Genomic DNA, 288,358 nt, shown 5'->3' on the forward strand with positions numbered 1-288,358 from the left:
CTGAAAACTCAGCCCGAGTCCAAGTGTCCGGAGCTGCTGGCCAACTACTGCGACATGTTGCTGAGGAAGACGCCGCTAAGCAAGAAGCTCACCTCTGAAGAGATCGAGGCCAAGCTCAAGGAAGTGGTAAGTTTCAGGGAGCATTCATGCCTTGCAGCTATTAATCATGTCTTTATTACTACTGGCAGCAGATTGATCACTAGACGGGTGTTTTAAATTCTTTATTTTTGGCTTCGGGGCACAATTGGCAGCTGCTCAGTTTATTAAAACTTGTGATATGTCATTTACAATGACTTGTAGATTTGCAGGTTGTGTCATTGTCTTTCGAGGTCTGCTGCAAGTGTAAGGAATAAAAAAAAGACTGGACAAACTGGACTGGCTTTGGGTGGTTGTGGTAATTAATAAATACACTGAGATAATCACTGAGCTTCTCTAGTAAACTCTGTCAAAAACAATGTACGGGTGTTAGATTTCTTCAGTCGAATATCCTCGAGTTATTAAAGTGTCAGATACTTGTATTCTGCTCCTGTAGGTTGGAAACAGAATGTGTTTGCTGATTTAATCGATGTTAACGCTCCTTGCTGAAGTCAACTTGGGAATTAATTAATATGATGTTTGGCTTGTTGACACAACCACCCATAAGCCTCCTATGAACAAAAATAGCAAACTGTCTGCTCTGAGTGAGCGCTGCCACAAAATAGAAAAATGCAGAGATGAGGCTGCCCAACATAAAAGGCCGAGACACATCAGTCGGGCTGTCGGTGAGCGTCTGTGGGCCTGGTTTTGTGCGGCGTGTCCTGCACCGTTGGCACCAGTCAGACCTCTGTGAGCGGCTTTTCAACCGATTTGGCATGTTGTATCCTTACCTTCCTAGAAGCTAATAGTAGCTCTTCCTGTTTCCCCTTTAGAACGACCGATACAGACTACTGCCACCTGCTGCTATTAAAGAGTCACGTGCCGTCTGTATTTATAATCTTCTGCTTTGCTCTTTGCAGCTTTTAGTGCTGAAGTACGTCCAGAACAAAGACGTCTTCATGCGCTACCACAAAGCCCACCTGACCCGTCGGCTCATCCTGGACATCTCGGCCGACAGCGAGATAGAGGAGAACATGGTGGAGTGGCTCAGGGTACGTACCGGGTGGAGGGCTGTTTCATGCTGTACTTACCAAACATCTTCATCGGCGTCATGCTCCTTTTGTTTACGTACATTGATTTATCGTCATATCCTTTCACTTCAATAATATGACCACACAAACGATAATAATAACTGTGGTATCATTTCGTACAGGAAGTGGGAATGCCAGCCGACTACGTCAACAAGCTGGCCAGGATGTTTCAGGACATCAAGGTGTCCGAGGACCTCAACCAGTCTTTCAAAGAAATGCACAAACACAACAAGCTCGCGTTACCAGGTAGAGCCTTCATCACGCTCGAACAGCAGCAAATAAAACGTTAAGATAACTGAGATGATGGAATAGTTTCACTTTTGGGGGCAGCCAGTTAGCTTCACTAGCTTCACTTTGTCTTTTGTGCAAATTAAAAAAACTACTCATGATTTTTATTGAGCTTTAAATGAGCTGATTGTTAGAAAGAAATCTTACAGATATGTTAATTGTCATACAATTAATTGGCAGCAAACAATGTGAAATATTCCATCTTTTCAAATATAAGGTTATAAGGCACTTTTTGTTCATGAATGTCTATGAGTTATAGATTGTTCAGTGTCAGTTTTAGCCATAAAAAACATTTAAAAGTGACAAATGTTGACCAACATGCTGACTTAAATGACATAGTGGAAATTTACAACTTTACTTTGGACAGATTAGCACATTTTACCATTTTAAAGACTAGCTAATTGTCTCCTGGTACAGATTTAAGAACAATATTTAATTCTTGGACGTCTTTAATTTAGCTCAGTCTCAAATACAATATGTCTCCATCAATAATACTCCAAGCCTGTGATTTTCTCTTGTTCTATTAGGACATTTGCTAATTGTAATTTGTTAGTGTGCTCCCTTGCAGCTGACTCCGTCAACATAAAGATCCTGAATGCTGGAGCGTGGTCAAGGAGCAGCGAGAAGGTCTTCGTCTCTCTTCCCACGGAGCTGGAGGACTTGATACCTGAGGTAGAGGACTTCTACAAGAAGAACCACAGCGGCAGGAAGCTTCACTGGCATCACCTCATGTCTAACGGCATTGTGAGTTTGACCGAGAGGGACACACACACACGCACACAAAATGCTCCACATAACTTCCTTTCTTCATCTTCGTCTGCAGCTTTCTGCAGGTCACACGACAAACATTTGTGGTTGTGAACTTTTATCCCCCGGCTCATTTACAACGATCAGCTACAACATTCAAACCACCAGCGTTCATCTCTGTAAAGGCCACGCACTGTTTTTAGACGAGGCGGCCAGTTAACCACAGTCACACAGGTTCCTGTTGGTGAAGGCAACAACTTCACACAGTTTTCTGGGTGTTAGTACAGGAAACTGAAGTGTGTTAGAGCATGCAGGAGTGGATTTATTCTTTCAAAGTTGCACCTTTCACAATACATTGACATTTATAACATTGCTGATCTCGCTAATGTGTAATGTTGGAAACCTGGATCCTGGCATTTATGTTAAATACCTGCTAAATTCAGCTGTTTGTTAAATTTACTTTAGAAGTTGACAACACGTGATGTTTACAGCTCTGTTCTGCTGCCCCCAAATGGTCAAAATAAATACTTCATGCACATTTCTTAATGGTTATTTTAGAGTGACCATGTAGAATCACCAATGAACCTAACCAGCATGTCTTTGGACGGTGGGAGGAAGCTGGAGAACCTGGAGAGAACCCACACAGACACAGGGAGAACATGCAAACTCCACACAGAAAGAAACCAGATAGATTAGAACCCAGAACCTTCAGTGCTAACCACCACAGTACATTTAATTGTTGCGTATTGACTAATTGTTTCAGCACTAGTGAGAATATAATCTGAACACTTCAGATTTGTAGTTCAGATTTGTTTGTTTCCTGAACATGGGCTGAGCAGCAGCCAGTCTTGTTTGTTGTTTGAGGAAACTGAACGAAGCGTTTCCTTCATTTCTCCAGATCACCTTTAAGAATGAGGTGGGCCAGTACGACCTGGAGGTGACCACCTTCCAGCTGGCCGTGCTGTTCGCCTGGAACCAGAGGCCGAGGGAGCGGATCAGCTTCGAGAACCTCAAATTAGCCACCGAGCTGCCCGACGCCGAGCTGCGACGCACACTCTGGGTAAAGACCAGTGATGGCTGTAGAGAAAACGGGCCGGGAAACGTTGAATATGAGCTCTGATTATTAGTTTTACATCTCATATAACTTGTTTGTTGTTGTTTTTTTCTCCCCCCCCCCCCTTCTTCCCAGTCTCTGGTGGCGTTTCCCAAACTCAAGCGGCAGGTTTTGTCGTACGACCCGGTGGTGTCTTCACCCAAAGACTTTGCAGAAGGAACACTATTCTACGTCAACCAGGAGTTTTCTCTCATGTAAGGAGCCGTAAAGTCACTTGTCTCTCCAGATTACAGGCTTATTTGAATTAAGTTTAAAGGAACGTGTTGGTCTGAATGCAGGGCTTAACCAGTTAAATACGTTTGATGTTTGATGCAGTTGTTAGCCTAATTAACAGACTATTACTGGTAAAAGTTGCTCCTTTCTTTCTCCAACGATGATAGAAATATAATATTTGTATTCAAAATAATGTTTCAACTGGGGGAGGTTGTGCATATGCTCTGTTTTGGGGATTTTGGACTCATCCAAGTGATTGCATCTGTTAAATAAACTCATCCCTCAAAAACGGTACGCAGAATTGAAGCCAAATCTTGCCATCTCGTTTGGAAACCTGCTACAACAGATGCAGCTGGTCTTGTCTGAGTTGTATTCACCACTCATCCAAGTGACTTCTGCAGCTCTAAAATAATTGGTGTGGGAGTTTAGGTTTTAATTTGCGCACCAAAAGACCCCAGCGAGTTTCGGCTGGGCACCACACACCGATGCTCCAGACAAAAACTCAACACTCATTTAGAAATGAAATACCCACTTGGGTGAGTGGTGAAATGTCTCAAGGAAGACTCAGACAAGTCACGCTGACTGTGTCTTAGCTTATCTTCTCTCGTCTTATCCGAGAATCTTCACAGACCCTGTGAAGTTAGGTATCGTCAGTGCCTCGATGCGTCTATCCTGACTAGTTTACAGCATAGATCATGTCAATACCAGCCTGGAAATAGGACTACTGTGAATTAAACATCTCTATTTTTTTATGTTCGACTTTGCAGAAAGAACTCAAAGGTTCAGAAAAGGGGCAAGATTAATCTGATCGGTCGGCTGCAGCTCACCACGGAGCGAATGAGAGAGGAGGAGAACGAGGGCATCGTCCAGCTCAGGATACTAAGAACACAGGTATGAGCTGGCTACTGCTGTGAAGAAGTGTTTGTATGAACATGCAGGCTTCAAAATGATCCATCTGCCTCGCGGTGCAACTTCTGACCCATTGTTTTTCTTTTTTTATGTCTTTCCCACATCCAGGAGGCCATAATCCAAATAATGAAGATGAGGAAGCGCATCAACAACGCCCAGCTGCAGACGGAGCTGGTGGAGATCCTAAAGAACATGTTTTTACCACAGAAGAAGATGATCAAGGAGCAGATCGAGTGGCTGATAGATCACAAGTACATAAAGCGGGATGAGACGGATATAAACACCTTCATCTACATGGCGTAGCGCGGCGCGTTAGCAGGATGGCGTGTGTTGACTTTCATTGGATCAGGCCTGATGGACACTAGAATACTTCAGGCTCCCCGTCCTCTATTTAAATAAAAATCAAATCTCGTGCAGGGAGACATGAATTTAAGACTGAGACCTGTTTAAGAAAAAAAAAAAAAGTAAAGTGGAACTTCCTGCCTTAAAGTTGTACAAAGGAAAAAAAAAAGATAAATGCAAAAGTGAGAGTCTGCACCAAGTGGTCATAACTGTTTTTAGTTGAAGGGAGTTTCCTTTGCTGTCCAGGCGAGGCTGTCAGTTGTTAATGGTCCGTTTTCCGATGCCGTGGTGTGTCACCTGGGCTGCTGCTACAACACTCCCGCTCAACGCTTGCGCGAGTCAAGAGGCATGCCGACGGGAAAAAGCGGAGGAACTCGAAATATCTGAAGTCCAGTTTTAATCCAGACCACCTGAACCTTGAACAAAACCCCTCTCCCCTCAAAGGCGACGCTGCTATAACCAGGCCAGTTGGTTTATCGCGGCGGTGTGGGAGCCGTCCTGACTCTCTGCAGTCACAGTTAAAGTGAACAAACACTTAATCCGGACATTCATTGTGTATAGCCTGATAAGCACTTCACAGTTTTTGCAGGACTGAACCAGGCGGCAATGTAGAGTCGACTCCAGACCCCGTCCAGCCTCTGTCCCTGGGTTAAAATAAATAAATAAATAAATAAAGAGAACGTGGGGCGTAATTAGCGTATTGCAATTAATCCACAATCAGAGCCGCTCTACCAAGCGTACCCAGTGACAGAGGTGGCGTCGGACCCGGAGCTCAGATCATGTCTGGGAGAGGAAGCTGAGGTCAGTATTATACTACAGTTCACGAGAGTGTACCATGAGATGTGAATAATGAAATGATTAAATAAACAGCACCTTATTATAAAACGGCATGCTGGCTGGTCATTTATCAGAGCTCAGGCAAATCATTTGTACTATATATTTTTAAAACGGGACCTCCAATAACTTTGAACACATTTTAATTTTCTTTTCCTAAGATCTTTGAGCTTTAATTCTTGCCATTTGGACAAAGCGTTAAAACTAAACACTTCACATCACCATAAAACACACCATCCCCACTGAGAAGCATGGTGGTGGCAGCATCATGCTGAGGGGAACGCTTCTCAGCAGCAGGACTGGCACGGCTCCTAAAGGTGGAGGGTAAAATGGACCCAGCTAAATATAGGGAAATCCTGGAGGGCAATCTGATACAGTCTGCAAGATAATTTTGTTTTTGAAATCAATCTTTTTGCTACTATAAATTCAGAATATACAGAAATGTATTATTTTAGAAATACACTGGATTAGTTATTTATTTATTGAGCATAATTTAAAGTACTACATGGCCGGGTACAAGTGTTACTATCCATATTAACTGAAAATAATCCAAGAACTTTTTTTTTTTTTTTTTAAATGAATAGGTTAAATGCTAATTATGTTTTCATTTCTTGTCAGAAACTCAAAATAAACCTGCCTGTGTATATTTGTGTGTCATATGTTCTCGGTTTGTTTTTATACAGACAAGTGGAAGGCTGTAATTAAGCGGATAGTTTTGCTTAATTACAGCATATTGCATCCTCTTGTTATTTGTGACAAAGGGGATTACAGCAGGCCCATTAGTAAGGCGCATGCGCAGTGTGTCCCCTCCGTGCGCAGCCTCCTTTCCCTGTTGAGGCGATGAATGCTGTCAAGCACAGGCAGAGGTATTGTGATACTTCCTGTTGGTCCCTTCAAAATAAAACGGACCGAGAAGCGCTTCAAAAGCTTAATATAAACCCTGTTGAGATAGTTTATATTTAATTACATTCTGCAATACATATGTATAGATGCGGTCTGAATTATTTTAACACCCAATAGCATATTCACATCAACCAAAACGCGAAAAAAATATTTAAATAAATTATTATTTTTTTTAATTGGGTCTTTTTCAGCACCAAATAAGGATACATGCTTTAAAATATCGTTATTACGGTCCAAATAAATTATTTTACATTTTTGATATTACCACCAGCTATTGTTGCAACTGATTATTTTTGGCCACTTGAGGGCAGCCGGAAGCGCGAAATAAGCTAATGTGGTGAACTCGTTAGCCAACAATTAAATGTTAATTTATTCATCCAAAATACATTCACCAAAACTGAAATAAAAACGCTGGTTTGTGTTTTCAGTCACATGAAATATAAGTCTAACATTTACTCGTTTTTTTGTTTTGTTTTTTTAAAAAAAAGTACTTTTCTTAACTCACGAGGGAAATAACTGACTACTTAGCTAACATTAGCCGCTAACTGATGCTAGCGCGCTGCTAGCAGTGTCTAAGCTAAGTTAGGTGCTATTTTAGCCGTTTGTGTTGGGGTAGTTTAGGTTTTTGCGCTGTAAACATGAAATTGAAATAAGAAATTGTACACAACTATCTATATTTAACATTTAAAAAACAACGAGGCGAAATAAGCTAACACAGACGGTATGAGAACCAAACGTCTACGTAACACAGGGCTAACGGTCACTGGGTAGACATTTGTTATTTGTTTAAATGCGCTATGCTAACACAAAATGAGGAGACATTTAATACCAATATATTCACAAAGTTGGATATTCATGTTTTGTTCTACATCCGTTCTTTTGCATGCAAGTGCAATCAAAATAAATTCCATTTTAATTGGTTTGTTTGTTTGTTTTCTTTTACTTATGTTCACCTTTTTTTTTTACCAATAGGTCTTTTAATAGTGTAAGGATTTATATTGCACCTGTGACATAATAATTTGTTGTTATTTACGACCATCAAGACTTGTTTTCAATAAAGGAAATTGTTAGCGGTTATGCTTTTATTTTGAAATCAGGAGAGCCGAACTTCCTGTTTTGCCGCCGCAGCGTGCCGCTGCTCGGGAGAGGAGAGGAGAGGAGAGAGGAGCTCCGCCAGCGGACCAGGGAGAGCGTGGTGAGGAATCCCAGCAGCCCCCGGAGAGTGAGAGCCGGACCGGCTGGACCCCCCTCCCCCCGCCCCCGGAGGAGGACCCGAGAGAGACCCACGTTGCCACGGCAGAGGCCTCGGTTCAGGTAACCAGTTCATGCAGCTTCCCATGGACCAGGCAGGTGCTCTTTTAGTAGGAGGCTGCTGGAGATGGAGAGGCGGCGGCGGTCGGAGAGTCGCACGAAACGGGTTGTTTAAATCTCAGGAGAGATCCGAGATCCTATTACTTACTTACCGTGGCTGTCTGATGTATTTGGCCTCTGTGTGCTGGGGTTGCTGAGCCGAAAACGGGAGGTGGGGGGGAATGCATATCAAACCACCGTACTGCACCGGTGTGAAATGAGCTGCGCGTTTTTATTATTTATTTCTTTTGCGCAAAAATAGCGGCATATGCGATGCATCCTGGACATTAGTGCCGCTCTTCCTGCTTTAATGTCTTCTCTGTGCATGCTGCCGGGCTTGTCATCATATTCAGTGCAAAACATGAATAGTATAATAGGGCTGGGCAAGGTGGGGCTGCCACTGTGGCTCGCTAAATATTTCAAATTTCATGTTTAAAATGCAAAGATAACGCTGCACTTCCTATAAAACCCCAAAGAGGAACAATATCTGAAAAGCAGAGCGTGCAGGAGCAGCAAGCTGCAGCCAAATAGTAATATCAGTCACCAGTAATAATGGCTGGTTGTGGAGAATTAAATGCTTTGTAAGTTTTGCTGTCAGCTGATGTCAAACCGGGACTTCCTGTGTGATGCCAGTGGACTGGAGCCTGTTTTCCTCTGCATGGGCAGCAATAAATTAATCATTTTAAAAAGTGTATTGTTCTGCAGAGCACTGAGAGGCGACTGAATGCATGTTGTGCCCGGGTTCAGACTACTTGCCGGGTTTTAATGGCCCAAAAGTGGAGACTCAGCACTTTTGAAAGCGGTTTTTCCACAGGGGCTTAAAATTACTACACATTCTTCTAGTAGTTAAAATAAATGCTGCGTTATTATCTTACTAAACAGACATGAACAGTTTGCGTGGGATAAAACTCTTAAACCTAATATGTGAAATATATCCATTACTGTTGGGATTAAACTCCAACACACGAAGCAGCCTGATGTCTTATTTTATTCATGCAGCAGATGAAATCGTTTCTAATTCGGTAATTAAAACGTGGTCGACGCGTTCCCATTAGTTAAATGTTTAATGCATGTATGGGGGCATCGTCCGGTAGCAGCGAGTGGACTCTCGCTGCAAGTATCATATGTCATGACCAAGCCTACAGTAGCTGGGAGATACTGCAGAGAGGAGATCACGATGCTGGGAGGATGGGGAGCTGGGATAGCCCTCCTCCCTGATGCAGGAGAAAGGATGGTCTGGCGCACCCCTCCCTCCCTCACTCCCTCCCTCTCTCCCTCTATTTTCATTCTCCCACTCCATCTCTCCCTCTCTTCCTCTGTGGTATACTGGTGCATTACTGCTCCCTGTTCACTTCTCTGAGTGTAATCAGTCTGTCAGCAGTAGCAGACTCAATCAGTCACCAGCAACACCCCCTCGAACACACTCTTCCCTGATCCCTGACCAGAATATTACCACAGTCGGCTGCTTCCTGCTGCGTGCATCAGCTTTGTGAACAGTTGTAATCACGACTTCTAGCCGGGGAAAAATATGTTTTCCTCGACAAACAAATCACAGCGATATTCTTTTTTGTTTTGGTGATTCAGAGTGGATGGATATTGTTTTATTTTGTTCTGCATAACTGATTATTGCGCATAACATTCCTGCACTTGTCCGCAGCATTAACATCACACTTTAAATGAGTTATATCGCAGCCAACTTACATTGTTCAGCTGCTGTGCTTGGAGATACATCTTTTTAGATTTGCTGAGGCTTTAATGCGGCCATGGGGGCGAGTTTTAATGTGCAGTGCAAAGCCGAGTCTCCGGACAATTCAGCCATAACCACTTTAAGATAAAAGTCCCTTCTCTGTCCGTACGGTGTAAGTTCACTGTCCGTTTGTTTTAATTTTTGTACACGTTCACTCCTGCATGCACACACACCATACATCACTCACTCCAGAGAGTAGCCTAGAGTCACTAGCAACAACGTGGACATTATACCCAGAAGAAAACCGTTAAAGTAACAGGCTCTCGCTGTGATGCCAGCCAGAGAAAATTTCATGAGTGTAGCCTGGCACATTATTATCCAGTGATACCACCTCTGAGATACGAGTGCATGGATGTTATTCTGGACAATTTATTGGTCCGAAAGCCCAATAAATGTTTGCCCTGGGGTAGTCGCTGGCGTCCCGTTCAGTGTTGTGTCTAAGGAGCTGTCCGTGGTGCTGGCCAGTTAGCTCTGTAGCAGGGGGCCCACGCTCCTTTGGCCTGCAAGCTACTATTTACCTACCTACATTATAAAAGGATCTATCTATCTATCTTTAATGTCATTAATGATTGTTATTGAATTAAAGGGAAGGAAACTCTCAGCAATCTGTGGCGACACTTTTCCCTCTTTGAATAATTTTGTTGTGAAGTTTAGCTTCCAGGATCTCATGCTAGCTGACGTGTAATTCATACAACTGGATTGATTTTTAAATACAATATGAGAGCTGATGAATGTGTTCTTCTTCTCTGTTTTAACTCCAGCCACACCCACTCTGGTGTCATTGTTGTTTTGGGTGTTTTTCTTGCCCGTGTGACTCCCCTGTGCAGAAAAATTGACCACTAAAAAGAATGAAAAGACCACTAAATAAAAATACTCTGCAAATTGTCAAAACGGGTTGCGGGGAATGGAGTTTTAGGACCCAAACGCAGGACTCGGAGCAGGAGTAGGCGAAAAAAGGGTTTTTAATTAACAAAATACAAAGCTAACAAACAAATGGCGCTGCCGAGGTGGCAGGAAAACAAAAATCAAAAACACTATGAAAACTAAAATAAGACATGAAACTATGGCATGGCAAACATGACAAACACGGAAAACATGAACAAACTTTGGCATGATACCTGGGAAACAAGCAGTATGACATGACAGGGACAAAGGGGAAGGCAGGGCTATATACACACACACACACACACAAGGAATAGAGGGGTGACGAGACACAGGTGAGGCAAATCAAGAAGGTGAAACCAATGAGCTAATCAAAAGAAAACATGGGGACATGGAGTAACAAAACAGGAAGTTCAGAACGGGAAGCAGAAAATCTAAACACTAAACCATGACTATGAAAAAGCAAAATACAATAAACAGAAACCCAAGAAACTTAAACCGTGACTATGAGAAGACGTGACAAAAGACATGACGAAAGAAAACATGACAAGACTTAGATAAACAACAATTGCTTGTTTTAGTGCTTGTTTTAGATAAACAAGCAATTTCCCTTGTGGATCAATAAAGTTTATCTAAGTCTAAGTCTATCTAAGTCTATCTAAGTCTAAGTCTAAGACAAAACCATGACACAAATTCCACAACAATAACAACACAGTGTTTCTTATTAATTTTCTAGACTACAGTGTCTTGTTGTAGTGTTCAGCTTGACTTTTATTGCATCTAAGTTGGACACGTTTACATCATCACTGCTATCACATATCAGTAAGTTCATATTTTCATCTGATCGTTGACCGATGTGAGTCCAATTTGTCACGTTTCTAGGTCTAGTAAAACCAAAATATTCCAATGTTTTGCACTGTTAGTGAATTATTGTTGTGAGTTTTCTGTTTTTTTATGAATTAATTAATCACTTCACTTTAGGTTGAGGTTTTGAGGATGTTCAGTGGCATCATTTAACCATTTCACACATTTGTTTGAGTATAACAAACACGTATTTTGAAGCCACATCAACCTCCACGCCCACAAATGTTTGTTATTGGAAAGTTGGTCTGGAGTCACTCCGTTGGGAACTGATTATACTCCAGCAAAGATCTGAAGATGAGCAAATAACTCATTTGTGGTGGAGAGGAGAGTAGCAGTGGCGTAGTCGAACATGGAGTTGAATTTGTAATGTCTCTGATTCGTCAAAAGATTATTCATTTGTGTGCAGAGATATTGTTTTTTTCTCCAAATCGGGTGAAACACGCCACATAATGAAATCCAAACGCCGTGTTACCAGACTAATTTTCTGATTCTTATCAATACAGTGTAATACTTGAGCCAGTACCAGATAAAACCAGTTGAGTGAGATTAATGTTGACATGTGCTGACCAGCAGCTACTCCTACTCAGTACGACAGGCACGGCAGAATGAAGCAAAGGCGTCCTGCAGTCAGGACTCATGCTCATATCCAGCCATTTGTGTGTTGTTCAATTACAGGAAAGATCGCGGACACGTCTGAGACCGTGATTGGTTTTTTTGGTGGCACTGCTGCGGCTCTTTCTAATGCCGTTGAGTAAACAAGCTAGGGGACACGAGTGGTCAAGCTTTGTTCACAGTCAGAAATGAAGAGAAAAGCAATCGTTATGAATTATTTGTCATCGCAGATAAACACTTTGGCGTCGCAGAGTAGCTGGTGATTAATACACACTCGTAGAGACGCTGCATCAGATGCTGTATTATTATGCTTACCATGTTCCCATCTGTTGGAAAAAGGCTCTTTGTTTCTTGCTGCTTGTTTCTAAGAGTATTGATCACTGATTGAGCGACTTTTTACTCCAGCTTTCTCTCTTCTCTCTCTCTCTCTCTCTTCAGTGCTGGAGACGTAATTCTTTGAATCACGACTGCATTGTTTAGGGTGGACTTAATCATTTATTGGTTTTCATCTGTCCTCCTCCGCACACTTCTCCTCTCGGCAACAGATTATTTCTAATGTTTCTTCTTCATCCAGTTACTTTAGAATCTGGTCATCATGTTGCACTGTCGCTCTTTTAATTCAGCTCATATCCAACATCCTTCCTTGTCTCCATCAGTTTGCTGCAGTCCCATTCGACCGCAGTGTAGTCAGTTTTGCGTTAAAATACCGTGAAATATTCTCCCATCTGTATTGTTTGTTTTGTTTCCTCCACTTGTAGGAGAGCTGAACTCTTAAGTCATCATAAATCACATCTTCCCAAACACCTGTCTGCAGTCCAGCAGCATTTCTTTCCACACTGAAGCTGCCCCCCTCAAGGTAGTGGTAGGGGAAACGCTTGAGGGTTCTGTGTGCACACATATCAACAACACATATATGTTAAATTCCACTGTGTTACATTAAAATGCATTTTTTGCGACCAGAAAGTTGTCTCTTAAGTTTTTGCAGCCGTGTCTACGAGGCTAACCCACCAGCCCGTTCCCTACAAAGTTTAATTCACAGTTTAAATAATTAATCCGTTCATAATCCGTTGTTTGAATTAGGTGATATTGCCAAGAATTCATCTGATGTGGAAAGAAACCTTCTGCAAAAAAATAAAACAGAAACATTAAGTGGCAGGTTTTCTCTAAATGAATAAATTATTAAAACAGAATTGAGAAAAAACTAACGAATTGCCAGTCAGTCAGTCAAGTAGATCAAGTAGATATACTTGAAATAAATAAATAAATAAATAAAAACGTGATGGAGACGGAAACTTCTAAACCAGATGAAGATTATTCTTTCATCAGCTTCAGAAAGTCATTCTCTCAGGACCTGGTGGAGCCTCAAATAGAGCTAGAAATACTAATCATTTACATTTCTGATCCTGGCTTTTTGTCGACGCAGCGTGTTGAATATGCAGCAGATCTTTCTTTTTGGCTGTTTAGCTTAGCATACCTGAAACCAGCTGATCGGCATGATTCAGGAGAAGCCAGCTCTGTATGAATGTTTCTAGCTCTTCCTAGCGTCCTAGCCTCACAGCTAATAGTAGCTCTTCAGTCCCGGCCTTTGTTGCCTTTTGAGCTGAATGCAGCACACATTGGTATTGTTGCAGCTTTAATTCAGATCAGTGATTGTTGTTGTTGTTGTTTTGCTTGCCACGTTGGTGAAGGCTTAGAGCCCGGTGGCGTCTCGGGATTTGTTCTCTGCAGGTAATGCTGCTGGCTGTCCACCGAGGCCAGATGACAGCATGGTTTTCCCCACTGCAGTCACGAGCCAAGACACCAGGCCATCTGTCAGATTCGGCTTCCAACTGTGACCTCCTCATTCCCCTCAGGAGTTTACTTTATCACTCTCTCAAGAGTCAACTAGCTTGTTAATTCCTCTGAACTGAATTTACTGGCTTTTTTTCTTTAATTAAGGTCAAAGACGAAGCAGACTAAAGGCTTTAGTCAGTGGTAGCAGGGTAGAAACACTGAGGCGACTGAATGCCTTGAGAGGTAGGTGCATAATTACTGGATTCTGTTTATTAAAGCTGCTATTGGTTTTCAGATCCAGAGCCTGTTTGTATTCAACATGTCACAGGTCTGCTGAAACAATTGGATTCCTCTGAATGCCAGAATAAGTTTAAGCCCTCAGGTTAATGATGTTTGAAAGCTACAGTAGTCAGATTTCATGTTGCTCCCGACGTCCTTTTTCATGTGGCATCTCTTCACTTTCTGTTCATTTTCCTCCAGATATTAAATATCACTGAGCTCTGCTGGAACGTGACCAGGTCCGCTCAGCCTAATTAAAAAACACTTTATTTAATGACGCTGCTTGGTAGTCGTCTGGCATTAGGAGACTTGGAACTGGATTTGGTTTTGTGACTTAACCAAGTCGTGACGTACGCTCGGGAGTGGAATGTAAACATCCTACTTTCAACTCATTAATACTTTACGCTTTCTGCATTACATCAATTGGTTCTGCAACTAACTGCTAATTAATTATATCCAAGAAGACCTTAATCTGTGAAGAGAGGAACTGAAATGTGCATGCAGCTAATGATTAATATTGATTGAGCTACAGATAACTGTTGACCAATCCACTTATTGTCGTAGTACTTTAGTCATATTCCTATTGATTATTTTCATATTAAGCTTCAAAGACAAAGAAAACCAGCAAATATTCCCTTCTGGCTTTCTGGAGTAAGATAAATATTTAGTATTTATTTCTTAAAATGAACCTTAAATCTATCTTTTTTTTTTTCAAATCACAAATAGATTTAACCCTAAATCTTACACATTGTTTGTCCAAAACGAGAAACAAATAATAATATCTAGTTAAAAAGCTCAAAATAAAATATGTATATCTGAAAATATGTACAATAATATATACCCTCTTTTTTGGACAAGTCCAGGGATGTCATCTACTGAGTTTGGTGCCATTACTGGCTCGGCTAATCGATAAATTATTATATGAAAGGTTTGTGCCAACCAAATATTTTGCTTAAAACAAACCCTGAAAGATTAATCAAGTCTAAAAATAGCTCGAACTTCTGATTTCAACTAAACCACAGGCGTATTTCTGTCCAAAACAGCGTCAAAAAGGATGAAAAGTATGTGTCTAGGACGTCTGTAGTAGCTGCTGCTGCTAGCATAACACAACCGAATATCCTGTTAACGGCTATAATTGTGGTGCAGCGTTTAGACCAGGAAGATATTTCTGGGTTTTGCTGCATCAGTTTGAGTTTGTCCTAAACTTTCCATTGTCATGGTCCCATTTTTAGAAGTACTGAATCAGTAAAGTGTTATCTATTGAATGATTCCACACTGTGCAGATGTCCTTTACACTTGGTTACAGTGTGAGGTACAGTGCTGATAAAGCTGCAGTGCATTCTGTTTGTATCTACCCCTGCATCAACGTACGTTTTTTTCCTCATCCACGTAACATATTCAGATGCAGACTGCACATTACTACCAGGTGTAAATGGGATGCGTGTGCCCTGATCCGTATGCGTGCTGTTCCTGGTCTTGCCGTGGCTGACACAAACAAGATCACAGGAACATTTCATCTGAGAGTTTTAACAGGAGTTTTGAAAAGCTGCGCAGCACCGAGCCCTCCCACATCATCTGAACATCTCTCCCCCGCGTGCCTTTTTTCCTGCAAAGTGCAGTCCTACAAAGACTCGAGTGCCTCAAGCAGGTGGATTACACTCTGGTGGTGTCTTTTTAGCATTTCAGGACGTGTGAGCTTTAAAACAGCGAGCCCTCACGCTCTACCTAAACATCCTGAATGGTTTGAGGCTGCTGCTGCCTACCACAACTACTAAACTACTTGGTTACAGTGAGAGAAGATTGTGTGTAAAAGCACTGATGTTTTAGAGGAACAAAAGATCTTAACTGCTGACTTTTGTGGCAAAGTCAGACACTTTGGATGTGTCTCCTCCTCCTTCAGAAGTTGTTGTTGGTACTAAAAGATGCTAATTTCATTCACCATTGTTAGAAGAAAGAAATAGTCATTGACGTTGCAACCACGGGCGGCGCAGTGGCGTGGTGTTTAGCACTGATTCCTCACAGCAAGAAGGTTCTGGGTTCTCATCAATGGTCCGACTGGTTCCTTTCTGTGTGGAGTTTGCATGTTCTCCCTGTGTCTGCGTGGGTTCTCTCCAGGTTCTCCAGCTTCCTCCCACCGTCCGAAGACATACTGGTTAGGTTCATTGGTGATTCTTAATTGGCTGTAGGTGTGAGTGTGAATGGTTGTCTGTCTCTCTGTGTTAGCCCTGTGATAGACTGGAGACCGGTCCATGGTGTACCCTGCCTCTCACCTGATGACAGCTGGGATAGGCTCCAGCCCCCCCCTCAACCCTTCACAGGACAGGCGGTTACAGAAGATGAATGAATGAATGAATGTCGCAACCACACAAAGCCCCAAGTTGTCTTAAGCACGTGACCAAAATGCAGGCGTTGTGTTTGTTTCTTGAGATTTATTTTGTGAAGGTGATAAATTACTAAGACCGTTTGCGTGTCAGTCACACAAAACATGCTGTCAGCATTAACCTTGTGAGCAGCAGGCCTTTATTGATCTGCATTATTAGTGTCGTCTTATTTTGACCTCTACAGTGTCTTATAGATTGACAAGGGTCAGTATTGACAGAATCTTTCTGGACACGACGAAGGTTAGGCCTTTTGTGAGCTCCTTATCGTTAGCCTCATAGCATAAAGTCATATTTTAACTAGGGGTAGGACTGAATCTAATTAATTAGAGGCTTTTTAATTAATTAATCTTGATTAATCACATTTTAATTGCATAACAATATTTGCCCCAAAAAGCAACAGTTTTTAATTTAAATGGATTTTAGTGGACGACGAATGGATGAATATTGTAAACTCAAGCTCTTTTAATGTCTAGAAAAATGTTCCGTGTTGTTTGGAATGTAATTAATTAATCGTAATTAACGCGTTTTCCTAATTTTAACATTTTCGGAAAACAAGAAAAAACACAATTTTTAGCGTGCACATTGGTATTTTTTATTGATATTGTAACAGTGGCCATAAAATGACTTCGGCAATTATGCTATGAGGCTAACGTTATGTGGTTTCCTGTGTTTCCAACAAGTGCTCAACCCAGTTACTCAACCAAACTGTGTTAGAGCAAAAAAATATTTCTGTGTTGTATGGACCAATAACAGCTCCGATCAACACGTTTGTTTGTTTGTTGTGTCAAATGTCACCTAGTTTTACCTCTTTGGGTGAAAGTGAGGCAACGTGAGAAAAGAAAAACTTATAATCTGCTGATTAATCAATAATAAAATCACATTCCTGTCATCTCATAATATAACCTGTAGTGTCATATCACTTAAATCAAACCAATAAAAGTATAAAATGTGTATTTAGTTAACAGGATCTGTGTGCGACCATGTTTGAAGTATTGTTGAGACGTTCTTTCACTACCTGTAATAAATCTATTGATTGTGAAATGACAGCGGCAGGAGAGGAAATATGAAAATTGTTGAACATAATACTTTCAGGCATGGATGATTGTGAGCATCTAAAAAACATATCAGATGTCTGCATATTGAAGTTTTCTTGTTGCTCAGGTAGTGTGAAATTAAAGTGCTTGTTGATTATGGCACTCACTGCCTAGCCGGCCATTTACTTTTTCTAATGACACATCTAGTGATAATTATCATTTTAAATGCAGGGTCTTAAAGGTCTTTTATGTCACAGTCAGAGGATATAAAGCAATGGTGATTTTAAAAAGTAGTTTTCTACTAGATAGATAACTGCTATAAATTAATTTCCAGGTGTAAATGAGGCGTTTTGTTCTTCGTTGTCTAAATTCATGTCCTGAAACCATGAGCTCTCACTAATTCTTCTTGTTCATGATGTAATACCTGATCAGTGCACTTCAGTGATAACAATAAACAAATTAATATCATGTTTCCAACTGCTTGAGGCTTTATGTTAAACTGAATGCTGATGACTCAAATTTCATGTAAAATGCATTTAACATTTTTAGGATTTAATTATTCACTGATGACCTAGTATCAGATTATCATGACAGACATACGTTGTTATGAGATTAGCTGGTGAAGTAAGTGATGCATGTTAATGGATAAAATCACAGATATTTGTCTAAGGAGTTGATGGAGACCATTGATTGTAAATAAAAAGATGGCCGAACGGTTTTGAAGCTCAGTGTGATGTCTCTGTCCGTCGCCTTCTTGGCAGTGCCTGAGTCTGACAAACTCCCAGCTGATTCAAAAATGGGCAAAGAGGTAAATGGAGCTGAGGCCATCACCTAGCCACCTGTTAGAGCACCCACCTGTCACTCAGTTATATAAAAATCACACCTGTACAGTTGTCATGGATGGAGAAATTAGCAATAGAGACCAAAACCTTTTATTGCACCAGGCGGTAAACATGTTTGTTTCTAAAATAAAGCTGGACATTTTAACACGGAGGTCAACGGGAATTGACTCGCTTTAAGAACCAGCCTCTAGTGGCCATTTTAGGAACTGCAGCCAGAGTTTGCCACATGGTGGAGACCAAAATAAGAGATAAAAAATTGCTACACATATAAATAAACAGCAATTTCATGTCAAAGTTAACTTTATCTTAGCTTAATTGGAAGAAAAAAATACAGATTATTGCTACAATTGAATTATATTGTTCTGTTGGGAGTATGGATAACAAAATTACTGTAATTGTCACAGTTCATTCTCATTATTAATCCGTCATCACAGTATATTTCACATTTGTCTGAGAAGCACTCTGTGACATAAATAAAATGTAATGTTTAAAAGTAGAATATTTTGTCATGCATCCAATCCACTATCGATCATCCCCTCAATGGCTCCATCTTGGTTTGACTCCGCCCCGACTCAACGGCCTCGCCGTACGCCCTGAGCTGATCAATGTCGACATGGCTCCTTCAATGCATAGCGGTGATAATTAGGCCCTGGAGGATATCAGCGAATTGACAGATTAATCATTTTGACCCAGTGAATCCAGGCTGTGCTCAAGGCGACAGCGCTCATTGACTTTCTGTTTCCACTGAGAGCTGTCGCTGTTAAGGTATTACAGTCTGTTGGCTTCTGCTGTCAGTCTGCTGGTTGGTTGTATGTGGGGAGAGAAGATGTGCGGGAAGAAACGCTGGAAAATGTGTAAAGAAAGTTAATGTCCTTTGGTTTGATTGGTGTCCCTCCATGTCGTCTTGGTTGTGTCCTCCAGGGCTGCAGCATGTTTACTTCTGTGAAGGCCTTCGAGGGGCAGCAGTACTCCACCCTGAAGAGGCAGTGCTTGCAGAGTGGCCTGCTCTTTGAGGACCCCCGCTTCCCCGCCATTGACGACTCACTCTTTTGCCAGGGCAACAGGATCGGACGTGTCGTCTGGAAGAGGCCTCGGGTAGGTTGGTTTAAAGCTCGGAGTAAAACTGACAGAAATATTTAAGTTTGGAACCAGTTGCTAGCCAAGAGACGTTACATACACCAAATATACCCTGATGTAATTGTGCTGACAATACACTGCCTGGGTGTTATCTTGTTTTTGAATAACAATAACCAATGAACTGCGGAAAACTTCCATAAAATGCTCCAAGGAAATGAAAAAGAATATGTGTGCTACTTCCTGCTTCATGGGATCATCAGGTAGCAATCCAAGAGCAAAGACGTGTAAACGCATTTGAGCTTCATCCAAGAAATTTTGAATTATGTTTCTTCAAACCACTTTGTGCGTATCATTTACTCCTCACTCCGAAATCTACCGGCAACTGAGGCCAACTGTAACTTTTTCTGAAGTTGCCTGTGCCTTGAACACATTGCAGAGACTACAGGCAACGGCCAACTAGCACATAGTTTTGTGTTAAAGGAAATAACTCTTCCTACCAGCAGGTGGCAGTAGTCTGTGTTCATCATTCAAAAGGGCAAACACAAAGAGCTGCTATTAGCTGGGAGACTAAGGAAACTAAGAAACAAACCTTCGTACTGAGCTGAATCTGTCTGATCACTTTATTTATTGTAGATGATCTTGTTGTTGTGGAAATATTTGAATATTCAGATTAGATGACTTTTCGTACGTTGTTGCTCTAAGCTGATCCGCCGTTCAGAGAAGATCTCTGACAGATTCTGCATGCTGAAGTGTCTGAAAAGCTGCCGACAGGTGTTTAGACTGCTTCCAATAGTTGCGGACACCCCACAAAAACTAGAGGAGAAAGATGCTCACCAGTGGCCGACAGTTGTGGTGCTTGGTGTGTCACGGCATTAAAAGGTCTGAGGAAGCGATTTCTTCTATAATCCGCTGAAATTAGTTGGTGTACAGTCATGCAGGAGGAGCAGCAAGCCGGTTCCTGATCAGTTCAGCCGGTGAATGATCTGTTTGGTGAGGGGAAAGCTTTCTTGTCTGGTTATTGGAAGCTACAAACAGATTCAGGAGGACTAACACCGTCCTCTGTAGTGGCGCGGTTTGACCTCAATGTACATGTATCCCAGAGTCACCAAGACTCACTTTACACTTATCTTAAGTTTCATGAATTGACTGTGTGGACATTCAAATGGACTTCTCCTTGTGTTTGTATTGGCTTGTGGTTATCGGTTAGCTACAGACACTCTGAAAACCAAAGCAGAATGTAATGTGTGTGTAAAGGGTTTGTAAATGAAACTGTACTAGGTCTGATCAGATTTTATCGTGATCACAGACACTTAACCACAAAATCTCAGTGAGACATAAATGATCTCTGCAGATATATGTCTTGAAATGGCCAAAGACCCTGAGCGGCATCTGCACCTGTAAAGCATTCACATCAGGGTGCTCTCATTGCCAGAGGTCCCTGCAGGATAGGAGTGTGATGACCTACAGTATGACTAATCATTTATAATTTACTCCAACATCAGTAGTCGTTACTCATTGCTCCGCTGAGTTGCTCCTCGTCTTAGCCGTACTGTATTCACGTTTTGGTGGCGGATGATATCCGAGGCAAGGCCTCAGGACTCAGCGAGCCGAGTCCCCCTGCCACTGTTATCCCCCCCCCCCCACACACACACACAGCAGGCTGTGGTTCAGGATGGTGTAACCTCCTTCTGCCTGTGTGCCACTGCAGTGACAGCCAGCGTGGATCGCCATGGAAACTGGGTCACACAGATTATATGTTTTGGTCTGTGCTGATGTCAGTCATGCGGACTGAAAACTGGAAGAAGTCAGGAGGAGAAAAAGGAGGAGGAGGAGCATCCTTTTCGTTTCGACCGGGTCACGGTTTTATTTCAGGAGGTTAGGAACCCTAAACTGGATTATTTATTTATAGATTATTTAAACACTGAAAGATTTTTCAGCGTGTCTGAGTTTGTTGTTAAATGTCCCTGTTTACATTCGGTCATAGCTTATGTACAGTACAGTAGTCTTTCACGAAAATCTAAGGTGGTTCTTGGATCCTGTTCCATTCTCACGTGCAGAAACATGCTGTGTGTGTTCATATACACACTGATCAGCCACAACATTAAAACCAGTGCAGTAAATAACACTGATTATCTGGGGAACCTGGATCCTGGCATTTACGTGGATGCTACTTTGATACGCGCCACTTGGTAACGACCTGCATCCTGGTGCCGTTTGTTTTCCAGACACGGTGACGCACATGTACCTGTCATCCACTTGATGTAAAACAAAACATGAGTGGAGCTTTCATCAGTGGACAGGGGTCATCATGGACACCCTGACTGGTCTGTAGCTACACAGCCACGTGGAAAACAAACACTGACACACTGTGTGTTCTGAAACCTTCCTATCAGAACCAGCTTTAACTTTTACAGCAGTTAGAGCTACAGTAGTTTGCCTGTTTGATCGGACCAGCCGTGTGTGAATGAGCCCTGGCCGTCTATGACCACTGCAGACCAGGAACACTCTACAAGAGCTGCAGTTTTAGAGACGCTCTAACTCGGTCACCAGTTAAGTTTCTCATGACTTTACACAAATCTGTCATCTATACTCAGTATCGATCACTAACAAGATCTCTGTTTTATAAAAATAGATGTGTGGAGGTTCAGCCTCCAGCAGGGAAACACGATCCCCGCTTCATTTCCTGCCAAGACTCACCGTAACTGCACGTTACTCCTCTGCTCTATTTCCTCGCATTTTCTGTCTAATCAGATACTGCAAAGACAAGAATGCCATAAAGGACCTCTACTGTGATATCTCCATTGGCTCAGGTGTTAGTCCGCCCATCCGGACATCCATGTTATGTCTCCAGCTAGTCCTGCCAGTAGTCACTGCATCGCCAAGCCCCTGACACAACATAGATCTCAGATATGCTTAACAGAATATCACTGTGAGTCTCTATGATGTGGGCAGGCCTTATTACAAAAGCTGAACTCTAACTCACTAATAAAACCCCGCGAACACATGCTGAATTACTTCTTCATTCTTCCCAGTGGTTACAGATAGCTTCATTTGAATGCAGTGTTTCGTTCAGGGGAGAGTGCATGAAGTTAAAACCCAAGCTACTTAGGGGCAGAGTGGCTTTGAGAGACTGAAATGTTCAGAAGAATCAAAATTTAATGAAGTTCCTGACAAAAGCTCATTTAAAGGACTGTATCAGCCTCACATGCGCAGTCAATCTGCAGTGCACTTCTGCAAGTTCAAACATTTAGCTGCTTCTGTCTACATACACAGAATGACATGGTCACACAGCAAGATCAGACAGTGTTTGAGTGTAACTTCAGCTTATTTCCTTTTTTAAACTAGCACGCTCAATAATCCCACATGTAGGACAGAGTTTCAGTTGATCTGTTTTGAGCACAATTTCCTTTTTACAGCACTGAGCAGGGGTTGCACGACACATCACTAATAAAAACACAGTAGAAAGTAATCCTTTGCATCAATAAAATCTATATTCTTGACCCGAGAACACATGCTGGGAACAGACAGCTCATGTGCTACATACTGTACGCTGCAGATCACCGACTGGCTTCATCTTCAAGGGCACTTCCACGCAGCAGACACGTGATTTTAGTTCCTCTTCTTCTTAGATTTTTGGCAGTTTTGACGCTAGCTAACTTCCACTAAAACGAAAGAGGCAGAAGCCGTTTTGATGCTGCATGGACGTGGTTTCGGTTTATGGCTGACCTAAAATGAATAACTACAAAAGATCTGGCTTTCCTGAAGCCTGATACCGGTCCGATTTGATGTCAGTTGTAGCACGTGATGAGAATAAGAAAAGAATAAGAAGTTTAATTGTCAGTGTCCGGTGAGAAACAACAAATTACAGTTTGGCAGCTCTTTGGTTCGGGAGCAATAAAAATAGAAACTCTAGCAGCTATACACAATAAAATACAATATATACAATAAAAGCACACAGTAGCATGGAAATTAATGGTACAATGAGGAAAAAATAGCAGCATTTTTAAGCAGTAAACAATTAAACGATAATGCAAATGGTATCTGTGTTCGTGCAAATATGCCTATTGAGGTAGATGGACTGGGGAGTAAATATGGAGGTTATTGCACAGCAGATTCATCTGATGGTGCTAATAAATGCAGCCATGGAGGAAGAATGTTAGTAGGACATAAATAAAGTTTTACCTTTGGACTGGTACTGCTGAATTCCCACGTTTTGTTCTTTGCACCTGTGGCTGGTTGTGTACTGGCATGTGTGTCTGATGGCTTCCCTCACAAGCTGATGAATGGTGCTGACGAGGGCTATGAAGCTGGTTGAAAGGTTCTCAGTTGCAGGGTAAATGTTTAGGTCGTGCTCAGCCACAATATTCACATTACTTCAGTGTCTGGAGGGCCGGGAGCTGATCGATACTCTATTACTCTTCAACCTGAGCCGTTCCCTGGATGGCAGGCCACCACAGGGAGCCCTCGCCACGGCTCAGACTCCACTAATCAATGCCGTTGTGGACGGGGAGAAGGAACGTGATTAGATATTTTAACTTCCGTAGAACAACGTCCGTAACATTGCCTCAGAGTTGTGCCTACATGCACCTACAGACCTGTTTCAGACATGCGTCTCTGCACTGGTGTGTGTAAGGTGAGAGGAGGCTGCTGGGAGAGACTGCAGGCCTCCAGGGAGCACTGCAGTGGACTCTGCTTCTGATTAAAAGTTTGCTTTTGCAGCATTCAGCTTTGCAGAGTCAGCAAATGACTGACCTTGTCCTGTGTCCTGTGTGCGTGAGCCATTGTGTGTGTGTGTATATATGCTGTGATCTGCCTTTATGTCCGTACACATGACTGAGGGCTGATCGTGCCTCTAATGTTTATGAATAAAGCTCCACGGCAGGCTTCATCCCATCGCTATCCCGAACGCGCAGACAAGAACATGTCTTCAGTTCACTTCAGCTGCAGCATTTGCAGGAGGAGCTGGCAGTGGGTCTTTAACCTCCCAGAATCTGAAGTTGTAAAAAAGTTCAGTAGAACTTAAAGGGGAACTACTGTTTTTTACAACCTGGACCTTATTTCTGGCATAAAATATGATCGTTTACTCACCCATATAACTTTGGTGTTATTTGGAGTCGTTCGGACGATATTTAGATCCGCCTATATCCACATAGTGGGAGTGAATGGGGCACCCAAACGCAGCCTCTAAATAACGCATTATCTGCTATGAAACTCGTTCATTTCACCAATATTTTGTTATGATACGCTAGTGCTATTCCCCGTTGAGCCCGGAGTTACCTGTTATCTATTCACCGACGTGCAGCGGTTTGTTGTTCTTTGGCCAGCTGTTCCTCTCTCTGCCTCCACATCCTCCTTTCAACGAGCTCCTCATCCGTATACTCTGGCTCAAAACGGTAAGGACGTCCGTCATAAACAAAGTCGTCGTCCACAACCTCAGAATCGGAAAAATATTCAGCCATGTTGCAAAAAAAATAGCAGAAGCAAATTACAGGTAAACAAGCCGAATGTCGCGGGTGCGCGCGGCGCTCCGAGATGACATCATCCAGGTCAGAGGTTAGTAGGTCAATCTACAGACCCCGGATGATGACAACAGGTAACTCTGGACTCAATGAGGAATAGCACTAGTGTATCATAACAAAATGTTGGTGAAATGAACGAGTTTTGCGGCAGATAATGCGTTATTTAGAGGCTGCGTTTCGGTGCCCCATTCACTCCCACTATATGGATATACGTGGATCTAAATATCCGACGAACGACTCCAAATGACACCAAAGTTATATGGGTGAGTAAACAATCATATTTTATGCCAGAAATAAGGTCCAGGTTGTAAAAAAACGGTAGTTCCCCTTTAAGTCATAATGTTTTGATTATGAATGTGTGGCTGTTAACGCACTTTAATTTAATGTGGTTTCCTGAAACTTGCTAATACAAATGTATAACATACCTAACGTTACAGATTCTTAATAAAAGGCCAGTTTCCACTCTGTGTGTTCACTCATTCTTAATATAGAAAGCCTCTGTGTATGTTACATGCTCACTTGCACCGTGCTCCCTCCCTCTTTTACTTTTCCAGCCCTAGTTGAGTGCTGCAAAGTGTGTAAAGATAAAGAGCTGTTAAGTGGTGCTGCGCTTTCAGCTGTTTCTGTTGAGTAACGGCCGAGGTGCCCATCGACCCACCGGTGCCATAAAACAGAGAGCAGAAAACAGACTGCAAGATGTAGTAAAAAAAAATGTAGTTCTTAATTTTATACTAGGCTGGTGTTAACCTTAATATTAAAAACAGTCAGAGAGAAGGTGAGTACGAAGCAGTTGGTTGGGTTTTATTGTAAGATCAGTACGCCATGATGTAAGTAAGAGGCATTTTCCTGTTATTTAAGAAAAGGATAAAACACCTTTTGGACGTATTGTTTTTGCCTCTGGGCCTGTGCTTCCCCATGGCAACCGTTGACATCTGAGAGCTGGTGTTGCTAGGAGATGAGCTGTCAAATTCTCTTAGACTTTACAACAATACGTCCCTCCTTCAAAAACAGAGTGCTGGTTACGTATGGAGTCACGGGAGTGCCACGAAAAAAAGAAACGATCTGTAATACAATAAGGGAATAAATACAGAGTTGTAAATGGGGAATAAACAAACACTTTTCTATTGCATTTTCAATTTTCTATTGTCTTTTCCATTCTTGCTGCAGAAGAAGAAGATTTTTCTTTTTTTTTTTTGGTAATTGCAATTTTGACCCAAAACACCCAAGCACGCCTCCTTTCATTTGTGACTTATTTACGCTGTAGTGAGGTCGTTGTGTGCAGAGAAAATGCAGGTTACTGAGTAAGTAGCTTCCGTCAAACACAATACGTGGCAATCATCCCAAACCACGTACATTAATGTGTGGGTTTTGCATATATGTGGGTCAGTCCAGCGTACACGCTAGAGGAGAAAGCAAGAGCGGCTTATTGAACATGTTGTTAGCAGTAATAAGGAGTCGGCTTGTAATGTTGTGGTGGAAAATGGACCTCGATGCCGCAGCTGCAGGAAATGTGATTTCACAAATGCACGCAGCTCTCCCACTCTTTGGTGGAAGATGATGGGTGCGTAAGATGGTTTCTTTCTGGGTTCAAATCCAGGCCAACTGGTTCCTTTCTTTCTGTGTGGAGTTTGCATGTTCTCCCTGTGTCTGCGTGGGTTCTCTCCAGGTTCTCCAGCTTCCTCTCACCGTCCAAAGACATGCTGGTTAGGTTCATTGGTGATTCTAAATTGGCCGTAGGTGTGAGTGTCTCTCTGTGTTAGCCCTGTGATAGACTGGAGACCTGTATAGGCCTGGTGTACCCCGCCTCTCGCCCAATGACAGCTGGGATAGGCTCCAGCCCCCCGCGACCCTTCACAGGACAAGCAGTTACAGAAGATGAAAGAATGAATGAATGAATAAATGTCTTGCACTGTAGTCTTGTAAGTCTTTTTAATACAAATAATATTTTCCCACAGGAGCTGTGTGAAGACCCTCACCTGTTTGTAGATGGCATCAGTGCACATGACTTGCATCAGGGGCAGCTGGGTAACTGCTGGTTCGTGGCTGCGTGCTCCAGTCTGGCCTCCAGAGAGTCTTTGTGGCAAAAAGTAAGTATGTTCCTTTCTTACTCTTCTGCTTTCTTTGCCTTCTTTACATTTTTGCTCACACAGTGTTTGAGACATCTTAATTTAGCATCCAATCCTATGTTAATATTCCTAAAATTAGGTTTAATACTCAATCTACAGAGAAAAATTAGATTAAAAATATGTAATCCGAGCAAGATAAATGTAAGAGATCAAGAGTTATTTATGGTCATGATAAATGTAACTCGATTCCTTGCTAAAGGATCGACAGGCTGAACAGAACAGTTCAGTCAATAGCAATAGTTAGGACTTTAAGTTCTGTCATTGCTCTGTATACTGTGTTTTATCTATGGGCGTATATAACTGCTGTAAAACAATAAATCAATGAATAACATTTGAAAAGGATCAAATACTTTGACAAATCTGTCGTGCACGTGTTTGTCTTCACCTAAAACTTTTAGAACTGTGATAATAGTAGATGATTTAGGAGCAAAACACTTAAAGAGAGTCAAATGCTGTAACACAAAAACTATAACAAGAATTATTATCCTGGAAGACAAAAACTATCATATTTTGCCCAGATTTAAGACATTTCTTCTTAGTTAGATTTCAGTTTTTTTGTGCAGTGGACAAAGCAAGGCCAGCTTGTCTCAGCTTTTAACACAGAAGCATGTCATTGCTGTCAACCAAAGACTACAGTTCACGGCATGTTTTTCTAAACTGTAATAACTCTAATCTTGGTCAATAACGTCTCAATTTTTCTGCAAACTAAATCTTTGGGCAAGATTCATCCAAGAAAACTAACTGAGAGATAACTGAAAATGTTTTCTACTGTAAAGTGCGTATAATACATTAATTTATTTATTTATTTTTTAAAAGGGATGCAGCACAGTTCTAATCATTCCATATTTCGTGTTTAAGCGTCTATTAGGAACCATTACACTAATACGAGGTAAACACCAGAGTACTCATTATAGCACCACAGCATCTCCCTTGTCTCTGCAGACTCCATCCGTCAGTGGAGGGCTGATTGGTGGAGTATAATATGGAGTCTCTGAGGACATGTTGGAAGCACTAAGCACTAGATAGATGTCCTCTGAATGTCTTTTTATTAGTTGGTTGTGTTTTTTTTTTTTTTTTTTCCACTGCTAAGCAGTAGTAAAGTGTCTACAGTGCTAATGCTAGCAGAGAGAGGCCAGTATGTCTTCCATTCTCATGTCTGTGTAATGATAAAGCTCCCGCCAGCAGAAGATTGTCTCATCATAGCACTGGAAACTGGGAGAAAGAGGAGAAGCAGCACGCTGTCAGGCCTGGCGCTTTTCTTTATTAAATAAACTCCTAGATGTTGTGCAGCAGTCCAGTTTAGGGATGCTACAGTGCTCCGTTGGGACCTTTCCTCACCTCTGCTAACAAGAGAAATGTGTATTAGAGAATATTAAATCAGTCCTGAAGAAGTTCATTCATCAGTTTTCTGGTTCAGAGATTTGGTGTCTTGCAGTGAAAATGCTAATTTGAATAACTGTAAAAAACGTCAGTCCCAAACCAACATCATGTCAGAATAAAAAAACAAAACATTTACTGGAACTGTGCTGAGCTCTTCAGATGGATTATCCTGAAATGTCTTTTGGCGTCCATCTTGACAGAGGAAAACAAAGCGATCACAGAGGTTTTAATGGGATTTGAAACAAGACGCCTCGGTCTGTTGTAGTGAGACGATGGATTGTGACTGCTGAGCGTGTACATATGGACACGGTTTCACAGTCTTTAGATTCGTTCATTGCACACAAAAAGTCACGTAGAATCACTGCCAGATCCGTCTTTAATGGACATATTCGCTGCTTAATTCTTTGCATATATACTACTACTACTATGCCCAACCATTTAAAAACAAAAACAGCTAAACTATCTCCACTTTAAAGGTCTCCTTTGTTTACAATACGATGTTTAGTCCAGACGTCTCTGTGCTGGTGATTGTTTCTTTATTTTTTCAAGCAGTTTTGTTTCGTTCGTGCCCTTTTCTGACTCTTCTTGCCCCAAAACTATAAAATCTGCGTCAGCCAACATTAACGAAAGCTTGAACAGGGTGGAAATGTATGAGGGTGTCACTTAACTGCATGGAAACCTATTCACAGAAAAAAAAAAAAAAAACAAGCTCAGAATCGTCAGAAGAGCGTAATCGGAAAGGGTGATGAGATGGATGACGATATCAGATTTGATTTATTGATGCATCATGTTTTCATTGCGTCAGTAAAGTGGGAATTGATTTTCATACATGTCAGGTAGTTCATGAACTCTCCCCCGAGATTAATAGAGTCTGATCGCTTTTCCTGCGTGAATGCTTCAAATGCAGCACAGAGGTTGGGACGGGGGGTAATTTCAAAATCACGTAATAACCCTAGATTACACTTATCCTGATGCGAATAGTGCTTAAAACTTCAATTTTGTTGCTCCATTACCTAAGCAATGCAGTTTGTTTTACTACATAATTTGGAGAAAAAAAAGCAACAGTCGAGTCAGGTAATTAGACCAGCTTAGACGTAACACAGATCTAAATTCATCTGGCTGAGGATGTTGGAATAATTATCCTAAAAATATGTACCTTTTTACAACTTGTGTACTTGTTTGACCAGTTATCCCTTTTTTTTTTTTTTATCATCCAACTTTTGGAAAGCAGAGTATCTGAGACGTACAAAGATGATCCTCTGTTCAGTTTGACATTAGCCGATACCCTCACTTCCTGTGGAAGCAAAACAAGTAATGGTCCGGGTCCCACAAGGGAAGACGCTTTTCCCCAGAGAAAAGGAGTGCTCCTACTTCAAAACAGAATCTTTTGCACCAGTTAATTACCTGGAAAACACTACCAGACTTCAAAGCGCCTTTCATTTAATTCTGTGTTTCTGTCATTTTTGATTTAGCTCTTCTTGTTTTCACTCAGCCTTGACATGACCAGTGGGTTCATTTCTACCAAACCTGATTTTTTTTATCATAGGGTAAAAGGCTACAGCAAGATATAGGACCATGAACATTTATATTCATGCATTCAACACTGTCCACGAGACTGGTTTAATTGAGACTCCTCCTTTTTTCTTCAGGAGAAAGCAGAGGTTCAGCCTCTAACTTCAAGATGGGAGCAGTCAGACTTGTTCCTTATCAGCTCGAACTGAGTTGTTTTCCTTTCCGTCGTTGTCTGACTCTTGTTATCACATTCACAGTTACAGTTAGAGTTTTCTCCCCTGCATGCAGGAGGAGGAAAAGGAGGAGGAGGAGGATGAGGAGGCTTAGGGATGAAATCCACATGCCCCCCCTCCCCTTGTTTGTCAGGGTCACCATGCAAGGCAGAGACAGATAAGGCACCGGGAACCTGTTCAGTCACACGCTAGGGAATACTCACACCCATACACGCAAATGCACTCTTGTCTCTAAGCGTCATCTCATGAGGAACTCATCCTCAACCTGTTTGTAAACCTGAGGGAAGGGGGAGGGAAGGGGGGGATATCGTTTCTGATGAACACATAAACTCCCAGAGCAATCCACGTTCAGACATTAGTTAAGAAAATGCACATACATACATCTTTTTGATCATTGCGTTTATTAGGATTTGGCTGCACTGATGCCCAACATCATAACATACACAGATCAACAGGTTTAATTGCAGGTGTTCTTCAGTACTTATTCACATTTGCTGACAATTGAGAGCAACAATTCATACACAAACATGCAGCATTGACGTGAAAGTAACTAAAACCACAAAGTTTGTAGCGTAAATCCATCTGTCAGAGTTCTGATTTCCAAGTCTCAGCTGTCCACCTTGAAGGTGATGGAGCACTCAACATTCTCCGGGTTGCAGCCTTCCGCAAAAGCAAACAGGAAGTACATCACCTTCCTTACCTTGGCCAGCTCTGCGATCCTCTCACCAAACTCGTGCGCGTCAGCCTCATAGCACTGGACAGGTACGTCCGAGGCATTGGTCGGCGCTTTCCAGAAAACCCCGACGGGCTCCAGCAGCTGGCGAGTCATCAGGTGGGTGAGGTCAGGCGTCCAGAGCTGCGAGGTGGCGGTGATGGTTAGGCGCCCCGCCTGGGCCAGCCTCACCGTCCAGCGCGAGAACTGGAGCGACTGTTTGGAGAAGTCCAGTCGGTAGACGGCCTCGTTGCCCTGCAGCAGGCGCTCGCCGTCTTGCCTCTTCTGGCCTCGCTGCTGCAAAGACTGAACCCGCAGGCGCATCACCTCCGTCAGCTCATTGTCCAGACGGAAGGACAGCTCCAGCTCTGTAGACATGGCACACCTCAGCAGGCTGAGCGGTCGATGCCAACTGCAGGGGTGGATTAGATCGGCAGCTACGTCGAAACTAAGCGTCTTCACTTTCTCTCGGTTCAGTGACTCTTACTCCCTGTTGCGTTCTGCGGGCTTACTGCGCTGTATGTTTGTGTGCATGTCTGTGTAGCATAGATAGGAGAGGGCGGATCTTACATGGATGCGCAGAAGAGCAGGGAAAAAACAAGATCTAATGACATTTGCACAGGGCACAGTGCAGGGTTTGTCCTTAGGGGACTGCTCTTAGAACTGTTGTCACACATTTGTTTTTGTCTGTTTGGTTACAGATCTTTCACCGTTACCTTGACTGTTCCACATCCTTGACCTTTAGTACATGAAATCTCAAGATCCTAGAAGCTTGCGTGAGTGGCAACGCAAATGTGAAACCTGAAAAAAAAGAAGGGACTGAGGGGAAAGCCTCTTGTATTCCTCTTAGAGTCCATATTGAGAGACAGCGGGGGAAGCCAAGGTCCCTTCTGTTTGTGTTTCTGGTCAGTCGTCAGGTCACTTACCTACCCGAGTTCACTTGCTGCATAGCGACACTGGGTGCAGGTGAAAGCTGAGATGGATGGAGCCTCCCTCGCTATCTACAGCGCTGACACACAGACAGCAACAGCGAGGTGGAGTGCAAGCGAGATTGCCTCCCGAAGGATTACAAAATGACTCTGAGGTTTCTGTGGTGCAGTGCTTTGTCGACGTTGCTGTTGTTTGGTGTTTTTTTTTTTCTTCTCCTTTTAAAGGAGCTGTTGCTTCTTCACGGAGCCAGTCCTCTGGAGAGGCCAGATTCTCTCCGTCAGCCGAGTGTCACCTCCTGCAGAGAGCTTTGACAGGAACTGCTGTTCATTTCTTGCACCTTGACACCTCCAAGGACGCCCACTGGAACGGCGTCAGTTAGGTCACACGTGGTGTCAGTCACTGCGTCATTAGCAATTTTTTATTGCATGTCACGTTTGTGCACCCACTGTGTCTGTAGTTTAGGAAATTTACCTGCTTTGACAGCACCAGTTTTCATAAAATTGCTCAGAGGAATTAGTATTGTTGTGTTTTGTAGTACTGTTCTTTCATAGCGCAGATACCCACAAGCTGATTGCACACAACTAGCATGGAAGTTGAAAAAACTTCCCCACCCATACATGCTTTGTGGCAGGAAGTTGGTCTGGAGTTGCTCCGTTGGGAACTAATTGTGAAATTGTGGCGTCTGGGGCCTTTCTATGTGGAGTTTGCATGTTCTCCCTGTGTCTGCGTGGGTTCTCTCCAGGTTCTCCAGCTTCCTCCCTCCGTCCAAAGACATGCTCGTTAGGTTCATTGCTGATTCTAAATTGGCCGTAGTTGTTAGGGTTAGGAGACTGGAGACCTGTCCAGGGTGTACCCCGCCTCTCGCCCGATGACAGCTGGGATAGGCTCCAGCACCCCTGCTACCCTTCACAGGACAAACGGTTACAGAAGATGAAGAATGAATGAATAAAAACACTGAGCTGGTGGACAGGGCAGGTGTGGTCAAGGTTTACTGGCCCAGCCGGCGAGGTGGAGCATCTCTTGGAGGAATTTTCCACTGTGGTGTCAGGGACAGACCTGAAGCGAAGGCTGTGATTTATTATGAAGAACTGTGGAGATTGTTTTTATAACCTTTAAATGTCAGGACCCTCTATTGTCATATAGCCTCGATTTGCGCCGTTCAGTCACGCTAGCACGACTGTTATTGACAGATATCGATGACAACAGAGATTTTACGTCCCATGAGGGAACTGTAGGACTTTAATACTGTTGATACGTGTATTTAAATGAGATGTTTGGAAGTGGTCTTCAAGAGTTAGGGTTTTAAAGATAATAATAACTACACAAATACAAAATGGAGGCTGGGTTGTAGAGGTTTCACTGGACTACAGTAAACGCAGGCGGCTGAAACACACCCACACACTGCAGTCAAACCGTTATTACCCCTCACCCTTGTCCTATTACAGCTAGATTTATGACTGAGAGAGCCAAGGTTATAAATTTGTCCCCTAATCCTGAATGCATCAGCAGACATGAGGGGATGCAGCCTTACTCCGGCTTCCCACTCCACCTTGACATTATTTACGCTCCACGGACCAACGATTGTTTGTTTGGCTTACCCAGCCCTCTGCTCCTCTTCTTCCACCCTCCTCCTCCTCATCATCCAGGTCATCCCAGACTGGAAGGAGCAGGAGTGGGATACAGAAAAACCAGAGTCCTATGCTGGGATTTTCCACTTCCGCTTCTGGCGCTTCGGTGAGTGGGTGGACGTGGTGATCGATGACCGGCTACCGACGGTGGACAATCAGCTGGTGTACTGCCACTCCAACGACAGCAACGAGTTCTGGAGCGCCCTGGTGGAGAAGGCCTACGCCAAGTTAGTATCAATCAGATCTAGTTTGCTAACCCCTAAAAACTATGATTTGGATCTAATTACTTTAAACTTCTGTACATAAATGATCCTAGATGATAAATTCAGATGTCTCATGCTTACACAAAGTCAACATGCAATGCAGAGAGCTCTATTTCAGCAATTAGACAAACATACTATGCATAGACATTAGGGCAGCCACTAAAAATTACTTTGATTGCCTGTTTTCCTTCTTTTATTTATAGACATTTTCATTTTACATGAAACTGGACAATTGTGCAAATAAAAATGTGCAAAAAACAGAACAAAAATACATACACAAACTCAATAGAACTTGTTCCAGAGAGTGCATGTAATTGACAATATTAATAAGAGGCTGGTAATGGGACAGTTGTTCTGAAGCCATTTTACTCGCAGCAAAAGAAAATCTTTAAGAGATAAGCATCCTCTGTACTTGACCCTTCAGGTTTGGCCAAGATATAGAGATATAAATGTTCTGCTCATGATAAAACCCAAGAGTTTTGAAATTATTGTGTGTCAGTTTCTTTTTTATTTTGATTTCCTGGTTAATATTCACTTAATTTGAATATAACCCAGAACAAAGCAGTAAATCCTCACCATTCAACGAGCTGTAACCAGGAACTGTCTTCCAGGTTCAACCAATAGCGATCAAAACACTTGCAGCTCTAATAAACATAACCCGACCCCCCCTCCTCTTCTTCCTGCAGGGTTTATGGCTGCTACGAGGCGCTGGATGGGGGGAACACGGCTGATGCACTGGTGGACTTCACCGGCGGTGTTTCAGAGCCCGTGGACCTGTTGGAGGGTCAGATGGCTACAGACGAGGTGGCTCGGAACCAGCTGTTTGAGAGAGTACTGAAAGTCCACAACAGAGACGGCCTCATCAGCTGCTCCATCAGGGTAAGACGGGATTAGCGTGGCAAATTCAGAGACCTGAAATCCTCGCCCAGGGACATTTGTTTGAGTTTTCTTCATCTGTCTTTGGTGAGGGTGCTCTGATCAGCATTTTTGCAGCCGGTTGTGGGAAACGTTATTGGCCAACACCAATCACTGATCACAGGCCAGTAGAAGATCAGAGAAGAGTCTTCTCCTGTGACCTGCAGAAGTTAAAAAGTTGCACGCTATCTACACTTCTGATTGTTGGACCAAGGCAGAAAAGCAGCTTTTGATATAAAGTGTAATAACAAGCTAAATGCAGCTTTTAGTGTCTGCTGTTATTTCAGTGCAGCCTTTGCCCACATGGACTCCCATATATTCAGTTTTTATTTTTTTTGTAGGTGTTGAATCAAACATCAACATTGCATAATTTACTTCTGCACAGCAGAAATGTTTAGTTGTGTGATTTTGGTTCTTCTTCTTCTTCTTCTTCTTGGATTTCTGGCAACATTGACGCTAGCTACCTGCTATTAAAACAGAAGAAGAAGAGGTTTTGATAATACTGGGACGTGGTTTTGGTTTATGACACTCTAAAAGATTGGGCCTGGCTGATCTGATAATTTTATAAATGCCCTGATACCGATCTCCCAATACTGATCCGGACTTTTTAAGGAGCTAGGGTATTTTTACGAGAAAAGAAACCACATTTGGAATAAAACTACACCGGTAAAGGCCGAGCTCAGTGACAATCAGGATCAGCCAGTGATCATGCTCCATTAGTAAATCCCTCTTACTGTCCTACTTAAGTTTAAAACGCCATCATCAACTACTTTAGCCAGTGTGAAGTAATCAAATGGAAGATTACGTTTCCATAACACGTACAATTAAAACACCACCAGTGTCACCGTCTTGAGAACTAGCAAATTAGGCATACATCTGGTTTTAAAAGAGCAGTAGGGCCGTTATTCTTTCACGCACCATAAGAAGCAGAGGAGCTTGAACTCATGTCTGCAAAAAAAAAAAAAAAAAACAGGCGCCATTAACTGCTATTAGCATTACACATGGCTCTTGTCATGACGCCACATGATTAAGGGCCACTGGTGTAAATCCAGCTCCTTCTTACATGTGTATGTAATTTATTGCTACGGTTGCTATTATACACATAAGTGCACAATGAAAACCTCCTCTCTATTACCCCTCTCCAGTCTGATTGTTAGTGGTATTATCAGTTACCAAAGAAAGTAAACATTTAACAGTGTTTCATTGGCTAGAATCTCCTGTTTCTTACTGAAACTTACTGTTTCTACATCATTAAACTGGTTTAATCTCAAATCAGATTTAAATGCTGGTGTTACCAAGGCCTTAAGAGACAGGTTGGAGTGTTGTTTGGCATGTAGCTGGTGAAAAATACTTTAATTCCTTAAAGAATAATTCCAGAAATTCTTAGTTTTCATTCATCTTCTGTAACCGCTTGTCTTGTGAAGGGTCACGAGGGGGCTGGGGCCTATCCCAAGGGCAGGGTACACCCTGGACAGGTCTCCAGTCTATCTCAGGGCTAACACAGAGAGACAGACAACCATTCACACTCACACCTACAGCCAATTTAGAATCACCAATGAACCTAACCAGCATGTCTTTGGACGGTGGGAGGAAGCTGGAGAACCTGGAGAGAACCCACGCAGACACAGGGAGAACATGCAAACTCAAGTTAACTGCAACACCCAAACCTCCTTTTGATGCTTCCCAGGCGACCACGGTAGAGGACATGGAGGCGCGGCTGGACTGCGGTTTGGTCAAAGGCCACGCCTACGCTGTGACTGACGTGCGGAAAGTGCGTCTCGGTCACGGCCTCCTGGCCTTCTTCAAGTCGGAGAAGCTGCACATGATCCGCATGAGGAACCCCTGGGGAGAGAAGGAGTGGAGCGGCCCTTGGAGCGACAGGTAAAGACAACAACGACGCCATCTACTGACCTTAACTTCCAAAAGTGAAGCTGAAGCAAGTAGAGCTCCCCCTGGTGGCTGACTGCAGTATAGGCCATAAGCTCCGCCTCCTCCATGTTAGTGGGCGGGACTAGGGCCAAACTAAAACACTAAAATACACGTCAAATAATTTTTTTCAAGGATGGTTTCTGTCATTTTAGGTAGTTAATATAATGTTGATGTATGTTCAAATGCCCAGAAGAAGAGAAGCTTCATTTGATTTAGTTATTTGATGCTATAGAGACAGGATCAAGATGATTGACAGCTGCCGTTGACAACCTCTCTGCGAAGCAATCTTGTAGGACCGTGAAAGCAGGGGGAAAATAAATAAATAAATAATTGTAGTGTGTGATTCAGCACTTATTTGTAACTCCACTGTCAGACTGTACCGCTTAGACTCATGCTGTAAAATCCCAACATGGCTCTGCCCGTATTCCTAGAATACTAGCGTCAGTTTGACCGATGGGAGGAAGTGCAGACACGTGACCCATTTTCTTCCAAACAATCTACGCTTCCAATAGTAGTATCTTGAAAGCTCATTAAGTCATCTTCCGCCGTCATTTCCCTGTATCACAAAAATGATCAGATGCGAGACATTTCCCGAGGGGGGACACAAACAATACATTTATCTTGTAATACGTGACCTTGCTGTGTTCTGTTCCTATTTAGCCAATCTCGCTAATTTAATTTTTAAAATGTCACGAGCGCTCTGGTCTCCTCCGGCCCTCAATATCTGACACACTTGTTCCTAAGTGACTGCGTGTGATGAATGAGCTAACAACAAATGGCTGAATAAAGGCCAATCCGTATATATATATAAATAAATACATATAATGGCCAAGACGTAGACAAGAAAGCAGCACAATGGGAAACGTCGTGTAGACGATGAAAAATGAAAACGTGATCAAGCTAATGGGCCTCAGAGCGAACGGGGACAAGTAAATTCAGCCCTGTTGGAGCGTTTCTTGTTTGGAGAGAGCGTTATTAGAGCAGCTCAGATGTCCTCTAGAGAAGCGTTTCATCTCCTTTCCAGTTTCTTTTTATCTCCTCCAGTTATGCTCCACCACAGTTGCTCTCTCTTTGAATCTTAGCTAGCAGAAACAAACATGGAGGTGGTTCATAATAATGAAGTGTGAATTATTGATAAGGCCGAAGGAGAGACAGATGTTATTAAAGAGACGTGAGTCACCCCTCTTCTTTGGCAATCATTCACTCACTGTCACTGAATAATTTATTCATGGTTTGATAAAAACCTGTTACTGTAAATGGAGGCTGACAGACCGTTGAGATGCAAACGTTTGTCAGTGAATCATAAACAGAGAGACGAACACAAAGCTAATGCATCCAGTAAACGCCTGTGTCTCCCCTGAGCGATGAATACGGAGTAGGACCTCGATGTTTAGGTATCATTCACAGCAACAAATACTACAAACACTTCGTTTTGCAGCGGATGCTTTAATACTAGAGGGAGGGATGAACATGTATTATGTGTCTGAACTTACGGTTCCATTTTACTATTATATTTATTAAGTGTCCCATTATTAATATTTATAAATATACTACTAATTAAAATATAATTATCCTATTCACCATTTATTATTCTGGGTTAATAATCAATGGAAACAAATCTTTGCGTCCATACATCTTCATCTTCATTTTCATACATTCTCTGTGGCATTGTTTTGATAATCTTCTCCAATGTCACCAGATTTATTTCCATCCATTCATTTCTCACCAAGATCTTGTATTGATGATGGGAGAGTCGGACCACTGCACAAAGCCTTCTCCAGCACATCCCAAAGATTCTCAATGGGGTTAAGGTCTGGACTCTGTGGTGGCCAATCCATGTGTGAAAATGATGTCTCATGCTCCCTGAACCACTCTTTCACAATCTGAGCCCCATGAATCCTGACATTGTCATCTTGGAATATGATCCATTGATGGAATAACCTGGTCATTCAGTATATCCAGGTAGTCAGCTGACCTCATTCTTTGGACACATAATGTTGCTGAACCTAGACCTGAGCAACTGCAGCAACCCCAGATCATAGCACTGCCCCCACAGGCTTGTACAGTAGGCACTAGGCATGATGGGTGCATCACTTCATCTGCCTCTCTTCTTACCCTGATGCCCCCATCACTCTGGAACAGGGTAAATCTGGACTCATCAGACCACATGACCTTCTTCCATTGCTCCAGAGTCCAATCTTTATGCTCCCTAGCAAATTGAAGCCTTTTTTTCCAGTTAGCCTCACTGATTAGTGGTTTTCTTAAGGCTACACAGCTGTTCAGTCCCAATCCCTTGAGTTCCCTTCACATTGTACGTGTGGAAATGCTCTTACGTTCACTATTAAACATAGCCCTGAGTTCTACTGTTGTTTCTCTTTGATCTGATTTCACCAAACGTTTAAGTGATCACCGATTTCCGACCACATTTCTTCCTGGAAGGCGATGGTTCTCCACTATCCTTCCAGTTTTTAATAATGCGTTGGACAGTTCTTAACCCAGTTTTAGTAGCTTCTACAATCTCCTTAGATGTTTTCTCTGCTTGATGCATGCCAATGATTTGACCCTTCTCAAACAGACTAACATCTTTTCCACGACCACAGGATGTGTCTTTAGACATGGTTGTTGAAGAAATGAGAAGCTTCTCATTGCATCAGTTGGGGTTAAATAACTTGTTTCCAGCTGAAAGATAATCACCCATGCAGTAATTATCCAACAGGAGGCTTGATTAGCTAAATCCAGGTGGAGACTTTTTTTGGCCATTGTGTACTTATCACCTGTGCCCACTTCATTAATAATATCTAATACCTTAAGATAGTTGTTGAAGTAGGGTTGGTGAGTATGGTACGAATTAATTCAGTAAAACATGTACGTTATGACATTTATCAAGATAACTGATGAACATGGGAGAAGTGTTGAGTTCATATACAGCAGCAAACAGATCAGAAAATGGTGAGACCTCTTTAATAAAATCATATTCAGTCCCGCCTCTAATATAAGGCTGTTTGTTCTTGTGTGTTTGTTCACCGCAGTTCTGAGGAGTGGAACAAGGTGAGCAAGAGCGAGAGGGAAAAGTTGGGCGTCACCGTGCAGGACGACGGCGAGTTCTGGTGAGAACCACAAACGGAACGGACAAATAAACATGTTGTCGTTTTTAATGGACCTAATGTTGAAGGAACATTTTGGGCTCATTGTGTGGATATTTTGCTTCTATTTGCCTTCTTGCAGAGATTTTTATGAGAAAATATAAACTGCTCTTATCTCAAGGCTACAGCTAGCAGCTTGTTAGCTTAGCATGGCATAAATACTGAAAGCAAGGGGAAACAGCTAGCTTGGTCCTCTAAGGTATGGACAAACCAAACTGACATAACAAAACTACCAGGAAAGAAAGTCGAAAAGCCAGCTATGGAGGTCCGACTGCTACCGTGGCCTTTAATACAAGGCTACACCCAAGTTAGCTTAGCATAAATACTGGAAGCAGGGGGAAACAGCTAGCCCGGCCCACAAACAAAGATAAAAATGTCAGACTGTTTGTTTAAAGAGGCTTTTCCCCACAATGAGTACAGTTTTTGGGGAAAGCTGATGTTCAAATGATTATGGTGATTGTGTAAATCATGTCATATCCCAGTCAATCTTTAACATGTAACCATTTCCTCTATTCCTGATCTCACTTCTTCTATTTTTATAGCTGTTGCTGCTTTTCCCTCTAGTTGGTATCCACTCTCTCCGCTCTCTTCTCTCTTCTTTTCCTGCCCTCCTGCAGGATGACGTTCGACGACTTCTGCCAGTACTTCACTGACCTGATCCTGTGCCGCCTTATCAACACCTCCTACCTGAGCATCCACAAGACCTGGGAGGAGGAGGTGATGAGAGGCTCCTGGGTCCACCGCCAGGATCCCTTACGCAACAGATCCGGAGGCTGCATCAATCACAAAGCCACCTTCCTGCAGAACCCTCAGGTCTGCTCATGATTTGTTTGTGTACTGAGATGTGCGTTACCAGAGCGGGGGTGTGACATTTTGTCCTCTTTGTTTTTATTCTTCTCAGTATGTGTTTGATGTGAAGAAGGTGGAGGACGAGGTGCTGATCTGCTTGCAGCAAAAAGAGAAGAGAGCCACACCCAAAGAGGGCAAATCAGAAAACCTCGCTATAGGCTTCGACATTCACCGGGTAGAAACACGGACATGCACAAGCACAGAGAAATCTTTACAGAGCGAGCAAATAAATTGGATGTTTCCTTTCTCTCGTCCTGCAGGTGGAGCTAAATCGGAAGTACCGTATGCACTCAGCCCAGCAGAAAGTAGCGGGCTCCATTTACATCAACTCGCGCTGCGTCTTCCTCAGGAAGGAGCTGAAGGAGGGCCGCTATGTCATCATTCCCACAACCTTTGACCCGGGGCAGCAGGGTGACTTCCTGCTCCGTGTCTTCACTGATGTGCCTTCAGATTGCAAGTAAATGTGTGATAATCTCACGGCTGAACTGATTCATGTGCTAGAATATCAATCATCTCACAGCCAACAGGTTACAGACGTAAATAATTTGTCATCATCTTCCCGGGTAGTGTTTTGTAACTAAAAAATACATTAAACCCAGTGGTTAGAGATGTAGCTTGAATTTCACCAGGTCAACATTTCCTCCTGAGTATTCGATGTGTGAGTGCTGAGCTTTGCAGCATTTCTCTGGGTTGTGTCCTGTAAACCGGCAAAGTTTCACAACATTTACTGCTAAGAGATGCTGCCCTCTGAGGTAATAAAACTGAAAGGATTTATGGCAAATGGATCACATAATGTATGAACCCTGTTACGCATAAACACCTACTTTATAGCTTGTGTTTAATGAACGTCGGCCAGATGACTGCTTGAGTTTTCTATGGTCCTGTTCAGATCAGATCAGATCAGATCACAAGTGGCCCGTTTTAAGGTTAAGCGTTCACATCTGGCATTTAAGAGTCTCCAAATGTGTCTCGAGCCAACGCTTGAGATCTAACCTCTAACCACTAACCGACATCATCTGGATACCAGCAGAGGTCTACGTGCAAACAGCTGCTGTATCTAAACAATAGATCTCTACCTACCGCTGTTTCAGAACCACAAATCACGCTGTCTGTTGTGTGTTTGCCACAGTAACTCCACCATTGCAAGAAGTTGTCAAATGAGTAGGCAGTCCTTCAGTGTGGCCACGCTATGCCCTGATCAGACCTGATCCCATTGCAAGTGGCCGTCTTTAAGATAACCTTTACATTTTGGCATTTTCTGCTCTCTTCCATCGACATAAACACCTCATTCTCCAGGATCAGGAATCTACATGCACCTCACTGTTTGGTTCATGTGTCTCCTCCTCAGAGAGCTGACTCTGGACGAGCCTCCTCAGACTTGTTGGACGGGGATGTGTGGCTACCCTCAGCTGGTCACTCAGGTCCATGTACTGAATGCTGAGGGTCTGCAGGGGCAGGACTCCAACGGAGGTAGGCGTTCTCCGGTCGGCGGTCACCGACCGTAACCTCACTTGATATTGAGTGATGTACATTGCATTGATGACCAAAGTGATTTATGTGCTGTGAAGAACTGTAAACTCCTATAAATCTCTGCAGAGCTGCACTACCTCAATCCCAAAAAGAACAGACTCCTGAACAAAGCACAAGGTACCACAGCGCCACCTGCTGAAGTACTTACTGTAGATACTTAGATGCAGTAAACAGTGGTTGGCCTTTAACTATTTTACTGTGTGTAGAGTTTTAACTCATCCTTAAAGCCACCGTGTTTAAAAGTTTGGTGTTTTTTTATTTAAAAATAAGAGAATACTTCTGTGCAGTGCATATTTAATCTGTGTCCTCATCAGGTCCTTGCCGACTGCTTCTGTTATCACAAATAAACGCACATATTTCAAATATTTGAAAGAAATGTTCAAATATTTCACTTTAAATTATACTTAAAACACGAATGCAACAAGTCTCCATACTACGGTGTCAGAGAAAACACATGCAAATTGACAAAGCACAAGCAAGTTAAGAAGATTAAGCAAACACTCACAACACCAGCAAATACAGAGGGGACACGACGACATAAATACTTCCAGGGGAACCTCAAACAGCGGTGAAAAGGCTCAGAATAAATATCCATTCATTCATTCATCTTCTGTAGCCACTTGTTCCTGTGAAGGGTCGTGATGATAGCAGATGTCAACCGCACCAAAAATCATAAAACTTTGAATAACAAACACATCCCAGTCATCACTTTTCAGAGTGCCCAGGAAATATTTCTGTTGCCGTTTACACTTGTTGCAGCTCGTTTCTGTACTTGCAGGTGCTGTGAGTATTTGCATGTGTTGTTGCATGAAGACACGTTCTTACTTTGCTAGTGGTTTGTCTTTTTGTCTCTACGGACACCGTACCACACCAAGTTAAAGTCCTCCATTCAAAAAGTGCACTTATAAAATTGTTATTTTAAATAAGTAAAAGTATTCGCTCTGCAGTAAAACATCCTCTGTGACTGATGTCTGTGACTGTGACTATTATTAGTCATTATAGTACATGATTCCTCTGTTAATTATGATTCGTTGATATATAAGCTGCAGTTGACTGTCGAGGCAAAGATAGATTTATCTGTTTTCAATCCATTTAAGTGGTTTAAAACTTTTTTTTGTACATTTTCTACCTTTTGGAGTCTTGAATATTTATCTAAATAAAACCATGTGAACATTTTAGATGACAATGTTCCTTTGGTTGAACAACTGAAGTCCCAAGCCAAAAAGGTGTTAGTTTATCAAATGTTTTTAAGTAAATTCATTTTCAGAATTCATTTAACTAGTGACAGCCTAAAAAAAAAACAGATTCATATATGATATATGTTTTTGTAATGAATTATTTTTTTCCTTCACAGCTGTAGATCCGTACGTGATCATCACCTGTGAAGGAGAAAGGGTTCGTTCACCAGTTCAAAAGGACACACGGTGCCCAAACTTTGACATCAAAGGCCTGTTTTACCGCAAGAAACCCAAAGAAGGCATCCACATCGAGGTGAGCTGTTTCTCTGCAGCCGCGCCGCCGAGGCTCAGCGGCACGTTCAGGGTGGCGGCTGCGTGAATCGTCAGCAGTGTGACGTAGGGGTTGAACGACTTCGGATTATTTAAAGTCGACTAAAAACACAGTAGAAAGTAATGAAATCTGTGTTTTTGACTCGAATGCATATTGTAAAAAGAAGCTACGGAGGCTTCTCTGCAAGGTAATTGAAGCTTGAACACGGTCTACTGTCGACCGCAGCAAAAACATAAACACTGTCGGTCTGACACTTCTAATATACGGCTCTCGCTTGGCAAAAAGAAATAAAAAATAAAAAAATAACATGCTGTACAACCACAGCAACAATGTCAACTAAGAGACCACAACAGAACTGAACCTGAACACATGAGCTTATCAAAACTGTGCGCTGCAGACATGTATAGCCTATACAAATCAGCAGCACCATTAATAGCGTTTAATAGTACATGACAGCGTGTTGTAAGATAATATATTGTAGCCGGGTTAAATAAAAAATAAGTGGTATATATATTTCCAAATCCTTTTCCATGTATAGCAGCTAAAGGTCTAGAAACTTTATCAAATTTCATTTCATGTGCAGCCTCCTTCTGTTACCACAGGATGTTTGGTGAAGTTGTTAACTGACTGCTGTCCAGAGGATTTGGACCGTTCCTCTGCTAGCGTTAGCCTTTTCAGATGCATTGCAGTAGTACTTTAGTTGTATTTCTAGACTGACATGTCACGGTAGTATGGGCTTCATCTTTAGTTAACCGCTGCTAGTTTGCTGCAATGACCCACTGTGCTCCTCATCTGTCTTCTAGGAGGCGTCCGTGTCACGTGATCGGTGACTAGTCGACTTCCTGCCTAAAGCGTCATGGCGCAGCTGTAAAGTCAACTAGTTGATTAGTTGGTACAACCCCTAGAGTGGAGAATTACAGTTTTCTGAATCTTATATAATCTTGTTATTGTGTCAAAACTTTATGCAGAAGGTTAAAATGCTGTTTGGAAAAGAAACCGTGACATATTTTATCCAGAGAATATGTAACCTCTCACTTCTCCACATTTTCTCAGGTTCTTCTGTTTTTCATTTTACATATTTCATCGGAGACAGTTAATGCATCAGGGCACTCTTAAAGCACTTCTGAACGGCACGTCTAGAAACCTAAACATCTAGTAAACATTCTACATTTTTAATGACCTCTTTCTTCCCTCAGAATCACTTAAGTACCAAGCTAACCGTGATGGAAATGAGGCGGCAGAGCAGCTCGCTTCTGTTGAATGCAGGGACGTTAGTTGAGCTACTTTTGAACCGAACGCTGGTACATGAATATATTTCCTACATATGCGGAGAGACATTTAAGTATTCATGTGAAAGCGAAGATTAAAAAAAAAAAAGCCATACATACAGTCGATGCTTGACTGTAGAGGTTGCTCTCGCCCAGAGCTGTTTCTGTCTGCAGGCTTTTGAGAGTGAGGCTGCTATGGAGAAATCTGTAAAACATCCATAACCAATCAGTTACAGGCTCAATATCAGGCCCTATGTGCACGCCAGGGTAGTTATTAGTTGTAATACGACGCTGCATTTATTCAATCAGAGCTGTGAAATGGTTTTATTTATTTGCAATACGGCCGTCTGTACCTTCCTGTTATTAAATTGTCAGTGGGGTGAGGGAGCCTCTAACGTTGTCAGCAACAACTTCAATTAATCCTATAATTCTTCATCTCTTTTTGTCGTCGGAGCCAAAATGGAAGGACTCAGAGCAGCAATAGATTAATTCATTGCTGCTTTTAGTTCTTTTTCCGTTGGCTAAACGAGAGTCGCTGTGAGTCCAGACCCTGATTTAACCTCCATTAAAAGCATGTCGCTGTTGCACCGTAGTTTATTTAGGAAGAGCTCCAGAGGCTGATAATGGGGGTCGGTTTTATAGTCTCTGGAGAGAAGTTCAGGCAGATGAAAAAAAAAAAAAAAGGGGGGGGCCTGCAAATGGATTGCTTTTAATTAAAGATCAAATGTCAGCTGGGGAAAAGAGGTCGTTCCTGTCTTGAAAGGTCAACAGTCGGTGCAGTCTACAGACACACACTGTAAAGGCTTTCCTAGATGTATTTACAAAGCAAGGCAACAAAAATAAACCTGCTGACAAATTCTTAGGGGCCGTTCGGACTTGAATGTGTTCCCGCAAGTAACCAGCTGAACATATTTTTGTTACGAACCCAGCTATAAGGATGGGATGTTGGAAGAAAGTGTAATGAAGGCTGGACTGAAATGAGGAGTGCTTAAAGTTTCATACAACCTCCCCCAAAAATTATCTAATTAATTAATTCTTTGTGAAGCACCTTTTGAAGGTTTACTGTTTTTTTGCTGATTGCTTTCCTTCTCTTCTTCTCAGTCTCAGCCTCTCCTATCAAGTTTAAATTCCTCTTTCTCCCCGCTGTTTCTCATTTGTGCTTACTGCCTTTTGTCCTTTCTCTCTCCTCCTCTTTTCCTGCTTTCGGATCTGCGCCTTTCCTCCCACGAGCGGCGAACAGATCTACAACAAAAACATGATCGTGGACACCTTCCTGGGTCAGGTGATCTTGTTCAGCGACCCCAACGAGCGGCAGGAGCAGCACACGCTTCACCTGCGCGACAAGGGAAGCCGGCAGGACAGCGACCTCCCGGGCACGCTCACTGTGCGCCTCATCACCTCCACCATGCTCACCAACATCTGACGCCGTCCGCCCTTTGAGCGGTTGCAACGATCGACGCGCAGGGTGGCGTTTCGAACCTGTGCCCGCAGCCCATCCTCACCGTCCTCTGCGCTCTCTACGTGTCTCGTATACTTTTCCTGTTTACTTTAAATTCAGCTCTGCTATTTCCTTTTTCTTTCCTTTTCTATATTTCTGGATGGAAAGCGTCCACAGACAATATCTAGCGTTTGCATAGACGATCTTTGAACACATCGTTTGTCCTTTACTTTCTTCTTATAATTGGCTTCGTTGCAGTCTTTGTTGCCAGAATCTTCATCAACTGCTGAGCTACAGTTTAAGAAAAAGACAGTTTTAACCCTAAAGTTTGATCAAATCAGTTGTTCTGACCTTAAACCACAAACACAAACTCATACACATGCACATAGAACACATATGCAGACATTTCTGCACTCTCCATGCATGTGCCAATGTTTCCAAGGGCTATGCATTGCCTTAAGGCTGAGTCCGTCTCTCCACCTTGATGAGACGGTGGGTTCATGTCAAACACTAGTGTTTCTGCATCAGCCGTCCTCAGTATTAGCACCGCCTCCACTTCTGTTTCTTAAAGTCTGCTTTGCAGCCTGCTTCATAGTTTCTGTCTCCGTGCTGGCGCCACGTGTACTCTTTTATATCAGTGGATAATACTCCCGCCCAGACACCTCAAGTCTTCGGCAGTTCGCCGGTGCTTTGGAGAGCATGCAGCACTGTCTGTCACTTTTTACTGTGGACGTTACAAACGAAAGCCAACAGCAGCTATTCTCTCCCTCTACTGAGAGCTTTCCTGTGTTCGTTCTGTGAGTGCGCTCGTGTGTGAAGTCTTACCTCCTGTCTTCCATCGCCAGTAGAAACTCCCTGAGACGCTTGCCGCCGGTTGCTATGGACGATCTCTAAACTGCATGGCTTAAAGAAAACTAAAACTCTGCCTGTGCTGCACATCTCTCCAGTCGTAGCTTAGCAGCCGGTGCTTCTGATAGTGCTACCCCTTCTTCCTTTTTTTATCCCTCCCATGCATACACCTTCCCAGCCCAGCGGAGTGCAACGATTCACCCTGACATAAATCAAGTGCTTTATGGGACCAAAGACGAGCCAGGCCCTCCGCTCTCTTAGTCCCTTTCAGACCGGCCTGACCTGGCCCGGCCCAAGCCTAGCTACAAACCACCCCCTGTGCCACATCATCTCTTAACGGCAACACCACTGCCTGACGCTTCCTCTGACTTGAGTCTGTTGGCCCGGGCCAAAGACTCGCGCCACGTGATCAGATAAATGACAGCAGCTGTGGGACTGCAGTTGGCACAGAACAGGCGAGTGTGTGTTTGTGTGAGTGTGTGAGATTGCGCGTGCGTGTGTGTGTGTGTGTGCGTGTCCTGCTAATTTCAGCATTGCTCCAAGTGGGAGTGTGTAAGAGTGCTTGGGTGTATCTGCTAATCCACACTGTATCTGGAAGAAAAAAAAAGATCTCCGAAGATGAGAAGGTGTGATCTGAACAGAAAAAGGCCCTTTTAGGGGAAAACACACCTTGCACTTTATTTCGTTTTGAGGAGTAAAAAAAAAAAAGAAAGACCCTCAAGGACGAGAGAAAAAGGGAATGCTAACAGAGGAGACGTCCTGCCAAACAACCTGTGCCATCGCCTTGGTCCTGGCCTACACAGCAGGAAAACAACATGAACGAACTTTTGATTTCGGACGGTTTTGCAAATCAAACCAACGTTGGTACAGTGTAATCTATTTCTGATGAACCATGACATTTCTTTGCGTAAATCGTGTGGCCATCTGTTCTTTGTTTTATTTATTTTTTTCCGACAGAAAATTCTAATTTTTGTTCATTCTAAAGTGCAATCTTAGGTTTTACAAATTTTCTAGCTATATCTTCTTTTTCCTTGTGTTTCATACGGAGATTTTAAAACGTGAGCCACTATTATTATCAAGACGTTTCCTTTGAATGTAACAGTTAGAGGACGAATCTCTCAGACAAACTATCGAGTCCGTTTTCCCGATTTTTTTTTTTTTTCAGCGCCTTTTTCTTTCCATTACTTGAACTGTCGCACACAGCGTTTAATTGGTCGCACATCTTTGTGTACAGCATCTTTATAAATGTGTCTTGCATGGGGTTATTTTTCAATATGTTCATGGCCTTGTATTGTACTGTTAAATTGTTACTATATATACCTATTCTTTCTATCTCAAAAGTCTCGGAAATGCTAGTTTTGAGCAGTCAGCATGTCTACACTAATGCACCTCATATCAGTCTGATCATATCAATGGGTTTGAAACAGTTACGTCTTGTATTACAGTGATGCATTCATAAGGCCTCTAGCATCGGTGAACTTTTAGCGGCAGTTGTTGACTACTATTTAGGTGCTATTTATCTTCTCTGTGCTCTTTTGTTGTTTTCCGTCTCACAGGAAGTGATTTTGGTGACGTTAAGGCTGGATCTGACACGTGTTAGCTCGCGAAACAGCCAGTGTTAGGAAGTGTAGTGCCAAGCTGAGACGTGACGAGCTGCTGGTTTATTTACAGACCGTGCGGGAAAAGAAAGAAGCCTGTTTCTGACCCTCATTGAAGTGCACTGAAATTAGGAATCTCTTTCTTGTAACTCCCTCCGTGTCAATACTGTGAATATGTTCAAAATCAAATAGCTAAGTGAGTGATGAGTGAAGATTATTGGTGCCAAACGTGTTGGTTGCTACATGGATAGTAGTGACGGTTTCAGTGGTTTGGAGTTGCGGCGCTTTTGATTTTTAAAAAATAAATATCTGGTAATCTTTAGCTAATTCTGTTCTGAAGGTTTAACAAATCCTCAAAGACTCTTCCAACCGTCACATACTCAGTTTTCTGGCCTGTTTCCCAAACCAAAAATGGTTTGAAATGGCTTGAAATGACGCTTCCCTATAGACCAATCAGCCATAACATTAAAACCACTGACAGGTGAAGTGAACAACATCAATCATCTCATTACAATTCAATGTTCTGCAGGGAAACCTTTGGTCCTGGCATTCATGTAGATGATACGACTCAATAAACATGAAAAATATGTAACTAACTGAGTGTCTACAGGATGTGCTGCAAAAAAAACAGATCTACCCAAAGGCTCCAACTACCAGTGTCCTGGTGCCAGACACCACAATGTTTTGTCTCCAATAAGTCAGAACTATTTCAGAGGACAGTATTAAGCAGGTGGTTTTAGACGTTGTGGCTACCCGTTGTAAATTGAAGGATTATGAACAGAAGAACTACATTAAAATTACTTTTTATTTTAAATTATCCAAGAAAACTGTTGGAAGAAGTTGTTTCTAGCTATCACTTCATAATGCAGTAGAAGGAAAAGGATTAGAAGAGTCTTTGAGGATTCACAGATTGCCACGTATTTCTTCATTGCTCAGCTTTGTGACTTGAATATAATGTAAAAGTAGTTTATATGAAAGGAAGAAATTGGGTCAGAGTGACACTGGCATCAACTAGAAGCAGACTGACACCATCCCGCATCCTAATAACCCCAGAAACCAATAAGTCATCAGGGACCCAATTTGTCCATATTGTCTTCAGCTTGTTTACTGTAGGTTGTAGTCCAACAATCCTCCATTAACAAGCCACAGTTCTCAAGGATTAAACTAATGTCTTGGCTTCCTAAGCAGTTGGCTAGCTGTGCAGTAGCTAGCGAGCTGGTAGCTAACATCAAAAATGTCCAGACAACACATAGATTGCAAACTAAACTGGGGGTTAATAAATACTGCAATACAATTTATTATAGTAATAATGATAACCTCTGATTGGGCCTAATAAAACACAAATAATAACATGATATAATCCATATTATCATATGACAAAGAGAAGAAGTTAGGTTGACAATGGCTCTGTGGTACATTCATGAATAACAGTATGATATTTATGGAGTTATAGTACCTGTATAACAGTTCATTATTAGCCATGCAAGTGTTTGTGATATAACTGTAGTTTTATCTACATAATGTAGTTAACAAAAAGATGACATAGCCCCAAATAAGAAGTACGCATATATGAATTTAAAAGTGTTGATGATAAGTGACTTAACGTGTAGAGTAGCTGATATTATTGCTATGGGTTAGTAGCTGATAAAATAGTGTTTGACAAATGTTTCTTATATATGAATTTGAGCTCTATGTAATTTTCATATTTTGTTGAATTGTACGGCGTTATTGAATACGTCATCCTCCAATATCGTGAGATTATATCGTCCTCTAAGTCAGTGGCCATATTTCCAACAACGTAGGTTTTACGACTCGTCCTATAATGGTCCTCATTTATAGTCGATGTGGTTGTAGCTTAGCCCTGTATATTGGCAAAATCTTTTATTTATTTCATACACTTAAACAGAAAGGCAGTTCCTTTTCACCATGCTAACAGGGATGCTAATGTCAGATTTGGTCGTCAGCTAGTCAGCCACCAACTTAGATCCACGTTGAAATAATCTAAACATACATTTGATTGGTTGAGATTTTAAACGGACGTTCATGTCCCCCAGCTGCTTTAATAGTGCTACTAACAGGTTAATACCATATAATCCGCCATGTGTCTGTTCATGTTTCCCTCAGGATGAATTGTAATATTTTTAATTTACTTCCATCATCAGGTTAAACGCATGGCATCAACCTCAGCTAAACGTTATGCTAATTAACATATATTAGCATGTTAGCCTAAAATGGTGCACATGGTAAATGCCTGCTAAACATCAATATGTTACCATGCTACCATTAGCATTTAGCTTTGCAGCTTCAGAGCCATTAGTATAGCTGCACTTTTTGTACTATATACTGTATGTAAATTAATGTATTAATGTCCTATTAGTTACCTGTAAATGCAAATATATTTTATATGCTATAAAGTATAAATTGAACTGGAGTGTAAAGATAGGAAGGTGGGGGGAATGGATGGTAGCAAGCGAGATGATCTGCTTGTTTCATCTGACGAGAAATTGTTATTCATGAATGTGCCACATTACATGATAATATAGGTTTTCAGAAATGTACTGTGAGGTTTCAGGCGACAACTTGTGTAACGGCTAATTCACAGCCAGGCCATATGGGAGGATATGAGTCCCAATCGTACAGTAATCACAAGAGTAAGGAGCCAACAATAATAATAACAGCAGCGTGTCAAACTCAACGAGAGCGAGTCGTGTCGAGGCGTTTCTTTTCAGCCTTCTGCTCATGTGCCACAGCAGTGCCAAAAAAGACGAAACGGTCTATTGCGAAGTGATGCATTGTGGGTGATGAAGTGTGAGCTGAAAAAAGAGAGAGACACTGGACAAGTGTTTTGTTCTCCACTTTATGGCCTCTTTTTAGTTTTTTGTCCTCGTCATGGAGTGATTTTTAACGCCGTTGCTATGGTTACTCAATGTAATTATTGCACATTGTTGGATCCTTTTTGCCAAAAGTGTTATGGCTTTCACTGTTAACCACCACACAAGAAACACAACACAAACAACTCCGGCTACTGGACTAACCAGACTGGGTCGGAGTGGTTTCTTTTTTGGACCTTGACTGGCGTTTTTTTGATAGTCGCCGTAAAAGCTTATCAGTCTTCTGTATATATATATATATACCGTCCGCATGGCCTCGCCCCACGGCAGGTTTTGAAGAACACGAACCCATTCGAACGGCACTGAACTGCTCACAACGGTGGTGACTTTTGTACGAATCCAAAAATGCCAGTGCATGTAGCAAAAATCGCTTCGGATCTGCTCGCGCCATTACGAATCACAGAATATATATTTTTTGGTTCTCGGAGTGTCGTAAAAAAAACATAATCCGCTGTTGCTACTTTGATAAACATACTGTGTGAAGTAAAAGGCTTCTGTTGCACACTTGCATGCGTTAAAGCAGTATCCAGTTTTCTAATATTTTGTATTCAGTAACCTGCAGTATACAGTATGTATATAAAAGTAGCACCAACTCGACTTATCAGTTATTATTAGGGAGGGGAGGGGGGTCCATGTTTTGATGGATGTTTATATCCTGGACATTGATTTTAACAGGAAGCAGTTCTTGCCCGCTACCTCTAGTGATCAGCAAGAATACTTAAGAGGAATCAAGTGAATCATTCACCTTTTTCCTACCTCTTGGATATCTCGTGTGAATTAATTACAGACACTGAAGTGGTGACTCCCAGTGCTGTGCTTTCATATATTTATTTTCAGAGAGATTTGGGGGGAAATAGTCGCCTGTCACACCTTAGGGAACAAGTTTGGAAGAGTTTTTACAAGAGTGAGAAAACAGGATTAGTGCCGCCGTCATGTATGTACCAGCCGACAGTTAGCTTAGCGTAGCTTAGCATGAAGACTAGAAGCAGGAGGTTTTAAGGTACGGACACACCAAACAGACATCAAAGAGCTACCTGCAACAAAGAACATCATTTTGCTATTAGTATTGGACCAAACTGCTACGCTTGAACGCACCAGACGGGACATACGGTCTGCACCTGCATGAACAGGAAATAACTCTCCACACCAGCAGGTGGCGGTATTCATCATTCAAAAAAGGGAAACCAGGAAGAGCTACTGTTAGCTGGTAGGATAGGAAGCTAGGAAGAGCTATACACTTAGAGTCTTACAGAGCTGACCTCTCTTGAATCATGCTGATCATCTGGTCCACAGTTTAGTCATTGTAGATGAAGATGAAACATGAGAAGACCCGTTTTCTTCTTGCGCACCAGCTCTCAGCCAATCAGAATGATCTCTTACCAACTGTCAATCGCGCTGAATTGTCCAAAAAGTCGTTGGCAGGATCCAACTAGTGCCAATGATGTGCTGAAAAAGACTAGGGCTAGCCTTTAGCTTGGTGTGTCGCAGCCTTAAGAACCATCCGTTTTCACATTTAGTTTATTTTTTTTATTAATCAAACAAATAACAAACATAACCTCTTATTAAATCAGCGTTGGACGTGCTACCAGGTGGATTTTCTTACCTTTGGACAGAGCCTGCCATATGACTTTCCATTCTGCTGATCTGAGTTTGTTGACGACTGCTAATGACTTCATATTTAATGTACAGATCTGATTTGGTGTTTCATCCCAACAAGAGAGCACCAGCTACATTGAGGGGCATCGCAGTTTAGGAGAAAAAAAAACTTTTGGATAGATGGCAGGGATATATTTACCAGCTGATATGACGCTTAACTACTTTTTTGTCATTGGTGTGATCATTTTATTAAACAAATTGTGGAATCTGTTTGACAGGGAAGTGACCAGAAGAAGTGGCCTGAGATAGCATTAATAAGTTAGCTTAGCTTTAGCAGTAGTTCACTAATCTGCAAGTTCTGGTAAACTTCACAGCACAGAGATAACAAATTTGACAAATTTATGGATTAAGCAGCTTCCAGGTGGATCATGTCCACCGGGAGACCTGGCAAGAGGACAGACGTACACGAGGATATGACTCAAGCACACCAATAATACAAACAAACCATACAGAGATAGATTAAGACAGCAAGCGCACAAGATCTAGAGACAGCTTTGCTGAAGATCCCTGAGATGGTTAATGGTCCAGCACAGCCACGGTTGAATATACAGTCTGTTATCTAAGGCCACTTCTTTAAGTCACTAATTTCCCCCCAAATCTCTAAGAAAAGTGGCAAAACCTGCAACATATAAACTCTAGTTGAAGTCTAATTTACACAAGGTATGATGGAAGTAGGAATAAAGAGGTAGACAACATTTAGAGGGATGATGAGTGATTGATTTTCTCGGTTTTCGTTAACCACCTCTAGCCTGAACGATTGCTCGTGCGCGGATCTTATAGCCTCGTCAACTTGCTGCATGTGTCTAAACTGGAGTTCTGGAGAGAGAGAGAGAGAAAAGTCCGCCAGGTATTAACATTTATCGAATTTGAAACTTTTTAATCCGAGATCGAGTCTTGTCCACTCAAGGAATGAGCTTGTAATTCTTCTTGTATTTTTCTGCTGATGTTTATTAACCGGAGACTGGAAAACCTACTGCATGGTGACTCTTCTAGAAGATGCTACCGTCTTTATAACAAGTATCTTTTATCAGTATTTTATAACCTTGTTAATTTTATATATCCACTTGCGTTCCCAGCTGGTATGTTTACTGATAGTTAGGTATCAGAGAGCCGTGCTGTATGTATCTGTACCCGTGTGCTTGTCCGTGTGTTTCTTTCAGCGTGAGCTTTTACGTTTATTTATTTTTCTTTTCTTTTTCTTTTTCTCAATGCGTGTCCGTCGAATTTGGTTCTCGGTTACACTGTGGTTATTTTATAGCTACGATCTGAAATTATTATTTTTTCTTTTGTATTTAATGTCAACTTGTGGCATGACTTTGAAATAAAACTGGAAAAAAAATCTGGGATTGTCGTCATTGTGCTTGAGCATGAAGATAAATTAGAGTTATGAGATTAGATTACGATAGATACTTTATTTATCCCAAGGGGAAATTCGGTGTCCAGTAGCTTCATCACATAGAAACACATATAAAGATATTTAGGTTATAGAATATGAATATATAATGCTGTGTAAAAAATATGTGGCCTGAAGGACAGATGACCTCCTCTTCCTGTCTGTAGCCTGTCACTCAGTGAGCTTCTCTGCCTGACTATAGTGTCCTGTAGAGGGTGGTGGACATTGTTCATGATGGACCGGAGTTTGTTCAAAGTCCTTGCATCTAGCACTGATGTCAGGGACTCCAGCTCTGTCCCCTACCACAGAGTCCTCCTTCTGGATTTTCCTTCTCCACGATGTGTCCTTCTTCTTAGTGCTGCCTCCCCAGGACACCACAGCGTAGAAGAGGACACTGGCGAGACAGAAGGACAGAGAAATGTTTAGTGTTGGCCTAATTGTGGAAGGTTTTGACTATATCGTGCCAGTGATTAATTAGCATTGATAATGTTGAGTATGGGCGACACAGTGGCATGGTGGTTAGCACTGATGCCTCACTGCAAGAAGTCTGCGTGGGTTCTCTCCAGGTTCTCCAGCTTCCTCCCACCATCCAAAGACATGCTGGTTAGGTTCATTGGTGATTCTAAATTGGCCGTAGGTGTGAGTGTCTCTCTGTGTTAGCCCTGTGATAGACTGGAGCCCCCCTCTCGCCCGGTGACAGCTGGGGCTTGTGATGATTGTCAGATGTATTTTTTATCTGCAAAGGCTGCTTTCATTGACTTAACATTAATGTTCATCTATGTCGAAGCCTAAATGTGCAGAACCAAACCGTTGACAACTGGGAGGCAGTGCTGCCATGCTAGCTATTAGCATCTGATGTAGAGGGCCTTTGTTAAGTTCTTGTCAGAAAAACAACAGATGAACGAGGATGCAGCGATGACGCTTCTAACCAAATGAGTTCAGGAATACAGTCACTTAACACAGTGCTGCACTTACTCTTACTGTGGTCCCAAGTTAGTACAAAATCTCCTCCTCTTGACCTTTCTGGGGCTCAGTGGACTTCCTCTGCAGACATCTATTGTCTCAGCACAACTTAATACAATGGAGGTGAATGGACATTGTCTACAGCCTACAGCTCTGCTAGCGCTGCGGTGGGTCCTTACAGTGACGCATTATGAGCTCATAACAGACATTTTTAGAAGTTCAACATGTTTCCTGACCTAGCCTGTTGGTGTCCAAGTAGATCAAGACAAAGCTTACGGACAGATTAAAATCTTGACCTGATGATTGTGAATAATAGTTAATAAAAGTTCATGGAGCAACAGTATTTCCCTTCCTTTCGAGGGAAACGTGTGTGTGTGTGCTGTATTTTATTATGACTCACAGTAACTTGTTTCTAGGAATAGTCAAACTACTGTGTGGATAAAGTGAGGATGCTGTCAAATGCTTTACCTTAAGAACCCCTGTGAACCTATAAGAACATTTTTGTTACGTTAATTAGCAGGTGGGTTGTTCTAAGCATCTTGGAGAACATCTGTGGGTTCGGGCTGTCTCCGTGTCTTCTGCCTCTTCGTATAATCCCAGCCCGAGTCCACGACGTTGAGACCAGTGCTCTCTGATGGACACGTCTTCTGTTGCAGGACTTAGAAAGCTGGAGGTCAACCCCACCGCTGTATTTTTATTTTTTTTTAATTTTGACCTTTTAAAAATGTGTAGCAGAGCAACGACTTGGAAATCACGACCTGGCTGGGTCACCTCCCTCTCCACCTCCCAGCTGGCCTCTGTATCTGCCACCAACAGGCTCCACCTCCCGTCTAATCAGGATCAGCAGCCGTGAATGAGACGCAGCGAGAGAGTCTGGAGAGCCCCCGCCACTGACCCAGACGTCAGACTGTAACTGGGCCTCAAACGCTGGAACCTCCCGACCCCTGCCTGCAGGAGGCTCGGACCACAACAAAGAAGAGGTGAAGTCTATGGGAATTATTTTAAAAGTAGGACAAAACACAGGATAAGAGAGTCATCTTCCAGTTTTTCCAATCCTTGATCAACTCTGGGCCATTAATACAAGACGGCAAAGGGCACAAAAGACATTTAAGAAAGCAGAAGGAAGAAGACAGGACCTTACGAAGTGTGTTGGGAGGTAAGTGGGGCAGGTGTACATGGGTTGGGGGTGAGGGCTTATTAGCCGGGCCACGGTGCTGTTGCTCTGCTGTAGCTTTAGGCCAAAGCCTCTTACTGCTCACTTCTTCCTGTGCCAGCACTTAAAGCAGCCATTATGTGGCCCTCAAGTAAACACAGTTGGCTGTAGTGTGTGTGTGTGTGTGCTCGTTGCATAAAGTCTGAATTGTTTCTTCTGAGTTTGATTCGATTAAAGATTATCTCTCGTCACATAACAGTTTTAAGTGTCTCTGAGAGCAGGAACCGCAAGAAATGTCACACAAAGGAAGGAATCATGGCGGCATAAGTCCTGCATTGCAGGGGGTTCAGGAGGAACTATTCAGTCCTGCAAAATCCCATCAAACCTTTATTTAAATGTAGCTGTGGCTTCAAAATCTAACAAGTCCTTATCTGAGAATCGGAATCTGGAAAAAGTTTGATGTCCCAAGGTCCACTCACCAACTTTTTACAGGACTTTCAGTCAAATCTGAGCTTCAGTTGGAGGCTCCTTTAAATGGGACCTTAATTAAGGATTTTAAGGAAGCGTTTAAGGTGTCGTTTCAAAGATCAACACTGAAAATAAAGGTAATTTGAACGTGTGCAACATACACACACCAGACAGTTCGCTCGGTGCACCAGTGAGAACCAACAAGATGCATTATTCGCTTCATGAAAGTCATGGTATTCAGCATTAGTTTAAAATCACTGTTGATTCCACTGTATCTTGTATTATTGTTGTATTTTATTGTGTTGTACCGACCTCATTTTAGTCAGGGGGCTACTTTTATGTTTAATTCAATCCAGTTTAACAGAGCCACAAACTACATCCTCCCGAATGATCATCCAGTTGAATTACCACCTTTCTGATGCTATTTCAGCATAAACATTAACATTATAATGTCATGAAGGAGGATGCAGTCATTAGAAAGTACAAGAGTCGTCTTCTTTTTGCACAGAACCTCATTAAAATCTTTACATAAGAGTATTTTTAGTAGTTTACTAGATTTGTTTTCTCTAGTGTACCTAATGTTTTTCTGGCCTTTAAGAGACTAATTTATGTGCTTCCAAAATATAAACTAAACGAAGGAGGACTAAAACAAGAGTCAAAAATAGTTAATTGTGACGCCGTTTGCTTTGCACCAAATCACAAAGAACTGAGACTCTGAATTAAAACTCTAAATTGATCACTGAGACACTTCACGGTCCTTAAATCATCTGAAGTTGTGGAATACAAAACAACATTTAGACTATTAAAAGAGCAAGATGTGTCGTATAATAACGTCTCACTTTTAATGCAGATATATTTAAGCCTAGTCGGAGATCAAGTAAAGCTCTTTAGCCCGGGGGAACTATTTAATTAATGTTGGTCAAAGAGGACGTTGGGTAGATTTATGTCTCCTCGTGTGCTTTTATTCTTATAAACAATTAACAAATAATGTAAAAAGTACCTTTAAATGTTGTTCAGTTACATTTAATTTTCCACACTGTTCATGTTAAACATTCTTCTACTGTTACTGTTCTACTATTCTTCTGTGTTATTCTTCGCAGACGCCCGTAACCACAGAGCTCATGGACGCGAGTCTCCTGAAGGTTTGTGATCAATGATGAAAGTTTCACGCCGCTCCGTGCCTGCGCGTCTGAATCCCTGCCCTGTGAGTCACAACCTATGGACGCAACTGACACACGTGCAGCACACACACTTGTCAGAGCAGCATTACAGGCCGCACACACACACACAGATTAGCAGCCAGGGCATTAGCAAGAGTTCTCTTACATAGAAATCTCTGATCAGGCTGACTCGGGGGTCTCGTGAGTCCTTCTGAATTAGAAGTATGTTATTCTGAGGCATCATGCTTTATAATATTATAAATTACAATAATGATTGATGATGAGTGCAATGTCCCTCATGGAGAGCTGGCAGAGATGAGACTGAATGCTCATAAAGCGAATTTGCTAAACTCAGAGGTAGCTTAATATGTTAGGTAATAAACATTCAATCAAACATTTTTTTAACTAATAACAATGAATAAAACAATCACCACAGCTCAGTATAGACCTAAGAAACTGTACGTCTCTTTTTGCAAACACTATATCAATGTTTCACAGCCTTCTTTGGACCATAACCAAATGTTTAGCCACAGTAGAGACCTAGAGTCTGTTTGGTTCAGTTTGGTTCACCCTACTGATCTTGACAATCTCCTCACTGTTCCTCTGGAGCCACCATCATGTTCATACTTGCGGATTTTAGTGAAACATTTCAGCAGCTATTAGGTGCCACGAAATCTGCTGCAGAAATATAAATTTTGTTGTAACTTTAAGCATTTTTTGCTCAAATAGACTCTTATTTTTGTTTTTATTTTAGAGTCTAAAGCCAAATTTGAAATACCAACAAGTTCACGGACCCTGTAGACATAATAGAGGTCTCCAAAAGCATCTGAAGGTCTGCCCAGACTCAAACCCAGACTGCACTCCAGGCTCTAAAGCCCATGACACACCAAGACAATGGTTGATCTGTTGCATATAAGACCCTGGTTTTGGACCACCTGCAAAAGGCTTGTCTTATTTTATATGTTCATCTCATCTGAACATTCGGAACATGGTCACCTATAATGTGGATCAACTGATCAGCATGATTCAGGAGAGGCCAGCTCTGTACGACGCTTCGTAATTCCTCCTAGCTTCCTTACCTCCCAGCTAATAATAGCTCTTCCTGTTTCATCTTTTGTATGATGAATATAGACTACTGCCATCAACTTTTTGGTCCTGACCCAGTTGAACCTGACTGTCTCTCCCAAATGTGAGACTTTTTATGCAGCAAAATGTCATAGTTTATGCAGCAGAACTCAACTGATTTGTTCTGAAAGAAATTCAAACGTCCTTAGATTCAGGTTGTGAGTTGAGAGGATATGTTTTCAGTGCAGCTACAGTGAAATATTCTGTCACCAGGAGCAATAACCAGTCGTTTACATTTAATCAGGTGGCTTTTCAGTGTCACCTGTGTGTGCTAAAGCTTTACTGCAAGGACTGCAAGTAGCTGGACGTCCACACTGTAAAGTTTAGTACAGGTCTATAGGTCAGTGTTTGGGACAGCTGCCAGATTGGCACCCTGTGGTTCGGGATAAGAGGCTCTGTCTTGGCATAAGCTGATCATATCGTGATTAGCCATTTATGGATGACGGGAATTTAACAGTATGGTGTACGTGCGTACTTTGGCTCAGGTGCAAACTGTTGCACACAAATCTGTGGATTGTTTTATATAAATTAGATTTGTTTTTAATACAGATTATTTTGATTTATTGTACGCCACACCCATCTGAAGGTTAATCCACTTATTGGACCACTAATAGCTAATTAATGCATTTAGCCAGTCCCTTTAAACATACTTTATCTTCATCATTCATACAGTCCATGTTTTTGTTTGTTTTTTTGCCATAGATGTTATTTTTGCTGCTAACTTGCTTACATATCATTACATATGTTTACAGCATCAACACATGTCTATTTAAAGGCTTCTTTGCTTAATATAACTTACTGGAAAGCAGTTCAACTCTATATAGTGTTAAATCATGTCTTTGTGAATGAGGGAAACAAAGGAAAGACAGAAAATGATTCAGCAGTCATAATTATAACGAGTATGCCTCGTACTTAAGCAGCGGGATTAGCTCCAGGAATCCAAGTAAGCCTTTACCCAGTCCCTACCACACCCATTAAATCCCACCCCCACCTCTTTCATTCACTGGCCTCCCATTTCCAGTGGAAAATCCAGTTAGTGTGAAAAATTAGCTCGTTAGCTGGCTATTGGTGTTACATGTTAGACCTCTTAACCTACGTTGATTACTAAAATAAAAACTAACATCAGACCAGCATAAGCAAAAATTAGCAGACATATACAGTTAGCAAATATCTGGTGAGAGTAAAGGAGCATTTAGCAGCTAAAAATCCAGATATTTCACTTTTCACAGGAGTTGGTGGAGACCAAAGCAGAGCTAGAGGAGAGGTTAATAGTCATCAGGTGACAGGACCCTGAATAAAAGATAATATTGCTCTGTATTGGCTGGATGTGTAAATAAACTACTAAACAACTTTATAGATTATATAGCAAGTAAAATGTTTTTGTCAGCTTGCGCCGCTGCTTCTAAGTGGGTAATATATCAATTAATGCAGTTTAAATTCTAAAAACATGTAAGGACGAATGACTGGTAATGATAAATAACTAGTGGCTAAACTCACCATCTTTGTGTGTAGGTTTAATTTGACTCTTTTAGCGTGAATGTCCGACATCTAAGTTTAACATCTTAGCATACTGACATTTGCTGTTGATCTTCTGTTTGGTTTATTTAAGCATTTATTCAGAGCAAACTAAGTTCAGTACAAAATCACTGTAAATGTTTGTCTTCTCCTCTGCAGAGCCCTCACATGGTGATGTCTGATGTCCTGGAATCAACACGAAGCTGAACCATGGTCATTCTGCAGCAGGTCAGTCATGTTTAAAATACACTGCCTGGCCAAAAAAAAGTTGATTACAGCACACATCTACTGTATAGCATTGTTTCTGTAATCTTCTTCAATGTCACCAGATTTATTTCCATCCAGTGTTGCATTCATTTTTCACCAAGATCTTGTATTAATGATGGGAGAGTCTGACCACTGCACAAAGCCTTCTCCAGCACATCCCAAAGATTCTCAATGGGGTTAAGGTCTGGACTCTGTGGTGGCCAATCCATGTGTGAAAATGATGTCTCATGCTCCCTGAACCACTCTTTCACAATCTGAGCCCCATGAATCCTGACATTGTCATCTTGGAATATGATCCATTGATGGAATAACCTGGTCATTCAGTATATTCAGGCAGTCAGCTGACCTCATTCTTTGGACAACATTATGTTGCTGAACCTAGACCTGAGCAACTGCAGCAACCCCAGATCATAGCACTGCCCCCACAGGCTTGTACAGTAGACACTAGGCATGATGGGTGCATCACTTCATCTGCCTCTCTTCTTACCCTGATGGTTCTCCACTATCCTTCCAGTTTTTAATAATGCCTTGGACAGTTCTTAACCCAGTTTTAGTAGTTTCTTCAATATAGAATATTTTATAATCAGTTGAATTCTAATTTATAGAGTGATGTGTTGTTATGGCTTCACTTTCGAGTTGAAGGGCGTCTGAAGTTTGGTGCTCAAAGTGGTTGAACTCAGTTATTTCCTCTTCCAGATCTCCTCTTTATGTCGCTGTAATCACTACATCGTCCTTGTTTCTAAACCGTAGATAAGCAGAAAGCAATTATAATATCAGTAAAAGATAAGATAAATAAATTAGATTGTTGCAGCAGCTAAATTAGATTCAAGGAACTGTGACTTCTTCATAAAGAGATATGCTGGAGGTGTCTTACATCATGTCATAAAAATTAAACCCAAAATCATGGCTCAGATTTTCTGTAATCTTTGTAAAAATTAAAATAAGTGGACAGGTCAAATCATAAAACTTGATGGGAACCCACGGAGAAGAAATACATCTCTCAGCTCCCAGGACCTGGCAGACTAAATATAGCTAAAGCCGCCCCGTCTCCTCACCCAGTCTGCAGCAGTTACTCCATATCAGACCATCAATAGTCTCTCTTCAATAACTGGATCCCAGAGCCTTTCTCCCCCCCCGAGAGTCCCGCAGGGCACGACTCAGACGCTTTCAATCTCAGCTCTGAATCTCATTCGAGGGGAGGCATCTGGATGTCGTTAAAGGGAAGCAAAAATAGCATCTTTAAGGTCATGGTCTAGACCGTGGGGATAAACGGTGAGCTTTGTGAAACAGCGTTTTCTGTTATGAAGAGGATTTTGCCAGTGGCTGCCAAACAAACAAAACCACCTGTGGCTGGTTTTAGAAAGTATAATACAGTATAAGGCCTCACGTGAGTGTTTAGAAAACAAGTCATCTGTAGAGGAGGAGGTGGTTTCATTTTTAACTCATAGAACCTCAGTTGCACAAACAGAAAATCCCTAAATGTGTTGAAATGATCAATACGGACGGTTTACATAAACAGACCTCTATTAAAACTTCTCTAAATCTTTTCTGGATCAGTCTCGGTGCATGTAATTTGTTCCATCGTTTACTCCAGTTCTAACAGCTCTGCAGTAAACTGAGAAGTATTACCTTTATAGTTGTCAATGTGGAGTCTAGACGTTGATCCTGGAAGCAGAACACAACAAGCTAAGTTTCAGGAGGTGTTTATTCTTTTAAAAAGGGTGCTGAGCTGAGTAGAGAGTGTTTCTTTTCTAGGGGTCAGCAGAAATCAGGATCAGAAGGGTCTAGTGACACAAAGATGTTTAAAATATAAGTATTTAAAGTCACAAATACTAAACTAACAAAAACATGGGAACTTACAGACAGCTGAACATGTCTACTAAGACGACTGACACTAGAATCTAGCGATGAGCTGGAGTGGGAGCCTGGTATCAGAAGTAGAATCACTAGCACCTGGTGAACAAGTCCCCACACCTGAGTCCACTCCTGTAGTTAAGAACAAGAAAGAGGAAAAGAGAAGGAGCGTCCAAGGGTCTGTGCATTTTTATTATTTTTGATATTTCAAGTTTACTTTTAAACATAGAAATGGAAACTGGAAAAACAGCTGTTTGATTTTTATTTTAAATCCAAAAACAACAACAAAAAAAAGTGAATCGTTTTATTCTGAAGCCTAAAACAAAGACTTTATTTGTCATTTAGATTTACATCAAAATGAAACAATATTGTTATTTATAATATTTCAATACGGCACAGAGGTCCTTAGTGGAGCAGTCCTGTGTAGGTGTGTGTCGGTGAGGAGGGGGTAAATATTATAATGAGTTAAGAAGAGTTATGGCATGCAGGAAGAAACTGTTGTTGAACCTGGATGTTCTGCTCTGTAGGCTGCAGAACCTCCTTCCAGAAGCCAGCAGCCTTTCCTTCTACATATGTCATTTAAATAATTAAAAAAATAAATAAAACAGCTGTGTTTTCCTTCAGCGAAACATGAAGTAGCCTAAATCTGGAATTAACACCGCTCTCACAAGCATGGATCGTTACGACAGCCCGGGGCATGTCAGCACTAAATCTTAAGATGTTTCTTGCGGATGAACCCGGTGATTCTCCGTATTCAGAAGACAAACGCTCACAGATAAACTCACAAGACATACCTTGTGTCATAAAGCTTAAAATTATATCTGAAGTTTTTCGTGTGGAGCTGCAAAATGATTGACTGCTAAAAAAAAACAGCTTGTCCTTTATCGTCCTCCTTTTTCTTCTCCACCTGCAAAAACTTCTTGTTTCATATGAATCAAATAACGACTGTTTTCTCGTTTAGTTCCTTTTCGGATTTATTTTTTCACATATTTAAGGACAAAAGGTAAATTTGCTTGTTTAGAATTTTTTGTTTTTTTGAAGGGAGTCTTAAAACCAAACCTGAAACACCAAGAAGTACACAGAGAGAGTACGACAGTTAGACTCAGATAATACTCAGTGGTGCTCAGAAATCATTGCATTCAAGTAAAAATGTTTTTTGTTGTGCATATGTTTTTAACTTTAGCTCAAGATCTGAGTGGACAAAACTATATGTGCAGATCCCTGGATTATCTGGAATAATCTAGGATTATTAACCCAGACATGGAGTTTGACTGAATGCCACTAAAATCAGGATATTACATTCATTTGCCAACTAAAATGATTCAGTGTTACGTATCCTCTAAGTGTTACATCAGGGCCTTTGTGTTCTGAAGGTGGTTTAAGACTTTTTATTCCAGAATAAATCCTCCTATTCATTGAGCTGGCACCTGAAAAAGTAGGTGTGTGTGATGCAACTGTGACATTTCCTGGTTATTCAACATATTCAGGTAATGAAATAACTGCAGGCACAAAACAACTTGACCTTAATACAACTATTGACATGATATTGGTGACATTTACACAATTACACTATACACTTTATACCAGGTGACTGTTAAAAAAGGTTGTAGATTCTTTAAGGAGTGAAAATGTGTTCCTTTCCGGTCAATGTTTTGTTTTTGCATCATTCCCCCTCCTCACTGTCCTTTTCAGATGCCCCAGGCAGTTGTTATTCTTCTGTGTATGGGTGTTGCTATTTAAATTTAAAATCCTCTTTCCTAAACAAATCAAATAAAAGAGCAAACGTCCTGTACCGTCATAGTGTTATAAACCTGCGCTGTGTCTAACCGAAGCGGTGATTTATCATCCAGGGCGACTATGTGTGGCTGGACCTTAAGACGGGACGGGAGTTTGACGTCCCTGTGGGAGCTGTGGTCAAACTGTGCGACTCAGGGCAGATCCAGGTTCTGGACGATGAAGGCCGGGTAAGTCGAGAGAAGAGCTGGAAGGAAATAGACTATTTATGAACTTATATGAGTGTCAGACGTGTGTGTCGGCTGCACTGCAGTGGAGGGGTGATAACTCAAAGATTAAAGCCCTATTCGCACGGGACTAGTTTTACCTGGGGACCTCTCGTAATTTGTAATAATTGGTAAAAGTAAAGGTAAGGTGAAGTGCTTTGCTTGTCATTATACAACACTGTACGACAAAACTGAATGGTCGGATGGAGGGTTAGTCCTGAGCTGCTGCGACCGAGTGTGCCACCACTGCAAACACGGGGAGAACATGCAAACTTAACACAGAAAGGCCCTGAGAAATCGAACCGAGGACCTTGTTGCTGTGAGGCATCAGTGCTAACCACCGTTCCACCTGTGCTGCTAATTACAGAGGTCGTCTGTGATCTTAATCCCGTGTGAATCGACCTTGTCCGTAATTTGTAAAGATTACACCGCAATTTACCTAGCCTATTTCTCGTAACACAGACGTCCTGCGATAAAACGAATCCACTTTTATTTGATTTGCGTCTTTTTTTCTGTCTCTTGTCACTTAAGAATTATGAAGGCTGTGTTATAAATCGAAGTGCGGACAGATGTTGGGGTGCAAAGTTGAGATGTCTCTGACCCATTTACCCGTTTTTAGACGGATTAAATCATTAATCCAAGCATTAATGTGTTCATCAGTGAAGGTGGGGCTGATTTAAATACTGACAGGTCGTTCATAATTTCTTCCTTGGGATCAATAGGCTCATCACATCATGTTTAATTTTTAAAAATATATTTTTTATTATTAATATTATAACTGAACAGAGTTGGAGTAACTACAGCCTCTGATTCTGTTCACCTTTTGGGGGTTTATCTATTTTTAAATGACTTAATGTTGAATTTATAGGAGTGAAGAGTTAATTATTAAACAAGCACACTAGTGCTAAGTGCTTGTCTGACTTCATAAGGCAGTGAGCTAATGATGGGTGGATGCTAACGTCCTTTGACTCTTCTGTAACACTAACATGACACGTACAAGCAGCTATAGCAAATTCATCTGCTGAGATGAAAAGAAGTACTCCTTATACTCCTTATTAATAATAGAAAACTATTAACAATGCATTTAAAATAAGGTTTAATGTGAGCCTCCCTCTCACGCAGGAACACTGGATTTCCCCTCAAAGCGCCATCAACATCAAGCCCATGCACCCGACCTCCATCCACGGCGTGGAGGACATGATCCGCCTGGGCGACCTCAACGAAGCCGGCATCCTCCGCAACCTGCTCATCCGCTACAATGAGCGCGTCATCTATGTTAGTGCCCGTCTCTGACACCACAGCAGACGAGAGTACACTCATGTTTACTCGTGTCGCCGGCGTTATAATGAGCCTCTGTGACCCTTTTACTCACTGGCTACGTTTCTGTGCAAAGGAGCAACTCCTGGCCGTCGCCCTCTTAAGGTCTTATTCAGGTTAAGCTGTTTACTTGAGCGGGCCTGCAGCGGTGGCGCTCACTTGTTGCTATAAATAAAACTGACTGACGATTCCTTGCTCTTTGGCTGTAGAATCCGTCAATAAAAACGATGGACAAAGGGATTTCTGATGAAGCAATCTGCAGTCACTTAAGGAAAAAAAAATGGAAAACTTAGCATGTAATTATACCTGTCCAGTCGCATAATTACTGTAAAGCTGCACGCAACTGGTTTACCTCCTTGCAAGTTAATTTCTCTAAGATACAGAAGTTATAGTTACAAGATGCAGCAAACTGCTTATTTGCTTTAAGTCTTTTAAATCACGCACTGGCCCAAAACCAGATCATTTCGTTTTTTTGAAGGGAACATCTTCTTGTAACCCAGACTGAACTGAGCTCTGCAGCGCTTTGTCACACCTGTCTTGATTAGATAGATTATGTATTAGTTGGTGCTACAAAGCTCACCTGACCAAAGAGACAAGCTATAACCTGTGCAGTGTGTATTCCATGGAGAGCTAGCTCTATAACGGTTGTTGGTTGTTTTGTTCTCTTTCTCCACGTAGACTAATTGTGGTGGGAGGGTGAGTATTAAACTAACATGTGTGACAAAAGAAAAACATGCTAACACGTTTATTTCAGTGCCTCGTTCTCCTAACACATCTGAATTGTAGATGTCAAGGGTAGCTATGAATGTCATTTATTAGGTCAGCCTCCATTCAGACCTTGCATTCACATCCAACCTGAGCGATCTGATCACAAGTGGCCAGCGTTAAGTAGCTGTGGTCAGAGTCAAACCACAAAATGCACAAGTCTGAAGTTCATATGTACTAGAATAAAGGACAGTATCACAAGATAATCAGGTGTTAAAATTATTATCTTGACTTTAACGGGATCATTTAGATAATAATTCATAGCTACTTGACTTCCATACGTTATAGAACAATCTTTTCTTGACAATTATTATGATTTTACAATAGATGTTCACCGTTGAACATTTACAATAAACTTTCTGATCAGTTAAATTAAAGCAGCAATCAACTCAGAGTAAAAATGAGTGTGATCACACCTGTAATCATCTTTTATGCTTTGTAAAACTATTGACTTTGTGTAGTTCTTCTCTAAAACGTCTTTTTCTTTGGGTCTTTGCAGACGTACACGGGCTCCATCCTGGTCGCCGTCAATCCATACCAGTTGCTCCCCATCTACACTCCGGACCAGATCCGCCTCTACACCAACAAGAAGATCGGCGAGTTGCCGCCGCACATATTCGCCATAGCAGACAACTGTTACTTTAACATGCAGCGGACCAACAAGGACCAGTGCTGCATCATCAGGTGTGTTCGTTAGCTTAGAACATAGAAATACCTCCTCTCCTCTGACGCTATGTAATAAAATCGTCAAGTTTGTGTATGGCTCACATTTTTCACACCTCTCTCTTTCTGTCTCTGTGTAACAGCGGCGAGTCTGGAGCTGGGAAGACTGAAAGCACGAAGCTGATTCTGCAGTTTCTTGCGGCCATCAGCGGCCAACACTCCTGGATAGAGCAGCAGGTCCTGGAAGCAACGCCCATCCTTGAAGGTTCGGTTTAGAGACAAGAATAAACTTTAAACCTTAGATGTTGTATTTGATTATTGTGTATACACTCAGATATCAGCATACATTTGATAAACCTGTCTCATGTAAACACCTCGGTTAGAAAAGGCCGACCTGAACAGAAGGCAGATTGAGAGCTGGTCAACAGGAAAATATTAGCTCCTAATAACCACGTAAACACTTGTTCTGCTGGTTTCTCTCTGGTGGGAATAAATCCGTTCTTTCTGAGCATCTTCACCCCACGTTGTATAAATCAGGTCGACGTGAAAAGTTCCCAGGAGGGACAGAAACATGAAATAGTAGAAAAGCAATCAACTGTTCAGACAAGAGTTTGAGAAGATGAATAAAGCTGATAACGACTAGGGCCGCAGCAGTGAAAATTTGGCTCCATCTCGCTCATATTCTTCTGTTGAATCAATTCAAGAAAAGATATTTTGGAGCAAAAACACATTCGTTCTCACTGACATCACTTTGAGTTTGCGTCTCTGCTTCACTCCTGACTGTCTCCTGATTCCTCTCTTCATTCTAGCCTTTGGTAACGCCAAGACCATTCGCAATGACAACTCCAGTCGCTTTGGGAAGTATGTAGATATCCACTTCAACAAGCGAGGCGCCATCGAAGGGGCCAAAATAGAGCAGTACCTGCTGGAGAAGTCTCGAGTGTGTCGACAGGTGAGACACCAGATCTGTGACCGACTCAGTTTTGTTGGGTTAGGCCAAATATGTAAACTCTGAGGAGAAAGATAAACCTAGATATTTAATATTTAGAGGCAGGATCCATTTCTTATCGTCATTCATTATCTGTTCACGCAGCATTTGGAGGCACTGTTGACAAATACATTAATAAACAGCGCTCATAAAGGTTAAATTTGTGTAGTTAAATTAAACTACCGCCCACTGCATTCATATCTCCGTCTTTCTCCTGCAGGCTCCGGATGAGAGGAACTACCATGTTTTCTACTGTATGTTGAAAGGCATGGCTCCAGAGATGAAGGCTAAGCTCGGCCTGGGCCTCGCCACGGACTACTCTTATCTCACCATGGTGAGTCTGCAGCTGTGCGCTGGCCAACGAGTTGCTAATGTTTGTCTTTGTCTGCTGTCTGATACTGAGCAGGTAGCATACTGTCTTTCTTCAGTGTCTCCTGGTCGTGTCATTGATTGTGTTCTATGCTCACCTTACCTTCAACTTTAGACTAGTTTCACATGGATAGACTTGTATAACAATGACACAACTAAACTAAACTATAAAAGCTGTGTGCGTAGAGGAGACAGCCCGAGGAGCTTCTCTCCAGAGAGAACCTGTAATTAGACTCTCTATGATTAAAGAAACCTTTTTGACTTTTGACCAGGGTCTCTCAAAGTTCTGTTTCCATCACTGTCTTACACAAATTTACTTCATAACAGGGCTGGGTATCAATACTACGGTAATTTCCTGATTGGTTTCTGTATGTCAGTGTTGGAACAGTTTTGCTCAGTTATGAAGGAGATTTTTGCAAAAACTAATTCTGTCAGTGGGTTTTTTCAGGATTTGTGGTATTTCCATGATATTTTATTGCAGTTCTTGCAGCCACAGTGTTAGCCTGACTGATTAAAAAAAAATAAACATTTTTGTGCTTCTTATGCATTACAGGGTAACTGTACACAGTGTGACGGCCGTGACGACCTGAGTGATTATTCCAGCATCCTGTCAGCCATGAAGGTCCTCATGTTCACAGAGACAGAGAACTGGGAGATTTCCAAGCTGCTCGCTGCCATCTTGCACATGGGCAACCTGCGATTTGAGGGTATGTAAATACACACATATTAACATTAATAGAGGTGCAGCAATGTTTTTAGATTGTGAGAAAAACAATTATTTTCCTCCTTGTTCTCAGCTCGTACGTATGACAACCTGGATGCCTGTGTCGTTGTGAGATCTCCTGATCTGGCGACTGCTGCTTCGCTCATGGAGGTTTGTACAAGTGTGTGCAGACTGTATGTGAGGGTGTTATCAGTAAATCTGAGCTCACTCTGGTGGTTGAGAAGCTATATTTATCATCTGATTTAAACTGAACTTCTGCACAATATCGGCACAAATGTTGGCAGACCTGAAAGACTCAAGGCCATGTAGGATGTGAGCCAAACTCACAACATGGTAAAGTGATGGGCATGCTAAAGGATACTGCCCTCTTGGTGCAATCTACAAATTTCCACAGTCATTTATTTATTATTTATTTTTTTTAGGCTTTTTTCCGATGACAGGAAAAATTGTATGCAAATGTTTTGTTGGTTGGTCTTTCCTAATGAAAGTCAGGCACAAACACAGTTTAAAGCACAAAGGTTTAAAAACAGAAGCTCAGAGCTCAATGAATCAAAGACCAGGAAGTCCACAACTGGAGGACAGGTTACTAAGAGTCCAAAAAGCACAGCAGAGACTAAAACTTAAGCTGCACCGCAGAGGTAAACTGAGAAACTTGCAATGAGTGGAAGAGTTGCAGGTCCTTAAATACAGCTTCAAGCTTGATTGGATGAGTGAGTCTGCAGCAGCAGCTCCTGAAGGAGAGAGGAGACAAAGACAGGAACACAGCAACAAGGACGGCCAGCAGAGGGCGTGCTTTACATAAAATGTCCAGAAAACTAATAAATAGCGTAAAAAGAGAAACAAAGAACAAACAAAACATAAAGGAAGGGTGTAAAGCATATCATAAATCCACATCTCAGGAGAAGTTAATGAACCAGACACAATATGAGCATGTTAATCTAAGAAAAGGTTTGTCTATATAAATGGGTCTTATAAAGTCCTATTATTATAAGAAAGTTGATTCCACAAGGTTGAGACGAGCGCAGCAAAGACACGTTAACCTTTTATAATTAGAAAGGGGAATGGAGAGAAGGCCTTAAAGGTGATCGTTGCTTGTTGGATACCACAGGTGGAGCCAAAAGATGTGATGGTGTGCTTGACCACGCGAACCCTCATCACGCGTGGCGAAAGCGTAGCCACACCTCTCAGCGTGGCACAAGGCCTGGACGTCAGGGACGCCTTCGTCAAGGTAACGAGGTTTTATTGCTTTAAAGAACGACTTGGCAGCAGAAGATGTAGACCTCCACTCTTGTTGCTTCACTGTTGAACATAGTTACAGATGAAACTTTGACTCCCTGCTTTCTCATTGGATCCTATTATCTATAACGGCATTTAAAGTTCAGTTAGAGACTTTAAATGCCTGGATCAGGAACGTTTATTGATTTGAGTTTCATCATCCAGGGGATCTATGGGAGACTGTTTGTCTGGATAGTGGACAAGATCAATGCTGCCATATACAGGCCTCCTTCCTGCGAGAGTACCATCATACAAAGGTCAATCGGGCTGCTGGACATCTTCGGCTTTGAGAACTTCATTGTCAACAGGTCACTGATACTTTGATGTTTCGTGAGAAGCAAACTCATTCATCCAAATAATCAAATTATCACTAATTTGATTAATTTCTCTCCTCCTCTTCGCTGCAGTTTCGAGCAGCTGTGCATCAACTTTGCCAACGAGAACCTGCAGCAGTTCTTTGTCCGTCACGTCTTCAAACTGGAGCAGGAGGAGTACAACCTGGAGGACATCAGCTGGCAGCACATCGAGTTCACGGACAACCAGGACGCGCTGGACATGATTGCCAACAAACCAATGAACATCATCTCCCTCATTGACGAAGAGAGCAAGTTCCCCAAGGTACAATTCCTGTGGATTTTATGAGATCCTAGTTCATGTTAGTAGCGTCGACCACTTTAATCCCTAAAAAGGTTGTTGTATTAACATATTGATGTGTTGTTTCTCTTTATCTCTTTTTAGGGAACGGATGCTACGATGCTTTATAAGCTCAACTCGCAGCATAAACTCAACTGCAACTACATCCCTCCTAAGAACAGTTATGAAACCCAGTTTGGCATCCAACACTTTGCTGGAGTGGTGCATTATGAGACCAGAGGTACATTCTTTTTTTTGTTATTGCTCCTTCTTCTCGTTCTCTTGCCTCTGTTGTTTGGTTTGTGTCAATTGGGCCATTTTGCCTCTGACTTTAGAGAGAAATAAAGGTAGTACTGGTAAAAGAAAGGTCTACCGAGCTGATGTTTGGTCGTTCTTTGGTCGAAATAATAATGGACCAACCACCAGATTTGAATTATTGATCCAAAACTGGAAAATGTTTGACTTTAGTCCAAACAAAAATGATCCTGTGTTTCTCTGCCTCCTCCAGGGTTCCTGGAGAAGAACCGAGACAGCCTCCACACCGACATCATCCAGCTCGTCCACTCGTCCAAGAACAAGTTTATCAAGCAGATCTTCCAGGCTGACGTCGCCATGGTGAGGCCAGCAGACGTGTTCATACCACTCCATTTTTACCACGCATGGTTACTCCTTTATTTTTTCTCCTTGCCGTTTAAGGTGTCTTCACGTGATAATGTCACTGCCTCCCTTCAGCTTTTTCTGCCTTCCTCTCACTCTGCTGTCTCTGTTCTCTGTTTCCTCGCATCTTTTCCTCTGACATCAGTTTCTGTGTGGCTATCAGCAGCCCAGCACCCCCACTCCCAAGGTAATCAAGCAACGTGCAGTCGCTCCAACCCTGTGTGTGTTTGTTGAAAGTGAATCCAGATATCCACGATGCAGCTAGCAGCAGCTTCCCTCTGCTTCCTTAAGCCCTGCTTTTTATTCCACAGGTTTTTTATTGTGAAAAAATGAACCACAAACAAAGGAAAATCATAACGGAACAATTTAAAATACTCATGGAAGTCCAGTTTCTTTACCGAAAGTGTCACAGTGCAGAGAGGTCTCCTGTTTTGTTCGACTTTGTCTGTGTGATGTAGAAATATAGTGTTTACCCTGTGTTTGCATTATGTCCCTTAAGATCATATTATAAGTACTTCATCACCACTGAAATGTGAAACTGAAGACCTTTAGTTTTTCCGTCTGCTTCTGAATCTCTGCAATTTTCGAATTGATTGTTTTGGATCAATAAAGATGGAACACATTGAGGAAAGATTAAAATTAATCCGACTGGCAAAAAGGACTCAGCACCAACTAACGCTTGGGTGCCGTTTTTACAGAGCGAAGAGCCAGGCTGGCAACCACACAAGTGTAAATGTCTCGCCCCGGCATAGGCTACGTGCGTAGGTTACAGCATCTATGTCCCACAGTACTTTAAATGAGCCTTAAGCTAGTGACTAACTACAGTTTGAGGAAAACCAAAGTTAAGTAAGGAGAGTTAAGTGTAAAAAAAGTCAAAGTGGTGGAAGCTGCATTGGATCAAGTCTGTAATGATGTGAAATAAAAATGGACCAACAACCAGATTTCGAGGCAGTAGACAGGAGATTTTAATCTGACTTCAAAAGCTAAACCACTTTTAAATCCATGTATTGATCAGGAACTCTCAAGGCATTCAGACTCATCAGGCAGCAAGTAAAAGTTGATGTAAGAAGCAGGACAAATGGACGAGTATTTGACGGATTTGAGTAACTTCAGGGCATCTTCAAAACTGCAGCTCTTGTAGAGGTGTCACCGATCTGGAGTGCTATCAAAGAGGAAAAGAGGAGACCCAAGGCTCTGTGATGAAGACTGACAGAGAACAAATGACTTTCATCTGTTTGTTTCTGTTAGTTTGAAGTGAAAACTGAATCAATGACTTGTGTGAGACAGCCTGAGAAGATCCGTCAAAGTGGTGGAGGTTTAATAAACACTATGAACATTATGAATATCATGAATAATCACCCCAATAGGACTATCAGTTTTAGAAAAAATAAAAAATAAAATATTGCACAGAAACGACATAATGAGTAAGAAAAATACCTGAGATATGTATTATACATATACATATTGTCCAGAGGTTGTCTGTGCTCCTTTAGTTGTGGAGGAAACTCAACTGAAGAGTCAGTTGTCTACAATATAATGAGATCAATAACTAAATTAACAGAAACTACTCTATGTAAATGTCATTATTGAGGTGGCGGTGATGAATTTGACTGACTGCCTAACATTTTGTCCACTACAGTTAATATATGATATGGAAAGGGGGGGCAAAATATTAGGAACCGTTTTCATTTTAAGTGTTGTTGAGTAACGGTGTGCGTTTGTGTTCGTAGGGCGCTGAGACGAGGAAGCGCTCTCCCACTCTGAGCAGCCAGTTCAAACGTTCCCTCGAGATGCTGATGAGGACGCTCAGCGTGTGTCAGCCGTTCTTCGTTCGCTGCATAAAACCCAACGAGCTCAAAAAGCCCATGGTGGGTTTTAAAGTGTTTCTGTTTCTGCTCCTGAGCGTTGTTTTCTCACTTGTTGCGTCTCTACAATCATTTAAAGACGAGAGATATTCTAGCTCCTTCAGCTGTTGCTGTGTTTGATGCGTTGTCATAAATACCTTTACACTGGGTGGGATTGAGTCAATTTCTGCCTCATAACTTCTCATGTTTGGATTGATGAATACAATCTTGCTTTGAAATCTAAAAGCATACACCACTTCATTTATTTGTCTCCATGAAAACTCCTATTTACTGATGTGTAAATTATGAAGGATTTGATGTGCAACGACAGCAGCACTTGTAACCTTTTCATATTCTTGCGTTGCCGACGACCGTCGCCGTGATCTCAGATTTTAACGTCTGTTTCTGTCTTTTGTGTTTCTCAGTTATTTGACAGAGAGCTCTGCATTCGTCAGCTGCGATACTCCGGCATGATGGAGACGATCCGGATCAGGCGTGCGGGTTATCCCATTAGATACAGCTTCGGCGAATTTGTGGAGCGCTACCGAGTCCTTATGCCTGGCGTCAAACCGGCTCACATACAGGTCAGCTAAGCTCCAACTGATCTGTTACAGTCTTTAGTCCTGGGTAGAGCTCTTTTAGACATGTCCTGCTGTTTTCTGCCACAACATATTTTAGAGGCTATTTAGAGCCTCCAAATATTGTCAGAGATGATTATTTATTCACGGTTATTATAGGTCTGTATAAAAGCGTGGTAATGCTTTGGAAAGGTTGTAATAACAGAATGTCTTTTGGCTTTCGTCCTATATAAAAAATATTCTGTTCCAAGTAATTATTGCAGAAGTGATGCTCACCTTTTTCGACATCATGGAGTCCAGAGTAGAAAGTTTTTACCTGTGCAGAAGTCATACATTTTTTTGTGCTCTCTCTTTCCAGGAGGACCTACGTGGGACGTGCCAACGGATAGTCCTGGCCCGGTTGGGGAAACATGACGACTGGCAGATCGGAAAGACCAAGATTTTCTTGAAGGTTGGTTTTCAACTGGAACGTTTCCTGGCCTGATCTGATATAAAGGCTGCTAATAAAGGTCATAGATCAAATTTGGCCTTAGATTAAATTTGAGGTATATCTTCTAATTGCTGACAGCCTGAAGTTTATTTATCTATCTATCTATCTATGAATGAGTGATCAACCAAGTCCAAGCCCAACTTTGTTTGGGCGTATAATCTACTTTAAACTTCAGATTATGATTTTCTCAAAAGTTCCTTAGCTACTGGGGAAAGCTCCTGCAGTGGTAACCTTGTCCGTCTTCTCTTTTGTCCCCTGACAGGACCACCACGACATGCAGCTGGAGATCGAGAGGGACCAGGCCATTACGGACAAGGTCATCCTCATCCAGAAGGCTGTGCGTGGCCTTAAAGAAAGGTAAACCACTTTATCGGACGAACACCTCATTCCCAAAGTCTTGAAGGATATTTATCTTCTGGCACAAGGTTAAAAACCTACCTGTGACTTTGCTTTGATTTATTAACCTTAAACCTTGTTAAAACAAAGGCTGTGCTCTTCCTGAAAAGTGACACAACATTGGATTTCCTAGAGGCCCCTACAGAATAATCTAAACCTCTTGTAGAGGTGACAAACTAGTAGATTAAAGGAGTATTTCAAGCAAATAATATCACGTAAGTGTTCAGTGTTATTACAGCTGTTCTCCCTCACGGTAGCCAGTGAGCATGAACTAAAGAAAGTAAATACGAGAGTGGAAAGAAGAGAATAACTGAGAAGCAGGGTGACTTTAACAGATACGAGACCATCTGCAATCAGCTTGGTAAAGTGACCACGTTTATTGATATGATTAGGACGATTAAAGTCAAAGGGTCTGTAGATAAATTTCCTGTGACTTGTCCACAAGAGGAATACTGACCACAAGCACCTGAAGGATTGTTAACATGATGAAGACCAAGACGCATACAATCTGACCTCTGAGATCAGCTTAAAGGAGATGTCGGGTAGTATCTCCTGGACCGATCATCTATAGAAAGGCTAAAAATCTTGCAGAAGTTTTATTATGACTACAGTTAGCTTGCAGTTATTTCTGTCTCTGTCTCTTTTTTAAATAAGTCAAATTAAATTAAGAAGTCCAGAGCAGAGAGTTTATCAGTTTTGGCCACATCTTTGGATGTACAGTGTTATGAATGAAGGGGTTCAGGATGTTTGAATTATTTTTTTTCTTCCGTCACTCTTTGCAGGACAAACTTCCTCAGACTGAAAAGTGCTGTGACTTTTATTCAAAAGGTCTGGAGGGGTTATAGATGCAGGAAGAGCTACCAAATTGTAAGTCAGTGTGTAGTTTGTAGACTTTCCCTAAATTAAAACCTTCTTGAAAACCTCAGTAGCTCTTTGACGTCTTCCCATTTTTTAACAGTTCTCTCTAGTTTTAGTTTTTATTTGCTCTAAGCTGCACAAGTTAAATGACACAATGATTTAATTTTGATTTGTTTGACAGGAACGAAGCTCATTGAGAACTTGCATTCCTAAAAATTATAATAAAATGACACCTGTATGTCATGAACACAAAAATAAATCCAAATTTCTTGCAACGTCACAGTATAATCATGATTATTTAACATAAAATATTAAATTATTAATAATAATAGTAATAATAATCCCTGATCTGAAAAACTTGCTTCTCTTCTCCAGATGCAGTCGGGCTTCTTGCGCCTGCAGGCGGTCTACAGGTCGAGGAAGTACTACAGAAGCTACCAGATGACTCGCCTCAGTGTCACTCTCATCCAAGCCCGTTGCCGCGGCTTCCTCATCCGGCGGACGTTTTGGCGGCGTCTCCGTGCCGTGTTGACCATCCAGGCCTACACCAGGGGCATGATAGCCAGACGCCTCTGCCAGAGGCTCAGGGCAGAGGTAAAGACTTATTACGTTTACTACTGTTACTTACTTCACGTTGTTGGAATGCCAGAAAGAGAGGATTACTTGTGCTGAGGGATGAAAGAAGGGGTAAAAAAAAGGCTGGGATGTGTCATATATTTGGTTTGACTGAAAGGAACTGTGATGCCTTAGTGTTTTTGTTCATGTAATGCCACGACAAGATGTCTTTTCTGTTCTGTGAAGAGAGTCGATGAGAAGATTGAGACGACTCTCATGAGGCTGCTGCCAGCAGCGAGTTAGCTTAGCTTAGCATAAACACAGAATCGCTCACAAGCAATATTTAAATCCCTGCTTTCTGTCTTTACTGTCTTTGCCCCTGCAGTTACCACTTATCACCACAGGGGTCGCCAAAGGGAACAAAACAGATCCTCCAGATTGCCCCTTTAAAAATTAAATATATATAAAAATAATAATCAGTGGTATTATTGCCTTTAATCCATTATTTTTCCATTACTCTCTACCTGATTGATATTTAATTTTTACTTGTTTTGCTGAAAGGAGCAACATCCTTAATGTAATCTTAAATAAGAAGAAATAAAATGCTTTCAAAGTAGGATAATAAGAATAAAAGGTGCTGAATTCTTAATCAAATCAACACCTGTTATTAACATAATCTCTCATTTTAAATATTTCTCCATTAATGTCAAAATAAGGGAGCATGTCGCCTACACACATGAGAGGAATAGATATTAAACACCTCCTTGTTTTCTTTAATGTACAACCATGTTGGGCTTTTTGTCAGAGTTTACATTATTTTGCAAATTGCTTTTGTATTCTTACATTTACTGAACTCTTTTGGCCTAAAATATATCACAATGTCTTTTTTTATTTTTTTACATTTGTTCATTTGATTTGACATTTTTGTAAAAATGGGGAAAAGAAGCCATTTCGTTTGCCATCATTCTCTTTTCCTGTTCTGAAAGACTGCTGAATAAATCATTTTTTTAATTTTGTTTAATGTCAGTCTGTTATTGAATTGAGCTGTTAAATTGAGCGGTGTCCAGATATCCAGCAGTGAAGAGGGCGGACTGACGAGCGGATCGGCCGGTGGACTTGAACGGACCAGAGGCAGCTGCTGTTACATGTCGTCGCTGTCGTCGTACATGTACATGTGTCATTTAGATGTTGTTACGACTTTGACTTCTGCAGTACTTTTATTGTTTACTTGTCATGTCAGTGTGTAGAAGTTTATCATTCTGTAGCATGTACCCTGTAAATAAATACAAATAGTTTGTATTATTTTACTATGGCTGTCTAGTCAGATATGTCTCATCATCTGTAATGCTTCCCTTCATTGTTTCCTCTGTTTCCTCCGCTCACAGCTGCAGCATCGCCTGGAAGCCGAGCGCCAGCGCCTGGCCGAGGAGGAGCAGCTCCGAAACCAGATGACGGCTCGCCGCGCCAAGGTGGAGGCCGAGAGGAAGCACCAGGAGCGGCTCATCCAACTGGCTCAGCAGCAGGAGGAGAGGGAGAGGGAAGAAAAGGAGGAGGCGAGGAGGAAGAAGGAGCTGCTGGAGCAGATGGAGAGGGAGAAGGAGCAGCCTGTTGACCACTCGGACATGGTCGACCGTATGTTTGGTTTCCTGGGGAACTCCGGGCCGTTACCCAACCAGGACGGACAAGCACCAACTGGGTTTGAAGTATGTAGTAGTAGTATGATGATTTGTTTGCTATCGAATTTAAACATAACATCTCCTCTAGCTTTGGGTTAAATATCTCAACATCTTTTTTGATGGATTGCATCAATGTATTTCTCCAGGACTTGGAAAATACACCTTGCGCCGAGGAGGCCGAAGAGGAGATGCTGAACGAAGCGCCGCCGCTACCTGACGACGAGGAGGAGGATTTGTCCGAGTACAAGTTCTCTAAGTTCGCAGCCACCTACTTCCAGGGCGTTTCCACTCACACGTACATCAGGCGGCCGCTGAAACAACCTCTGCTGTTTCACGAGGACGAAGGAGACCAGCTGGTGAGGCCGACCTTTGGTCTCAAACCTAAAGCCCTCTTCACACCCAAGCCTAGCTATTTGAACTATGTGTGGACTCGGCAGATTTACACATGTAACGAGTGTTGAGCCGATTATGAATATGATTCGAGAACACAGTCCAATCTGGGTCAGCTTGTGTTGTCAGCACTTGTTAGCTTCCTATTTTTTTGCCTTTTTTACTACTGGAAATGTATTTTGTGCTTCAAATTTTGATCAAATTTGGTTAAATAGACTAAATGAGGCTGCAATATTTATGCTGGTGATTGATTTATACTTGAGTAGAATGAGTGGATGCCTTGCTTTTCGATTAAACAGCCTGTCCTGTCCTCCAGGCAGCTTTAGCAGTGTGGATCACCGTGTTGAGGTTCATGGGGGACCTCCCAGAGCCAAAATGTCAGATGGTCCTCAACGACGGCAGCGAAAAGATCCCCGTCATGACCAAGATCTACGAAACCTTGGGCAAGAGGACGTACAAGAGGGAGCTGCAGGAGCTGTCGCAGGTGGAAGGAGAGGTGAGATGATGATGCTGGTTATTTTCCTGGTTATTACTGATCTGCGCTGGTGGTTAACAAGTGCACAAAAATGTCATGTTTGTGTTTACAGAACAGCTCCATAGACAGCCAGAAGAGGAACAGCGTCAGACATAAACTTGTCTCACTCACCCTGAAGAGGAAATCCAAGATCACTGAGGAGGTGAGACCCAAATCAGTAATGGGACTTTTCCTGTTAGCCTAAAGTATCAAAAGTACTGTAGTAGAATATCAACAAATTATTATTTATCATTAAAAGTCCTTCAGCTTTATCAGATCCACCAGCTCACAGCACAAAGTAAATGACTCTTGTTTTCCTCTTTGCAGGTCACCAGGCGGCTAACGGAGGGAGACTACAGCCTTCAGGGGAACAGCATGCTGGAGGATCGACCCACCTCCAATCTAGAGAAACTACACTTCATCATCGGCAACGGCATCTTGCGCCCCACCCTCAGGTGACCTACAGGCAGCTTTGCTTTTAGTTTCCAATCTTCCTTTAAAGTTACTACTAAATACTGACTGCTGCAGGCCTTAAACAAGTCCAAAATACCCCATTTATCTGTGGACCATAGTTCATTGATTTCTACATTATCTATTGACATAAAATTTAGCTCTGGATTTACTAACCTGGCTTTGCCACCTACCGAGGAACGACTCTTATTTGTGTAGGTTTGTTTTGTTGAGCTGTGGTTCTCTTGTCTCAGGGATGAGATCTACTGTCAGATCTGCAAACAGCTCTCTCAGAACCCGTCAAAAAGCAGCCACGCCCGAGGATGGATCCTGCTTTCTCTCTGCGTAGGCTGCTTCGCCCCCTCTGAAAAGTTTGTTAAGGTAAGAGATTCAATTCTGATGGGAAATCACCCAATGGTTGGTTGGATTTTGATTGGTTGGTTGGTAGGTTGGCTGGTGGGCTAATTGGATGGCTGGTTGATTATTGGTTGGATGGCTGGTTGGTTGTTGGTTGGATAGCTGGTTGGTTGTTGGTTGGTTGGTTGGTTGATTATTGGTTGGTTGGTTGGTTGATTATTGGTTGGATGTTGATTGGTTGGTTTGTTGGTTGTTGGCTAGTTGGTTGGATGGCTGGTTGGTTGATTATTGGTTGGATGTTGATTGGTTGGTTGGTTGGTTGATTATTGGTTGGTTGGTTGGTTGATTATTGGTTGGATGGCTGGTTGGTTGTTGGATGGTTGGCTAGTTGGTTGTTTGGATGGCCGGTTGGTTAGCTAGTCAATGGTTGGTTGGTTGGTTGGTTGGTGGTTGTTTAGCTGGTTGGCTGGTTGGTTGGATAGTTGACTGGTTGGTTGGCCGACTTTATTGTCCTAGAGGTGATATTCTTTTTATCCATCCAAGAAACGTTTTCTTTATTTTTCAATTTTCTTTTGCAACCCACCAATCATGAGAATCTGATGGTGATATCTATAATTAAATGAAAGTTTTCTCTAGCTGTTTCTGATTTCACCTCCTCTTTATTCTCTGTTGTCAGTATTTAAGGACATTTCTGAACAACGGTCCTCCTGGTTACGCTCCGTACTGTGAGGAACGGCTGAGGAGGACATTCGTCAACCGCACAAGGACTCAGCCGCCATCTTGGTTGGAACTGCAGGTACTGAGCTGACTCTCTCTAAAATTACTGAATAATGATAAACTTTATGTAGTTGGACCAAAAAAATGTTAACCAGGTCATGTGATTACAAAAACATGACCAGATCTAAAAGCTGGGTGAAGTTTTTAAGAAGTATTTTAAGTATTTTTTTTATGATTTGCGTTTTTTCCAATGCAATAAGGTCTGTGGAAGACTGTTTATATGTAGGTTAATATGACATGATGCAGCGCTATTGGAGAAACTTTTGAGAAGTCTGCGCTTGAACAATAATCTGATTTGTTTTTCCACCACAGGCCACCAAGTCCAAGAAGCCCATCATGCTGCCTGTAACGTTCATGGACGGCACCACAAAGACCCTCCTGGCAGACTCGGCCACCACGGCCAGCGAGCTGTGCAACGCCTTGGCGGACAAGATCAACCTGAGAGATCGCTTCGGCTTCTCACTGTACATCGCTCTGTTTGACAAGGTAAAACCTGAACATCTTAAACAAAACATGCAATTATGAATTCTCTGTCAGTTTTGAGAGATATAAATGAGGTTGTTTTTAAATGTTTTCGTCAGGTGTCATCACTGGGCAGCGGCAGTGACCACGTCATGGACGCTGTCTCGCAGTGTGAGCAGTACGCGAAGGAGCAGGGCGCCCAGGAGAGGAACGCCCCCTGGAGGCTGTTCTTCAGGAAGGAGATCTTTAACCCCTGGCACAACCCCGCCGAGGATTACGTAGCCACGAACCTCATTTACCAGCAGATTGTCCGAGGGGTGAAATTTGGAGAGTACCGCTGTGAGCGGGTGAGCAGCTCTCTCAGTCAACCACACTCCTGAAGACTTTTGTACAGTGGCCCTGAAGGTCAAAACACAACAACATTACAGATTACAGAAAGTGTAGAGACAACACTTCTTCTTCTGATTGGACAGAACCCGCCAGTGTAACGTCATTTCCTGTTTCTACTTCTCTGTGTCCGTGCACGAGTTTTAAACCACGTTGGAAAGAATGGAGGACGAGATGACATTAATAGAGGAATATCTTGAAAGAGGACAAACATATAATGTCATTCTTGATGCTTTCAACCCATCATGCCATTAACATGTTCCTCAGAACTCTGAAAGGAGGTTGAAGGAGTTAGGACTGAGGAGGCGGGGCAACTACGTCCTCATCGTTGCGTCCCCTCGGCCTCTTTAAATAATACCAATGTCTTTCTGCAAGACATGCAGAAATTTGGCAACGACTGATTCTTCTTGTCGTTGTGTTTTGACCTTCGGGGCCATCGTACTTTTGACTGGAAATAATTTGACGGAAATCAGCGCTCACTGTACGCAAACTTACCTGTAAAGCTGCTGAGAAAAAAATAACTAGTTAAAGTGTATGTGGTCCTTATTGGTTGCCATCGTCACCAACTTGGAATTTGGTTTTGTTGCTGGTTTGTAAATCTTTGATGATGCTTAACAGAAACTTGAAAGTGCAGTAAGTTGTGTTGTTGTCCACTTGAGGGCAGCAGAAACATGTTATGAACATTGACGTATCACCAAGTTGCCAACAGTGAGGGCTGCGGTGCCAAACTTTCACATTGCAGGCTTTAGAGCTTATTTATTTCTCCATGAGATCTGATGTTTTTGAGTTAAGGCTCCTAAACTGTCACACATGTGGAGATTGAACTGAAATGTCATGTCAAGAACATCATTGGTCAAATCAGAAACAGGGATGTTCTACTAAAAGTGTTCAGCTGTAAGGTCATTCAGAGTCGTTCCTTCTCATCCAGATTTGACTTAAACTCTTTGGCATCTTCCAGCAGAGCTACATAAATGGAGTTGTTGGTTTTCTAGTCATCTCTTGTGTCTTGTGCGTTGAAGGAGGAGGACCTGGCAGAGCTGGCCTCTCAGCAGTACTACGTGGATTACGGCTCTGAGATCCTCCAGGATCGCCTGCTCAGCCTCATCCCGTCCTACATCCCTGACAGAGAAATCACCTCAACCAAGACCGCAGAGAAATGGGTTCAGCTCATCATCAACGCCCACAAAAAGGTATCTGCTGCTCTACTGACCCAAACCTTTTTTTATATTTTTTCATTTGCTGTTGTAACTAACCGGGACTCGCTGTGCAGGGATTGCAGACTAAAAGGAGGCTGGACACACAGAAGGTGAAGGAGGATGTGGTGGATTTTGCTCGTTTAAAGTGGCCTTTACTCTTCTCACGCTTCTACGAGGCCTTCAAATTCTCAGGTGGGTAACACGAAGGTGCGGACAGAGCTAGACATTCTGTATCTCGTTGTGAAGCACGTCTCTTCATGGACGTGTCCGTTCACAGGTCCGAGTCTGCCCAAGAATGACGTGATCGTGGCGGTGAACTGGACCGGGGTTTACTTTGTGGACGAACAGGAGCAGGTGCTTTTGGAGCTTTCTTTTCCGGAGATCACGGCTGTGTCCAGTAGCAGGTACAAATGACACCTTCGGCAAAATAAAACTGAATGTGCAAAATAGTTTCTGGTCTCTCTTATTATTATGGAAAGCATTTTATTTTCCGGAGAGGGTGAGTTTTACCCTGGCTTTTATTTTATAAAACAATAAAATACAAGATTAAGATTAAAAAATGTTATCAAGGTGCATTTTCTCAAATAAATTTGTGCTAAATATATAAAGTGCCCATAAGTAGGAGTCCAGGACCACTGATGAGATGTCTTTTTACTAATCTAGTTTGTGGAAGGCTGTATCAGCTGCTAACACATGCAAAATACATTAGAAACATTTCATTTTCCAGAGGGGGTAAACTCCAGGGTCAGAGTTTTACCCTGGCCACCATCAAAGGAGACGAGTACACCTTCACCTCCAACAACGCAGAGGACATCCGTGACCTGGTGGTCGCCTTCCTGGAGGGTCTGAGGAAGAGGTCCAAGTACGTGGTGGGACTGCTGGACTGTCCCAACCCTGGTAAGATTCACTCATGGTTTCAGCATAAGCACTTTATTTATGAGCTGAACCTAAACCTAATCTTAATCCCTGCAGCCGGGGCAGATTCCCCCTTCCTGAGCTTCTCCAAGGGGGATCTGATCATATTGGACGAACACGACGGAGAGCACGTGATGAACTCCGGCTGGGCTCACGGCACCAACGACAGGACCAAACAGAGAGGGGACTTCCCTGCTGACTGCGTCTATGTGCTCCCCACCATCACGAGACCACAGTATGATATAGTGGTGAGTGAGGACGCCGGTAGTACTCGGTTAGTTTGACTGCTCAAAACAGGAAGAGGGCGCTGTTTATCCATAACAGTAATGATGTCAGGAAATCATCCTATGAGACTGATATAGATCTCCTCCTCTTTAAGTCGTCCACCTTGTGTCTCTCTGTGTCTCAGGCTCTCGTGACCATGACTCCTGATCAGAGGCGCGAGTCCATCAGTTTGTCTCAGATTAACCTTTCCGAGCAGGACAAATCTAAAGCCTACACGCTGGAGGAGTTCTCCTACGACTACTTCAGGTAACTTTCATTCACACAGCGAGAAACTTACCAGGTATTAATTAACAAGAGGCTGTGATAAGAATGAATGTGGTTGTGCTTGTTCTCCAGGCCTCCTCCTAAGAGTACTCTGAGCAGGGTGATGATCTCCAAAGCTCGAGGGAAGGAGCGTCTGTGGAGCTGCACCAGGGAGCCTCTCAAGCAGCCTCTGTTGAAGAAAGTCCTGGCTCATGAGGAGCTCTCCCAGGAGGCCTGCCTGGCCTTCATAGATATCCTTTAGTAGTGTTTCAAAAGAGGAGGCATTTGTTAAATCACAGACAGAATCAGAATCGGTAGGAGGAGGTGGCCAGATTAAAGTACAGAAACCCAGGACACATTGAGGACGCATATGGAGGTGATCTGGGACAGAATAAAAGATAACTAAGTCACGTGTGCTGAGAGCTGACCACTTACATGTTAATCTAAGATCTGAATGGGGCCTGAGATGCCACTTATCAGACACTGACAACTTAACAAGATTTCCAGAAGAAGGATGACGTCTGTTTCCAAAGCATGTAAAGTAAAATGGCTGGAGACTGACTTTTGGGCATCTTTAAATCTCCTTAATACACAAGATAAAATGTTAAAATCCCTTGTGCTAAGACGACAGGCCCGACTCGACTAAAAAAATAAAACGACCAGCAGGCTAGGGGCCAGCTACCAACCAACAAGAAGATATCAGATACCTGGACTAGTCAACGGCAGCATGTCATTACAAACCTACAGTCAGTGTGATGTGAAATACGTATAAAATAAAATTATTCCTATGTCTTGTTTTGTCCGTCCAGCAGTCTAAAACCTAAAAGATATCCAGATTTCATAAAATATCATCAAATAAGATGCAAATGATTTTTTTGTTGATCAACTAAACAACACAGCTCAAGCAAAAAAGCAAAGCAGACAAAGATTCATTGTTGTAGAGTGTCTGTGTTGGTGGTTGACGTCCTTAACGTGTCCGTACCTGTGATGAAGTATATGGGCGACTACCCGTCCAAACGAGTACGATCCGTCAACGAGCTCACCGACCAGATATTCGAAGGAGCGCTGAAGGCCGAGCCGCTCAAAGACGAGATCTTCTGTCAGATCCTCAAACAGCTCACCGACAACCACATTAAGTGAGTCCTGCACCCGTACTTGGGCAATGCACAGCCTGTGAACGGCTAGGTTTTGACCCCCTTTGTGGCGTCCTGTGTGCAGGTACAGTGAGGAGAAGGGCTGGGAGCTGCTGTGGCTCTGCACTGGTCTGTTCCCTCCCAGTAACATCCTGCTGCCTCACGTCCAGAAGTTCCTCCAGGCCAAGAAACACTATCCGCTGGCTCCAGACTGCATGCAGCGCCTGCAGAAAGCCCTACGGTAACACGCACACTTCCGTTCTTCTTCCGTGTAGTCGTCTTTTGTTTTTGTTTTTGTATTTTCTCTTCTTCATCTCTTGTCTCTCTTATTTGTGGCAGCAACGGATCGAGAAAGTATCCTCCTCACCTGGTGGAGGTGGAGGCCATCCAGCACAAAACCACTCAGATCTTCCACAAAGTTTACTTCCCTGATGATTCAGACGAGGTCAGTTTAAAACGTGCACAAATAATCACACTTGAGTCTTTTGCCGTTTCTGTCCTGCTGGTAAATTCCCAATCCTCATTTATTGATCATTGCTTGACCAAGGGGCTGCACAGTGGTGTGGTGGTTAGCACTGATGCCTCACAGCAAGAAGGTTCAAGGTCCAACTGGGTCTTTCTTTCTGTGTGGAGCATGTTCTCCAGCTTCCTCCCACCGTCTATAGACATGCTGGTTAGGGTCATTGGTGATTCTAAATTGGTCGTAGGTGTGAGTGTGAATGGTTGAGGACACAGGAAAAGCAGATGAATGAATGAATGCTTGACCAAAAAGTTGTTGTGGTCATAGCGTGGAGTTTTACCTACCTCTACAGAACAACTGAATCACATCACATGTATCGTTGCTGCAGCTTTATAACTGAAAAGACCAAGTGACCAAGACTTTCATTTCATTTCTCTTCAGATTCACCATGAAGTTAAAATAGTGGATGTTTAGAAGCATATGAGGTTGAAGAGAAAGTCTAATTAGCCATAATTAGACACAAAAGGTTTCAGTTTGATGTTCTTGCGTCCGCAGGTGTTCGAGGTGGAGTCCAGCACGAAGGCCAAAGACTTCTGCCACAACATCTCTGGACGTCTTCTGCTCAAATCTTCAGAGGGCTTCAGTCTGTTTGTCAAGATCACTGACAAGGTGACAATCAATACCCTAATTATAAACAAATAATAATAATGATTTGCACTGGTTATCTCTCTTTCTGGACATGTTTTGGATCCTGTACCTTCCTTTTTATGTTTAGTTTGTGTCCCTTTTCTGTTGGTTTTGTTGCTCTTAGGAAGCTTTTGATTCAGTTTTAACTAGTTTTGAGTTATTCTTTTATCCCTTTGTGCCGTTTTTGTATCTGTTTGTGTTAATTTTGCATTGGTTTATAGTCTGTCTGCGTATCCTTGTAGTCGTTTTATCTCTATTTTGTCCCTTTTTAGTAGTTTTTGAGTTGTTCACTTGTCTAGTAGTGGTCATTTGTGTTAATTTGGGATAAGCTTCATGTCTTTGTGGTCACTTTGGATCTCTTTGTGTCTCCTTGTAGTTGTTTTGCTTCTTCATTTCAAGTCTTTTGTTTTCAGTGTCAACCTCAGATCAGATTTAAACCGTATGAGATCGTTTCAGTCTCAGTTTTCCTGCGTCTTTTTGTAGATGTAGAAACTGATTATCTGAAGTTAGACAATCCTTCGCATAAACAGTATCTATTAATGATTCGTGCTACATTTTATTTTCTGGTCTTCCAGGTCATCAGCGTGCCAGACGGCGACTTCTTCTTCGACTTTGTGAGGCACCTGACCGACTGGATCAAAAAAGCCAGACATGTAAAAGACGGTAAAAACATGAGCTTGTCCTGAAAGACTTGTTTTCTTTCGTCTTCCCGTTGATTCTTCTTTGTGTAATCAATCTTTGTCTATCATTCCTGGTAGGTGGTGCAGCAGGCGTATTACCATCACTGACCTATCAGGTGTTCTTCATGAAGAAACTGTGGACTAACACCGTGCCAGGAAAAGACTCCATGGCCGACTCCATCTTCCACTACTACCAAGTGAGTTGCTCTGCATAAACTTTTAGAAACAACTCAGCTAATGCAGAAACATTTCTACACTTTACTGGTGCCTCATAATATAAAACAAACTTCAATAGGAACACACTTTGTGTCCAAGAAGAGATGAAATCATCAAATCTGTCTGAGCTCCTAATGTTTACAAGAGGGAATGAAGCTTTAATTTGCATCGTCTTAGCCAGTCTTTGTTAAATTTTGATGAAATTACCTTCCTGGAAGACACACCAACTTCTAAAACTAGATTTATTTTGTGGCTGGTTTTATTCGCTTAAAGGGATAGTTCACCCTAGAATGATATTTCGCTCATTATCTACTCACCCTCATGTTGACTAAGGGCTGGAAGAAGTTTCAGAGTCCTCCGTCCCTTCTCTGAGTTACAGGGGGTCTTGGTGTAGCAGTGCATTTCAATGCAACGGTTGTAAAGGGACACCAGAGCTCTTCGTAAAAAAACACACACAAAAAAACATCCAAATACCTCCATGATGCTCGTATGTAATGTCCGTCTTGTGCTGAAGCCCCAAATTGCGTAATTGTCCCGAAAAAAATTAAATAAGTCCACATTCCAAGCATGTTTGTAGCATTAGCTCCGAGTGTTGTTGTCCCGGCTCTTCCGCTGCCAGCGCGCATGCGCAAGGTTCGCACTGAGACTCGCTTCCTTGTTTACCCCGGCGAAGGACTAGAAGCAGCCCGTAATAGCCTGCCTTGCACCGGGACAACACTTTTCTGGTCCTTCGCCGGCTGGCTCAATTCGCCGGGGTAAACAAGGAAGCGAGTCTCAGTGCGAACCTTGCGCATGCGCAGATTAAAAGAATGCTCTGGCCTGTAGAACATTAAAAACCGACGTGTTCTCATTCAGTGTGACAGAAAACGTATCATTCAGTAACTCAAAAAAGCTAAATAAAGACGTGTAACTCAGGATTTAAAACGGCTAAAACCCGCTCATTTATTCAGGTAGTCAGCTGACCTCATTCTTTGGACACATAATGTTGCTGAACCTAGACCTGAGCAACTGCAGCAACCCCAGATCATAGCACTGCCCCCACAGGCTTGTACAGTAGACACTAGGCATGATGGGTGCATCACTTCATCTGCCTCTTTTCTTACCCTGATGCCCCCATCACTCTGGAACAGGGTAAATCTGGACTCATCAGACCACGACCTTCTTCCATTGCTCCAGAGTCCAATCTTTATGCTCCCTAGCAAACTGAAGCCTTTTTTTCCAGTTAGCCTCACTGATTAGTGGTTTTCGTAAGGCTACACAGCTGTTCAGTCCCAATCCCTTGAGTTCCCTTCACATTGCACGTGTAGAAATGCTCTTACTTTCACTATTAAACATAGCCCTGAGTTCTACTGTTGTTTTTCCGACCACATTTCTTCCTCTAAGACGATGGTTCTCCACTATCCTTCCAGTTTTTAATAATGCGTTGGACAGTTCTTAACCCAGTTTTAGTAGTTTCTACAATCTCCTTAGATGTTTTCTCTGCTTGATGCATGCCAATGATTTGACCCTTCTCAAACAGACTAACATCTTTTCCACGACCACAGGATGTGTCTTTAGACATGGTTGTCAAAGAAATGAGAAGCTACTCATTGCATCAGTTGGGGTTAAATAACTTGTTGACAGCTGGAAGATAATCACCCATGCAGTAATTATCCAATAGGAGGCTCCTACCTGTTTATTTAGTTAAATCCAGGTGGCTTATTTAACAGCAGTACATTACCAGTATTTATATACTTTCAGTGTCTGTTTCATGTTTAGGGAAAATGTTAGTTAAGCCGTCAGTGTTTAAGAATCATCTTCACATATCATTCAAACCATTCATTTTTCAAGGCAAAAACTTTATTGAATGTCATCGAGCAGCTTCAACCTAAAGAAATACACACATATATACAGTATTTAAGGCAGCGTCTGAGTGACTTGACTGTCTTTGTGTCTACAGGAGCTGCCCAAGTATCTGCGTGGCTACCACAAGTGCTCGAAGGAGGAGGTTCACCAGTTGGCGGCTCTGATCTACAGGGTGAAGTTTGAGGAGGATAAATCCCACTTCCACAACATCGCCAAGATCCTGAAGGAGCTCTTGCCTCAGGACCAGATCAGACACCTGTCCCCCGACGACTGGAAGAGGGTGAGCACCGAAAAACTGAATGAAGTCATTAGAGCTTTTGATTTAATTCTCCTCAAAGTTTGCTCAGAACATGATCTTTAAAAGGTCAGTTTTCACATTCAGGATTTCAAACCCAAAGATCTGGTTTATTTAGACTTCAAATATAAACGATAATAGCAAAATGTACTAAATAACGAGTACTAATACACAAAGGTTAGGCAGAAACTACACATACTAACACTTAAACATGACAAACTACAGCTAGAAGTCATAATTCATTCAGATATCCTGTGATTAATGTCGTACCGTTCCCTCCTCAGTCCATCATGACGCTGTTCAACAAACATTCAGGGAAGACTCGTGAAGAAGCCAAACTCTCCTTCCTCAAAATCATCTACAAGTGGCCCACGTTCGGTTCTGCCTTCTTTGAAGTCAAGGTAAAGACGTTAGAGGACGTAGTTCATAAACCCCTGCAAAGTTGTTTTTAATTATTCTATTTTGTTTTTTTCTTTCTCTGCAGCAAACGACTGATCCAAATTATCCCGAAACCCTCCTGATAGCGATCAACAAACACGGAGTCAGTCTGATCGACCCCAAGACAAAGGTGGGTGTACACATTATTTATCGATTTGTGCCGAATTACACGTCAGCATTTAGGACTGAATCTGTCTCTTATGTGACATGCGACCTCTCCTGCAGGACATCCTCACCACTCACCCCTTCACCAAGATCTCCAACTGGAGCAGCGGCAACACGTACTTCCACATAACCATCGGGAACCTGGTCCGAGGCAGCAAGCTGCTCTGTGAGACTTCACTGGTGAGCCGCTGGATTTTAAAAACTTGCTGTTACAGGAACATTTGGCTAATAATCAGAATAAAAAGGCTGCAGGTTTCCAGCTCAGTCAGAATCAGAGCACGCTGGCGTGGTGTAAACCTTTCGCTAATCTGTTCAGTAAGAAAATATTAGAATTCAGTGTTATCAGTGAAGTTCTTCTGCTGTTATATTTCCTGCAGACGGACGTTTTGGATCTTGTAAACACACATATCTGATAATCAAAATCATTTAAATCAGGTGAAGAAATACTGTCCATTTAAACAGCTATTTAGATTTCAAAATAAGAGTTTAAACATGTTAAAATAACACTTATACACAGTATATAGAGAAAGCAACAATAACTGGCATCGTTAGAAAGCAGATATTTGTCCTTTATTATTGAGGTCACAGTGAGCAGTGGACTTGACACCTTTATTTTGAAAAGCCTTCCTAATAATTTGACCCCTTCCTGTTAACATATTGTACATTAGAGGATCGTAAAGTGCTTCAAAGCTGCCTTCAGATTATGTCGCGAGTACAACTTCAACTTCCCCCTTTTCGTAAACACAATCTCACGAGTTTCATTTGAAGGCAGCACATGTAAATAATATGGACAGGTTTTAAAAATAATCTAATCTGACCTGAAAGCTGACGACGGAGAACAGCTGCACAGAATCACAGCCATGTGCAAGATGTGAAACTGGAGATCCCACAAATCTCTTTAACAGCTCTGGTTTTTGTAGCGATACCCCAGCAGTGATTTAGAAACAACGCTCTAACCAGATATCCATCGATCCTCCAGGGCTACAAAATGGACGACCTCCTGACCTCCTACATCAGCCAGATGCTGACCACCATGACCAAACAGCGAACCACTCGGGGCAACAGCAAGTGAGCGGACGGCTGGAAACTCATCGATCACGGTCAATCAATCCCGCACTCGCGCACAAGTTCGCGGTTAACTGTGCCGCCCATCGATTCATGTCGTAATACATTGGCACTGTCTTAAAAACTCACCTTTTGCCTTTAAATGACCTTTTCCCAAAGCACCACATAGAACTCTGCATTCCCTCCGACTACTCGTCACTATCTCTGCGCTGTAATCTGTTTGAGCTTTCGGTACGACTATGTCCTGACTTCTTCAGGCTGAATTTAGTTTTCAATAACAGTAAGAAAAATCTGGGCTAGTATCAGTTTTACGTCTACAAAAATGAGGCCAACTTTACCTGAAGGGTTCAGCTACGTTCAATAAAACACTGGGTCCATAAATGTGTAAAAATGGTCATTATACTAGAGCTCAAGGTAAGTTATTAAAGTCTTTGGTCGGAGCAACGTACCAATATTCGATTTGCTATCAAGTAAAGCCAATTTAAAATGACGACCAACGTCCCTAAAACAAAGTCGTCTTGTTCCTTTTCGTTAGTCTTGTAAGTAGCTTCCTCAGATTCTTATTTATGCTCGGGACTCGTTCCAGGTTTGTCAAATCTACATCTGAATAATGAACCTAACCGAAGGTAAAATATCAAACTCTGATCCTTTGGTTCGTGACGTCGATCTCTGCTGTGAACAGTTACGACCTGGATTTAAATGTAGCTTCATTACGTGTGCCACAAACACCATCTCTGTTTGTCTACAGTAGTTCTGCTCTCAGTCATGTGTACTGTAGACGGAGGATGATTTAATTCTCTCATTTGTCTTTTTTTCTTTGTTTTTTAAACATGTGGACAGCTAGCGTCGATTTCTAAGTCACAATCATAACGTTTTTTTTGGACAGTGTTTATGAGGCAGTAAGTGTTTCATCCACAATGTGACCACATGTTTGTGTAGTGACGAATAAATGACATTTTGCAAAGAGCACGCCGATGTTCGCTTCTGTTTATAAGGGGATGCACATGTAAACGCAACCGGTAGAAGTCATTTGTTTGTTGCAGCGCTATATTTAAGCTTAAATGTACGGTTTTAAACCCTTTTGCCTCGTGTGTGGGCGCCAGCGTCTATAACTTATTTAAAGAAGGTGCTCATCAACCAAAAATAAACAGTAATATTCAGTTTTCAGTTCAAGATCTAATTTGTGCGTGTACATTTATAACTATAGTAAAGGAACGTGAAATCAGGTGGAAATGCCCAAAACTTCTTCAGGAAAGAAAAAAGTCTTGCTGGTACTGTAGCTGTTTTCACCCTTGTCCAGTCTTTACGCTAAGCTAACAGGCTGCTAGCTGCAGCTTTTCATCTCCGAGGTAAGAGTCCCTCAACCTGAGAGAAGATTAGATTTCTGTTTCCCGTCAGAGTGGACCTGATGGAGTGTCTGAGGGCTTACAGGTTGGCAGTGTGCGGCTCAGGGTTGCCACGTCGGCTCCTCTCAGAGGCGGACGCTAGTGCTCGGTCACGGTTGCCAGGTCGGGCGTCCTGTCGGCGTGCGAGTTAGAGCTGGTGACGGACCAGATGTCACTCATCTCTGTGAATGGAGTCAGAAATGTGGGGATTAATCAAACAGAAGTTTTTCTGACGTTACACTCACTTGCCAGTTCATTAGGTACTCTAAGGAAAACAAAGACATTCTAAAACACTGTCTGGACAAAAAACAAGTCTCCACCTTTATTTAACTAAGCAAATAGGTACGAGCCTCCTATCGGATAATTACTGCATGGTACTGCAAGTTATTTAACCCCAACTGATGCAATGAGTAGCTTCTCATTTCTTCAACAACCATGTCTAAAGACACATCCTGTGGTCGTGGAAAAGATGTTAGTCTGTTTGAGAAGGGTCAAATCATTGGCATGCATCAAGCAGAGAAAACATCTAAGGAGATTGAAGAAACTACTAAAACTGGGTTAAGAACTGTCCAACGCATTATTAAAAACTGGAAGGATAGTGGAGAACCATCGTCTTCCAGGAAGAAATGTGGTCGGAAAAAAATCCTGATTGATGGTGATCACGTAAAGGTTTGGTGAAATCAAATCAAAGAAAACCAACAGTAGAACTCAGGGCTATGTTTAATAGTGAAAGTGAGAACTCAAGGGATTGGGACTGAACACTGTGTAGCCTTCAGAAAACCACTAATCAGTGAGGCTAACTGGAAAAAAGGCTTCAATTTGCTAGGGAGAATAAAGATTGGACTCTGGAGCAATGGAAGAAGGTCGTGTGGTCTGATGAGTCCAGATTTACCCTGTTCCAGAGTGATGGGGGCATCAGGGTAAGAAGAGAGGCAGATGAAGTGATGCACCCATCATGCCTAGTGTCTACTGTACAAGCCTGTGGGGGCAGTGCTATGATCTGGGGTTGCTGCAGTTGCTCAGGTCTAGGTTCAGCAACATTATGTGTCCAAAGAATGAGGTCAGCTGACTACCTGAATATATTGAATGACCAGGTTATTCCAAGATGAACTGTATTGACACGTTTCTATTATTTTGTCAGTGAGCTGGGCTAAATAACGGAAACACTTTTAAATTGAATCCAGTGTAACACCACAAACTAAGAGTCATAGCGATAAGAGTTAGAGCAGGACTGTTATAGTATCAGGCATCCTAATTGATTTCACAAATGTACCTGCACCAAAAAGTTGCATTTAAACAGTTTCTTTAAGTACAGGTGACATGAGGCACAGGTAGTTCTTAGCCTGTGTCTTTACCTGTTTTGAATTTGCTGTATATACCGTTGTCCAGGGTGATTTTGCTGCCCGAGCAGAACGCCAGCCCTCGCTCTCGCCACCTGAAACCAAAGAGGAACGTTACTACGTCAGAGTACAGGAGGGATTTCTTGTTTATTCACCAGTATTGTGTTTATGTCTGTGTGTGTGTGTGTGATTGACCTGTGAAAGAAGAAGATGATGACGATCAGCACCAAGGACACCAGATCAGTGAGAATCCACATCAGGTTATAATCATCTGGACTCTGAGAGACGGACGCAAGAATAGGAATAATATTTAAAATGTGATGACTTTATCCTACGTGATGTTTCTAGTTTAGAACTCACCATGAGGAGAAGAGGGGAGCTCCTGGTGCTGAGGAGCTGGGGGGCGTTGGTGGTGACCGAGTGGACCCCGGTGCACCAGGCCAGGGAGTAGAGCCACGGCTGGCTGATCACATACAGGTTAACGGTGACGTTGGCCGCCGCGTACTCGCTGCACACAAGAGAGGAGAAAGACGTTACCACCACTGACTTATCAAGCTAAAATATTAGGCTATAAATGATACTAGTTAAAGAGCCGACTCTGTTGCCGCGGCTCCCAAAGAAGTTAGAACTTCCCATCACTATAAAACAAACACTGACCTGATGAGCTCGGCGGACATGGAGCTGTAGTGCAGGTTCAGTTTGACGATGTGGTTGCTCTGGAGCTCCTCTACAGGGAGCCGGCTTCCCGACGTCTGCTGCAGATCTGGATCGATCTCCTGGACCAGAGCTCTAAGATCTGACGGCAGCCACAGCACCTGGAGAGAACAGACCCACACAAGAGACGGCCACATTAGTGCCCACTACTCTTTTAAACTACCTAAACTCTTTATGTAATCAGCTGCCTTGAGTAAACACTAAATTAGACGATTTTACTATGGAGTCTGGTGCAAGATTAAACAAGACACCTTGTTCCTTTTGGCTAAATTCTAGTTCAACATAAGCAGATGACAAGATATGAAAACTCAGGTTGAAACACTTAAAAATGTGTTATTGGAGAAATTAATTAATTAGAACAATGAATTATTACATTTTTAAAAATTTAATGATTTGCCTTTGTTCACCGTTTTATATCTTTTCTGAGCAACTCAAAGTATATTGATAAAAACACACACAAATATAGGAAGTAATGCAAAATCTGTCACATTATTATTATTAAATAAAACACCTGCACTCTTTAAGTCTTAAGTTGCCTTGTGTCAACACTAAATTAGCCGATTTTACAATGGAGTCTGGTGTGAGATTAAACGAGACAGAACGGAGCTTATGCACTTCATTTCTGATGACTTTTACATTAATATATGAGGAAGATGAAAAGTTTGGTTGAAACAATAGATAATTCAGATAATTTTAATTATTTTAACATTTTTCTGATAATGATTTACTTTAAATAAGAACTTAAAGCATATTTGACCTAAAAAAACAACACATGCTCATCTCTGTGACCTTAATGTCATAAGACATGAGCAAAGTCTGAAGATAAAGCTAAGCTAAGACGCTGAGGTGAGTCTGCACGGTGCCTCACCTGTGAGGAGTGAATGGATGACTCGTTCTGGATGACCTCCAGCGTGCGTTGGATCCAGGTGTCTCTGTACGGGTGACCTCTGGGCGGGCGGTAGAGGTCGAAGATCACCAGCTTGCGAGTCTGAGCCGCCAGCTGGAGGAGGGCCTGCAGGCTGCACACCGACTGGTTTCCAGCCCGCTGCTGGTCCTCCGCTGCCAGGGAACCAGCTGTGCCGAACGGATTGTGCTGGAAGGGACGGCCGTCAATACCCGATCAATACTGTGACGGCACACGCTGGTCAATGTGTTGTTCGTGTTCTCAGACATCCAGGTCATGGTGGACCCAAAAACTAAACAAGCTGAAATTAGGGAAAATGGACTTGTAGAGTTTCTTGAAGACGTAGCTTCTTTAGTTTTAAAGAACTGGTGAAGAGGTCGGGTTTAAATAGGAATATCTGTAGGTGCTGCCCGTCAGAAAGTCACATCACTAGTGTCTGTCAAACTGGAAAACCCTACTGTGATCAGTTTACAACCGTCTTAACATCTGTCCCCAAGAAGTTTCAACTTTGTTTATGTTCCTATTTAAAGCCCAACTCGCCACCAGACTTTAAGAACTGAAGACTTGGATGAAACATCTTAAAGAAGCTCTACAAGTCCAGTTGTCCCTTGTTTCAGTTCGTTTCTTTACTCGTTTCCACCGGTTTACTCCTGAACTTTTGGTCTTTCTAGGAAACTTAAACTAAAATTCCAGATGAAAACTTTCTGTATTTTCCTAATATTTAACATCGTGTTTCCAGGAAATTAGTTGATCCTCATGCAGATTCCTTTCAGAGGAGTTGGGAGTAAATAATAAAGCTACTGATGTCAGTGACTCACAGAGAGGAACCAGGCTCCAGCGTTCAGACTCTCCAGTTCGCTCCAGGTGAACATGGCGGCCGGAGTGTTGGTCCGGTTTGGGAAAACCTCCTGGACGTTGGTGGTCCGTCGCAGAGTGCGGTCATGCATCAGGAAGGGCACCCCGTCGAAACTACGACCAGTGGGAACAGTATTAACTTGTGAATGGTGCAGCGTGTTTTGATTTATTCAACATTTTACTAAAACACACGCAAAACTTTTAGTTAAATAATAAAAATAATTACTCTTTACATCACTGCCACACATAGTATTCCTAAAGACTGGTTGTTTTGAAGCTCAGTGTGTCGTCTGGCTGCTGCCATCTTGACTGTGGCCTACTCCACCCTAACTCCAAGCCAATTAAATAAAAAAATAAACGGTCAAAAAGATGGCATGCGAGTCCAGCCGAGGCAGACGGCTAGCCACGCCCCTTACTTACGCGTAACTGTAAGTCTTAATATAAGTTAAACAGATCAATTAAACGACAATTCTCTTATTATTTATAATTAACTTAGCTACAGAGACCAAAACCAGGCTGGAAACACGTTTATTTCATGGAGGTCTATGGGGATCGACTCACTTTAAGATCCAGCCTCTAGTGGACATTTGTGGAACTGCAGTTTTCAACACATTCACATTTCATTAAATGTTTCGGTCTTGGATGACGCCGATTGGTTAAATCTGGTAAATGACTACATATACTCAATAAAACATTATTTTTAATGGAGTAGAAGAATAAGAAAGTGAATAAACCCAACAGTAGTTACCTTCAACCACTGCACATTATGTGTACAACTAAAACATAATATCAGTCTGAGATGTTTTTATCTTAGAGGTCATTAGCCAATGTTAGCATGCTAACAGGCCAAGTGTAGTGTGCTATAATTGTGACACAGAAGCGCCATCACCTCTTAAACGTGTTTCCAGCTAAACTTCATTTCAATACTGTACATTATATGACTCTATACTATAAAATTTAAATGTTTTTCTGTAAATCTAGAACCTCCTGTTGATCTATGACAACTACACTGAAGTCATCTACCTGCTGGTGACCCTGCAGCTCGTCTATATCTTTGCATTTTGTGCATTTTAATGTGTTTTCTAAATGTTGGTCTCTCTGGCACACCTTATAACTGTACAGAGCTGCTGACTCACCTGATGGTGACGTCCGTCTCCAGACCGTCACTTCCAGCTTCCACCGCCTTCTCAAAAGACATCAGTGTGTTTTCTGGTGCGAGCTTCAGAGAGATAATCAGATAATCATAACAGACCCTCGGTACACTAACATGCAGACCTACAGCTGCAGGCAGGATATGCAAGTTGAAGTTAGGAGCATAAATATTTTTGCAAAAACTCTAAACACTGCAGAAAAACCCCCACTTCAGACGGTAAAGGATGTGAGCAAAGTTCCTGAATCAGTGGTTGCATTTCAGTCCCACACAATGTCCTAGAAAATAAATCAAGACTCAAACAGGGACGTTTATAAACTAGTGTCCTAAAAGGAGCAACTGTTAATCATGGAATAGCGTAGTAACCGTCCTCCTGCTCACCATGGGTGCTCCTCTGTGGCCGATGAGGGCCGGCGCGGGGCCGAGGGTCCCGTCCTCTTTGATACAAGGAGAATACAAACCGAGAGGCACCAAGCAGAGGGCAAGCAGGAAGATGAGGTACACCGCCATGATCAGGACCCTCCGCACTGAAACACATCAGGAAAAAAATTTAAAAAATCTGCCATGAAGACCAGCTTTTATAGATTTTATAGATCTAGATTAACTTTCAGAGGCTCTTATTTCATGATTAGAGCTTCAGGAAACAGGTTAAGGAAAGGAAAAATTGTTCAGTAATCTTTAAACTTAATGATATAAAGAAATACTTGGACATTTTCACTTTATTTGCACGTTATAAAACTGCTTTAACATGTAAAAAACAAAAACTACTATGCTAAGCAACGATAATCTTTAACTCCACATCAAACCGATCGCCTCACCTCTGCTGTTCATGCGAAAGAAATGCAAAGCCACAGGCCACGCCAGCGCCGTCATCAGCAAGACTCCACCCACGTGCAGGTAAGGTGCCGTCACCTGCTCAGGACACAGATCACCTGGTAAAAAATCTGGCATCCACAGGAGTGAACAGCGGAGAAGAGGAGGAGCCCTGACCTGGAAGGAAAGCAGCAGCGTCGTCCATTCTTTGCTCCACAGGTCGGACAGAACGGCGGTCGCTGCGATGGCGAACGTCAAGCTCACGAGGATCCCAATCTGTACAGATTAAAAGGTCCTTTCTGATGCTTCACCTTAAAGTCTGAGCTCAGTAACCGTCTACCAAGGTCGCTTTGGTAATTTGATAAAATCTCTAAACATCTGGGCTGAAGAAACTTCTTAAAAAGCTGCAGTGAAATGTCAAAGAAGCTTCAAATACGCCGAATATTCAAGAGTTACCTTGTGACTCCAGTGTAAATAAAGCTTCTGGCCTTCTGACAGCAGACACACAGCCAGCAGCTGCACAGAAAAATAAGACAAGACAAATCTGAGAAGAGATAACGTCAGCACACTTGTTCTGGGTTGTAGAAGCTGGGAGGCCATTAGCTTAGCTTAGCATAAATACTGGATGTAGAGGGAAACTGCTAGCCTCGCTCTGTCTTGAGTTCATATTGTAAAACTGTTCAAACGTCTCCATCCAGTGTGGTGGCAGCGGACGTCGGCCATCTTTGCTTTTTCCTGTTTAATTCAAAATATGCCAAAAAGTCACGGCATTAATGAGGCATAACTTTAAGCCTTGATCTATATAAAAGTTGGATTTTAGCTTCAAACCAATACGTTGTACCAGACTGTACACATGTTCATTAAAGTTGGACATTTTTTTAAATGGAGTTCTGTGGGGACTGACTCACTTTTAAAGCCAGACTCAATTGGATGACTATAGTTTTTGGCATCAGCTCCAGTTTTCATCCCCAGAGGTCGATGCTTTGTGCAGACAAAATGAAATCCAGGATAATTATTAACGATCTTTAGAAGTATTAGTCCTATTTGTTTGTTTTTTTACTAACAGATTGAGGCTAGCCGTTTTCTTCTACTTCCAGTCCTTGTGCTAAGATAAATGGAGATAAAAACACACTTGGAATTACTGCTTACTTCAGACAACATCAGTTAAAGCAATATATGAAACTGTTAAAGATTTTAAGTAAATATTTAAAGACACGTCTCACCATGAGCACAGTGACGTAGGTGAAGAAGCCTGCAGCGATGACCAGCAGCAACACAGACCAGGGAAACCAGAAGCCCAGGTTCCCAAAGTTAAACCTTCACACCCAGAGTGAGAAGAAAAGAGAAGACGGTTGGTGACCAGGATCGTCCACCAATCAGCCATAACATTACGACCACTGACAGGTGACGCGAGTAACGCCGATTATGTGGTTGTCACGTGTAAGCGGGTGGGATATGTTAAACGGCAAGTGAACATTTTGTCCTCAAAGTTGACGTTGGAAGCAGGAAAATGGACAAGCGGAAGGGTTTGAGAGAATTTGATAAGAAACTAATTGTGTTGGCTAGACAGCTGGGTCAGAGAGGGATGTTGTTTTGTATCGAGCCGTGTAGCTGCAGACCAGTCTGGGTGTCCCTAACCCTGGTGAAAGCTCCTACAGTGGCTTTGCAACTGAGCAGAGAAAAGTGTGACGCTTTGGGAAACGTTCTGCTGAGAAACATGTTCTGCTGCTTCTGGATTCATGTGGATGTTAGTCTGTTAGACAGCTTCCCCCCCAAACTAAGCACCGCTGCAGACCACGTACGCCCTTTCAAGGAAACGGTATTCCTCAATGGCAGAGGCCTCTTTCAGCAGAATGATGCCACAAATTTAAAGGCGTCAACTTTGCTTCAAAATTCTCAACCCAACTGTGCATCTGCAGGAAGCTAACGTCTTGGTGACAAATACCACAGCAGGAAGACTCAACTGGTGTTTTGGCAGATAAGAAGGGAGCCTACACAATATTAGATACGTGGTCATAATGGTATGGCTTATCGGTATACACAGCAGCAGAGATCAAATAAAAAAAAAAGAAAAAAAAAAAAAAGAGTATGACTCAGTGTGACTCAACCCACCAGTCAAAGTCGTTGTAGTCGTTCTGCGCTTGACCCCAGAAGTAGAGGAACACCAGCGTGAGGCAGAAAGCCGCCACCAGCAGAGCGAAGCTGGCTCCCTCCAACTGTGGGCGGCAGAGACGAGACCAGACAAATGTTTTCTTGTTGCTCTGCCCTTTGGTACATAGCGTGCATTTCTCTCTCCCTTAACAGCCGTGTTTCCATGGAGACCGCTGACCCGAAAGCTCTTTACTGGCGATTGTAAAAATGGTAGTGCTGCTTCGTAAGCACAAGCTCTCAGAGAGCAACTTCAACATCAGCTCACAATCTATGAATTCATTGATTTGTTCATCTTCTTCAAGCCCCCTGTTATTGATCCATATTCTCACACGAGGACTCTTAAGTCGCTTGATAAACCTCGTGCAGTGTGTTTACATTATATGACTTTAAATCTTTTTAAATTGAGCTCATGATTTAAATGCAGCTGTGGCTCTGAGACCCTCGTGGAGATCTTTTAATGAATCAGGAATCCGACAAATGCTCTATTACGGGTAAATGCTTCAAAACATATTTCAAGTGCACTGGTTTTATCTTGCAGCTGCTAAAAGGAGGAGCTGATTTAAAATATTTTCTGAACTACTGGATGGTTAATTTCCCCTGAAATCAATGGACTTTCGCTGGTTCTATTAATTTGAATTTACAAATCAGCTGCGTGTTAATCATAAAATGTATGTAGAGAACTAAGAAGCACAACATTTGCCTGTGAAATTAAGAATAAAGTCGCAGGGTTAAATGTTGTTCGTCTCCATGTCGACCTGTGACCAGTTCAAGAAACTTCCTGCCCCGTTAATCTATTAAGATCTGACCAGTTCATTGATATATCACATGTATAAAAGTAAATTTAACCTTAGAGCTGTGAAATTAAGCATTAGAATTAATAGAACGTTTACATTTTTGCATCAAAAATAGAAACCTTGTGCACTTCTAGTACATTTTCATGATAATACTAGTATGATACTGAAGACAAGCTTTATATCTTATGGGACTGTAGTTTCCTAAAAGTAAAATTCTCAATTAAAACTAGAGATTCCACGTGATATCTTGAGTTAAATCTTTCGAATATCAGACTTTTCCTTTAGTAAGACTTTTCTGATCAGTGTTTAGACCTTCCTGGAAAACTAAAGCTCCTTAAACCAGTCATTCAACAGCCCATTAATTCTGCAGTAACAAACTGCATGACTCCAACCGGACCAGATGTTAGTCTCGTGCTGGCAGGTTTTGTGACCTTGTTGCAGCAGCAGTCCCCCGGCTGAGCTCCTCTCCTCTCGTAGCGTCTCCACTGGCAGCCGTACAGCCCGGCCAGACACGACACAAAGCGCCGGTGCTCGTAGCGTCGCAGCAGTTTGGCACAAAGGCCGTGCAGCCGCTGGGACAACGTGGACTCCATGACTCATGTGCACTCTGACACTGCCTCCATCCTGCTTTTGCACACACCTTTGCAGAAACACAGTGTGAGATCAGAGCTCAGGTTGCCCTTACATAATATTTTATACAGCTGGAAAATTCTTTTAGCCACATCTCATTTCAGATATTTCCATCTTCCTTGCAGCCGTTCGCAGAGAGGTAGTTACAATGAGACCCTCTGTTTGTTTTAGTTTCTTCAGATTTCACAGCTCTTGTGCAACACGTTATTTTTCCTGGAAAACTAAAGACATCTCAGCTTGTTTCTCTTTGGAAGATGGGTTGGATATCTGAGAGAAACTGAAAGCCTGTCCAGTAGGATTATTCAGATTTTTTTCCTGTATTACCATTTTCTGTCATGCCTGTTATAGGAAGCGCTTCGTAAATAATAAACCTATGTTTCAAAAAAACAGCACTTCACATACAGAGCCTGTTTACAGGCTGCAGTAAAAGCATCATAATAAAGTCTGATCGTGCATATCCAGTCCCAGGTTACACATTAATTCATGAGTAACAGGTTTGTTTGCTCCTGCTTGTGACAAATTTTTATCCAATAAACTAACACATGTTGCTTATCTGCAAGAACCTTTATTCATCCCACTGAGGGATGAATAAATAATTATCTTAAGCTGTCACAGTAAAACTTTATTTGCATACTCCCTTTATAAATAATGTTTGCACATTTATCTGGGTGTTGCATCTGAGCCGAATTAAAGTCTTAAACTCTAATTACTCATAAATACCGTTAAACACGTAAAATCATTAACCCGCTTTGGACAATGAGCTCAATAATTTTAAAATTACACATTTTTATAAAGCAGTCCGGCGACAGACGTTCCACAAAAACAAAGAACGGGACCTGGTTAGAGGTCAAGCGTGAACCTGATCATCACTGAAAACACGTCGACGCAAAAACAGCTTTCATTTTTATTCCATTCTGTTATTTTAAGATCAACGTGTAAGAATAGATTTCCTACCTCCGGGCCGGTGCTGCCTCCCGGTAAACGGCGGGAGCAGAAGCCGCAGTGCGCAGTTCTTCCTCGGTAACCGCTCAGAGCAGGTGGCCTCGCTCGGATGATGATGAAGAAGTCGTGTCAAGCTAGCGGCACTTACTTAGCCGGGTACCGTTAGAAAAATACGTTTCCTACACAAATATAGCACCAGATGTTTACATTAAAAATTTTATTTAAATTTTACTTTGAACGTAAGTAAAATAAAAAATAAATAAATAAATCTCAAGTAGCATTTTAGCTAGTTTTTACGAAATTATTTGCCTTATTTGGGAGCCGTTGAGCATTTGTACCTATTTTAAATAGTAAAAAATAGTAAATTATAAAGCACAGATAACGATTTGGACGAAAGAAACACGTTATTAAGATGAATAAAAACGTAATTTTATTTGGAAAGATGGAATTTAAATATAACCAAAATGTTTTATTTTGAAATCAAAGCGGAAGTTAGCGTCGTGTAAACTGTTTGCAGCTTTAAATCCCCTTTAACGCTGCTGCCTCTCCGGTTCACCCACTGCCACCTGTTGCCACAGTGACGCAAACACACCGTAACCATCAGATGAGTCCGGGTGGATCTGTTTATTTAACGTCAAATAGAAACTCAAGTTTGCAGCTAAAGCAGAAAATATTTCAGACATGAATAATAACATTGCACAATTTGGAAATACCAAAGATAGAGAGCAGCAGTGCACTGAGTAAAACTAATCCAGGAGGCAAAACAACACAGTTATTATTAAACTATATATAAAACCACCACTAAAAAGTAAAAACTGGGAGGTGACTACGATGGTTTGCATGTATTTGCTATTAAACCAGTTTGACCGGATGTTGATGCCACACAAAGATCCTGGTGAAAAGTCCCGTGGAGAAAATAACATTTGCCAATCCAGAGAAATAACAGATGTCTATTACCGATAGAAAGCACGGTGACATTTTGGCTCTGTGCTCAGATAAACCGGTAAACCGAACACAATCCATTAATAAATAAATAAATGAGAGTGGACACAAGTGAAGCACCTTAAAGCGATAGTGGTTTCATGAAGCTGCACTGAAGTCCAAGGTTCATCATCATAGTCTGCGTCCAGACTTTATCCTCTCAATAATACGTGAAATCTAATTTAATTTCAATATAACCAAAAGCGTCTTATCTAAAAATGCCATCGCTGTATCGCAGGTTGTGAATTTCAAGTTATTGAAAACCATTAAACACATTCAAGCCCTTACTAACCTCAGCCTATTCCCTACACATTATGAAACATCAGCTTCAGTGATTATACCTGTGCAAGACTCATTTCATAGACAGATAGCCTTTATTGTCCCATAAGGAAATTTGTTTCCACAGAGTGTCACAAGAAAAACACAAAACTGTGCCTATAATGCAGACATGAGCAACATATACATACAAACAAAGAAAACAAAGACCATAAACGCACCATGAGCGAACACAACCATACATTAAACAACAGTACATGATATCATCACACTCAGGAGGGGGGTAGGTTCGCACAAGGTTTAATGGGGCAGATTATTTAGCGGAGGGTACAAAGCTCTTGTTAAAGCGCGCCCTTCTCCACTTTAGGGTCCTGTATCTGCGCCCAGATGGCAGCAGTGTGAAGTGTGGGTTGAAGGGGGTGATCCGGGTCATTGGATATTGTCCGTGCGAGGCGTCTGACAGCTCTGTGGTTGAGTTCTGAGGGGTTAGGTGTGGGGTGGTTCCTGTTCCTGGGTTGGATGATGCTGGTGTACAGTAATAACAGAAGGTGAGGGGCAACAGAGAGGGCACGGAGCTTGCGGAGGACGTGGAGTCTCTGCTGGGACCTTTTGTACATGTCAGTGATGTGTTGATCAAATGTCAGTTTATCGTCGATGGCGAGTCCGAGGTATTTGAAATGGCTGACCTGTTCTACTGTTTGATTATGGATAGTTTGATCTGGGACCAGTCCAGATGGGTGTGTGCGTGAGTTGTAGATGACCATTTCCTTTGTTTTATCCACATTCAGTTGCTATGCTGCTACTGCTATCTCCTCTCACCACGGTGCAATATGTATATATTTATGTATTTTTTATATATTCTACATTGTATTCTTCATATTTTAATATCTAATCATTTATTCTTGCACTAATTATTGTCAGATACTGTGTTATCCTTGCGTTTTACTTTGACGTCTCTATCACGATAAAGCTCTTTACCTTTTACCTTTACCTGGTCCAGTACTGGTGGACTTTTAATTAAATGAATAAACGTAAATTACTGCACACTGAAATGGGCTTTGTGCTTTAATAACTAAAGTCTGTAGAGGCCTTTTTTGTGCTTGAAGAAATCTGAAGCAAAAGAAAATGAAAGTGTCTTCAACCTGATATTATGTGCCTGATCTGTCCTGTAGGACAACTTCACTTCCTGACAGTTTTACCTTCAACATAAGGTCACTGTATTTATTAATACTTGTATTTTTTATTCTATTTTATTATTTATCTTTTATACCCTACACGTTTTACTCTTGATATGTTTGCTGCTCTTTTGTATACTGTTGTAAACTGCAGTTTTCCCCATTGCGGGACAAACAAAGGTTTTCTTAATCTTCTATGGTCATGAAACTTCATTTTAAATTATCATAATGCATCTAAACTGTTGTAAAACTGAATTCATCTCCAACCACTATTATTTTTTCATGTGCACATCACTCCTCCTGCTGGTTCATTTACTGAGAAAAGTTGTCAAACTGCAAAAGCAGGAATGTTGATGTCTTTCGGTCGTTTAAAGCACAAAGCACTGCTAAACATGGACACACACTTCCTCTTACACCTCCAGAATAAAAAGATTTCCAACGTGTTGCAACTCATTGACTTGACTAATAAAAGGGAAACTCACGGGAAAAAACAAGCAACAGTTAACGTCTAAGTTATGAAGCTACAGCCAGGCTACAGGTAAAACACAAATGTGAACAACAACAAACTTGCTGCATTTTATATAAACAAAAAACAAAAAAAATCCTGGAGGTACAAAAGCCAGAAAATTTGAGTTTGTGCTTTTGTACATTTTTTTCTACAAAAACAATAGAAAATAATAAATAAATCATGATTAAGTTTTTATTTTTAGGAAGCTAATTTATTGCAGCACTTTTATTTTGAAGGCTGAGCCACACTACTTCCTGTTTTACACCGAGCGGTTTGACGCGGCTACGGCAGCGTGGATCAACCGGACTTTGACGCCTCCAACGAGGCAGGAGGAGTACTTTAAAGTTGCCCCCTTCTGCAGGAACAAACTGTTCTTCTGTTTGTGTCCGAGCAGCCGGGGACATGACTGACCTGTGGGTTTCCGTGGGGGTGTTGGGAGCCATAGTGCTCCTCAGCGAGGCGACGCGCTGGACGGCCGCGCGTCTTTCCCCCGGCGCTTACTGGATTTACCTGCTGGAAGCGGCGTCCACCTTCCAGCTCTGCTGCTGCACACACGAACTCAAACTGCTCGGCGAAACGGCCCAGCTGGAGCTGCCGGTCGGCCTCGCCCTCACCTACACCATGACGGTTGTTCACTTGCTGACTTTCAGGGAAGCGACGTGTAACCCCAGCGCGGCTCTGGAGAGCGTTTGCCGCGGCAGCAGCGGCGTCAGAGCGGCGTCGGTCGTCATAGCGTTCCAGTTCGCCGCCGCGGTCGCCGCGCAGTTCTTCGCGGCGTCTGTGTGGTCGCTGGGTCTGTCCGACGTCCACATCCGGCACCAGAGGTTCGGGTTCAGGTGCTTCGACCCACTCGGCGGGACCGTGCTGGAAGCCGCGGCCGTGGAGCTGGCCTGCGCGTTCGTGGTGCAAGCCGCCGCCATGCACGTCTACAGGCTGGACGAGAAACTTCGCGCTCACTTCATCGCGGCTGTAATCACGGTTGCCGTTTACGCAGGTGTGTTAATGACTCATTTAATTTAACAGCCCCACAAAACATAGATAAAAGAAATCACTGCAGTTTAATCCTGATAATATGGCCTTTAATTCCTTTAAGAGTAAGTATTTGTGAAATAAAATGTCCCAGAGCTCAGGTATAATCTTTAAATGACCAGTTAGAGGTCACCTGTAATGTAGTCAGTAAGTAAACACCTCTAGGAAGCAGCATCCAGCCTCTTATTGGAAGCTTTTTCTGCTCAGACTAATCATATTCTTGCAGATATCTGTTAATTAATCCAGGAATGAGTTCAGCTGGAAACATAAACAAGTTTTTATAAATAAAACTGAAGCATGCAACATAATAAAGTTGTGAATTATCAGCTCCCTAATCAGGAAAACGACAACAAGCTTTCACTTTTACTTTTATGGTTCTTTTTTTTGTTCCTCTCTCTGTCTGAGCAGGTGGAAGTATTTCAGGAGCCGTCTTTAACCCCGTCCTGGCCTTCTCCGTCCAGTTCCCCTGCAGCGGACACACATACCTGGAGTACTGCTTTGTCTACTGGCTGGGACCAGTCTTGGGTAAGGGACAGACTCGGACCGGGACATCTAACTCTTTTTTTTTTTTTTTTTTCTACAGTTGAGGTTTAAGTTTATATACGCTCAGGTTAAAAGCTTCAAAGCTGATTTTTTAACCAATTTACGGGTTAAATTTTAACAAATTTGTCAATATTTAAGTTGTTTAGTGTCATTCATTCATCTTCCATAACTGCTTGTCCTCTGGAGGAGGGTCATGGGGGGGGGCTGGAGCCTATCCCAGCTGTCCCACAGGTCTCCAGACAACCATTCACACTCACACCTACGACCAATTTAGAATCACCAATGAACCTAACCAGCATGTCCTTGGACGGTGGGAGGAAGCTGGAGAACCTGGAGAGAACCCACGCAGACACAGGGAGAACATGCAAACCCCACACAGAAAGAAAGGCCCCAGTCGGCCCATGGATTAGAACCCAGAACCTTCTTGCTGTGAGGCATCAGTGCTAACCACCACGGGAACTCTACACGTTGGAGATCATTCCTGTCCTGAGTTTAGAAATGACGCTCTCAACTGTACTTCTGTCTCATTTACTGAGGATTTTGCTTGACATACCACATTTCCTCATCCTTCATGAGAAGTACAGTCCTTGATGAGACTCCTGCTACAAGCTGTGCTACTTGATTTGCTTCCTACGAACACTGAACGCTGCATTTCAAAGAAAAGTATTTCCAGAGAGGGTTACTGAGTTTATAGCATTGGGTGAACAGCTTTTGTTCATATGTGGAGTAGAGAACACAGGTTTCCTGGAGCTAAGGTACAAGCTACCCTCTCCACACTACATTAACTATTTATTGGACTGAATCCAGTAGCGTTTATGAGAATACAATGACGAGAAGAAAAGCCTTTATGTAGGCCGATAATGAATAGTAACCACAGTTCCAGTAGGTACCTGACACATCTTTGCTGGAGCATGAGTGCAGTAACGTCCTCCCTTTGTGTGTCCTCAGGCATGGCGAGCTGCATCCTGCTCTTTGAGAAGATCATCCCCTTCCTCTCCGGAAAAAGCACCTTAGAACTGGACTCTTCAGCTGTCCAGAAAAAGAAGACGCAGTAACAGTGAGACGGAAAGGCCGCGTCCTGTTTTTAGGCTTGGATAATGCTCGTATAATTTATTTATTTTTCCTGTCGTCATTAATACATAACCACTGGTGTGTAAAGCTCCTGTTGTGTGTTGCATTTCAGGTTTGCTGCACAATGTGAAACAGGTTGAACAGCACTTTTACTGTAGCTTGACAGTATTTAGTAGATTAAATACGCCTGTCCATGTGAAAATCACTTGCATAACTACTGTAAGTGTTGGCTTATGAGACCAAAGATGTGTGGGAGTTACAACCCAGCTGCAAATGAACACACATGAGGAGTTTTTTCATCGCCTGCACACATTAGTGGCATCAGGGATTAGTGACGAGAGGACGGGGAGCAATAATTAAACATGTTGCTTCACACAGAGGCACAGACACTAGATACTTGATTTTAATATTTAACTGGTATTAATTCAAGTACATGTGTTAATATTTTTTTTTTTTTTTTTTACTTTTGGTGTCAGGAAATATTATCAGTAATGCTCCATGTAAGATGTAAGAGCTGGCGTTGCTAGGAGACAGACTGCCAGTGGTGCTACTGACACCAGCCCTGTTGAGATGTGTGTAACCTACAAACATTGGAGTTTATTTACCCATAAAAAACAAATATACTGTTAGTGATTCTACATTTAAATATGCTTTAGGACTAACTTTGCAGTTTGGTTTATATTCTAAGATAAATGTAGAAGCTAGCAAGCTACGCTAATTAGCAAACGAGACCAGGGTTTTCAGACTTGGAGCCTCTTCAGTTAGATTATTCGGTTTTAGACTGTTTATTTGGTCTTCTTGTCGGCTCACTTGGCTCAAGATCTCAGCGCCCAGTTTATGAAATTTGCACCAAAATTCCTACTGATCCCCAGAGTCAGATATGAGCACAAAAACTGTACTTTTCTATTCAATGTGACCTACACACCTTCTGAACAAACCTCTGTAAATCAGCTCTGAAAGCACAAAAAATTAACGCTCCTCAAAGTTATGTCGCGCCAGTCTTCTGCACATTCACAGGTAGATTGCAAGCATGAGCTGCTGCTTTGAATTGGGAATTTGAAATTTAATGGAGTGCATTAGCAGTAAAGCTAGCTTCTGAAGCAACGGTAGCCACAATAGAGCAACAAGATACGATAGATTTAAGATGGAAGCCAGTCAAATGAAGAGACAATCTGACGCCTCGTGTACTTTAAGTTTTGCCAAATTATTATTACATTTTTTTTTTCCTTATTTATATCACATCAACATTGTCCAAAGCACAAGTTGATGGAAATGTATGAAAGTGAAGGCAAGGGCTGTTAAACTGACATGTTTCTTGTTTTGAGGCTCACAGCTGCTGTCACTACACAACACTACACTACGCGAAGGTGTCGAACACAAAATGTGAAAATATTTTAACCTAAAATGAACAGAAATGATCCAAAGCCCATCTAGAATAAACTGGTAAATATGCAGTTAGGCTCAAGCACTTAAATTTGTTACATAAATATCGTCAAAGTTATTCTTATTGTCAGGGCCTCTTGCTGGAAACCCTTTTATTTTTATCACATTTACAGTCACATAACATAACTGCACAAAGATATTTCTTTAATGTCGACAGGCCAAGTTTCATTCCTAAAAAAAATACACTATCTAGTCCCAGAAAGGCTTGATCTTCCAGTATAAGATAAGCTAATAGCACTTTGTTCTCTTTTAAGTTTAAAGGGGCACAGATTTTTGGTGGTTTGGTGTATTCCAGTTAAAATAATGTAGGTGTACTACACATTTATATGTTCCCACTTTGCACCAAAGTGGCTGCATAACACTTAATATATAAACACTGGGTAAAGAAGATTATATTTCAGCTCTAGGACACATGTTCTGATTAGACGTTTTCTTTTTAGACGACCAAAGATTTTTACCACCTGTTGAATCTTTACATTTGAATCTGATAATTTACTGTACTGTCTGTACTGGCACAGAGTTGGTGTTTTTCCGTTGGGTTTTTGTTTGTCCGTTTCTTTTCTTCATAACATTTTACGATCAAATATGCAGCTTTTAATTGATTGTGAACCAATGACATTAGTAACCTCTACAGTCTGGATGACAGAATGATTTTAAGATGTAATTTAAATCATATTTTCTTACCGTACTGACTCACATGTGATGACAAATTGTGTATAGTGTAAATGCATTTTTAATACCTTGAGAGAAAGATTTTGATTAAATTTATTTGTAAAAGGCACATAGTCATGGTTGTCATTCCTTATGGTTGTTATTTTACTGAAATCTGGTACGGACGTTCAAGATTTTTGTCATTTCTAAATGTGTTTGCACAGTCTGCTGATTCTCTGATGGCAGTGGCCTCTTTTAAGCGCGGTAATCCTCTGTGCCACCGAGTGAAAATGTTTCAGGAAATGGTTTGAGGAGCACAACAGCGAGTTTAAGGTGTTGATTCGGCCTCCCGAATTCCACCGGCCTTAATCCAAGTCCAATCCATGATCCCGTCCACACCTCGCAATTTTCTGAACTTTAACAATCTGCTGCTAAAGTCTTGGCTTCGGATAGCACAGCACACCTCCAGAGGTCTAGTGGAGTCCATGCCTCAACGAGTCGAGGCCTTTTAGGTGGGAAAAAGAGGCGCCTACACAATATTAGACAGGTGGTCATAATGTTATGGCTGATACAGCATATACATTGTAGTATTTGTATCTGTTTAGGCAGCATCTAACAATAAAAATGTAAATATTTTTCATCAAAATCAGAACAAATGGCAGTTAATCTCCTTGCTGAGGTTTGGATTATCCCAAAAAGAAAAAACCCATAAAATCCCGTCAGCCTCTAGAGACCACATGTTATAGGTTACACAACGTGACCTTCGTGCCCCCCCCCCCCCCCCCCCCCCCCTTCTCACACTGACTCAAATACCAAACAGAAGCTGCCCTGTTCACCCTGCAGCATAGATTACATTCAACACATAAACAACATATGACAAACATGCCCCTGACTGCACACGGCTGACGGATGGGAATGCACCGAGAGCGTATGGATGTCAGTGCTGAGCTTGGACACAGGTTTGCGTTAATGATTCACCAGGGTATTGATGCACGTTAATGACCTCCACTGGCAAACAGAAGGAACTGACTTCATAGATTAAATCTTAGTTGGTATGCTGTAATGAGTCATTTGTGCAGCTTGGGGGGCTCCCTGTCCGATACTGTTGTCAGTAATGTCGGGTCACCACAGGGGACTGTCCTGTCTCCATTTCTGTTCACTCTTTACACCTCTGATTTAAAGTCCACCTGCAGAAGTTCTCTGATGACTCTGCAGTGGTTGGGTGGAGTATAGGACACTGATTGGAGACTTTGTGGAGTGGGTCCCCAGGTAAACCACCTGCTCCTGAATGTGGACAAGACCAAGGAGCTGGTCATTGACTTCAGGAGGAAGAAGACACCAACGGAGCCCATCACCATCCAGGGGCCTGGAGGTGGAAGTAGTGGACCACTATAAGTACCTGGGCGTCCACATGAACAGCAGACTGGACTGGAGGGACATGTTATTGGCAGTGAGTTGGAGACGTTTGTCTCAGTGAGGGACAGGAGGACACTGGACAAACTGCTCTCTATCATGGACGATTCATCTCATCCACTCCACCAGACAATACAAGGGACAGCGGAGCTCATCCTCCAACAGATTGATCCAGCTCCTATTTCTTGTACATTTGTTCATACGCTAATTCTGTACATTTTTGCTCATTTTATTTTACTAGATTTTACTTTTATTTTATTTAATCTTTCTTTTACTTGTGGTTCTTAAGAGTGTTTTTTATGTGGCAGCGCAGGACAATGACTAAGCTACTGTGACTAAGCAATTTCCCTTGTGGATCAATAAAGTTTATCTATAAGTCTAAGTCCATATCACTCCAAGTAACTCAGTCGCTGTCTCACATAATCCAAAGTCCCCGATGAAGTCCTTGTAGTGTCCCTAACAAGCACTTATCTTATTTTTAGCAGTTTTACGACGGCACCCGGCTTTCTTTGGCTCAGTTGTTGAGTTCTTCACCGATCAAAGGCCAAGGGTACGATCATTACCAGCTTTGTAAGGACAGCAAAACGACTAAAATACAACACAAAATCTGAAACAACACCAAAGTACAACCAGAATAATAATATGCAGTTAGATACAAGCAGTTAAATTTGTCATTTTCTCTATGGAGTCTGGTACATTTGAGCATTTGACATTTCCATAAATATCTGCAAAAGTATTTTTGTTGTTATTATCATTGTCAGGGCCACCTTATGTAAACTGTTTTATTTTCATTACACAATTTATATAGTAGCATTCAGAACTAAACACCTGCTAAAATCATGTGGTTATTTTCACCTGTTCAACCACTGGCAGGCTATTTCCCATTAGCAAATGTTAGCATGCTAAAATACGAAATTAGCTAAATTTAGTAAAGCAGCACCGTGCCTCTTTTAATTTGGCCACTATTTTAAATCTGCTAAAACTCTAATATTATTATATTCATTCAGTTTAAAAAATAAAAATAAAAAAATGTGAATATTGTAGCCTAATCAGTGTCATGCTATTATCCGTTAGCTATTATTAGCATGCTAAAATGCTACAGTGCGATGGCGAACATGCTAACAGGCCCGCTTAATATTTTGTAGACTGGAGAAACCTTTTGCGTTATTTTATCAGCGTTTTATATACATATAAAGTATAGCCTACATACATACCTGACGTTAATCTTTAGCTTTGTGAAAAACACAACAAGAAGAATCCTTTAGCACTGGTTCCGTTTTGGGCCTGCTAGCATGCTAACGTTAGCTTAAAGCTACATTGTGCGATACACAATAGAGTATATATATATTCTGTGAATTCTGTCTGAGATCAGCTTATGTAAAATAATTAAGAATGATTAATTATAGTATGCAAAAACAAGAATTAATTCCTTCTGTGTAAACTTAATTTTATATCACATTTACACATTTAAATATTTATTGAACCTATTAAATTATGGCCAATGATCTGAGGATCACCAAGCAAGAACAATGTGAGGTTTAAAACCCATTTTATTATGACAAATGTACAAGATCAGAGTCATAAGAAATAGCAGTAAAGTTAACAAAAATGTAAGGAGCAGACAAAACACCAACAACCAGTCTACGAGGATCTATACACAGTGGACAGGGTGTCTTTCCTCCCAGATTCATCATGAGGTAAATAAGAAACTCTGTTAACACTTCAGTCATTGGCACCAACTTCCTCCATTAACCCCCGTCGCAGCCTTTTACTTCACTCCCCTCCGTTCCTATGCGGGTCTTGCTACTGGTTATTTCATAACCAACCATGAGACACATATTAAAACTCTCCTTACCCCTGTGGAGGATATAAACAGGGTTACAAATAGACATCCACATGCCTTTACTCTGACCCCCTCCATAAAATTGTTTTTTCTTTTTTGCGATAGTCTGTCCAACTAATCTAAAAGCTAAATATTGTGTATAGAAGCCTACATTGTGTGCAAGAAGCACATATATATAGGTGTTTTTTTTTTTTTTGTCTTGGAAGTCATGTTTTGGCCTTGGCCTGTATCAAAACGGTATGATAAATAGAGTGGTTTATCCTCTGTGAAGACCATGCCGAGACTAATTTACAAAATATTTTACAAACAGGCTTCGTTTCCTCTCTTTAATCAGATACGGCAGATTTTTTTTTTTTGTATTTTCTCTATGTTAACGTCTTATTCTCCCCGAGCTTCTGTAGCATGCCTTTAGTAGGGCAGCGCATGCGCGTCAACGCAGCGTCACTGCAAACGATGAGAAATCCCGCTTCACGAGTCCTTCAGCGCTAAATGCAACAGGTTCAGGAGACAAACACATCCTTGAAACATGCCAAAGCTTTCAGATTGTTAAAAAAAACTGTCAATATTACTTCCCTACAAAAAGAAAACCCATTAGTAACCCCCCAAATAACTGCCCAATATATATTTTTTTTCCATGATTAAAAAAATGCCTCTAAATATATTACAACAGAAAACTACAGATATACACACAGACTGGTTCCAGCAGAGGTCAGTGAAGTCATTGGTTTGTTTGTCTTTTTTCTGTCCGTTCCCCCGCCGTTTAAAAAAAAAAAAAACCTGCAACCTGACATTCAAAACAAATATTACACTTTATTGGTTTTTCACAATCTTGAGCCGTGGTTTAGGTCGGGACCCGAACGTCTGCTCAGGATTGTGAAAATCAAGAACAGAGATGCGGGAAGATCTGCGGGAGAATAATAATAATAATAAACAAAAATAGAGGAAAAAAATATAAAATAAAATAATAAAGCTGGTTTTGGAGCTGAGTGTTATTTTAGTCGATAAAAACGATCTGCAGATTTTTGAACCCTCTATGAAGAACAATTGTACAAAGACGATAAGACACTTTACATTTTTCGCTTGAAGACGACAACAAATAAAGGTTTACATATACAAAAAAATACATCATTATTTAAAACAAAATCACAAGGTAACGTAGGTTTAATAAAAAAAATAAAAGATGCCGACTAGACGTATGATTAGGAGGGACAAGATCTCGTTCTGATTTCAACTCATAAAACTGGGAGTTCACCACTGGTGCCGATGGTTCAACGTAGTTAAAATAATTATATGTATACAATATACAAAAAAATACTACTCTATCGTTTTAAAAAAAAAAAAAGTGTATGGGGAAACCTGACATATATACATTCACACCTTCGTACGATGTAAGGGGTTGAACAGAACCTCTGACGGTTTGTTATCGAGGAGTAATGGGTTTATTTTTTTCCATTTACAACACCAGCTGTATCCCAGCTGTGGTGTGTGGAAGGTTAGCTTATCAAATATGTGATTTAAGCAACACCAGTAGAATAAATAGTCTCATCTAAAGCTGTCTTAAGTAACTGGAAAAAAACAAAACAAAAAACAAAAGGCAGAACAGCGTAACGATTGATCTTTGACCCAGCCAGCAGACTGTTAGCTTAGCACAGAAACAGAAAACACTGGAAATGGAAAATTGAATTCTTGAAACATTAATATATTTGGCCTAATAACGTTGCTGAAAGTTAAAATGACTTTTTAAAATTCTCATTAGCCTCGATTAATTTGCTTCAGAAGCCAGTTGCCGTTAGCGGCGCACGTTAAAGACACGTTAGACAATCGGGCGAGCTGTGGCTGCTGCTTGACTTCTTGAATCTTGTGCTAAGCTAACCTAGCAGATGTCTTCATTTCAATTATGGAATGACGTTTAAAACAACCTTAAACTATTCCAAACTAAATATAAAACGGTTTCAGTGACACATTTCCCGACACGGAGGTGGGTTTTTTAAAGTGAAATGGTGACAGGTGGTTTGGCAGTGGAGCTGGATGACGGTTTGCAGGTAAACTCATTATTACCAGACACGTGAGAAATGATATGTTGGTGCCCTTATTGGTTAGACAATCCCACGGGGACAGCGTCAGACTAGTGGCAGAGACTCAAGCTCCAGATGGGTATAAAGGACAACAAAGGACGTGTTGGCAGGGGAGGGAATAATAAAGTTAAGCGATATAAAAATACAATACCACAAAAAAAGAAACAGTACACCATTTTGTTTTTACAAGTCTTCGTTATTGCAGACGTAGTCCACTAGGTCTGTGACTCCTAACAGGTCGTCTTCGTCATCGTCCTGCGCTGCCGCGTCCTGGCCAACCAGACCGTTCGGTGCTATGGCAACGGCTGGCGTGGCGCTGGCGTTTTTGGGCGGCTCCAGTTGTGGGATGAGGCCTGGAGCAGCAGCAGCAGCAGCGGCGGCGGCGGCGGCGGCCGGTCGGCCCACGAGGCCCTCGATGGTCTTTACCGGGCTTTGTCCGTTTGTGGGCGGCAGCGTCGCCACATTGCAGTCCGATGGGTTTGTTCCCTTTGACTCCTCCTCGGCCTTCTTCTCCTTCGGTTTCTCCTCCTGCTCGTCCTCGTCCTCGTCTTCGTCCGAGTCGATGCGGTTCACCCGTTTGCGGATCGGACGATCCTCCTCGGAAGATTCGTCCGAGTCGTCGTCAGAGTCGTCCTCTTCCGACGCTCTCCTGCGTTTCAGTGCGAGGCGTCTGCGCCGCTGTCGAGAATCTTCCTCTGAGGAATCAGCTTTCCTTTTAAACCTCTGATCCCTCGACTCGTCTTCAGAGTCTCTGGAGATAGACGCTGGAGGAAAAATAAACAAGGGGCAAATTCAGCTGCATGTAGTGAACGCAGCTGCTACTAGTGACAAAAACAATAACCTCTACAAAAAAATAAATGAATTAAAACTTAAGAAACCACTTAAATGAAATAATAATTTATCCTTAGAGGAAGAATATATTTATAGCAGCTGCTGTTCAGTCAGTTTAAATGTTTGTGTCCGGGAGTCACTGTCCATGGTGCTGAAAAGGTTGATAGACTAATATTCTGTCAACAAAGCTTTCTAGAAAACTACAGAAAAACAATTTTAATTACCAGCACAGACGTATGAAGCAGGGCTCAACATATTTACTACATAAATAGCCAAACATCTGAAGTGAGGAAACTCATTTAACAGAGATGTAAATAATCACAATCAGTAGCTCAAAACTGACAATTTCCTGAGAGTAGAAGAAGAAGCTGCAATTCCCAATATCTGGACTATCACAGTAAGTTTTGTGTGATTGTAGGAACAGAGGATGGGTGTTGACGTGAGTGTTTTTCTTTTGCTAATTGCTGACTTTCATAATTAAATGGAATTAATCTGAATTTCTGTGTGGTCAAAAGATTAATCTAAAAAAATAATCCTGTCATGAAGCCCTAGTATCAAGACAAAGATCCACTTCTTTTATTTAGTTTTACTGTGAGCAGTGTGTCCGTGTGTGTCCCTGACTCACTGTCACTGTCGGAGCTGTCCTGGAAGCGTCGGGGTTTTATTTTGGGCCGGTTGGTTCCCGCCTGAGAGCCTTCAGACTCGGACGTCTCGCAGTAGTTCACCTGCTTCTTCAGGCTCCGCCGAGACCGCCGTCGACTCACATCCAGATCACTGTCGCTGAACTCGCTGGAGCCTTCGGTCGCTGAACACAGACGAGGGAATAGCAGCGGGTCAGAAGTACAAGAACAATCTGCGTCTGATGTGAATATTTATAGACCGGAGCTGGAAAATCTTAGAATTTAAACTCTGATTTTGTGAGTTAGAAGAGATCCATCTAAAAAATGTAGTCGCTGCAGATCATTAACCATTTACTCTATGAAATGTCAGAAAGCAGTTTAAAATATGAACGTTATATTATAATCTGACACCTGATTATCATAAACAATAAGCAGAAGAAAAGTAGCAGGCTTCAAATCTTTTCTTTGAGAAGCTGTAAATAGAGAATTTAGATTTGTTTCAGCAAAAACTACTTGAGTGCAACGCGTGTGTGTAGTTTTAACAGAAAAGGGAACATAAAGGCTAAAACTATCTGAATACCTATTTCATCTTCTTCGTCTTCCTCGTCCGTCTCTTCCTCCTCGTCGTCCGAGTACCCCCTCGGTCTCCGCCGCTTCCTGGAGCTCCGTCTGCGTGACGGCGGTTTCCTGCTCCGCGAGGAAGCGTGATGCCTGCCGCTGCCGCCAAAGTCGCTGTCGTTGGAGCCCGCCTCGGACTCCGCTCCCGTTTCGTTTTCCGTCACAACGAACTCCTCCTCTGAGCTGCACGCAGACACGGAGCAACGAACGAGACACACGAGGTCAGCATTCGAACGAACGAACGAACGAACCGCAGCATCAGACGAGACTAAAAGTTAACGCGTACCTTTCACTGAGGCAAAACTCTTCCTCGCTTTCCTCTTCGTCCACCGTGCTGTCGCTGTCTAGGTCGTTGAGTCGTCTGCGTTTTTTCTTGCGCTGACCGGCGCTGGGTCGCGGCGGCCGTCCGTTCTCCTTTCCCTCCTCTCCTTGGAGGATGGTGGAAATATCCTTTCCTCTGTGGCCAGTGATGTTGGCCATGTCTTTACCTCGACCGGCTCCTTTGGATTAAATGAGACAAATCTATTGATCTGTAGAGATTTTGGTTTGCAGACTCTGTTATTGAACTTCTTGAAATACAAAAGGCAAACAAGCAAATTCTCAAAACTTTGTGGATCATCATCCTACCTCCTCCCTCTGCCTCTTTGATGTCCTCCTCTATGGCCTCCTCGATCGCCTCATCAAATTCATCAAATCTGTAAAGTTGAAGACGAGAATGATTAACTTTAAGCTTCATCATTTTCTGTTCCTGCAGAGAAGGTTAAAAGAAAAACAAACTAATTCTCTCCAGGGTAGGGATGTCCCGATATATATCAGTATCGGGGTCGATTCACGTATTTTTAAAATGATCAGATCGGCATCAAACTTCAGCCGAGCCTGAGCTTTTTCTGTCAAGCTGCGATCGTCCCATGAGAATAAATCTAAAACCTTCAGACCAAAACTGAAATGAGAAGCAGTGACGCTCCTCGACTGCGTCTCAAACCTGTAGCTGATGGTTTTCTTCGCCCTCGTCGACCGCCGACCCCAGCTCTTGCTCCGCTTCGTTTCCTTCTTCTCTTTGATGACGATCTCCGGCTTTTCCTCCGGCACCTCCACCTGTGAGGAAGGAGACGTAATTCATCATTTTTTTTTTTACAAACATCAGCAGGTGAATGCGTCTCTCCGTTCAAGACTGCACGACCTCGCTGAGCACTTACGGAGGGCGTGATGATGTTCTCGAGGCTGATTCCGACATAAATTAGACGCTCTTTCCTGGAGAGGAGATAAAACATGAGGTAGCACAGCGTTTGGATATAGACAAAAGAATTATCTTAATGTTGAAAGGGGAACTTCAGACTTCACTTCGAAGCCAATAAATCTCACTATAGCTAAAATTCCACTTTGGTTTTTAAAGCTTTTACTCTGAAGAAGCAGGAAAAGTACAATAATCACAAGGAATGGATGTTGGTGGGTGACGATCTCCAACGATTGCACACCAACCTAACATTTTTAACTTTGTCTCACCTCCTCTCGGCCCGTTCCTTCTTCTTCAAAGCGGCGTCGAGGTTCGTGAGCTGCTCTTCTAGTTTGTCGCAGAGCTGCTTCTACAAAACAGGGATGAAAGAAACATTTGAGCTTCGTTCAGGCGTCGTTTAGCGCCTCATTTATTTTTTTTTTTTGGTGCTCTGGCTGGTAACGTACATGCTGACAGGGTGGACAGAACCACTCTCCGTCGGGGATGATCATGAGCGGAGGTCTCAGACAGGCTGTGTGGTAGCCGCTGTCGCACGAATCACAAAGTAGGATCTGGAAAAGAGACGCAGACGGATGTTAGCTCAAGAATATAAGATAATTTAAGTGTCAGCGTCATTTTTTGTTGCCCCAGGATGACAGGTGCAGATCGACAGGTGGCAAATCTCAACATATTTACACCAATTAACTTTTCACCGACTCTTTATCAAAGAATCTGATGTTTTGTTACACGGCCGTTCATCTTTTCGGCTTTTATTTTAATCAGGGGAGTTTTAACGTCCTTGTGATCTGTGACGTCCTCCTACTTTTACTTTTTAGCCGATTTTACAACGTTTACTCCTGATTTTCGAGGAGTCGTCCTGCCCTACGACCACTAGGACAAGCCTCTGGAGTTTCAGCTGGTTCAAAATCAAGACAGGAAAAAGCTTCGTATTTGTTTATTCTGAGGAAAACTGCAGGTACCCACCAGCTCGGGGTGATTTGGAAGACCACAGTGTTTGCATGGGTCATCGTTTGGAGGTAGATCGTCGTCCGAGGACGTGGAGGAGTCCGAGCTCCGTCGCTCTCTGTTCCGGTTCCGCCTCTTCCTGCTTCGCTCGACCTTGTAGTCCTCGTCGCTGTCGTCCTCCTCCTCTGTGTCCTCGTCGTCGCTGGACTCCTCGTCGCTGTTGTCGTCCTCTTCCTCGTCATCTTTCTTTTTGCGGCGCGTTCGCGTGTTGGACCACCGAACCTTCCGCCTCTTCCTCCCCTATAAAAAATAAATTAATCAAAAGGTTAAACGTGGCAGCAGGTTTATGAAATCAAACTAAATATATGAGAGAGAGTGTTTGTCTTACCTTTGATTTGGGCTGTCCCTCCTGCTCTGCCTTTTTCTCTCTTGGTTTCTTTTGAACGGTTTTCACCTCCTCCTCCTCCTCATCCTCCTCCTCGTCATCTTTTTCTTTCTCTACCTTGTCGTCTTTCTGAGGCGTCGTGGCGGCCTGCGCCTTCTCCGTCTTCTTGTCTTGGATCTCGACTGCCTTCGGCGTCGGCCTCGAGATCCTCGGCGATCGTCGCAGAGACATCCCCGTGTTGGTGTCCGACTCGGAGTCTCCTTGTCGCTCGTCTCTCTGGAGCTCGGCTTTCCTTCGATGGGCCGGAGCCTTGTGTCTCCGACGGGCGCCTTCCTTCTGAACATCTGCTGGAGCTTCGCCGCCGCCATTCGCCACCTCTTTCTTTTCACCGTCCTTGTCTGTGTCGACGGCCGGTTCTTTGCTTGATGGTTTTTCCGTTTCAGATTCAACGTCAGGCTCTTTGCTCGTACTTTGATTTCCAGATTCTTCCCTTTCATTTAAGGTTTCCTTCTCTTTCTGAGCTGGTTCCTTCTCATTAGCTTCATCAGTTTTTGAGACTTCATCCGTCGTCGAATCGTTTTTATCCTCCTTCTCGTTTCTAAGCTCCTTCTGAGTGTCCTTTTTGCTTTCCTCGTCTGTTTTATTATCCGACGTTGGAAGCTCTGCCTCAGGTTTTCCCAACTCTTCCTCAGACGCTTTGTCTTGTTCCGTCTCCTGTCGTTCAGGTTTTTTATCCGTTTCCTCAGAGATGTCCATCTTCTCAACGGGGCTGGACGGTTTATTGCTCCCCTCAGACGCCGCTTCCTCCGTCGTCTTGTGCTCAGCAGAGTTTGTCTCGGTTTTCTCATCCTCTTGTTGCTTTGTCAGATCGTGTTTAACGCCCGACGCGTCTGCGGCCACAGGCTCGGACGCGGTTTCGCTTATCGCGGCGGCACATTCCTTCTCTTTGTCGTCCGTCTTTGTCTCGCAGCCTGCGTCTGCGTTCTCCGGAGTCATCTCAGCGTCTTTGTTGTGCTTCTTGGGATGTGTACCTGATTCAGATTCGTCCGCTTGAACCACAGGAGGCTCCGCAGTCTCCTCCTTGGCGTCGCTCGTTTCTTCTGTTTTCTCAACGGTTAACGGCTCCTCTGCCTTTTTAACGTCTGCCGGACTTTCCGTCTTTTCACCGACAGCAGCGTTTTCAGACTCTTTCTCTGGAGGATCTTTGTCTGCAGACTCTGTTGTTTTAACACCGTCATCTGATTTCTCTACATTAGTTTCAGATGTTTCCGTTTCCTCAGCGCCGTTTGTTTCTTTTACATTTTCTGACGTGTTTCCTTCTCTCGTCTGGCTGGGGTCGGACGTGTCCATGTCTACGGAGTCTCGGGTTTCCCCTGATTTTTCTGATTCAGCTTCTTTGGACGTGACTTCATTTTGTTTTAAGCTGAGGCTCTCTGACTCATCAGACGTTAATGTTTTATTACTGTCCTCTAACGTCTTCGTCGTACACGTCTCCTCTTCTTTTGCTGGTGTGGACTCTTCTGATTTTTCACACTCTTCGTGATTAGAGGATTTCTCTAGCGCATTATTCGTGTCTTTCGGTGAAGGTGTCTTCTCTGCTGGCGGTGGGAGAGACTCCTCTTTCTTTTCTGTTTCCTTTTCTAACGGTGACTCTTTCTTCTCCGGCTCTGCTTGCTGCGTTACAACTCCCTCCTTTTCTTTCTCGGCACTGCAACTCTCGTCCTTTTTGTCTTTCGTGGCGTCCTCTTCCGTCGCTGCTGCTGCTGCTGCTGGAGTGTCGTTTTCTCTGCCGTCTACAGATACTTTTGTCGCCGGCTCTTTCTCGACAACGGCGGCAGCGGCGTCGTCTTGTAATGACTCCTTTTCCGACTCTTTTTCTGTCTGAGTCTGAACTTCTCCGTTTATGTGATCATTTACAGCTTTCTTTGTCTGATCGGGAGTCGGTTCAGCTCTGGGAGCCTCCTTCAGACTAGAAACGGCAGAGTTTTGCACTATAACGGCACTATTTTTTTCAAAGTCTTCGCAAAACTTCATTCCCCGTTTTTTCAAGGGGATCTTGGCCTGCTGGTCGTTCTTCATGGCCTGCTGGGTCTCCTCTGCGCTGCTCTTCTTAGCCTCCTCTTCTTTCTCCGCCTTTAACGATATCCGCGGTGTATCAGGGGCCGGAGTCGACTCACTCGATTTAGCGTCCGACGTCTCCATCGGCTCTTCTTTAATGTTCTGCACTTTTGTGCTGATGCTTTCCGAGTCCAGTTCTGACTCCGTTTTGCTTTCGATGACGCCGTTCAGCGGCGATTTGGTCTCAGGGGCGTCCGACTTCAGACCGTCGTTCTGCGTTGCTTTCTTGTTGTTCTCGGTCTTCGGTGACGCCGGATGGAGCGCTCTGCTGGAGTCTTTGAGGTCTTCATCTGATGTATCTTCAGTCTTCTTAGGGTCACCTGCAGAATAAATGAGCAGAAAGGTTTCGACATCACTAGGGGGAGTGGCATCAGATTAAACAATTAAAAGTGATGAGTTTTTACACAAACACTAAATAAAATAGAAAAGTGACGCCCTTCCAGAGCAGCACAGCAAGAAAAAGGCTTTCTAACATCGAAACAAGACAGCAGCGTCAGTCTGGAGGGTAGTGTCTGGGAGTCATAGTCGTGTTTAAGACTCGAGAGCAGACGCTAACAGCTAGCATGACGGCGCTACGAGTTGTAAACAGCTTTAAGTTGGCTTAAGCAACCGTTAGCAGCAAAATAATAAACCTGCAATTACGTTCAGTACAAGAAATTAAAATAAAATTATACCCAACACCGTCTTTACTCATTAATTAACGGCTTACGTTACAAATTTGGAAGATTAATGGTAGAAGATATGTTTTTTTGGATCGACTAAAGGTCAAGTTTGGGATATTGAAAAGTTTATAATTTAAGAACTTAATACTTAAAATGAAACAATCCTAATATGTTTGTGTTTCTTTGCCTGCACGCAGCTTAGAAGTTAAATTTGATTAAAACTGAAAAGACTTTAAATACGAGCGACATAAAAGTCAAACCTTTATCTTCTTCACCGCCGTCAGCTTTGGCTTCTTGGTCTTTTTTCAGCAGCTCTGGATCAATTTGTGTCTTCAGCAGAGCGACAACCTCAGCCAGGTCATTTCTAGTCCTGCAAGATAAATATAACCAACCCCCACTTGAGAATAAATAACACTGCTGCTGACACGGCCGCTCATTTCACAGCCTTTAAACTTCCTTCAGAGCGTTTGCAGCTTACTTGACGATGCACTTCCACGACAACCCGTCCAAGTCGTCCTGCTCCTCCACGTAGACGCGCACGTTGTCGTCCTGGTCCAGCTGGAACCAGTACATCTGGCCGTCCTTGTCCCGGCCGATCGGCTGCAGGCGCATTTTATCCGGGTCCTCGTCATTGATGGCGGTTTTGAACTTTACGTTTTCATCAAACTGAACCTCGCACAAATACTGGAGAAAGAGGAGAGGCGCAAAAAAAGCAGAGGATACAGATAATCATAAATAAATGATAAATAAACAAAAGGCTGGGATGGCTTTCTCCTTCAATTCATAATTTATCAGAATATGAGTCTGGTACCATTTAGATTTTATTATGAGCACAGAACAGGATAGTCCTCCAACCAGTCAGAGCCATGTAGGTGTAAACTAGTGAGCCGTTAACTGAGACTTTAAACAACCTGAAGATGCGTTTACACGATGAACAAAAGAAGCTACAGGTGAAACAAATACATATGGTTGGACGGAGCGTCAGAAAATGTAGAAGTCAGATAAACTTTGACATTTACATCCCCTCAACTCCCGTCATAAGAGGTTTGTCTTCTGCCAAAATGAGGTTTATTAATTAGAGCTGGGTATCGCCACAGATCTCCTGATTTGATACATTTTTACTTCTTGTTTTACATCTCGCATGTGTCTTTGCTTTTGTGCAGCTCTTCTCTGCCGTCTGACTTTTTAAATCCAATCAGCTTTCAGTCCTTACGGCGCTCTCAGAGTCTTCTGACATGTTTTGAACCTCCATCGTACGTGGGCTAATCTGATTGTGAGACTTGTTGTGCAAAACCAGTTAAATGAGTGCGACTTCTAACAAGAGGATGCAAGAAATGGTGTGTATTTAAAAAAACAAATCTGTCAACAGGTTTTATGAATCAATATCAGATTGATCGGAGTTAGGAAAGTCGATCCAAACTTATTCTACAGCAGCAAAACGAGCACAAACTTTCACCAGACTCATAAACGTTAACTTCAGTGACAAGATGATGGAGGTGGTGGCGCCTTAATTCAACATGATGGAGTCAGACATGAAGAGACAGTAGACACCAACACTGAATGTTCCAGTAAAAATTGTGCACCGTTATAAACAGGCACCACTTCTATACGCTACGCTATAACACATAAAAAATGGCTTCCAGACGAGCATGCTCACCTTAAGTATCCCCGTCTTGCACTCCATCGTCATCTCCTTGTATCCTTTCTGTTCCAGCTCCCATGCCCACGTTGTGTTGAACTCCTGGCATACCTGCAAGACAAACCAGAAATGTCTAAACAGGAGCCGACCAAGGATTCGTTTAAACAACAACAACACTAACACGTAAGCTAACAATTTGAATCCACAACTACTACGGGACAGAAATTAAATAATATTTGGCATCTTGGAGAGTCGACAGCGTCAGAAACTCCCTCCTGCATCAGATCTCTGTGCTGCCGGTTATCAATAACTTTCCAAAACTTCAATTTGTGTTGATTATTTGAACATTTGTGGCTCTTAACAACAAACCGCAGCCAAATTAGTGTCTTTAATGCAAGAAACAGTCTTTCTATTATAGCTTCCTGAAGAGAAAATTTGGTTTCAGCTTTTCCTGCAGCTTAAAAGTCACCAGACAAATAAATAAAAGACGAAATAAAAAAAACCTTTTAACTATCAGGACCAATTTCTAACTGTGCAGGTGAACACTTTACCTTGACTAGATACTTCTCCCATCGGTCCGCCGACACAGACTTGCCAATCTTCCTCAGCAACTTCACGTGAAGATCGACCAGCAGCTTTGGAACTAAAAAAATATAAATCACAACCTGGTTAGAGCCTGAAAGACGTTTAAAAATTTTCTTTCGGGCTACACAACTACAACGACAGCTCGATTAATAGAAAAGCACCATAACCTGGACATTTACTAACTAACTAGGGATGTCCAGGTCGGCGTTGGTGATGATACAGACATTTAAAACAACAACAAACAAATACTGAATGCTGCTTTTAAAAGAAGACGCAAGTTTCCTGGAGGCAGCAACTCTGACAGCCCTGATTATTAAACTGAATCCAGTCGCATGGTGCACACATGATGTAGTAGAATACGAGGAAGATAAGAAAAGACTTCATGAATCTCCAAATAATGTTCATTATATTGTGTTTAACAGGTTGTCAGTTCTTGATGATGATGAAGAGCAAAACGACGAGTCTCTTCTTTGACCGGCGTCTCTTTCCTGAACCAGAAACACTTTTATTTTACAGTAAACGTTTTGAACCTGCTGTTTTATTTTCAAATAAATCTCGTTGACACTGTCGCCCGTCTGTTTTGAATGATAAAATATCATTGAATCTAATTAATGCAGCAACTGGACTTAAACAAGAGGAAATAATCTGATTTTAAACATTTATTTCACCTTCTTGTGATTATTATTCCAAGTAGAAAGCAGACATCGGAGATTATGAATATAATTTTTAAGCATATAATATTTTTCGACATAAAAAAATGTTATAATATGCTTGTAGCAGCAAAAAAAAAACAATAAAAACAATAAAAACAAAGACCGTCTTTACTTTTCAACTGAGGTGACAACAAAACAATAACATGCTCCAAGTAAAATAAATGTTTCAGATATAAAATGTGCAGGATTTCTCCAAAATGGCCACTGAAGAATGGTGTCAACGGACGTTCGATAAGCACGAGTATCGATAAGGTGGCGATGTTGCCATGGCAGCGTTTAAAGCGCACGAGGTGACAGCACATGTTAATGGGAGGCGAAAATTAATACAACAATCAGGAACACTTCAGACTGGGGCGGCGCATGCGCAGACGAGCGCGACCGAATTTAAAAAACTGTCAAGTCGAACACAATGAGCAGCAGAAGCGGAAGTGCGAGCAACTTTGCGTTTAAACGCGCGGACTAAGAGACGTGTTACATGCATGTAAGAGGCAGCGTATGTGTAGAAATAACACAAGCGTGTATTTATTAGTTAACGGATTAAAATGGAAGCTGTGACTGTATAATAATGTGTAGAAAGATAAGCGTTTTAAGCGTTAAAATGTTTAATTTTGAAAGGTTCGGCCGGATGTGGTTGTTATCGCAGGTGGAACGACAGAAGCAGAGCGAACCACTACATGGCAAAATATTTTAACTGTAAATAAAGTGCACAATTGCGTGTGCGTTTCACAAATTGACACGTTCGCTGCCAAATTAAACAAATCCACGAAGTGATGCATGAATTATCGACACGTTTGGCGCCTCGCAAACACTTGTTATCGGCGCGCGCACTTGTGTCTTGTGTTGTTTTACGTTACAGGAGGAGATAAAGGCTGCTGGGGAAAAAATTAAGCCCTATTCAAAAGCTAAAAAAGTGACAGAAAACCTCGAGTAATTCGGCGGGTTTGCGTCTGAATTGTGATTAAAATTTGCACGGAGGCGTTTTCCACTTCGAACAGCAGCCCAGAGACACAGTTAACTTCTATTTAAGTAAACAAGAAGGTTAAAAACCACACAATAACACACAACTAGCTAACATTAGCCGCTAGCATGCTAGCACGGTACCATTATCATTAATGCAATGGTGAAGTCTCTCCTCCTACCCGTGAGCAGTGTGTGTGGGGGGGGGGGGGTTCTGTCCTACCTGAGGATGTGTCCTGCAGATATCTCTCCAGCTGGGGGAAGGTGAGCTCCGGTAAGTCCAGCAACGGCCCGTACCGCTCCAAGAACGAGCAAATCACGGCGTAATTTGGACACAAACCGGGGGAAGAACTCGCCGTTGCCGCCGAAGCAGCCATCTTTTCCACACCAGTGTCAAGCCAGCCGGAATAGAATACACGACTTCCGGTGTTAACAAAATAAAAGTCTAACAGAACCGGTGTTAAAACGCTTAAAAATAACAATTTATTTTTATTTAATGTGACTCCATCTGTGTTAGAAAACATGGGTTATCTTAATATTATTCACATATTTATGTAATGAAGCATACTTGTTATTTATTTTTCTAATACACATCCTTTTATTGTGCCACATTTCAGTAAAAAAACATTTTATTGATCAACACACAAAATATGAACAGTTTCAGCAGATTCAGATGCGACAGGATAATCCCTTTATTGATTCCGCATTGTAGAAAGTTGCAGTGTTACAGCAGCATATAACAATTAGTCACAAGATCAGTAGAGAAGCATTAAAAGCATCAGTATAAGTACAATTGTATTTAAGTACTGGTAAGTATTAAGTAGATTTGAGTAAAGCTGGTGGTCTGCTGTGTCTGCAAACTCAAATACTGAGTTGTGTTTGCACAATGCAGATGCAGAGACATGTAAACACATTAAATAGTACATGTATTGGGGTCTGCAGGAGAAGCAGGAATAGTTAAAAAGTCAAAAAACACCCAACAACACAGAAACTATTTAAAATAATGTCAAACTTGACAAATCAAAACACTATAAATGCTTCTCACTCATTTTCTAGCATCGACTGTCACTGTTCAGCTCCATCACAAGTATTTTTACAGTAAGTTTTGCTTTTAATTTTTGCTAGAGTTAATACATGATTTATATATTTAATGAAGTAGTTTTACATCACTGTAGTGGTATTTGTACGGATTTGAATCGGTGCAGGTTTATACAAAAATACACTTGGTACAACTTTAACATTTAATTTTGATCAAGAGAAAAATACTTCATAAAAAAATATATCTAACTAATACAGAACTACGGTACTGTATTTCAGTTATTTAGAAATAATTAATAACATGAATAACTTATTTGTTATCATCCAGTGTTGTTGCAAATATACATTTAAACTACCTGAACTTTATATTAATCTCTAAATTTCCACCGTTTTACTCTAAAACATTTAATCACTCATTTAAAGAAAAGAAAAAAAGAAGTTAAATAAATGTAGATTCAGTATTGTGGCATTTAAGCTAGCAAAAAATAAATTTATCGCCAATAAAAACTATAATTTTAACCAAGTTAATAATCCTGAAGCTCAAATTATTTTACGTTAACTAATATGTTTTATTTTTAGTCAGTAATATTGAGTGAATTCATGTTTTCTTTTTCTTTTATCCGCCTCCTTCAACAAATCCTTCCGTAATCAAACCAAGCAATCGACCCTTACATGACGACCCACAATCCACCGCGGCCCAAAAGTCCCAGAAGTCTTTGCGGCGGAGAAAACCGGATATACTACAAATACTACACTGTCAAATTAAAACAAGAGTAAAAGAGTGGAGAGGCTGTCGAAGGACCAAAACACACGTTTAATAATGATTTAATAAACTTAAAATGTGTTCTACTGTAATACGGCTGGGTGATTTAATCCGTGTTTGTTGGATTAACTAAAAATATATAAAATTTTATCAAAACACGAGCAAATAATCACTAACACGCAATTTTGGAGACTTCATTTTATATAAATAATTAGTTTCTACAGTCACAACGAGTTTTCCTTAGCAAATTTACATAAATTAAAATCAATATGTGATTTATTTTAAAAGCTTGGACAGGAAAGGCAGAGTCAATATTTGTAAATTGACTGAGTTAAGGTTAAAAACTCAACGTAAACAAACGCGTCTTCGGTGGTAATCTGCAGTTTAATTTCACTGCCATCACCGTGATGCGTTCACTGTCATCAGGAGGATTGTTGATTGGTTTATTTCTCTAATCACACTAATTGATTTTTATGCGACTGCACAATAAATACAGGCAGTCGGCGCCATTTCAATCCTGTTGCACTGAATCCATGTATTCATTTAATTATGTTTAAATATTTGGAGAATGTGGTTTGTGTGTTTCGTTTTATAACTAAATAATAAAAACGAAGACTTGCAGGAGATGCTCCATGTGCATGTAATATTAATATGGACAACAGGAGGGCGCTCTGATATCACACAAACAGACTGAAACAAAGGTTGAAGCTTTTCATTCAAAATTCAAATAGGCTACCTTTTTTTAAGACAAAACTAGTTGCAAAATGCTTTAAATAAGATATAAACTATTGCAATAAACATAATAAAGTAGTAAAACAAGTAAAAGAAAAAACTGATCTGGGTTCAGTTGTTCTACAGCTGAGAAATGCGTAACATTTAAGGTTTTTACGGAGTAGACTCTGTTTCAACCTCTGAGCCAATTGATGATCAATGTTTAAGTAGGAATATCTTGAAATTATCCAGTGTGGTATTAAATCTGAGCACCTCTCACATCGCTGTAGAGAATAAATGAAAAATAAACTCACAAACTCACATATCAGGCAGCAGGTAGGTAATCACTTTTCTCCGCAAAGTTGATGTTAGAAGCAGGAAACAAGGACGAGTGGAAGGATTTGAGAGACTCAGACAAGAGTTTCATTTAAGCTATCTTTATTTCACATTTATTTGTACACAATAAATACAGTTAAACTTCCACTGCTGTGTAAATGTGACGCTGTAAGACACGGGAAATCTGCGACTGAATTTCAGATTCGGACTCGACGTGGAATCAGGACCAGTAGCAACTCAACGACAAACTCCTCTAATGGAAAAGAGACTTCAGTCTGAGGACTGCGTTTGTTTTTTCCTTTCCTTTTTATTAATTTTCAATACAACAGGGTAAATGCAAACTTCAAAAATAAGTTTGATGTCATTTAGATCTCAAGGAGATCAACGAGAACACAGCGGCATGGCTGACAGATATCTCTTTTCCTCTGATCAAATCCAACTATGGTTTAATAGTTTTTTTTTTTATGCTAATCCTAAAAAGAACAAAAACAAAAACAGCTGTGCTATTATTTGTACAGATATCCATCTCCAAGCTCTCTGTAAACTATCGATGTTCAAAAACAATACGATCAAAAATCTCAAAGACACTACAATGGCTATTTTTTTTTTTTTTTTTTTTAAGGCTAAATAAAAGTATTCATACCAATACAGCTGGTAAATAAACGTCAAACGAGAAAATATTGAACAAACGACGTAGCATCCACAATACTGAAAAGGAATAAGAAGACATCAAAAAGTGCTTCACTATGACAGGATAGGTTTTAAACTGGGCAGCTAGCAGCTCAGGATGGAGTCCTCCTTAGAAATAAAGGCATGTTCAAACTGCACATGGCCTCCGTGTAAACTGTCACCAACTGCAACGAACCAATGCTCACCAGCATCGTTAGTGTCATGACAACGCTTCTACATCTTTATCACAACATGTTAGACTATGTGTGTGTACGCGCAACGCTTCTCCCTTAAACTTTTTTTTTCTTAGCGTTTGGTGCAAAGAAAACTAAAACAGGAAGAAGGATTTAAAAAAAAAAAATAATAAATGATAAGGGATCCATTATTTTTGATCGTTTCTACTGATAAAAATAATCACAACTAAAATTGCCACTTTTCCCTTGTTTGTGTAACTGTGCGCAGTCACACGTTGTGTTTGTGTGTTGGTGGAGAGGACCAGCCTCGCCCCGTGCTGGCATATTTATTTATTTTTTTATATTTTTTATTTATTTTTCTTTTTGACCGAGTGTGGAGACAACCAGACTTTTGGTTTGTGTCAGAGCGACGTGCTCGCTTAGATCCTGCCTGTCGGTGTGCGGCTCTTTTTGCATAGAAGTAATCCGACAGCTCGGCATCGTAGTGACAGAAGAAGAGGCTGCGGACGTGTGTAGTACTAATAGTATTATTCTGTGATCGGTAAACGTGTGTGGAAAATGAGGGGGTATGTGCTGTTGTCATGATCAGTCATTGTTGGGTCGCTTACTAGTTTAATATTTTGGGAAAAGATCTAATTTATTTGCTTTCACAACGGAAATTAAAGCCATGAGAGGATTAACTCCATGACTCATTCAACCACCAATACCTCTAAATGTTTTAAACCCTTTGACTGGTATTTGACTTTGGAACACGTCCAATCGAACATATGTTAAAGGTCCAGTGTGTGGGATATAGTGACACCTAGTGGCGAGGCTGTAGATTGCAAGTTGTGGAGGTTGTTCTCTAGCGTTAGTGTTTGTCTGTTGTAACCTACTGTAGAAACACGGAAGCTTCCTCTGCAGATATGAGCCAACAAAAGCTCAACGTTTTGTAAGTTCTGCAATTCCCCCGCTGCGGAACAAATACAGGTTTCCTTAATCTTAACTTACAGGTGATAATACTTTAAACAGAGCCCTTTAAATCCTACAAACTGGTCCTTTAACAGTTTGTTCTTGATTATTAACCATTTTTTCTCACTATGAGGTGATTAGCTTAGCTCAATCAGCTAGCACTGCTTTATGAAAGGTTTAAATACCTCTAAATATTACTCCTTACGCTGATGTAGTTATTTATTTTATTCAGTCAGAGCCAGGCTAGCTGATTACACCTGCTTTCAGTCTTTATGCTAAGCTAAGCAAATCACCTCCCGGCAGTTCAAGTGGCATCAAACGAATTCAACACTTATCAAACAAGTGTTTGCAAATGAAGTTATTATTATAACCAGTTGGTGGTTACCTTTTTCTCCTCACATGTTTTTGGGACTAAAAATAATTCACGTCCAGATGGAAAAGCGGGACAGCATCGACTAGTCCTCGTTTATCAGTCTAACTCAAACAGGAGACAAACTTTAGGTAAAGTAAGTGAGTGAAATCAGAAAACTGGACAGAAAGAAAGGCACAATATTCCTCCACAGATTACTGACCCTACGAGGTGCGAGTGTCAGGCCTCTCCTGCCTTCAGGCGTCTTCAGTTTCTTTTTTTTTTTTAATGTTTCCTCAGGTTTCCTTTGGGAGTGTGTTCGGTCCCAGCTGGTTCTAACTAGGGCGTCGCCTTTCACACCAGCGTGATCTCCACCTCCTCCCGCCGCTTCACCTGCCCGCGAGGATGTTGCTTCGGGGGCGGAGGAGCAGCGCGGACCTGCAGGCATCCATCAATCAATCAATCAACCGCTCAGATAAAATGAAGCTAAAAACTCTGGTTAATTTGTTTTTCCACTCACAGGTCGGATGGTGGAGCCGCTCTCTGGATACTTGGGAGGTTGAGGGGAGCCTTGTCCCGGACCTGAAGGACGACACAGATTAAAATCACCAACGGCTACCGTACAGTTTTCACTACTGTGTCCCGTAACTGAAACACTGAAAGATCTTACTGTGAAAGGGGCTTTTGTGTGGAGCTGGCGGCGGCCTGTGATGTCCGTTGTGATAGGAGGGCGGTCGGCCAATGGGAGAGGCTGTGGCACTGCAGGGACTTGACACTGGAGAGGACATGGTGGGCGTCTGGAGGGGACTGCTGTGGAGAGGCAGCGGCTGGAAGGGACTACGAGGGGAGCGGTCGCACTGAGGCAGAGTGGAGGGGGAGGCCTTGAACCCAACGAGGAACAAAGACGGGTTTAAGTAACGACGAGATGCAGACGACATAACATTAATTTATAATAAAACTAACTGGTCATATCTTAAAAAGAAGTCAAACCCTTGAAGGTGGCGGCCATGTGTGCGTGCATCAACGTACCTGCGCGCTGCCGTCTCTTTGCCCGTCTCCGTTCTCTCCGGCGCCGGTGAGATCCTCCACCAGAACCGCGGGAAAGACGCCGACGACGCCGTTAAACTCTCCCTCCCAGAAGCCGTCGTCCTCGTGGGTCTCTCTGCTCAGGATGCGGATGATGGCGCCTTCTGGAAACGACAGCTCGTCGTCGGTTTGTCCGGCGTAGTCGTACAAGGCCTTTGCGAACGACACTGCGGGAAAACAAAGAATGGAACAAATGAGACAAAGACACCAAACAGTGGCTTCGTTCAGTGGAGTGATCCCTCACCGCTGGAATCGCCATTGACGGAGCCGGTTGGGAGCTCCGTTTCAGGTTCAGTGGAGTTACTGGAGGAATGTGATCGGGCGTCCAGCGCGGCCAGAGACTGCAGCATGCTCAGCAGGCTGTTGGATGAAGGCAGCTGCAGGTATTTCTCTGGGACGTAGCCCACCTGTCCGCTACGGTTTCTGGCCTGAAAACACGGAACAGAAACCCAGACTGTGACGACTGTTTAAAAACGTTCCTCCCAAGATAAAACACAGCGGACGCGTCGCGTACCTTGACCCAGTCCTCCATGTCTCCGTCATCAATCACCTCCAAGATTTCCTGCTCCTCAATGGTCAGTTCATCCGGCTGAGACGCCTGCAAGCAAAGGATTCATTTTAATCTGCACAAATCTACGCTGGTGTCTACGCGTTCTGTGTCACCGTTCTGCCGTTGTTACCTTGTAAGAGTAGAGAACTTTGCAGGTGAGCGGATAGTTTTTCAAGGTGCTGGAGGGGCTGGAGCTGCTGTCGTCCAACACCTCCCCGCTGTCCTCCATTTCCTCTTCATCCTCCCGCTCCAGATCCGCTGTCCCCTACAGAAACAGAACAGATGTCATTCTGTCTCAGCTGAGATCACAACGAACTACCTGGTTTTTTTTTTTTGCGTAAAACACATTTTAAAGCTTACAGAGAGTGAAGGATCGTGGGTATTGAGGTTGTTCCAGCGCTCGTTCTCCAGCTCCTCCATCACCTGGTTCATCGCGCTCTTCAGCCACGTTTCAACAGCGACTCCCGCCTGCCTCAGTAAGTCCAGGCGAGCCTCTGCTTTCACCTTCACCGTCTGCCAGGACAGAACACATTCACACACGAACATAAACATTGACTTAGTGAAGTAACGACTGGTCTGGTTCGGCAGGAATTATTTTGGTTGTTCTGATGAGTAAAAACAGGAGGAGTTTTATATTTATGTTGCTTCTACACCTGCAGTTCAGTTCTTCTGGCCGGTTTTGGTTTTAGTCAAACAAACTGTGTCGTTGTTTGCGCAGAGCATTTCCCTTCAGGAGGAGAGTCTTGATCCACCTCCGGTCAGACGGCTGAATTTAATTTAAGGTTGGAGAGCAGAAAACAAACCGACCACAGTGTTTTCTGAGAGTAGGTTTTAGTTTGTAGGGCGAGCGACTATTAAATTCATCTTCAGGCCACGAACGGTAGAGGAAGCAACACAAAAACCTCCTTTGTAGCAGTCGTGACATCGATGCACATCATTACAAAGTTCAAAATAGCAGTCATCATTTAAAAAGTGAGAGGCATCATAGTCACAAATATGGACACGTCTGAGCAACACGACCTGCTGACAGTAAATTATAGTGAGAATAATTTACACTATGGACGGCACTGATGCCTCACAGCAAGAAGGTTCTGGGTTCTAATCCATCGGCTGACTGGGGCCTTTCTTTCTGTGTGGAGTTTGCATGTTCTCTCTGTGTCTGTGTGGGTTCTCTCCAGGTTCTCCAGCTTCCTCCCACCGTCCAAAGACATGCTGGTTAGGTTCATTGGTGATTCTAAATTGGCCGTAGGTGTGAATGTCTCTCTGTGTTAGCCCTGTGATAGACTGGAGACCTGTCCAGGGTGGACCCCCACCTCTCGCCCCAATGACAGCTGGGAATTTACACTACATGTTAAAGGTGCAGTAGGCAGGATTGCGAAGATCCAGGACTTAGCCAAAAAATTTGAACATCGACAACTTCTCAGTCCCTCCCCACTTTCCGCTAAAGCCCAAAAAGGTCTCCCAAGCCCCTCCCCCCACAAGGGAGAGCTGTGCACGATAGAGCGCGTGCATATTGGCCCTGGAACACTGTGCACGAGCAGAGAACCGAGAGAGAGCGAGTAAACAAACTAGCATGGAACACACCGACGTAACAACAACAAAATATTTTTTATAATACCCTTCGTTATTGCTAAATAATTTTAGGTCAAAATATTTAGCAATAGTCAACTTTAGGACAAAACCAAGGTTAGGATGTTTCTGAAAGTAGCCTACATCGGTGATGTTTGCTATCAGTAACAGTTAGAAGCATTCATTGTGGCGTTTTATTCCACAGTTTAGATTTATCAATTTGCTATGTGGTAGATATATGACCGCTACCTGTTGATGTGGTTAGACGTTTGAGAGTGAAGCTGAGGCACAGGCCTCAGACGAGGATTACGTCCCGGCTCCTTCTACACGCCCACGGACAAGTGGTGCGAGGTGGTGGAGGGAGGGGAGGGCGCTATGAAATGCGTGTCCATGAGCAGTGATTGTCACTCTGTTAGATACACCCCTGGACGTGATTGGTGCATCTGAATGTGGAGCGGTGGATGTCTTGCAAATCGCGCTACAGGCTCTAGGTGGGGCCAGAGGAGCCGAATTTTTTTTTTAAATGACCTGCTTTATGCAATTATACTTGAACATAGGGTCAGTTTCAGAAAATATGACAGAAAGTTAGTTTTATAAAAGTTGCCTACTGCACCTTTAAAATGTGCCTAACGTTGGGTGAGCCCTCCTGTGGAAGCCTAGCATTCATCTAAATTACGTTTTGCAGAGAGCTATAAAACGTGAGGAGACAACATAAGGGCTGAAAATATCTGTCTATTTCCTGTTGAACCAGCAGAACATAAACATCAGTTTACGCGGCTATACAGTCACAGCACAGACTATGTGAATCCAGATTTGTGTGTCTTGTCATTTTCCAGATTATCTGTGGCCACCATAATCGTTTAATTTCTTTGTCTCTCTTCATTTACACAGGAAAAGGATGAGGAGAGACGATAAGCTCATATTTAGTCGCTATTAATTTATTTCCTCTTCTTCAGTAACAGAAAAACACATCAGGGGACGTTTCAGACACGCCTGTAGGACTGACTCAGGAAGATTTGCGATAAACAGACTGAAAATACTTCTGGAAACAAACAAACTCAAAGTGTAACTCTGACCTTGTGAACAAAATATTGTCAATTCTCAATTATAAGATGACGCCAGGCTTTGCAGAAAGGTTATTTTATTTTAAACAAAAACTCAAATGTCCCTTTAATGCAAAGGTTAACCTCAAACCAAATCCTCCTAAATGATCCAACAAATTTAGTTAAATGTTTTATCAGACTGGACACTTCACATGTAAATAATTACTATAAGCGTCACTTCTCCTTTCTAACCAGCAGGTGGAGTCCTGGAGCCGCCGTTAAGTCAGAGGGCGCTGATGGAGAAAACAGAAATCCACTCCTAAAACACAAACATTACCTCTGCCCTCCGCAGACTCTGCCTGGCGACCTCCATCTTGGTCTCCAGCTCGCTGCTGATCTGCTCCGACGACTCCGGCGTCCCGTACTCCTCCATGGCCTGAGACCAAATCACAAACCAGAGATTTCACAACTGCAAACAATTTAAACTATTGTCAGGAAAGCGTGTGAAGTTACATAAGGAATGAATGAAGATGTTTGAACAATAAACCAATGACATATGATTGAGGTTCACTAGAGGGTGACTCATGTCCCGGTGTAGTGGAAACTGTTTGATCCAGGTCTGGGGACACGTCACTGACAGCGCTTATCTCACCTGGACTTTCACAACAGCCTTGTCCTTTGTTGTGTTGCTTCATCACGGTTTCCTTTCACACTCTGACAGTGACATGTGGATGAATCTACAACCTCCAGGTTTATTATTTACCAAACTGGCCGACCTTGATGCTTTACGGTAAAGGTCGTGTTCCAGGTTTACTGGAATGTATTACACACATGTTCACAGTCAGGTTTTCAAGAAAGAGCTGCCACCTACATCACAACTCATCCTTCATTGTTACGCCCCTCTGCATCCTCACTAAGTGTTTGGGTGGTGTACAGGCTTGAATACGTCAATAAACCACGACTGTGAAGGTGTGAATGAAACACGTAACTGCAGAGGCCTGAGCGAGTCATCACTCTTTTGCTGCCGGAGCTCACCAGATCTAAAAATACTGATATTTCCTACCGTACGGACACGTCTACACCAGCTGTCAAACCGTAACACAACGCCGTTTCCTCTCTCACAGTTCTGTTTGCTAAAGAGGGGGTTATTGTGATGCTAGTATGCTGCAAGGAAATTATATTTGATTAAGAAATTATAACCTGATTTATGGCCGGACAACTTCCTTGTGGAATCAAAGGACAATGTGACAGGTCATTATGTATTCTCCACTTCACCATAGACAAAAGTGGCTCGACTTCGCTGCAGCCTGCAGATCAGTCAGAGCCGTCAGAGTTCTCACCCTCTGCGTGTGGATGATGCTCTTGTATTCTCGGGCCACGCGGCTCGCCCATTTCCTCGCCTCCTTGTCCAGACTGTGCTCCTCCGCCGTTCCGCTCTCCTTCTGCAGCTCCATCGCCTACGAGAGACGATCGACACGAACACAACATTGAGCGGAGATCTGTTAAGACTTAGAGGCGACATTTGAGAAACCTAGGGTCTAGAAGTTACACCTCTTACTGTAAATTACCTCTCTCTGAGGGTCTTAATTAATGCAGCTTTTAATTAATGGCCCGTGTGGTTTACTAAATGCCAGAATAGGAAGTTTATCATATCTGTTACTTTCCCCTAACACGTTATGTGGGCCAAGCTGAAGACTGTGCATTCTGGGAAAGACGTGAATGAAGAAAACAAACAAGACAGAATGTATTTTGCGTTTATGAACAGCTCAGTTTCACAATGTCAGAAGCCTCAGGTGGCTGAAAGTTACATAAGAGGGAGTGAAACAAACACTGAAAAGTAAATCTGCTCCGGGTCTCAGGAGGCGTGTTGGTGCAGCAAATAAAAAACCACAAACACACATCTTCTGGGTGAGTTTTTTTTTTTTGCTCTGTTTTGGTCTCCACCTATTCCTATGGGCAAAGTTTTTATTGACGACGAGACAATAAATCTACAAAATGACATAACACACACGGGACTCTGGCAGGGATCCAGTGATGGAAGGTCTTGACTCGTTGCCGTTTCAGTGCCTTTGATGATTTGATAGTGACTCACATCGACAGCGTGGCAATAACCGTGTCCAAAAATAACAGGATAAGTGCCATAAACCGAAACAATGAGCTGAAAGTCACTACGACGCTGCAGATTAGCTCAGTTTTACTTCGTGAAAATCAACGCAACTGCATAAAGACTCTAGTTTGTAGTAGATAACACGAAGTCTTTCTGAATAGTTGCTCACATGTCTTATCTGGTGTTGCGTTCACTGACAGAAGCTTCTTGGGGAGTCAAGTACAGCTATACAGACGATATTAATAATCTGAAGTTATAACAACTGCTGCAAAAATGGCAACAAGTTCGTGTAAATCCAAACTACGGAGGAAGCTAAGGTACGGTTACACCCTAAAGGGAGTGGCGGCAATGAAGGCCGACGGTGATGCTACCCCACGCAGCCTGCGTCCGGGCCAAAAATCTGAACACACCACAAAGACTACAGCCAACAACCAGCTGCCACCAGAAGAGCGACTATTAGCTGGAAGGCTAGGAGGCTACAAAACGTCGTACAGGGCTGGCCTCTCCTGAATCATGCCGGGACTACAGTTTATTTATTCCAGACGATCTGGAATGTGGTGAAAATATCAGATGAGATGAAGATGTAAAACAAGAAAAGTCATTTCTTCTTCTTCTTCTTCTTCTCGAGATCTTTCTGAACCCCTCTCTCCACGCTACAAATCTCAATCAGCTGAAAAGCCGGCGTCAGAGTGTCAGACACAGATGCTGACTGGCAGCACTTGGTGCGTCACAACTCTGCAACCTGAATATTTCTTTCATAGTCATGTCCTTGACATTGGCAGCTTGATTTCCTTCTTGACTGTAAGTGACGACGATGGGACGGTCATTTCCTAATTCAGGCAAAACAGGTCAGCTGCTTGGAACGGTGGAACAGCTTCTGATGAGCCACGTCTTTACGTTCATGAGATCAGATTTAACTTGAGATTTAAATAAATGCTTTAAACTTAAGTGGTTTCCACATGACATCAGCAGCAGTGTGTGTGTGTGTGTGTGTGTGTGTGTGTATAGAGGGAAAAGGCCAGGGTGGGGAGGGTCAGTGCACTCTGATGAGGCCCACTCACAATGCCTCCTTTTCACAGATGGGCCGTTCACAGGGCCCGGCCCACCTCCTGCCCCTCCCTCCCGGTTCAGCTCTATTCCTTACCGGATCCCTCAGTCTGCTGCAAGTGGTATGGGAGGGAGGGGAGGGGAGGGGGAGGGAGGGGAAGGGGAAAGGAGGGGAAGGGAGGGAGGGGAGGCTCTCGACCACTAATGTTTTCTTTAGGAACAGGCTGCCGCTTGTTTGACTTCCAATGAAAACCACGCCAGCGTTTGCAGTTCGAACAAATTGTCCAGTGTTGTCCGGCGCAGAGCAGGAAAGAACCGGCAGACTAGCATGGCCCCGGACTCCACGGCATCACATCCTCAAACGGGGGGCCGTCACAAATCACCGGCAGATTAGCACACACCGGGGGTCAGCTCAGAGGCTGATAGTAAAATATCCCTGGAGCTGAAGTTAACATTAATGTTTGCTTTACGGAGGGTAAGACATCCAATAAAAGACGACCGTGGGCGGAAAGCTATCTGAAATAGATTCAAGACCACAAGGACACACTGAGGGCTTCATGAACAGGTGTGTAAAGGTGCAGCACAGAGGCTGAACGTGATTTTCATGTATAGGTTGTGGCTGGATGTGAATTTTATACACAAATCACCACTTTTTTTTTAGCTCAAACTTCTGGCGAGGCAGCGAGGAGAGCAGACTTTAACACAGCAGGAGGTTCAGCCCCAAATACAAGTTTAAGAGAAATGGAAGGTGTTGATGTAGCAACGCTGTAAAGTTAGGACAGAGACAGCGTTTCATCAGCTGTGGTGCAATAGCAGAAATGCACCGTTTGCGTTAAAGCATCTAAAACCTCGGTGCTAACGTTGGCCTGAAGATGCGCCGCACGGTAACGTAACTGGATTCAAACGAGACGAAGCTCTGGAGAAAGACTGAGAGGTGAAACTCTGGAGGCTGCAGGACACTTGCTGCTGCTTGTTGAGCTAATTGCTTTGAGATCACAGTAATGCAACAGAAAAGGCAACTCAGATCTAAATCTGGACGGTGGTGTTTGGGCAGTGAGAGGACATTTAAAGAGATTTCAAAAAAGCTTACGTATTTGTCATTAAATTATCTTATTTTGTTTTTTATTCTTGGGCAGGAACAGACTTTAAATTAGTATTTAAACTAGTTTCTTGCGGCTCAGTCTTATGAAGTCAGTTCAAACTCAAAGCAGTTGAGTTATCTCAACAAAAACAGGAGATAAGATTAGTTCCTTTACTGAGAAGAGATAATCTATACGGGGTTTCAGCTTTGTTACGTACCTCAAGCTATGGACCACAGATTAGGAATAATCATTAAGAAAAGTCAAGTTATGGAGGGAGGACGTTATGTAAAGTCTCTACAAATGATTCACCTGCTTATGACTATTAAATTTAACTGACAAGGTTCTGTCGTTAGAGACCAACAGATGTTCCAAATAAAACATCTTCAAGAAACCCAACAAGTCCAGTTGTTCTTGTCTCAGCTTTGTTTTCTTGGATGACAACCTTCACAGACGTATACAACATATGATTTTATACCTTTTGGAATCCGATACCGGTTCACCTGAGCTTTTCTGAATTCAATCTGACAACAACTACTACTGCCACAGTCCAACAGTCAAACGGCTTTATTCTGACTAAATATGTACTTGTCCGTAAAAGCCAACCTGAGCAGAGCAGCTCCTGATAATCACTGGTGACGCATCAATATTTAAAGAGTATTCAACGTCTAGTCCTCGGTTAAATACAATGGAAATCTGCACCTCTGATTTCAGGCCATCATTCAGACCGTCACTGTTCAAGGTACAACCACCAAAACACGCAGATTGCTCACGTTTCCAAATAAACATTGATCTCTCCTTACTGAAGTCTTATTATGTGGTTTGTTAATATTCAGACCGATCAGAGAGGCAAAGATACAGATGCAGGTTTCACTTACAATAATCTACCTTATCTTGTGCTATACATGTTGGCTGATATACTCAATCCCAACTAAACAACCACCAGAAGCGCTGACGTCTCATGAACTAACACCGTTTCACTGTTCACATTTTAGGACGCCGTGTATTTACCGTGTCCGAGTCGACGGGCTGGAACGAGAAGTCCGGCGCTTGTTGAAACGTGGAGTTCTTCTGTACAAACATCTGCTGGTGGAAGTCCTGCAGAATCTGAGTTTTAGGGAGAAAAGACAAAATGCACATTTAAGTTTCGGCAGAAGCAAATGAGTAATCCTACCCTCGTAGTTAACACTTAAATAATAATTACTCCAGAGCAAAGCCTAAAAGCATGCACCAATAAATCCTTGTGCTATTAAATTGTGATTTTTCATTTGATAGTTTTATATGTAAAACTGCAAGAAAACAGTTTATTATGATTCAAGAAAAACTAAAAACTTCGTAATATAAACATGAACAAGGAAGAAACAGGAAATAATGAACATGTTGGCCTAGAAAGAAAACACAAAAGCATCATCTGATTATGAAATAGTTTTTGTGTAATACTCCGTTTATGGATTCACTGAATCATTGCAGCTGTTTGTCACCAGCGTTACAGCTGCTGCAGTAAAAGCTGTCGGCGCTGTATTCATAACACACACACCCACACACTCCAGTTTAACACAAAAGACACTGAAAGAGGCCAAACAATTAAAGAATGAGGAAAAACTCAGCTTTTATTTACTGCTCTGAACGCACATGAGGAAATCAGATAGGTGAAGACCAAGAACAGAATGGTGACATCAACATTTTAACCGGTATTCTGACCACAGATCAGAGGAAAACTTCACCCAGTGAGATCAGAACTTCACGTCACACACACGGGCTCTGTTTCTGTGTTGACACAGGAAGCACATGGGCTGAAAAGTGAGCTCCGCTGAAAACCGCTGCGCCCACAGCTTCCCTCGCTAATGATTTGTTCAAATTCAGGTCCCGAGCAGAAACAAAATGCCACGGCAGGTTCAGAGGAGCAAGATGACCTGAGCAAACCGGAGCGAAAGAAGCCGAGAGCGGCTCACGAGGCTGTAACTGAGGAGCGGCGAGGTAACTCAAACCATCACCAATTAATTATCGGTAGCGTGGAGGTAGAGTTCAGCTCTCCACGAACAGGGACGCTGCAGGATTAGACAAATAGAGTCGGGACACAGATGCTATAACCACGTATCCTACACCGCTGCAAGCCATTTGTACTCGCTCTGTAACAACACCACCCAAACTAAAGCTGGTCGTCGCTTTCCTCTTTCCACTGTACACATAATCACACAGATTCATGTTGGCATGGTATTGATAAAAGGTGAGTGTCACACTGTTTGTAGATTACATCTTTCGGTGGCCATCAGAGGTTAGTATGCTTGAGTATGGAGCAAAGATTAAACGTTAGTCCTTAAAAGTGAATGAAAGACAGAACTCAGACACTTATAGGTAAGGAGAGACCAAACTGAATCCAACGTGAAGGTGACACATATCGAAAAGGGAATAACTCTTCATACCAGCAGATGGCGGTAGACTGTATACGACGTTTAAAAAGTGAAACCGGAAGAGCTAGTTTCTCTGCGGGACATAGACGTTGTAACCTACGTATGCAGTCTACGCTACGGCGTGAGACATTTATACTTGTGTGCTCGTCAGTCTGGCTTGTTCTGTAAAGTCTGGCTAGTCGACACTGCCAGTCAAGCTAATTTTTGTTCCTACTTCCTGCTTCACATTCAACAACGGCAACTGAAACGTTTGCCAGAATTCCCCCGAAGACGAGTCCTACAAATGTTTGTACCTCTGATCCTCCTCAGACATTCTTTCCTCGATCGGTTCCATCTTTATTGATCCAAAACAATCGTAAATAGAGAAGCAGCCGGAAATACTAAAGTGGAAATACGCTACTACCAAGCGGACCAATCACAGCTCTCGTAGTCTGCGTCGCTACGTGGCGTAGTTAGATTTCTGGGAAGGTGCAGGTCAGTTACGGCGTTAAGGGTCTCTGTAGGGGTCCGTGTTGTCGCTGTAGCCTCACGCAGGAGTCTAAACCGCCTATCAGCTGAGAGGGTAAGAAACTAGAAAGAGTTAAAAAACCGTCCTGAATCAGTTTATTCACTCTGAATGATCCTTTTGTTCTGAGAATATTTGTGTATTTGGATGTACAGATGGTTCTGGGTTACAGAAGATAAAGATGAAGATAAATGAGATGAAAATAATAAAAAAAAAAAACAAGGAGGCCTGCGTTTGTGCACCGACACATTTCGCCGCTGAATCAACACGTCCAGTCGTGTGAAAAGTTGTCGATACTGGTTTGACTCGCGGCAACGATTGGGGACATACAATCAAAACTAGGACAGACGCTCGCAGACAGTCTGACACCGGCTAACCACTTGCTTGCTGTGTAACGACCTTATGTCTGCTGCAGAGTCAGAGTTCATTAGAAATTTAAAGATCATCTGATAAGCACCTTCACGTACGAATGCAATTACTAAAAAAAAAAAAATCATCGAAGGACGGAAATTAACACCAGACGCAAAGTGCTGAACAACGGACAATAAAAATAAACCACCTGACCTTTTTAAATGGTTTTAAATTGTTTGCACATTTGTTCTGCTCAATGAGAGGGACGGCTTCTCACAAATAATGTGGAACCAGGTTTTATCAGTCCAGGAAATCTTTTAACCGCTAAAAAAAAAAAAAAAAAAAAAAAGAGCTGCTATTCAGAACACCGTTTATAACTTTGTCTTGCAGAGTTCCTCAATGTGACTTCCTCAGTTAGATACCAAGAAGGTGTGTCTGTTTAACAGAAAGTACATTACCTCATTGGAGCTGTTCAAGAGCTGGTTGAAGGTGTTGTGGACAGCCTGGTACGACTCCAGCTCAGTCTGACACAGTGAAACCAGGTAATCTTTTACCTGCTCATAGACTTTGCCATCTAACACCTGCAGACCCAAACAGAAAACATGTTGTAGGTTCACCGTTTGTGTGTTGATCTCACGCTGCATCGCTACCAGAGTCAAATGTAGGCGCTCACCTTGATGCAGTCTATGAGGTCCGTGTTGTAGTAGCGCTGCTGGTGAGCGTTGGCCGCTGCTAGCGTGAGAAGGTAGTCGTTTCTGTTGTGGGTGGCTTTGGAGTTGTACTCGCTCCTCTTGGCTTTCAGCTGCAAAGCAAACGTTAAACGCACAGCTGAAGTTAACGCGGGGAAACAAAAACACGTCACTGAACGTACGACGGGATGCAAACGTCTCGCACCTTTACGGTAGCTCTCTGGAGACTGGATCTGGACTGGAAGAGGCTTAGCTTGGACCTGAGCAGAGGAAACAACACTATTATTCTACAGCTGAAAGCATTTGTGCATTTTTTAAGTTAGTAAGGAGAGCAGAGCCTGGAAAAAATCTTGAAAATAGTGTTTTTTTAATGTCAACCTGGTGCTAATGCTATTTCAAACACAATACTGACAGGTGAGCAGCAGACATATCAATTATATACTCTGCACCGACTGAGTGGGGGAAAAACCAGAAGCTAACACAAGTCTTTGTTTACAGTCGTCTTCAGACAGCTGATCTTAAAATGTCAAGTAAACGAAAATGTCGACGTCTCCAGCAGGATCCTGATAAGTATATCTAATCTGCTTTTTGTAAATACGCAGTCTAAAGAGGTCTGTTTCTAACCACTAAATGTTAGACTACGCCCTATCACATAATGTTATTTATTAGAGTTAGAATAAGTCTGTCTAATAATAATAATAATGATAATAAACTGGGTTTCTGTTTGGCCTCTTTCATTAGCTTCCTCTGCTTTGCTCGGTAGATAAATGGAGGATTTAACTGTGCAGACACTCAGAAGATCTGTCCCTGGATGTGTGTGCACAACAGGCATGTAATATCAGAACGGGTCCAACTTTTAATCCTTTCCAACAGCGGTACTGTGCAAAGTTGCGCTTCGGCTCTACAAAAAAACTTTCCTGATGTGCAGAAAAATGTCTGCAATGTGTTGAGTCAAAGTGCCAGCTGTTCATGTCGTGCCAGGACAACGTGTCGAGGGATGGCTCCCTCGAGTCAGCCAACGAGCCTGCGTGTTAGTTAAACAATTGTTTTCATTATGCATTCATTATTTTTCCCTCTCTCCGCTCTGAAATGTGTTCAGCTTGTTGTTACTTCACTTGAATGTTTGACCTGTTCGGTGCAGAGTGATGGTCAGAGTCTGAGACTGGAAGGCTGCGTTCGGATTCGTCCGCAGAAGACTGAGACTGCCCTGCAGGCTTTAATGATTATGTGGGACTTATTTTAATTAAACAGTTTTATTTACTGACCATATGAGCCTGTGTGTCCCGGCTGTACCCAAAAATAGTGACTCCAAATCAACGTGTGCCCTAACAACCCTGATAACGTAGATGGTAGTGTGTAAGGTCAGCAGTAGAGACCAGTGGGACTCTAAACCTTCGAATACCACGATCAGAACTGAGCAAAGACAAGAGAGTAATTTGGTTCGTACTTGGCGTCCAGCTCTGCTTTGTCTCGGACAGCCTGCGCCATCGCCTCGGCCTCCTGGTACTTCTTCCTGCTCTTGGTCAGCTCCTTCACCGACTCCTGCAGCTCAGCCTGGACCGCCGTGAGCTGCTCAAGACACTGATGATGACGACGACGAGCGGGAAACAAACAGAGAACCAAGAGGGAACTTTACATTTATTCAAATCATTATTCCTGCCGTGCACCACCTGAAAAAAATGCAAATACCTCCTACCGTACCTTAGCTCCTGTCTACGGAGTGACATAATGGAATGTGCTACGTACAGGAGCTATACTGGGATCCAAACAAGAGCAGCACTGTGGGCCGCAGGCAGTGGAACGAGGCCAGCAGAAACCAGAGAGCAGCGCTGGTTACGTTTCAGCTTGAAGTCAAGGAGGCCTCAGTGTGATCAGGAAACAGAGTCCCTGATCCAGCTTACAGATCCTGCACTGATAGCAGCGCTTAATGATGAGAACATCACCTGGTTTGACTGTTTATTGCTTCTCTTGTTGATCTGAATTGATGTTTAAATCCTCCTGTGTAATACGGATCTTTTAATGTTGAGTTTTGGCCAATCCGAGTCCTGATCTGATCCCAATTAAATTTGTAAATTATTTTCTTATCTCGTGTTCTCCTAGATCACATGTGATGCGTGTGACTGTGGATCCAATAGGGTCGTGTTCTCTACTTCTATTAAACGCAGCGTTCAGAGGTTGTTGTTGTTGTTGTTGTTGTTGTTTGTAGGTGCTAGTACTAAATGAAGATCTCCAACTACGACCTCTGTCCGACTTATTTCATTTTCTAGAATAAAGTTTTCCACACAGGAGACTTGTTAAATCACGTGACTTCGCATCTTCTTCTTCTTCTTCTTCTTCAATTTTTGGCAGCTTTTGCATTTGTCAACCACCATTAAAAGAGAAGAGGAAGAAGACGTTTTAACGCTACAGGGACATGGTTTTAGCCTGGTCGTCACCATCCTACGTTTCCGCCCGAAATTTGATTTCGGTCTGGCACGGAGTCTGGCCAAATTGACACTTCCGCGGTTCGCGTGTAACCGCGCCAATCAGCGAACAGTTGAGTGATGACGCGGAACTCGCCTGCCGAGTTGCTTGTAGTCCAGCGAAGCTTGTAGTTCAACAGAATAGCAACAATGGCGACGGAGGAAGAGACGCCAGAAGCCATCCGCGAAGTTGTCTCAACTCTCGAGAGCATCACGGAATTAAAACCAGAACAAGAGGCTCGTCTTGTCAGTTTTATAAACGGCAAGGACGTCGTAGCTCTCCTTCCAACTGGCTTTGGGAAAAGTTTGATTTATTTAACTGGAAGCGGAAGTGGTAACGTCAGAGCCTGAACTCCGGCGCACAATATACGTCATTACCAAACGTTGCTGATTGGTTAAGGGAACTCCAATGATTTTAAACCTCAAAATAAGCATCCGCCCATTACAGAGACAGATTCCTATTACATTGGGCCAGACTAACGTGCCAGACCCAAATCAAATTTTGGGCGGAAACGTAGGATGGTAACGACCAGGCTAACATGGTTTGGGTTTATGGCTTAAAAGAGTAAAAATACATAACTATGACACCGATCTGATTATTTTAAAAATGCCTGGATTAGCCCAGATATTGCTCTGTACAATGAGTGTGAGAATACAACTTCATAATTACCATTAGTGCTTTCAGAAGAGAGTAACACCATGTCACAGCTGCAGGTATCACTCTATTTTTTGGAGACATATCTACACATTTAATGTTTTACTGCTTGCTTTAATTTGAGGGTAATCACAGCTCTTGAACATTAATTAATGTAACGCCTACACACGTAAACATGTTTATATACGTCTGTGAAAATAAAATCTGCAGTAAAAGACGACGACAAGCTCAGCACGATGCAAGAAAAACCAGACTGACAGTGAAAGCAGCAGGGAGAAAAGTACCACTCTTTGTTTTTGACTGTTCATAAATACTACGTGTGACCTTTTCAGTAACAAACCTCTCTTTAACCTTTTCTTTCCACTGTCGTTTCAAGCTGTGGTTGCCGTCACGAGAATTGCAATCTTCCTTTATTTTTGCAGTTATGTCGTCATTAAACTATACTTCAGCGCGTTTTGTGGGACGGTCAGTGAAATGAAGCAACGACGATGAGGAAATTACCAAGTCACTGTTTTCTAAGCGTTTCTAAGTTCAGTTCAAATGACATAAACAGAGAAACATGTAAATGATGCCGTGGACTCATTTGACCTGATGTGTTAAAATCCTGAAAGCCACTTTGTTCCCGTTGGTTTGTATGAAACAGGAAGACAGCTGTCCGGTGTGTAATTTCTGTTTTACTTCATCTTCCAGCACCACAGGGGAAAGCCACCATTTAATCTGTCTGACGCGTGTCTGGGATGCAGGAGCAGTGTATTTAGTGTTAAAATGTATAAAAACAACACTGAATTCTGATTCTGGGAAATTCCTCCAACTTAAAATTAATTTATGAAAGCCACATCACATTTCAAAACCCATTTTTTCAGATCAAACACTCAAATCTAAACAAACTTCCTTTTGAAATCCAGACACAAACCGCGGGTTGCATCAGCGGAAGATGTGCACACACTTGTTAAGGGACAGAAGAGACTGAAACGTGAGACCAGCTCCGTGAGATCGACCTCCAGATTACCTTCCTCAGCTGCTGCTCCTTCTGCAGTCGCGCCATCTTGGCCGGATCGGCGACCTGGGCTTTGTAGTTATCGCAGGCGCCGATTCTGGACTGGGTGGTCTGGACTGTTCCCTCCAAATACGCCCTCCATACGCAGAACATGTTCCTATACCGCGAACACAAACAAGCTAATAAATGATGTGCTCTTGCTGCTATCATGTTTTATAGAGAGTATGAACATATATGAACATATTGAATACATTAGGGATGTCCCGATATCGATCATTTACCGTATTTCTTTCACGGCTGCCCTAAACCAGAATCAAACTGCAGTGTGAGCCTTTCCCTTTAAGGGAAGCGGCCTTGTGTGTAACATGTGTGTGGTTGTTGTTTTTTAAAAGCATGTGAACTCTGCTAAAACGTAGCTGCTCAAAACCAACACTGATGTCCGTACACGGAGAAACGTTTCTGTGTGACACACGAGGCGGCGATTTGTTTTATGTTGTCAGGGAGCAGCGTGCTAATCCGCTCGTCTGTGAAGGAAAAAGTAAAGTCCTTCTTTTTTTTTTTTACGGCATAACTGTGGAGAAGATTTGTCTGCACCGAAAAAACAAGTTACCAGCCACCGTAAAACATCCAGAACATTCACGGTAGACGTTTCTGAGCTCCTCCGTAGCTTCACGTTAGCTTTCGGCCGTCTGGCACACACTGATCGGATGAAGGCTCTGATTGGCTGACATCGGGACATGTTATTGCGGACATGTTCCACAGATGGCATCATATATCCAAGTACCAGAAGATGAAGCTGAATCTGCTGCTTTATGTTGCCATGGAAACCATAAATTAGCAGCTACGAGGCAATTAGGAGGTTTTAAGGATCATCGTAAACTTACTTTAACTGTTTTGGGTCATTAGTTGATTATTAATTGATAATAGATTTAGCTTCAGCGGCGTTTCTTTGACCAGATCATGATATTATTTATTTTGTCTCCACGGGCTGCGATAAATATGTTACGGCTGCAGCAAAACATTTAAAACAAAAGGGTAACTATGACTCTACCTGTGATCTGTCCGCTCTTCTGTCACGCTCTCTGGCCAGTCCCTCTTCAGATACTGATTTGCCAACTTCTGCAGGGCCTTGAAGAGAAAGAAAAGACGGAGAGAGAGAGAGAGACCTTTCACCTTTGACACCAGTGCATATTTTCTCTCATCTTCACATCGGGCATTCTCAAAAGACCGTGACCCTCCCTGACCCTGTCCTATAAACCACCGGGCAAACGGAGCGTGAAGGTACCGAGGTCACTCTATCCTCCGAGCACAGAACGACTGACCACATTCATTAAAAACTTTCCGGTATAAGTTCGAAGGAAGAGTTCGGTGCGATGTTATCTCGCTTGCTGGTATTTTTATGGAGGCGCAGGCTCGTTTTAGAAGAAAATGAAATTTATTTAGAGCACGTTCAGCCCCCCGGAGATACATCAAGTCCCCTGCACCTCGGCCAGACAGCGAGGTTAACCTTTGAAGAACCAATACAGCTCGAACAAGCAGGAGGAAACGAGAATGTTTGGAATGTTAAACTGAAAGAAATACGGTGTTAACTGGCTTAATTTAAGTTTATTTCATCTGTGCTCAAATGTTTCGGCAAAAAGTCATCACACCCAAAACTAGTTGGAACAAACAGTTATCTGGTTTAACACCAAAATGAATCATACGATAAACCACTAACCTAAAACAGATGGGGTCAAAGCATCAAAGCACAATGCTTAAAAGGTCGGACAGGATTTAAACTGGGGAACAAACTAAACTCAGGTCAGTGCATCCTAGCTGAGAAATAAGGAAGAGATTAGTTTATCTGTGGCGAGCTACTTGTGCTTTAGCCTCCAACAAGTGTCCATGAAGGAAATGAGCCCATCTATCTATCTATCTACCCTCTGTCCACCTGGGAAAAGACCGGCCTTGTTATCTGGTCCTGAGGCAGGCTAGACTCGGGCTCTGAACTCGCTGGTCTTGGCGATCTCCGTGCCAAAGCTTCAAAGCCGCCACAGACCCGACTATTGTGGGCCTCAGACAGCGAGAGAATGACCAACTGAGCCGGCCTAACAGACACGCCTGAATAGTGTGATGGGAACAAGTGGAGGGGAGGACGGCAGAGGAAGAGCCGCACAGAGGAGGACATTTTACCACGCCGTGTGATGTGAATAGCAATCGGCTAATGGCTAAAGCAGCTTGCAGGTGTAAGAGACCCAGAAAAAGGCGGGTACAGAGAAGAGAGTTGAGAGACCGAGGGGGTGTAACCAAAGGGAACGAAGTGTTCCAGAGACACTCTGACCCACTTTGATTCAACCACTGGCAGTGGGTGTCTAATTGATCACTCAACTAACAGGCAGCAAAAGCCAGACACACAAAATACCTTTCAAACCAATGAAGACACTTCCTTTAGTCCCAAGTTGTAACCAACAATTGTTTTCATCATCTTTTAGCACAATTTCCTCTATGAGGACATCAATGTTTTCTTTACAAAATGTCGTATCTATCCAATAATCAGGATAAAACCAAAATAAATGCAGTCGACAATGATATAAAATCAATCAAACACTCAAATGATGGCCAAGACAATGTCAGGGCATCTTGTTTCATGTCTGATTTGTTCTTAGAACTGACTAAAGTCTGATTTATGATGTTTAAAAAACAAAGAAAGGTAAACAGACGCACATATTGAAGAAGCTGGTATCTTCGTACATCTTTAAGAGCGACTCCAAAGGTCGTAAAAAGAGTGATACGTCTGAGACTTAATCTTAATCCTAGTCAGAGGCTAGCCTGGCGGATGCTTATTTTGAGGTTTAAAATCATTGGAGTTCCCTTAACCAATCAGCAACGTTTGGTAATGACGTATATTGTGCGCCGGAGTTCAGGCTCTTACGCTTACCACTTCCGTTTCCAGTTAAATAAATCAAACTTTTCCCAAAGCCAGTCGGAAGGAGAGCTACGACGTCCTTCCCATTTATAAAACTGACAAGACAAGCCTCTTGTTCTGGTTTTAATTCCGTGATGCTCTCCAGAGTTGAGACAACTTCGCGGATGGCTTCTAGCGTCTCTTCCTCCGTCGCCATTGTTGCTATGCTGTTGAACTACAAGCTTCGCTGGACTACAAGCAACTCGGCAGGCGAGTTCCGCGTCATCACTCAACTGTTCACTGATTGCCGCGGTTACACGCGAACCGCGGAAGTGCAATTGTGCCAGACTAACGTGCCAGACCGAAATCAAATTTTGGGCAAAAACGTAGGATGGTAACGACCAGGCTAGTCAGAGGCGGCTGTAAAGGGAAGATTCTTCACCACTTCTCTGGTAAAAAAAATAAAAAAGTTGATTTGATGGCTCGTCTGATACGCAGACTTCATGATCAAGGGGCACTGAGGATGAATCAGATGTATGGAATTTATATTTACTTTGCTATATGGGACACACGGTCGTCCTTCAACTGTGTCGCTGACCCTTCACTCCAATATCACGACTTCCCAAGTTTCCGTCTCACGAGCTAAAGCTTCGTTATTTCCATACTTCGTCCATTGTCCAACTTCCTAAATCCTTCTGCTTCGTAGACTGCCGCCGTTATTATCTGCCAGATCTCTTGTTCTTTGTTGCATTGTTCTGTTTGCATAGACGCCTCGTCGCGGTTTCAGACGGTGTCAAGGTTTATTACTGGTCTGCCCACCTCCCTTTTAGGTATTCACTTATGATTAACATCATATCCAGCTCCTCTACAAATTACAACACTCTGGATTAATGTCCAGCAACTTCTTCTCACGGTTTGAATGTCACAGCTTTTCCAGATCATATATTTATCTTATTACGTCCCAAATATTTAAAGGAACCGTATGTAAGAAATGTATTTCAATTAATCATAAAATGGCCCTGATATGTCACTAGACATGAAGAAATCATGTTCATTTCAAATACTTATATCACTGACAACAGTGGTCCGGCCAGGATATTGTCATTTAAAAGTGAAAGTTGCAGCCCTCAGCTGATGTTGATGTTGTCATGTTGTGTTTTGGTCTGAGGCGCCACCCTCCACCTATCGACCAATCACCAAGTCAGTAGAGTTTCGTCTTCCGGGTTGCAGCTACGAACGTGTCGGATAAAACATGTAAAACGTTACGAAACCTAAAAGACCTCGTTATGAATCCGAGATACGTCGTGACAAAGTCCAGAATAAAACAAGGATTTGTAGGAGATGCCTTTGAAAGATGGAGACGGCTGAAAACGGAGAAGAATTTGAAGACAGACGCCAACGTTGCTAATTTTCTCCTGGCTAACTTACTTGTACATAATGTAAATGGACATTTCAAATATTCACGACAGTCGAACAAAGTTATGCATGTTCGTGCAAAGCAACGTTACGTTAGCGCATACAGAGGAGGCGGGTCATCGAATTGAAAAGGTAAGGAATTGTTTGGGAAATAAAAACGGCGAGTCGTCATTGCTAACATTAGCATTAGCATTATGAGCCCGTTTCTCTGTCATTATGCTGAAACGCCGAGGAAAACAACATTAGCATTGGATCCCGCAGCTTAGCTGGCAACCTCGAGTCCGGGGGGACGGGGAGGGGATACGCCGTTCTACAGCATTTTGAAAGTGATTGCAGTACCAGTTTTGGCCACAATCCTACATACTGTTCCTTTAAGAAACCATGATATGAGACCAAGAGAAACCAGCAATTTTTCACACCTGTGAAATTGGAGCAAGGTCAGCTTTTGGCATGCAAGTTTAAAATCGTTTATTAAATTTGTCGATTAATCATGACTTCATGACTGTAAAGGTCCTGGCACACTCACTATGAGGTTTGTGAGGACGAAACCTGACTTTTAAAACAACAGGGCATGTATATTCAATTAAAAAACACATGTAAAGCGTAACCAAAGCTGGTCTACAGGCTGATCTCCAACCTAATCCAGGAGGACGTGTCCTAGAAGAAAATAAAAACTAAAGGCTCAGATTAAACCGGTGGAAATATTAATTTTATAATAATCTATAATAGTCTCTCTCCTGTCTAGTTCTCCTTTCAGGATCTGAGACAATGTAAGGTGACATGATAACACGGACCAGGAGAAGCAACGTCAATAATGTATGAACAGAGATATATTAGTCAACAGGAGTCACAAACACTGCTTTTAGTTTCCTCAGTGAAATCTACAAACTTTCCAGAGACTAACTAAGATATATGATTAAACCAGAGACTGTAATTATAAAATATACTGCACATACTGTATATTATATATTTAATGTTGTGCATTTCTGCTGTCAAGCAAACAAGATCCACATTTAAACCTGATTTATTTAAGCAAGGAGTAAAAAACTACCTCCACTCTATCGTGGTCCTTTTATCGTTCTAGTTATAATCTGTCCGCCAGACTTAAAACTCTCCCTACATTTGTTCCAAGCAGTGAATTATTGACCACGCTGTACCCACACTGCTGCTTTGGCACAAAGAAAACTGGCCCCTGGGTCTAAAGAAAACCTCAACGACGGCAAAACAATATTTCAGACTTGCCAAAACTCCAACCAATCATTGATCTATGTAAACAATGCTGAAAGAAAAGTGGACTTGTTGTAGTTTTCTTGAAGTGGCTCAACTGATGAAACAGCTCAGACCGCCTCATTTTTAGCTTTATTTAAGATATGCAACAACATACCGTCTAAAAAACCTCAGTGAGGGGGGAGGAGTGCTGACTGCCTGCACTCTAACCTCTAATATACGTCACGACTGGCGCCAAGGGCTGATGACGGAGAGGTGAGCACTCCTGTCGTCCGACCACAGCCTCACTACCCTCCCACTCTTATGCCTCCTACTACAGCTAGATTACAAATTTGCGCGACCACAACAATACCACACACGACCGATGACAGCACGCAGAAAATACAGTAAAAGTGAAAAGAGAGCTTCCAGAGTACCTTGCTGACGACCACCGATGGACCTGGATGTTTTGTTCCTCCTCTAACTCCCTCAGTGCCTACAACCGACCCAGAATGCAGCTGCTGGATTATTTACTGGAACTAGTCGCCCCCCGTCCAAATCAACCCAGCTCTTCTATCTCTTCACCGATAAAATGTAGGATTCAAAGATTCAAAATCCTATCAGTGCACAGCGCCACTCGCACACTCTGTTCTTCTAATCTTGGCCTTCTCTCCGTTCCCCCACTCAAATTACAAAACATTGGTGATCGCGCCTGTGGCTCCTACCATGTGGAATCAACTTCATAAAAATATTAGGACTGCTGACTTTCTGGACTTTTTACGCAGCTTTTTGAATACTCACTGACTTAACAAGACATTCCTGTATCAACATGCTTATACTGCATCTGGCTCATTACGTTGCCTTTAGGTTGGTTGGTGAGTTTATGCCATTTATGCCTTAAATCACTCGTTTATATTCATTTGCTTTGCAACTTCGTTTTCAAAAGTTCCTTCTCGGCTTAAAAGGTGCATTACAGTGAATTCTTTAAAATGATTCTCCAATAAAATGTGTCCGTCACCCAATGACAATTAAAAAGCATTAAGTAAAGGTTTGTAAACATTGGGCGCTAACAGAAGTTTGCTCTTCTTTTGCTGATGTTCTGTATAGCAGACCTGCAAACTCCTCAGCGAAAAAAAGGTGACAGTGTCCGCAGGGGGGGAGAGACAGAGAGAGGGAATGTGATTGAGTGTGTTACGGCCAATCTATTGTGTTGGTAACTTCACTCATAAATCTATCTACAGTCAAATACGATAAAATACCAATATAATATGTGCAACCTTTTATGTGCCCAACGCACACAACAACATCCGTAATGAATATTCAGGTTAGCTCAGAATTCGAGTAGTAGCCGTATATCGCGGAACTCGGGGCCGAGTATCCGGCTAACAATAAGCCTAGCTAACGTTACTAACGTTGAGGTTACAACCTCCGCTTGTCTTGCTAGCTAACATTAGCCATTTAGCTCGAAGCTAACTTTATGCAAGGTCTACGTTCGTGCAGTATACTCGGCGTTGACTCGGTCCTAAAAATACAGGAGCAAGTGCCAAGATTCCGATTGGCCCAGAGAAATGTCAATTATAAGAATGATCCAATAATGTTTTCGCAATTCTAGCCCGCATGGCACGCAGATGAAGGGCAGCCCCAGACCCCTGAAAAAAAAAAAACTCTCCGGTTCTACGCGATTCACGTGAATGACCCAATTCACCAAGAAAACGGCGATTGTCGCCGAAAAGCGACAAGTTTGCAGGTATGGTATAGAAATCATGGGACTGAGAAAACCTTAAGACTGCAAACCAGACTTTCGGCCTTTCTGGAAATCCAACCAATCGTTGATATATCTAAAACACATTTAAACCGCGGCGAACGTCTTCAAGAAACCTCTAACAAGTTCTTTGTTTCAGATATACCCTAATCTGGATGACTGACAATCTTCAGGGCTAAAGTTTGACCAAGTTTCTTATTCATGTTTTTAATTTTTCTCCAACAATTTTGTTTATTAAAACATTTAAGCATTAGTTAAAGGTTTGTAAACTCAGGTGGAACCATCGGCTGCAGATATGACTCATATTTTGTGCAACTAGTTATAACTTGCACTAAATTTGGACGGAAACGTCAGATCACGTTAGCTCTCAGCTTTAACGGACTCCCGTTTGTTCGGCTCAATCAACGGGCTTTTCACAATAAAGCTCCTCAGCGCCGCCCGATGCACATGAGCAAACAAGACGTGTACGGTTCCTCGCTGGACAACTTCAGACATGACCCCCCTCTCTTCACAGACCCGGTGGACATTCCTCACGGAGCTGCAAAACCTGAACAGAGCCCACGAGGAGAGAGGGGATTTTCAGAGTCGACTGGCGTCTCCAGGAAGCTGCGGGCAAAAACAACACGGCGAGGAGGAAACGAGCCCGTGGATCGCTAGTGGATGTCGCTCCCCTCTCTTTCTCTGTTGTTTGTGGTGTTTTTCTCTGTGGCTGTTTACCAATCATGAGCTATCCAGCCACATGAGGACTATAAGCTTTCTTTAAGCTTTCTTAAGGCCGCAGCCTCAACCGCCGCTGTCATATGGTGTCTTTGGAGGGTTTCCATTGTAAAAAGAATGAATGTATTTTTAGCAACTCAAATGACAAGGCAGAGCAGAGATGATGTTAACGAGCATCAGCAGTGGTGTGAAGCAGATGAGAGAGAGCTCAGATTTACTTACCTGGGCGTAGTCCCTCTCCAGAGCGCCCCGCTTCAGGCTGAAAGACCTGAAGAGAAGGAAAAGAGCGAATGAGAGGGGCAGCACAATAAATACATACATTTATAATAAGTGTTTATAAAAGTGTTTATTGTCATGTGCGCAGTAAAGAAACATGTTTCCCTGCGCAATGAAACTTCTCCTTTGCTGTCCACAATGAATAAAACACAATATTTAGATTAAAAAAGATAAATAATAATACTAAATAAAGGCAATTTTTAAAAAGCAGCATATTTTATCATGTTGCTGATGTCAATATCATCTTAGACACACATATGTGATTTCCCCTGCATTCGTAGGTATTGTTAATTTTGTCATTTGAGTGTGTGCGTCATGTGAATTAGTCCTTTGGTCCAGTTTTATCATCCTGATTGTTTCTGGATTGTGCAACAACAACATTTCATTGATTAACTCATGTTGATTGTCTCTTATTTGTTGTCACCAATCTTCTCATCCTCTAAGATAAAGGTAAGATATTTCACATAGTTTAATTGTTTAACCATTTCAGTCCAGTAGTTTCTCGTATTTTGCAAGCAGCTACACCTTTATACCTTTTATCTGTTAGGCTCACACACAGATGAGACAAGGAGGTGATGCTTTTTAAGGCAAATACTTAAAGAGATATTCATATACTCCTGGTCACTGTACCGACCATAGCAATGACACTCCTTGATGGCAGCAGCCATCCCCAGCAGGATGCAGCCTGACACAGACACACACACACAAACACTTTAGGAACAACTAAAAACAAGGTGTTGACCTGGCCTCCAAATTCACTAGATCCCAAACTGATCAAGTATCTGTGGGATGATCCACAGAGGTCCCTCCCTTCAAAGACCCCCCCACTAACAACATCCTGTAGCCAGACACCACAGCACACCCTCAGAAGGCCCATGTCCATTCTCTGAGGGAGACCTACACAATATTAGGAAGGAAGCTGGTCATAATGTTATGCCTGATCGGTGTATAATCACAATAAAATGAAATAAAAGTTACTTTAAATTGGTTTTATGTTGTGACCATCACTCCTTAAGCTCATCCATCCCTACATGATGATACGACTGAATTCAGACCTGAGCCTTCTTCTACTTCTACACCTTCACCTCAGTTTATTGGAGACATTTCTAACGACACAGTCCACTACTTTCTACATACTAGGTTTCTGTTAGAAGCTCAAAGAACAACTAGGACTTATTAGGCTATGTAAAAAAAAGCTTGTTTCAAAAAAATGCATAAACAAATCATAAAACTTGCTGAAAAGCGTGAGGTATGGCAGATTTATTTACAATAACAGGAAGTTAATGACAACTGAAGTTTATGCAAAAGTCTAAGAAAAGAAGAGAGGTCAGTGCCCTGGGAAAAAACCTGACTGAAGCAAAATCATCATTAAGTCATTAAACATGTCGAGACTTGGCCGCCGTGCTCCACCCCGACTTTAAAACAATCTGGCGAACTTCCTGGGAGCTTCCCTCTCTTCCTCCTCTCGGCATTTCCAAGGCCGCCTCTCTTCCACAGAGCCCCGCTCTCACTTCCTGTCATTTTCCCTAAACCGAGCTCTTGCTGACAACCAGATGCAATTTCCAGTCGAATGCTGAATCACTTCTTGTCCGTGATCTGGGAGCGAGCCCCGTTCCCTGTTCTTTACCGGAGAAGTTTCTGGATTCGTCTCTGGAGGAGTAAAGTTACCGAGCCTCCCACAGCGAACAATTCAGGGCAGTCAGAACATCTGGCAGCTCTCTGTGACCTTAACTTCCAGCTGTTTGAAGGTCCAAAGCTCCGCCACCAACCACAGACAGGAAGTGGGGAGCCAGTAGGCTGTCAACTCAACCCAACGCTGGGGCTGAAAACACAGCCGCAACCTTTGGCTTTTCAACCTTTAAAATGCCTACGCATCTAGAACAATGCTAGAGCTGACTGCATGTCACTGTTTACTTGGCAAGACCCAAGTAAAAGACAAATTCATTATGATTTTTGGGTTTAGTTGCCAGAAAACATCTGCAACAACAGAATTAGATCAAGGAGGAAAAGAAAAAGACCAAGAAAAAACAGTGTAGAACAAATAAAGGCTTATATCAGAAGATTTCTGGAAAGTACTGAGGAGAACTCTGGCTGCTACAGAAAGCATTGCATTATATATTGTTTGCAGCTCTAAATGAAAGGAAAGCGGTCCACTAACTTAGCTTAAGACAAAGACTGGAAACAGGAGGAAGTGTTTAGCTCAGCTCTGCCCAAACACAACCACAACCACCTCTAAAGCTCTCTAATTAACATCTAACTGGTTAAACAATCTGAACAAAAACCCAACACAACTTTACTGTGGGCTGAACGGTAGATTATTCAGACTATTGGGATTAGTAGCTTCCTGAAAAACAACAATCTACCAACCAGTCAAAGATAGAAACATCCAAGATCTGTACGCTAACTCATCTGCTCCTTCAGTTTGTGCTCCGTGAGCTGCCTGACATCTACCAACAGCTGGCTCACTGGCGTTAGCACATCTGGACAGACTCCTGTGGATTCACCTCTTGTAGTCTCTTTGCACAAACAAAGCCGTTCCAAGCCGTCTCCCTCATAGATTTAATTCGCTTCGAGGCAGACGTGTAAACTGCAGCAGGTGTTCAATCGGTGCAACAATTCACATCAACGCTCACAGGACTGTTGTGACCCAACAAAGTTCACGTGCCCAGCTATCGTTTGTGGTCGTTGTTGCAGAAACAGACCAAGAAATCAAGACTATTCTAGGAGAGAATGAGAAGATATCGGACGTAGCATCGCTTCACGCCTGACCCGCTTGCAGCTTGACCTCCGCGCGCTCACCTCAGGTCTTCCAGCAGGTCACATTCTGTCTGGTGTTTGATCTGTAATCTGTTCATCTGCTCGGCGTGAGTGTGTTTCAGCTCCTGGGTGACCCGGACCTGAAGGGGGAACAAAAACACGGCTTCTTAGAAACCGAACTTGCAGCTTTGTTCAGCTGATGCAGAAAGAGACCGGGAAGCGTTTCCCATGAGAACAACGGAAAAAGAAAAAAATAAATAAAACTCTAGAGGGAAGCGTTGGCTTGGCAGAGCTCATAATTGGCATTAGTGAAAATGAGCTCCGTCGTTATCGAGCTGTGGCTGTGGCCAGGTGAGAGCTGGTCTCCTGAGGGCTTATAATCAGCTGTGAAATAAAACTCTGTGACCAAGTCTCATTACCGACGACTGGGATTGTTTTTTATTTCAATTAATGCCAACTAAAATTAAATGTACACATTAATCTCCACTTAATGTTCGAGTCATTTATATTTTATCAGACTAGTGCATTGAAAGCCGACTCAATAATGTACTATTTGCATTATAGAGCATAACGATAAACTTAAAAACTTAAAAGTTAATTCCGTATATTTATCCACGTGCTGTTCGAACGACGTTTATCACTTCAGTCTCTCTCTGTTTTCCTAATCAGCTGTGACAGAAAACGATCCAGTGCAACGATCAGGTGTGAATACCGATAACTGGGAGTGGTGTGAACGAGGAGAACTGTTTCATTTCTTCCTTATTCCTTTTATGAGTCGGGTTAGAGTCCACTGCTAATAACATCAGATAAGAGGCACTCAAACAGTTTAAATAGATAAAAACACAAAAAGGAGGACAAACAAAAGTGAAACGCTTACATGTTCATTAACTAGACAGCTGCTATTTCTATTTATAGATATAACATCTGAGTTATATATCTGTCATTTATAGTATTTCTTTACCCTTCACATGGAAAGTGATATGACCAAACACAATAATGTATGACGATTAAAAATCTTTGCATACTCTTTTATAGCTTCTGATATTAGATAAAAAATAAATAAAACAGTTATTATAGTTATAAAACGTTTTAGGACAGAGGTGGCCTGTGCTGCTGCTGCTGAGCCATGTTATTGAAATATGATCCCACATGAACTTTTTTCCGAACAGAAAAACTTTGCTGAGATTTAAATTATATTTATTATTTTATTTATGCAATAAAACAGGTTTAAATCCGATGTATAGCTTTAGCCTAGTTTGTACAGTAATGTCCTTTTTTTTTATGTCAACGAGATTTTTTTTTCTTCCGTTTACCCCACACAGAGAAAAAAAAAAAAAAAGTAAACCAAACTACTTTCTAAAATCTGTCAATTTACTGTCCAGAAGTTACAAACATAATTTTTATTAAAGTCCGTGGGTTAATTTAACACTTTTCTGGTGTGAAAAGAGTCGCTTTTTAAATCGGCTCAAACAAAAATCTCAGATTCTGCTTAATTTGGATAAAATCTTAACTTTTCCCTCCGCTGCTTTCCGCGGATGGCAGCAGGGCCAGCGGAGCCAAGTGATATTTACTTGAACTTACGGGATGTAACACAACACCTCTGTAACGGTATTTCTCCAAGTAACAGACGCCGATTTACAGATGTACGCACTCTGTTGACGTACAAGTCTATTTATGTTGTCACATGTGAATGTCCTCAGCAGGATCGAGGCTCCGTTTAGAGAGGGAACGGGGCACGTTAACGGACTATTCCCCCTAAAAAGAAAAACTGGGGCACACGGGACTTTTTAAACTATTTTTTTTTTTCCTCTACCGTTGGTGCTCTTTAAAGACGCGACAAGACTGAATGCAACTTGGAAAAAAAGAAAAAGTAATGAGACATTTAGCAGAATAAACTGAGAAGCTCATCGTTTAAAAACAGACCACAGGCAACAAAGCGTAAATTTCCAACCATTAAATATGCACCAGTTCGTCGAAGTAACGTTAGCTTCGGAGGCTACAAAGGCAGAAACTCACCTTTCTCGGTGGGGGTTGCATCCTCGTTTCTTGACATAAAATCTACACAGAAGACGAAAAGTTATGTCTGGAAAAGTTTGTGCAGTTTCTAAGGATTGGTGTATTTCAGCCTGGGTCAAGCGGCCATGGCAATTCCAGTAAGTAGATGAGTAGTTGAGTCCCGTTGAAAACACTGTGGCCCCGGGGAACAGAAAACATCAACGGTACGGCAGTAAAACACCATTTCCGGCCTCACTTTCAAAATAAAACACCGGTTATGAAATTCTGCTTCCGGAAAAAAGAAGGAAACTTCGAAGTAAAAGCATACTCTAACGGTCAGCAAAATTACAATTTATCAGTTTGATTGCTGGCAAAACAAACAAAAACAATCACTATCATATTATTAAAATACTACTAACAATAAAATGAATAATGATATTATATTATATTTTGTCTTTATTGTATGTGATGCCATTAGTCATCTATTAACAGAGAAAACAATTAGCATTAGTGATTATTTTTAATCTGGGAGCCAATCTTGACTTTTACGAATTTATGGGTGTCATTTTTCACTATTTTTATTTTTTTTATATATTTATTTATTTATGTACGTTAATTGGCTTCTGAAACTCTGAGTAAGAGGAATAGACAGCAAACAATAATTAGTTTCTCCTTTAAATCTGGTTCAGGCCAAAGTCAAACTACTTTCTATGGAGCAGGGAACCAGAATTAGATTTATTGTATTGTCTAAAATTAATAATAGTTTTGTCTTAAAATATGAAAAAGTATTGACAAATACTTATTACAAGTTCAAAATCACTGCTTTAAATGTCTTATTTTGTCCGAATAACACTTCAGAATAATATTAAAATCCGGTAACTGTTACTATTAATACACAGAAGCTTTAAAAGCAACTAATTTTTAGGAAAACAAAAAAATAATGTGGGCTTTATTTGACTACACTTAAAAATGAATATTGCCCCTCTGAGCATCAGACAGTTTTATTTATAACTCACTTAACATATCTGAAAAATTTCACTGACAAATTATAATGCAGCAAATAAAAAAATGTAAGAATGAAATTAGTCCACAGGTTTGTCCCCCCCCTCTCTGATTGGCTGTCTTCAGTCATGTGACACGAAGTACAGTTCCTGGGGAGTTTTCAAAATAAAATGACACATTATTATAGCTTGAACAGTTTCAATTTACAATTTAAAAAAATAATGTCCAAATGCCATGTAACAATTATATGTAAAGTGCACATGCAGAATGTACTGTATATATATATATAAATCCCCAATATATCAGAGATTAAAAATAGCTAATTAATACCCTTTATTTTCAAAAGCTAGGAATCTCTAAAAGGAAATTAAATTCATTTCGGACAGAGGGTCCAAACATTTGTCTTTTATTTGATTGTAAAACTATTTTTCTCTGTTTAGAGTTTGGACTGCTGGTTGGACAAAACGAGATTTAAAAATAAAATATAGTAGTGGACTCAGAAACTTTTGTTCAATATTTTTGTTTCAATATTTTTGTCATAACTATTTGTGGCTCTTGAATGCACAGAGGCATAGCATTAACAAATTTACACTATTGTCAAACTCAGTCTGCAGTATTTATGTGGTAAACATTAAAACAAATCTAAGTCACTGTACTGACTGTAGTTATTTCATTGTAAACACATGTTTTTAAATCATCAATTTATTTAAAAAAATAAAAAATAAAATAGTCCACATATTAATCTACAGAAAAAACTGCAGCCTAACATATAAATAGCAGACAAAAATCCTAAACCATATCAATACGAGTTCAAGATTTCTGCTTTTATTTTGAAGGAAAACATCATTACACCGGATGTACTGTTCCTTCCTGTGTACTTGACCGTTGGTGGAATTACTTCTGGAACTACAGACACGACTGGATGTGTCTCAAGGACATGTGGACATGTGTGCTTTTATTTTGATTTACAGGCTATTCACTTAGCCACCTAGCTAACTTAGCTAGCTACGTTAGCTCCGTTATCTCAGAGCCATGGCAGCGTGGCGGCGGCTGCACGTGAAGCTGCTGACGGTTCGTGGGCTTGTCACGTCTACACGGGACACACACCGACACAGACGGACAGTGAACGGATCTTTGACGTTAAGCCAAAGCTTCAGCACAGGAAGACCTGCACAAAATGACTTCTTTAAAGGTGGGAAGCATCACAGGACACAGCACACATTCACTGTAGCATTGTTTCTATAAGCTTCTGCAATGTCACCAGATCTGACCACTGCACAAAGCCTTCTCCAGCACATCCCAAAGATCCTCAATGGGGTTAAGGTCTGGACTCTGTGGTGGCCAATCCATGTGTGAAAATGATGTCTCATGCTCCCTGAACCACTCTTTCACAATCTGAGCCCCATGAATCCTGGCATTGTCATCTTGGAATATGATCCATTGATGGAATAACCTGCTCATTCACCATGATGGGTGCATCACTTCATCTGCCTCTCTTCTTACCCTGATGCCCCCATCACTCTGGAACAGGGTAAATCTGGACTCATCAGACCACATGACCTTCTTCCATTGCTCCAGAGTCCAATCTTTGTGCTCCCTAGCAAATTGAAGCCTTTTTTTTGCGGTTAGCCTCACTGATTAGTGGTTTTCTTACTTTCACTATTAAACATAGCCCTGAGTTCTAGTGTTGTTTTTCTTCCATTTGATTTCACCAAACGTTTAAGTGATCGCCGATCTCTGACCACAATTGCTCCTCTAAGACGATGGTTCTCCACTATCCTTCCAGTTTTTAATAATGCGTTGGACAGTTCTTAACCCAGTTTTAGTAGTTTCTTCAATCTCCTTAGATGTTTTCTCTGCTTGATGCATGCCAATGATTTGACCCTTCTCAAACAGACTAATATTTTTTTCCACGACCACAGGATGTGTCTTTAGACATGGTTGTTGAAGAAATGAGAAGCTACTCATTGCATCATTTGGGGTCAAATAACTTGTTGTCAGCTGAAAGATAATCACCCATGCAGTAATTATCCAATAGGAGGCTCCTACGTGTTTGCTTAGTTAACTCCAGGTGGTCAGGTAGTCTGTTAAATCAGGTGTACCATCCATTTCCTACACCTAGTGACCTATCATATCACGTCTCAGTATGTTTACAGTAGCTGTCTCATTTCCAGAGCAGTAAGTTTACTTGTAGTAAATGTTTTTTTACTCCTGATAGCGTCACATAACCAACGTTTACCTTTGTTTCCATTTGAACCAGTTTCCTTCTATTTTACGTGGGTTATTAAATTTAAATGCATACAGTTATACCATAACTTTATGTGGAAGCTAAAGTTTCTCTGGTTTTAAGTGTCAGTAACGTGTGATTTTGTGGCTCAGACCTGGAGGCCCAGCTAGCAGCCGGAAGGAAGAAGCTGGCGAGCACTCTGCCGGGGAGAAGTTTGAATCCTGAGCTGAGGAACCCAAACCTTCCTCCAAAGAATGTGGACATCATGATCATCGGAGGCGGGGTGGTGGGCTGGTCCGTCGCCTACTGGCTGATACAGAGGTACAAGATTCGAGAGGGGGCGCGAATCCTCGTTGTAGAGAAGGACCCGACGGTAATTCACGCAATCAAAGCAAAACAGAATGTCTCCAAAAAGAGCTTCTACACATCTATTAACAACATAACATTTGTCTCCAGTACTCACACGACTCCTCGGTGATGTCTGCTGGGGAGATCCGACAGCAGTTCTCCCTGCTCGAGAACATCAACCTCTCCCAAGACTCGGTAGACTTCATGAAGAACGTCAACGTAGGTCACGCCGGCTGTTATTTCTGTTTCTCAGACGACTGCACGCTGGCAAGGAACGACGCTCCATTAGGTCATTAGATGAGACGGAGAGCATGTGACCAGAAACTGTTTGTATATCAAGACAAAAAACATGAAGGGATGAAGGCAGGAGGAGATTCATCAAACCAAAACGGCAGCTCACTACATATACAAGAGTAGAACAGATTAATCCATGTGATTCTCAGGCCCTGCCGAAGCTAGCAGCTGGTTAGCTTAGCATGAGAAGTGGTAATAGCAACCGCTGTCCGTTCATGTTCAGGTGTTGAGGTGCTGCGATGCTATATTCTGTTTAATTCTCTGGACCGTCACACCTCTGTGCCCCATCAGGAGCATCTCGGCGTGTGGAACGAAGACCCCATCGACCTGCAGTTCAACCACGCGGGATGCCTCTTTCTGGCTGACGAGGAGATGGCTCCCATCATGGAGGAGAACTACACCACCCAGAGGTGTCCATGTTCATCACTCAGATATATATATATGTATATCAGAAAGCTGGAAAACAAAGCAAAACATGTTGTCTTGTAGCCCCAAAGCTCTGTTGACCCAGTCAGGTGTATCACTGTGATTCCAGGTACGCTGGAGTAAAAGTTTCTCTTCTCTCTCCGAAACAACTGAAGGAGAAGTTTCCATGGATGAACACGGACGGTGTGGCACTCGCTTCGTACGGTGAGTGCAAACAAACCATAAACTGTTCCTGCATCGGTCGTTAGCTGATCAGGACAGACGCTGCAGTTTTCGGCGAATCATCTTATAATGCAGGAATTGTCAAGTTCAGATCATATTTAATAAAACCAAGGACAAAATAAGGTTTCTTTCTGTACCATGACTCTCACTGTGGAACCTATTTCTGCAAATTGCAAGATGCTTCCATGGTTAAACACCCAATTTAACGTGGAAAGGTGTCTCCTCTTTGTTCGTAGTGCAGATGTCCTTTCCAAAACAACATGCAAGCTGCAGCTCTGCTCGGTGGAACCAGTTTAATAAATAACCGCGAAGAAATATTTAAAAGCTTCTGTAGATTTGTTTGTGTCGCTCGCCTCGTCACATCTTGCCAGTTTGTTGTTTTTTTAACCCAATAAAATTAGATTTTTGACCAGAGGACGTCTTCAAGACTTGATTATCAAAAGTCCTCAATGTCCCCGACGTCATTCGGCTCGGCAAGATTTCATTTGTCGTAAATTTAAACCGTTTAAGATCAATTATGATCGAGTATGAACACAGAAAACCTCCATCATACGAGTACAGTGAGGCTGCATCTTAAAATAAAGTTATTTTCTTTAATAATTGTTCGATTATTTAGTGGAAAAGTCTGATTCCCCAAAGTACAGTTCACACATTTCATATGCATTTGTTGTCCGATGAACAATAATACAACTTTACTGTCCTGGTAAACCACAGAAATGAGTAAATATTCACGTTACTCTTAGATTTCTGTGCTTCCTTTGATCTTTGATCTGACGATAAGTCTCAGCCTCACATGTGGGTGCTCTGCCGCTCTGCCAGGTCTGGAGAACGAGGGCTGGATTGACCCCTGGGCTCTGCTGAACGCCTTCAAGAGGAAAGCCATGTTTCTGGGAGTCACTCAGTGCTTTGGCGAAGTCACAGGTGTGTTGCGGGCTCCTGACACACAAAAATACACACGGGGGAAACGTTACCGTCGTTTTAAAAAGCAAAATGTGCTGAAACAGAAGTGAAAATAAACAAAACCCAATTTAAGCCAAATTAAGAAACGGAAGACAGTGTTTTCTTGTCATTTTTGCTATTTTACTACGGGTTGAACGATCGGCTGATACGTGGTGAATGTCGAGTCGACTAGTTGATGACGTCCCGCGTAGAAACACAGTAGAAAGTAATGAAATCTATGTTCCTGACCTGAATACGTATCGTAGCGTCTCTCACAGAAGAAGCTACGGAGGTAACTGAAGCCAGAACACGAGCTACCATCGGCCGTAGACCACGTCAACACCATAAACACAGTCAGTCTGACTTCTAATATGCAGATATGTCTAGTTTATATAAGCTTATATAAATCAGGACCCTCAGTATCATTTAACAGGACTCCACAGCGCGTTGGATCTGCGACTGGTCGACTTCCTGCTTAAAGCGTCACGGCACAGCGGTAAAGTCGACTAGTCGGTACAACCTCTACTACTGACACATGCAAAATTAGAATTATTGGTCCTTAACCTACTTAATGGCTTTACAGTCGTAAGAAGCGTGATAAATAAATGTTATTTAATCTAATCCACTAACTACGAGATCGTTAAAACAGTAGAAACTTGTAAAAAAACAATATAATTCAATATTACGACAAGCCACAGCCTCCATAATGAGAACACAGTGAAATGAACAGCGCTCTCTGTTATTTTAAGGATAGTAGAATTCATTATTTATCTCTAGTGCACCAAAGGAACTGGCCAGTGAGCGTACATCGATATTAATAATTAGCATTACTGTGTTTTTTCTATCTTCTACAGATATTAGTTTTACAAAAACGACAGTGATGACCGCTGATGGGGACCTAGAGTACCTGAGGAGAGTAAACTCTGTCAAAGTAAGTAAGACGTATGTGTTAATGTGTTAACAGGAACTTCAGGCTCAGTCACAACGTTGTGACCACTGACAGGAGAAGTGACTAATATTCACAAACCACCGACCTAAATATGTGGTTATATAAAATGCTTGTGTTCAGTACACAACGACAGACAAAAAACAAAGAGTGTTATTCCGCTGTGCGTTGCGTGATGGGATAACAGCAGCTTGTGTGGAGCAGGTGCAGATGCCGAACAGCCTGGAGTACCAGCCGGTGCAGTGCGCCATGGTGGTGAATGCAGCAGGAGCCTTTTCTGCTAAAGTGACGGAGATGCTGGGAATTGGCTCCGGCCCCAAAGACTCCATGGCCGAAGTGCCGCTGCCCGTCGAGCCACGTAAAAGGTAGGCCGCTGACTGGAGCGGCATGTTTTCAGGCTGTGGGACCTCAAACAGTGCAGTTCATTGGCGTCCCGACAGCTTTGTTCAGACTGAAGTGAAGACTGTCAGCTTCTACCGTCTGAAGAGACACTGTTTGCTTCAGATCTTTTACTAGATAATCTAGAAGATCTATTTAATCAGCGCAATCTGGGATGTTTGACTATGTACGCTGCTGTAAGACCGACAGACACTGCTGTATATTCTCATCAAGGTTTATTGTCATTCAGGAAGTTGGGTTTCTTCTTCCCCTTTGACCTTCCTTGAGGCGCCTGTAAATCCCGAATGTGTTAAACTTACAAAACTGTAAATTTCTCCAAATATCCTGAACATGTGCGCTGCTTCTGCATCTAGTTAAATACCTAACAGACCTGTTAATGTGGCTCCACTTACTACTTGCACACTCTCCATAGGTTTAATGTGTTTAACCTTAAATGAATTGAACATTTTGAACTTTATTTAACAGCACTAACTATAATTCAGAGTGATTGAACTGATTTAATCAGAGACTTTTACAAGTTAAATTCCATTTAAAGGTTTCTGTTGTGGTTTTGTCCTCTGGTGTTTTTGTGGAGCCGTGGTGTCAATCTAATCCACTGATCAGCAGGTGGCAGTAATTCATCAAGATATGCGCCGCCTCTACAAAACAATCCCACTTTCAGTTTATGGCTGTGTTAAGTCCCGGTTAGAAACGGCTTCTTTCTTGAGCCAGTTTGGGGAGACTTGCAGACACTTTATATATCATTAAAAGAGGTTTAAAGGTCAAAAGTATGAGGCTGAATTAAGAAGAACTGGATGTGTTTCAGCTCAGGGTCAACCTCATCACAAGTCTCACTTCAGCTGACACAAAAGTTGTTTTAAACACCAAAAGTGTTTGAGTAATTTTGACCGTTTTAAAAGAAAAATTTCACTTATCTTTTATTCATTCATTCATCTTTTGTAACTGCTTGTCCTCTGGAGGGTCACGTTGGGGGGGCTGGAGTCTGTCCCAGAGGTGGGGTCCACCCTGGACAGGTCTCCAGTCTATCTGCCAACCACGCCACTGTGCCGCCCTAAATATAAAATACAGAAACCTCGTATTAGACCAAGTTTAAACTGACGGATGAACATAAATCAAGAGACTGACCTGATTCATCTCAACTGTTTTTTTCATCAGGTATTATTATGTCGTCCACTGTCCTGAAGGTCCAGGTCTAGACACTCCCTTCTTGATGGATTACTCTGGACTTTACTTCAGAAGAGAGGGCTTAGGAGGGAACTACATCGCTGGGGCGTCACCAGAGGAGGTTTGTTGTTTTAAACAGTTTCTCTAATTTTCCCAGTTTTTAACAGATGACTTAAACTTCTTTTTATACTGTGCCTTCTCAGGCAAAGGAGCCAGACACCAGTGATCTGGAGGTGGACCACCAGTTCTTTGAGGACAAGGTTAGGCCTGCGTTGGCCTGTCGAGTTCCAGCTTTTGAGAAACTGAAGGTGGGTTTGGGATACTTTACGTCTCTGTGTAATTATCCAAACATGATGGCTGGATTAATTTAATGAGACTTATCACAAGGATGCTGACTTGCCCTACTCATGTCTTCACTTTCCTCCTGCCAGGTGACCCGAGCCTGGGCGGGTTTCCACGACTACAACACCTTCGACCAGAACGGCATCATCGGTGTACACCCCCTGATCACCAACATGTTCTTTGCCACCGGCTTCAGCGGCCACAGTCTGCAGCACTCGCCGGCGGTGGGTCGCGCTGTGGCAGAGCTGATACTGGACGGAAGATTTAAAACTTTGGACTTGAGCGCTTTTGATTTCAGGCGGGTTCTGGAGCAGGCGCCGTTGCCGGAGAGGAACATTGTGTAGTCGATTTCCACCAAAGTATTACAACTCAAGACTTGTTTTTGCAGTCAGGAACGCGGTTATGATGCTACTGTACGATACAAACTGATCAGGGAACATGGGATCATCGTTTAAACCAAGAATGCAATAAAATGGATTTAAATAAAAACTGCAGTTTTCTTCCAACGCTGAATAACAAAGTGATTATTTGAGATTTGGCTCAGCTTGAAAAAACACTTGTGCGTTATTTGTGGTTTCAGTCATGCATCTGAAGAGGTGACACCTCTACTACGCAGACAGACCACCTCCACATCCTCCACAAGATGAGACCATGTTGTCAGAGCTCCACTATTTCTTCAACAACCATGTCTAAAGACACATCCTGTGGTTGTGGAAAAGATGCTAGTCTGTTTGAGAAGGGTCAAATCATTGGCATGCATCAAGCAGAGAAAACATCTAAGGAGATTGTAGAAACTACTAAAACTGGGTTAAGAACTGTCCAACGCATTATTAAAAACTGGAAGGATAGTGGAGAACCATCAGGGTAAGAAGAGAGGCAGATGAAGTGATGCGCCCATCATGCCTAGTGTCTACTGTACAAGCCTGTGGGGGCAGTGCTATGATCTGGGGTTGCTGCAGTTGCTCAGGTCTAGGTTCAGCAACATTATATGTCCAAAGAATGAGGTCAGCTGACTACCTGAATATACTGAATGACCAGGTTATTCCATCAATGGATCATATTCCAAGATGACAATGCCAGGATTCATGGGGCTCAGATTGTGAAAGAGTGGTTCAGGGAGCATGAGACATCATTTTCACACATGGATTGTCCACCACAGAGTCCAGACCTTAACCCCATTGAGAATCTTTGGGATGTGCTGGAGAAGGCTTTGTGCAGTGGTCAGACTCTCCCATCATCAATACAAGATCTTGGTGAGAAATTAATGCAACACTGGATGGAAATAAATCTGGTGACATTGGAGAAGCTTATGGAAACAACTTTGGTGGTGACTTGTTTTTGGACCAGACAGTGTCCTCTGCTTAAAGTATTTCAGGAACTGAATTGAGCGTTTTATAGAAGTTGTGCACCAGATGGAGCCATTTCTGCGAGAGGAATTTCATATCAAATAACTGCTTCGTCCCATTTGATATGGTTTTTGATGTGTTTAACACAAAGTCTAAGCAAAATGTACATGTAACACTTTACATACAATCGGGTATTTTGGTTCAGTGGTTTCCAATCCAGAGTTTAGTCCTAAAATTAACCTGACGGGTGAATTTTGTAAATTATTGATTAATTTTGCTCTTTTCAGCTACAGACACTTTAATTTTACAGAACAGTTAGTTGTCTCTTTGTTGGGACTGCCAGTAGCTCATATTGTATGTGACGTAATGCCACATATTGTACCATTTACAGCCTGAGCAACTCTGCAGTGCCTACATAAATCACTTCAAGGCATAAATTTATACCTAATGTTGTATAATAAAAGTGCTACATGATGGAGTCCTCTTTAAATACAGATATTTGACAGAAAAAATGTCAAAAGTTATTACATTGCACGACTGCATTGTCAAAAAATAACCAGACAGGGTAAAAAGTGCCACATTAGATACGAGTAAAGATGAGTTATATGTAGCATGAAAGAAAAATAGTGCAGTTTTCTTCCACTGCTGAATAACAAAGTGATTATTTGAGATTAAGCTCAGCTTGAAAAAACATTTGTGCATCATTTGTGGTTTCAGTCATGCAACTGAAGAGGTGTCTCCAGACACCTCTGTACTACGCAGACAGACCACCTCCACATCCTCCACATCTAAACTTCCTGCAGCGCAACACACCAGCAAAGGCTGAAGCATGCAAACCCACACCAGCAATTTCCTTCACCACCTCTGCAAAGCAGAAGCACCTCTGCCAAGGCTAAACGAATAATAATATTCTGAAGGTGACAGGATGATTAAACTTTCTTACAGGATCCTGATCATAGGCTGAGGTTGGCTTTGAGTATAAACAGGAAACAATCTGAAAAATAAAAACTGAAATACAGCCCTGAACTTAAATCATGTCCCGTTAGTGTTAGAGTTTTGATTTCTAGCTCTTTTATTCTTTTTTGCTGATTAAACGCCCCCTTTTAATAAACATTTGGATAATAATACAGCGTGAAACAAAGATATGAATGACTTAACGTATGGAGCACATAGGATTGTTTGTAGCAAAACTCAAAATGAGCTCAGAGTGCAGCGTTATCAGCCAGACAAAGCTCCTCAGAGCCCAGCAGAGGTTGGTCTGTTGTTAACCGTTTCACTGTGTAACCTGGTGACAGCGGATGCAAAGGTCTTTGTCGTCTTTTATTGTGTTGGAAAAATGCGATTTTACATGACAGCAGAGTCTCTTTTGACGGCATCTAATGAGTTTCCTAAAACTTCTTTGACGAGTCTGCATTGTGTTTTAATTTAAATATCATGTCACTGCTAAAAAACACAACTTTGTTCTGATAAAGTTGCTCCAGCAGTTGGTTAGATTCCTGCAGAGACTGATTCAATACAGCAACAAGAGCCTCTGCATCTTCGTCAGTCTATCACTGCAGAGTATCTTATCAATTCAAGAGCTCGTCTATATCTCAAAAGATCATAGAAATAGGCTCCACAGACATGAAAATGGCCCTCGTGCAGCCGGCAGAGTGTCTTGAAGACACTTTGTCCCCACAGCTTTTCATTTTGATGCAAATGTGAGGCAGCCTTGCGGGTTCAAAGAGGGGGAGGGTGACCAGGGGAAATGCAATAGAGGGAATTCTTTGTGAGGCCTGACGCAAATCCCAAATGTTCTCAGGCCTGAAAACAAAAACGGCATGAGTGTCCGCACCGGCCACGTTGGCACCTTCGATCAATAGACACACCTTCTGCCGCACAAAAGCACCGAGGGCTTTCTCGACAAACTTTCCGAATGTCCCCCTCGTCGTGATGGTCTGAAACTGCAGAGAGTCCGGTGCAGATGGTGAAGCAGCCAACGGTTGTGTTATTAGACTTACTAGTGGAGTGATGAGGAGAGTCGACAGAGAACTGACGCCCACTGGGAGCTTTGAGGCTAGCTCGTCTGGCTGTATGAAGCCAGCGTACACGGTGGCATGTGGCTGGGATTAGGAAATTTCACTGTGGATTAAAATCTTTCCAACGCCTCCATGGCCACTCGCTAGAAGAAACGAGTCTGAAGTTCCAGCAGGGATCCAGTGAGCACTCGGGGCCCATGGTCTCACTAAGCAGGTACGTGGAAACAAAACTTTTCTTTGTTTCAGAACAGAACTAAGGCTGTTAAGATTTACCGACTGGACCTGCATATACATATATATATATTTATACATACTGTGTTGTTTTACTCTATTATCACAGCTGCTTGGAGGAAAGTAAAATCTTTATGACAATGTTACGGTTTTACCAGAATATACAAGCGTCTTTGACAATTATTTACCATGAAAACACAAGCCCCTTCGCTGTCCATTTTTAAAACACATCTTAAGACCCATTTTTATTCTTTGGCCTTTAACACAGCATGAGACCCTGTTTTCTGTTCTGTTTTATTATTACTTTAATACTGTTTATCATTTATTATTGTTTTTATATTGTTTTTATTGCTTTTATATTGTTTTTATTGCTTTTATATTGTCTCTTATGTTTGATGTCTTATATTTTAGGTTGTATTTTATGTATAGCACTTTGTGTCAGCCACAGCTGTTTTAAAGGGCTTTATAAATAAAGTTGAGTTGAGTTGAGTTGAGTTCTCTAAAACCAAAAGAGGCATCTTTGCCAAAACAACCAGGCTTCTTGAATCTTGTTCTTGAGTCTAGTGAGTGGCCGTTATGTAAGACTCTAAGCACGTGGTGCATGCTGCACACTATTAACTGGCACATAACTACTACTCTATGTAATAATAATGGATTTGGGTTTGTACGTGTGCATTATCCCAGTGTTCTTCTAGTCTAAATGTTGTCTTTTGCTGTTAGATTTTAAGTTAAAAGAGGATTTTTATTATTGTATTTTATCACAAATTTCACAAAACCAAGAATGTATCTATGCCAGGGGATTTGTCTTCCACTGAAGATCTAAAACTCTATTCTATTCTAAAATAAATGCGCCATGCATTGCTGCAGCAGCCACGGAGTATTTAAAGTAAGGTTACACAAACATGTGTACGTTTTTAGTCGAAGATTTAATATATTCACAGCAGTAATGTTAATGAACCAGTCCAACAGTGTGGCCTCCTGATATGTTGTCAATTAATTTCTGATAATAATGGAGCCATATGTGACGGAGGAATAAGTGACAGAATATCCAGTTCATAAAAATTTGGTAATAGATGTGTAGCATTCAGCTGTGCAGGCATTTGATCAAACTTGATTTACTAATCAAATAGTAACCAAATACGTGAAAATGTTTTTACATTATCATGTGCTCAACTGGCTGCTCTGTTGTTCCTGTCTTTCCTCCCTTCAGTTGATTCAGGATTTAAAAGATCATTTGAGTCTTTGTTGTACAGACGGTGAGGCCTTACATGGATATTTTGGGTAATCTGTCTTGACTTGCCTGCTTTGCATGAGTGCAGCTTCGTACTAACACTTGAGTTTGTTCCTGCAGCTCCAGGATGTTCCAGCTGCTCCAGAGTCACATCCAGCCAGCTGGACTCCGAAGCCGCAAAACCCGTCTGGTCACCAAAGACGGTCGCTGCAACATTGAGTTCGGCAACATCGAGTGCAGTAACCAGTTTGCGTACCTGCTGGACTTCTGGACGACCTTTGTGGAGATCCGCTGGCGCTTCGTTCTGCTCTTGTTTGTGGCTTCGTTCACCGGCAGCTGGTTTGTTTTCAGCCTGCTGTGGTACTGGATCGCTAAGAACAACGGGGATCTGACTGGACAGAACCGTACTGATGGACATGTCCAGTGTATAGACAACGTTAACGGACTCACGACGGCGTTCCTGTACTCACTAGAGACCCAGACGACCATTGGCTATGGTGGCAGGGCGCTGACTGGTCACTGTGCTGGCACTGTGGCTCTGATCATCATCCAGTCTCTGATCGGAGTCTTCATCAACTGTCTCATGTGTGGCATCGTCTTGGCCAAGATCTCCTTACCTAAAAAGAGAGCAAAGACTGTTACCTTCAGCGACACAGCTGTCGTCTGCTTGAAGAAAGGAAGTCTGTGTCTCCTGATCAGAGTGGCCAACCTTCGAAAGACCTTATTAATCGGAAGCCAGATCTACGGCAAGCTGCTGAGGACAACAACCACGCCAGATGGAGAGACCATCATCCTGGACCAGGTGGACATTGACTTCATGGTTGATGCTGGCAAAGACAACTTGTTTTTTGTTTGTCCCCTGACCCTCTACCACGTGATTGACAGATCCAGTCCGTTCTACGAGCTATCGGCTGACACTCTCCCCCAGCAGGACTTTGAGTTGGTGGTTTTTCTGGACGGGACAGCGGAGTCCACCAGCTCCTCCTGTCAGGTCCGGACCTCCTACATCCCGCAGGAGATTCAGTGGGGTTACAGTTTTCTCCCGATTATCTCCCGCACCAAGACGGGAAAGTACCGAGTGGACTTCTCAAACTTTTCTAAGAGCGTGCGGGTCACCACGCCACACTGCGTCCGCTGCTTCGAGACCGACACAGACCAGAGAAACCACAACAACCACAACAGGGAAAACCACAATAACCACGAGAAGGTGGGCATCGACAACCTGGGCTTCCAAGTTATTGACATTCACGACTCTGTGGACATCACTAAAATGTGAGCTGCTTGTGAAGGAACTCTTTCTCTGACTGAAACTAAAACATAGTGAATCAGGACGTTGGGTACTGTCAAGTTTTACTGCGAGTTTACTCCGTCATGCTGCCTTCTCCAGCAAACATCTGAATAACTGCCGAGTCTTTTGGCCTTGAAATTATTTTGTTTAACAGTCTGGATAAAGAAATACGGACATTAGCGAGAGTAAGGCAGCTCATAACAATCAAACCACCACCGGGACTTTGTGTAGGTTGTGTGGAAGACGGATTGAAGTTTTGACGCATAGAAAATGAAAGGGGGTAAAATAGTGTATAGCACAGTGGGTACTTCTTGAGAAGATTAGTGCCTGATCCTGTAATAATGAAAAACTGTGTGCTTTAAAGGTGGCGCGAGGAAATAAAAAAGTAGGACAGGCTTTTTTTGAGTTTGCTCATTATTCCTACTAAAACACTAACTGGTGTTTTTTTTTTGTCATGTTGACATAGCTTGTGTGACTTGATAATTAGGAAACTGTGAACGGGAATCTGTTAAATGATAATAATTGTGACCAGTCTACATTTTGTGGATCATTCTGTGTAAACACTAACTTCTCAGGGAAAGTAACATCTTTAGCTGGAATAAACCTTTTGTTTTTTAACAATTCTGTGACTTATTGTTCATTGTTTACAATTTTACAGTATTACTGTCCATTTGAGATCGAATATAATCAAACGGTATACTTAAGTACAAACTGGACATACTTCTAATTTTATTGTACTTAAGAGAGAAATAATAAATACAATAAGCTAATAAAAGATAAACTTTTACTGAAATATCATAGCAGCATTATATATGAGTAAGCTTAAAGACCAAATTTGCACTAAAATAAGAATACAAATCCCCTAATTGAAGCTATTTAGGGATGCACCAATTAATTATTTTTTTTCTTACCAAGCATTTTGGTAGGATTACAGTTTCTTTTTCAGATCAGATGTTCAGAGGAAGAAAAAAACATCTATATATGTCTAGTAGTAGACGTAAAGCATCTGGATAATACTTCTTAAGGGGATGGGAGTGCGAGGACAGGCATTCCGACAAGCCGTCAAATCACTGTCAGAGGTTGCCGAACGCAGCAGCAACTGGCTGTGGATCAAGAGAAAGGACCCCAACTGGGCTGTAAAATGACTATCAAGGAATAAAAGCAGAGGGGGGCACACCTGGGATGCCAGGTGTTGCCGTTGAGCCCTTCGGAGGTGTCGTGGGCCTGTCAACGAAACACCAATGAAGGAGGGTGCCCACCTGAAGACCCCAGTGAAGCTTTGACCCCTACCCCATTCAATACCAAGTGCTGATTATCTAAGGGATTGTACTATCTAGTCCTATAAGCTCAACTTCAACTATTGACCACTAATTTTGAAGTCTGCAAAACTTACATTAATTTGTTCCCAGTAATAAATTTCAATGTTGTTGCTGTTGACAAAAGCACTCAACATGAAACTTCTAGGAAAAGCATGAAGAGTTCATTGTGTCTCATCTACAGAATATAGAATAATTTACCTTTATGTATTAAATAGTGGTGAAATGCAGCAAACTCATTAAGGATTACGGCCAAACCTACATTACACGTACAGAAAAGTGCTGACGTTGCCACAGACTTAAAGCCTTTGTGCATGGTTACGTTTAAGATCAATACGGTTTTCTTGCTCCAACAGAGACTGTGTTGTTCTTCGTGTTAAGCAAGAATTGACCTGAGGTCAGGTGAAACAAGCATTAAGAGACTGCTAATGCAAATACACTGCACACATTATTCATAGGCATACATTACATCTAGTTTAATTACAACTTAATATCTGCACATGATTTTAGTTTCTAGTATCTACAACTGTGTTTATGTAATTTGCAAAATCCAGTAATTGTTCCCATGTGGATATTTTCTGGTCTTTTATATTTCAAACTGAATATCTTTGGGTTTTGGACGTAAGCTTGGGCTTCTGGAAATTGTTCAGAGTATTTTGGAACATTTTATGACATTTCAATCATTTAACCGTACAAATACGACGACATTTGATGCTTTAAGAACATTTTACTGATAATATTTCTGCATTTCTTTTACTTGAGCAAGACTGTGAATACAGAACTTTCTTTTTGTCCAATGTAATATTTACATTGAAGCCTTTCTATTTATACCGCAGTTAAAATATGGATAATTTGTTTACCACTTGTTTACCACGACCCTGGGATGTCCCTAAAAATAAGTAAATAGAAACATTAAATATAACTTTACACAGTGTCAGTTTATTCAAATGTCAATGCAGTATGCTGGTAGGTCAGAACTCAGTAACCTGCCCTTGGACAGATCAGCCAGAAGTCTTTCTTTTCATTATTTAGTAATCTCACTTCCTGGAATACTTTAAAGCTGGTTGGCACAAAGACACACACATTGGGTTGGAACCAGGGTTGATGGTTCAATCCCTGACAGCTGAGATGTCCTTGGGCAAGATTCCGATGTCAGTGTCATGCAGAGGTTGCGCTAGACTTTGTTGTTGTCTGTCATTTTGACTGACAGGGTCATAAAAATCCCGTCATAATCTATAGTTACCTGTCACTTTTAATTTTTTTTAAATGATAATAATGCAATTCAATAGCATTTAATTTTAATGAAAATTTCATTAAGTACTTTTTCAGTATTGACAGTATTGACTTTAAATGGTAAGAAAAAAAAAGTTTGATAGACCTAGAATATACAGTCAATGACATAGACATATATTCATGTATGGTTAGCCGAGCTCTAGCCTGACGTAGCCGTACTCGATTCTAGTCAGAATCTGGTACCGCTCCATTGGGCTGTGATTATGGGGCGTGTTTCAACCGAACCAGGAAAAAAAATGCCTCTGCACTCAATTGGATAGACCTATAACCAATCAGAGCAACGGAGTGTGTGACGTATGTTAATTGTGTCCCATCTTCTTAAGGACCATCGGAGCCAGCTGATAAATTAAACTTTTTGCCGAATCCCGTAGGAAGGACGGCAAAAACATCTTTCCGATTAACAAATGCCTTGATCGCATTTATCTGTTCCTCTTTTAAAATTAATGCGCTGTCGATATCTTCTAGAACAGACTCGATGGCAGAATCTACACATCTCAGTTCTCCAGCGGCAGCCATCTTTGTTGACGTGATTACGTTACTGTTGATCATCTGTCCATCATCATATAAAGCCCGCCCTGAGAATGTGATTGGTACGAACAGCTCCTGTTCGAGCATAATTGCGCCTCAACGGTAGCCTGGTCGTTACCATCCTACGTTTCTGCCCGAAATTTGATTTCGGTCTGCCACGGAGTCTGGCCAAATTGCCCTTCTGCGGTTCGCGTGTAACCGCGCGGTCTTAGCCAATCGGCGAACAGTTGAGTGATGACGCGGAACTCGCCTGCCGAGTTGCTTGTAGTCCAGCGAAGCTTGTAGTTCAACAGCATAGCAACAATGGCGACGGAGGAAGAGACGCTAGAAGCCATCCGCGAAGTTGTCTCAACTCTCGAGAGCATCACGGAATTAAAACCAGAACAAGAGGCTTGTCTTGTCAATTTTATAAACGGCAAGGACGTCGTAGCTCTCCTTCCAACTGGCTTTGGGAAAAGTTTGATTTATTTAACTGGAAGCGGAAGTGGTAAGCGTCAGAGCCTGAACTCCGGCGCACAATATACGTCATTACCAAACGTTGCTGATTGGTTAAGGGAACTCCAATGATTTTAAACCTCAAAATAAGCATCCGCCCATTACGGAGACAGATTCCTATTACATTGGGCCAGACTAACGTGCCAGACCGAAATCAAATTTCGGGCGGAAACGTAGGATGGTGACGACCAGGCTACCTCAACGGGGCAATGCCAGACTGAACTTCCAGACCTCAAATGTTGTGGGCGGGACTAAGTTCGGCTGGCACCCAGGCTAGCCGAACTCTGACGTGTGCATCGGTATAATCGGTGTACCAGGAAATCGTGCACTGATAAAAGTTCCGCGATGTTTGGAATGCAAACATCAGCATGATGTGGCCTGTGTCATAGAATGTCATGTGACATTGGACTGATGTGGGTGTGGCCTGTGTCATAGAATGTCACGTGACACCGAAGTGGGCGTGGCCTGCCTTTGATGTTTGACAGATCAAAGCCACCTCCAGGGCTTTAAATAGGTAGCTGAACGCTGGTCACCTAAACTCGTTACTCAAAACCTGTTACACGAAAACTCTCCGATATCTTTAGTTAAACCGGAAGCCGACTTTCTTCATCCAGACCAAGATTTAAAAGTCTCAATGGACCAGAAGGAAAACCCTCCCATATCTGAAGATACATACGCTTATGTCTTGGGTCTCATGTGCTCAGCAACCCCAGACTCAGCAGAGTGTTGGTCTCTGGCTGGAACCAACGATCTTCATCCGAACAAAGAAGTCTCGATGGACCAAGAAGAAAACCCTCCTGTATCTGAAGATAATCCCGAAACCAGCTTTCTTTATTTGGACCAAGAAGAAAACCCTCCCATATCTGGTACAGCCCAACACTCTGCTGAGTGCTGGACTGTGGCCGTGGCTGGTCCAACCTCTACACTTTTTGAGCATCTATATGAGGCCCTTCACGGAAGCCAGCTCAAATTGTTTGTCACCAAGCTGACGATGGATGTGTTAACTAAGTGTAAAGCAGGTCGTAAGCTCAGCTATGACGACTGGGTCGCTCAAACCAAGCGCCTGATCAACCGGATGATGCAGAAACTGGCCGCCTACAAAGACTTCTGCCCGGACTTCAAGTACGACCAAAAGATCTGCAAGGCCATTCTCAAAGACCTGAAAACGACGTTCGAAGGCAAGAGGGCTCTGGAGTCGATGATCTCACAGCAGGACCCATCGGTAGAAGCAGAAATCGTGAAGTTGGTTACAGCTCACGTCATAGATCTCTCTGTCAAACAGAAGAAGAAGCCTTCCTCCCGCTGGCACAGGATACACTGCCAGCTCTTCAGTGTGCTGGGACGGACCGTAACCGGGATTGTGATGATGGCCGACCAACATTTTAGAGACACCTGGTTTGAGGACGCCGTAATACGGATTCTAACATACGTCTTCTCTGAGGCAGATTAAGGCTTGCTCTGGGGGTTTCAGGCCGGGTTTTGTTATTGACGCTATATAAATAAAACTGTATTGAACTGAATTGAATCCTGTCAAAATGAAATATACATTTTTTGCTAGTGAAAGAGATTTATTTTATTTTTTTAGGCATCGGCACACTGCAAAAAGAACTGCATTTGGTTCTTACCAAGATAAAAAGTGTTTATTTAAGTCATTTATCTTGTTTTAAGAGTTAATTTCAGTTAAGTTCAGCTTTACACTTATATTTTGTTTTTATGTCAAATAGGCAGGGAATCAGGATTTCTATTTTTCTCACTCTGTGGCTACTTCATACTTTTAAACATCATACTTTTAAAGATAATGGAGATAAACAAATTTATCTCCATTATCTTTTATGCGAGATGGTTCCGGGTTCGAATCCATGCGCCGACTGGTTCCTTTCTTTCTGTGTGGAGTTTGCATGTTCTCCCTGTGTCTGCGTGGGTTCTCTCCAGGTTCTCCAGCTTCCTCCCACCGTCCAAAGACATGCTGGTTAGGTTCATTGGTGATTCTAAATTGGCCGTAGGTGTGAGTGTCTCTGTGATAGACTGGAGACCTGTCCAGGGTGGACCCCACCTCTCGCCCGATGACAGCTGGGATAGACTCCAGCAGAATAAGCGGGTACAGAAGATGAATGAATGAATGAATGAATGAATCACCCAAGCATTTTTTAAGTCGCAAACAAGGATTTCTAATCAGGACGTTATGATGCTTTCCAGCTAAACTCCAAAAAGGAGGACAAGCGTGTGCCTGCCTTCAGGCTGCACTAAAACACCAGACACCACATGGCTACCTTAACTGCAACAGTTACAAATGGAAGTTTGAAACAGCACACTATTTAGCCTTCACCTAAGGTTTGGCTATGGTTGATTTTTTGTGAACTTGGATGTGTTCGTTTAATGGATTTTAGACTTTTTAAGACTCTGCAGAAAACCTGTATCTGTGATTGTGAACTTAGGGGTATTGTTAAATTCGAATCCATGCACCGACTGGTTCCTTTCTATGTGGAGTTTGCATGTTCTCCCTGTGTCTGCGTGGGTTCTCTCCAGGTTCTCCAGCTTCCTCCCACCGTCCAAAGACATGCTGGTTAGGTTCATTGGTGATTCTAGATTGGCCGTAGGTGTGAGTGTCTCTCTGTGTTAGCCCTGTGATAGACTGGAGACCTGTCCAGGGTGGACCCCCGCCTCTCGCCCGATTTGTCAGCACAGACAAAAACAACAACCTGTGATAACATTTATTCACCTCCTCATGTTTGGACCTTGTTGTGGCAGCCTGTGCGTCTCTGCAGGTGTTATAGCAGGGAGCCAGGCTGTTCATTTAAGACCGGCTTCTACACTTTTTGTCAGAGGAGTCAGAGGCTTCTGAAATGACTTTCATCTCATCTGGATTTACAGACGCAAGTTAACCGGGCTTCATCTGCATAACAATGAGCAGAACTGTATAAAGGGATTGGCACAGCGAGCCTTGAGCGGCTGACTGAGCTGAGGGGGCTGAGCGGAGGCTGCGGCAGCGTCTGTAAAGCTGAGAGAGAGCTGGTTCACTGATAACAGTCAGATTTATGTGATGGAGATGGGATGAATTACACAAAGAGAAAGCACGGCGCGCACACTTTGAACTAACTTCCGCTAAGCCTCGCCCTCCTTAGTTACTGTTGCTATCCGCCACATTTCAGTTATTTACAGCGGTACATTTGTTCGTTTAGGATTAAACAAATTAAAAGTGAAAATAGTGCACAATGAATTCACCAAATTTGCATGTAACTTGTAGCATCGTAAAATCGCGTGGAACGACACGCTAATGCTAAGGCTATCTACCGCAGTGGGTAGTTAGCTTGCTAGCCGCTAGTTCGACTAACCGTTGGTTAACAGTTAAAAACTCTTACCGGGTGTTTCTCCTTGAATGTTTCTGATCTGGTTTCCAATAAAGCATACAAACTGACAGCAGGACAAAATTAACATTCATTTTAAAAGTAATATTCATCTACTGAGCATCGCTCATTTAAAATTAAAAAGGTGATAGACTGAGCTCTCTGATTGGACAGCGGTAGATCAGGGGTGTGGCCTTATTAACGGTCGGCTAACGGTCAAAATATGGGTTTAAAATAAAGCCTTTTGATAAAGAAAAAAATATATAATAATAACAACAACAATAAGTAAATTAATTGGAATAAATAAATAAATTGTGTGCAAATCCAATTCTGCTAAGTTTAAGCACAAAGACGACATCTCGACATTAGTTGTTACCACTAGGGGGCGCTGTCACTTTAACTTGTGTCGTTTTGGCGTCAACCACTAGAGGTCGTTAAAACAAAACGTAACTCATGTTTTTAGGGAAATATATATATATATTTCTCGTAACTCTGCTAAAGTTTTCCTTTAACAATGTTAGATTTTGTTTACAAAACAGCAGCCAGTAATAATAGTCAGAAGAAGAAGAAGAAGACAAAACAGTAAAAGGTGGCAAATGTATTTTATTGACAACTCCTGGATTGACATAGGAAGGAAAACTGAAATCATTTCACATGTAAACATATTTGTATAAGGTCACTTAAATGGTGGCACAGATACTGTAGTGTGATTAGCAGTGGATTGCTTTTGTAACTAAAGCTGATCATGCATAAGAACGCGTCCAGTAGACTCAATTTTTACCAACTAAACTGATTTATTTGGACAGCTGAGCATTTCTTACAGAATAACACTGAGGAGATTTTAATCATCCTTCACGTTGCTTCATAAATAGACAGTGTTTATGGGCTTGTGTACAGACATTCTACTTTTTGGACACTTATCTCTCTGTTTTATTCATCATAAACTGAACACCTATGGGTTTTGATTATTAAAACCTCTGGTAAACTGAGTAATCTGCATTTCTGAGCATTTTTTTATACACTTTGTTGTTCTCGTAGACAGAAAATGAAACCTCGTGTTAGTTTTCTCTTTATTAGCGGTTACATCTTGTGATATTTTTGGACTGTGAGGGAGGAAGCAGGATGTTTGCAGGGCCTGCTTGCTGCGCGAACAGCGCTGAGCAACTGCGCTGCCTTTTAATTAACTCTTTAATGATTAATTAATTGGTGCAGCTAATGGAGTTACCTTTCATTAAGAACCTATTTCTGCCGTGCAGTTACAGCTGTTTCAGGCCTCAATAAAACCGAAGTGCTGTGTTGCATTTTGAAGGGTTTTCATCTCATCACCTCTGAAATACTGTGGTCTAAGTTAACATGATGTTCCACATGTAGTCTAGCATGGTTTGCTAGCAGGCATTCAGTGGATTTAACATCTCCCTGCAATTAAAACAAGGTTAATGAAAGGAGAAGAATTACACATGTCCGTGATGTCCCTGATAAGCTAGCAAATGGAGGCCATGTAACCGTCCTGTGAAGGGTCACAGGGAGGCTGGAGCCTAGCTGTCATTGGGCAAGAGGCGGGGTACACCCTGGACAGGTCTCCAGTCTATCGCAGGGCTAACACACTCACACATACGGCCAATTTAGAATCACCAGTGAACCTAACCAGCATGTCTTTGGGAGGTGGGAAGACGCTGGAGAAACCAGAGAGAACCCACGCAGACACAGGGAGAACATTCTGCTCAAGCTGCTTAGTCAAATCTCAACCTGATGGCGGCGCTATATGATCTGTTATTACAACTGATACTGACGGGTGGACAAAACGTGATGATCAACACGTCAGAGCAATCCATCCATCCACCACAAATATGAGTCAATCACGTCTGTACTATCATGACCCAGTCCATCAACCTAATAACTTCAGCCTGGACCAACCTGTCCAACACTGCCGTCCCCAGAGCTAGAGCTGCTAGAGCTGCTAAAAATACTGATTCAAGCTCCTCTAGGGTTACTGTGCTAAATCCAGACGTGACAGATTCTTACTTCACAGTGACAGGCTGAAGAAGTTGTTAACTTTTTTGCACTTTACCTCACACACTGTGTCTCTTATTGTGTTTTAGTGAACCAGACAGCGTCCCGGAGGACCAGATGGCGGGTTGCCAGGAAAAATATTCATCATGTTTACGTTTCAGCTGCTTCTAAACGGTACAAGGAGAAGCAGAGCGTGTCCTATTGTACCAGAGTAGCTTCTTCAGTTCTAGAAGTGAAGAAGCTACTCGGATGAGTGGTGAAACGTCTTCTGACCTGGATGACTGAGAACCTTCACAGACACCAGAAAGGAATATTTCAATAGATTTAACACGTCTCACTAAATGCTGTGATTTGAAATATAAGCTTGAATTAAAACAGTTTATTGGTTTTCCACTGACATGAGTGGACAGATGTGGTTGCCATGTTGGGTGTTACCTAGCTGAGACATTTGTGGACGGTTTTATATCACTGTCCCAGCTGGACCAGTGATATAAACCAGCGACCTTTCAGTCAAACACCTGCTGGCAGTGAGATAAGTGGTTTAATTATTTTACCCTCGCAAACACTTACCGTCCAGTTGGTTTCATTTGGCTTTCACAACAAAGTAATAAGTCAGATATTTAAATCTTTTAGTCCCATATTACTTTCAATTTTGTATTTTCTGCTCATTTTCAGCTCGTATGTTGAGAATGAACCAAAAACGACGAGCTGAAAGGAGCCAGGACTCTTGAAGGTGATCAGGTGATGATGATTAAACCAAATTCTAAGAAAACATTTGGGAGAAAAAAATAAAACATGTAAAAAAAATCCTACAGATGTCTAATAATCAAATAATTTCAAAAGCTTGTCTTTGCTTTCACACGGCTTCCTCTTGGACGTATTAAAAGAGCTGAATACACCATCACTGAACAGTACTGCCAATTTGCCCCCAGTGGTCGCTTGTGGTACTGCAACGGCAAAACAGATGTCCTCAGATCTTAAAAGAACATTTCCAGCTACTAATAAGCTTGTGTCTTAGTCTGTAACTCATTTTTAAATAACTTATATTTGTATAACTTCTCCCAGACATAGAGGGCAAGCAGGACAACAACTTTCTTTTTAACTGATGAGCCCTGAAATGAATCCTGCTGCTACTTGAGGGGTCCTGACCCACATGATGGGAACCATTTTGTTTATTTCCGGATTCAGTTGTTGCTTCTTCTTAAGCAGCTGAGGTATATTTGATTTCTCCTGTGTATCTGTAACCCACTTAACGACTAAGGATTTACCCCGAGCACTCGACTTTATTAAACAGATGGAGTGAGTTGCTGGATTGTATCAGAAACATTTCCACGTTTCACAAATTGCTGCATCTCCAGATTTTTTTTTTGAAAACACAAAAGCTCTCAGGTCAGATCATTTAGCCAAGTATTTTGGGTTTTAAAGCAGCCGTCACTGCAAAACTGCATTCACAAAAAAGATTCTCAATCATCGACTGTGCACCAGCGGTTTAGTAAACAGTCATTTTATTTTGAAAAGATGTCCAAAATGACAGAAAAAGAAACCACACTGCATTCAACAGTAGAGACATGCTGTTATTTTTTTGTCCTCTTTGCGTAATCGGGCCGAGATGTTGACATACTCCGAGGGCTTCTGACAGCCACGTGCGTCCAGTCACACACATACCGTAGCGGGACATGAGCTGATGTGGGGACGTACACGAGTTAACTCGGATATTATTAGCTCATCTTCACCGTCCGCAGCGCTGATCGGATCTGACATCGCACATAATCATGTGGCAGGAAGGCCTGCAGCCACGGCTTCCTCGCCGAGGACGCGGCTGTGCAGATCATCTGAAAGGTTTGAGGGCATCCGGCTGAATTTAAAGTCTAAAACGACATTCATTTATCTGGCTAATAATTTCTTTGCCTTCCACCATATGGAGACAGATGGGATGAGTCCTCGTCAAGAGACATACGACATAAACAAAATCACAAGCACTTTACATCATTTTGAGGATATCCCAAGTTTACACGAATCACGAGGCGCGAATAAAAAACCCCGGTGAATGCGGAGGATTCAGACAGCACTGTGTTTAAAAAATAAAACATCATTTTATAATTTGGAGGCGATTTGGTTATGAGTGTGGTCAGAGTGTCCTCTAAAGGGGGACGACGCGAGGCCCACGGCTACGAACTCACAGTCGTCCCGGGTCCATCTGTGCTAGTTGAGAAGCTCTAAGACCCTGAGTGGACACAGAACTACATGTCTGGTTGGAGCCAGTGCCCAGTTACATGAAAAAATAGATTTATTTATTTATTTATTTACTCTTATTTCCCCAAAGTCCAAACTTTTCAGGAAATATGCTTAAATATGAACCACAGCTAGCACCCACTTAGCTTAGCACAGAGGTAAACAAACAGGATGCTGGTGAGCCATGCTAGCTACTGTAGTTTCCTCTCGCTTGTAGCTTTTACGTGAAGCTACGTTTTAATGCTGCCTTCACGTGAACAGCGCCCTCTAGTGGTATTCACAACCACATACTGTAACTGGAGCTAGTGACGTGTTTGCAAGTTGTTTGGTTGCTAATCGTTAGCCTCGCTGGCTTCCAGACGCAAACTTATCAACTAAAACTCGTCGAGAAAGCGATTAAACATATTTCCTTTAAAAAGTGAAACATAACGGGAGTTGAAAGAAACACCTGTGAGGTAAGTTGATCATTTCTGTAAAAAAAAAAAGCAATGAATACATGAGGTAACACTCGAGCTGAACAGAGGACGTTACCCTTGCATCGTTTTTATTTTTTTCCACCAACAAAAAAATAATAAAAATCTCAGGTGTATTTTTATATTTTCTTAGTTAAAAATATCTGTGCATCTGAAATCAAACTTTTTATTATTATTATTATTCACGTTTTAGCCATCTTTCTCCCGTTTTCTTTTTTAACAGTCGTTTAACACCACTGCTACTTTTTTATTGCTGAATTTATTCATTTTTTTTTTTCTTTCGCACAATAAATAAGAACAGAAAAAGCTAAACAAACTAGACACGGTAGATATGTCCAACTGAACGAACGACGAGTTTGTGATTTTCATCCAAAAGCTGCATGATTTTAAGAGAAGGCTCCGAAAGTTGCTGCTTAATTTATTTAGACTCCAGGTGATTTGTTTTACTTGTAGGGATGAAAACACTCACCTTTCAGAAAAGAGACCCTTGATACAAAGCTGTAAATCTGTAGTATCTTAACCTAGAAATTCAGATTCCCTCGCCAAAACATTAGGGTACAACAGGTAAAACTAATGCACTCCAAAATGAAAAACACAGATTTAGTGTACCTAATGAACTGGCAAGTGAGCGTAAACTCAACGGTCGACTTTCTGAATGTTATTTGACAGAAACGATGGCTAAAACTATAAAAAAAGAAACGTGACCAGGCGGTTTTATGGAACTGGGCACCGGCCTGTAAAAGGCATTTTCATGTACTTGGTCAGGCTATAGTAAGCATGCACTTATGAGTTATTAATGAGCGAAACGTTATGTTCAAGAGCAGAACCGTTACGGCCACAATCCAAAGCTTTTCCCTTTAAAAACGCTGCAGGACACATAATGAGTAAAAAAGGAGAAAACGAGAAGAAAACCTCCTCCTCCTCCTCCTCCTCCTCCTCCTCCTCCTCCTCCTCCTCCTGTTGGACTGTGGGCTCAGAGAGCTCTGGCATTTCTCATAGAGATTAAATTCCCCGCACTCTGCAGCTCAGATCGAGGGGGGGAAATAAAAAAAAACAAAAAACACCGTCTGCCTTGAAAGGAGAAGCAGCTCTTCGTTCAGCACGGTAAACAAGAAGCTTTGAAGTCAGCCATTTAAAATAGGATTTACATGAATAAATAAAAAAAAAACGCGCTCACTGACGCTGCGAGCTGCGGCGCCGTTAATGAGGCCGCGGCAGAAAGGCTGAAGGCTTCGGGTGTTTGTCTGCCCCGAGTCGCGTGACGCTGCAGATGATATCGACAGGTTATAGTTTTGGGGAGTTATTAATAAATACACCTGCTCGGCTCTACAGTGTCTTTGTTTGGGCAGTGATATCTGATGTCGGCGTTCATGAATGTCACTGCTTTTATTTGATAAGATCAGAAAGTTCCTATTAAACCACCGTTTTACTGAGGTCATGATTCACTCTGATGACTCCTGGTGTCTCTTAAAGCCTCTCCGTGTCCTTGGTTGTTGTATGAATGAACAATGAGACGCCCTCCCCGTCACAGATGTGCTTCACAACCCTGTGCTTCACATCTATCTGTGTAAAATATAATAAAATAATTAAAAACTATCTAACTAGGGATGGGGATCGATAGCGGTTTATTGAGATCAAGCACTGAGTCGAGCTACGTCTCCTCGCTGCAGTTTTTAAGCGGCAGCCTTATTAATAAAAACGACAGCAGCAGGATAACTTTGGAAATGTTAATTAAATGTAACTGACACTTTAAATTAATAGCTGAGGGCTGCTAGTACTTCACCAGCTACTTGCTCCCGATACTTGGAACAGGGCTCGTTCAGAAACACGTTTGTTCTTAAGACGCACAAACTTAAAGAGGATTCGTGTCAGAAAACGTTCAGTCAGGTCTGAATTAAGTTACGACCTTCACCACAGAACGAAGAACACTACTTTGACCTGAGTCTGAACAAATCTGGAGGTTAAAGAGGCGGCTCAAATTATCCGAAATTAACAGCAACAACAGGTGAAGTGAAGAACACTGATTGATTATCTTGTCATCACGGCGCCAAGAGAACATTTTGTCCTCTAGAGTTGACGTTAAAAGCAGGAAACTAACTTTGACAAAGGGACAAACGGGTCAGAGCGTCTCCAAACGTCTCCGTACTTGGTAACTTGGTAAAGTTTGACTTTCTGTGCAGTCGACGACGTTTTCGCACGTTTAACACAAACACAAAACGAGACGCGTACTGAAGAAACGTGGATGGCCGGTGGGTGTACTCGTCCCGTATCTGAGGGAACACCCCCTTGTTGTCGCCACGGAAATGTCAGCACCCAGGCTTCCCCAGAAGAACATGACACCGTAAACGAGATCCTCAATGTTATTCACTTCACTGGTTAGTGGTTCTAATCTTTTGGAACATTTTTGTGACAAGAACCTGCCCGTAACCGAGCTGAGAGGAGCTGTTTCATGGACTGACCTCACTGAAACAAAAGTAAGAGAGCGTAGAAATATACGAATGTTTCTACGCTGATAAAAAAATAAAATAAAGAAAGTGAGATTCGTCTACCAGAGTCAAAATGAAACCGGCTATCTCAACCCATCCCTAGACCTGCCTGTCTCCGCCGCCTCTACCTCTACCTCTGCTCGTCTTCCCTCGACGTTTACGTTATCATGGATGGAGAACAGAGACGGACGTCTGCGGCGCTTGCCTGTCTCTGGATCAGTCTTTGCGTACATGATTGTGTGACAGCCCCCGTTTGGTTCCACATCTTGGAAGACCTCTCAAGTTGGCTTTTCATCATCATCATCATCATGCTCCTCCTCCTCCTCCTCCTCCTCCCCCCTCCCTCCCTCTGGTTTATCGGTACGGCGGTTCAGGCTGTTGAGGGTTCGGCCTGTAAAGCTGCTGCACTCGCACCGGCCGCCCGTTAGCCGGCCAGCCGCCCGATAGCTGTCCGATGACCCTGAGGCCGACCGGCTGCCCGTGTCCCGGGAGTGGCGTGCTGGGACTAAGGATGTGGGTCTGTCCTAGATGGGGTTCAGGAAGAGGGTTACTACTTTGATGGCTTGGAGCTGAAGCAGGCGGGGACACGGGGTAATGAGGGAGGAGGATGGCCGGCGTGAGGCCGTAGCGGACTTGGAACACCCTGAGAGGGGCCTGCGCTACAAAACCGTTGGGCCTCTGAGGCTCCTGAGTCTGCTCCGAGTCCCTCTTCACCTCTGGGGCTTTGCTCTCCTCCGCTCTCCTGGGTTTCACCGGCTGCTTCTTGGCTTGAGCGATCTCCTGCATTTTCTCCGCTTGGGCCCGGCGGACGTGATACGTCTTCCTGGAGCTCTGGAAGGAGTCCAGGAACTCATCCAGGCTCACGTTCCCCTCCATGAACTTCTCCAGCAGCTCCTGTGAAGCGGGGCAGACAAATAAAAACGGAATCAGGAGATGGGACAACACACAAAACGGGGGGTCCGACTGCAGGGAACCGTTCAAACAAACTCCTCTAAGTATGAAGAGGATTTAATCAGCTCTGGGATGTTTACCCGTGAACTTTGGCACAGTTTGTCGGCCGCAATATTTCACTGGAAGCAGATTTCACCCGACTAACAATGGCCCATGTGCCGCAACTGTTACATCTGGCAGAGCTTGAAAGCCGTGTGATCTGACTCCGTACGTGTTCCCAGAATGTGAGTAACCGTCTGCTTGAACCCAACACAAGTTGTATTTTGAGTGATTTCTACATTAACCGCGGCTCGGATTCATTTCTACACAGACGTGGGAATAAAAAGGCAGAGAATTATCATATTCACTCGACGAAATGGAGGCGGTTTAAAGCCAAAACCATAAAAATGCAGTTTAATCCATTCTCAAAGAAACACAGGTCAGAAAACCTCATTAACTCATGATGTCGTGGTCATTTTTGACACGTTTTTTTTTGCTTTTCCCGTCTCGCTGTAGAGCGCGTTAACCTCTGTAGAAAGCAGAGGTGACGGCGTTTGATGTGCTGATTGAAAGTGACTGCACACACACAATGCTCTGTTGCACCAGTCTCACTTGTTTGTAGCTGTATAACGTCTCACGGCAGCCGGAAATCGCCACTCAGAAAAGCTACAGCTCATATTTTCTGCCTACGGCGAGAAACAGAGTCCGTGTCCAAGACTTTGTAAGGACGGTACAGGATTATTTTATTTTTTTTAAACTATCAAAGACCAAATGCTTTGAAAGACATTTCAACACCTGCACTCTCTCTTGATACAGCGCTTCACGTGACCAATCGCTGGAAGCTAATTTCATGTTCATGCATATAAATAACCTTAGTCAGACTTTGAGTCTGGTGGTAACCGATGGTATTTCATTATGAGGAAGAAAAAAAAAAAACCCTCTGTGTAAAACTGGAAACTCCAACAACTGATCAGAGCAATGAAACTGAATGTGGCAAAGGCCTTAGTCACAGTCTGCCCTTTAACGCTCTTTCAGTTTCAATATAATTTATCAGAACTTACTCAAATTAAACTAAATCAACTTATCAGAGCTTCAGATGACATGTAGGACGACGTCCCCGTTACTGTTCTGTCCATCTCGCGTAAATCAAAAATGATTTGATTGGCCGAGTAGATTTCTTCTGGAGTATAATCACGTTTCCATCAGAGAGAGACTGATATTCCCCGACTACAGGTTTCTGGTCAGGGGGAACTTTGATCTGGCTTCCAGGCAACAAATAACCAGGTTTAAACAAGTCCATTTACTGTGGTATTAGATTAATAATAATCTTTACATTTTAGAAGCAAGACGAAGCTTGTTTTACCTTATTTTACACAAAAAAAGAGGCTAAAATCAGTGGTTCTCCACCTTTTTTTTAGGTCCTGGACCCCCCTGCATATTTTTGATCGACCCTGAGGAACCCCCACCCGGTCTGGGGGGTGGCGGGGCAATTTTATAGAAACAGCAGAAACCGCATTTTAAATTGCATTATGGTATTTATTCACTCTTTGAGGCAAATCAGGCACATTTGAATAAAATAATGCTATTTCTATAAATGTCACAGGATCTTTTTTAAAGATATTTTATTTTCACGGACGCCTTGCAATTGACCTTTGGCTAAGCCCCCCTTAGTTACTGTTTCTACGTCCGACATTCTCTTCTGGGCTGTGGTTTTCTGGTTATCTATAAGGCTCTGGTATCAATATCAAGGAGCAACACTGTTCATGCAAAGCTGGGTACGTCTCTATTCACTTCTATAATCGTTATTACGAAGCAAACGGACTAACGTTACGCACGTATAACGTTGTATTTCTTCAGCGTGTGCTAGCGTATCAACAGCTATGCAACTTAAGCTGTAACGGTGATGTTTCGGTTAGCTCCACAGGGTTTTGCGCGCACATCATTGGGCTTATCCATACCCTGGATGCTGGATATATACCGACAGTATAGCCTGCCGAGACCGAAAATATGAGACGCCTGCGTTAAAGTCAATGGAGCGCTGTGAAAAAAGTGTCGGACCCCTGTGGGAGCTGTGATTGGTCAATCTACATTCTAGGGCGGGGCTTAGCCAAAGGTCAGTTGAGAATCTATGGCTTAAATAACCGATTTGTTGACTAATTCCTTCACTACATTTTTTTTTATCCTTCAATAAATCACTATTAAACAAGTGTAAAGAAGGCTGAATTGTTAACAGTGATAGTAAACTGATATTTGTTAACCTTAAATTGTTAAATCGTCACTTTCAGCTAACAATTATTGATTGAGTCTGGGTTATGAACAGCTAGAGGTAATGAATTAATCACAAACATAACAATAATAATAATAATTTTAACCCTTAATTGCCCCGCAGTGGGGAAACTGCAGTTCCTGCTGTTTGACTGATCCATTTGTTCTTACAGTACAGTTGGAGCAGCCTCTAAGGACTAAGGACTGCACTCGCGGAGCAATGTTGGAGTTAGATGCTTGTACAGGACACCTGGACACGACGGGAGGCGAACCTGGGACCCCTCATCTCCAGTTTAGTACATCATGTGGCATCATGCTTTATGTTTCTTGTGGTTAATTACAGTCTGACAGCGATTTAATCAATGCCACTGAACACATTCAGTCGTCTGTAAGTTCCTACATTTTTGCGATTTTAAATATTTTGGTGTCACTACACCCTGATCTTCTGATTTTTTTAAGCTACCTTCTGCTTATTTTGCTTGTAAAGTCACAGGGTTTTTGTACGCGACAGAGGAGAAGCACTCTCTGCTCTTTTAAAAGAATAAACATCTGTTGAATCCTGAAACTCTGAGGCCTGTTGCTTCTGGGCTTCCACCCCAACAAACCCAGAATATCCTCCCGTTTGTGAGAATCTATTAAAAGTTTATCCATCTAGTAACTGATTCTGCTCTAAATGGTGACCAGAGTAACCTGATTTCTCCCGGTGACCTGGTTTTTCCAGACCTCTGCGATGCGCTAAGGCTTGACCTGCTGTCTGAGGAGGCAACATTTAAGGAGAAATATAACTTGTTCTCTTGACACGAGTCAAACTGGCCGCTAATGAGGCGAGATATTTTTATAAGAAAACTGGAAGTAAGTGGAGTTATCAGTGAACGCACTCACTGCCCCAAGCTCACTACTAAGTCTCCAGAAACAGGTCATGAATAAATATCTTAAAAATATATCTATATATTCTGTAGTTTTAGCAAACGTAAAAAAGCAGGAGGAGACTATTTTTGACTGATATCCATTCAGTCAAAATAAAATAAAATCACAGTTTTTTCATGAAAGTTGTCGACACTGAGGTTTTTAGATCACAGAACAAATATTAGAGCGGATGTTTGCTTTAATGTAAATCCTCTAAGCCTCTGATTGGCGGAGTTTCCTGTTTATTACACTTCCTCCCACGGTGACTTGTGAGCGTCCACATCTGGCACGGACGGTAAATAAAGAAGCTTCTGGTCCCCGAGAATATTTACTACAATAAGTAAAATATAAATGAGGTGAAGAGACGTAGCTTTCACCAACGATGACATACGGAGCGGTATTAATTAACAAACCCTTGTGCATCTAACAAGTAATAACTGTTTGTTTGTTTGTCGCTGATTAAGTTGATTTTTGCATTTGTCATTTACTTGTTGAAAGTTTTAACAGAAGCTTGAACATCTCAAGCAAATATGGCAGTTATTTTTTAGTTGCCAGTGTGCATATCTCCTGGTTTTGTTTGACTTAAATGAGAATAAAGAGAATATTTTATAGTTTGGGATTTGAATACGTCGCCAAATGTAAGAAACAAATAATAGACAATAATAATTGTCACCGAATTAGTTTTTCCAGTGTGGAAACATCTTATATTAAGTTTTTATGAGTTACTGAGTCCTGGTATGTATAGTTAACGTAGTTAAAGGCTTTTTAGACCAACACGAGTCCCCTTTTCGCTGCTGTCCGACCGCTTTTAAACTTTATCCGCAGGCCTTGATTTTGGTTAACCACTCAAACCAATACGTTCTCTCAGTTCAGCTCAAATTTGTGCAAATCAAATAAAACCAGGTCAGCTTGGAGGCTGACAGGTGATTTTATCTACAAGTTGTTGTTTCCTGCATCAGATATTTTTGTTCATGTTGGTACCTGACGAGGAATCTTCCTGCGAAGGGAGTATGTCTGACTTAAGGCAACGGGAGGAGAAGGTGTTGTTGTACAGAGTCGTTGTAAAAATCTTCAAAAAAACAAGCTCTTCCTTATTTCTTATCAAAATCAAAATCTTTTCCCAGTGAACCAACAACCCACTGAACGACGCTGCTGAATTCATTACAAACCTTTGATTAAACCGTTATGAGTTTATTTAACAGATGAAATGAGATTAAAGCCTCTGACCCGTATCAAATATTTACTAATGCGTCTGCACCGAGGTGTTTTCTAAGCACTCGTTCAGCGGGGCTGCTTGGTCTTCTCTGGCTGTTGCTTAATCAATCAGCGGGCCGATCTCCAGACTGAGCCGTGGAGGTATTGATCGTAGCCACGTGGGGTGGGGGGAGGTGGGCATGCGTGGATCAATCCGAGCCCGGAGCAGCGATGCGTGTTTCAGCCGTGGATTGAAACACGACCGCTTATCGTTGTGTTCTCGAGACGAATGTGATGAATTACTACAAGACGGCAGCTTTAGCTTTCTGTATGTAATGGACACCATCAAAACAAATATAATAATGACGGCTTAATCCCAACAAGGACCTTCATTAAGTCCAGTAAGTGTTTCATGTTTAAAACAAGGTGCGACTGTCCTTGAATATATTTACATTATCAAATTAACTGTTAATATTTTTATTACCTCGACAGGAACGCTCCTTTATCCTCCAACCCTGAGTGGGCGCAATGCTCCATGTGTTTGATGTGGGAAGGTTGTTGAGACATAATGGAAACCGCTGCAGCTTAGCATTAAAAACCTCAACTGTTTTCACTTCAGTTTTTGGTGTAAAACAATTTAATGCTTCAGTAAATAAAATACGACGCATATAAAATACATTAAATCATGCGTGCGCGCAGATTTGTACGGGATTAGTTTCGTCATGGGACCTCTGTGTCTGGAGAAATATGGTAGCGTCACTTTTAATTCATAAATAATGGACATGGGCAACTCACATGGGATTTAGATCGCAGACAAAAGCCACATTTGCAAAGGACCATGACCTTCAGAGGTCCTGTGAATCGCCATCTCTGTGATTTGGGGCGTGTGTTTTTATTATTTTAAGACTTTCGTTTGATTTGCTGCTTTTTTTTCTGCCTCTTTTCACTTTTAATTATGAAAGCTGTGTTATAAATCAAAGTTTGGACAGATGGGACCATATTTAGATGTGCTGGATTTCATTTAGTCAATCATTAATGTGTTTGTCACATCCGGAAAAGTCTCATTAGTTATCATTAACCCAAATCAGTAAAGTAACTAAAGCTGCAAAAGGTATAAAATGTATGATATTACCTCTGACATGGAGCGGAGTGAAGCAGAAAGTAGCAGAGACATCATAACCACGGACAGACGTAGGATGTCATTTCTAAATCATCCCCAGATAATACTAGTCCTGTGCAAATAGTGGTTTATAACTTAATTTAAAAAGTAATCTACGACCAGCAAATAGAGGCACAACAGGCCAAAAAAATAAAAGGAAGAGTTTAATATCTAACCTGACATCTGCTGTAAAAGGTGCACTTCTCTCTAATGTTGAGGCAGCTCAATCAGCGAGCCGGGGGTTTGTCGCGCAGATAAGGAGAGTTAATTTAAAAAGCCAACGTGTGTTCTGGTATCTGTGTCTCTTCACGTCGGAGCTGCCGTTGACTGAAACAGACGCATCTCGTCAACAAACTGTGAAAAATCTTCAAAGTGGGACAGAGCAGGAAACGTTCTCCCAGAGATAACGTCAAAAATGAACAATGACTGCTAAGATGTTTGAGTTTATCTAATCAGCACTTACTCATTCATCATGAATTTACCATAGCAGTGAGGGCTAGGTCTGGCTGTGTGTGTGTGTGTGTGTTGCTGCTGCTGCTTAGTTTTGCCGTGTCAGTACATGTATCTCAGGGAATCCGTGCAGGTTTTGTGATGAGAGCAGTACAATACAGGCCTACAGGCAAGAGTCAGTGAGCTCATGCAGGTGAACGTGTTTGTGTACGAGCATGAGCAGCGTCCTGTGGCGTGGCGCTGGAACGCTACGGCGATGAGCTCAGTGTAATCATCACTTCACAGCTGTGATGCGTCAGCGTCAACAGGGGAGTTTTACGAACAAATAAATCACAAAACAGGATGAAAACAGGAAAACCGGTAGCTTCGCTCTGCCTGAAAGTAACTTACAAACACCTTTAAATCATGTCAGAATAAATAAATATATACATTATAAAACTGTAACCTGTTCTGGGTCTGCCCAACAGTGAAACCTCATACAGTTTTAATTGGCGACGGCTCCTCTTTGAGTCAACATCTACGAGGTGCAGCTGGGGAAGCAATCACAAATCACGGCTCAAACCAGACTCCTACATCTACAGATAATTTATGAAACCGTTCTACTAGAAAGAATCACATCCCATTCTCCACGAGGCTTCAGAAAAACTAATTTGGAGAAACATGGGAGAAATTAAAGTTGTATAATTCCCCCTTAAATGAAAAGAGAGACACCCAATGTTTTGTTTTCTTGGTTTATAGTCACCCTGGGGGGAAAAAAGTTAAAACAATGGACCGCTAAGTTTAAGTACTGTTGGAACATTTTGTGTTTTTGAATAAAGAAAATTTCATAAATAAATCTGTGACTTGTCTTTTTAATGCGCTGATGTATTAAGCTCAGCGAGACTGTGACAGCTGCACGGGCATTTCCATTTAACTCTCAACAAGAAGGCCAATATTTCCACTAAATGTCAGACTCTTGCATTAAAGTGAGGCCGTCTCACCAGACTTCTTTTTTCCTTTCACTTGAATCATTTATTAGATTACTATTGGGGTCATTTATCTTTTTGTTGGCAGCTGCTAAACTGAACTAAATCTAAAGCGCTGGGCTTCCTCGCCGTCTCTTCGAGTCACCAAACTTGAGGCTCGTCTTTAGGACACTGAAAACTAAATGTATGCAGCTAGTGTAGAATCTGACAGCACACAATATAGATATATAGATAGACAGATAGGTAAATAAACAATAGTAAGTAAGTAGACAGATACAGTACATTAGCCTGGTCGTTACCATCCTACGTACTTCCGCCAAAAATTTGATTTCGGTCTGGCACGTTAGTCTGGCCCAATGTAATAGGAATCTGTCTCCGTAATGGGCGGATGCTTATTTTGAGGTTTAAAATCATTGGAGTTCCCTTAACCAATCAGCAACGTTTGGTAATGACGTATATTGTGCGCCGGAGTTCAGGCTCTTACCACTTCCGCTTCCAGTTAAATAAATCAAACTTTTCCCAAAGCCAGTTGGAAGGAGAGCTACGACGTCCTTGCCATTTATAAAACTGACAAGACAAGCCTCTTGTTCTGGTTTTAATTCCGTGATGCTCTCGAAAGTTGAGACAACTTCGCGGATGGCTTCCAGCGTCTCTTCCTCCGTCGCCATTGTTGCTATGCTGTTGAACTACAAGCTTCGCGCGAACCGCAGAAGTGCAATTGGGCCAGACTCCGTGCCAGACCGAAATCAAATTTTGGGCGGAAACGTAGGATGGTGACGACCAGGCTAACAGTAGATAGAGAATGAACGGGGAATTATCTGAGTTTTCTTAAAATGGATGGGCCAGATGTGTCCAGTGTTGCATATCAAGACGCACTGGAAATGTTCTTCCAGAGGCCGAGAAAGATCCACCGCAGCAACAAAAGATGAACCCTTTGTGGATAAAACCATTGCACATAGTTGTAAACAGCTGTAAGTAATTGTCCTGTTTGTCAACCGTCAACCTGTTTGGCCTGACACAGACGCCGCCTGCAAAAAGCCGTAAACCGAGGGGAAACGCTGACACGTGTATGAACAGGCCTTTCTGCTGCTGTGGTGAGGTGGGTTAAGTTGCTGTCACATGCTCGCTGTATGTATAGTACATGGCTTTATAGATCAGATTGCACAGAAGTGGGTGGGCTGGCAGTTAAGACTCTTCAAGAATCCACAACAGCGCTGCCAAAGTGATATAAAAGACTGCGTCTGATCCTCGGCGAGTAATAAAAAAAAAAAAAGGCGCAGGGCTCATTTTACCTCCGACAGCTCCTCGGCGCGTGCCACCTCTTCCTGCAGGAGGTTCTGCGCCGTCTGCAGGCTGTGCTTCTGGACGCGAGGCTCTGCAACGACAAAGAAGCATCACAGATACATGCGGAGGTACGACGACGACGTATGACTTCCACTGGAGCTGGAGCTGGAGGAGAAATCCAGAAACCCAAGAAACCGCAGCAGAGAAGAAAATTATTTTTCCAAATCACAAAGAGCCTGGAGGGTATTTGCTGACGACGAGACGCGGGTGATGGGGCGGACGGTTTGTTGGCTGGAAAAAAAGGGGGAAACAAGGCGACTGTGAATATTCAATGTTGTGAGCTATTTTGGGAAGCTGTTTGGTTTGACCACAAGACTAAAACCCAGTCTCGTTTTTCCCCATCTCCTCATATTACCTTTCACAGTTAGATTTGATGAAAGCACGCGCACATACGAAGCATTTATTTAAATTATTTACGTCTACACGGGAGCCTTGAACAAAGAGACGGGACGTCAGCTCACGAAAACCAGAACAGCAGCATCAAATAATATCATCGTACACAATCTGCCACAGAAGATTCAGACCAGCTCACGTAAACGTCACCTCAGGAAGGAGAAAACAGAGACATGACGGCGATGTGTTTTGACAACGTAGTGCATCATCATCAAACTGTTGGGGGCTGATGAATCCCGAACGCAGAAATAAATCTTTTAAAATCCTGTTTATTACAACTTGAATCCCGGGTTGTGTTTTAGCGGTTACAGAGATTATTACAACATCTTTAATAAATGATTCTGGTTCCTTACAATGTGGGTTTTATAGTTTCTATTCATTGTAAGAGTCAAGTTTTAAGTATTTGTGATATCAGTTAAAAAGAAAACCTCACAGTAACTATATTACATAAATGTGGTCTGAGTACAGTATGTCAGAACTGAACCATTACGTCAGTCTGTAAACTCTGATTCATGGCCAAAGCAGAAAGTTTCCCTGGTTCCTTTTTAGTGAAGTATTTCCAGATCTCAGTCGGTGACTTGGCGAAGGGCAATATTTTAACTACAGAAGATTTTTGAAGAAATCCTCAAAGGCTTCAAGTTAATTTAAAAATATTGCTTTTTAAGGATATTTAATGAGGACAAATATTAGTTTATCCTGTTGCAAACATGTTCGATCTGTTGTCTCTCCCCCTTTATTTCTTCATAACAGCCTTAGATCCTCAGGTGGTTCCCTAGTTCTGGCTGTTCCAAAGGTCGAGGCTCAAAACTAAAGGTGACCGGGTGTTTGCCGTTACGGCCCCTCAACTTTGGAACGTCCTGCCTGAGGACACAAGGCTCGCACAGTCAGTGAATTCTTTTAAATCACTTCTTAAAACTCATTTTTACAGACTTGCTTTTACGTGAGGTTTGTCTTTTAACTTTTAACTTGAATTAAAATCATTCTATTTCACTGGTCTTCTCAAATATTGTTGGTCGTTCTCATTTTGCCTGAGTATTTTATTCATGATTGATTGTCAAAGCAGGCGGCACAGTGGCGAGGTGGTTAGCACTGATGCCTCACAGCAAGAAGGTCACCGGTTTGAATCCATGGGCCGACTGGTTCCTTTCTGTGTGTAGTTTGCATGTTCTCCCTGTGTCTGCGTAGCCTGGATACCAGACTCTGACTTCGCAGAGAGTCTGGCCTAGCTCCATTGGCAAACGTTTATTTCCTGGTGGGAGGGCACAGTTTGAGGTTTAAAATCATCGGAGTTCCTTTAACCAATCACTAACGTTTGGTAATGACGTATGTTATGCGCCGGAGCCTTCAGGCTCTGCTGCCTCGTACTTCCGCTTTCAAGAACGCAACAAGTAAACAAATCGCTACTCTACCATCCCCCATTGCAATTAAGGACGCGAAATTGGAATAAAAGTGCTGTAATGCCAGGAAGCATATCCACAACGGAGCGAATGGCTTCGAGTATATCCGTCTCCGTTCGTGTAAACATTTCAAACTCGGCGCGCAACTGAAACGTAATCGCTCTCAGACCCGCCCTCTGTTCGCTGATTGGTTCGCCAACCAGCTGGCCGGAGTAAACGTTAGCGGATCAAGCTATTCCAGACGGAGTACTGTAGGGAATGCAAATGAGCGGAAGTACGTAGGCAGGCGGAGCCAGGCTAGCGTCTGCGTGGGTTCTCTCAAGGTTCTCCAGCTTCCTCCCACCGTCCAAAGACATGCTGGTTAGGTTCATTGGTGATTCTAAATTGGCCGTAGGTGTGAGTGTGAGTGTGAATGGTTGTCTGTCTCTCTGTGTTAGCCCTGCGATGCACTGGCGACCTGTCCAGGGTGTCCAGCAGACCCCCGCGACCCTTAACAGGACTAAACGGGTATAGAAGATGAATGAATGAATGAATGAATGGTCAAAGCACTTTGTAAATGCTGTTTTTACTGTAAAGGTGCTATATAAATAAAGGTATTATTATTATTATTATTATTATTATTATTATAATCAGAAAAGAAAGTAGTAGTTTTAGTTTGGCCGATTATCAACAGCTATAGTTGTGGCAGTTCATGGAGGTAAATCAGGTACAAAATCTGCATTAAACCGAGTCATCCCACAGTGGGATAAACTGGACATGATTAATTGTGGTGTCCACTCAGAAAAAAACAAAAACCTCCTTAAATGTGCTTGTGACTCCAGATGTTGCAACGCCAGGAGAAAGCACAGAGCTACCACGGCCTTAGTTTTTAATTGTGCCACTTTACCCAAATGTAAACTGAAACCCAGCTCGCTCGGTTATATTCAACACCCTTCGTAATGAGGAAGAGGATGGCCTAAATTATAAAAATATCCTCTAAGGCAGCGGTGTGTCGTCGAACTCATTTCAGTTCAGATGCCACATACGGCTCAACCTGATCTCAAGCGGGCTGGACCAGTAACACAATAACATAATTAACTATAAATAACTACAACTACAGACTTTTCCTTTGTTTTAGATTATGAAAATGTTTACGCTGAACGTACGTTACAATCTGCTGCTTAGTTCTGGGTCCCAGGTTCTTGTTATGTTCACAACTCTTAGTGGATAAATTAGGAATAGGTGCCAAGTTTATTGAAAAGTGACATCCCTTCATGCTCTTCTTCTTATCTTCCTCCTCATCTTCTCTTCCTCCTTCTGCATCTTCTTCTCTTCATCCTCTTCCTCTGCTTTCTCCTCTTCCTTCTCATCTTCTCCTTCCACTACTCCTTCTCCCCCTTCTTCTTCCTTTCTCCTTTTCATCTTCCTCCTCATCTTCTCTTCCTCTTTCTTCATCTACTTCTCTTCATCCTCTTCCTCTGCTTTTTTCTCCTCTTCCTTCTCCTTCCACTACTCCTTCTCCTCATCCTCCCCCTTCTTCTTCCTTTCTCCTTTTCATCTTTCTCCTTCTCCGTCTTCTCATCTTCCTCCTCGTCCTCGCTTCCTCTTTCTTCATCTACTTCTCTTCATCCTCTTCCTCTGCTTTTTTCTCCTCTTCCTTCTCCTTCCACTACTCCTCCTCCTCATCCTCCTCCTCCTCCTTTCCATCCTCCCCCTTCTTCTTCCTTTCTCCTTCTCATCTTCCTCCGTGTCCTCTCTAGCTTCTTCCTTTATTCCATCTCCTTTTTCTACTCTTCCTCCTTTTCCTCCTTCTCCTCCTCCTCCTTCTTCCTTCACCTCATCTTTTCTATCCTTCTCCTTCATCTCCTCCTCCTCATCCTTGCCCCTTCTTCTTCTTCTTCTCCTCCTTGTCTGCTAATTCATCCCGCAGGGCCAGACTGGACCCTGTGGTCTGACCCCCCCTCGCTCTAAGGGATGTGTCTTGTGCATTTGATTATCTAAAGCTAATATTCTAACGCCAGAAGAAAACAAAACTAACGTCGCTGCCAGAAAACAAACACGTCCCGCCTGATAAATATGCATGCGGTGCAGTTCTCTCACGCCCACGCAGCATGTGTTCACCTCCTGGGGGATCGTGCTCGGTCATCACCGCGAACAGGCTTGACCCGGCTGACTGCAAAGTGTGTCCTGTCGCTCCGAGAGACGCTGTGACAGCCACGCTCGACCCCCCCCCCCACACAAGTCAAAGCGGGTTCAGCTGAGACTGAGGGGCAAATAAAGGTCACAGTAATCTCTCTAATAACGCCGAGCCCCCCTGAGGGAAAGTATCTACCCCCCCCCCACTGAGACAGACAAGAGAGAAAATGGACAGCGTTAGCAAGATGTTCCCGGCTTCTCGTGTTCTGCAGTTAAATCGCTCACTTAGGTTTTTACAGGAGATAAATTCACTTAAAACAAAGACACACAAACCTTCATGGCTGCACAATACACTTTGTTTTCTACTGTGCCGCCACCTCACCATTAATAATCCATCACTCGCACGTTAACGATTCTGGCCGTCGTCGTTGTGCGAACACCCACTCTGCTGTGCAGTAGTAAGAAGCAGGCATGCATTAAAGGAGTGGTCTCCCGCCTGACCCCCACGCCGCAGATGTGAGGAGACGGGACGAGTAACGAGAGGTGACAGCCAGGCAAACAAATACTCTCAGAGCAGCTGCATGTGACCTAAATTCTAGGGGGCTGATGGGTGGAGCGGGACCTGGAGGCTGCACAGTGTCCCGCCGCCGCGCTAACGAGTAAATGGTGTCGATGATGGAGTCACACATTTTGTCTGGGAGCGGATATGAGATGATGAGGAGTCGGAGCACTGCTACTGGCTGGGCGGCGGTTTGGCTGCTTCCTAAACTAAGGATAACCTACAATATCTTCAAAATAAATGGTGATAAGACAGAGATATTAATCAAAGCATGTCCAGTGAACTGTTCCATCATGAAACTTGGAGGAATCTTGGTGTTATACGTGATTGCAGCTCAGTTTAGCTCAATTTTAAACTCAGTGCTGTGATTTGACCCCCGCAACCCCAAAGCGGCGGCAGCAGCAGCAGGGTCAGGGTCGTGGACGGCGACCAGAAGCAAACCTCCTTCGAGCGGAAACGGATAAAGAAAAAAGGGGTCTTTTGGAACGGAGCGGAAAGTTCTGCTTCAAAGCTTTTGCCAGATGGTTTTCTCAACACAGGAACAAAAGGGTTTTTTGCATTTACTGTCGACGCGAACCGAGACGCCACAAAGAGTACGTCTAGTCTCAGATACCACATCCTTCCCCTTGTCGTAGGTAGACCACGCTGGGTAGTTTATGTAGATGAAGCAAACTTTTAGAGCACGCAGTAACGTTTGAGATTAATCTGGACGGCATTTGTCATTTTTTGTTGGAATTGTAATAAATATAACACACATTTGCATAAAGAAAGTATAATTGTCCACTCCCCATGTTGACAATAGTATTAAAATATCCTTTCATGGTACATTTATAACAAATTAATTAATTAATGTGTGATTAATTGCGTCTGTCTGCCTAGTTTCAAATCTAAAAGCTATTTATTGATGTTTTTTGCATGTGAATTTACACATAATCATCAATAAAACCAGCATTAATTTAGTTCCTAATCACTTGTCCTTGTCTAAATAAATCATCCTTAATAACTGTTGTATTAATCTTGTGTCCCTCGTTTACCAGCATCAGTTTCTTTTTGTTTCAACCCATTCTACATTCATTCATTCCCGTTTACACTGCATTTTAAATGTGCGATATTAGATTGTTGTTGTTTTCGTCTCATTTCTAGATTAAAATGACATATTTTTGCAGACTGGCTGCAGCAGTTAAACGTCTTTTTTTTTCACACTGACGAAAAACTGCACAAACACGGGCCATGAAAACGATTATTGACACCACAAACACTTCTACTCACGTTTCATCAGCCCCAGCCTCCCGTACCGATCACCTACTCACCGTCGAGAAGCTTCAGCTTTTACTTCTGATCTTTTTTCTCGTCTTAACGTTCCAGCTCTTTCTGAGACGTCTCTGTTCTCGTTCTAACATCCAGACTCAAACACGAAGGTGGCAGAGGTGGCACGAGGCTGTCACAGCTCGCAGATTTGGAATGACTTCCCTGAGGTTGCATCGGGGCAACAAAGGCCGCATCTCGTTTTAAGTCACGTCGCAAAACCAAACAGAAAACCTCTTCAATGTAGTCTCAGTGATGTCTTTATAAGTTAGTCATCTGTCAGAGTCATGACGATGCTGTCTTACTGTACCACTCTGAGTTTGCTCTATAAAAAAACAATGATTAATTCTGCAACTAAACTAATTAAGCACCTCTAGCTGCTCCTTTTTCAATCTTCATTACGTGCTAGAAAAACAAGGCAAAGGATTTATCCTCTGGGGATAATGAATATTCAGCAAGCGTCACACAGAAACGAGATAGTTCGCCATGAACGATTTCTGACTTCCTGAAGTCCTTAACTCTTCTGAATCGTCTTCTGGGCACAGACTGATGAACGATGGACTAACTCCTGAAGTTAAGAGGTCACTTCAAAAAGTTTAGAGCAAATAAATAAATAAATACATAAATACAATCACAGGACTAAACATGTCTGCTTTGAGGAAGTACTGAAAAAATGTTGTTTACTCAAGATCGAATCAGGACTCAGATTCCTCGATACACAATATTAAAACATCGGCGTCAGAAAGAGGAGACGCAAAAAAACACTTGACTGTTGCATCCGTCCTGTAAACTGTAAACTTGACTGTCAGTGTCGTCCACTCAGGGGTAAAACAAGACACTGTCTGAAAGAGGAAAGACGTGACAATCTTTAAAAGACGTATATTTTAGGAGCCATGATCCTGAAATTATTTGTTGTTTAATTTTGAAAAAAAACATGAAATTTGTCAATTAAAAGCTTAATTTGCAACAATATATGTGGTTAATTCATTTATCTGGGCAAACATCTCAAATTCTGCAGGGAGTTTTAAATTTTTATAATGTATACTGATCTGGCAACATAATCATTAACTGTTGTGTAATGGTAAATGGTAAATGGTCCGTGTAACGCTTAACGGACATTTGGAAAAACAGAAAAATGGATTAAAATATCCAATTTTTCATTTTTTTCCACCTTGACAAATTAAAAAAATTGGATTTTTAAACTGTTTTTCCAATTTTCTGTTTTCATTCAGAGGATCAGAAATTTAGAAAATTACAAAATTGTGTAAAAAAATTGCGTCTGGGCTCCAATTATTCAATACTGCGATGATATTCTCTCCCTCGTTCCACGTAGTTCTATGACGTTGCGCCGCCGGTTGTGAGAATTGGTTGGCTACTGGCTAGTTATCGTGGGTGTGTCTGGGTGTGTTTAGGCGGGCGTTCAAGAAGACTCGGGGCAGTCATGTCGACGCTGGATAACTACGAGAATGTAATCCGAAATCTTGTTGAGAATGTAGGTTATACTTACTTTTGCACTTGCCCACAAGTATAACCTACATTCTCAACAAGATTTCGGATTATATTCTCGTGGTTATCCAGCGTCGGCATGACTGCCCCGAGTCTTCTTGAACGCCCGCCTAAACACACCCAGACACACCCACGATAACTAGCCAGTAGCCAACCAATTCTCACAACCGGCGGCGCAACGTCATAGAACTACGTGGAACGAGGGAGAGAATAGAGAGCCGAAGTCCCGCCCCTCTACTTCCGGGTTATGGGACCTATTTTTCGAAAAAATATGAACGGCAGTCTATGGAGAAAGATAAATTATTTTCTGGTCCCGATCGAATTGTGGCATGAATTTCACATATGATGTGTGTGAATTTAAAAGATAATTTTTCACGTCAAGAGATAAATTATTTGACGTAAATAAGCTGAACAACATTAGGTTTTGTGTGAGATCGCTTAGTGAACTACATCTCTCGTCTGGAACAATGTAGGTAACTAGAGAACTATGTCTGTCTCCTTGTTGAGCTTTACCGTCTTCTTCCAGGACGAAGGCAGAAGCATCAAACGAGGTGAAAATCATTATAAATCGGGTCATGTCGAGAGCTGTAGTCACACGAAGGGAGTTTTGGTCGGTTCTGTACGCGCCAGCATGCGGGACTTGTAGTTCGTTTAATTACGTATTTTCCATAGCGTTTTACTGAACTATCTTGCGACAAACTGTGACATTCTTGACATGTAAAATCATTTTTTATTCTGAAAAACAACATATGTATAATCCAAGGCACAAGTCGATCGGGACCAGAAAATAATTTATCTTTCGCCATAGACTGCCGTTCATATTTTTTCGAAAGATAGGTCCCATAACCCGGAAGTAGAGGGGGCGGGACTTCGGCTCTCTATATCATTGCAGTATTGAATAATTGGAGCCCAGACGCAATTTTTTACACAATTTTGTAATTTTCTAAATTTCTGATCCTCTGAATTAAAACAGAAAATTGGAAAAACAGTTTAAAAATCCAATTTTTTTTAATTTGTCAAGGTGGGAAAAAAAATGAAAAATTGGATATTTTAATCCATTTTTCTGTTTTTCCAAATGTCCGTTTGTGTTTAGAAAATTTAACTGATGAGCGTTACATGGACCCATATCCAACAGCAGTTTGAATATGAATGTTAAGATTTCTGAAATGCATCTTTCACAATTTTCCGGCAATTCTACAAAACACAGTCGACAGTTTAGTAATAAAACAATCATTAGTTGCAGCGTGTAGTCTGATCCTAATATGTTGGAATACTTTATTATTAAGGTTATTATATAGTAGATAGATATTCCCTCTAAGGGAGGCACATTCTTCTTCTCATCCACTTTAACTCCACCAGCGGCCCAGTTCTCATATTTCAGTGCCACAGCTCTGACTCTACATTAGACATTAGAGATATATGTTTCAGATATCAACACTGTTGGGCTCATTAAAAGCCGAAGAGCTGCAGCAGAAGAAAACAGATCGACTGTCAGGCGGTGATCGCCCTTAAGCCTCGACTACACAGAGGCTCAGGTTTAATATCCTCTCTACGCTGATGTGAGATGATGTGGAGTCAAAACCTACATGGTGCTCTTACCGGACTGCTGCTCAGGGAAAGCTGATCGATGTGACAGTTACTGAGAACACACTGGGGTGGGGGCGGCTGAGCACCACCCCCTCAGCAAACAGCTGATGTCAACATGTTGACGGAGGCTGCTGAGTCCTCCGGCAAGCAGCGACATATTCACCTGTCTCAAATTAAGAGAAAGAAGCTGAACTTGTTCTACTTAAGGGGTAATTTATATTTCTGTCAAACGCTGCCAAAGATAAATAAGCAACTCGTAAAAAAATGTTGCTAGTGTGTGTACGGATCTAGAAAATACCAACACCATCTGTGCTCACTCAACGCTCAGGCTGAGATTTTCTGATTCGGTTTAATTCTATATTAATTCATGTAGAAATATTTCAGTTTCGCAACTATTTCACTTCAAACTGAAGCTGGTCATTGGTTCCAGAGAGTTTTTCCTCTAGTTTCACAACTTGTTGGTGCATGGTTTTGCCTTTTGTCCAGCTCTTCTCTGTCGTCGTACAAGCTCTCAAAGTCTCAGCTTCTATCATCCGCCCATCATCCCTACAACTCGTTGAATTTCATTAACATTTTATAGTCTCTCGTTGCCACATTATTGCCATTCTCCTCCTGTTTGTACAACCTTTAGTGCTTCCTGTTATGACTAGAGGTTAGTGATACCATCTAAGAATCCTTTGAGTAGCTTTAAAGCATTTTTCTTTTTTTATTTAACAATGAACTTTTGTCTTTCAGGCTTGATTTCGTCATTCTCCGCGCAACCGCTTCTGGCACGTTTAGCGTGTACAACAGAGCGCAAAACACTAAGCAAGCCTTCGAGGAGAGAGCTGTTGAAAGCGTGCGCCGTTACCCCCCGGTGGTAAGACTTCAACACGTTAAGACAACAAAACTCTAACTGCACATGGACAAGAGCAGAGTACTACGCGTCCTGTGGAAACTAGAAAAGTCACACACAGTAAATCATTCTGTTGAACGCGCAGCATCGCAAATCTGCAGCGAGAGTCGGAGTCTGTGTTGTAAACAACAAGAGATATGACGATAACCGCCGGCAGAACACGATACGATTAGTGTAAAGGTGCGTGTGTTTACTTTGCAGCAGCAGCAGCAGCGTGGCGGAATTATTTGCATGTGATTAAATCAAGATAAACCTGGTGTTGTTGTTGTTGTTGCACCAGACTCCTGCACCATCAGATCTGTGGTTTAAGATTTATCTGCGCATTGTGTTTCCTGCCGCCACCAGTTCTCCCATCGCGTCTAGCTGGTGGGATTTGTTTAGGCAACAAACAAAAGGCCGACTGCGACGTTGCCCGTGTCTCGACTGCTACACCACAAAGACGACAGCCAACGACCAGGTAGCACATGTGTTCTTCCTCGTCTGCGCTAAAAGGAAATAACTCTCTGTACGCGTCGCTCAAAAGTGGAAACTTGCTCTACGGTTTATTCAATCTTGATGAACGTGCTGTTGTGAAAATATTTGTGTATTTGAAGGTGTCAGATGAGAGGAAGATGATAAACGAGTAGAGCCTTCTGTGTGTTCTTTGTTGACTTTCGTCGCTTCCATTCCTCATCTCGTATTATGGTGAGTTCACACTATGAGCGGCGTCCAAGCTTTTTGGCGACACTTTGACGCTGACGGGGAGGTTTGGAGCAGGCGCCGACTCACATCAGAGGAAGCGTGTCTGCTTTGTCGGAGGGCGGCAAGCCGTAACTAAATGAACAGGAACCGCAGCAGAAGTCAGAAGTAAATAAACATAAAACAACATCAAGACGGATCTACTTCATTTGACAAAAAAAAAAAAGAAATGTCAGTTAAACATTACTGCAGCACGGCTTCCATTCTTGCCGTTGAGCGTGACAGATTTCCAGGCTACATGCTCGACCTGCCCCGTAACATGATCTGCGGTCAGCTGAATATCAAAGAGGCCGACCGATTGGGACTGCCAGCTGGAAACAACACAAACGCCGAGATGCTGTCGGTCGATAATAAAGAAAAAAGCTGCCAGCTCTACTGTACGAGAAGAAATCAAGCAAAGGAATGCAGTTTAACGCGTCGGGGCGAGCGAGCGAGCGAGCGATCTGCTGCCGATTACACACAAATAGGTCACCGTGTTGCAGATGGGGCCTTGGAGGAGACGGATGTATCCGAGGCTTGAGAATTAGCCAGCGAATCAGCAGTGAATTATAAACCCCCGCAGCTCTTCAGCCCTAATGTTTGTCCTCTGTAACACGTAACAAAGCATGAAGGCCAAAGAGGCTTTCTGCTACATGCAGGCAGCGCGGTGTGATAACCACTTCACAGCTTCTCGTCAAGCTCCACGGACCGAAAAGAAAACTTTGTTGTTGTTTAAAGTTCAATCCAATGCAACGCTCTTAAGTTAAGGATTTTAAATCGGAAATAATGACGCCGCAATTTCCTCTGCGTTGCTGTGCTATAGCCCATCAATCAAAGTGAGATTAGCGGCGTGATATCTTTGTTTCCTTAAGTGTTTCTGTACCTTTACTCACACATATCTTAACCTGTATCTATGAACAAAGAGGGAATAGCGTTTCCGTGAGAAATCCAAAAATCATCCAGTCAGAACAGCTGATCATGACAGGATCATGAAGTTCCTCCAGTGACGCACACACACACCGAAAAGTCCTTGCAACATAAATAAATCGGAAGTGCCTGTTCCAAACCTTAAGTCTCTGTAGTAGGAGCAATCTGACAGCCTCGTCTAACTCGCACCGACTCTGAGTAACGCCCCGAGCATCATTACCTGCTCTGCATTCACTCCCATCGCTCCGCATCCCTAAAATATGTATCACACACACACACGCCGAACTAAACTCGCAGACCTGGCAGCAGAACACCTCACGAGTGTCTGAATGTCTAACGAAGACGCATTCAGATCCGTTGCATCCTTCAAAACCCCTTAAGTCTGTTATTCAAAACGGATTTACGGAAAGTCACAAACAAAGAAGCACCGTGTGTGTGTGCACTTTTGCTCTCTGGCGACCCAGGTGCAGGACAGAGGAAGTCGGTCGGTTGGTTTCTCAAAGGAAGTGAACATAAAAGGGTCCCGTTCACTCAGATCTACCTTAATCCCGCTCCGACGACCGCGCCCTACGTCACAAACGCAAGAGCGAGAGCGAATGAGACGCGGCAAGTGCAGTCCTGTCTGAGCACGACCCTTGTTTTGTCTTAAAAAAAAAAAAAAACAGGAGGATTTACTGGCTGGTCAGTGGAAAAAAGATTAACTTCCGCACTTTCGAGCTCTTTTATTATCGAATATTGAGCGGCACATGGATTACACGAGATAAAAGAACTAACAGTGATGTATTAAAGGTGGAGTCTGGTCATTGTGAGTAAAAAGCAGCAGTTTAACAGCTGAAAACATTCGATGGTATCAAACAATCAGTGACTAGACTCATTTTTATGTTTAAAACAATGTCAATGACAATTAAAACTGACATTTCTAAGATGTAAATAGTGGTTCTCAGTCACAAAACGAGAACTGGTTGGATTTTCTTTACAGTCGAATCAATCAAAACAGTGAATTCGAAAGATATTTAAAGGAACCGTATGTAGGATTGTGGCCAAAACTGGTACTGCAATCACTTTCAAAATACTGTAGAACGGTGTATCCCCTCCCCCCCCTCCCCGACTCGAGGTTGCCAGCAGGAACGTAGGCTGCTACAAGGAGCTTCCAATGGCAAGTGACGAGTCCTACACAGTAAGTTTTTTTTTCTGTTAATAAAGTTTATGCGAAGTAATTATGTATCGCAAACATTTACTAATGGCGATTAGCCAAATATTTCTTAAAGATGTACTGTAATACCACATTTCAGTCGGAACAGATTGTTTTCATACCCTGCTAGTGGTGCGATATAAAGCTTTTTATGAACGCATTTAGCACGGGCGACCATGGAAAATCCACCGTCTATATGTACGGAAGCACGGGGCTTTTAGCCTGTACCAACAAACATGGTAGAATATAGCATCCAAAAGTCGAGGGTCACTTGACCTTTGGCTAAGCCCCGCCCCCCTTAGTTACTGTTGCTACGTCCGACATTCTCTTCTGGGCTGTGGTTTTCTGGTTATCTATAAGGCTCTGGGATCAATATCAAGGAGCAACACTGTTCATGCAAAGCTGGGTACGTCTCTATTCACTTCTATAATCGTTATTACGAAGCAAACGGACTAACGTTACGCACGTATAACGTTGTATTTCTTCAGCGTGTGCTAGCGTATCAACAACTATGCAACTTAAGCTGTAACGGTGATGTTTCGGTTAGCTCCACAGGGTTTTGCGCGCACATCATTGGGCTTATCCATACCCTGGATGCTGGATATATACCGACAGTATAGCCTGCCGAGACCGAAAATATGAGACGCCTGCGTTAAAGTCAATGGAGCGCTGTGAAAAAAGTGTCGGACCCCTGTGGGAGCTCTCTTGGCTGTGATTGGTCAATCTACATTCTAGGGCGGGGCTTAGCCAAAGGTCAATTCCATGCCATTCCGGACTTTGTCACGACGTATTTCGGATTCATAACGGTCTCGGGTTTCGTAACGTTATACATGTTTTATCCGACACGTTCGTAGCTGCAGCTGCGGTAACTAGAGCAGAGCTGGCAACCCGGAAGACGAAACTCTACTGACTTCGTGATTGGTCGATAGGTGGAGGGTGGCGCCTCAGACCAAAACACAACATGACAACAATAACATCAGTTGAGGGCTGCAACTCTCACTTTTAAATGACAATATCCTGGCCGGACCACTGCTGTCAGTGATATAAGTATTTGAAATGAACATGATTTCTTCATGTCTAGTGACATATCAGGGCCATTTTATGATTAATTGAAATACATTTCTTACATACGGTTCCTTTAAAGATAAAAATCCAAAGAACTGTTGAGATAAAGTGTGCCGGCTGATTTGACAGCTGATGATCCATGTAGAAGGGAAGACGAGGTAATACAGAAGCAGCAGTGTTCTTGGATGTTATTTATGGCTGCCGCACGAACTGTCACGTGGTGATATTTTTGTGTCTTTATACGCTTTAAAAAATGATTTCTACCTGTAAAGGGCAGATTTTTAGAGAGACGCTCTTGTGCTTTGATTCATAGTTAGCGACATATTTGATGTTTTAAATAGTAACGCCGCTGTGCCGCAGATATCTCAAGAGATTTGATGTTGTCAACGTCTGACCCATTACAAGAAGAAGAAGAACAGACTACAGGCTGACAAGAAGCATGTGGACATTTCAAAGAAGTTGGCGTTATAAAGGAAAGCTTTGTGCAATGTTGCTGCAGAACCACATACCACCTACCTTAGCATTGTTGCAGCAGACTATGTATATATACGCTTTCATGAAAAACAGCGTTCCCTGATGGCAGTGGCTTCTTTCTTTCAGCAGCGTAACGCTCACTGCCTCAAAACTAACTAAAATGCTTCAGGAAGGATTTGAGGATATATTTCTGTAAAAACACAGCGACTAAACCGGGTTTTTAAGGGTGAACGTTCCGGCACGCCAAAACCTTTCGTGAAGGTTAGAAAATATTCTGGTCCACTGACTTGAAGCATGAGACAGGTGGTTTTTACTTTGACATTTAAATGAAACCATGAGCTTCCCCCCTAAACCTTCACCCAGGTGCTTTTTGTTGCTTGACCCACAGCAAACTCGTGAACCCAGGCCCTTTCCCTTTCCCTTTCCCTCCTCTCCTCTATAAAACCGGAGGCGGCGGTGAAACAGAAAGCCACTGCGTTTCCTTCAAAACATGTTTGGCAAAAAACTATTTCCCACAGTCTTTATTAGTTGAATACCGACTTCTGCAGCAGGATAAGAAAGCAGCGTGCCAATAACATTTGTGAGAAACTGTCTGGAGAAGGAACAACTGAGGTTTCAGCCTCTACCTGAGGGACCACGACTCACTTGGCCAACTTTCCGCGCTCGCAGGATGTATTAAACAATACAGCTGTCTGCCTTGATCCACTCCCCGGTTCATCTCTGCTGCAATTACTCGCCTCTCATTCATCTTTTTCTTTTTTTTGTCCGCTTTCTTGTTGCTCTAAATGCGAATCAGATGTTTTGCAGAGGAAGGACGGACCCCCGCCCATCCTGCTCTGCTGGGGAGGCTGGGATAGCATCTGTATGGCAAGCACACGTTGACAGGAAGTTTTTACATTCCATCCAACTTCCATCACTGAGCCTGCAGCTGAGGCAGAAATCAGACAACCAAATAAAACGAGCGCAGGGCCTGATCCGTTAAAAAAAAAAAAAAGCCTGCACTTGGACTTTAAGCAGCAGTTGATGTTACCTATGGAAATGAACGCAGAGCAGGATTTATTTTATCACCTGTTCTCGGGTTTGGAGGAATTTCCAAAGGCTTAAAATTTAACGCCGAGGCTTAGAAGACGTCCTCCGGCGCCGCCCGATAGCTGCTCCGTCAAAAGCATGACTCGCCTAAACACAAAAGACAAGGCCCCTTTTCACCCCGCAAATTCCTTGACAACTGCTGCAAGCTTCCCGCTGGCATTTGATATGCTCCATTTCGTTCCCATGACCAAAACTCCGGTCATGCTGAGTCTTTTTTCGCCGAGCGGCTGAAGGCTCGGCTCGGCTCGGCTGACACTCCCGAGCTTTTCCGTCCTCTTGATGTCAAAACTTCCCTCCGCCACGGCGACTCAGATGCGACTTAGTTTTGCTTTCTATGTCTTTAAGCGCGCAGTAACGGGTGTGTGTGTTTCTTTCTCGCTGCAATTACAAGGGAAGACAATGAGGAGCCACTGTGGGATATCATGTGTAATTAGTTTTACCCTTAAGCGGTCATTTTTTTCCTTCTTCTTCTTTCGGTTTGTTCTTGAACTTTAAGAAATCTCTGCGGCCGCTAAGTATATAAGATAGTCAGCATTTTAAGGTCACGCTATGATTAGGAAAATGAAGAATTGCCGCGCCACATTTACCCATCCAGCGCTGGAATCTGAACCAGTGTGACCTTGTCATCACAACCACACTCCTTTTTGACTTACGTCCTGACACAGTGATAATCTACTGGCGTCTTGTCCCCCCCCTCCCCTCCCTCCCCTCCCGCCCCACATCTCTTTGTCTCCTCGGTGGCAGGGTAAACTCACCAAGTTGACTCCGTTTTTCCCAGCATGTGGTTGCCAGGTTGGACAGCTCCCGGTATTTCTCCGCCAGCTGGAGTTTGCCGTTGTTGAGGCGGGGTCGCCGGGCAAGGCTCTCCTCGGCTAAGCTCCGGTTGGTGGTCAGCAGCATCTCCCTGTCCAGCTGAAGCTCCTGAAACTGAACCAGAAGTGAATTAGTTTTCCCACAGACTCACGTGACAACAAGTAATCAGTTTCCAGGTTAAAGTGTTGCCTAGCGTGGCGTATTCAGCGAGTGTTCGTGCAAAGAATCTACGAGAAAGTTCAAGTTCTCTGCAGTTACAGGAAATGAGTGAAAGGCAGCGCTGGTGGTCCTTGTTCTGATAATACACGCCACAGAACGAGACCCTTCACAGCTGCATGACGTCATTCAGGCAGATTTGGAAGGCCAACAGTTTTCTATGCATTTGAAAGAAGTCGCCAGTCGCCGTCTGATACGATCACTGCTGTTGTACGCAGGTTTACGCCTTATCTTCTACTGAGGGCAAATGGAAGCAGCACAGAATACAGAAACCCGTGCAGTGACCTGTTCAGGAGGGAAGGGGGTAATAAATCACATTTAAATCTCGCTCAGTGTTTGTGCTGATGCCCTTAGTCACCATCCACGGTCAAACCGGACTTCAACAGAACCCAAACAAGATGATAAGCTGAAGGAAGCGGTGGAGACTCTGGAAAGACCTCCTCCACCCAGGAGTTGTTCTGAAAAGCATTATCTTGAGATCTAGTCGTCATACGACTCTTGGTTTTAACTCTGTGCTCGCCAGCGCTGAGCGATGGGGGAGTTATCGGCTCCAGCGGTTGTAAGGCGGCAGCCGCTTTGCCCATTAAAGCTAAAAACACTGCAAACAGGTGACAGTTGTTTGGGCTGCTACAGCTTTAGGCCGCCGCACATAGGAAAAAGATCTTTGTCGGCCAACTGGATTAAAAAAAAAAAAATCATGTATTACTTTAACTGTGGGGGGAAAACGTAAAGTTGAAGGTAATATTATGAATAGAAAGCCGAAGTCCCGCCCCTTCCGATTGCCTCCATGGGACCTATCTTTCGAAAAAATATGAACGGCAGTCTATGGCGAAAGATAAATTATTTTCTGGTCCCGATCGACTTGTGCCTTGGATTATACATATGTTGTTTTTCAGAATAAAAAATGATTTTACATGTCAAGAATGTCACAGTTTGTCGCAAGATAGTTCAGTAAAACGCTATGGAAAATACGTAATTAAACGAACTACAAGTCCCGCATGCTGGCGCGTACAGAACCGACCAAAACTCCCTTCATGTAACTACAGCTCTCGACATGACCCGATTTATAATGATTTTCACCTCGTTTGATGCTTCTGCCTTCGTCCTGGAAGAAGACGGTAAAGCTCAACAAGGAGACAGCCATAGTTCTCTAGTTACGTACATTGTTCGAGACGAGAGATGTAGTTCACTAAGCGATCTCATACAAAACCTAATGTTGTTCAGCTTATTTACGTCAAATAATTTATCTCTTGACGTGAAAAATTATCTTTTAAATTCACACACATCATATGTGAAATTCATGCCACAATTCGAACGGGATCAAAAAATAATTATGATCTCTCCATAAACTGCCGTTCATATTTTTTTAGAAAGATAGGTCCCATGGACCGGAAGTAGAGAGGCGGGACTTCGGCTCTCTATATGGTTGACGTCGACCAATACAGTAATTTGTGTAATTCCTGTTTTGGTACAGGGCTATCAGTGGCTAGCAGCAACAATAATAATGATGCAAATCGAATATGTCATCAACATATGAAGTGATTTTCTTTGTCGCTGACAATTTGTCTCTAGTGGACATTTCTCAGGTTGCGCCGTTAACCCTCTTTTATGTTTCCGATGCCAAATGTTTCAGATTGAATATAAAATTTTGCTGGTGTTTGAACGGAGCGAGCGCAACGATCCCGACGCCACCAAATGTTTAGCGTTAAGAACTAAAGTCATAGACAACGTTTCCTTGTGGATAAAGTTTTGTGAGTCAAACCAACCATCTCAGACCCTAGCATTGCTCGTTGACTCGACTGCGGCGCTTCAGAGTTGAGTAGTTCAATGTGGGACACGCCAACTTTGTGTTGCCAGTTTTTTTCTCCTATTTATCACTAAAATTAGTTGTATTTCATTAATTATATGGCTTCTTGTCGCCACATCCTGTGTGTGTACGGGCCTTTGACAAATCAGGAACTGGAACCGAATTAAAACAACTCCATCGTACCCAACACAAGCAATGAAGCACTGTGAGCTTTAACCATTAGTTTTGCAAGTTTTGTATACTTTGTCAAGGTTTATATATATTTCCATCCATATTTCCAAAGAAATCATGTTTTCTTGCTTCCAATGATGATAAAGAAATAACAGATATCTTTAGTTCATGATGGTTTCCATGTCCACCGTTATGCAGTTTGAATGCTGTTTAAAAAACGAAAAGTACTCGAGCATACAGAAGAGGCGTTTATTGAACACAAGCACACTGGCTGACCAATAGAGCAATAAATAAAGAATGATAAATTTAACTGTGTGTGAAATGGTTTGACCATGCTACAGAGTGGATGGAGGTTTACTGGGGGGGAAGGGTGACGAACACCACGCTGCCACCAGACCAGAAGAAAACCATAAATTATTAAAAACGAACGCCACTTCCTTTGAGTCTCGTCGTCGTCAAGCAATACAGTCTGTCTCAACATGTACACAATGACTTTTGGACTGCTCCATCAGTCTCACGGCGCTCCTGTGTTTCTGCCCCGGCTGGATATTTTTCTTGCTCAATTGATTTCTTTCAGCAGTCAAGACATTTCGGGGCCTGAAGGCCGCCGCACGGTGCATCTGTCTCACATTTAACGGGTCATCAAAAGGGATGTGCGAGTCCCAAGTTTAGAGGAATTTGCAGAATGCGCTTTGTAGTGAAAGGAGGGTCTGTGCGGGGGCGTAGAGAAAGACACTACAGATCTGATTTTCATTCTAAAAAAAAATAAATAAAGATAACACGGATCATTTAGTCTCGGACACGCCGTTTCCTGCCTCACCTAGCCCGCCCCTTCATTCAAGCAACAACTGCTGCAGTGTTTGGGGAGGGAGTGTTTCTGGATTTTGATGCACAGGCCGTAAAGTCAGGCTGACAGCGTTTACATTCCCTGACAAATGACACTCGGGGAAGCACTTAAAGAGTCAGGGAGCTCGTTCTCTGCGGCTCGGCGTCATCTGGCCACGTGAAAAAAAATATGCAGTAAATAGGTGTTTCTCTTTTCATCTCTGAACGAGGCTGGAGCCTAATGAGGCCTTCTGCAGTCAGTCTCAGATGTAAGTGAAGTCTTTTTTTCCATGAAAGAGAATTGTTCATGCGACGCCAAATATGTACAGCGCTGCTGCCAGAAATGAAGGACTGCGTGTCTCCAGTGGACGGCCAGCGCGGTAGCAGGCTCCTTGCAACCATTTCTGAAGACTTTAGAGGAGCTATGATCAATATTTTTAAAATAATAAAAGGATTAAATGACAGTGTGTAATGTGGCCTTGCAGATCATTGCTGCAGTTCATCTTTTACACATGGAAAACAATTTGAGGAAAGTATTTTTTTATCTTACTGATATTACCAAGGTGACGTAGGCAGAGCGACGGAAAAGAGAGTTATCCTAATAGATATTAAATAGTTCTTGTTGCATCCTGTTTTTTTTTTTTTTATGAGTTCGTCTACAGGTTGAGTTTCTCCTGCGTTAATCATTTTTAAGCTGTGGATCAAACTTTTGCCGTATCCGGTTGGCAAAACTCCCAAATAGCCTACATCCTTCTTTTGTAAGAACGACCTCGGTGCAGTTTCTTGTTCCGTTCTCAGAGAAAAGCTTAACTTCAAGTCTTTCAGAGTGGCGGCCAAAGCCGATTGGAAAGAAAGCTGTTCGCTAGCAGCAGCCATCGCTCTGGTAGTTCTAGCAGGATGGGGGGAATTCACGCGTAATTCACGGAACTTATGGTCGCAGGTCAGTCGGCATCACGTTAAGCCCGCCCACCGACTCGTGATTGGCCCGGTCCATCTTGGATTTTTTCGAAATCTCAAGTCAACGGAGAGTAACTAGACTGCCCGTCTTGGGGCGCGTCTAGATTCTAGGCTAGGAAGAGCTACCATTAGCTGGGAAGCTAGGAAGAGCTACCATTAGCTGGGAAGCTAGGAAGAGCTACCATTAGCTGGGAAGCTAGGAAGAGCTACAATTATCTGGGAAGCTAGGAAGAGCTACCATTAGCTGGGAAGCTAGGAAGAGCTACAATTAGCTGGGAAGCTAGGAAGAGCTACCATTAGCTGGGAAGCTAGGAAGAGCCGCAAATCATCGTACAGAGCTGGCCTCTCCTGAATCATGTTGATCAGCTGGTCCAACTTGACCATGTTGTAAAAATATTAGTTTACTTTTGTCCATTCTTTTTCTCTTTCTCTGGTCCTCTAAGCTCCCTGGCCAGTTCAATATACTGAATCATCTGAAAAGTTGGCGGCATATTAGCCTGGTCGTCACCATCCTACGTTTCTGCCCGAAATTTGATTTCGGTCTGCAATTTAAGTCTGGCCAAATTGCACTTCCGCGGTTCGCGTGTAACCGCGCCAATCAGCGAACAGTTGAGTGATGACGCGGAACTCGCCTGCCGAGTTGCTTGTAGTCCAGCGAAGCTTGTAGTTCAACAGCATAGCAACAATGGCGACGACGGAGGAAGAGACGCTAGAAGCCATCCGCGAAGTTGTCTCAACTCTGGAGAGCATCACGGAATTAAAACCAGAACAAGAGGCTTGTCTTGTCAATTTTATAAATGGCACGGACGTCGTAGCTCTCCTTCCAACTGGCTTTGGGAAAAGTTTGATTTATTTAACTGGAAGCGGAAGTGGTAAGCGTAAGAGCCTGAACTCCGGCGCACAATATACGTCATTACCAAACGTTGCTGATTGGTTCAGGGAACTCCAATGATTTTAAACCTCAAAATAAGCATCCGCCCATTACGGAGACAGATTCCTATTACATTGGGCCAGACTAACGTGCCAGACCGAAATAAAATTTCGGGCGGAAACGTAGGATGGTGACGACCAGGCTACAAGAGAGGAGCTAGCTCTTCCTACCAGCAGGTGGCAGTAGTCAGTGTTAATCGTTCAAAAGGGGAAGCTAGGAAGAGCTACCATTAGCTGGGAAGCTAGGAAGAGCCGCGAATCATCGTACAGAGCTGGCCTCTCCTGAATCATGTTGATCAGCTGGTCACCATAAAAATATTAGTCTACTTTTGTCCATTCTTTTTCTCTTTCTCTGGGACTGTGTCTCAAATGGCGTACCTTCGTCAGTACACGTCGATATCATGCACTATGAGCACTATGCACTGACGTCCGTAGAGCGTAAATTTTCAAAAAGGTAGTATCGTTTAAAATCGGGTGCTACGCCTACACTTACCGGAAATGACGAAAGACTAACGTCGTATTTTGATTTTGACCGCGAGCGCGCCAAATTTTAAGCCGGCTTTTGTTGTCTTTGCAAGACCTTTAAACTTGTTGGAAATGGAGACTTTCATCGCGACGTGGGGTCTACTTCGACGTCGACGCAGAGCTCTGCTTTTATTATCGCAAGTTTGAATTGGGTTGATAGTCCCTCCCCTTCCGCTTCGTAGCCAAGATGGCTACCGTTTAGGGTGGAAAGTGTCCAGCGTTCCACCCTCAGCCTTTTGACCGTTAGGAGTACGCCATCCGGGTACCTGCAGCACACCTCGCGCACCTCACGTACTCAAATTAGGTATTGTAAGTGCAGAAGTACGCGATTTGAGACAGACCCTGGTTCTCTAAGCTCCCTGGCCAGTCCAATATACTGAATCAGCTGAAAAGTTGGCGACAAGGGTCCGACGGCTACGAATGGTGCGGGACACACCGAGAAAACCGAGGCCACGGGCGCTCACCGACGGCCCGTCACCAGAAAACGAAACGACCGTCAGCTCGGCGTGTCAAAACAAGCTGCAGCGTTTCTCAAATGAACAATAATATCAATGAAAACCATTTATTAAAAGGCCGTGCAAGGGCTTTGATCAAATAAAACATTAAAATGCTAAGTTTAGATTTAAATTCAGACGTTTCAAATAATAACATGATCCTATCAAAGCATTCAGTGTAGAATGACGGTACGTGTGAAGCTGTTAAGAGGTCACACAAGGTCTTTCTCCCTCTCTCTCTCTCTCCTCTTAGCAGATTTCTTCTTGTCAACTGGTTTCCCCCCTCGGAGGTTTAATAAAGATATTTATTTGTCACGTATCATGTTGCAGTGGAAACATCCCAACGTGACACGAGGCGGCTCGCCCGTGCAGCAGCCCAAGATAGACGGGGAGTAAGAGAGCGACGCCGCACCGAGGAGGAGGCTGCAGCGTTCACGATCGTGAATTAATCTTCGATTAAACTCAAAGCAGGTTTACATAACGTCCATAATTACCATAAGACCGATGAAGCGTAGCTGCTGCTCCCACGGCTCACGCGGAGACGAAGAGACGGGCGGTGAAATCATTCATTTGAGCAGCCACAAAGTCTTTAGTTTGTGTTTTGATACCTGCAGTAATGTCGAGCCTCAAACACAGGTTCTGTATTATTATTATTATTTAATGACAGATTAATTGGAGCCTTGGTTGAATAATACGCTCTATAAAACACTCCGAGCTCTGTGGGTCATGACTCACTACGCTAGATAGACTCCCAGGGGAAGACTGCACGACCACTTTGGCTCAATCCTTCAGCTCATTCACTGGTTTTTAAATGTCAAACCAGAAATAAATAAAGTCTCTTTCACATTTCTGAAGAAAGGTCACATCACATCCCAGTGATCCTCGCGCGTTTTAAAAGCAACAACGTCCAGTGTAATTGAATTAACAATCACTTAACTCCTCGGATGTTGGCGCGCGGTCACGGTAGGAATGTGTGTGACAAAAAGACTAAACCCACACCGGTTATGTTTCACTGCATTCACTGTTGTTGCTGTTATTGCCCCACCCTTAGCTGTGAAAAAAGACGTGCTATTCTATAGCCTGCTGGGCAAACGTTCACCTAAATGGGGCAACTGAAAAAAAGTTTATGAAGCCTCGGTACGCCTCTGTCTCTTTCTATGCTCTTTCTATTACTATGTTATCTATAAAAAACGGTCACACTAACAGGATAAAATTAAAGTTTCTGTGAATAAATGTTAAAATTAAGTTCTGCTTTAAAGCTAAGGTATGAGTTACTATTATAAATGTCCAGAAAATTAGTTTTAAGTCGTGGTTATCATCATGACTTGGTGTGGAGGTGTGTTTGTATGTGTGGACGCCAGGAAAGACACATGGAATACCCTTTAAAAAAACGCAGCAATTTAAGTTTAACCAAGTTTACACGTAAATCTACGCAGAATAAAAGTACAATTTAATATGGTTTCTAAAAGTCAGAGATCAACCCTTCCCTTCGGCATTAATCCGATTCTTTCACAAGACGCAAAGCACTGCAAGATTTACTCTTTTATGTAGAATAAACGCATAACTAAGGATTGAGCCGTTCAGTATCACTGGAGCGGTGAGGACTAAGGAGGACCAGTTATAAAAGTGTAAATTATATTCAGATTACTCATTTTATAAACACTATAAATGTGCGGAATTATAGATAATGTCCTAAATTAGATTTTTATTACAATTCGTGTTCGGTCTGGTCTTGTAGGTCTTCAGAAAAGTTAAGAAAATTAGCAATGTCGGATTTTTTTAATTGAGTTTGGCGTGAAGACTCAAAATCACATTAACAGGCGAGTATGGGGGCTTCAACGCTACGATATGATGCCTCCCGTGCAGTACAAACGATTTTATACTCAAGCACTCATGTTTTCCGATCTAAAACATTGATTTCTAAAAGGTTTTTCCATCTTGTCTGAAGTAACTAATCATTTATCGCAAATATCAGTAGGTTAACGCAAACAAATTGGAAATGCGACCACTCGCCACGCAGACAATCGATGAGCCATGTACTTGAAAGCGGATCTGATTTACTCGCTGCAAATGATGAGCACCCGATTTTCAGCAACAATAAAGAAATAAAGAAAAAAACATGTTTTAACTTGGATAAAAGAAGAGGTTTTAGCAAACAGCTAACACGGCACTTTGGTTCTTGAGAGGGGGGGGGGGAACGAACAGGAATGGGGATGCCTACCTTCTCATTGAGTCGAATGATTTGGTCCATTTTGTCGTCGTTTTGTAGGAGCTCCCGCAGCTCAGTCGTGCTCAGAGCCCTGTAGCCGTCGGGACAAGAGTTTCCCTCCTTCACGCTGGACATTTTATCCCGTTAAGTCTCGAGCGAGGACGGTTTGGAAACATCAAGCCCAGCGCAGCGGTTACATCTCGCTCACATTGGAATGCGCTGCGATCAGACCGCACGCGGCGCCAGTCGCTCAACGGTCGCACTTCCTGTCGGCCTCGCCTTCAAAATAAAACGATCCCAAACCCCGGAAATAGCGTCTTTGTAGTTTCCTGACACAAACAAACAGGAGAAGTCAAAAACTTATTCACAAATTATATATATATATATATATATATATATATATATATATATATATATACAAATCATGACAAAAAAATGTATTTGCAAATAATAAATTGAATTCAAATAAATATTTTTTCATTTATAAAATGTTTGATTTGAGAAAATTCATTCAAATAATTACACAAGAACAATGTCGTGTTTTGTTTCTTCTGCTATATTTGAAAATTAAAGTGTTTCTTTTAGTGCTTTATTTATTCAGTGACTTTCTTCCTTGTGTTTTATTGTTACGCTGATCAGCCATAACTATATGACCATCTTCCTAATCCCCTCAGGTACAGACTCAAGGTGTGCTGTGTGTACCTGGCACCGGCGATGGCTGCATTTCGTCCACTACCATCAGGGAATAGTATTTCGTTGAAAGGTTGGTCTGCTTAGGTCCAAGTAACATCCACATGAATGGTAGGACGGGGGGCGGCATGGTCATGTGTGGTGTTTGGTGCATGTATCTGTGCAGGCAGTGTTGGGAAGGATACTTTCAAAATGTATTCCGTTACAGAATACAGAATACATGCCCAAAAATGTCATTTGTAACGTATTCCGTTACATCACTCAATCTGAGTAACGTATTCTGAATACTTGGATTACTTCCACATTGAATTGCATTTTATAAGTGTAGGAATGCGACCATCAAATCCTGCTCACTAAACAGGCCTATTCTGGTGTGTTCTTCTGTTCCAACTGGCTGAATGTGTTAGGCCCAAGTCTCCCTTAAAGTGCAAATTATATATTATCTAACATAGGTGTTGCAACTTCAGGATGAGGCAAGCAGAGATTGCACTGCACAGTTATATTGCGTCCCTTCTCTTTCTTGAAGATGAAATGATCTTTGAATTTCCACGATGAAAACGTATTCTTGCCCTGTTGTGCCGCTTCCAGCTCCACCTCTGCTAGCTCCTCTTCCGACTCCGTTGTGACTGATCACGCAGCTCATTTTTTCGTTTTCATATTGGGGCTTCTGGGAAATGCATGGAGTTGACTTAATTTATTTAGAAAGTGAATAAACTCGTGAAACAGAAGTATCGTCATGTAATCCATTGATTTCAACAATGTAACTGTAACGGAATACAGTTACTCATAATTTGTATTCTGAATACGTAACTCCGGTACATGTATTCCGTTACTCCCCAACACTGTGTGCAGGTATGTTGAAGTTTAATCAAGTTTACCGAGAAACCTCATAAATATTCAAGCATTTAAACAGGATATTAACATGAGCCTGAATAGATTAACCTGCTAAGGCGCCTGGGGCAAAAAAAATAATAATAAATAAATAATAAAAGCGCTCCCAGGCATCCTTTATCAACCCTCATTCCTTCTCTCTCTCTCTCTCTCTCCATGCATTATGTACAGTGTTAATATAACAGAAGAATACATGGCCAGAGGGTTTCTCTGAAGACACTGTAGGAACATGCACTATGTAAGCCTGTCCAGTGTCCTCTGAAGGAGACAGACCTGGTTGTCTTCTTTTTACGGTTACCTAAACATTTTCCTGATCTTATCTGAGAGTTAGTTTCAGTTGCCTCGTACCTCCCTGATCTTAAAATACACAACAGATACATACAAGTGGTTTCTAAACAGCTGGCGGGGGAGTCTGGAGTCCATCAACGGCTCAACTGGATTAAAATGAACTTCTCCAGTTAAAGGTTCTTCCTCTCTTCTTTTTCCTATTTCATTGTTTGCATCATTTGCATATATTCCCCTTTATTTATTAATTTAATAAAGTTTATATGAGTTCCACAACGCCTTACAATTAATTTTACATTCCTATTTGCTCTTATTTTCCATTCTGTAACACTTTTACCTCCAAATATTTATTAATAATCTAATTTTTAATGTTGTGTTTGGGTCAAACTGCCACCTTTAGCTCAACTTCCGTTTTAGAATTTTCAACATAAAAGTCTCCATGATAAAACCAGCAAGAACAGTATTTATTTATTTATTTTAATAGGAAATACATTTCAATGGCTATATTATAAGAACTTCATGAAATAAATGCACACTTTGATCAACATTATTTAGCATTTAGAAGCAGCAAAAAAAAAATAAAAAATAAGTGAGCAGATACTATAATGAAGGATTATTATGTGTGTGTAGGTCACCAGAATACATGAACTGGCTGAGGATGTTTTTTTGTTCTGATAAACACCGTCTAAATTATTATGTTTTTGTTTCCTCTGTGCTGACTCTGCACCGGTCGGTAGGAGGCACCTGAGGGCCCTTGAGCCACCAGAGGGCCCCCAAGGCAACCAGCTGATATTACACGGTTCACGGCTCACAAGACTAAAAGAAACTGAGCACTTTCGCTTTGTGTAACTTCATCCTTTTCCCCTTCTGTAGATGGAAACTGTGCACCACTACTCTTATCTAACAAGATAATTATATTCCGGACTAATTAAAAAAAGAAATCACATTTTGATAACGTCTTCTCCGGTAAATATTGCTTTATCGCCCCATTACTGTCGACTGGAGTCTCTGGGGACTTAAAGGAAAATATCTGGTCGTTAACAGCTCATATAGTCATGTGAGTTTCCATTTAAACCCCAACTCTCCACCAGTCTTTTAGAAACTGAAGAAGCTTGGAGGAAATGTCTCCAAGAAACTCTACAAGTCCAGTTCCCTTTGTTTCCGCTTGTTTTCTTGGGATAAACCATGATCTAGAGCCTCCACAGACATTTTTTATTGTCCTTAAAAGAGACGTTTGCATCTTTAATCAGCTAAGGACCCTTCTGATTTATCTTGTGACGGTTTTGAGGGGTCTGACCTCTAGTTTGGGAACCACTGGCCTCTATGAATGGTGAAAAGTCCGTCTCGTTGCGTTGCTGTGCTTTTATTTTGACACATTTGCCTAACTATACCTCCGTACTCAAGTTCAAATTAAGTTTCTGCTTTAATGTGAAGTTTAATTGAACTAGTTTGCCGTATCGGAGCCCTGATTTGAAGCTCCCCCTTGTGATTGCCTCTGACAGCTCTTTAGACGTCGGAGCAGTCAGGAAATGAACTCGGTTTCTGGCTGCATGGTTGGCAGCAGTGGAACCACATCACTTCGCTTTTGCTGACCATTGCTGCATTCGTAGCCAAACGGCGGTCGTACGCATAAACTCTGGTTTCAGTGGACAAAGCTCTCCTTCATTTTCTTTCTTTCTTTTTTTTTTTGTGGATTCAGGAGATGTGTTGACGGCAAATGCGCCATGAAGAGAAAGAATTGTCTTTCCACCCAAACAAAGACTCTGTGAGACGGTTATTGTTGTCGTCCTCAGCGATTCTTCAGCTATTTGATTACACAGTAGATAGTATTTTCAATCTGCCAGTATATTTATCCTTGAAATCTAAAACCAACATTACATTTCTTGGATCATTTACCAGTTTTTGTAAAAATGCCCAGTGCATCAGTTTGGTTCTATTTAAATCTGTGTTCTATTTATACTGTTGTCAGTAATGTCGGGGCACCACAGGGGACTGTCCTGTCTCCATTTCTGTTCACTCTTTACACCTCCGATTTCCAGTCCACCTGCAGAAGTTCTCTGATGACTCTGCAGTGGTTGGGTGTATTAGAGATGGAGTGGATGGTTCATTCAGGAGTAGGTGGACCACCTACTCCTGAATGTGGACAAGACCAAGGAGCTGGTCATTGACTTCAGGAGGAAGAGGACACCAGCGGAGCCCATCACCATCCAGGACCTGGAGGTGGAAGTAGTGGACTGCTATAAGTACCTTGGAGTCCACATGGACAACAGACTGGACTGGAGGGACAACAGTGATGCTGTGGACAAGAAGGTCCTGAGTAGACTCTACTTCCTGAGGTCTTTTAATGTCTGCAGCAAGTTCATGGAGACTTTCTACCAGTCTGTACTTTGATCCGAAAGGCTGGACATGTTATTGGCAGTGAGTTGGAGATGTTTGTCTCAGTGAGGGACAGGAGGACGCTGGAGAAACGTCTCTCCATCATGGACAATCCATCTCGTCCACTACACCAGGCTATAGAGGGACAGTTGAGCTCATCCTCCAACAGACTGATCCAGCTCCACTACCACAGTGAACGCTACAGGACTTCATTCATACCTGTTAGGGAGGAATTTGTGGTGATGCCGATGAAGAAGAAGAAGCACCAGAGTCCTGTATGTCTTATGCTGAAGGAGTTTATTTAGGCTCGATGGAGGAGTAGGCTCGATCGAGCTTCGTCATCACAACATAAGTGCACGAGTCCACCTCAAATTCTAAGGGACAAACAGTAAAGCTCAGATTCTTATACTAGCAAAGTGTCTTCCAGTGACAGCATTATCATCTAACACTACAGCTATGTCTGTAATGCAAAGTATCCTCCAGAGAGTGAGATTGAAGACGCCAAAGAGGGACCTTGGTCTTGGCATATTCCTCAGAGAGAAAACAGGGCAGATAACTGACGCCAGAAGTAATCGCACATTAACCACACAAACTATCTATAGGGAAGTCAAATTATTCTCTAACAATCCCAAACTCTATCCTTTCTGTAACAGATAACTCCATGTTATTCATGTTAATGGACACTATTGCACCTTACTATCATCCCTATGTATATAACATATATTCTTCCGTCTCTATTTCTTGTACATTTGTTCATACGCTAATTCTGTACATTTTTTTGCTTATTTTATTTTATTTAATCTTTCTTTTACTTGTGTTTTTTTTTTTTTATGTGCAACTAAGCTACTGTGACCAAGCAATTTCCCTTGTGGAACAATAACGTTTATCAAAGTCTAAGTCAATAACTCAACTGATGAATAATTAACATTTCTTCCAAGTGTCTTCTTCGATGTCAAAAGACTGGTGGAGAGTTCACGTTTTTATTAGAAGCATCTGTGGGCGTCGCCCGGATGAAACGCACATGACTAATGTCTGTTAGCGCCACCACCCCTACTGAAGGGGGTTTTATCATCTCCGTCAACTCAAAACACAACTTCTGAAGAAAAAAAGAAAATAAAATATGACGAGGCAACGGTGGGGAGAGAACGAGGAGAGACCACAGTGTGTGTGTGCGTCTAGATTGAAACGGAACAAGTTAGGAAGCCACGTGGAGACGAGCCAGTGGATTTCTTCATAATAAATAAAACTGTCATGCACAACAGAATCACTTTATAAAAGCTGCATCTGTGTCTTCAAATCAGCTCGGCTCAGAAAGTTGCCCATAGAGTTACTGAGTGTGAAAATAAACAAACAAACAAAAAAAATGCAAAGTGAAGTAGAGGAATTAATTCTTCCCTCTGTTATGGATTTTAGACTTGGATAAACTTTACTGATCCACAAGGGAAATTGCTTGGTCACAGTAGCTTAGTTGCACATAAAAAAAAAACACTCTTAAGAACCACAAGTAAAAGAAAGATTAAATAAAGTAAAATCTAGTAAAATAGCTCTCAATTTACCGGTCGATCTAGGTTCCAATCCTCACCAATGGTCATGAACTTTGGGTAATGACCGAAAGAATGAGATCGCGAATACCTAGGCGCCTCCCGGGAGAGGTGTTTCGGACATGTCCCACCGGAAGGAGACCTCTGGGCCGACCCAGGACACGATGGAGGGATCATATCTCTTGTCTGGCCTAGGAACGCCTGAGGATTCCTCCGGAGGAGCTGGTGGAAGTGGCTGGGGAGAGGACTTTCCTGCTGAGGCTGCTGCCCCCGCGACCCGGACCCGGATAAGCAGGTAAAATTAAATAAAATAGTATAAGCAAAAAATGTACAGAATTAGCATATGAACAAATGTTGAACAAAGGTGAGCTGTTGTCCAGCTGGATAGAGTAAGGTATGAATGACGTCCTGTAGCGTTCACTGTGGGAGTGGAGCTGGATCAGTCTGTTGGAGAATGAGCTCCACTGTCCCTCTATAGTCTGGTGGAGTGGATGAGACTGACTGTCCATGATGGAGAGCAGTTTGTCCAGTGTCTCCACAAACGTCTCCAACTCACAGCCAATAACGTGACAACATCTCAACGATGGATGATGAAGCAACAACAAGATAAAAGTAAATCCCTCTATCAGACAATACAGTCTGGAGGTTCGTCTACGATCTGACGCCGCTTTGCTCTGCAGATGGATGAAGCAACAAAGACCGGTGCATTAGAGGATCTTCAACCTGAGACATTGTTGTTAAGTGTCTGACTGACTTCTCCAGTCATTTAGAAGTAAAGAAGTCCCAAGGATGACGGTGAAAATGTCTTCAAGAAAACAAAAACAAGTCAAGTTGGCTTTGTTTTATCTTTCCTTTTTAGCTACACCATGACCTGGATGACTAACTAACTGTGTGTCCTCCATGTCACTCGGGTCTCAAGCCAAACCTGGTTGGAGTCTCTGGCCGTTAATGTCTCCTTAGAGCACCACTAATTATGGAAAAACAACAGGACAACACCCAGGTTCATTTGAATTTACAGGTGAGTGTCTGATCGTTACAGACCCTGGTAATGTGTCAACCACAGATGTTAAAACCTAAACCCTCCTCCAGTCAAATAGAACTGAAGAAGCTACTTGGATTAAATGTTTTTAAATGTCTTTTTAGACATACCATGACCTGGATGACTGAGAATCTTCACAAACATATTTCAGTTTCAATTTGCATGAAATTAAAATCAAAATATGGGAAAACCACATTGCGTTTTTATACTTTATGCAGTGCATGGTGCACAGCTCAGTCACAATAAATTCATTCATTCATTCATTCAGATCTTAATCATGTAAGTTACACCCACAGATGTTCCTGATAAAAACCTAAACTTCCCAACAGTCGTACAGAACTGAAGAGTCTACTTGGCTGAAATGTCAAACAAGCCTTTTCTTCAGCTTTGTGTTCTGGATTTACCGTGTCCTGGATGAGCGGCAGCCTTTACAGACATATTTTACCGTCGGTTAGATGTCAATTTGTATGAAATTAGAAACAAAATATGGCAAACGCACCTTGCTTATTATACGTTTGTGAATAGGAAATGGTGCATGCAGCAGAGCTCCGTCATAACCCATGACTCACACGAAGGTTCTCAGTCATCCAGGGCATGTTGTATACAAAGAACAAGCTGAAACAAGGGTAACTGGACTTGTTGGGTTTCGCCACTCATCCAAGTAGCTTCTTCATGGGAAGAAGTTGAAAAAAATCCAGACGCGGTTGGAGTTAGTGGGTCATTAGAGAACCACTAATCGTGGAAAAACGGGTCATTAACCGACGTTAGTCATGTGAGTTTTAGGTGGAAACCAGCCACAAATGTTCCAAATAAAATCTAAACCCTGCCCCCGAGTCATTTAGAGCCGAAGAAGACACTTTGATGAAGCGTCTTTAAGAAGTTGTTTTAGCTTTGTTTTTTTGGATTTACAGTGCCCCACATGACTGAGAACCTTCCCAGACATTATTAAACCTGTTATAGGTGATATATGACCTCCTCAAAGCCACCTAAACCACATTCATCCCACAAACAAACAGCACATCCTGCCCACACTAACGGACCACCTACTCAGACGACGATCCCAGAATTAACTCCCTGACCCTTTTCCTAATTTATTTCGTCATTAAAATGGAGGCTAGAGAAAACGACGACCTTCAGATAATAAAAAAGGCTTTTAATGTTCATTATAGATATTAATTCTTATACAAAATATTATACATACAGTGATTCTCCAGTCTGCTTCTGATACCTGCTCACACGTAATAAAAACTACTATTGTCTCTGACAGTTTCAGTTTCTTCAATGAATACTTTGACCGTCAGCTCCATTCATTCATTTTTTATTCATCATCAGTCTCTGACGTAACCTCCATCCGCTGTGTCTCATACTCTCCCCCGAATCATCGCTTGCATCATTCGTATCATCATCAGCTGGACAGTTTGGATCCTTAGTGACGCTACATAAATAAAACGTCCGCAACAGGAACTGCAACTTGTCTCCTCATGTAGGACGAGCAAAAACACATTTTCAAGTGCGAAGCTGAAGCAGACACACATTTGCTCAGCGTGCCAAACTTTGTGACACCTGCAAAGATTCACGAATACTTAATAAATCTGTGTAGTAATGTTCTACATTTACACAGCCAATAAATTACATAAAATATATCCAGCCTCTTGGACGAACTCCCCTTTTATTGCGTTCAATGCTGAGTACCTTTCTTTTATATTAAACCATTTACAAAAAAAGATTCTTTACTGTGAAAGAAACCAGATTTCTACAAAGTAATGCAAATTAATTAAATATATATATAATGTAAAAGGCCCTGTAATAGACTGGAGACCTGTCCAGTACCGCGCCTCTCATGCAATGACAGCTGGGATAGGCTCTTGTTTAAAAGAGGGGAAACCATCCAAGTGGGTGGAATACTTTTTATAACTACTTGTGAGTTATCATCAAAAAACTCTGCTCAGATGTCAATAATGCTGCAACTTCCTCTCACTCTGGTGACTCTAAAACAACCTACAGGTTTTGACACCGGTCACAAAAGTACCGCATATACAAGGGACTATTTTTAGCTGCATATTAATATACATTGAGCGCCTGAGTGAGTGAGTGTTGCAGGATGTACGCGGAAGTGACTCAGGTTTAAATGCAGCGTATGTGCGACGGTGACCGCAACAGTGGCTCAGAGAACAAGGCGTGTGGTGCTTTAAAACATTCACAATTTCACAAAATGTCACAAAATGATCAAATAACACAGATAAAAGCTGCGTTACTGCAGCAAATACATTTCCCACACTGTATGCACCAAAAGGAAGCCATGATTCTCTTTGGGTCTCTTTCAGATTATTTCAAACTAAATTGAACATAAATATTCCAATTACACTTTTATCAAGTGGCTGGGTTTATCAATAAATAATTTTTTTACTTATTTTTCCCTCATTAAAGCTTGTTAACTTCTTGCGCACAACCAAGTTGAAATCAGAAAATCAGAATTAATCTTTATTATCTGTTAATCTATTTTAATTTATTTAAATTTAATCTACGGTTGTGATTTTATGTGTTTTTCCTGGACTGTGCTGGTGTCACCTTCTTGAAAGCAGAGTTATATTAAAGATTTGCAATAATATTGAGATTAAAAAAAGATTATGTTTTAAATCAGAAACACAAAAGTCTTCTATTTTGAAAGGCTGCTGCATACTACTAAGTATATAAAACTGAAAAGGATCTAACTAACTCACACCAGTTGTCTCCAGGAATAAGCAGATTTCAGTTAGTTTGTTAGTTTTGTCTTCATGAAAAAACAACTTAAAGAAATCCTTGGTGAAATCTCTGCCCAGCAGGATTCAGATGTAGGAGAGTCTAAAGTGCCTCGTGTGGTCTTATCCGACATCATCGTAGTCCTCTTCGTCATGGTTTTCGGATCCGATGTCGTCGTAGTCGTCGTTGGAGATGTTGTCTGCTCCTGGATGTGACGGATCAGGGAGGAAGGGCTCCTCGTCGCCCTCCACCTCCACGTAGTCAGGCTGATCGTCCGTGCATTCCTCATAGTCGTTTTCCTCGGCCAGGTTCTCGTAGCTTTCACCAAGCGCCGCTCCGGATTTCATGTTCGCACTGGGATCGTTGCAGACTGGAGGAGCGGGGAAGTCCCCTGCTTCGTCATCCAACTTCAAATAGTCAGGCTGCTGGTCTGTGGTCTCCTCGTAGTCGTGTTCCTCGGCCAGATTCTCGTAGCTTTCACCAGGCGCTGGACCAGATTTCACGTTCGCACCAGGATCACTGTAGGCTGGAGGAGCGGGGAAGGCCCCCACTTCGTCATCCAACTTCAAATACTCGGGCTGCGGCTCTGTGGTCTCCTCGTAGTCGTGTTCGCTCTCCTCGTTGTCGTCGGGTATGCTCTGCTCGTAGTTGGGGGTCTCGGCAAGGTTCTCGTAGCTCTGGGCTTCTGAAATAATAAGTTTCACATTCAGTCGTAGCATTTATTTAGATCACCTGACCTCACTACAGAAAACCAGATTGACCACATATGCATAAACAGGAAGTTCAGATGCTCTGTCCTGGAACTACGAGGAAGCGGGGAGAAGCCGCCAGGTCAGACCATCACCTACTGACAACTAAAACACAACTGAAGCTGAAACGCTGCAACAGCCCCTGTGACAACTGTGAGCCAAATTCAACATCCAGCTCTTCCAGGACATAGGAACAACTGAACTGTATGGAACAAGTTCTAAGCCCTGCAAGAAGATGACAAAACACCAATGGAGGAGTGTTGTAAATGCCTGAAAAACATATAGACGGAGACCTGTTCAGAAGTGTTGGGGTGTAAGATAACAAACCACAAGCTGCGGTTTGTTAAGAGAAACAATGAAAAGAATAGAAGAGAGGAGGGTAAAAAAAAACACACACACAAAGAACAACCGCATAACACAAGCACAAAAGGTGTCAGGCCATAGAGAATATGAAGCTGTAAATATGGAGGTGAGAAAATTACGTCAAAGACTTGGCACAGCAAGCCACAGCCTCAAAGAGCAACCTCAAGGGTGTCTACTTGATCACAAGGAAACTAGCAGACAAGTTGAGGCAACAAGCAGGGGCAACTCCTGACCACCAAAGAACACCAGCAGAAAAGATGGACGGAGCACTTCAAGGTGCTCCCTGCCCAGAGGGTAGAGATCCCACCCAGCTGCCCAGATGCTGGAGGTAAGCTGCAACAAGGTCTTAAGTAAGGAAGGCAATAAAGGGAAGTAGGAAGGGACAGACAAGATCCCTGCAGAGGCCTTACACAAGCTCCTCTTGAAACCACAACTACCATGCTTCACCAGCCGATCAAACAGATATGGGAGGAAGAGATCATACCAACAGACTGAAGGACGGTCTCATTGCATTTGTACCCAAGCCCAAGAAAGGAGACATCAAGGAGTGTAACAACAACAGCAGAGGTATCATGCTGCTACCAACACCTGGCAAAGTGTTGATAGGCTGAGAGAGAACCAGGCTGGTTTCTGGAACAGAGGATTGTGCAGTGACCAAATTGCCAATAGGGTATCCCTCCGAAATATATAAACATCCAGGGTATGCAATGTCAAGGGCTCCACCAGGGATGAAAAGATCAAAGTGCTCACTGTTGTGAGACAGGGCTGCCTCCCCTCTCTGTTCCTCTTCCTCATATGTATCGACTGGATCATGAAACAGCAATAAAAAGATATGGCATCCGGTGGAGTCTGACGGAACACCCTGATGAACTCGACTTTGACTACTCTGACGTACACACCAACATGTGCAGGACAAGACAACTCGGCCGGAAACAACCACAACTGAGCTCGGACTCAACATAAATGGGCCAAAAACCAAAATCTTGCGGATTAACAACAAAAGCATGAATTCCATAACCCTTGAGGGTGACTGTCTCGAAGAGATCAATAAATTTAGCTACTTGAGAAGTGTGATAGCTATGGACGGAGGGCAAGAGGAAGACGTAAAGGCAAGAATTGCAAAGGCTAAGGCAGCATTCAACATCCTAACCAAGATCTGGAAAACAAAAAACATCTCTCTGAAGGCCAAGCTCAAAATCATCAACTCCAACATCAACTCCAACGTCAAAGTCGTACTAGTAGAACACCACTATCATCATAAGCAAGCTGCAGATAATCATAAACCACTGCCTAAGACGCATCCTTGGGATCTTCTGGCCAAACACAATCAAAAACATCACTCTGTGGGAACACACCAACTAGGAACCAATAGAAGTACAGATGAAAAGGAGAAAGTGGATCTGGATTGGTCACACACTGAGAAGAAACAACGTAGCAATAACCAAACAGGCACTGACGTGGAACATACAGGGCAAACGAGGGAAGAGGTCGTCTCAAGAACATCTGGAGAAGAAGCACAGAGCTCAAAAGTTCAAGAAGGAGGGGCCGACGTGGCCCAAGACAGGAATGGGTGGAGGCGAGTCACTGAATGGCCTAAGTTCCGAAAGGAAGTCAAAGGCCTGAGAAGAGGAAGAAGAAGTTGCTTGGTGAAATATTTCTGCAGCTTGATTGATTTAATGAATCAGCGTTTAATGAGAAGCGCTACAAGCGGACGTTGTTCACGTGCAAAGCCAAAGGTCACCACAGGGGTAAAAGCGAAAGACAACAAAAAAAGACCGTTTGTTTTCTTCTCCTGTCAAACTAATATAATGGGTCTGACCCCACTGGGTGTTTATAAGTAAACCTAATCGTATGTAAATTAGAAAACTGTACCCAAAAAATGTTTGCACAACACTGTACCGTGTGGTTTTTTTAGGCGTATAGTGGCGCTTCCTGTTTCATTAAATTCACTTCTCAGTTTTGGTTCTTCGAATGGTACCAAAACCGTGAATCATCAGATTCTGTAAAAAATATTCTGAACACAATGAAACACTGACAGTACAGCATTGCGTTTGGTGCTAATAATGTATTTTATGTCCGTCGGGGGATGTTTGAGTGTTTTAAAAGGAACTGAGAAAAAATTTAAATATACTCATTACTGTCAAACTGAAAACAGATTTCTACAAAGTAATTTCAATGAAATAATGAAATAATAATGCAATGAATGTGTCTCAAGTGGCTTTATTATAAAGACACCTGCGTCAGGAAGGTCCGGTCACCGGTGAAGACACCATGAAGACAAAGGAACACTCAAGCAACAACAGGTTGCTGAAACTACTTTGAGGAACCCTAGTGAGGGAGGACACCAAGACACAATTAAAAGCTTCATCAGCTTGATTTGACAAGCTGGATGCTTCGAGTTTGCGCAACTCATTAAATTAAGTTTTTTTGAAAGAGTAGTTTGAAAGTTCTTAGTGAATTGGCTCGTTTTTATCATAAACTCTCCATGGAGACCTCTGTTTTTTAAGTTTTAAGAAAGTATTACTGACAGAAACCTTCTGTGCCTTTAATATATGTCGGAATAAGTCATGTTAGTTTCCCTAATTCCCTCTGTACACATAAAATACAGTGATTAGAGGTTATTTATTATTCCCTGTGTTCAAATGTTATATGTGGCAGGAAACTGATACGCCTTTAAAATCCTCCCACAACTCCTTGCACAATGTTAGCAGTTGTTATGGAGCCAAAACGCTTTTTTATTTTGGCCTTATTTCCAAAATGACACCACTTCTCTTGTTGTGGGCTGAGAAAACTTTTACTTAGTGTGATTTAGTGAATCTGAGTCTTGAAGTTGGGCAAGAGGGTGATTTTTTCTTATGAATGATGTCTAACTCTGCTTCATCACTGATCACATGTTGTCAAATGACATACTGTACGGTTGTTTGATATAATTTCTCGTGAAAACCTGGTGATAAACGAGAAGAGGAAGTGTGGCTTGGAAGAGGAGGGGGAATTTTTGGAAGCTTTGCGGCTCAAGTACATTATGCGCCATAGAGAAAGCCAACGTAGTCTTGCCTGCGGTGAGGAACTGCGTCCGAGGTGGAAGAGGAGGAGTAGTGCAACCTTCGATGTTTCTCTCGTGGTACTTGTTGCTCCTGGAAATTGTGAAGAAGGAGAAATTATGGTTTGAAGTTACATTCGGTGAAGAAAATCTGATTTAAAAGAACTGTTTCAGTCTTTCAGAAATGTGCTTATTTACTTTCTTGCAGAGAGTTAGATGGGAGGATTGATACCAAACTAAAAATCTGTACGTTTAGTTTCACAATGACAAAGCTAATGTCCGTACAGTTAGTCTACTGTCTTTTTAGCTTGTATAAAAACAAAAATACAATAATCTAATTAAAATTTTGTTTACTTTTTGGATATCAGGATGTGGCAAATCATCATATGGTATTTTTTCCAGCTAATTTAGCTTAGCACACACGCTAAAAACTGGGATAAAGGCTGGAATGAGAGTCTGCATAATGGAATAAAATTATCTGTCTAAAATAGACAATATATTACACAATGTCCAATTTGTTTAATCCATAAAAGAACTACAGGTTGTGGATTTATAGGGTATTTACAGATTTATAGATATGTGCCAGAAACTGATGTAGGTAGCTTAGCTAGCACATATTCTATCAAGCTAGTCTGCTAGCATGTTTGCTTTTAACCACGATATTTATGTTTTTTATTTGGAAAATGTTAAAAGGTTAGATTATACATCAGAAGGAACTGAAGTATAAAAATTAGCTGTTGTTCTACGCTCAAAGCTGGGGCAGCATCTGCTGCTACCTAGCTTACAGCTAACATCCATACAGTTGGTTCAGTCGCTGTTGAGAATGAATAACAGTACAACGACAGAATTTGAAATTTGCCTCTTTTTTATCTGAGGAATATTGAGCGTGACAAATCCCCATAGTGTAGCTATAGCTGGCTAGCTTTAGCTGGTCAGCTCAGTTTAGTATTAAGGTCTGTGCCAAACAGTACCCCTAAAATTAGCTAACAAGTTAGGCTACACCTCACTCGTTTACTCCAGAAAAGTAGTAGAGCACTGAGATTATTTATTTCTAGCAGATAAACTAAAAGGTGACATCCACAAGCTAATCTCTTATCACTTCTACTCCTGCTAGCAGAGAAGTAAAGCGAGTGCAACTAGCTAGCAAATTTGGTTGTATGTCCAATCCTAGAAGAGTAACTGAGCTATTGTTACAGCTAGCTATCTAATTTGGTAACACTTCTACTACTAGCAGAGTATTTAAACCAGTGCTACTGTTAGTTATCTAAGATGCGAGCATGTCTAATCCTATTCTTGGAGTGAGTGCTGCTACTAGCTTTCTAATTTGGTAGCACATCTAATGATAGCAAAGTAGGTGGGCTAGTGCTACAGCTATCTAGCTAATTTGCTAGAATAGCACCTGCCAGCTGACAGTAATAGGTGCCATTTAATAAATTCATTTTTTAAAATATTACATCTTATACATTTTGGTAGTTGCTTCTTAACAATTTGAATCTTAATTAAACAAAAATATATGGATTGTGTCACCTTCAAACAACAGAACCATGCCAGCCTTTAAGCTAAGCTAACCGTCCCATCATATAATAACTCTCAGCATGAAAGAGCATAAGTCTGGTCCTTTAAATGCAAACTAAAATCCGCCTTGTGCATTCACTGTTAAATGTGAGAAATAAATAGATTCATGCATTACTCCACTTTGAAGTCAGATCCTTTCTGTAGATGTGCGATTGCGTGTTTGCCTGCTGGAAAATAAAACAAACAAGAGAGGGCATGCAATTAATTTAAGCTGCAGAAAAACAATTCAAACTGTTATAAAATGTTTTCAGTTTATTAACAACTCAGCAGGACCAATTCTGGGTTATGTTGTTACAAGTGATTGCAGTAAAACAGGATTATAGTTTAAGACCATATAATTTGTCTTTTTATTTAATTTTAAACTAAACTGTGTTAATAAACCTTAACATAGCACGCTTAAATGTCTGAATTTAATCTATTTTTTTTTATCTCTGCGTGCATTACTGATTCTCTGTGTAATATTATTCTTTGTTCCCTTTATTTGCTCTTTGTTTACCAGCCTGAAGCTCCTCTCTGTGCTGCTGCAGCCCACTTAGCCCAGAAGGATCATTAAAGTTTAATCTAACCAAATCGAGACGGTTCTCCCTAATAAGAGCATTTCATGCAGTTATGATACTTCTCTCAGTGCAGTGAATGTGTTATGGTTTGGTTTCCGTTCTCGTTCTAACTTCTGACATGTGGCAAAGATGTCCATACATCGGTTTTCCAGAAACGGGTAGTTATTGGCACTGAAAATGAAACTAGTGCCGCTCTACTGCTCACTTCAGTTTGACTTTTACATTCCACATGGAGAAAGTGCTGGTGTATGCAGCTGCTTTGATACTGACTACTGATAGAAATGAGTATTTATTTATTTCCATTTCATACTACAACAGAAGAAGGCTTCTTCCACATTAATTAACACGAGTGTTTATTTTCTGCTTTATGAGTACTTTTACGAAAAAGAGGAAAGAAGTGGGGTGCAACCTGGACAGGTCTCCAGTCTATCTCAGGGCTTACACAGAGAGACACTCACACCTACGGCCAATTTAGAATCACCAATTAACCTAACCAGCATGTCTTTGGATGGTGGGAGGAAGCTGGAGAACCTGGAGAGAACCCACGCAGACACAGGGAGAACATGCAAACTCCACACAGAATAAAGGTCTCAAACCCAGATTCAAACCCAGAACCTTCTTGCTGTGAGGCATCAGTGTTAACCACCACACCTGCCACCCCTGACTTCTAATTAAGTCTTTATTTCACAGCATTGCACCTTTAACTGATAAATCATAAATTTAATATTCATGATTTTATAGTTTCTTCACAATTCATGCTGGTTTTCAAATTTTACCAACAGATACCACTTTGTTTTAGCTCCCTTCACATCTGAGGATCATGATTACACAGCAAAACCACCTTTACTCTGCAGAAAACAAAACATATTTCCCTCTTATTTTAATGCTTTAAATTAAATGACTGCAGAGGAAAAAAAAAAAAACTCTGCATCATTTGAGAATAAAAGGTTAAATAGAAAGTCTACAAAATGAAAAAAGGCTTGACAAAACTACTAAACGGTATACAGAATCCACAGTAGTGTAAAATACTTAAACATTACTGCATCTATATTGATAATCTAGTCATAATTAGACAATATCCTGCAGAATGAGTACAGTTTGCTTCTGTGCTTCTATTGAAGTATAGGACACTAAGTACAGATATTTACTTCTGTTTTACTATGTATTTTTGAACAGCTATGTTAGTGAAGGATCTTTATGTTCCATACATTTTATACACTTTCTTATAGTGTACACCTTCGTCTTTGTTTTCACTGTCTGTAACATTCATTTTGGTTTGTAATAGTCGTGCAAGAAAGTAGTTTTATACAGGACTGAACAACATTCAAGTCTTTTCGAAGCAGTACCTATTAATAAGGTACACAGACTCACACCAACGAGGCTTAAAAGTTGACCTTTGTGGTAATTTTCATAATTTACATTATTAGAAAATACAAATGAGTCGCAAACATGGAAAGATTCAGGGGTTCCAGATCAGTGATCAGTCAGCTTCCATGAGGTTTAACCTTCGACTGTAGCCCTCGTGCTTTTACTTAATAATTATATTTTATTGTACAGTATAAGGATTAGTAATTCTAGTACAAAAAGGAAAATGTCTGCACACTACTGTACTCGTGGTTTATCATTGAAATATCATATAATTAATCAGTAGTGTGTTCTTCTGGACAGGTCTCCAGTCTATCACAGGGTTAACACAGAGAGACAGACAGCCATTCATTCTCACACCTAAGACCAATTTAGAATCACCAATGAACCTATATCTGTCTGGGTATACGCCTGCAAAAAGGTTATGCACAGGGTAATAGAATTACTTTTAGCATTTCTTAAATTTGCTTATGAATGAAAAGTATTCGAACATATCCTTTTTGTAAGTTACAAGCAAGCACAAGGTCAGTGCACTCATGATTGTGTAAGGCCCCATGTGGAAGTCAAACTTCCACTTTCATTTTGATTTCGTTAAGTCACGTCTAAATGTGTGTGAAGCTATCGCCACTGACCACATGTGTTTTTGTGTCTGCAACTAACTTTTCTAGTTAAGTGAATTTTCACATAATATGCGGTCAAGTTAAATTTTCCCCTGAATTTAGCACCAAACTCACTTTACTTTCTGTTCAGCGCGGGACACTTTATGCAGACAAAGAGACACAGAGTTTGATTAAACTTTAAAGAAGAAGAAGAAGAAAAATCCAAAGCAAAAGAAGGACCTAAAGAACAATAAGTAAACCCAGAAGAAGAGCTTGAAGAAGCAGAAAGAAGAATTAAAAAAAACAAAAACAAAGATGAATTGTAACCCGAAAAAGAGGAAGAGGAACACGAAACCAAAGAGGGGTCTAAAGAAGAAGAACCTGAAGAAGAACCCGAAGAAGAAGTAGATGCAGAAGAAATAAAAAATAAATGTGAACAAGAAGAAAAAAAAACTGGAAAAGAAGAAAAAGAATCCAAAGAAGAACCTGAAGAAGAAGAAGAACTCAAAGAAGAAGAACAAAGAGAAAGAACGCGAAGAGAACGAACCAAAAGATGAAGAAGAACCCAAATAAGAAAAACAGAAACCCGAAGAAGAGGAAGAGAAGAAGAAACCAAAGAAGAAAGAATCTCAAGAAGAATCCAAAGAAAAAGAATCTCAAGAAGAATCCAAAGAAAAAGAACTCAAAGAGAAAGAACCCAAATATGAAGAAGATCCCAAACAAGAACAGGGAAACCCCTAAGAAGAAAAGGAAGAGGAAGAGGAAGAAGGAACCAAAGAGGGGTCTAAAGAAGGACAACCTGAAGAAGAACCCAAAGAAGAAGAAGATGCAGAACAAATAAAAAAATAAACGTGAACAAGAAGAAGAAAAAAAACAGAATAGAAGAAAAAGAATCTAAAGAAGAAGAACCTGAATAAGGACTCAAAGAAGAAGAAAGAGAAAGAACACAAGGATGAAGACGAATCCAAACAAGAAAATCAGAAACACAAAGAAGAAGAGGAAGAGAAAAAGACACCAAAGAACCCGAATAACAAGAGGAAGAGGAAGAAGAAACCAAAGAAGAAGAGGTGGATGAAGATGAAAAAAAGAACTCTCAGAAGAAGGATAAAAAGTAGATGAAGAACCCGAAGAGATAGAACATAAAGACAAAGAAGAAGAACAAGACGAGGGAGGATAAACCAAAGGAGAAAAATCTAAAGATGAAGAATCTGAAGAATAGAAAACTGAAGAGGAAGATAAAGAACCCAAAGAAGAACCTACAGGAACAAGAAGAAGAAGCACAACCCAAACAAGAAGAAGAAGAAGAAGAAGAAGAACCCTTCAGGACAAAAAGAAACACTTCATGACCCGCAGTTTGTACATCATGCAGGAACAAGAATAGAAATGATTTCACTTTAAGTGCACCCACAACATTTTGGTGGCACAGCTTTAGCAGCAGGCACATCAGAACCTCAAAATAAATGCAGTGAGAAAGTCTTGTATGGTCTCCTGATGGTGCCAAGACCTTTGAGCTGCTGAGCTGTGTAACACAGTCCATCTTAAAAGATAAAACAAAAACTCAATCGGTCGAACTCGCTCCTCACGACCAACAAGATGTTCTCCAGCGGTCAACTCAATACGTTTATCACACTTTTGTTTGTTTACTCTTATTTTGTAGAGCCAATAAGAAATGACCGTCAGTCTGAAGCCAGAAAATACGCTTAAAGCACCAAACGTACACCTTTCATAACATTGTATTTTTACATTCAGTATTTGTACATCATTTGATTTGCTTCTGATTATTTATCTAATGTCTAACAGTGACGGTCTTAAAGATATTAAGCTGGATTCTTTCCAGTTATATGCAAGGTTTTATGTGTATTTTAATCTGCTATTTATTAATATCTTTAAAGAGGAAACTGCTGCGTTGTTAATCTGTATAAGCAGATAAAAATAAAACAGTGTCACCTATGTACAGTCAAACAATCAATGCAATATGTTTCATCAGATTCTCAGATCAACATTTCAGATAAAAGGAAGAGAGCAAAATGTGTGCAAGAAACAGGAAAAAGAGCTAAACAGTTTTCTTTTTTTTTTGTGACATGCAAATGATGACACATCCAGCTGCCCCCCTGCTCCTGACAGATGTGCTGAGCCCAGATCTGACGACCTACCTCGCCTGGATATCCACTTGTTGATGAAGAGGAAGATGAGGCCGATGATCGTGGACACAAAAATCATCGCCAGAATCACCAGCAGCCAGATGTATTTGCGCAAAAGAGTCATGGCCCGGCTGCTCGTCACCGGAGAAGACAAGTGAAAAGAAACAAACACACTCCCATTAAAGTCACGCTTCACGACAAGAGCACATCTGAGCCGCTGCTTTTCAGTATACAGGGCTGTGGATCGGAAAGAGGACCATTCACCACTTCCTCTTTTGCAGCGTTGACTAAGAAGTTATTTTAGTAGCCAGTTTAGCATTCTGAGAATCAAACGAGCCTCTCAACAATCTCCAGGGACTCTTTTTCTTGTGAGGAAGTCTGCCTGGTGCACCGCTGAAGACCGAAAGGTGTCAGTTTTTGTTCTCAGTTTACACATTTACAGTTAATCCTGCTGAGGCGTCTGAGCCTCCACTTGAACCTGGAAGCGGAGTTCAGCTTCCAAATGTAATTGTCTTCTCCAGAGTTTCTTTATCTCAACAGGCAGAACTGTGCAAATGTTATTTTTTACACTTTATCTGTACGCCTGACATCCTTTCTTGGCAAAAGCTTCCTGCCAACATCCAAGTGCTGCTGATTAAGACTGAAGTCTTGCAGGAATTTATAATATTCCTCTGAGTTTTCAGAACAAGTGACTCATCTGGTTGAAGTCAGGTCCGGTTATCTTTTATCCACTCGTTTTAAATAACAATGCCATGATTTTAATCATTAAAAATGTGCCGTTTCACCACACATCAACTCCCAAATATTCAAAATGTGTTTTACCTTTTCTGCAGAAAACAGCCAGTGGCTCCAGTGCTGGGTTTAAAGTGTGGCCGGTCTCAGTAACTGGAAGCTGAAAGTGGACGGCGAGGTACGAAAAGACTCATCATGTGCAGCATTGTTTGTTTTGCATAGTGGCTACGAATTTTCTTAGTCAACTGAAGAAAAAAAAAAAAGCATGAAGGCTGAGTCTGAGCTATCCCCACCCTCTGATGTGCTCCAGTGATCACCACATGTGTGCGTTTGTGAGGCTGAGGGAGACAAACAGTCATACCAAATCTGGGTACAGATTGGGATTTAGTCATGTTTTTAAGGGAAACGATACTCATCAGGCGGTGTACGTCATCGTTAAACTGCCAGAACCAATATTTGGCAATTACATTTGTCATTTTTTCAAATAAGACTTTGTAAATGTCAGCACAGCCCATTGTATTCTTCAGCTAGTCTATTACATTTTCAGTTCCTCTTAAGTTACCGCAATGTCACATTAGTTTATCACTTTATAAGGATGACATAAAAAAACTGTTTTATAACGCAATAATATGTTTGTTATAATTATATGTCATATGTCATATTAGTAAAATATTAACTTTGCTTAGATCAATTAATTAATTAACTTTCTGTGCCATAAAACTCTAATTGTGCTTTTATTTTGAAAGATGACACCGGAATTGGTTAAACTCGCGAAATTTAATAAACACGCTACAGGAAGTTAGCATTGTGCCTTCAAAATATTAGCATAAACAAATCTAAATAAACACATTATTACAGTAATAAACTCCGAAAATTTAGCGCTGACAGCGATTCAGATAATTGCAATTAACTTTTTCTTTTTTATTCTTTATGTAAATTGTTGTGTTGTGGCATTTGGAAAAGACGTACGTGTAAAAAACAAACAAACAGAGGTTATGGATTTTATTTTGAAAGGCCAACCGGAAAGTGCACTCCTTCCGCTCGCTAGCTTAACAGTAGTTGTGATGTTAGCCTGTTTTCTTGGACACTCCTAGCTCTTATCCCACCGCCCTGGTAATTGCCTCAAGCCCCCTCAGGCAGCCATGGCCGAGGAGGCCTCGGGATCCCCTCTGTCGTCCCAACATGACGGTAAAATTATCTCGTTTGAGGCGTGTTTATTTTTTTTTTCTCCTGCGTGTGTGTGGTGGAAAGTGTTGCGGGCTGGGAGCAGCGAAGACAGCGGCCTCTGCATCCCTTGACAACATTAGCTTAGTTAGCATCATCAGGGCGACGTGTCACTGGCTGTCACTGGCTCACAGTGGACATTTAACACTACGCAGCGGCTTCAGTTACAAATATTAACTTGAGCAAATTTATTGGAAGTTACTCAAAGTGCACATTTCCGAGTAGGGGGCCTTCATTTTACAGCATTCAAACACACAAGACAAGCTAACGTTGTTTTCCTCTGTATCACTGGTAGTAGCAGGTTAGCTCGAAGCTAAAGCTAGCCGGGCTAATTTGATCTAAAGGTCGGCTCTGGCCTCTGGTAGCCTGGCTCAGCAGGGATAGACTTTAACACGGGTCATATGGGTGTCATTATCCCGGGACTGTGTGCACTGACTGCACTGACTCTCTCTTCGGGGGGGGGGTTGGACCATAATACAGGGCTCTGGTGTGTCCTGCAGGTGGCTTTACTCAGTTTCTCAAGCAGGGGTCTGGGGACCATCCAGGGGTCCTGCAGGAAATCCGCTCTGTATCTTTTAGGTGGAAGCAAATTAGGATTTAAACGTCTGGTTAGCAGTCACAGGTGCAGTTTATACCCATGGATGTAGGTGACATAAGCAGGCGACTAATAATAATAATTTTAGCATGCCTAAGTATTATTATTTTGCTCATAGGCTTCATTCACAAATTATATTTTGCAGTGAAACGCAGTAGAGCCACAAAATACAGTGATTTACTGTTGTTTTTTTCTGTTTCGTTGCAAACATTTAACATCAACCTCTTTGTTTTCCCAATATCTGACTGTCTTCATTTGAGTAGAGCGTCATATACCCTCACTTTGCAGCTCATTATGTACACCAGAGTAAAACAAATGCGTTCTAATAAAACAGTCCTGCGCTAAATCTTCGCTGTAACGTTCAGTTTATGTTGAAACGGCGTCAGAAAGCTGGTAACTCGAACCGGATGATTATTTTGGAGCATGTTGAAACAAACATTAAAAGACGTTTCTGTTATTTAGCCTAAACCACTGGCTAAAAAAATGTCAGAATAATAGAAACGTGTGTCGGTAGCTTCCAAAAAAATGGAAAAACAGTTGAATCAACAGCTCTCTCTCTCTCGGTAATTTTAAACAACTGCTGAACGACTTCACGAAGCTTAGATTTAAACTCTTTCGCTTTCGCTCGTGTACGTAATGAGCTGGCAAGTGAGCGCATGTTTCAATACAAAGTGATAAACCATTAATAATAATAAAATCAAAACCAACATGTTTTTTTTGGAAAGCTTATTTTATTTACTTCAAAACAGATTTGGAAGTTGAGCAAGTTGAACAGACTCGGTGATAAGTGAATACATTTTTTAATATTTTGCTTTTTTTATCAATAAATCCAATACATTTTATTAAAAGAACTGTGTATATTTACCTCTAAAACCAAATATATCGGCACAATTTAGGTGACAACCGCTGGAAGCGACCGATACAGATGTTTGACAACAACTTTGCTTCCTACCAGCCCAGATGGAGTTGTCGTTATTGACTGTATTTTCTTTTCAAACGGCAAGAAGAGCTAGTAATATATTTATCATCTTCTGCTTGCGTCACTCGGAAACATTTGTGCCGGGAAAATATACCAGAAAATTACTACGGCAACACGAGCCAGGAAGTGACAGCTATTTGTTTCTCGCCGTTATCGGTCCGATGAGTGTACAGATGAGCGTGTGAGTGCGGTTCCGTGCAAACGTTATAAAACTACTCACAAAATCACTTTTTATCAAATCATATGCGAGTGTTTTAAGGTTATTAGAAGTAGTTTTAGTGGGTTATTCTCAGACTTGACGCCGTCCCTGGATAAGACAATCCTTTATCCTTTATTTATCCCACTCTCGTTCTGTCTGTTCAGTGTCAGAAGTCGTCGGCTGACAGATACGAGCCACGGCCACTTTACTGCAGCTGCTGGAAAGTGAAGTGAGAGTAAACCGTGTCTGTATTTGCATCCTCTGTGCAGCGTTATCTATCGGTTAATCACAGACTTTGTTTACGTGGTGCAGTAATGCCATCTCTGTGGCTTCCCCGACCTGAACAACGGTCAACTCATGGACAGCACAGCACGAGCAGGTTGCAAAAAGAGCTTAACGTACGTCGTGCTAAATTCACCCACGTGAATATGTGCTGATGGAATTTCTGTAGAGTTTGTTCGACTGTCACATGACTACCGCTGGCCCCTGCTGCTCGTAAACGTTTCCCGTCGTCTGTCTGCGTTGGAGAATATCATTGTTTGGGATGAAATAAGTCAGACGTGAGCTGCACTCATAGGAAAAACCTGTGACAGGCGGTATTTCCAGGTCACTTAGGGAGAGTTTTGCACCAGTTTAGGCTTTTAAATCGACTGTTTGCCCTGAAATATGCCTGAAAGCCCCGAAAGTCATGACTGGATTTCCTGTCTTTCCTCTAGTTTTGCTTTTTTCTTTTGTACGGCAGAATATTTTTACACCTTTATGTCTTTGGTTGTTATTCAGATAAATGTTATTACGATATACAGCTTTAAATCTTTTGCATTTTATGTCTTTATTGGAAAGATGTTAATTCTCAACTCTGCTGTAGAGTTCTAGCTTCTCTTTTTTAGTCTGCAACTGTTTGGTGATTGATTTGTTTTTCAAGACTTTGCAAGTAAAAAAATAAAAATAAATACTCAACAAACTCTGAGTGCCTCGTTAAAGTTGCTTAATTTTGCAGATGTGCAGATTTATTGCGTTTTCAGTTTCGGTTAATGCACGTTCCAGTTCAGAGACTTCACCTGTGTGTGTGTGGACCAAAAAAAGCTGAACGTGAACGCACGGCAAAGGAAATAACTCTTAATATCAACAGGTTTAATTTATATGTTAATGTTTGTAGTCTTTTTTTTTTATAAGAAGAGCCATAATGTCGTCGTATGTGGTCGTGCGATGAAAACCCAACTTATTCGTAACTGTATTGTGACATTTTATTGACTAGAATTCATCAGTTCATCAGTAAAATCACAAGATTAGATGAAAATAATCATCAGTGTATAAAATTAGGATTGAACAATGCAACGATTATCTTGACTAACACCTAAAAACTGATATATGTGATGTAAAGAATGATTATTGATTATTATTTGTTGTTATTTGACGACTCTTTCTCTTTGTTTATTTATTTTTCTGTTGTTTCTGGATTATTTCGTCGCCCAGAGGTGCTCCAGCAGCGGGTGGCGGCTCTGGAGCAGGAGAGGGCCGAGTTCATCCGACTCAAGCAGCAGCTGGAGGCCGAGTTCAACCAGAAACGAGCCAAGTTCAAAGAGCTCTACCTGACCAAGGAAGGTACGGCTGATCACGACACTGTGCTACGCTGGTTAAATCATTAACAAGAGATCATCATCATGCATATGTAAATCCAGTCGACCACAAGTTTGATTATCTCACTACTACTTTAAGCTGCAGTGCATTCACTCGTCCTATTGTTGCACATTTCCCCCTTCTTCTTTTGTTTTTTTCCTCTGTCGCTAATGTTTGATCCGTCTCGTCCCGCCCCGCCCCAGAGGAGCTGAAGAGGCAGCGGGCGGCTCTGGATGGCGCCCAGGCCGAGGTCAACTCCGTCCAGGCCCAGCTGTCTCAGGCCCGGGCCGAGATCGAGACCATCAAAGCGGTGGCCACCGTGTCGGAAAACACCAAGCAGGAAGCCATCGACCAGGTCCGCAGCCAGTGGCAGGAGGAAGTGGCGTCGCTGCAGGCCATCATGAAAGGTAAACCGAGACTATTGTTAAGTTGCACCAAGTTTTAGTCTGCATCCTGGTATGAAATAACATTTAATCTTATAATGGAAGTATCCGGTTAATGAGCTGGTCTGTGTTTGGATGAGTAAGGGAAGCTGAGCCGTGTTACTCATAACGATGTGACTCAATAATGATGGCAGCGTGTCCCAGTAAACCATGACACTAGTGTTTCCATCCACCTGACTCTGTGTGCGTGTGTGTGAATTTGAACTGTGGAAATTTCCAATCAAAAGAAAGTCTAAATAAATTATATGCTTGGCCAAAGTGGAAAAGTTTTTACACATATTATATCTTCTTCTTCTTCAGTTGTGCTGTAGTTTCTCCCAGTTTAACGTTAAATTAGGTTTAAATTCTGGATGTTTGGTTAAAAATGTCTTTACATTTGGTTTTTAAACTTGGAGACTGTGAAGCAGCAGGTGCCAAACTAATTGAAATCTAGCTGTTTTTGTAGATGTCCTCCATAAACCACCTGTTGACAGAGTGTCAGAGTGACACTTTTATCCCCCTGTGCTAATTTGAGCTGCCCCACACTAAGGAAGGAAAGACGGTGAGCTCAGTTATTGTTTAGCTGCTGCAGGCCTGGAGGATGATGTGAGGTGACAACATTAGCTTGTTTTCTGTTTACGTCACAGAGCTACGCCTTGTTTTTATTGCACCATCTGACGTGACTTAAAGTGGTATCGTAGAGTTTTATTTGACCACACAGTGTGTGAATAATATGGAATAAATGGACTGAATCCGAAATGCCGCAAACGTATTGATTTAGACTCTTAAAAGTAAACGTTTCTTGTTTCTTTCTTGCCTTTCATCAACATTTGTGTAAATTATTCACGTGATTTAGAACTGTTTGCATGAAACAAGCATTTTAAAGACTGTTTTATGACAATTAATAAGCTAAAATTTGTCAGATTCATTGATTATAAGGATAATTGTCAGTGCCGTGGCGCGCCAACGTGACTGCTTACATTTAATGTCCAAAAAAGGTTCAAAAAAGGCAGCTGGACTTTTTTTTTTTCCCTGAGAAGACGTCTCACCACTCATCCGAGTAGCTTCTTCGGTTGTAGGGGACTTCCCGCCACCTTTTTGGAACCTTTTTTGGATGTACTACGACCTGGATGACTGAGAACCTTCACAGACTTACATTTAATGAGCAGTCTGTTCATTGCTGCCGTCTGCTGTGTAGTTGTGGGTCTCCGTGTTGTGTTACGTCCGCAACTCAACAACTAAAAACGGTGCAACCCCTAGTGGATAAATTAGGAATAGCAGTTAAAGTCTTTAATATAGTTTTCCCAAATTCATCCTGCGGGCCAGATTGGACCCTACGGTTGTCCGGTTTTGTCCTCCGTCTTCTATCTCTGCTGGTTACGAGGAGTTATTTCCTTTCACGAAGACGGAGAAGATGTGCGGCAGCTTCTCGTTGGCTGTGGTCTTCGTGGTGCGTTCAGTTGCAACACAACCAACATCACATTTCAAAACTCGAGTCTACAAGCAATTATTACTTCATTTTCTGTAACCGCTTGTCCTGTGAAGGGTCAGAGTGGGGGGCAGGCTGGAGCCTGTCCCAGCTGTCATTGGGGCGAGAGGTGGGGTCCACCCTGGACAGGTCTCCAGTCTATCACAGGGCTAACACAGAGAGACACTCACACTTACGGCCAATTTAGAATCACCAATGAACCTAACCAGCATGTCTTGTGCCAGCTTTTTCTTGTGATGTGTTTGTCCAAGTGGAATATTTCGGTGCAGGCACGGGCGACATCACAGTCAACCTTTGTTGTTCTTTTAAAGAGACAAAGAGACATGCTCTCTCTCTCTCTCTCTCGTTATGTTTTACTGCAGACACGGTGTGCGAGTACGAGGTCCAGTTCCACCAGCGTCTGGAGCAGGAGCGAGCCCAGTGGAACCAGTACCGCGAGGCAATGGAGCGGGAAATGGGCGACCTGAGACGCCGGCTCACCGAGGGTCAGGAGGAGGAGAACCTGGAGGATGAAATGAAGAAAGTAGGCCTGCTTTTTTTTTTTATGTTAAATCTCGTATATGAAGCTGGAGAGCTCGTGTCTTGTGCTCTCATGGAATCTCAAGTTTCTGTTTTCTTATCTCCAAAAATAAAATAAAACAAAACAAGACGATTGCCAAGAGTTCACAATGTACCAGATGCTTGAGCCAGCTGGACCGCTTAGTAGGTGTTGACCAATACTGAATTTCACAGGCTAAAACTTCATGTTTCAGTTGTCGTAAATAAATTCAACCGTTTTCGTAGCTAAGAATAAGCACCCAAACAAGTTTTCCTCAGATGGAAAGTGACAAAGACTCAAAGCCAGGTCTTAATCCATATCTTCTACAGTAGTTACTTCACTACTTCACTGAGTTTGACCATCAAACTGAAACAACTCCATAAAACTGACTCAGTAATCTAATTTTTATGTTTTAAACACATACTTAAAGACAAATCTCTTTTGTTTGGATGTAGATGTTTTCAGACCAAAATGCAGCGTCTGTAATGTTGCCTATACGTGTCTAATGGAGGCGTATGAAACCCTTTAAAGGCCCAGGAGGATGCAGAGAAGCTGCGTTCAGTGGTGATGCCCATGGAGCACGAGATCGCAGCCCTGAAGGCCAAGCTGAACTCGGCCGAGGAGAGGGTGAAGGAGCTGGAGGCCTCGAAGGTTTGCACCCTAACATCTGTCCAGACTTTGATTTTTATTCTAGCGCATCTTTCTTGAGTCTTGACAAGAGGCTGTGACTCAAACAACACTAAATAAATAAATAAGGTTAGGAAGGAGGAATGTGGTGGGTCATTCTGTAATTTTTACTTTACAAATTACCGTCATGGCCGATCTGCGCGGCGGGATAAGATCTCAGACAACCTCCGCAATTATTACAGATTACTAGAGCTCCCCGGGTAAAACTAGTCCTGTGCAAATCGGTCTTAAATCATTGAAGTTAACTGGGGATGATGTGGCAGCCGCTCTTACTGATTAAACTGAATTTGAAATTATTCATTATAAGCAGGCGGCCTCGAGCATTTCCACATGCACGGTATCTTTTGCAAAGATACAGGAGGAGGAACTAATATTATATTTTCTGCTTCTTTCAGTATAAAAGACTTTTAAGTATTACAGAATAATATTACGTGTATGTAAGACATGTTGTTACTTAATACTTTCATTTTTCTCTGCACAAGTGCGTCAAAATATGTGTATTAGGCCGGATAGAGGTCTAATACACATGTCTGAGTGAAACGTTGACAGCTGTTTCTCAGATAACGGGGTTTTGGCGTCGTGGTGAGATGGTTATCACACAGCTCAGTGTTTCCTCTTAAGAATCTTACAGCGGCTTTTTATTGATGTTGTAGTTTTAGCCGCGTCTGTCTCCCATTAATATGTATTTTGCGGATTCATTGGGTCACGCCGTAACTTTGCACTTGTTTTGCAAATGTTTTTATATTTTAAACTTTAGCCACAAACAAACCAGCTGACCAAGCGCAGGTTGACCAGCAAGTATCTCAGACTTTGTTTAGTTTTGCTCAGACTCGAACACGAACTCCGCGTTTAAATATTTAGCATCTAAAAAGCTAACTGTTTCCCTCAGGGATTGGTTTTTAAAATGTACGATTAACACACACCTTTTTTTGTTGTTACGACCTCAGTCCAAACCCTAGTTTGGGGGAAATCGGGAAGGGATTGAAGTAGCAGTTAAGGTGTGGAAAGCAAGCGGAGTCTGAAGTGCGGTTAAAGTAAATGATTTTAACCTGTGGAGGGGCAGTAATACGTCGTCAAAAAGAAAGCATGCAGAAATGGATAAAGACAAGTTCAGCTTCAAACTCCTACAAGATGGTTCTCACGACGAGACCAATGTTTATGTGCGTTTACTGTCGAACGCAGCGGAGCCGTGATGTTGATAAGAGCAGTGTTTGTCAACCACTGTGCCGCGTGAGAGATCATCAGGTGTGCCGTGGGAAATTACCCAATTTCACCTAATTGGTATTAAAAAAACATTTTTTGAAAACGAATTAATTATTACCTGCAAATAATATAACATTGTCAAGTGTCTGTGTATATATATATCTGTCTGTGTATCAGAGGTTGCGCTAGACTTTTTCGTTGTCCGTCATTTTGACTGACGGGGTCATAAAAATCCCGTCATAATCTTATTTTTACCCGTCAATTTAATTTTTTAAAATGATAATAAAGACATATTCAACAGCATTTAATTTTTTATTAAAGTTTAATTAACTTTAAGTACTTTTTTCAGAACAGTATTGACTTTAAATGGCAACAAAAACAACAACAACAACAAAAGTTTCGGCTGCCGACACGTCTTGTCCGTGCTCGGAACAGGACTGCTAGCGTAAACAGCTCTTAGATGGTACCGTAGGGTTGAAGTGCTTCGGTGGTATGCAAATTCCATTTTGGTAGCCGTTAGCTGCATAGAGATAGACATATATACAATATATATGTATATATAGACATATATATTGTATATATGTCTATGGTCTATGTTTAGCCGACTACAGTCAATGTTAGCCGAGCTCTGACGTGTGCATCAGTGTAATCGGTGTATCAGGAAATCGTGCACCGACAAAAGTTCCGCGATGTTTGGAACGCAAACTGCGATGAGAGACAAGAGCCAATTAATAAGGTCACTCGCCACCAAGTGGTCAGGGGTGTGAATTGCAATCTGTCAAAATGACGGATGGCCTTCAGATTTTTCCGTCACATTTTTAAAAAACGGTCAATGACGGAAGATAACGCGTCGGTTAACGTGACCCCTGATGCGTATGTACGTATATAAGACTTTTTTCTTTGTGTTTATTTGATTTCTTTTCAAGACCAATGACTTTATATTGTTATTAATATAGGCTACAGAGTTTCATTTGTACCGTGGCTCAAGAAAGGTTGGAAAAACACTGAATAAGAGTAACACAAGCTTGAAAAATAACCCCGTCAAAAGTGCATTAACTGTGGAAATAGTCCGATTAATCACAATAAAACATTTTAATCTATTGACTACCCCAGTGGAAATCAAAGCAGATATAAAAGGAGAATGATTACTGGACTCAAATGTGATCAGATGCGGCGTCAAGATCGGTTTATTCAACGGAAAAAATGACCCCAGAGTGTTTTTATACGTACTCCTCATTTCTTCTTTTATAAACTTTATAAATTAATTATGAATCCCTTAATTTGTGGCTTGCACCTTGAGATAATGTCATGACCAAATAATACTTTTTTACTAAAACACTGAACAGTATTTCAGTGAATAACACTGGATCCAGATGACGACTCCTTACGTGGCTAAAAAAAAAAAGCTAAAACAAATATTATTGCAAAGACCCAACAGTCTGCTCCTGTTTCTGCTCCACATTTTTAAAGTTTAACAGTCAAATAAACTCTAGTAGTTCTTCTTTTCGCAGGTCAAGGAGCTCAATCACGTTCTGGAGGCCGAGAAGTCGTGCCGCACGGACCTGGAGATGTACGTGGCCGTGCTGAACACTCAGAAGTCGGTGCTGCAGGAGGATGCGGAGAAACTACGGAGGGAGCTTCACGAAGGTAATGTCTTACACTTTTGAGTGTCTCATGAAACTAAAGGTATCACAGGAGGCCCCTGCTCTAAAATACTAATAATCGGCCTGTCTCTGTCTCTCAGTTTGTCACAAGCTGGAGTTGGAGCGGCAGCAGCACAACCAGCTGAAGCACACGTGGCAGCGAGCCAACGACCAGTTCCTGGAATCCCAGCGCCTCCTCATGAGGGACATGCAGAGGATAGAGAGCGTGCTGTCGTCGGAGCAGCTGCGCCAGGTGGAGGAGATGAAGAAGAAAGACCAGGTACGCGCGGCGACAAGAGCGCAAACGCCTCGTTGTGTTTTGTAAAGTTGCCCGAGCTGACGGGATTTGATTCTCTCCCGTCCAAGGAGGAGGACGAAAAGGAGCGGCTGAGTCAAGTGAAGGACCTGCAGGAGGAGGACGAAGCCGACAACACGGAGCCGTTGGATGACTTGTTCCCGGGACTGAGCGTCGAGGAGGTAAGAGCGCGGTGTAATTTGACACGTCCCCTCGGAGAGAGTCCATTACTGCGTCATATTATATTCTCTTTGAGTAATGGGATCTTCACCTTCACTCTCGTCCTTGTGTGTTGTGTTTCTAGCAGCCTTAAACTAAGAACAGCTCTAAAATTTATGTCTTCATCTTTCATACAAATGTGCAATTTCAGCCGAGTTCATTTGACGTATTACTACTGCTATGATTTTGTCGTAATTCTATGGATTTGGAGTTTGACTTAAAGCTGAATTTTAATGTCAAACATTTTGTTGTTTGTCTGAACTTGATCGTCATTTAATGCTCGGTTTTAGGGAGTCGTTAGGGCCGGTTAATCTGCCCTCGAAGGATTTATAGGATGCATGCTTTTGTGTTTGCACGAGACAAAACTGATATCCATTCATAAAATAAGTCCCCCGTAGTGTTTTTGAGCCACTCGTGCCTTTTACTGCACTTTGCACAACTTAAAAGATGATTAAAGACGTAAGGTGTTGGCTCAGCTTTCTTTGTTTGCTTTTAACTCCTCAGCCCCACGGCAACCTCAGCGCCCACGGCTCTCTGCACTCCTTAGACGGCCTCGCTGACCCCTACAAGGAAAACCTTCGGAGAGTCCAGTCGACGGACAGCCTCGGCTCGTCGCTGTCGGCCCAGCAGGGCCTCGGCGGACACAACCACAAAGCCAAGTCGGCCAGCAACTTGGACGAGTCGGACTTTGGGCCCCTGGTGGGCGCCGACTGCAGCGTGACGGACAGTAGCTTTGGCGAGACGTCATCCATCAGCTCGATCAAGCTGACGGCGAGTCACTTCCTGCTGACTAAAGACCAGGAGAAGGCGATCAAAGCCATGACGCCCGAGCAGGAGGAGACGGCGTCGCTGCTGTCCAGCATCTCGCACGCCCCCGACACCGCTTACCTGCCGCCTGTGGGCTACCGGCTCGTCAGCGACAGCGAGTGGAACCTGCTGCAGCAAGAGGTGCATCACCGAGGCTTTCTGAGAGCAGCTTTAGGGATTTAGCACTGTGACAGGAGACTTAACTGTCGTCCAGGTCGTGAGCTATTCAAAAGAACAAGCTAAAACAAAGACGGTTAAGTTTCTTGAAGACGTTTCATCCGAGTAGCTTCTTCATATCTGAAACACTAGTGTGGATAGGGTTTAATAGACTGTTGGATGGCTTTCAAAAGCATCTACGTCCAATTAGATGGATTAACATGGATATCAACTGTCTTTACAAAGTTTCATCACTGTTCACACCTTTCGACTGACGTCTCCAGACATTAATGGGTTGCTAAAGTATTATTTATCGAGGAACAGTAGGGTAACACCCACAGATGTTCAAAGATTTTAACCCCAACTCCTCCTCACCAGAGTTTTGGACCTGAAGAAGCCACTTGAATGAAATGCCTTCAAGAAACTCTACGAGTCCCGTTGTCGTTGTTTCAGCTTGTTGTCTTGGATTTTATTTTACAGCGCCATGAAGGGTTGAAGATTCTGCTGTAACTTTAAAGATTATTACTCCCTTCTTCCAGGATTTCTCACCGTCAGTGAAGTTTCTTTAGCGGCAGCGTGATGAGTCAAAGTTGTCAGGAGCTGCTGAGGTCGTTGTGCTTTTTTGGAGGATGTACTGGTTTAAGTTTTTACGTTTTAGCACATTATCTCTGTTAAAACTATGCTGAATTAGTATTTAAGATTTATCAATGTGTCCATGGACGCTCTCATGACTCGGAACATAAAGTAGAGACCAGACGGTTTTATTTCTGACCAAGCGTTTAGTCGTTAAGACTGGATATAGAGGGTTAAAGATCTTCTGATTTTCTGATTTTATTCCTCATATTTTAGGAAAATCATTTCTTTGAGCACATCCTTTTTTTTTACAGTGTTGTTTCTGAGCCGTTCTCTGTCAACGTTTGACCGCCTGTATATGGTTCACCGAATCTTAATGGGCTTTCTGACTCAGGGAAGAAAAAATCCATCACATGCAGCCATTTTGGTGCCTTATTTTGGTAGTCGGAGGAACCGGAGCATGTTCTGAAATCAATCTTCAGCGCTCGACACTTCGACCCCGCGTGGAGTCGGTCACGCCGCTCTGCTCTGTGTCGGCTGTCATTTTAGCAAGAAAGTTAAAGTAATTTGGAAGTTCGAGCTGCAGGTGAAGAGACGATCAAGCAATTTATATTCAGTGCACGACGGCTTGCTGCAGGCTAATATGAGACTTATTTGTTCCATTATAAAATATTCTTGACTTTACGACCACGCCAGTGCACACACGCTAAAAAAATAAATAAATAAAACAGAGATCCTGCAGGTAGTTTTCAGGTTTTAGTTGTAATCAATCCTTGACATATTTACTTAGCTTCCTGCTGCATTTATTAAATTGTTAAGTAGTTAAATGGTTTTCTCTTTGTTCTGTCACCAGGTGAAAAACGCCGGCAGGAAGCTCGGCCGACGCTGCGACATGTGCTCCAACTACGAGAAGCAGCTGCAGGCGATTCAAGGACAGGAGGCCGAGACACGAGATCAGGTTTGCGTCTTTGACGTCACTCGATTACCTTTTAACGGGCAGGATCTCCTTTTGAGAACAAACAACCCAGCGGTGCCTCTGTGTTTTATTAAGCTACTGTTCTCGTCCCAGGTGAAGAAGCTGCAGGTGATGCTGCGTCAGGCCAACGATCAGCTGGAGAGGACGATGACTGAGAAACAGACTTTGGAGGAGTCGGTCAAAGCGGGCAACGAGGAAACGGCCACTAAGGTTCGGACACAACGATTATGGCTTTGTTAATATTTATGTGCAGCAAACAGAGTGTGTATGTCAGGCTGCTCCAGATCAGACTGAGAGCGGTGATGTAAATACTAGAAAATCTGATCTCCTTATATCCATGTAAACACTTGATGTGCTGGTTTCTCTCTGGTTGGAATAAATCTGTTCTCTCTGAGCATGTTTGCTCCACGTAGGGAGCGTTTCTGTAACGGCTTGTCCTCTGCAGGACAGTCTAACACAGAGAGACAGACAACCATTCACACTCACACCTACGGCCAATTTAGAATCACCAATGAACCTAACCAGCATGTCTTTGGACGGTGGGAGGAAGCTGGAGAACCTGGAGAGAACCCACGCAGACACAGGGAGAACATGCAAACTACACACAGAAAGAAAGGAACCAGTCGGCCTATGATGGATTAGAACCCAGAACCTTCTTGCTGTGAGGCATCAGTGATAGATGTTGAAACAAGTGTTTAGAAAAAGATGAACGAAGCTGGAATCCATGTGGACAGTAACGTAGTGCTGGTTGTCGCTACTAATTTTTCCGATTAGTTTCGATTTGGAAACTGTCCCAGCTGTCATTGGTCTAGAGGTGGGGTCCACCCTGGACAGGTCTCCAGTCTATCACAGGGCTAACACAGAGAGACACTCACACCTACGGCCAATTTAGAATCACCAACGAACCTAACCAGCATGTCTTTGGATGGTGGGAGGAAGCTGGAGCACCAATTCGATTCATTATAAATTAATTTAGAGATATTTCAGTTTCTAAACAATTCAGACTAATGTTGCCATTGGTTTTATAGATGATTTATAGATTTATAAAGGCATTTCCTGCATCCCTCTGGTTTCACATCTTCTCTGTCGTCTTTTTAAATCCAGTCAGCTTTCAGGTCCGACTCTCAAAGATTTAGCTTCTGTCGTGGTCTGGATGTCCCGTCTCCACGTGGACTGATCTTCTCGCAAGATGAGATTTTATTTAAAATAAATAAATAAATAAGTAAAAATTACAAAAAATCTTTCAAATTGGGAAAATTAATTAATTAATTTATTTTTATTTTTAAACCCAGCCCAAATTAAAAATATGAAAACATCTTGGCCATCTTATTCTGTTGTATTTCTCTACTGATTAATGTTAGGGGGCATGTAAACACATATTCTTGGTCAGATATTTTTTTGTAGTGTGTACATTTAGTGTTATTCATGTTTTATTTCTTGTAGTGTGCAGATAACCGTGATTCCCAACACAAACATCCTGTATTTTGGATTGAAAACACAGGTAGCTGCTCGAGATCCAACACGTCCAACCATCTGTGCTTTACACCTATAAATAGACGTCATGTAAGGGAATAAGAAAAACGTTCATTCTCACTCTGCTTTGTCAGTAAACCGACGGTATCGCTGTCAGCGAGCCTGCTTTTAAAGCGGAACGAGAGGAGCCGACAATCGCTGGTAATAGCCGGCTAACGGGATAATGTGCGATAATGGATTTTATCTCGTTCAGCCTTGCTCCTGTGTGCAGTTCAGTGTGCAGGCCTGCCTCCAAACCAGATCACCACATTCTGTCTCTGCACACTTTTACCTTCGGTTTGCTGCTGTTTTCTAGAGCTGACGATAAAAAAAACTACGGTGTGAGTGGACGAGCAGCTCAGAAAGGGAAATGCTTTCATGGTCACATCAGACAGGCTGTGGTGTAGCACATATCAAGCCACTTAAACCAGAAAACGCTTTGATTGTATATCTTATCGCTTAAAGAAGACTTTCTCTTGTCTTACTGATGTGTGTTTATATTTTTTAGGTGTCTGCCCTCGTGCAGAGAGTCCAGGAGTCGGAGACGCTGCTCAGCACACTACAGCAAGCCTTCAGTGACGCTAAGAGGAACACGCAGGAGCAGATGGTGAGCAGCGCGTTCCATTTGTCAGCCCTGCTGCGCCGCCTCTTTCCTTCCAGCTGCGTCTGGAGCTCCGGTTCACAGCGTTTGCCACGGAGTCACGGCTGCGAATCTCACACATCGGTTTGTTATTTGCTGTCGCTCGCTCGCTCGCTCGCTCGCTCGCAGCCAAAACAGAGCTGCAGCGCACGGGTCCCTGATGTAAAAAAGATCATGAAGATTGATGCACTATAGCTCAAACTGCAGTTTCTAATCGTAGAAAGGTGTCAGAACACACAACGGATTATTTTAGCTTGAGGCTGTGTAGCTGCAGACCAGTCAGGGTCTTCTAGCTCACTTATGTCCACTGATGAAAGCTCCTGCATCAGAACTCGACCAAGCAGACACAGAAGGAGGCGTCCTGGTCGGATGAATCATGTTTTCACGCGTGGATGGTCGTCTTTGTGGAACAGCCGCACCGTTTGTTCTTCTAAGATTAAATTAAATATGTCCAAAAGTTGCTCCTCTTCTTCAACCAAACACATAAACAGATTTCTCCTCTCAACATCATTGTTGCAGAGGAAAAGCAGGACATGGAAAGACACGTCTTCAGTAATTAATGCTGTTGCAGCAAACTATATCAGCGACCGTGCGTCAGCTACGACTTGAAAGTCTTTGCAGACAAACTCTTCTTCCAGGGAAGGGAGACGTTTCTTTTGCTTTGTGTGTCTTTGATCTAAAGAAGTTTTTATTCTGTTATAAATTCTGCTGTAAAGTAACGACACTTGCCGGTCCTATATGATGTTTGTTTGTTTGTTTGTTTGTTTCAGGTGGTGCTGGTGAAGTCGAGAGAGCAGGTGGCAGACGAGCTAAGTCGACTACAGAGGGACAACGAGAGCCTGCAGGGAAAACACAGGCTGCACGTGGAACTACAGCAGCAGGAGGATTTCCAGATGCCCAACATGGTGCAAGTACGAGAAGCTTAAATCACGTCATTTAACAAAATCGATCTGTAAAACGGCGCTGGAAGGAATTGACTTTGAAGTAGTTTAGGCTTTATTTTGTTGTCTTTGTCGGTTAAAACACGTCCCATTCTGAAATCCGAATGGCGTGTTACTAGACTGAGATAAACTGAGGCCTCACGTCTCCCGTGTCCGGACCAAAAAGGTGAACTTGACGACTACAGACAACAGTCAGCTGGTGCTTACTTCCTGTGCCTGTGTGAAAGGAATCTAAAAAGTTTTTTGAGAAGACGTTTCATCTGAGTATCTTCTGCAGTTCTAAGGGACTGGTGGGAAGTTTGAGGTTAAAACAGGAAACTCTGTGGCTAACCCATCAGAAACTTGCTTCACTCGTCTCTTCAAAACTAGAAACTGGTGCAGCTAATTTCCATTAACAGATAGAAAATTACTGAAGTTTAATCTGCCGTCAATTTACAATACAGTTTTGACTTCTGTCCCCGAGAAGTTTCACCTTGAGACTGGAGACTCTGACTGACAAAGGGTCGTTAGAGAACCATTCATAGTGAAAGAGGACAGGGACAAACAGTCCCCCCCCCCCCGCCCCTCAACGTCAGGTAAGTATCTAACCGTTAATGGAAATTAGCTGCACCAGGCTATGGTTGTTAACAGAGACGAGTGAGTCAAGTTTCTGATGGGTTACCCACAGAGTTTCCTGTTTAAACCTCAATTTTCCCACCAGCCCCCTAGAACTGACGGAGCTACTCAGATGAAACGTCTTCTCAAGAAACTCTACAAGTCCTGTTGCCTTTTTTTTGTTTGTTTTAAAAGCTTTTTGGATATACCACAACCTGGATGACTGAGAACCTTCACAGACTGTGTGAAAGAAAATAACTCTTCATACCAGCAGGTGGCAGTAGTCTGTATAAATCATTCAAAATGGAAAAAAAACAACAATTAGCTAAGAGCTAGGAGCAGCTACAAACCAGAGCTCCTGAATCATATTAGTCTGCAGTTTATTAATTATTGATCATCGTGTTGTTGTGAAAATAATTGCTCTTTAAACTTTTCGTCCCTCTTTTGATTCTCTTAACTTGCTCCGCCATCGATTCAACATGCTGAGCTGCACCTACAGGGGTCCAGCTCGTGGCAACGGTGTCAGATTTATGTTTGGGAAACCGCCGCCTGGTACATCTTCTCATTTAATGAACAGTCCCCACATTTACACAGGGTTTCACCTTGATTTATGCAAATCGTGTGCATCAGGCAGGACCTGTGTCAGACATTAAATTCAGCTTGTATCACAGCATGAGCTTTGGTGTCCCCGAGTCGTGCTGCAGACACCGGGATCCAGTAAATGATCTCTGCAGTGAAGTGGCCAGCTAATTAACGTCTCTGTGCCTCCACCAGCTCATATGCAGCGATTAATGGCAGCGCTGCACATTTTGAGCTATCTGACGAGGCAAAAATATCTGTTATAAATGTATAAAAATATGTTTTACAACCTTGTGCTGTGCTCCTCCCACACTGCTCCCTTTAGCCGATAAATAAAAAAGAGAGTGGGCTCATATTTTAGTGGAGGTGGAGCAGCACTGTCACATTTTCAACTTATTGGTGGTTAAATAAACCACACACATGCTCATTTAAATCTGATCTGCGTGACCAACGCCTCCTCTGGTTATATTAGTCATTCCCTGCACTGGTATCAAGATACCAGCAGTCGTGTTGATACGATAGAGATCTGATGGAGAGTTAAATCGTTGTATTTGAAGTTTATTCGCCGCCAGACAGATCCATTCTTACTTTAACGTATCCGAGTGTCAAGTCCTAGTAGCCGCTCGTCTCAAAACGTGCGTCGTTAAAACAGAAGGAATGTCTTACCTTGTAAAAAAAAAACCTCTTTAATGAGAAACATCTGTCGCTCATCCAGTCAGAAGACATTAACAGGCAGCGACCTGATGCTGGTTAGAGCACATGCCACATCAGCCGAGTCCCCGCTTTGACTCCCAGGCCCATGGGGGGAATCTGTCCCCTCACTCATCGGCTCGGCTTCCTGTCTAGCGCCGCCTCAACTGTCCAATAAAATCACTAAAAAGCTGTTAACAGTGAAAACGGGAAGCCGCTGCACCTAAACAAATTCAAGTTGACAGTAAATCATCTGCAGGTATTTGCTTTAGTTGCTCACACATATATAGAAAAATACACTTTTTAAAATGTACGAGTTTTATTGTTAAAAGTTTGCAATCTGAATTTAGTAAAGCGTTTGAACTGAAAGCCTGTAAAAACAAAAGGCTTATCAGAAGCCAAATAAGAGTTTATAGCAGTGAAAAATGATTTTGCAGGTGTGCAAATCTTTTAAATCTATTTACACTGGAGTTACAAGCTAACTGGGTTTCACTGACACTTCCTTGCAGCTTTTTAATAGTTAGTGTGCTCAGATTTTAAGTTGAAGCATCAGAAGAGACCTTAATCAGTACGTCTGGGATCTTCTGTGAGTCTGACGTCCTCCTTTGATGCTACGTGCACGTGGTTTTGGTTTATGGTAGACCTAAAATAAACAACAACAAAAGATCAGTCTCGCTTCGATGGCGTGCATGACTACGACTTCGCTGCTACTCTTTTGTTCGTTACCACACAGAGCCCCATCTAAACGATTAGATTATGCCCCTGAAGATATTTGCCGGAGTATAATCAGAGCTTAATGTCGTCTGATCATCTTCTTCTTCTTCTCCTTCTTCTCCTCCTCCTCCTCCTTCTCCTTCGTCTTCTTCGTTTTCTTCTTCGTCTCCTCCTCCTCCTCCTCCTCCTTGTTCTTCTTGTTCTTGTTCTTCTTGTTCTTCTTCTTCCTCCTTCTTATCCTCCTCCTCCTCCTCCTTCTCCTTCTCCTTCTCCTCCTCCTCCTCCTATTCCTCCTTCTTATCCTCCTTCTTCTTATCCTCCTCCTCCTCCTCCTTCTTCTTCTTATCCTCCTCCTCCTTCTTCTTCTTATCCTCCTCCTCCTCCTCCTTCTTCTTATCCTCCTCCTCCTCCTCCTTCTTCTTATCTTCCTCCTCCTCCTTCTTCTTCTCATCCTCCTCCTCCTCCTTCTTCTTCTCATCCTCCTCCTCCTCCTCCTCCTTCTCCTTCTCATCCTCCTTCTTCTTCTTCTTATCCTCCTCCTCCTCCTTCTTATCCTCCTCCTCCTCCTCCTCCTCCTCCTCCTCCTCCTCCTCCTCCTCCTCCTTCTTCTTCTCCTCCTCCTCCTTCTTCTTATCCTCCTTCTTCTTCTCCTCCTCCTCCTTCTTCTTCTTCTCATCCTCCTCCTCCTCCTTCTTCTCATCCTCCTCCTTCTCCTTCTTTTCATCCTCCTCCTCCTTCTTCTCATCCTCCTCCTCCTCCTTCTTCTCCTTCTCCTCCTCCTCCTCCTTCTTCTCCTTCTCCTCCTACTCCTCCTCCTCCTCCTTCTTATCCTCCTCATACTCCTCCTCCTCCTCCTTCTTATCCTCCTCATACTCCTTCTCCTCCAGGAGCTACAATGCCTGGTGGTGCGGTTGCGCGAGGACATGGTGGCGTTACGGACGTCCGCCGATCACATGGAGGAGAAGCTGAAGGCCGAGATCCTGTTTCTGAAGGAGCAGATCCAGGCGGAGCAGTGTCTGAAGGAAAACCTGGAGGACACGCTGCAGCTGGAGATCGAGGGCTACAAGGAGGAAATAGGTGAGGCTCGGGTGGACGTGTAGAGCCGTCCAGAAAGATCACTGACCCATCTCTGATCACCTGTAGCAGAAACATCATCTTCATAACCGATCGTTCATTTGGGAACTTCATCAAAATAGTCTCTGTGGGTGTCAAGTCAGGACATTTCTCATTTCTGCACAACTCTCTTCTGTTTCTTTTTCCTCCATTGATCACTTTCATTCAGACATCTTGGAAGGTATGGCAAAAACTTTTAACTGCCTGCATATTTGTGTGTGTGTCTTAACGGCGTAGCGCTCAGACTAATACTGTAGTGAGCTTACAATGTAGAGCTTTCCCTCACGTGTTTTTTTTTAACAGCTATTAGATTGTTCACCTCATCGTGTGTTGTCCTCTTCCACATACGTGTACATTTAAACATGATAAGTAACGCTGTTTAGCAGCTAAGGGCGGCTAAGTTCACCAGCGTTTGATCAAATCTAAATCTGAATCTGCTTATTGAATCAGGATTCTCTCAGATCTTTGTGGGTGGTTGGTTTGCGCGGGAATTAAGATGCCTTAGTTAATAAATATGCAAATGTGTAGTGCTTTCAAGATGGGCTTATAATAATAATAATAATAAGAAGAAGAATCCCGAAACAGCAACAAACACTGAACGCTGCATTTAAACGAAGAGAGAGGTTTCTTCTAGATAGCGCCATTTTACAGAGAGGGTTACGGAGGTAGACCAACGCTTTCCTGTAGTGGAGAACACAGGAAGCCACCGTCTCCCTGCTACTTTGAACTTTTGACAGACCTAGGAGAATAAATAAGAAAAAAAAATGATAAGAAAAGCCTTAATGAATCTCTAGGGGACAGGGAATGTCCAAAAACTCCACAGGCAATTTGATTTTGCCGGCGTATCTTTGCAGGAGCAGTTCAGTTCCCAACAGAGAGATGAAGACTCATTGATGCCAGAACAGAAATAGTGTTCCTTCTTCTTTGTAAATCCCTTCTCAGCTCAATGGCCAGTAGGAAATGGCGCAGCAACGTAGTGTCGTTGCGTCCATAGACTGTATATAAATATGAACAATGCGTCTCCACTTCCTCTCATTGGCCAAACTGATGCTACTTTCCCGGGGATACGGGCGGAGCCACCGTTGCGAGCTTGGAGCCAGAGTCTGATCAGTGCGGTCCAAGGGTGGAGCCATGATATTGATGCCCCGCCCACACTTCCTCCAGACTCACTCTATTTTCCGTTTAATTAATACTACGCTCTGCTCTACCTCCACCAGTTACAAGGAAATGTTGGATTACACACTGGACTGTCAGAACTGTACAACTGTACACAAACCATCCTTGAAAAGAATTTATTTGACGTGTATTTCAGTGTTTTAGTTTGGCCCAAAATTTTGCTTTGCATCCACTAACATGGAGGGGGTGGAGCTTATGACCTATACTGCAGGCCAGCCACCAGGGGGAGCTCTACTTGCTTTGGCTTCACTTTTGAGGAGCAGTTCCAAAGTCTATCTTTATTTACAGTCTATGGTTGCTACAGGCCACTGATTCACAAAATGCAGTATAACGTTGAGTGTATGCTTTGATTTGGATGATAAATAATTATTTAGGTATTAACGTTGACTCTTGTTGCTCTTTTGCATCTGACTGAAATATTCTGAATGAAAGGGATTCGTTGGACACAGATCTTAATGAATCATAACCCCTCCCTGTTATTACCTTAGTAAAACAGTATGCGCATGTGTGTTTGTGTGTGTGTGTGTGTGTGTGTGAGATTTGATGCCTTTTGCACTCACAAAACATCCTAAGTTCACTGTTAATTGCTGAAAGAACTACACTCACCTGTTGGGAGGCTTGACGAGAGATTTGGTGTCCAATTCATTTATGTTTTAGTTGTTTTGTTTTGAGCGATTTTAAACCAGGGCAGCACCACGGTTACACTCTTCTTACTGCATTTTCAGTACATTGTAATGAACTGTTGATCCTGTGAGAAGTTAAGACAGTCAAGGGTTACGTCTTTATAATCTCTGTGGTCTTTAAACTGAAATACACTTGATATATCCTTTTTTTTTTTTTTTTTTTAGAAATGATACTGGAAAACACATGTAGATTACTAAAAGTTTATTTTTATAATTAAATACATGCATTCCCACCTGATTGGTGACTTTGATACCAGTTCTCTTGTCTTTTAAACCGACTAATAAGCCACTGTGGTCATTAAATGCTTTCAGCTCAGCACTGGTTTCTCAGTCCATTCGCTTTCCGGGGCTTTTTGCGCAGATCTTACTGTGTGTTTTATTACGAGCCAAACACTCAGAGCATTTCCCAGCAAAAGCAGCTTTGTTGGATTATTCATAACCGTCGAGGGACAACGTAAAAAACTCCAGAGAGAATATCTGGGCTTTGAAATTCAGATGAGCGCCGTGTGATCCTCTAATGATGTCTTCTTTTCCACAGCGTCTTTCTCCAGTCTGAAGACGGAGCTGGAGCGGATAAAAGCCGAGAAGGAACAGGTACGTTCTTCTGTGAAACATGTTGGCGAGGAAGAGCATCCAGCTTCTAGATATTTTTAAAATTTTGCATTGCATTCAAGCATTTAGTCCTCAGAAAAGACCCGAGTGTGGTCGATGAAGGTCGTGCTACTTAATCCGGATTATTGAAGCTGCACTAATCAATATTCGGATCAAGTGACCGTAATGTAAAAAGAGGTCATTTGTAGAGGTGAATCCGCAGAGATGCAATTAGATCATGACATTTTATATACAACTCAGATTTCACACTTCCAGACACTTAAAATAAGATGGCAGACAATCTGAACACAAACCACAGATCGCGACTTCCTGTGTTTCTGTTGCTAGGATAGACAAACAACCATTATGCAGCCAACTGTGCTGATGTAAAGCTTTCAGTTTTTATTTTCTTCCCTAAACTCACACCTGTCGATTGTACGTTTTTGACAAATTTAGAGTTTCCGTGGTAATTACGAGATTCAGTGCTAACTAAATTGCTGTTGTTAGCGAACCTAGCAACAGGTGAATAGGAGGTCAGGCCTTGACAGAAGGTAGGATTCCTCTGGCTGGTGGTCGGCACCAATCAGAAGGACGACCAAGGGTCAGCTGATAAATGCTAGCCATCTAGTGGTGACTACTGGTATTGCTAGTCGAGTTAAACAAACAAAAAAACAAATGTCTAGTTAGCTTGCTGTTGAATGGATTCTTCTAGCTGTCGTACCAACGTCGTTCAACATTAGTGGCATTGATCTCCTAGATAGATATCTAACATAAGAGAGTAAAGTTAGCGATTAGCTGCATGAGATGAAACTGGAGCATTAAAGGGGAATTACCGTTTTTTTTTTTTACAACCTGGACCTTATTTCTGGCATAAAATACGATCGTTTACTCACCCATATAACTTTGGTGTCATTTGGAGTCGTTCGGATGATATTTAGATCCGCGTATATCCATATAGTGGGAGTGACTGGGGCAATTGCTTAGCATACGGATGAGGAGGTCGTTGAAAGGAGAATGCGGAGGCAGAAGAACAACAAACGTCCATGAATAGATAACTCTGGACTCAAAGTGGAATAGCACTAGCATATCATAACAAAATATTGGTGAAATGAACAAGTTTCGCGGCAGATAATGTGTTATTTAGAGACTGCGTTTGGGTGCCCCATTCACTCCCACTATATGGACATACGCGGATCGAAATATCTTCCAAACGACTCCAAATGACACCAAAGTTATATGGGTGAGTAAACGATCGTATTTTATGCCAGAAATAAGGTCCAGGCAGCTAAAGAAGCGGATATTTCCTTCAGTAATGTGTTTATCATGGCCAAACATTAATTAAACCATCTTTAATATTTTTTTATTTTACCGCTGCAAACGCTCACTTTGAGCTGCCTCGACTTGCGTCTCTAATTGCAACTCTTCCTCCTCCTTTCCCTCTTTTCTAAGCCGAACGTGTTGGTTATAATTATTCATCTATCCGTCACCTCATTTGTGTAGATGGAGAGAAGTCTATCAGAGAAGACTGAGACACTGGAGAGCATCCAGGGCCTGAGGATCAGCCTGGAGCGTCAGCTCAAAGAGCTCACTGCTACAAAGGTTTGTGTTTGACACGCTCATTAATCTGCACCACGCATGAGACGGATCCAAAACATCATCATATCACAGGGTGTTACTGTCTGCTCGTCAGGACCGACCAGTTTATACAGCTAATCCACCGAGCGGCTCAGATTTCAACCATAATGTGCCTTAATGTGTGTTTGCTTATTATCACGTTGGATGTCTTCAGCTGATGTGTCATTATAAAATATTCATCTGCAGGATTTCTGTTGTAAACGTACGTCTCAGTTTAACCTTTCTGAACAAATATGTGTGTGTGTCTTCTGTAGAGTGCACTAGAGAGTCAGGTCTTCGACGAGAGAGACAAAGCCCAGCGGCTGCAGACGGAGCTGGACGTCAGTGAGCAGGTCCAGAAGGACTTTGTCAAACTGTCTCAGACGCTTCAGGTGAGCAGGAGGTTTAAATGATAAACGAGATATCATTGATGCAGACAAGTTTGACATAAATAGAGGACGTTGTTTACCTCTACTCACCCACTTTCTCAGTAGGTTTTGTTCTAATTTATATGGAGTTGTGTTGGTATACACTGTCTGTGAATACTGAAACTATTTGAATCTGTGGTTTACACCCTTCAACCCTGGTTATACTCCAGCTACTACTGGTCTGTGCAAAGCCTAAGCCATTCGATGTGGGCATTGTTCTCTAATAACCTCTAAAATAATAGTGTTGCACTGTTTCTCCGTGAAGTTCAAACTGAGAGACTCCTGTTGGAGCTGGAACCAGTAACTTTTACTGAAATCACTGCAACAGAAAAGCGAGCAGACGTCCGAGTAGACGAGTTTGCAGGAGGCAAAACTGACATTTACACCTTGTTCGTGTTGCAGTAGGTTTAGATTTTACTAAATTATGTTTGCAACTCTTCATCCAAACGTCTGTGTGCAAGACTTTTGCTTTTTTCTAAGAGAAATCGTCGAAAAACCTTCTGTATAAAGAAGCAGACAAGCACAAATAATTCTAGCTCCTTCATCCTCCTACACATCCACTCAGACGTCTTCACTTTTACCTCTTGCAGTAAAATGAACTGTTGCTCAACATTTATTAGGTCAGACTTCGGCGCGAGTCACGTATTTCCCAACTCTCTTCTCCGAGGGCAACAACAACGTTTACATTTTAGCCAGAGAAGACGGGTTGTTTGAAAGAGGAGTACTGAGATTTAAAACACATCTGTCCCCCGTTCACACCTTGAGTCTGGAGTCTCTGGACGTTAACGGGTCGTTAGAGTAGCATTCATTTGAGAAGGTAAAAACAGGATCAAACAAGATTCCTCTGACTACAGGTGAGTATCTGGTCGTTAACGGACCGTTTTGATTTTCACAGATGTTCCTATTTAAATCCCAGCTACCCTCTAGTCCACTAGAAATGAAGAAGCTTGTTTTTTGGAGATGCCATGACCCGGATGACTAGACTAGACACTAGACTAGATGCGTAATGACAGTACAAATGCTCACAATGGTGCAGGGCACCGGTGTCGTCTCTCGTAGATCAGTTGCAGGGTTATAAACCAAGCCCCTACAGTGTCTTCGGTTAGCAGACGAGTGCAAAATATCACGACAAACGGTGACAGCTGTCATCTCACGGCTCCACTCACAATCAGATCCACTGTCTGTCCAGTCCGTGGTCCGTCAGAGAGCTCTGGATCCAGCTGCTCCAGTTATCAGACCAGATACAATAGTGCTGACTTGTCCCTGACAGACATGACTCAGGGTCCGCTGACTCAGGCTGTTTTTACAACCAGCAGTCAACCGCACAACTCATTATAGCTGAAGATTATATGATATTAAACTGAATAAATCTGCATTTTAGGATGCTGATTCGACAAAATAAGACAACTTTAGGATTTTAAAATATTTTCTGATATAAGATGATTCTGTTAATAGTTTAAATGAGCAGCAGATTCATCAGATGGCACAGTTGCTCAACATTTATTAGTTACGACTTCGGCGTGAGTCACCTATTTCCGACCAACAACGTCTACATTTCAGCCAGAGAAGACGAGTTGTTTGAAAGAGGTGTGCTGGGATTTAATCTGGTGTCGATTTAAAATGCATCTGTCCCCCGTTCATACCTGAAGTCTGGAGTCGCATGTTTGCAGACCTCATTGTGTGAAAACTATATTAAACTGTACGAGGTAATCATGATTTACATGAGCTGTTTGTTTATATCACTATCTGCGATGCAATCAGTTATTTGACATTTTATTTTATTTTTAATGAATTGGCATTACTTTGTGGGTAATGAGTTTATAATTTATATTTTATGGGTTTCTGTGACATGATCAGGATTTTGTGATAAAGATTTGGCAAAATAAGACAACTGTTTAATTAAGCAGCAGATTTATCTTATTTATTCGACAGTTATATTTTTAATTATTTTATTACATTACTGTGTTGACATCAGTTTTTTACTTTGACATTCTATAGTAGAACTGGCCGTTTTTGACTACTTTTGGTTTTACCTTTATATTTCATCTTAAACAGTTTACCTTGCCTTGTGTGGTCTCATTCTTTTCAGCACAACCTCACATGTGTGACTTTATTTTAGTTTTTCAGTTTGACATACTGTATTAACACATTGAACCTAAAACCAAACTAAAAACGTAAAATCTGAGTTGGAAGAATTTAGATTTTTCACTGTGAAAACCACAAACATGTTTAACGAACCATTTTTATAACTTTGAATGCAAATCTAAACTGTAAACTTGAAACGTTTATGTAAAAAATTTTGCAAACAACAAACTTATTTACAACTATTTTGATTAAAATGTAGGTAATGCATCAGGCATTTTTGTACAACTGTTTACAACCATTTACAAAACTATCAGGCGTCACAATAAGTCATGTCTAAAGGTTTTTTTTTTATTAAGGTGAAAAAAATCTAAGCGGTCACATACTATAGATAAATAGATATTTCAGTCAGTAAAAATAGATGAGAGCACATACACTCAATAAGTTTTGTGACTTGAATAAAATAATGTAATAAAACATAAAAGACTGCAGGTTCTTAGATGTCACTGTATCTGAAACACGCTGAGAAGATTCAGACCTAAACTTCAAACATTAAATCTTCAATAAGTAGTTATTTAAAAACAATATATATATTGTTTTTAACTAGAGGTGCTGGTTTGGTCCACGAGGCAGAACCAAAGCCCCGTCCACATGTCGTTCGTCTCCGTCGGCCTCTGGTTGACGTTCTAGGCTCTGGTTGCCGAGGTAACCGTTTCTTTGTGTATTTCCCACCTGTCACGACCTGGCTCGGCTCGAGGGAACACGAATCTTTTAAACAAAGCAAATGTTACCGTGTTGGAGTTAAATAAACTTGTGCCGTCAGTAAATCGGCAGCGGTTGTAGTGTGTGTGTGTGTGTGTGTGAAGAGATGTTCAAAGTCGTTGAATCTAGCGGCAGGAACCAAAGTCGTGTACGACGTTTTCTCTTGGGAACTCTGTTTGTGCCGTTAGTTCAACATCAGCCACCTCGTGTCTGCAAAGGTTTATTTTTTATGCCGTCACCGCTACATCTCTCTGACTTTCATTATCTATTACACAACGTGTTCTCTCAGCTCTTTGCGTCAGATTATCTTAAATAAATAAATGAATCCATGTCCGTCCTTGTCTCCAGGTGCAGCTGGAGCGAATACGACAGGCGGACTCCTTGGATCGAATCAAAGTAATCCTCAACGACACCAACTTGACTGACATCAACCAGCTTCCAGAGACATGATACAACTGAATGAAGACTGCCTTCGGTTTCATTCCCCTCTTCCTCCATCACTGGCCCAGTAACATTATTCTTCTTCTTCCCTTCCTCTCCCTCCTCCTCTTCCTCCTCCTCCTCCTCCCCCATAACCACCACGGAAGAGTTGGGAGGGACGAGGACAGACACGGCCTGAGGAGCTCATGGCCTTTTGTGTACAGTAAAAGTCTTTGAACACACCATGGATAGAATAATGAAGAAGAACACTACTAAAAAAGAAAAAGAAAAAAAGAAATGTAAATAAGTAAATGTGTGACTGTGGACGGGAGGGAGTGGACGTCCGTCTCCCTGTGGGTCTGTCTGTGTCTTGTTTCTACTGTAGATACGACTTGTCTGTATTAGCTCAACCAAAAAAAAAGGTTTGTCGTCTTCTGAAGCACTTTTCATCTGCAACTTCTCTTTCCAGGTGAATAGAAAACCATTGGATGCACAGTTTTGTTTTTGTTTTTTCCTCCTTCTGTTCTCAGAGCGGTTGATAATCGCTTCCTTGTTCCACTCGCCTCTTTTTCCTTCCCGTGTTTGCTTGTTTGTTTTTTTTCCTGCGACATTTTTTCCTCACCGCTCTGATCACGAGCGCCGTATGACAAATGGACAATGAAGGATGGAAAGTACTTGCACATTTATTTAACTGGGATAAAAAAAAAAAATTAAGAGAGAAAAGGAAGAAGGAACATGCGAGCAATACCCTCCATTTCTTTTGTTTTGTGTTTTGTGACGGAAACCTTTTGTTTTAAAGCTGCAGATGTAACGTCTGCTTTTCAGCTCTTGATCTTAGAAACCAGTTGGAGTTAAACACTAGTTAGTCCAGCTCATTTCAGGTTAAGAAACCAGGTGTCATAATTAAAAACCGTACACGGGCGCTTAATTTACTTCTTTTTTTTTTGTTTTGAACTGACTTTCTCAATGTAACCCTGGAGATGAATTTAAAATATAGCGGGCAGCTTTTAAATTATAACCAATGAGCACAGCGGGCCGCCCCTTTATCCCCACGACTAAGGAGTGAATTCTTTGCAAACGTTTTTCCTCTCTTGACTCAAAACTGATTTTCACATCTGCAGTGTAATGAAACGGTTCATTCATCACTACGAGGAGTTCTGTTTATCTGTGAAGCTACTAATTGATTTGGATTAAATAACTTTAAAGTGTCGGGGTCTGTGCTCTCTCTCTCTCTCTCTCTCTCTCTTTCTCTTTCTCTCTTTGAGGATGTCTGCGTTTGATTGGATCCGTCATTTAATGGATCATTGTGGAGGTGTTGCAGCTGTGCTTGTTAGATCGTCGTCCCTCCTTGAGTTGTCTTTCCAAAACTGACGTTCACAAGGTGCAAGGTGTTAATTTCACTAAATTATGTTTGCAGCTTTTCATACAGACATCTGTGTGCCAGATTTTTCTCTTTTTTTCCAGGAGAAACGTTCTGAAAATATTTCTTATTTTCTCTGCAGCAGCCTGTTCTCTTAAGCTAGATTTACGCTTCGACTTCAGATCTACACCAGAGCCCGTTATGCACTCGGGGTTGAACAACTTTGGATTTTTTAAACTCGACTCATACGTGGAGAAAGTTGAGTCGACTAGTCGATGACGTCACCCATAAAAACACAATAGAAAGTAATGAAATCTACATTCTTGACCTGAATACATAGCGTCTCACACAAAAGAAGCTACGGAGGCTTTTCTGTAAAGTAACTGAAACTTGAACGCGAGCTACTGTTTGTTTTATAGACCACATCAACACCATGAACACCGTCAGTCTGACACTTCTAATGTGCGGCTCTCGCTCTCGGCTCCACCACAACTCCCGTCTCTCGTGTGGTGCATTCACTGACATCAAGGACAAAACACACGCTCCATAACCACAGCAACAATATGAACTAATAGAACACAACGGAACTGAACACAAACACACAAGCTTATCAATATTGAGCGCTGCAGATATATTTACCCTAACCCTATAAATCTGCACCGTCAATAGTGGTATACCTCGGAAGTCTTTTTCATGTTTAGCAGCTAAAGGTCTAACAACTTTAGACAATGAAATTCAGCAACAAGTTGTTGCTTTGCATCCTCCTCAGTTACCACAGGTGAAGTTGTTAACTGACTACTGTCCAGAGGATTTGGACCGTTCCTCTGTTGGCGTTAGCAGATGTCTTTTCAGATGCATTGCAGTAGTACCGCTGCTAGTTTGCTGCAACGACCCACTGGACTCCTCACCTGTCTTCATGGAGGCGTCCATGTTGTTACTGTCACGTGATCCGCGACTAGTCGACTTCCTGCTTAAAGCGTCACGGCACAGCAGTAAAGTCGACTAGTCGGTGCAACCCCTAACATGCACCTCCCCAGAAATTAAACTAACTATACATATGATGTAATTGCTCCAAAATACATGGAATATTTTCCGTCCTTCTGTCTCCTACAAACCATCCACCCGGACGTCTTCTCTCTCTCGTCTGCGTTGCACCGATTTCAGGAAAACCAGCTTTTGTTCAGTGTTTAAACTTCATTGTTGTAGGCTTTGTTTTTGTTTTTAGTAATCCGTATTTAACACTGCCTTTACAGAGCCTATGCCATGAAAGCATTTATACCTGATCAAGAGTTTAATTTTACAGAAATCACTGCAGCTCAGTAAAGAGAGAGGACGTCGTAGTAGGAGGCAGAAGGGTTGGAGAATTTTCTGGCTGCTGAGAGACGTGAAGGAGCACCAATCACACCTGTGGTTGTCCTTGGTTACGGCGTAAGGTTCAGAGTGACCTGCAGCCGTAAATCTGTCTTAACGATACTAACAACAGCATGGACTTAGTGTAGATCCGGTGCAGGAGTATAAACCAAACTTTAAAGATGGATAAAAAAAAAAAATCCCTTGTGCTTTATACAGACAGAGAATAACAGCTGACTAACCGAGATTTTTGGACAAATTAAGACGCCACAAAGACCTTGGTTCACTTCACATTTTCAAAACTCTCAATGCAATCCGTCATACCAGGGAAACTTTTTACTTTCCTGGCCAATGTCTGTACATTTCTGATGTTTTATTTTCCATTTCCGTAAAGTTACAACAATAATTGTACAACAACCCGACTGATTTGACATATATGGAGTACAATTAGGCCTTGTCTTGTTTTTAATAATCCATATTTAACGCAGCCTGTTTGATTACAAGAAGCAGCTACACTGGAACTAGACGTATGCTCTCAGTACAATTTCTCTACAAGGAGAAAATATTTTATAGAGTCCTTTTAGTCCTTGAAAAATTTGTTGAAAAAATAAAACCTACAGAGAAACTTTTCAAATGTGCAGATAAAACACATATTCTATCTCCTTTCATAAAGAAGAAAAATCTTCAGGCAGACGGAGGGATTCTCTTTGTTAAACAGTTTACATGCAGATTATTCTGACTTGCACGTGTCACATTTCCTTCTGATGCACATGTCTATGCTGTAGATACTGAGCTGATATTAATGGTCGACTCTAGCCTTCGAGTTTCGCTAAAAACTGAAGCAGGAGTTTTAACGGTGTGAATTTATTTTCTTTTATTAATCTTAATTTGCGACATTCAGTGTCTTATCCTCTGATGGATTTGACTCATTAATGTGTAACGTTCTCACCAGTCATCTCAGACACTTCATCGTGTCATGGTTGAGAGTTGATTCTTACTGAATAATTTGTAAAAGATTTTCTTTATATCCCAAATGTGATATAATACATAATGAGATGGACATGTTTGGTCTAAAAACTCACACTGTGTACAACCTGCTGCTTAGTTTTGGTTTTAAATACACAAATGAAGTGCATTTAAAGCCCAAATTTTGTTTGGGAAGTCTTGATATTTCAGCTATTTGTTTTGAAACATAAAAACTCATGTTTAAAATATATATAATTTCAATAACCTGTGTTTACTGAAGAAATGCAGCAAGTTCTCTGCAGTTTTTACAGCAGCTTTGAATTTAACAAGCTGAAAGGTGACGACAGAGAAAAATTCAAGGGATGTGGACTTTTTAAAACATTTTCTTTTAACTGACATGGTTTATTCTTTTGCAGTTTGGTCTGTACATTGAAATGCATGCTGCTAAATAGAAAATAAAAGGGGAGAAAGATGGAAGAAAAAGACGGAAGACCGGACAGTGTCTGCGTTTGTGTCACAACCAATGTCCAGTCAAAATAAGATGAATTTAAGCTTTCTTCAGCCAGAACCAAGACATTTCTCTCTTTCTCTCTTTTTTATCTTGCTGAGACGATAAAGTTGTTTTACACTTACAAATACAGTCTTATATATAGACACTCTTTTACAACAATACAACCAAGTCCACTCAGGACAAAGAGACTAATGTATTACTGACTGTAATACTTTTGACGTAGTTTGAGTTTTCAGAAGTTGAGCTTTCAGTTTATATTATACGGGTCCTAGAAAAGATCTGGACAGACGTTTGTGTTTTCTAACAGTGATGTTTGACAAAAACCAAGCAGCGTCCACACACGAGTACACACTACAGATAAAGTCTCATGATTTATTGTTGAATATTTACTTTCAGAAACCTCCATCTTGTGGATTTGCCACTTATTTTTAAAAAAAAAAAATTATAATTTTACCCGTAAATAAAAGAGACCAGAGCCGTTTCTTGCTGTTTCTGCTTTGGCTTGCACCGGGACCAGGGTAACTAATTTCGTTCCACCTCATGTACCAACATGTGTGTAATGACAATAAAACTCCTTGAATCCATCTAAGGGTTAGGAATCTCTTCATCATAGTTTGACAAACTAGGGGCCCCCAAACAGCATCTTGTTTAGGGCCAGCACGAAGCTAGAAACGGCCCTGAAAGAGACAAATGAGCAGAATGCTGAATGATGAATACCATGACATTTAAACTATATTTACTATAAAGTACGGCCCATTTATCAGATCTTCACCTCATTTATCTGCACGTTGTCAAACTGCATAATTTACATTTTAATGCATGTGACAGTATTTAAACACCTTAAGGCACGCTTTGCTAAACAGATGAAAATAAATCAAGTTGCTCTTCCTCTTTTGAAAGATTTATGGTTGGGATTCGTGATGAATCAGGTTCATTTGAGTCTGACTCAACTTTTACACCATCGCGTGTCACTGACCGCAGTAAAATACTGGTTACTAGAGAAAGTCGTAAATGTTCCTGCTTTGGTCACATCTCATATACAGCCTACTGGATGGCCTGAGGTCTTATTCAGTACTGCAGCACTTTAAAATGGACTCTCAGCTGACTGTCTTCTGACTGTCTGAAATCATATAATCATAATGCCTTACAACACTGGTTATATTAAATTAAAGGTGTAAAGTTCCCCCCCAAAAAACTCATAGAAGTAAGTAAAACTATGGTATGGAGCTCCAAAGTCTTTTATATTCAATAAATAAATAAACCTGCGAATAAATAGGCCGTAAATCATTATTACTATAATTCTATTTCATACTTATGTATAAATCACATTTTTAATTATATGTCTTATTTATACAATTCACAGAACAATTATTAATTTCAAAATGTGTTTTTAAACTTATTTACTATTATTGACACGTTATTGACGTTCTTTGATATTAGCCTACTGCTGCCTTAAGCTAAATGCTAACATGCTAATGTTTTCCATTTTAATAACCTCTGTTTGGCTTGTCAACGTTAACTCTTAACAAATAACTTCTAATACTATGTATTTGAATGTAAATCAAACTAGAGCTCAAATTAAAACTTAATTATCTTTAATTTAACACGGTCTAGCATCCAGAGAAGCTAACAACCAAGATGGAGGACGGAGGAACTGTGGTAGTTGATATTCTGCCTCATGGACTGTCTTATTTACAATTAATTAAATTATAAAAATATGATTCAGTATTGTATTGTTTCTCGTATTTTTAATATATTAAATATGAATAATAAACATTATAAACGTTTATTTTATGTCTATTTCATCATTTCTGGTGGACGTTATTTGTAGTTAACTGCTGGACCTGAAGGAGGCGCTGTCTCAACTCTTCCTCCGCCGCATCAACTTCCCACGAAGAAGAAACGGACTCGGACGATAGAGGGTGGGAAAAAAAAGGGCAGAGGAACAACTCCTGTTTACAACAACATAATGGATCCAAAACGGTCAAATGCCGTTTGCAAGCGTGTTTTATTGACTGGATTTACGCTATGTGTCTTATTGGGTGAGTGTCGAAGCCCGAATCTGGGTTAAAATTCAATTTGGGAATGCTCAAATCTGTGCTTATTATCTTAGGTGGGATATCAGGTTGGCTAGCTAGCGATGTTACCTCGCATATCATGTACGGGAGGGAGGGGAGGGGAGGGGGCCACAACGTAAACCTTTTATTCACCGTCGTCCTTATCAATGCTGGATAGAGACGATATTTAACACGTGCGGAAACCTTTTTTCTGGGATGATATTTAGACCCACCTAACGTACTCATCGACTTAACGCCGCGGAGCAGCTATTTGGTTAAATTCGCTCAAATCTGAATGAGGATTTGTACAGAATGGTGGCTACCGCCCCTGGTACTATCGTCCTGTGGAAGGTGACGCTGGGAGCAGTTGTGGAAGCAGGGAGGCTAATCGGTCTGCTTCGCGTTAATGTTTAGCTCAAACCAGGCTTGTTGGGTGTTTTATATGTATGCCGATTTGTCTAATATATCAGATTAAGACGGAAAATGTCTAAAACTGAGCGCTATCGTACACGTAGCAATAGCTTTAAACAAAGCCACATTAAAGCCACGGAAATTTGAATAAGTCTTTTGTTAGGAGTGTGTCCCTACAGTAATTACGTGTCACCCGGGGGGCAGTTTATTACTTAGCTAGCTAGAAAACCATGTTGACATTATTTACAGTGTTATATAGCATATTTATAATTAGGATCGGCTGAGATTTAATATATTTTTTATTAAAATAAAGGTGCAAACACACTGGCTCTGTAGGTAATTTTGCCCGACTTGTCCAAAGATGGGATCTCATTTCCTGGTTGGCTGGCCTCCACATGACCCACACAGTCAAATTAACTATGAGATAAAACTTGTGCATTTAAAAATACAGGTAGCAAGACAAATATATGTCAAATATGGTCAATAACCAGGTTGACATCATTTTTTTGGCAGTCGGCACAAAAATGCTGCAGCCACTTTAGGCAATGCTGATTGTTTTAGGTCCAGGCAGTCACTAAACTCTCAATTCAAACATTAAAAAGGTAATCTTTTACTTGTTCTATATTATTTTTTAACTCCTAAATCAGGAAAAGAACATTACTAATCACTTTAGGTTCTGCAGACCAAAGTGTGTATACATGAAAGGTGAATTATTTTATTTCATTTTAGATTCTGGACGGCTTTTAAGAAAAAACGTGAACTTGATGAGCAACGTCTTGAAGTTTCAAGGCTGCTGGTGCTCTGCTGTAAATATCAGACTGATATCATCTGACATGGAGGAAGTGGATGACAAACGCTTCCTTCTCTTTTTATCCGTTTACTGTCTCGTGCCTGGACACTTGTGCAAGCTTTTGTTTTTGATGCACAGTTTTCCCTGGAGAGTGCATCTCTCATCGTTAATTGCTTCTAATTTCTGCAGAGAAGAGTGTCTTGTGTGGCCTGTTAGGTCTTCTTATCTGTTGGAAAAGATGTGCAGGGCATGTCCCTCTGTTTGCCAAGTGTGTGGCTTAATTTTTACAGCTGCACAAAACTGAAAGTTGGTGTACTGTCAAATATTCTCCAGTTATTAACCGGGAACCTTTAAGCAACACGTTCCTGTGAAAGAGATAAGATTTTTACTCAGCTGTGTCGTGGCACGTGAATTTAAAGGAAGCTGACACATCGTCACGCCAAAATCGAAATGGCACACACCCCTCAGTGTGAAGTCAAAACAAATATTAAACCCAGTATACACCACGCTGCATTTAACACACAAATCACTATCAGTAGATTAAACGATAAACACAGAAACAACATTCAGCATCGCAGCAAAACAGCAGAAAAGGTTAGAAGAATCATAAAGAAGGTCATAAATTAAACTTATGTTAATTTGTTTTTTGTCACTTTCAGGCTTTCTTACTGCTACTGTAACTTAAAGGTATTTATTATAATATATTTATAAGTTATTTGAATGAGAGACACGTTAATAATTCAGCGATATGAATTATTAATTTCTACTGAGGGCTCTTATCCTTTTATGTCGCTTTATTTCCATCTATACTTGCCAGACAACATAAAGACCGTATTAGAGAGATTTTGATTACAGCTGAGACACTTACTGATTTATACAGAAAAACAACTATTTTGATTTATCCTTTACTTATTTTTCAAGCCTAAAATATGTCAAACACATCTTGCGTTGCTCCTTTGTTAGTCATTTATCATTTTGAACTGAGTACATCCAATTTTCTCCTCTGTTTTGCGTCAAAATATAAATATTTGCAGGATTTTAACAGCTTAAATTACTGAAATATGTCTTAATAAGAAGTTTTTTTTTGGTTTTGGACAAAACGTGACTTTTAAAGATGTAAGTTTTGAGCTCTGAATACTGGGATGAAGATTTCTGAGAAAAATAATTTCCAACGAAGTCAGCGATTAAACATTACTCATACATTACTCATGGGTGGCAGCATGAAGCAACAGGGTAATCAAAACAAAGCAGGATCGTGTAATACAAGTTGGACCTGGTTCTACTGCCACGCTCACCGCTGGGAAATGGTGGTTATTAAACGTCAATAAAATCATAAATCCAGATAAAACAGGAGTGACACTGTCCTAACGAGACATACAGCAGGGACTAACTCCAGAGGTTTAGCTTGTAGCTCAGTCGTGACCTTTAATATGTTTTTTTTTCCCTCTGTGTCAGGACACAGAAGATAAAGTTTAGCTTAGGCTCACTGGTAGAAACCACGTTTTGTTGTCTGATAAGCATTTAAATGCCGTAACCTGTTTCCTATCTGGACTTCCTGGATCGTACCTCATTGTTTCACCAGTCACCCCCTGCAGCCTCCTGTGTTGTTTCAATGCTTTTGATCCAAACCCCCTGCTGATTTCTGCTCACAGTGATATTAATTTACGCCTTGCCCACATTTTCTGCTAAGTGTAACATTTTTTTATTTGCTCTCTCGTTCACAGTCACAAAACCTGCGTCTGCGATCGACATACACGCCGATCCGGAGGTGATAGTACAGAACGGCACCACGGGGGTCCTTCGGTGCACGTTCAAGTCCAGCGAAGTGGTCAGCAGCGCGACCTCGGTGACCTGGAGCTTTCAGTCGAGTCAGCCCGATCATCCGTTGTCCAGATCGGCGTACGTGGTGAGTGCTTTGCCCGGTCGTGTCCGCTCTGGGACGATTTTCCCACAGTTTCAGGAAGTTTTCCTGCGATTGTTTTTTTGTTTTTTTTTTGTATCAGTCCTTGCACGTGAAAGAGAAAGAGTGGGGGTGAAAGGGTCCCTGTGATGATTCGGTTTTAGTGTCAGTCTCTACTTTAAGAACAAGGCCAGGCTTTTGATTCTGTTTTTATTCCTTCTTGTGTTCCTACAGCGTTTTGTATTTGTTTTAAAAGTTTCTTCTGAGTTATATTTTTGCTCTCCTCCGTGTATCTTGCGACATAATTTTATCTGATGTTGGGTTCTCCTACTTAAGCTCACTGATGACACAAAGCCCTTTGCAAACCTTTTGTCCTCAAAGTTAAGGTTAGAAGCGGGACACTTCGACAAGAGAGAAACTGTGATGGCTACACAACTGGGTCAGAGCATCTCCAGAGCTGCAGCTCTTGTGGGATGTTCCTATAAATAGTGGTCAAAGGAAGGGAAAGAGGTAACCCAGCGACAGAGCAATTGATGCATGTGGGGAAGGAAGGCTGACCCGTGTGGTTTGATCCAACCGATGAGCTGCTGTAGTTCATGCTGGTTCTTGCTCTGCAGCAATGTTCAGGTGGCGGTACGCAGCAAAAGTAACGCCCACATAAATGTCAGGACCCAGGATTCCCAGAGGAACATTAGATCGTAATGAGATCCTCGGCGTTATTCTCTTCGCATGTTGGTGGTTTTAATGTTTGTTGCTGATCGGTTTCACGGCAAGAAAATGGGAGTTGTTTCTGGCAAATTATTCACAGAGCTTGCGGTTACCTTAGACGTCAAACGACCAAGATTTAGTGCAAAAAAAAGCTGTCTTCGTCTGCTTAAGATAAGATAAGATAAGACTTGACTGATCCTCAAGGGGAAATTTAGTTGTTACCGCAGCAAGGCAAGGCGCTGCAAATATGCAAGTTAGGTAAAAAATAGAATAAGGGAAGTAAAACAAACTATATAAGAGTAAATATATTAAAGGTACAAGAACTATTTACAACTAACTCACTGCAGTTTGTAAGTGTAGTTAACCCATTCAGGCCTAAATACTCTTCTGTAAACCCCCTCTCAAAACCTGAGGTTTTTCAGAATATGTCAACACTAAAACCTTAATTTCTCAGGCTCTGTAGCAGATAAAAACATGAGATAAAAAGCATTTGACAGCTTACTTCTTTGGCTTTCAACTTGACTGACTTGCTAGGGCATAATCTTCAAATGCATTTTTTAAAAAAATCAATAAACTCCAATATTTTTGAAAATTTTGAAAATCAGTAAAGATCTATTTTTTCAATTACTTCGTCAATATCACTTCCTTCCCTTGAGTCAGCCGCGACGGATCGCTAGCACGGTGTTTTAAAAACTTCGATCAAAACATACTCCACGTGTCAGGCTTATTTCGACCAATCACAAAGCGTTTTATTAGTCACATGAGTTTAAAAAAAATCCCTAAGCATCTCTGTCACTCACCCCAAGAATATTTCAGCCAATCACAGTGCATATAATTGGCCATGTGCCTCGAAAAAGACGGCAACGCTCAAAATGACACAGCGTTTGCTGGCCTTAATGGTAACTACGCACAGATGCGTGATCCGGTCTGAATGGGTTAAATGAAAAGAAGGTGGAGGCTGAATGTACACTACAGACATCCACGATGAGTATTGCTCTTAAGAAAACATATGGCAAAGAATTAACAAAAATTATTGCACAGAATGAAATGATAAATCATTGTTTTTACAGATATATATATTGTCCTGAGGCTGTCTGTGCAGTGCTAAGAAATCCTGATGTCTTAGAGTCTGTGACGGTGTCTGGCCTGATCTTTAGTTATTTATTTTAGTCTTGTCATAAACCAAAACCACGTCCCTGTAGTGTCAAAACCACTTCTTCTGTTTTAGTGGCGGGTGGCTGGCGTCAAAGCTGCCAAAAAGATGCCCAGAAGAAGAAGAAGAAGAAGACTCACGTAACTAAATATGTCCGCTTTGTGGAAGAACTTTACTCTGGAAAATGAAGCCCGTCAGACCGCAATTTGTAAATTATGCAGTGCGGATGTTTGGTGAGGTGGTAGTCGCAGGAGATCATCATTCAGTACTACCAACTTGATTCAACACCTGCGAAAAATAAAATCACAAAACTGAATCAAACACTGCGTTTAAATGAAGAGAAACGTTTCCTGGAGACGGCGTCAAGTAGAAAAATACTCCAGAGACCGTTAGGGAGTTTATGGCAGCGTTGGATGAACGGCTCATTTCTGGAGTGAAGAACACAGGTTTTCTGGAGCCAAGGTACGAAGCTACGCTCTCCGCACTATATTAACTTTGACAGCTCTTATTTATTGGACTGAATCCAGTTGCACAAAGAGAATACAGGGAGGATAAGAAAATATTTTATGAATCTCCTGCGGTTTTTTGTTTATTTAAGACACGGATCAGTATTCGGATCGGCTGATACTCAATATTAAATGACCCGGGAAGTCCTTCTTCTTCTTCTGCTGTGGGTGCAGCAGCGAGAGGAGTTTGTACGGGATGTTTGACAGTTTGGCCAGCATCCTCCTCACCCACCTGCTCCACTGAGTCCAGAAGAAAACCCAGTAGAAGGATGCTAATTCAAACACGGATAATAAATAAAAAGTTGTGTGCTGCACGCCCTAAAGGATCACAGTTGTCCAAACGGTCCAGTTTATATAAGTTAGTTTACTATAAACACGCTTAACATGTAAAATTAAGACGCCTGGATGATGTTGTTTCAGTGTCTTTGAATGTTTCAAGTCTTTCCTTGAATGCAGAGTCGGCTCTATTCAACCCAGAACGTTTGCTGGGCGCGGCCGGTTCACGGATCATCACGCCCCATCTACAATACATAGACGCTTCTTTTGTTTACCTGTCAGTCAGGCCGGGCGTGGTCTTGCCTGTCTGCTGTGATCTCCTACCTACAAATATAATGACACATAGCCAAAAGGATCTTTAATTTGCAGCAGAGCAGATCGTGCCAGGACAGATGCACATGCAGTCAACACTTCTCTTGATTAGAGTCGAGCTGTTTAATTGGTAAAAACACTTTTTTTTTTCCCTGGGCTTTTCAATCACGTGAATTCAGCATACATGTTTTTGTGTGTGCATGTTAAAATACCTACTCAGCGTTTCAAAAGTTTTACAAAACGATGAGGAAAGCTGCGTACTGTGCAGAAATTTGGACTTTCTTTATGACTGATATCACCAAATTTCATCGGCTCACGGATCAACTAAATGGGCGTTTTATAGTGTACATGTTCGCATGTCTGTCTTTGAGCTGCTTAGCTCACACGTGACTCCCTGTGGGTGTTTTTTTCCCCACTCGTCTCAGTGGACTTGTTACTGCAGCAGCACTTGTCACAGCATTCCTCCTGTTGTTTAGTTCTAGTCTGTCCAGTGTACAGTGCTTGTCTGGAGCACAAACAGACAAGCACTGTCATGTTTTAGGATTTTTAGCATCGGCTTGACGTCCCTGGTCGTCGTAGCCTCAAATTCTGAGAATGAGTCTCTTAACTAGGGCTCAGTTTAAAAAAGAACTAATAATAATCGATTTTCCAGTATGAATAGTAGAAGAAGAGTATCATGTGATTAGTCATGTCTGCTGTGTGGAAGTGAAAATAAAGTTGTTCCAGTGAATCCAGTCACATGGTGCGTATGTGATCTAGGAGAATACAAGAAAGATAAGAAAAGCCATTATGAATCCCCAGGGGAGGAAAGTTTGTTTATTTAGGATCGGATCAGCATCAAACCGGGGGACAGAACTAGATCTAGATTATTCGCGTTATTGCCTTGATTGAGTAAAGATTTGTAATCAGCTGCTTTTACACAAGAAGCTAGAAATACTAGAGTATATATCAACAGATTCTGGAAGTCCTGATCCACAGCCGCGAGGTTGGTGAGCTCAGAGTTTTGATCTGAGGCGTGAGAAGCTGAACTGGAACTAGGAGACTCTGTGTTTGACTGTCAGCTGATCCGAGAGAGACGAGCCCCCGCTCTTTCGGAGAACAAAAACTCTCACTTTCGCGGCGTGGCGTTACAGAGTGACACGTCTTTTTCCGCTCATAATCAGTCTTTGTTCGAGGCCGGTCGGCGGCTGGGAGGGATTCACACAAACCATGAACTTTCAGTAGATCGGTTCTGGATTTAACTGTTAATTAGCAGCTCTTAGCACAGAATTAACAGCTCTTAGCACTGATGCCTCACACGGCAAGAAGGTTCTGGGTTTGAATCCATCGGTTGCATGTTCTGCCTGTGTCTGCGTGGGTTCTCTCCAGGTTCTCCAGCTTCCTCCCACCGTCCAAAGACATGCTGGTTAGGTTCATTGGTGATTCTAAACTGGCCGTAGGTGTGAGTGTCTCTCTGTGTTCGCCCTGTGATAGACTGGAGACCTGTCCAGGGTGGGATAGGCTCCAGCTCCCCCGCGACCCTTCACAAGCGGTTACAGAAGATGGATGAATGAATTACCACATTTCTGACGCTGCTCCAACAATATTTAGTGCAGGACTGTTGTATTAGAATGCATTCATTAGTTGTACCTAATAATTTGGCAAGAGAGTCCAGTTTCCTGTCCAGTTGGATTTCCATTACGCACAGTTTAATCAGATTTCCATTCCCTTCCCAGATATACTACTATTCCAACGGGAAAGGCTTCCCAGGATCGGACGAGTTCAAAGAAAGAGTCCAGTTTATTGGAGACATCAACAAGAGGGACGTCTCCATACAGCTGAGTCCGGCTCAGTTCAGCGACAACGGCACCTTCTTCTGCGACGTGAAGAACCCACCGGACGTGAAGGGAACGCAGGCTCGAACGGAGCTCAGGGTCGTCCTGAAAGGTGAGCTGCTTTCAGGTTGTTTCATTTACCTGCCTCTAAAGCAGGACTCGGCCTTGGCCAGACATTTGTTGCATGCGTCCGCCCACTCGCTGACGCTCGGCGTGCGCTCATTCTGATTGGACGGTTGGACAAAACACAGTATAAGCGCTATATGAGCTTTCATTAGCCACATTGTGCTAAATCTGTCATGTTTCCAGGCAAAGAGGAGACTTGCTTTTCTCTCAGTTTTGCCCTTTTACTCCAAGGTTTAGAATTTTGTTAAATATAATCAAACGTAATTGAGTGGATGGCTGTCATTCTAGACGCAGCAGGGGGTGTCACGCCACCTATAATTAATTAAATCCTGGATTACATCATGTTTTATCTTAACATGCTGCTGCATCACGCTTTAATTTCACTTGCACACCAAACAGGATTACCTCTAAACCTTCTTTAAACTCAGTTGAGTCATCTCTAAACCCCAGACTCGCATCTCCTCCCAAAAAACAAACGTTGATATGATATTACAGCAAAGGAAGAACAGGCAGTGGATTCGAGGCAACAGGTCGGTCATAGTTTTTTAAAATTCTGATAAGATAAGGGTTGATAAAGAGAGCCAGGTACTTTTGAAGAATGTTCCCAAGTTTTAGGAGCAGCAATAAACGATTGTAAGTGAATTAATGTAATTAAACAGCTAGCCAAAACAACCACTCCAACGTAAGCTCTTAGAAGGGAAAAGTTGGCAATCAAACGAGAGTAAGTCTAGCAGAAGTACAGATGAGTCATTGATAACTCCCTGGTATTCTAGCTTCACGTTGCCCAGTTTTGTTGTTGTTCTTGTGATGAATTCTGCTGCTCCACGTGGACCTCGGCATCTTGG

The 288,358-nt window shown here is 42.1% G+C and overlaps 13 protein-coding genes across 21 annotated transcripts in view; 8 read left to right on the top strand and 5 right to left on the bottom strand.

Annotated features, from left to right (window-relative positions):
• Positions 1–6,106, top strand: part of cul5b (cullin 5b) — an 18,591-nt gene extending 12,485 nt beyond the window's left edge. For 2 of the 4 annotated variants that reach the window (XM_084565548.1, XM_084565550.1), the window contains exons 12-19: positions 1–126; positions 996–1,127; positions 1,289–1,412; positions 2,008–2,198; positions 3,100–3,261; positions 3,391–3,509; positions 4,296–4,419; positions 4,546–6,106. The exon at positions 1–126 is cut by the window's left edge and continues 7 nt beyond it. In XM_084565548.1, coding sequence (XP_084421674.1) covers positions 1–126; positions 996–1,127; positions 1,289–1,412; positions 2,008–2,198; positions 3,100–3,261; positions 3,391–3,509; positions 4,296–4,419; positions 4,546–4,740 — 1,173 coding nt within the window. In that variant the 3' untranslated portion in view covers positions 4,741–6,106. The remainder of the gene's footprint in view (positions 127–995; positions 1,128–1,288; positions 1,413–2,007; positions 2,199–3,099; positions 3,262–3,390; positions 3,510–4,295; positions 4,420–4,545) is intronic. The other 2 variants (XM_084565549.1, XM_084565551.1) reach the window with 1 other exon arrangement.
• A 13,104-nt stretch (positions 6,107–19,210) lies between these two features.
• On the top strand, positions 19,211–46,226 carry capn5b (calpain 5b; the record flags this gene model as incomplete). The annotated part of the gene is made up of 13 exons (XM_084565418.1): positions 19,211–19,375; positions 26,832–26,963; positions 33,416–33,624; positions 34,347–34,539; positions 36,263–36,456; positions 39,534–39,611; positions 40,265–40,460; positions 40,549–40,671; positions 40,757–40,953; positions 41,845–41,966; positions 42,093–42,143; positions 43,381–43,517; positions 46,044–46,226. 13 exons carry the CDS (start codon positions 19,211–19,213, stop codon positions 46,224–46,226), a joined length of 1,980 nt encoding a protein of 659 aa, XP_084421544.1.
• Positions 30,606–31,332, bottom strand: ompb (olfactory marker protein b). Its single transcript, XM_084565419.1, has one exon. The coding sequence runs from the start codon at positions 31,215–31,217 to the stop codon at positions 30,735–30,737; it is 483 nt and encodes a 160-aa protein (XP_084421545.1). The 5' UTR covers positions 31,218–31,332; the 3' UTR covers positions 30,606–30,734.
• A 12,154-nt stretch (positions 46,227–58,380) lies between the features above and the next one.
• Positions 58,381–91,920, top strand: myo7ab (myosin VIIAb). Its single transcript, XM_084564338.1, has 48 exons — positions 58,381–58,416; positions 61,172–61,240; positions 64,984–65,097; positions 66,256–66,408; positions 67,715–67,899; positions 68,022–68,143; positions 68,688–68,830; positions 69,087–69,200; positions 69,789–69,942; positions 70,033–70,109; positions 71,068–71,187; positions 71,400–71,542; positions 71,642–71,852; positions 71,973–72,108; positions 72,376–72,482; positions 74,255–74,392; positions 74,794–74,952; positions 75,305–75,397; positions 75,699–75,793; positions 76,615–76,699; positions 77,066–77,284; positions 78,631–78,948; positions 79,068–79,277; positions 79,628–79,807; positions 79,899–79,988; positions 80,153–80,280; positions 80,530–80,656; positions 81,309–81,428; positions 81,722–81,895; positions 81,991–82,218; positions 83,278–83,448; positions 83,529–83,646; positions 83,732–83,858; positions 84,182–84,351; positions 84,427–84,617; positions 84,779–84,900; positions 84,991–85,158; positions 85,797–86,033; positions 86,116–86,271; positions 86,370–86,475; positions 87,046–87,159; positions 87,753–87,840; positions 87,948–88,054; positions 90,013–90,198; positions 90,498–90,614; positions 90,698–90,781; positions 90,877–90,996; positions 91,796–91,920. Exons 2-48 carry the CDS (start codon positions 61,223–61,225, stop codon positions 91,886–91,888), a joined length of 6,636 nt encoding a protein of 2,211 aa, XP_084420464.1. The 5' UTR covers positions 58,381–58,416; positions 61,172–61,222; the 3' UTR covers positions 91,889–91,920.
• A 1,408-nt stretch (positions 91,921–93,328) lies between these two features.
• Positions 93,329–103,843, bottom strand: gdpd4b (glycerophosphodiester phosphodiesterase domain containing 4b; the record flags this gene model as incomplete). Its single annotated transcript, XM_084564736.1, is given in 18 exon segments — positions 93,329–93,352; positions 93,356–93,377; positions 93,379–93,448; positions 94,622–94,701; positions 94,802–94,884; positions 94,967–95,114; positions 95,264–95,421; positions 96,189–96,413; positions 97,043–97,193; positions 98,216–98,298; positions 98,611–98,756; positions 99,048–99,141; positions 99,220–99,318; positions 99,499–99,558; positions 100,266–100,359; positions 101,155–101,258; positions 102,419–102,627; positions 103,572–103,843. Coding segments are annotated over 17 exon segments (1,803 nt in total). The 5' UTR covers positions 102,581–102,627; positions 103,572–103,843.
• A 2,968-nt stretch (positions 103,844–106,811) lies between these two features.
• On the top strand, positions 106,812–111,629 carry LOC311502074 (aquaporin-11-like). The gene is made up of 3 exons (XM_084564186.1): positions 106,812–107,493; positions 107,937–108,053; positions 109,020–111,629. Exons 1-3 carry the CDS (start codon positions 106,902–106,904, stop codon positions 109,124–109,126), a joined length of 816 nt encoding a protein of 271 aa, XP_084420312.1. The 5' UTR covers positions 106,812–106,901; the 3' UTR covers positions 109,127–111,629.
• A 2,555-nt stretch (positions 111,630–114,184) lies between these two features.
• On the bottom strand, positions 114,185–128,251 carry rsf1b.1 (remodeling and spacing factor 1b, tandem duplicate 1; the record flags this gene model as incomplete). 2 transcript variants are annotated; one of them, XM_084565554.1, is made up of 16 exons in its annotated part: positions 114,185–117,331; positions 118,024–118,203; positions 118,599–118,819; positions 118,923–119,133; positions 119,264–119,331; positions 119,619–119,731; positions 119,833–119,887; positions 120,140–120,219; positions 120,317–120,421; positions 120,834–121,115; positions 121,204–123,638; positions 124,241–124,350; positions 124,459–124,664; positions 125,638–125,730; positions 126,171–126,262; positions 128,098–128,251. In XM_084565554.1, the coding sequence occupies 16 exons, from the start codon at positions 128,249–128,251 to the stop codon at positions 116,751–116,753; spliced, it is 4,986 nt and encodes a 1,661-aa protein (XP_084421680.1). In that variant the 3' UTR covers positions 114,185–116,750. The 2 variants fall into 2 exon arrangements, with proteins under 2 accessions (XP_084421680.1, XP_084421679.1); XM_084565553.1 differs by having other exon boundaries at positions 118,923–119,136.
• Positions 128,252–130,687: 2,436 nt separating this feature from the next.
• Positions 130,688–165,878, bottom strand: LOC311502705 (F-BAR and double SH3 domains protein 2-like). Of its 2 annotated transcripts, none has more exons than XM_084565041.1 (20): positions 165,833–165,878; positions 160,497–160,594; positions 157,644–157,689; positions 150,488–150,564; positions 149,449–149,593; positions 146,770–146,903; positions 145,528–145,582; positions 145,307–145,435; positions 145,092–145,214; positions 142,378–142,473; positions 138,474–138,590; positions 137,471–137,569; positions 134,882–135,034; positions 134,652–134,786; positions 134,486–134,569; positions 134,216–134,399; positions 133,915–134,138; positions 133,556–133,766; positions 133,406–133,467; positions 130,688–133,323 (listed from the first exon to the last, which is right to left on the bottom strand). In XM_084565041.1, the coding sequence occupies exons 2-20, from the start codon at positions 160,550–160,552 to the stop codon at positions 133,240–133,242; spliced, it is 2,214 nt and encodes a 737-aa protein (XP_084421167.1). In that variant the 5' UTR covers positions 160,553–160,594; positions 165,833–165,878; the 3' UTR covers positions 130,688–133,239. The 2 variants fall into 2 exon arrangements, with proteins under 2 accessions (XP_084421167.1, XP_084421166.1); XM_084565040.1 differs by lacking the exon at positions 165,833–165,878 and adding an exon at positions 162,471–162,836.
• On the top strand, positions 164,333–171,460 carry foxred1 (FAD-dependent oxidoreductase domain containing 1). 3 transcript variants are annotated; one of them, XM_084565043.1, is made up of 12 exons: positions 164,522–164,643; positions 164,716–164,982; positions 165,831–166,051; positions 166,135–166,245; positions 166,612–166,730; positions 166,856–166,950; positions 167,788–167,889; positions 168,762–168,838; positions 169,058–169,218; positions 170,408–170,537; positions 170,620–170,724; positions 170,848–171,460. In XM_084565043.1, exons 3-12 carry the CDS (start codon positions 165,944–165,946, stop codon positions 171,100–171,102), a joined length of 1,263 nt encoding a protein of 420 aa, XP_084421169.1. In that variant the 5' UTR covers positions 164,522–164,643; positions 164,716–164,982; positions 165,831–165,943; the 3' UTR covers positions 171,103–171,460. The 3 variants fall into 3 exon arrangements, with proteins under 3 accessions (XP_084421168.1, XP_084421169.1, XP_084421170.1); XM_084565042.1 differs by lacking the exon at positions 164,716–164,982 and having other exon boundaries at positions 164,333–164,643; XM_084565044.1 differs by lacking the exon at positions 164,522–164,643 and having other exon boundaries at positions 164,681–164,982.
• Positions 171,461–174,097: 2,637 nt separating this feature from the next.
• On the top strand, positions 174,098–176,973 carry kcnj1b (potassium inwardly rectifying channel subfamily J member 1b). The gene is made up of 2 exons (XM_084564739.1): positions 174,098–174,336; positions 175,705–176,973. The coding sequence occupies exons 1-2, from the start codon at positions 174,320–174,322 to the stop codon at positions 176,858–176,860; spliced, it is 1,173 nt and encodes a 390-aa protein (XP_084420865.1). The 5' UTR covers positions 174,098–174,319; the 3' UTR covers positions 176,861–176,973.
• Positions 176,974–191,402: 14,429 nt separating this feature from the next.
• vps37d (VPS37D subunit of ESCRT-I) lies at positions 191,403–224,649 on the bottom strand. The gene is made up of 4 exons (XM_084564740.1): positions 224,443–224,649; positions 216,239–216,410; positions 200,211–200,293; positions 191,403–191,943 (listed from the first exon to the last, which is right to left on the bottom strand). The coding sequence occupies exons 1-4, from the start codon at positions 224,563–224,565 to the stop codon at positions 191,404–191,406; spliced, it is 918 nt and encodes a 305-aa protein (XP_084420866.1). The 5' UTR covers positions 224,566–224,649; the 3' UTR covers position 191,403.
• Positions 224,650–246,152: 21,503 nt separating this feature from the next.
• Positions 246,153–274,195, top strand: rabep1 (rabaptin, RAB GTPase binding effector protein 1). 2 transcript variants are annotated; one of them, XM_084565230.1, is made up of 18 exons: positions 246,153–246,300; positions 249,583–249,711; positions 249,930–250,133; positions 252,000–252,160; positions 252,707–252,826; positions 255,562–255,712; positions 255,810–255,988; positions 256,075–256,185; positions 256,727–257,170; positions 258,612–258,716; positions 258,828–258,944; positions 260,755–260,853; positions 261,657–261,797; positions 265,292–265,481; positions 267,915–267,970; positions 269,468–269,566; positions 269,857–269,973; positions 273,202–274,195. In XM_084565230.1, the coding sequence occupies exons 1-18, from the start codon at positions 246,255–246,257 to the stop codon at positions 273,301–273,303; spliced, it is 2,571 nt and encodes an 856-aa protein (XP_084421356.1). In that variant the 5' UTR covers positions 246,153–246,254; the 3' UTR covers positions 273,304–274,195. The 2 variants fall into 2 exon arrangements, with proteins under 2 accessions (XP_084421356.1, XP_084421357.1); XM_084565231.1 differs by having other exon boundaries at positions 255,577–255,712.
• Positions 274,196–279,386: 5,191 nt separating this feature from the next.
• mpzl1l (myelin protein zero-like 1 like) overlaps positions 279,387–288,358 on the top strand; it is a 20,953-nt gene continuing 11,981 nt past the window's right edge. The window contains exons 1-3 of the mRNA XM_084564917.1: positions 279,387–279,502; positions 282,443–282,624; positions 287,289–287,499. Of these exons, the coding sequence (XP_084421043.1) occupies positions 279,430–279,502; positions 282,443–282,624; positions 287,289–287,499 (466 nt within the window). The 5' untranslated portion in view covers positions 279,387–279,429. The remainder of the gene's footprint in view (positions 279,503–282,442; positions 282,625–287,288; positions 287,500–288,358) is intronic.

Source organism: Chelon labrosus, assembly GCF_963514085.1.
Source record: "Chelon labrosus genome assembly, chromosome: 17".
Lineage (NCBI taxonomy): Eukaryota > Metazoa > Chordata > Actinopteri > Mugiliformes > Mugilidae > Chelon > Chelon labrosus.

Coding starts and splice junctions, on each gene's coding strand:
- vps37d (XM_084564740.1), bottom strand. CDS start 224,565: ATGTCCAGCGTGAAGGAGGGAAACTCTTGTCCCGACGGCTACAGGGCT. Junction 216,411..224,442: donor TCATTCGACTCAATGAGAAG/GTAGGCATCCCC, acceptor CTTCTGGTTCAG/TTTCAGGAGCTTCAGCTGGA. Junction 200,294..216,238: donor GGAAAAACGGAGTCAACTTG/GTGAGTTTACCC, acceptor TTGTCGTTGCAG/AGCCTCGCGTCCAGAAGCAC.
- LOC311502074 (XM_084564186.1), top strand. CDS start 106,902: ATGACTGACCTGTGGGTTTCCGTGGGGGTGTTGGGAGCCATAGTGCTC. Junction 107,494..107,936: donor CACGGTTGCCGTTTACGCAG/GTGTGTTAATGA, acceptor CTGTCTGAGCAG/GTGGAAGTATTTCAGGAGCC. Junction 108,054..109,019: donor CTGGCTGGGACCAGTCTTGG/GTAAGGGACAGA, acceptor GTGTGTCCTCAG/GCATGGCGAGCTGCATCCTG.
- ompb (XM_084565419.1), bottom strand. CDS start 31,217: ATGTCTACAGAGCTGGAGCTGTCCTTCCGTCTGGACAATGAGCTGACG.
- foxred1 (XM_084565042.1), top strand. CDS start 164,484: ATGGCAGCGTGGCGGCGGCTGCACGTGAAGCTGCTGACGGTTCGTGGG. Junction 166,731..166,855: donor GAGAACTACACCACCCAGAG/GTGTCCATGTTC, acceptor CTGTGATTCCAG/GTACGCTGGAGTAAAAGTTT. Junction 170,725..170,847: donor CAGCTTTTGAGAAACTGAAG/GTGGGTTTGGGA, acceptor TCCTCCTGCCAG/GTGACCCGAGCCTGGGCGGG.
- rabep1 (XM_084565230.1), top strand. CDS start 246,255: ATGGCCGAGGAGGCCTCGGGATCCCCTCTGTCGTCCCAACATGACG. Junction 249,712..249,929: donor GCTCTACCTGACCAAGGAAG/GTACGGCTGATC, acceptor GCCCCGCCCCAG/AGGAGCTGAAGAGGCAGCGG. Junction 252,161..252,706: donor TGGAGGATGAAATGAAGAAA/GTAGGCCTGCTT, acceptor AACCCTTTAAAG/GCCCAGGAGGATGCAGAGAA.
- LOC311502705 (XM_084565040.1), bottom strand. CDS start 162,491: ATGCAACCCCCACCGAGAAAG. Junction 150,565..157,643: donor TGGAGAGGGACTACGCCCAG/GTAAGTAAATCT, acceptor TTTCTCTTCAAG/GCCCTGCAGAAGTTGGCAAA. Junction 133,468..133,555: donor ACACAAAAGCCCCTTTCACA/GTAAGATCTTTC, acceptor GTCGTCCTTCAG/GTCCGGGACAAGGCTCCCCT.
- myo7ab (XM_084564338.1), top strand. Junction 68,144..68,687: donor AGCAACGCCCATCCTTGAAG/GTTCGGTTTAGA, acceptor TCTTCATTCTAG/CCTTTGGTAACGCCAAGACC. Junction 75,398..75,698: donor AGACCAAGATTTTCTTGAAG/GTTGGTTTTCAA, acceptor GTCCCCTGACAG/GACCACCACGACATGCAGCT.